Source organism: Onychostruthus taczanowskii, unplaced genomic scaffold, assembly GCF_017590055.1.
Source record: "Onychostruthus taczanowskii isolate IOZ18803 unplaced genomic scaffold, ASM1759005v1 scaffold204, whole genome shotgun sequence".
In the NCBI taxonomy this organism is placed as follows: domain Eukaryota; kingdom Metazoa; phylum Chordata; class Aves; order Passeriformes; family Passeridae; genus Onychostruthus; species Onychostruthus taczanowskii.
Genome location: NW_024499285.1, coordinates 11,367 through 252,879, shown reverse-complemented (window position 1 = coordinate 252,879; position 241,513 = coordinate 11,367). Strand labels below are relative to the sequence as shown.

At 41.7% G+C, this 241,513-nt stretch overlaps 1 protein-coding gene across 2 annotated transcripts; it reads right to left on the bottom strand.

Annotated features, from left to right (window-relative positions):
* Nucleotides 1-32,833: 32,833 nt before the first annotated feature.
* On the bottom strand, nt 32,834-241,096 carry UNC13B (unc-13 homolog B). Of its 2 annotated transcripts, XM_041403854.1 has the most exons (41): nt 241,007-241,096; nt 214,728-214,757; nt 211,323-211,422; nt 207,082-207,199; nt 206,020-206,143; nt 198,300-198,370; nt 194,792-194,849; nt 177,058-177,280; nt 161,688-162,014; nt 159,697-159,787; nt 118,087-118,133; nt 113,727-113,805; nt 111,938-112,012; nt 111,096-111,315; nt 103,175-103,402; nt 102,727-102,868; nt 93,921-94,090; nt 92,948-93,063; nt 90,940-91,103; nt 88,763-88,913; nt 87,699-87,767; nt 85,373-85,462; nt 83,809-83,943; nt 82,874-83,007; nt 81,878-81,963; nt 74,347-74,473; nt 69,161-69,257; nt 68,267-68,410; nt 68,058-68,135; nt 67,429-67,506; nt 60,345-60,433; nt 56,857-57,009; nt 54,856-54,979; nt 48,403-48,459; nt 43,833-43,913; nt 43,223-43,370; nt 39,799-39,855; nt 37,223-37,315; nt 35,989-36,148; nt 34,518-34,813; nt 32,834-34,194 (listed from the first exon to the last, which is right to left on the bottom strand). In XM_041403854.1, the coding sequence occupies exons 1-40, from the start codon at nt 241,026-241,028 to the stop codon at nt 34,528-34,530; spliced, it is 4,842 nt and encodes a 1,613-aa protein (XP_041259788.1). In that variant the 5' UTR covers nt 241,029-241,096; the 3' UTR covers nt 32,834-34,194; nt 34,518-34,527. The 2 variants fall into 2 exon arrangements, with proteins under 2 accessions (XP_041259788.1, XP_041259789.1); XM_041403855.1 differs by lacking the exon at nt 39,799-39,855 and having other exon boundaries at nt 32,834-34,813.
* Nucleotides 241,097-241,513: the final 417 nt, after the last annotated feature.

Genomic DNA, 241,513 nt, shown 5'->3' with positions numbered 1-241,513 from the left:
AAAACTGAGGCAACTACAACTTTAATCCGCTTCTAGCTTCCCTATACCTGTGAATTGAAATTATTTTTAAAGCACCATATTCTTTACATAGTCATGTTCACAGTAATACCTGCCAGGAACATCTCCATGTATTGTGACAACACAACAAACTTTAGCATTTCTGTGTGTACTTGTGCCTGAGTTTTTCTACAGGGAAATTCATGAACACTGTTAAAATCAATTTCATACCTACCCACTTGAATGCATTAATCAGCTGATTAATTATAGTAACACAAGAATCAAGGCTTTACCAAAGAGTATTTTCTACAAAATTAAATTTTCTGTAGTGAAGAGGATAGGTATGGAGGACTCTGGAAGATACATTGGTAGTGCTCCAGTGCTGGTCATGAAGGTTGAGGAACAGAGTGACAATGAAGAGGACACTTTTAACACCAGAAGCAATTTCTGAAAGAAAAATAGTCTGTGCCGTTTGCTATGACTTCAGGGATATTCCAAGCTACACCAATATGAGACAATGCTCACTGAATTGGCTTCCTAGTTTGAACACACATATGACAGCCAACATGGGAAGTGGCACACAGGACTGATCTCCTGAAAATCCAGGTCATTTTCAGATGACTATGACCTTGACAGCATCTAGCTGGAGAAGACACTCCCCTTGCACTAGTTATTTTTCATTTTCTTGCCACCCACACCTCATTTCAACAGCAACAGCCCAAGTATCACATTTTTTCCTGCAAGCAAAAGTACAAGGATCTGGATTAATTTTGGTCCTTCTACATATTTGGAGAACCCCTTGGTTTTGCCTCATTCTGGAGTTTTCCTCCTTATTATAACTTTCATCTGCTTTTCTTCATGACATTTTAATATGTTAGTTGATTACGAGTCATTCTACAAGACTCCTACTTTCTTTGCTGCTGTCTTTGTATTTGCTTGTTACCACTTTGGCCTCAGCCACAGTAGTTTCTTCTTTCCTAGAGTTAGGTTTGTCTCCTTCAACACACAAGTGGAACCAGCCATAAAGTCACCCAGCTTTGGGTCTTGTTTAGACTTTAAAGTTGCTAAGAGTTTAGAAGGCTATTTTATGATTTTTTCTTGGCACTGAAAATCCATCTCACATACACTGGACATGACTTTTTCCCTCAGCTATGCTTTCTTTATGGACTCCAGTGAACCTCCTCATGCAGGGAAGCTTAACACGCATGGAAGCACTTGGAAGAGCAGGCGTGACTCAGGGTTATGAACTCAACTCTGGGTTCTTTTGTCCTTGCCTTACACTTTGTTCCCTGGATAGCATCTTCACAATCACCACACAATTTGTATCCTCCTCTGCAGATTTCCAAACGTGTCAGAGAGTGCTGCTGCCTGCAGTGGCACTTGTAGAAATTTCAGTTCCTGTATAAAGGGTGTACCCATTTGTTGTCTGTCTGAGTGTCCCCTGAAGCCAGCATGGTTTGGGCAAAGATTCAGCTGGACAGATGCAACCGAGCAGCAGTCGCTTGCCGTGATCCACAGTGGTGGGAAGAAGTTAAATCTGTAGTTTTTTCAGTAAACAAGCTGTCTTCCTGGCCAAGCAGCCTCCTCCATACCATGCCCCTTCACCTTTGAATCCTCCACTTTTCCAATGCCCATTAGTCATAGAGGGCTAACTAGGGTGGGATGGATTTAAATTCATGCATTAAGACCTTATCCACTGACTTTATCTGGGAAAATGGATACAGTCCTCCAGCCTCTGCAGCATTTCAGCTGTGATCAAGATGCAGAACTGAAGCCTCAGTAACACTGTTTTAAAGAGAGCTCTCAGCCCACTGTCCAGATTAGATTTGGTCTTCCTTCAAACAGCAAAGCTGATAGAGCAGAGGACCTTCTCTGGAGCACCCAGAACCCAAACATGTCTGGTGACCTAGTAACAGGTGAATGCCTTGAATGTCTTACTGTGCCCTTGGGTAACTGGAGCAAACTAGAGGATAGGAGAGAAACAAAAGAGAAGCACACCCTGGAGCATCCCACAATGTAGACTTAAACCAAATGCCAGTCCTTGAGAGAATCTCTCCCTGTGATATGCAATTTTTAAAATTACTGATGCTCATCTTGATGCTTTCCCAATGATCCAATATATTTCAAAAGGGGCACTGATGGTGTTTGCTTTCTCTTACTCTCTTATAGCTGCACTCTGACACTGCTGAACTGCAAGGTTTGAAGCTTGACCTGCTCTGCCATGGCTGGTACCACTCTGAGATGAGTGATGGTACCACACTCTCATGAGCCATGCTGGGCTCATCCCCCAAGCCCAGAACTGATGCAATCTCCAGGGATCACTTCCACCCACCCAACATCATCTCCCTCTCCCAGAACAGCACAAGTGCATTGCTCAGTTCCTAACCATGCCAGTCACTGTTCCAGAAAAACCTTTCTACACGGCTCTGGAGGGCTTCCTCACAAACCCCCAAGGGTTAGCCATAGAAGACTGAATCACCTCCCACAGCCTATGCTTCCCTTATCCCAACTTTTCCCACAAGTCCTGACCAGTGAGGAGCTCCTTGTGTAGGGGAGGGATAAGTAGCCCACTTCACTGTGGGGAACCTGAAACATCTGTTATTATGAGCACCTGCAATGGGTCCAAGTGGTCAGATGGCTTTCCAACAGGAGACTTTCTGTCTTCTCTTCTTGTCAAAAGTCAGAGTAGGATGCATGAGAAATACAGGACTGAAAGGAACAAACCAGGACATTATTGTCCACTCCTCAGCTATGAGAGAACTGTTTTAAAAATAGATTGTAAGGAGAATATCCAAGTTGTAAATTGCTGTAGTCCAGGAAATACCAGCACAATTATAAGGTGAATAACAAAATACCAAGGACTCCAAAATAAGCTGTATAATACATAAAGCAGCAGTGTCCTTGATCCCTGTGGAGGATCCTACTGGTAGAATGCACACCACAACTCTGCAGAGGAAGGGAAAACTAAATCCTACTGTTGTTATCATGACCTGCCTGTGGATGGAAAATGAAATAGGAGAGGAAGGTAGTGTCATGAAGTGATCAGTTGTTCTAGGGCTGTCCTTGTCTTTTGGGAGCTACTCTGCTCAACTCATTTTATCACTCCTCCAGGGAATTCCAAATTAACACAATTTGAAGGGATGCTCTGGATTCCTACCTCTGTATCCATCTCTCTGGATATAATCTGAGGTGCAGATCTAGCACTGCAGGTTCATACAGAAGTATTCCCATACTTCACCAGATACTCCAGAAGCTGTGAGCTGTCCCAGTGCACACTGCATGGAAATGGTCAGAAAACAGCTTCTCTGAGTGTGTGTGGAATAACCTGAATCATACTGATCAGGATACGGTAGTGTGCCACTTACCTTCAGCAGGGAAGGATGAGTGTGTGGCTAGAGATTCCTTTTCTCCACCAACACCCCTTGCACAGTATTCCAAACCCTTAACAAACAATGGCCAGCTAAGAAAAATAATGACAAATTTAAAAAAAAGAGCCCAGACTCTTTTATTTAAAAAGAAAGCAACAACTTGTTCTGACAACTGTTGATCTCATCTTCCTGGCACCAGCCTCTGCCAATGTGATACCATCTGATGTTTTAAAACAGAAATTGAAATAATGTCTCTCAGGTGTTGCCTTTGCAGCCCTTAGGAGATAGATCAGAGCTGAAAACCTTTTCGTTGAAAAACCAGGGTTTCAGATGTTCAGATTACACTGAAGAGCAGAAAAAAGTGCAGAAGAAAACAAATTCTGCAAGGAACAAAGCCCAAGACTACCTCATTTCTGAGTCCAGTTCCCACCAGATTTGGATCTTGTGTTACAAACTCCCTCCTGGCCAAAAATTTCATTGCTCTGGGAAGAAAGATGCTGTTTCAAGGAGAGAAGTCTCCTGGGTACCTGAAATATTCTCTGTGATCCTGTGAGAAACGGAATGATTTGATGGACACAGATATTGGAAGGAGCTGATGGAGATCTTCTGTCTCAGTATTACATTCCTGCAATAAAAATCTGTGTCTCTGCCTTTGCCCATGACACTGCATGTGCCCGGCTGCACTGGCAAAGCCAGGGATTAATCAGCTGCAGCAGCAAACCCCAGAGGTGTCCAAACTTTGTTTAATTTAACACGTGTTTCCTAATCATCACCAGTGAAAAAGAGGGGAATCCCAGGGGGATACCTGGGAGGTCTCCTTCAAAGCTAATCACACGAATGTGAATAGAAAAAAAAACAATAACTGAGGGCAAAGCAGCAGCCCAGCTCCTTACAGCCCCTCAGGACAGTATCCTTTACAGTAACAGGGGTGTTGCACAAGGCCCATGGCTACTATTGGCAAGGCAGCAGCTGCCACGAACACCTATGCCATGTGTGGTGACACTTCAGACGCTGTCACTAGCCCACTCCTCAGATATACATAAAAAAACCCAGCTCAAACCACTGAGGAACTAGGATACCCCTCAGTGGTTGAACACACAGAGGAAATCCAACCCATGCCAAGCCTCCACATTTTACAGAGACTTCCCACAATCTTCCACAGTCTTCTGCACTAGGTTTGGGTGGAAAGGATGGGAAGCCCCTGGATCTGCATGGAGTAGATGGCTTCTGCATTCTGTACAGCATCAGCCAAGAGATCTGGATTTATTTCTTTAAGTTCTTCATGGTTTCATTACATATTGCTCTAAAGATCAATTATCCATTCCATTAAAGATATTCTGAGAGAACATTCCATTATTGATGCTCTGAGAGAATTCCTGTAAATAGCATGTCACATCTGTTATGCTCATAAGCATTTTAACCATAATTCCAAACTGAGCATACTGTATGCATGTATATCTCTACTGTGTCTTTTCCAGGTTACAATTATATCTATCCTGCCAGGAAAAATATGGAGGCAACTTGCTGCCTGCCACAAGATTACTTCTAATGTCAAATTATCTTTTTAAAATTTTTTCTAGTATTAATTACTGAATTATGTGTTCAAGGCTTGGCTAGGTTAACCTGGTGGAAGGTGTCCAGTCTGTGGCAGGGGATTGGAGCTAAGATGATCTTTAACGTTCCTTCAACCCAAATCATTCTACAATTCTATAATTAGGTCTTTATTATGTTATTATAGTTTTTGATGGCTAGGTCGTGATAAGCTGGCCCACTTCAGAGAGGTCAGAGGGCCTTGGGGGTGTCTGACTGATGTTTACTTTAGGGATATGCAGCAGGACCAGCATTCCATCGAGCCATGATCCCAAAAGGGGATGTAAGCACACAGGAGTATAATACTATAGTGCTGCAATAATTTCTAGTGCTGATGACTGGGACTGAGTTGCCTTCTTGACCTGCCAGAACTCAAGTTCTGTGAACTTTGAGAAGAACAAGGAAACCCCTGCCAGGTGGCAAAGGAGGATGCTCTGGGAAAAAAAAATAGCTATCATATAAAGCAAGGCCCAGGGAGCCTAATATATTGACAAGAGAGAACTTGGCTTCCCTCTGGAACTTGAAACTTCAGGTAATTAGGCAAAGATCTAAAATATCTGTGCTAACACAATATGACATAAATAAGCACAAAACAATTTATTTCCCTGGATACTTCCTCAACAAAACTGCATGACATTTTAATCAACAGTTTGCACTTCAATTGCAGCACCACCTTGGCAGTAAATAAGCCATATATATCCACAGCTGTGCCAGCATGGCCACAGCACATGCCAGATCCCAGCACTGCCAGCCTTTGCTTTTATTCAGTGCAAGTTTAATTTATGTTATATTGTTCCAGCATCTGTTCTCCATGTATTTAACAGAAGTGCATGTTCCCTTGCACTTGCTTGGCTGAGAGCAAAAACATATATTATTCCCGTCTCTGTGAACATGGACAGTCAGTGTTTAGGCAGTGAATTCCTGTTAACTGGGACAGAAGTTGCGCGTGTGAATCCCTCTGCGGCCTTATGAAGGAGAGGAACAACCTGGTGGGTGCCTGAGGCCTTCAGGATGTGATGGCAGAGTTAAGGAGGACGTGCTCTTCACCCAACAGCTCAGGAGAACCCAAAGGAGACAGCAGCAGTGAGACAGCCAGTGAGAAATGTGCACTGCACACAGCCACAAGGATGTTGGGTGTGTGACTCATTTGAGGTTAATCACTGCCATTTCTTCTGTTGGGATATGATGCAGTATCACAGAAGATCCCTTTTAAAACAAGGAGATACAGGAAAGTAAGAGGTAGATATTTAGACAACCCATTCCCAGTGTTACCATTTGTCATAGCACTTCTGATTTTCATGTGCTGCTTAAGGGTTGAATAAGTTGTGGGCCCCATAAGGAGGGACAGCATTTCCTGTTTCTGATAGAGTAATCAAGGTTTTGTTGGTGTATCTCCAGAAGGCAGTGACACACAGCCTCAAACTTGTAATGTGCTAATGAAGATATGCAACCAAAAAAAAACCACATTATCAAAAGACTCTGGGACTAAAGGGAATGAAGTAAGGTTTCAACAGTACTGTGCAGCACCAAATGCCTAGTCAGGAGAAATAAAGAAAGTAGTTTTCTTAATAAGGAAGTAAGAAAACCCACAAAACCCATGGCCCTTTATCTTGCTGTGGCACTGAAGCATAAAAGCTCAACCATTTTTGGTCCCTCCTCCCCACAAGGAGATAGATAATCTTTAGATAATCACAGGATATCCCAGCTTAAAATAATAGAAAGAGAGGTGGAAACTGCATGAGAACTAGTGCAGGCAATGAGAAACTGTGCAAAATTAAGCAAAATCTCCAGGGTGCGTTTTCTTATTATAGGTTCTTTTTGTGCTGCGTTCCATTATTTCCAAATCTGCATTTTTAACTTTCTTAGCAGGCTCTTAACATGTAAATTGAACCTACAAGAACACTGGAGAGGGACTTTAGACAAAATCATGCAGTGATAGAACAAGTGGGAATGGCTTTAAATTGAAAGAGATTAGGTTTAGATTAGATATTAGGAAGAATTATTACTGTGAGAGTGGTAAGACAGTAGCACAGCTTGCCCAGAGAAGCTGTGGATGTCCCATCCCTGCAAATGTTCAAAGCCCGGCTGGATGGGGCTTTGAACATACTGGTCTGGTGGAAGTTGTGCCTTCCCATGGTAGGGGGCCTGGAAAATACATTATTTTACTGTCCCTTCAGATCTAAACCGGTCTGTAATTCTATGATTACAACCTTGAATCTTGGCAAAAACAACATGTTCCTCATTCCAGATGTGTCACATCTCAAAAGCAGAGCTCTGCAATGCTCTGCCTGTGGCCCAGCTCCACACAGGGCTGCTGGTATGCCCCGTGCCCAGCTGCCCATGTAACTGCTTAGGCTGATTTGGCAGCAAATATTCACAGGGCTTGAGTTAAGCAGAAATGTCTTCTAAGGACTGTTAGTATCTGGCCAAGTTCCCTGGGTAAAGCCAAGTACTAGAAAACACATGTAATCCCTAAAGACTTTGTAAAGATGGTGTAATCAGAACAGAATAAATGCTTTGTGTCAATAAATGAAAGTCATAATTTCTCTCAGAAAAGCACAATTGGATTAGTTCTGGGGATGAGAGTGGTACAGAGATGTAAACAGGTCAGACAGAGGTCTGAGTGTTTCTCTGGATGCCATCTGCTTAACAGGTGGTGTCTGGCCAGGCAAGGACATGAATTTTTTCCTACAATCACACTGCTGTTTTGGCCATAGGAGGCAAAAACAGCATTAAACACAAAGGGGATAGTCAAAGGCAGTGTCCCAAGTGAGTTTGCAGAGCATATTTGGGAAGAGTGTATTTACACTAGTCCAGCAAAAAAATGCTGAGAAAAAAATGCTGTTTGTAAACCAAATAAAGAAAAGCAGATTTGCCTGGCCAGTCGACCTGCAGTACAACTTTGCAGCAAGGGTTGATCAGAAATGAAACTAGTGACAATCCAGAGAATGACAGTCTTTGGCAAGCGCACAAAGTCAAAAGTAATGTCTGGTGTCCAGCTGTAGCTGGGAAATCTCTCTAGCATGTGGTGAAGTTGTGCTTCACACGGCTCTACCTTGAGACTCCCAAAAATGCCTGGGACATGAGACAATCATGCCAGTGAGGCATGAAATTTAAATAGACCAAAGTGTATATTGCTTCATTAATCAATATCTGATGTAGTGGAAAGTTTTGGGATTAATGGTTTCTTGGAAATTTGTTTCAGCACCTGATCTTGCAAGTGTTCTACAACATAGTTCAGGTTTTTGGTTTTTGTTTCAAGTCTTTTCCTTGTTAATGAAACAAGAAGAGGCCTCCATGGAGGCTCTACATCACGTGAAGGCGAAGAGTCAAAGAAAAGGAATGCATTTATGGAGCTGTGAAGGTCAGACAGCAGAGGAAAAATTCACTTTAGGAGCGAACCAGGATGAAGAGAAACAGCCCTAGAATTAAAAATAAATTTAAAGACAAACCAAATTGCTTGATGGATATACTAGTAAGGAAAAGCACTGGAAAACAGTGAATTTAATGTGGGATACCTGTGTGTTTGCAGGCACTGGAGCCTGGAGGTTCCTGAAAGGTACCTGAGAAGTCTGACACAGGTATTGAGGCATCAATTGGTCTTGCAGTAGGTAGAGCTAGAAAGGATGTTAATTGGAGTAGTCATGGTTTTCAGTCCCACAAATAAATATAAATCAGCATTAGATTCGCTTTATGCTCACATAATAGCTCCTACAAATTCAGCAGCTCAGGAAGAGATGCACTTCACTTTGGGTGACTTTGCTGTAGGGAACAGCCTTTAGGATACAGCCATCCCAGCCAGTGCAAAGACAGAGCCCTCGGGGGAAAAACACTCAGAGGACCTGGCTGGAAGGGTGGAGGGGTCTAGAAGACAAGGGAGAGCAATCCTAATTGGAATGCAAGACATCACTCTCTTGCAAATATGCATAAATTAAGCAAAACTATTGTTCTGACTCCCCTCACACCTGTACCTTTTGTACTCTTGTAAAGCCAAATCTGTACATTTAAGATGGGAAAGTGAACAAAGTCTTATTTGTCTAAGAAATGAAATGGCAGGTAGAGAATGCACTGGCTGCATTTCACAAGACAGCAAGAGTATAAATTGCACACTGCAGCTCTTACTGAAGGGCAGGGGAAAGCAAGTGGAGGTCTAAATATTAAACCTGTAGGTAATCCAGGTTCCCACTGAAACTGCAACCTGCAGTGACTGCACATCCCAGTAAATGAGACCCACCGGAACAACGGAGCAGGAAGGAAGTAATGAGTTCAAGAGTAACACTGAATCACCTGTGGAGGCAGGCAGGGAGCTGCACAGGCCCCTGGAGTGAGTCAGGGGAAGGGAAAAGGAGTCTTGTTTATCTATGGATCACAGCCCTGTCTGCAACCCATTCACTGCTCTTGCTTAGAGTATGGCATTGGGAGCACTGGCAAAATCAGAACATTCCACCTTTAAATTGTGAAAATCACCTTCAAACATTTAAATATACATATAGATTAGGTATAGGTCTACAGACTGTAGAGCAGAACTCACCTCTGACTTTTCCTGCTTCATGAGTCTCAGGTACCTTTTCCTCCTTACCTCTACACCACTTCACACGTGTGCAGGAACATAATCCTGCTCCTCCCGCAGCCAGTGCCGAGCACATGGAAACATTTATGGGTTCCAGACTGGACCCATGAGTGTAAGGGCTGGACTGATACCCAGACTAGACACTGCCAATCTAACTGTGTGGAAGGTGAGTCCAGAGTGTCCTTCCAACAGAGAAAGCCGAGTGCCTGCTCATAACCAGGGGTCTGGCTTCTCTGATAGAGACAAACTATTCCCAGCGAAGCTGTGAACATTGTTTCCTGGCTGATTTGAAGAGAGCTATACTGTCACCAAACAGCACGATTTACTGTGATACCAGCAAATTAGCCTACATCTTTGTTTCCTTCCTTCCAGTGATCTTTGTTTTGCTTAAGCCTGTAATAGTGACTTTCAGTTATGTAAACTGTGTGTAGGTCATGGCTAAACCAACACCTAGAACCAGACCTAAAGTGCAGTAATCACACATTTGACTAAATAGAGATCCACAGGGAGCTTTTATCACTAAGAAAAATAAGCCATCCAGTGAAAAGGAAGTAAAGTTACTTCAGTACTGTGAAATGCAGTGCTAACTTCCTCTGATGCTTTGCAACCAAGTTAATGCTGAGAAATAAATCAGAGTGCCTCTGATCACCAGTAATATGGCCTTAACCTCTGCTTTCAATGCTGTTTTTGAAGTAATTTAATATTTGCAGAGCTAGGTATCACTGCAAATTTCCTTTACCTAAAACAAAAAGGTGCCTTCCCCCATGGCCTCATTTAGCAAAATCTCCTTCTGGCTTTCATGGGACTTCTTTTGCAGGTGCCAGGATACTTGAATAATCATGGGCAGAGAGAGAAGAGCAATGCTTTGTAGTGAAAATCCTCCTTCAATGCATGCTAAAGTGTCTTACTCCTGGGATGTGAGTCAGAATAGTGCCAGATGTGAGGAAACATTGGAGGATTTAGTATATCAGATGAGCAAGATTTTTGGGGAAAGGGGTGATCTTTCTCAGTAGTGCAGAAGATACTTTGGATGTGCTACCTCTAGCAAAAACTTTGCAAAGTCTTTGGCCATCCACTAGTTGACTTTGCAGTGTGCCACATACTGGCTTAATGAAACAAAAATAACTATGCTAAGAAAAGACTGTCCAGGAGAAACACAACACTGTGATTTCTATATAAGGGTCTTAAACAAGTGGTGCAAATGCTTCATCCCAGTCTCATACCCTCCAGTTTTAAAGGCAGTGACACCATTTATCACCTAGCACACACAGACCAGAAAACAACTTGCTAATTGGCCCATCTACCAGTTTGAGAGAGAGCACATCCCCTCCAGAGACAGCCAGTTCCAATGCAGACCGCTTCATGATGGAGGCCTGTGTTTTGTGTCTTTATTGTTAAATTAAAATGCAATTGCCAATAGTGATGATAGGGAAAACTCAGAGCACCTTTCACAGAGAAGGAGAAGCCCAGCTCTCCCTTCAGAAATTTACGAAGAGAGAAGAGGGGCCTGGATCCAAAGCCAATAAATGAACATGTGCTTTCCCAGCGACTTTGGAGAGCTTTACCAAAGCCACGCTGCAGTGGTCCCAGCTTGCTCTAGCTTCGAGTGTTGCTGACACACTGGGCCTGGCACTACAAACAGAAAACTTTGACACCAGGCTCATTATTGAGAAGTAACATTCACAGGTGGAGCAATAATCTAGTATGCAAAAGAAAAAGAAAACAAAAACAACCAAAAAGCCAAAACAAACAAACAAACAAAAAAGACCCCTAAACCAAAGCAAACAAAAGCTGAAATCTGGGCTTCTGTGCAAGTTTTTACATTTTTCTCTTAGGAGAGGAAATAAATAAATTGTCCTACCTGGGTGTTCTGTGTCTTGTGTTCCACCCGGAGCTGTCTGTCACGGCGAACAGAAGGGATTGTTTTCAGCACCACGCAAAGAGCCGCAGTTTGTTTTAAGCTCCCTGGACACAGAATTCTCCGCAGCTGGGAGGTGAGGCTCGGGAGGGAACAGCACGCTTCCCGGGATGCACAGCCGTGCAGGGGCACGCTGAGCGCGATCCAGGAGTTCCAGGATGTCCCGGTGCGTTCCGTGCCCTCGGTGAGGGCTGCGAGGGGAAAGGCAAAGTTCCCGAGGCTGTGGGCGGAACGTGGCACCGTGTAGCACTGAGTAAATAAAACCCGAGCGATCGTTGGACTCGGGTGTGACACCAGGTATTACAAAGGTTCCTATGCCATGGGCAGCACGCTGGATTTCATCGGGGGAATGCAGCCTGGAAACGCAGCTCCGGCAGCGGCGAGACCTCGAGCTCAGCTTTTGGCAGGCGGCAGGTTTGTCTTCTTGGACAGCACTCGGAGAATTTCAGTCACAAAATATGTTCTTTCTTACGGGTCAGACATTTCACTGCCTCCCACAAGGACCTGTAAAATGCACGCAACTTCTGTGGGATAGTTGCTTGTTTGAGGAGTTTCTGGCGCCAAGTACTGCAGGATCCTGATTCGTGTTTCTGGGTTCCATGGTTATGAGAAAAAAAAAAAAAAACCACATAAGTTCAGCTTTTGACACACTTTTTTTTTGTTTCAATGCCCTCTTGAGACTAAATAAAACGAAAATCTGAAATAGAAAAGAGAGATTAGATTTCTATCTGAAATAGAAATCTGAGATAGAAAAGAGAGAACTAATCTGAAAAAGCCACTAAGTACAATGGTGATAGGGTGCAATATGAAAACTTGCAATAAAATTAAATTGCCTAAGTAATGACATTTATCTGCAACACCAGTATTGCATACTTTCCTACATTTTGAAAATGGAGACTTCCAGTGCTAATTCACAACCTGTGATTTGCTCCTTTAAGGTCTTTTTGCCACCAGCTTTTAGGTTTAATGACACCTTCTGCCTGAAAATTTCCAAATTAGTGTCAGGCTTAAGTAAATAAAGATTTTTTAAAAAACATTCTTTGCAATATGCTAAATCATTGAATCAGAAGCCTTTCTAAAAAGTAATTCACACCTCCTTAACCACCTTATCTGTTTGGGGAGTTTTTGTTCTGTCTATTCTTGGTTAATGAAAAAAAATTCATCAGTACCACTGTTTCCTGCAGCCTTTTTCAAACTAAATCTATTCTTTGACTTTCAGAACAGTAGACAGGATTGCAAACATAGCAGTGAAAGCTTACAATTTTATTTCAAGATCTCCCAGTAGATAATGGGCCATGGTTGTGACTAATAGGGTCACGTGGGCAGGATCTAAAGAGGGAAGGATAACAGCCCAAGCGACACTGAAATGAGACTCAAATCCCCTCTCACATCTGTGTGAGATCCTGGATGAGGCAATAAATGCTGCTGTGCTTCTCTTTTCTTATTCATAAAAGGGAATAATAATTCTTCACTTCATCAAGAGACCAAATAAGGGACACTGCCAACTGCAAGGTATTTAGAGACACACCAATGATGCCTCAAAACATGTGAATTTCTAAGTCTATTTCATTTAACAACAGCACAGGCTCTCCCAAAGTCCTGTTAAACACTTTTTTTTTTCCTCCTCCAAAATGGCAGTAATCACATTTCTTTTGGGCACAAATGAATAAGCTCTTTTTCTGTTGAGTTTCCAGTTATAGTATTGATTCATGAAGGTCTTCTTAGGGGAAAAAGGTGCCAAGAGTGAACTGGAAATATGACCACCTCTCCTGTGAGCATTTTGCCTCCAAGCACTGCAGCTGTGAGTCAGCGAGCTGATAGGAAGACTTTTATGTAGCATTCAGAATTAGTCTTGGAGGATACACCAAATTACAACTCTTTCCTGTCTGGGCTGTGTTGGTCACTAAAGTAAAAATAACTTCAAATTAACAATGGTTAACAATTTGGAGCCGAGAGTACAGCTTTGGATTAATGTTTTTGTAGCATGAGAACTCCCTTCGTTTGGAGTTAAAAAGCTACTGTTTAAGAATGATGCAATTTTTAAGGCAAAAAGAAAGACATGCTGCTGCCTGATAAAAAGCTGTGTTGCAAGAGCTGCTTACATGATCTACTCTTCTCTTAATGACCCTCAGCACTTTTCCAGAAGATTTCTTCCAGAGCAGTTCTTTCAAAAGTTGTTGCCCTCTTTGTACAACATTTTTTTGGGAGCATTTCTGCTTTCTCCCATCCTGTGGTCAGTGGGTCACACCAATAACCCTTTTTTCTCATGCTCTGTGAATTCAGTGCCTGTTTGTTCAGAGCTAGCAAGGGAGTTTCTTCATCCTTGGTTTCTACCTTAGAAATATCCTGCTGTGCTGTGGCTTCCTGCTGCAGCTGCCATGTGCTGGGAAAGAGGCATGGCAATGGACAGACCTCTGGTGATTTATTATGGATGCTCGTCCTGCCAGCAATAAGCACACCAGACATCCTGGGATAAGAAAGTTTGGAATGGCGCTGTGACAGGGAGCTGTATCTTAGTTAGCCAGGAGTTTTGTGATTCTTTAAAAGTTTTTGTAGTGTACAATGTTTAATTAGTTAAGGGATGTTTGGCTGTGAATTTAGCTGGTTTTGATTTATATCTGTGTTGACTGAGTGTCAGTAGAAGACTCTGAGAAATTACTCACTGCAGCTGCAGAAAGGAACTCCATGGATCCATACCCCTTAGGGAACTTAATCAATAGCTGAAGAACAAAATTCAATAAAGAATTGCTTAATGGTTGTCATACAACTACAGATTAATTAGATGTCATAGAACAAGAAAGATAACTAGAGAAAGTTAAGGAGTCAAAGGTCCAGAATACTTGATTAATACATTGCAGGTGCAGTAAGGGACTCACTTCATAGGCTTGCACCTCAGAAAACTTAATCAATCGTAATGGTCTAACCAGGACAGAGAATTTAAGAAAGCACTGTTTAACTGGATAAAACTAGAGTTATTCATTAAACAAAGATAGATGAGATATTCTGGTAGTAATTAAAAGAAACTAAACACCTATACTATGATGCAATAAATTGGGCAGACTTTTGGGAGTGATTATAAAAAAATTTTGGGTGTCATAGTATATATAAATGTACGAAAATTGTTGTTTCTTTAAACACGTCTATGAGGAATAAATTCCCAATGTGTTCCAAATTTTGGCTCAAAATTGTTATTAGGAATGTTTGTCTAATAGCTTTTTGCTGTTAGATTTAAATTTTTTTTATTAAACTGACAGATGAAGTGGCAGATATTTGGGTTTGGCCCTTCTGCATATCCAAAAGAAAGGATAAAATCTAATTAAAGAACAGGCCCTGAAACACAGAGGCATTCATTAACCACACAATTTCATTCAGCATTTTGGGCAAGGACTATCCCTACTTCCTTGACTAGGTCTTGCCATGCAGGCCACAAAGACCATACAGCTCATCAGATACACATAACTGAGTCTCAAGAACATGTATTGGTTGGGTGTGGGGAGAAATAAACACTTTGATTTAGGGACACCAAACCTCAGACTGGTTTGGCACAGAGCTTCCTGCAAACAAAGACAGGTTCCTACAAACCACCAGGGCAGTTTCATGGGACATCCACTTCAACACAAAACCCACCACCAGAAGCTCACCTTTGCCCCTATCTACATACTGGAAGCTGATTTGGAAAAAAAAAATAAAATTCTTGGATCGTTTCCCTTACAGTATTCCACTTAAACACCAGGAAATTATCTCACAGGAATTAAGGGGTGTTACCCTGGGAAGGTGACACTGTTGGCAGCCCAGCTGAGGTGCCTTTACACCAGTGCACACAGCCTGGGCAACCAACAGGAGGAGCTGGAAGCCAGTGTGGTGTTAGAAAACTTTGACCTTGTTGCCCTTACTGAGACTTGGTGGGATAAATCCCAGTGTGCATCCCATGGATGACTACGGGCTGTTCAGAAAGGACAGGGCAAGACAGAGAGGCAGTGGGGTTGCCCTCTGCATCAAGAGGTGGATTGGGTGTGAAGAGCTGTCTTTGAAGAACAGTCATGAGCAAGCTGAAAGCCTGTGGGTAAGAACCAGGGATGGAGAAACAAAGGGAGACTTGTGGCTGGGGCTACTACAGGCCCTGATCAAGGGGAGCCTGTTGCTGAAGCCTTCTTGCTCCAGCTACAGGAGGCATCACGCTTGTAGGCTTTAGTTGTGCTGGGGGACTTCAACCTCCTCGACATGGGAAAGGAGAACAGGGAGCTTCAAGCAATCCAAGAAACTCCTGGAATGTAGGATAGCTTCTTGAGCCAGGTTGCAGACAGCCCTACCAGAGCGGATGTGGTACTGGGTATGTTGGTCTCCAACACAAAAATGATAATTGGGGACATTAAGGAAGGAGGAAGCCTGGGCTGCAGTGATCATGCATTGATGGAGTTTTAGTCTTGAGGGATGTGGTCAGGTAAGCAGATAAAGATCAGGAACTGAACTGAGCTTTAGGAAAGCAGAGTTCCAGCTTTTCAGGGAGACCTCTGGGACACTGCCCGCGGGGACAAGAGATTGGAACAGACCTGTCAGAGGTTTAAGAACATCTCCCATAAAGCACAAGAGCTAGCAATCACCAGGAGCATGAAGTGAGATAAGGAAGGCAAGAGACCAGCATGGCTGAGTAGAGAATTGCTGGTCAAACTAAAGGGAAAGCAAATGCACAGGCAGTAGAAGCAAGGACAGTGAGTTGGGAAGAGTATGGAGATGAAGTATGGTTTTGCAGCAATGAGGTAAGGAATGCCGAGGCAAAACTGGAACTGAACATGGCAAAGCACACAGAGAAAAGCAGGAAGGGCTCCTATGGGTATGTTAACCAAAAAAAAAAAAAAGTCAGAGAAGGTGCAACCCCCCTGATGTCCCTTGTTCCCCCTTGATCTAGACAAGCTTGAGGGTTGGCTCCATGGGAACACCGTAAGGTTTAATAAAACCAAGTTCAAGGTCCTGCACCTGGGCTGGGACAGCCCCTGGTATCAGCCCAGGCTGGGCATGAACAGCCCCAGAGCAGCCCTGCCCAGGAGGGCTTGGGGGTGCTGTGGGTGAGAGGCTGCACATGCCCCGGCCATGGCACTGCCAGCCCAGAGAGCCAAACGTGTCCTGGGCTGCATCCAGAGCCCCGTGGGCAGCAGGGCAGGGAGGGGATTCTGCCCCTCTGCTCTGCTCTGCTGAGACCCACCTGGAGCACTGCATCCAGAGCTGGGCTCCCAGCACGGGAGGGACAGGGACCTGCTGGAGTCAGCCCAGAGGTGGGGAGGCTGCTAAGATATTCAGAGGGATGGAGCACCTTGGCTGTGGAGACAGGCTGAGAGAGTGGGGGTTGTTCAGCCTGGAAAAGAGGAGGCTTCAGGGTGATCTAGTTGTGGCCTTCCAGAACCTGAAGGGAACAAACAAAAAGATGGAGAGAGTTTTTGCAAGGGCATATAGTAACAAGGGGGAATGGCTTCAACCTGAAAGAGAGGAGGGTTATATTAGATATTAGCAAGAAATTCTTCATCCTGAGTGTGACAATGCACTAGCACAGGTTGCCCAGAGAAATTGTGCATGCCTCATCCCTGGAAGTGCTCAAGGCCAGGCTGGATGGGGCTCTGAACAATCTGGTCTAGCGAAAGGTGTTCCTGTCCGTGGTGGGTGAATTGGAATAGGATGATCTTTAAGATCCCTTCCAACCCAAACCATTCTATAAAGCTATAATCTGACTCAATGGCATGAAAGCAATGTCTGCACAATGTAGTGACAATTGGTAAACTCTGGTTATGTCTGCTTGAAGTTATTGTCAGACAAATTAGACACAAAGGCTTTCAAATTTTCTTTCTTTTTTTTTTTTTTTTTTAATACATCTTTTCAGCCACTGAGTTCAAAACAGGGTCTCACAAAGGCTTGCACTGTCACAATCCATGTCAGATGAACCATGGTTCTAGGGTTAGGTGGAGTTTAACTCCTTAAACCAGCTTTGTGACTGAAACCAGCATGTCATGGGAGGGTGCCTTTGCACATGTCAGAAATAACAGCAATAGAATCTCCCAGTGGTGCCTACAGCATGGACCAGAGAGTGCATGCTACTGAAATGAGGGAAGAACAAAATGTCTGCTCTTGAATATTCAGCCTGACCATTTACTGAGAACCCTATTCTGTGAAGAATATTTGCAATAAGGCAGCATTACCTTGCCTTCAAAGACATGGCTTAAATCTCTGGAGGGAACTCCCATGTATATTCAGGACAGCTACCCAAACTCACTTGCAGAATTTAGAAGTCTCCTACTGAGAAATATTCCAGCAGATGCTTCCTGACATTTAATGCTAAACATGTTATAATGGAGCTATAAACAGCCTTTCACTCTCAAACATATGAAGGAATAGCATAAGACCCCAGGGAGAGACAGCTCTGTAGAAATGGGTTTGTTGTTCCTGATTAGGATTCAGACAGCCCTCCCTGGTGTTGTTAGTGCTGGTTTGATTTGTTCTAAGTCATGTCGGATGTTTGTTACACAAACAGACTCCCTGATGCTTTCATCATGATGGAAAATTAAAAATAAGAGGTGTTAAGTAAAGGACGGGTGGCACACTCTGAGTCTAAAAGCAGCACACGGTCATGTAGTCACTACAACCCACTGCTGTCATGAGAACTCCTGACCAAGGTTTCCTTTTTAACTTTTGCTATAGTGTGGTTGTCACCTTCCTGTGAATTTCAAGAAGATTCATGTTCCTACTTCCCTTTGGCTGCTGTGAAAAGTCTCAGTTTCCCAGCAGTTTGTGAGAATATCAGTGACATAACCTTCAAAGCAACAATTTCTGAGGCTTCCGGGAAAACTGACGTTTTTCATTTGTGGCTGAATAGAAAAGAGAAAACTTTTGGCTCTCTGACCAGCAGTTAAATGTAGAGAACATTACAAGAAAAGGACATGAAAAGCCACGAGAGGCATATGGATAAAATAGCAGCTAGAGAACAGTAACAAAATAAAATCCCCAATAAAGGTGAAACTCGACCTCATATAGGGGTCAATGGCCTGTTCAGAGCTGATTTTGTTAGAGGTAAGTCAAGTCTTGTGCAAGGTTCATCTCACTTTTTCTGTGATTGAAATTAACATCATTAACATGAGCCACAATTATCATCAGTGTGGTTCATAGGTAACATCATTAATGTGAGAGGACTTTGAATTTATAACAGGATCATAAATTAGAATTTGACCCTATGGGCCTAACAGTGCAAGCAAACAAAAGATCACGACACGTGTTAAGCTTGAAATAGTTGAACATGAACTTCTACAATGAAAACATTTAAAATATTGTCGCAAGTGATGGCTGACATATGTCTGTCTGGCATCATCCACCCTGAACTGGTCAGGGAACTCTAGAACATCACAAAATACTTTTATTTAACATATCCTCTACACAAGCACAGCAGTGTTCATTTGGAACAACATAGTGCATACAGTTTTAATCTCCAACAAGAGCAGACTCAGACATACCAATACCCATTATGGCAGAGGAGAAATTTTGGTGAAAGACTTCTAGAAGCTTAATGGCTAACATGTTTATAATAAAACCTTTAAGTTAAAACACTCCCTCAGCATGACAGGCAAAGCAGAGTACCTGAGAGTCAGCTTCCCTTTGTGGAACAAGTTACTAAAGGCCATTTTCTGTCCCAGCTGAAGTCTGAAATGAAGCCACCATCCTAATTGCTAACTGAGGATTGGCCAAAGGTTTTGTATTTTCCAGGCCAGGTGGCTGTTTCCAACGTTCAGTATTAGGCAGTCAGTGCCAAGGGCCCCCAGTGAAACTGACCTGCAGTGTCCACCATATGAGAATACATCCCACTGCTCAAATTTCCCAAATTTCCTTTACTGAAAACATTACATAGATTTTGGCTTTTCATTATTTGATATGTCCCAAGAGGTGATTGAATGTGCCAAGATTCTGGAATAGGTTTGGGGAGGAAAAACTAGGCAAGAATTATATCTTTCTAAGACTTTTCACATATTCCCATGTTCTGAGCACGTGAAGAGCTCTCCATTTCCTCCCAGGACAATTTGAGTTAAGGCAATATCACAGACATACCTAAAAGTTTCTGTTTAACCCGGCAATGTTATCTAGGCTTTTGAAAAATATCATCTGACAAATAAGAACAAGAGAAATAATTGCAACATTGATAAACCCAAGTAGAGTATAAACTGTCAGGGAAGTCAGTTAAACAAGGATGTTACCTTTTTAGCATCATTTCCCCTTTTCCCTACATGTTTTTGGAGTGCCTCAGTATGCTCCTTGCATGCTGGGAGCATCAGCTGTTGAGAGATGCAAATTCAAATTCTACGAAGAGGTCTCTGATATTCCCCCAGCTACAGAAATAAACTTTTGGTTTACATTTGCAAAATCATCAAACTTCCTTCTCTCTCCTCTCAAGAAACGATAGATGCTCTGTATAACAGGTGCCCTACTTACCTAAGGCTTTGATCTCTCTCAACTCTCTGCTTGCAGATTTCTGGAGGAGCCCCAGCGTACGTGAATTTACAACACAGCGAGCTGCTGTGCTCTCCAAGAGAGCTGGCTTCAGCACTGCGTCTGCAAGACTTCAAAGGAGAGGGGAAAGTTATTTTTCTGCTTATCGCTCCAATTTCCCTCTCCACTGCCTCTGGACACTGTCAGTCCTAGGAGATCATAGAATGGCTTGGGTTGGATGTGACGTTTTTCAGGACAGGCTCTACACTGAACTTCAATGAGCTGTATCCAAGGAGAAATACAGTTGTGAGATGCTTTGGGGTATTTTTTTATTTCCTTGCAGGAGTCAGAGTGTGAAATACTACCACTAGACATACTGCCCTTTGCTTCAGATGCACAAACACACATTTATATGTTATCTTTCACTTTGAAACGGCTACCTGAACCAGTAGGCAACCTGTGACTAAGCCAGCACTCTCCTTCAATCTCATGGGAAAGGTGCTTAGACTTTGACAAAGCATGGACAATATTTTGAGGGCTTGGATTCCTGCCCCCTTATTTAACTGCAGTGACCAGTTCACAAAGATTATGTCAGTTGGTCACCTGGGAGCCTTTCCAGGTCTCCAGGCATGAATCATGGCTGCATACCAGCTCCTGCACTGCTGGGTATTGCCTTTACCTGTAATCCCTCACCACCTTGAGAAACTGAATAGTTCATGCCTGGAAATGTTCAAGGCCAGGCTGGATGTGATTCTGAGCAACCTGGTCTGGTGGAAGGTGTCCCTGGCCATGGCAGGGTGCTGGAACAAGATGGTCTCTAAGGCCCCTTCCAACCCAAACCATTCTGTGATTCTGTGATTACAGAGCTGCCCTTCCAGCTGTGCCTTCAGTTCTGGTTGATTTCCTGCCAAGCGTTCAATAGAGGGATACACGCCGTGATTGCACAGCCTTTGGCACCACTGCTGGCTGTCATGAGGAGCCAGAAAAGTCAGCTTGCCTGACAGCATGAAAATTACCCAAAATCCATGTTATTCTTCTGTTAAAATAGCACATTATGCTATTTTAACAATTGTTATTTACCAATGATTTTATATATTTAGCAACACTCTACCATTTTATTTTTCCCAGACAATTGTGATTTCTCATGATTTTCATCACGTCTCATGAGCCTTTGTTCCAAGTTCTTTATTGATGAACTCATTGCGGTGTGCTGGAGCAATACCCCTGCCAGACCTAGGTCCAAAGAAAAGCAATGCCATTAACCTGGCAGGGAGAAGCCCGTGGCTGGCTGGAGGGGCAGTGGGCCAGCAAAACCACAGCAGCTGCAGGATCTCATCCCTGTGTGTCTGCACAGACCTGGACTGTGCAGGATCAGCCTGCCCGGGGGGGATCCTAAGAGAGGCAGGACCTTAAGCAGTGACGAAGGATGTGTTAGTCCTGGCTGAAGGCCTACCAGCAAGCCAGGATTTGGGCATGCTGTAGTAGCAGGTATGTGGGAATTCTGCTTATGCTGCTGTGCTGTAGAGAAAATGAGGTTTGCTTTCCTGACATTGGACAAGCAAATTTTGTCCTCACCAAATACCCAGTGTCAGTGTTTCTAGTTCTGCAAAGGAGTCCACTACATAACTGCAAAACACCTACACCGTGGAAATGACAAACCTGAAGGCTGTGGGGCCCCCAAAGGCTTCTCAGAGACCTGTGTAGTCTGGGTGAGAAATCCACCCAAATCAAATCCATTCTCCAAAAGTGACAAGATATGAAAGAAATGAAAGCAAAATTTCTGCTTCCCAGATTTGTAGAAATTTTGCTTCCCAGATTTGTAGACCAGTGACCAATTTTTTTTTTTTTTTCTTTGGCAACACGTGAAAAAAAGGGGAAATGAAAGAGTTTCTGCCTAGGTTTCCTGCTCTGCAGAACTCTCTAGTCAGATCAGACACTCTGAGGAATAGGCTGGGTGTAGATGAGAAGGTGGTAAGAACCCAAACCACTAATTGACAAAAATACCTCAGTTCTTGGAGAGCTGGCCTAACCATGACAGGCAGCAGGATTAATTGAGAGGCCTCCCTCAGGCTGGGCCTTTTCCTGGAGAAAACTTTACCTGGCACAGGGAAGGAAAGTTATTTGAAGACAAGCTGGGTGGAAACCCCCTGTGTCTCCAGTCAACATGACCTGAGAGAATACTGCTTGATCCCAAATCCATTAACCAGTATGACCCTGGGAATTTGAGTGAGATGCCCAGGCCTGGCTCCAGCTGGGATCAGAGGGAGGGAGCATGGCCAAGACATTGTGGAATTCAACACCTCTTCATGTCATTGCCAGGGGTGGGGAGAGGGACACTCACTTCCAGGAAGAAGGATGTTCCTTTCTGGCTGGGAGGAAGCCTTGGGTGGAGGGGAAGACAGGTTGGTCTTTTGCCACGGGCTTTCTGTGTAAATAGTTTCTTTTTCCCACACCTTTTTTTATTGTTATCACTGTTACTGTTTATTTTCTTATCTTGTTGCTTTTTACAGTAAATTGTTGTTATCTGTTTTGAGCTGGATGGGGAGTGGAAGTGAGTGGTAGTGGGTTTTTCATTGTGTGGGGTTTTTTGTCGTGTTTTTTTTTTTGTTTGGTTGGTTGGTTTTTGGGTTTTTTTGTTTGTTTGTTTGTTTTTTGTTTTGTGGTGTGGTTTTTGGAGGACTTTTTTTGTTTGGTTTGGTTTGGTTTTTGGTTTTGTTTTTTCTTAAAAATTGTCTACTACTAACTAAATTGTGGAATACCATTCCTAAACTATGACATGCAGCAAAAAAATGTTTCAGAAAAGGGAAGCTTTGAGGTGCCTATAAACCTATAAACCATGTGTAAGGTCAACTCTGGTGCTTCACAGGAAAGGTAGGAGGAAGAAACCTGCATTTAGTTTTAGCTTCTTTCTAACCAGCTGTTCAGTGAGGTGGAGATGGGTGGGATACTCTCTGATCCTTCCAGGAGGCTTCTGAAACACCAAAATACATTGCCTGGCAGTGGTGTATTATCTCATGGCATTTCTTTCTTTGTTCTGGATCAACTGGGTCCATTTGGGGTCATTTCAGCAACTAATGCTGCCCTGGTAAACTTGCAGACAGACAACACCAGTTAAACTCCCCCGTTTATGTGCTCTGAACACTGGTACCTTCCACCACAAGTGTATAACAAAGAAGTGTCTCAAAGTCTCAAACCAAGTAAAAAAGTATTAGAAAACTAAAAACTCCCAAACCATTAACCAACAGGGCAAACGCCAGGAGCTGATCTCCATTTCTTAGAGTTTTAGCAGCAGGATAAAGAATATTTTTCTGGTGGAGTTGACAAATGCATCCAAAGCCACGGAGCTCAATGCAGAGTTCACTGGTGGTGCAGGGCAGTAGTTGAGGTGAAATGACCTGCTGGTCCTTCCCTTGCTCTGATTTTATGGATGTTTTACAGAGAATCATAGAATCATAGAATGGTTTGGGTTGCAAGAGACCTTAAAGATCATCTTGTTCCAATTCCCCTGCGGGGGACAGGGATGCCACACACGAGGCCAGGCCCTGAACAGCTCCAGGGATAGGACATCCTGCAGTCATCATTGCTTTGGTGAATGTAAGAAAATCCTGCAGTGTGAGCTGGGCAGATGGTGGGGTGGTAAATGATGAGAGAGGTGGTGGGCTCTTCTCTCACAACAGTTGATGACCTTTACTAAAACTCATGCAAGCAACTCTTTCTGCCAAGTGCCACTTCTCTGTCAGTGTTCTCAAACCACATTACATGTCTCAGATGAAACCCACAGCATGGGCAAAATTGGCTGCAGCACCATTAGCTCCTGGTTTGCTGGTGCTCACAGAGGTGGTGCTCTGCAGGACAGGTGTGAGCTGTTACCAAGGGTGAGCTGTTACTGCTTTGGCACCTGGATGGCACCAGACAGACACTGGAGACTGAGATGTGTCAATGCCAAGAAGTAAACCACAAATCTTTATTTCCCATTTTACCATCCCACACCATGCAGGGAAAACTGAAGGTGGATGTCCTCAAGTCACATTACCCTCTTGTCCCTATTTCCCCTTAGTTCATACCTCATACATATTAGGTAAACATTTTGAAGTTTTAGCAAAATCACCGGTTGCTACAGTTAGTCCAGATGGCACAGAAGAATCCTGATGAGTTTTGTATGTCAAAATCAAAAGATTGAACAGAACTACAACTCACCTTGGCTATCTGGACAAGAAAAATGTTGTTAACATACAAGATAAAGCCAGTAAATGACTGGTCAAGGACAGAGAGGAGAAAGACTTCCCAAGCAAAATGTATCAGCCTCCATATTGTTTATTGCTGTTTTTAGTGGAAAAGCATTTGTTGACCTCATCACTCCAACTGTGAAACTTAAGGGATGTATATTGCTTAAAGAGCCATCTTTTTATTGTTAAAGATGGTGGACCAAATCTGAGTGGGAAAGGATGATCACCAAGTGCCATCATGCCAATTATCAGGTGGCAGCTGGGAAGTGTGGCTTGTACCTGCTGGCTTATGGGTATCCATGCTTTTACTAGCACAGAAATTTAGGAACCATTCGAACATATGAGGTTGCGAGCTGACCCAGTGGGAGGGGTTTGGTTTGTTATCCTGGGGTTGACACACTCATGTTTTCCCCTTTTCAAGAGCACTCCCCCCAAAAATAAAGTCACTGGGGCTACAAATCTGTGAAGCAAAACTTCCTCTGACAAGGATTTTGCTATAATATCTTTCATAATTTGTCTCTTTCAGGTTTGATAATGTGCAGCACTCACCTGGTGACTGAAGCCTTCACAACCTCCTGCATTTGGGGAATTATAGCAGGAGTTTAGCCCATTTGGGCTCTAAGTGAAAGAACGAGATATTGTTTTTCCTGCTTCCAGGATCAAGGCTGGAGTACAAGCTCCCACCTGCAGAAAAACGTGTGAGGGTTGCTCTGCAGTGCTATCAGGTGTTGTCAGAAAAGGGTGGCTTGCAGGAATCAGAGGCTTCATACACAGCACTGGCCACGGTCTCCCACTTCTGCTCATGGCTTTTTTGCTACTTCCAGTGGGGAGAAGAAAGGCAAGGAGGAAAATACCCCAAAAGCTTCACATCTCTAGCACGTGGGGATTGAGGGTACTTGTAAAAGGCTGTGTGGGTTTGTTGGAAAATGTTTCAAAAGTGAGCATGGAACTTTACTGAAACACAGAGGGTATTTATGTCTTCAAACCACACACACACACACACACACACACTCAAAGACACAAATACACTCAGGGGAATAAGCTATTGCTGCTGCCAAGCTTTGAGAGAAAACCTTGGTTTCTATTGTGTTTTCATTGCATCTGTGATGGTCATCCTCAGAAATCTCCTCCTTTGATGAAACTGATGACCTAGGCTTGACTCCAGGCACATGAAAATAATTCCAAATAAGGACCTGCAGCCTGACAAGCTGCTGTGCTCCAGAGAAGGATAAACTGACCGTGTTTATCAACAACTTAAATTAAAGGAGGCTTTTTAACTTCATCACCCCTTCCAGCTGCCAAAGCCATACACCTCTCTGCACCTCTGACTGTGATTAGGAAGGAGGCAAATCACTGTAAATTGTATTTTCTGCTTCTGGAGATGTTGACAGACAAGGCTTATGTTCCTTAGTTTGCTGAACACCAGTGGGTCATGAGGGAGCCTTGAGAAAGAGCATCTCAAGGGCAGAGGGTGGGGAAGAAGAGACAAAAAGAGTCTCAGCAGGCAGTGGGAGCACTTCTTTCTTTGCGGAATTAGGTTAATTCAGATGCCTGTAGGCTCATTCACAGGGTTGGTGCTCTCACATTATCAGAATTATGGAAAATAGATGAAAATCTTTTTGGCTGACAGTTATCATTACAGGAAAACAGCATCTCAGCAACTGGTGAATAGCTTCTATTAATCATGGCACTACCAGATGTGACAGCTGACAGGTTTTGTCACTGCAGTCACAGAGATGATAAGCGGAGGTGTTATTCTGGGTTTAGTTCCAATAAGAAGCAAAAATACTAGAAAGAGTAACTTATAAAAGCACTATTGTCCAGTGAATCGTTACCTGTAGTTGATATGTAAGGATTAATAAAGGGTTGTTGATTTCTGAAACAACAACCTGACTTCATAAAGACTTCACAAAACAAAATCAAGTAAAGATAAATAAAAACAGGTTAAAGTCCATCTGAGTTAATCTTGCCAAGGAAACAGAGGAAAATACAAAGATTCTTTGAGGTGCATAGATCGAGTACTGAGCACTATATACTTTGTCATGGCAGAACTTGGAGCTAATGCCTTTGTCCCAAAGTGAAACAATTACTGGACTGGAAGAAGTCTTCAACACGGTTTGTGATGAGTATTGCAGGCCTGTGGATATCCTGAGTGCTTGGAGGCCCAAATGTTATGTGGTATTCATTGAACTTTCCATATGTTTCATTATTTGTCACAAAGTGTTTTATATTGTACTGAAATAATCTATGTTACACTTCCAGACTTCTCCTTGTCACCTTGCTGGCTGCCAAAAACCATCGCTCTTCTTTCCCAGAGCACAGCTGCTCTGATTCTCAGCGTCTTTTGCAACACGCAAAATGTGCAAAAGAATCAGCTCAAGCATCTGACAAACTTGCTGTTGCTCAGTGTTGTGCAGGATTGTGGTGATGGAGGTCCCCAGGTTGAATGACAGATGTCACCAGGGTCTGGATTAGAGGCACAGGTCACCTGCCTGCTCTTCTGCCCCGCTCTGACTTGGACACTTTCAGAAGAGAGGAGTTTGCAGAGGTGGTTGCAGTGCTGTGGTTCTGGCTTGCTCTCTCCTCATAAGTCATCATGGTTCCTTGAGATTTTGAGCTTGCTGGTGTGATGCTGGAGGGTTTCCTTGGTGTTTTGGTGTGAGGCAGTTCCTGGGGACTCTGCTGGGTCTAAAGCCTCTTTTGCGGTCACGGTGACTGAGGGACAGGTTTCAAAGGGAACCTGGTGTCCTTTCTGTCACATGCTCTTGGTCAGGAAGAAGGTGGGCAAGGACAGGCAGATGAAAAAAAGCCCCACAAAAGGACTTGGCCTCAGACATCACCCACAGAGAAAGAAACAGCCCGAAACAGACAACAAGGAAATAGAATATACTGTGCTATGGTCATTAGAAGTTCAGAGGGCTCAAATTCCCCTGATCCACAGGGAAGGATCACTTCCATGCTACACTTCTGGTAACACTGACACGTGGAACTGAAGGCAGAGAGGGTGTATTCGTCTGTGAAGGTGGAGCTCTTGTCAAAACTATATATGCCATGTCCATGTGACTTCTGACTTTTGCAGCTGGCTTGAGCAGCATTCAGAACTTTAGACGTCTTGAAGAACAGTAAAAGGAAGGATGGAAAGAGAACAGAGATGCAACATGGATTTGGCAGAACTAGAATGTGCAGAAGCAGCTTAATCCTGGCTCTAATCAGTGATTTCTCAACACTAACCTGTTCAAGGTGTACATTTCTGAAAATGGGCTCCATTATTTCTGAGATGACATGGCAGCAGTGGCTGCTTGCAGGAACAAATACATGATAGTAAGAGGCATTCAGTGTCATTTGTGAGCCAGCTGAATCTTCCCACACATTGTAGATGAGCAAACTTAATTTCTAGGTACATATCTGAAAGCTCAAATCTGGATGGACTCAAAAAAACCCCATTGAATACAATGTGAAATGGGAATTTCTGATGAAAAGATTATGGGGTGACATAATAGAAATGGGCAGAGAAATACTAGAAGTCCACAAAGTCAGGGATTGATAATGAGAAGTGCTTCTTAAAGCTAGGGGAAGGTTGTGCTAGAGAGGCTGTACATTAGAGAAACAAAAAGAAGTTTTGCACATGGGACTGGAAATGGAGAGAACTGCTTATGTGCAAAAACCCAGCTCTTGCCTGGTGTAGCAGAACAAAGTCTAGTGAGGATGACAGTGTTACTCAAGGAGACTTTACTGTGATAAAAAACATTACTGCAAGAACAAATATTTCTACATTTCTCTATTCTGGACATAATCTCAGGCAACAACTTAGAAGATAAAATACCAGAAAAATGAGATTCTGAAAAAAATCCTCCAGCGTCCACACTCCTAGTTCAAAAGAGGACTCTGAGGGATTATGTACCACAACCCCCAGGAAGGGCTCAGACCCACAGTGAATGCTCCACCAAGCTCCAGGGAATACTGCCAGCCTCATTAGGCTGCTGCAGATGTTCACAGAGCCACGTCCAGAGACTTCTCCAGAAGGGAGGAAATGAGAGCATAAGAGCAGAAAAGGAGGAAGATGACATGTCTGGAGGAAATCCCACAAACAGCCTGACCTATCCACTGCCATTTCACTGCCTACTCCCTCCCTGATGCCGTCCAGAAACGGAATCCCACATTTCAAGTGTTCTATTGCCTTCTCAGCTGGTCACTCCCAGTCTACTTATCTCCATCCATCAATTTGCTAATCTCTTCCAGGAAGGCTGAAAAACCACCCTTCCCACTCCTGCCCTTGTGTCTGTGCTCTCATCCATCACACACCCAGAAACACAACATCCTTTCCTGTATGGGCCTTTTATCCTCACCATGTGCCCACAAGCACACACCATCCCTTTGAGTCCAGTTATCTCACTCCTCCAGCAAAGTTTTCTGATGACATCACAGACCCAAGTTAGCCACAGCTTTGAGGGTGATTTCCCAAAGATCAAAAAGTCTCTGAAATCCAAAAACCAGGCTTGTTTTCTTTCTCTCTATTCCCACAAAATTATTTACTATTTTAAAATATTAGAAGTCTTAGAAATGAAAGGATTGTCAAAAGATCTCAATCATTCACCAGTTCTCCTCAGGGTGACCTCTTTCTTTCTCAGGCTGACTTCCCAAGTTGCAGCAACCTCTTCAGCTTCCTCTTTTGGGATCCTGCAAAAGGTCTCTGTGTCACTGGGAAGGTCTGGCACCATCTCTGCTCCTCCCAGCAGCCTGACAGCATCCTCTGATGAAAAATGAAAGTGTTTTTTTAACTACTGACCATTGCTGTTAAGACAGGCGAAAACTCTTATCCTCAAAAGGCTTCCTCCTGGAAGCTGGTCCACATTTTGCATGGTGGATGCTGTTCTGGTCCTCATATTCCTGGTCCTCACAGCTCAGAAATGATCCTTTAAATGGGAAAGGTTCAAAGAAGGAAAAAGACTATCAAAGGTTTGGGAAAAAAGAAACCAGGACTCTGCCACCCTAAAGAGCAATGACTAGGGTGGGATAAGATAAAGATCTACAATATCTCCATTGTCAGGAGGACAAGCAATTTAGCATCTCTTTGAAAAAAATAACGGAGGATGTCAAATTAATTAGTTGGAATCATGTGCAAAATAAAAGATGGGTCGTGTTCTAGAATAACTTGTAAATCCAAGGAACAGCACTAAGAGGGATAGGAAACAGATAGTTTAGACTTTATTAGAGAGGAATCATAGAGTCAGGAACAGCTCTGTAGTTAAAAATCACCAGCAGCACAAAGAGCATCAGAAGGAAACATCATTAAGTTAACCTTGTATTTTCTCTGCTCTGGACAGTACCCACTCTTGGAGGCAAGGTTCGTGGTCTGAAACCAGTGACAGGCCTCACAGAAAGCTCCTGGGCAAGAACTGTGAGAACAGTGGCAGAATTCACTCACCTGCTTTCAGCACGCAGCTCTCACCTCCCTCCTGTGCTGCTGAAAGTTGGTGTCACTGCATCCTGCAGATGATTCCTGCATGGAGCAGCAGCCACTTACCACTCCCTGTCGTCTTTCCCACAGTGCTCCTGGAACAGACTTTTCCAACTAAAGGCAGCCATTACCCACCCTGGTACACCAGCATATAGATATTTATAAAATAAGTATTCTATTTGTTAATTTATTTGTTATTACATGTATGATACCTACAGTGTATGTCCTGTACACAGCTGTTATTTTGAGGAATGCTCAGAGTAAAGCCATTCATGTGCACACCACAGTATTGTTGCCATAGGTAGCAGCAGAAGCCTGTTTGTAGACTGCAAGGTTCTTCAGGCAGAAAGGAAAATTTCAAAGCATCACAATTACTGTAAACCCAAGAAATGAAGCAAGATGGGCCAACAATTTTAGATAAACATGTTACAAGTGATGCTTGTGGAAACTGATGCTATGATTAAAAATCTCTCAAGCTTGGATGGCAAGAGAAGTGGTAGACTGATGGATAAGCAGTACCTTCAGCAGAGCTGGGTTCTGGGCTCTCTTGTAAAAGCCAGACCTCTTGCCCTGTCCAGGTCTCTTCTCCATGGTTACAGGCCACACTTTTTTCCTTTATATTGTCCTGTATTGGCCTCTCTCTACTGCAGCACTTGCTGAAGTGATGACAAGCGGGAATTCTGATGAGTTAAAAACCTGTGAACCACCTGAATTCAGGTATTAAATTGGGGCTTTAAAGTCATGCTTTAAACTACACACATTTCAGGATATGCCACCAACTTCAGCAACTTCCCCATGACAAAGGCAGGATTTTGAGTTGTACTTAAGTTAGCTGAGTTACATGATAGTTGTAGAACCATAGCATAATTTTAGTAGGAAAAGACCTTTAAGATCATCAAGTTCAACCATTAACCCAGCATTGCCAACTCCACCATTATACAATGTACCCAAGGGCCAAATCTACACATCTTTTAAATACCTTTAGGGATGTTCACTCCACCACGTCCCTGGACAGCCTGTTCCACTGCTTGACAACCCTTTCAGTGACAAAAATTTTTATTAGTATCAAACCTAAACCTTCCCTGAGGCAACCTGATGCCATTCCCTTGTTACTTCTTACCTGGGAGAAGAGACTGACCTGTCTCCAGCCTCCTTTCAGGTCACTGTAGAGAGGCATAATGTCCTCCCTGAGCCTCCTTTTGTAAAGAGACTGACCTGTCTCCAGCCTCCTTTCAGGTCACTGTAGAGAGGCATAATATCCTCCCTGAGCCTCCTTTTGTCCAGGATAAACACCCTCAGCTCCCTCAGCTGCTCCTGGCGGAACTTGTGCTCCAAACCCTTCCCCAGCTCCTTGCCCTTCTCTGGACTCATTCCAGCACCTCCAAGTCTTTCCTGTAATAAGATGCCCAAAACTGACCCCAGGAAAGATATTAAACAGGACTGGGCCCAGCAATGACCTCTGGGGACACCTCTGGTGACCAGCCACCAACTGGATGCAGCACCATTCACCACCACTCCCTGGGCCTGGCCATCCAAGCAGTTTTCACCCAGTGAAGTGCATCCATGAGCAGCCAGATTTCTCCAGGAGATGCTGTGGGAGATGGTGCCAAAGGCTTTGCTGAAGTCCAAGTAGACACATTCCCAGCCTTTCCCTCACTCACTACATGGGTACCTTGTCACAGGAGGGGTCAGGGGGGTCAAGCAGGACCTTCCTTTCACAAACCCATGCTGGCTGGGCCTGATCCCCTGGTTTGCTGTGTGTGTCCACGATGGCACTCAGCATGATCTGCCCCATGACCTTCCACAGCACCGAGGTCAGGCTGCCAGGCCTGTAGCTCCCTGGATCTTTCTTTTGGCCCTGCTGGTAGATGGGCATTGTTTTTCCCAGCCTCCACTGAGCTGGAACCTCCCTGGTGAGCCAGGGCTGCTGGGAAATGATGGGAAGAGGTCTGGGGAGCACTTCCAGCAGCTCCCTCAGTACCCTTGGGTGGATCCCAGCTGGCCCACAGACCTGTGTGCATCCAAGTGCTGCAGCAGGTCACTGACCATTTATTTCCTTTTGGATCATGGGGGCTTCATTCTGCTCCCCATCCCTGTCTTCCAGCTCACAGGGCTGTGTACCCTGAGAACAACTGGGGTTGCTATTACAGACTGAGGCAAAGAAGGCATAAAGCACCTCAGCCTTTCTTATCCTTTGTTGCTATGTTTCCCACCACACCCAATATAGGACAGAGCTTGTCCTTAGCCCTCCTTTTGTTGCTCATATATTTGTACAAACTGTTTTATATGGCAGTAGCCAGATTTAAGTCTTAGTTGGGCTCTGGCCCTTTTAATGTTCCCCCTGCATAATTTCACAATTACAAGTCCTTGCTGCTGTCCCAAGCTGACACTTCTTCCGGAAGTCAGAAACTTCCCTTTCTTCTCCAAGTTCCAGCCCAAGCTTTCTGTGCAGCCAGGCTGGTCTTCTTCCCTGCTGGCTCATCTTTTGGCACATGGAGATGCCCTACTCCTGTGCCTTGTGCCTTAAGATTTACTTCTTAAAGAATATCCAATGTTCCCTGATTCCTCTGCTTTTCAGGACTGCCTCCCAAGTGACTTTGTTGCTAAGCATATGCTAACCAAGGAAAAAAATAGCATTTCAGATCACAGAAATTCAGAGACCCACGTTATCATGAAATATGAGTGTCTGAGTTATCTGACCTTGTCTGCTGGAAATTGGCAGAATCCCCAAAAAATGAGGAGGGGCAGTAATTTACTTGACATCAAGAAGGCTTACTCTTTCATCTCCTGTGCATGCCATCTAGAGAGTATTAATGTTCACTAGAGGCTGAAAGTTATGAATCAAGTTTGGTATATAATTATTTTTCTTCATCTGTTATTTGCAAAGTATCCAACTGCCTTGTCTGAGTATTTCCACTCAGCACTTTCAGGAGACTATACTGAGTACAAAGGAAATGTGACTTAAAGGCTAGACAGTAGAAAAAATGTAAGCTATTTTTTATGCTTTTCCGTGATGTCTCAAGAGTATTATCAGAAGCCAAGGACTTCAGGGAAAGATGTCCCAGACAGAGGCACCATGGAGGAGGGGGGAGTTGTCTGACTCATACTCCTTGCTAGGCATCTAAAGCACTGAAGAAACCTACATCCTAAACCTGAGTAATTTCCAAAGATGCAGCAGTGGTTCTGCCCTCCATGGTTTAGGAAACCCTATCACAGTTACACTCCAACAGACTCCAAATGCTGCTAAAAGAGTTTATTAAAGACCATACTAACAGTTCTCATAACAATGGCACGTACAATGATTCAAAATCATGACAAATAGTGTGGAGTTTTGAAGAGCATTATTATAACACACCATGGACAAGAACAAAGCAGATGTGCTATCTCAGAACTCTACAAGCAGGCCCATGAAATACAGGAGTCACATCATACAGCTACAGAAGTGTCAGAGAAAATAGAAAGGAAAAAAAAAAGTCATTCAATATGCAGTCCTTGAATTTATTGACAGTATTACAGTACTTTATGGGCAAGGACTGGCTTGTTCCAGCTGCACTTTCCAGAGCACAAGGGCAGCTGGAAAAGCAAAAATATCCCCAATAAAAACCCTCCAACAAACATGCCTCAGGTGCAATCATCATTCCATACCTTCCTGCTCACGAATTTTCAGCCAGAAATTCTGACCTCCCTGCAATTACTTTGCTCAGGACAGTTTTGTTTTTTAAGAAAACAAAAGCAGGATGCTTCTTTAAGACAGTGCAAAAATATTTCAATGGTATTATAAGATTAATGACAACCAGCATTGATCAACCACAGCACGGCCAACAGCATCTCCAAGATCAGAAGCAAATGCACGTGCTGCCCCTTGACCAGCACTCCAGACTGAAGGCTTGCAGAGGGGAGGTGTTTTCCTCTCTCCCAAGCAAGCCACCATTTCTGGGCTCATAGTGAGGAATGGTCTTAGCTACTCCAGGGTAATAAAATGCTACAGAAAGCCTGCAATATTAAATTATCCAATCCTCTGTCAAACACTAACAAAAGAATATTGAAGTGGAAAAAGCACATAGCAGCCATGTGATCTGTAATGGCTCTAACTCTACGATTCTAACGCTGATCCCTTCCCGACCGCGTCGGTCACGGCAGCCCGAGCGCGCCTTACGGAGCCGCGCAGCTTCCAGCACTCCCACGGCCGCCAGGGACTCCCAGCAGCACGTGGGGATTTGTATTCTCCGAGACACACCACCTAATTACAGCTGCAGCCTGCTCCTGGTGCGCTGCCTTTGCAGCTTTTGGCGAGGAGATCTCAGGCCCCACCCCGGGCTTGTGGCCCCGGTCTGGCCCGCGCTCACAGCAGCACCTCCATGAACGTGGACATGCGTTCATTCGGCGTGCATCTTCAGAGCCATCTGCACCTCTTCTTCTTTGAGCACATGTTGAGGTGTCTACATGTCACGTTGGCATAATCTGTGTCAGAAGATCCCCAGGCAGCTCCACAGTACGTGAATTCAATGAGAGATAACTGTGCTTTGTCAAACCGCCCCAAATCATCTCCTCCCAATTTCCACACAGTTGTGTTTGCATCGTAGTGTGATTACGCAGAACCTTTTTAATGCCTGCCAAATTCAGAGGATAAAATCACAGTGCTGCATATCAACAAAACCCAGCAATTCCAGCCTCCAATATAAAATAATTTATATACACAAAGCAGAATTTACATGTTAAATAAGAAGAGATTGTCTCATTCTCTACGGTGTCTTACCCAGCTACTAAAAAATAAATAATTCACATCAGATTGATGGATTTGTTTCCTATACAGCACACGTGCGCTATCGGAGCTGACAAAGACAACATGAAAAAAAACCTTTTGCAATGAATAAAAGAATTGTTGAACACTTGCACATATTGGCACAAGGCAGAAGAGGAAAGGGAACATTACACAGCTCAGCTCAGGTGCCTTCCTCTGTGGAGCGGGACTCAGACTTCAGCTTCACAAATTCCTTGGCAACTTCATCATTGGTTCTCTGAGAGAGAATCCTCAGGATTGTGAGTCCAGTCTCATCCATGTGAATCCTGCGCCCGAGGGGGCACCAGCAAGCACAGCTTCCTTTGTCTGCTATGTCTCTGAGCTGCATCACTGCTATCCCCAGAACCCGGTCCTCCCGGGCAAAGCAGTAATCCTTCACACAGACTTGGAGCTCGTAGGCATCGGGGCCATCTTCATTCCCCAGGATGCTGAAAAACACACACAAGTTCACTTACAGTGTCTGGACTGCAAACAAAGGTGCCAGCAGCTGACTGGAGGACTATGATAAGTCACAGAAAACTCCTTTCTACAGAAAACCCTGGTCAGAAGGAGAGAAGTAAAACCTGCAGCATGTGGGCATTAACCCAGTTACTGAAGAGGAAAAAACAAGCAACCTCTTTCAAACTGCCTTTGCAACTTGTGTGTGCTTGTATGTGTGTTAAACTGTGAAATGAGAGGAGGGGGAAACATTAAAGCCATGCTAATAGATTTTCAACTCAGATGACTTTAAACATTTCTGCTTCTGCTAAGGATGGCTTCATTTCAGAATTACTATTTTAATTAGATGAAGTCTTTGTTAAAGATTCAGGACCTTCCATTAATGTGAAAGCTAATAAAAATAAATCCCCAACCCTTCTGATGTTTCTAAAATTGAAAGAATAAAAGGAACAAAATCTCTTCACTTAGAGGAAGCCTGCCTTTCCTCAGAGAACAGAACAATTATATGAACACTCCCTTCTCTCCCTTCTCCCCCAGACGTTTATAGCCTTTTTCTGGTCAGCTGTCCTCATTTCATTTTTATATGTACAGCTGAGAGAGTTCAAGCCTGCAGCTCCTTCGGTTAAGCCTCCCAAGAAGGAATATGTCCTTGCAATAATGAAAGAAAATGAAATAAGAAGAGATCAATACTCAATGCTGAGAAACACAGCAATTTGAGCAGTGCAACTTGCTACCAATTCCATGGGCTGTATCCTTGGAAACAAGTTCCAAAAGCATGTCCCACAGGTCAAGTTGGGATAAAAACACACATTAAGATTAAGAAATAAATAAAAATGAACTTTTAGCCTCAAGTCTACCAATAAAAAATAAAAAGTTCATTAAAATGACAGAGCACAGTAAAATGTGTTCATAAGACACACACAGAGCATTTCAGAAGGTGGCCAAAGGACACTGCTGGTATGGAACAAACCTCCGCATCCCACCAGCAGCAAAAACTTCCATAATCCAGCTTTTCTGCCAAGACATCAAAGACAGGACCAAGCTACTGGTTCATGTACTCTTCTTGGCCTGTACAGACTGTCTGGGTACACTGGACAACCCTATCTGTCCCTCTGCATCTGCACTTGCCATGCCAGATCCAGATCAGGATATTTTTCAGACTTACAAATGAAATGTTTCATTGTATTTTGGAGCCCAGTTGTTGCTCTTTGACTTGGTTGTGAACTTCCTCTTCTTGTCACTCTGGTGGGGCCCAATCATGGTGATTTCAACAAATGGACGGAACATGCCAGATGTCTGCCACTTCAGGTCGTTGGCTGCCACAACTGCAAAAGAGTCACAACCTGGTTTACAGCAAATACTCATTCGTATTTTTTTGCTCTGGACATCCTTCAGCTCTGCCCTGCTTTCAATTTCTTGTTTCTAACTCATAACATGACAGTGTCACAACACATATGGACAGGACTTTCTTGTAATGCAAGGATATGCTTTTTTGATCTAGTTTAAGTTCTGTGAAGGGAATTTAAGTTTGCACTAGCATGTAACTTCTCCCATACAGATTGTCAAGAAATAAGCCCAAGAAAACAGGCATTCCTCCAGCTCCGGGCAGGCTGCCCTGACAGTTCCATGATTACATCACCATTATGTCTGGGATAAGGAAAAAAAGGGGCATTTTAGAGGCAAATATTAAAGTCTCTGTTGAAAAGGAAAATAGGACTGCAGGTAAGAAAAACAAAGCCCATGAGCTATGTGTGCTTTCAGGATCCAGAATTATGAGCTTTTAATTCTCATTCTGTCTCAGGTCACTGCAGGGAACATACTGAAGCAGAGGAAATAGGTCTGAAAAACAGCTTTTGCACTTCAGTGTAGATTTAACCAGAAGAGAGGCCTGAAGAACTGTTTATATAAATCTTCAGAGGAAATTGAAGTAGTTAAGTATGCTGTATTCAAGTGAAGGAGATGAAGGAGGAAAAGGAACCCTGGGATGAATCACTGCTTTGGTTATTTCCAGAGTGGCTGTTAGGGACCAGTGTGGACTTCAAGATTGGGGAGAGGAGCCTCTGAACTCTCAGGGCCTCTGTGATCTCTGGGTGTACACTGAGCAGTTTCGCAAGATCAGCCTGCCCCGTTCTCTGCAGCACAGACTAAACTGTGGCGCCTGGCGAGAGCCATCATCTGATTTTTGTTTACTTGCACACATTGCTGCCAATAAACAACCGGGCTGTGCACTGCCATGTCACTGGCTGGACAAGCTCATTTGCTGTTTCCCTACGTGTCCCTGATGTGAAACAGAGAAAACAATTCTGGCCTGAGATCCCACGAGCTAACACAGAAATATCCTGACTGCCAGCTGGAGATCTGCCCCAGCGAGCCTGAGCACAGCACGTGCTTTGCCATACCTTTCACCGTGACCTTGTGCTCCCCTGTTCCTGGGTGGGTGTACAGGTCGATCTGGATGGACACTTCTCCCACAGGATCATCCACACCGGAGCCTGTTGGAAGGAAATGGACACCCCCCCCATGCACACATGAATTACTGGTTATTGGCACAGGTCTTCATGGCCTCAGGAAGACAATGTGGTGTTTTCACAGCACACCTCCCAGAGCCAGCTTTTCAGTCAGCACTGAGAATGTCAGGGTAGTGCAAGATAGCATCAGGCTCACATGCCCAACACACATGAACACCAACACTTCTTCCACTCCAACAAAGATTGCATCCTATTGACAACACCAGTGAAGGTTTTTAAAGAATTTAAAAGACCTCAACAGTGGACCTTCACAGGGAGCAAGGATTTTTCAGAGGTTCCTGCCAAGCTACTGTGTACACATGCAGGCATTCCAGTGGTGGGCACTGGCATTCCTGTCTGCTCAGGGAAGAAGGGAGGACAAAAAAATTCAACAGTAAAAATAAAAAGGAGGAGAGGACATCACACAACAGAGGAAATATAGGAAAGAAAAAAAAAAGGCATTAGTGATTTGCACAGAGCCATAGTGCAGTCTCACCCTACAAGAACCTTCCTGCATGTTGTACATCACCTAAAAATTGTTATCCTGACTGTTTATCTGTGTCCCTTTGGAAGATGATCAGAACCACTTCTTTGTTGTGCATCAAAAATGATGAGAGAGAAGCACTCACAATTTGCATACTTATTTCTCTTTTATCAATTAGCCAGAGAGAAAACAAGATGTAGTTTCAGAGGGAAAAGAGAACATGTTCATAAAAGAGGGAGATCTCATGAACATTACAATTCATATTTTATTATTTTTTTCAACTTTTAAACTTTTAATCACAATTATCATCATGTAATATGTGGAAATGACATTTTTCTGAGCAATAAAGTTGTCACGTAAATTACAGAAAACTACTGCTTTGCAAAATGAAAATCAAGTTTTGGTAAGAGAGTGATATTTTTCTGACTTTCTCTTTGATAATTGCCTGATCTCAGGTTGACAATTAGCAATGCTGCTGTAATTGAGATATCTAGAGGGTAATTGAATACCTATGAATAGCAGTCAAATTTGAGGGTAAGATACATTACTAAGTGAAAAACTGATCTGTTTGAAATTCTACATAAGGAGATTGAAGGACACCATTACACAAACATTTTGATTAGACTGATCTAACAAGTCAACTTCCACAAGAATGGTCTGCAGCAGACCAAGAGGTTGAGTGCCGACCTGTGCAATTCTCTGAGGAAAATTACATGCCACAAAACTGTAGGCAGTGAGTCACATTAATATATCAGCAAAAGCATCTGAGAAACCAAAACAGAACCTCAAATTACTACTTCAGGGTAGGTTGTCATTCTTGACCTGAGCACATTGAACAATCTTTAGGGTGTAACAAATATGGCCTTGAACATACTCTTTCCTTCCTGCTTAAAAGGGCAATATTGCTTTTTTTCTGTATATAAGCACAGAGCTTTAAAACTGGTAGGCTTAATTATTGACCTGATCCATCTGCTGGTGTGGGTCTGTCACTTCATTGTTGGCATTTTCCACAGGAAGAGGCAGAATTACCAACAGTATGTAATGGCCATATCCACAGAAATATCAGCCACCAAACATTCAGGTCTTTATCAATCTTTAGTGCAACTAGTAGGTTATAAAGGAGATGCTGATGCCTCAGAAGAATAAGAGCAGAATCATTCCACTACCTTTGAAGAAGACAAAACTCATATTACAGTTTTTTCCTACCTTCATTCTTGTCTTTTCATATAAAAATCTTGTTCTGTGAACTGAAATTTTCAGACAAAAAACTACTCTGAAGATGGCAAACAAAAATATTCTGAGCATGTGTAACTGTGTGTGTACACATACTTGTATGTTTAGTGAAAAGCACATTTAATTCTTGACATGAAAGCCTCACTGGTATTGCAATGCTGAAAGGTGAAACTGCAGAATTGAGCTCGTGCAAAGGGTTATAGATGTGTTTCATCTGAGATAACAAAAAGACTTTGGACAGCAAAAAATAAATTCAGAGATGAAACACTGCAAGACTTAGTATGTAGGGGTCTCCTGGGTATCCAGACCTTTAGATAACCCCCCTTCAAGCCAGCTGGTTCAAGCTTAGCCATAACCTTGAGTGCATATCCAACATTCCCATGTATTACAGTAGCCCTTCTCAGCAGACCACACGCATGCAAGCCCAGGACTTGAAACACGCACCCCGTGGTAAAGGGAAGGGGAACAAGTCTGCAGCATCTCCCAAAAAACAGTCCATTTTCAAGACAGCTTTCACATCCCGTGAATAAATCTCAAGCGTGGGAACAGGTTCTCAGGCAAGGTACAGACTTCTAAACCACACAACTGTGGCTCAGTCTGTGGGATGCAAGCATTCAGTGGAAGTTCACTTCTACAAGGGAACTACAGGGAATGGGACTCTGGAAAAGGTTTCTGAGCATGGGCAAGATGATGTCAAAAGCAAGGCAGCTGGGTAATGTTGTTATGGTAACAACATTAATCTTGAACATACCCTTATCAGGAAGAATGTCCTCATTAGCGGTAAACCTTATACCTTTCCCATCATGCACTGAGACATGTTCAAAAGGCAAGAAAGCAAGCAGGATAAAGAGAGAAGAGTATGAATTACAACACAATTAGCAATGTCACTTAAACACAAGGCAAATATTCTAGTTCTTAACAGACAAAATATCCTCCTAGATCTTCTGCACCAGGATTTGGAGAGCAAGGCAAGTAAGGCATAGTCTGGGTTAAAACAGAACAGAATTTGTGCTGGCATAACTAAACTGCAGCCCCAATCCAATCTGCAGAGCAAACATTTAGCAGCATAGTGCCATAAAAGCCTACTCAGTAATGAAATGAAAGCAGTAGGTGCCTCACAAACTGGAAGGTGCAACCACTGAGCAGGAAGTAAGAGAAGCGAAGAGCATTTAAATGATACTGCATGAAGCCATGTCCTCCCAGGGGATTGTGGCACTTATGCAAAGGAAACCTCAGTCACAAAGCTCTGGTAAGCAGATGTGAGCTGTAAATAGTAGTGCTGTCCCTTCTGTCCCTCCAACCTGTGTGCAGTTCCCTAAACCCATCTACTAGCCGTGGTTAATGAGAAGGGTAAGCAACTAATATCCTTCTTTAGTTCCAATGCTGGGAGGGAGTCAGTCACAGAATACGCAGAGTTGGAAGTGGATCACTGAGTTCAGCTCCTGGCCCTGCACAGGACCATCCTAAGAGTGACATCTTCCACCTGAGAGCATTGTCCAAACATTTCTTGAACTCAGACAGGCATGGTGATGTGAGCACTTCCCTGGGGAGCCACTGGCCTACCACCCTCTGGGGAAGAACCTTTCCCTGATATCCACCTCTTCTGACACAACTTCAGGCCGTTCCCTCAGGTCCTGTCGGCATAGGGAAGAGATCAGTCATGCCTTTCTCAGACACATCCCAGCACAGATTCTGCAGATATTAGGTGGCATGGCACAAATCTTTTATTCCCCAAACAGGGTTCAAAATTCTCAAGCCTACTAATGTACAAGATACTGATTTGGATCAGTGGCCAGCTGCCCAGTACTTGTTCCCAACAGTGGTTTAGAATAAGTCACAAAGAAATGTCATCAGTCAGCTTTGAGTTTAAATTGATGACATCATAACATGTGCATAGATGCCCTAAAGCCAGAGCTTCATTCTTTGTAAGCTTCTTAAAAAATACATAAATACCCATGCACCCACTTCTGTAGCAGCCCTGTATATTCCCACTTCTGAGGGGTAATGATACTGTTCCATTATCTTTGTGTTTTGGCTAAATACTTGCCCTCAGTGAAGTATTACAGTCAAATCACACATTGCATGAAGCTGCCTTCTCATACCATCTTTGAATTTGTCACTTTTGTGTCTTCAATGGAGCACTTTTCTTTCTCTAATTTTAAGTACTCCAGACTGTAGTACGGACTGCAGGATATCAGTGCTGCACACTTTCTGATATCTTAGCTCAGCATTTATTTAACACTTTAACAGTAATTTAACAGTATCCACATGAAAAACTAGCTTCAATTAATTTATAGTTTGGATATATAATGGGAAATATGTGCATGGAACATCAAAGATTGTTAGCACTCACTCAAGCGTGCACTCAAGTTCCTCATTAAAATGTGGTTTGTGTAAGTGATGGCAACAGCCAGCCTCCCAGAGTCCCCAGTGGATGCAGCAGTCTTTGACCTGTCTGGCCACTGGATGTCATCGTTGCTCTGCTGGGACACAGCTGCAGGATCATTCTCTCAAAGGTACTGAGTTTTTATTTAATTTCAGCATTTTAATGCAGTATGTTTCAACATAAGGAAGACTAGACTGTGCTGCTATAGGCAGAGATCACAGAATCACAGAGCCATCACGGCTGGAAGAGACCTGCAATGTCATCTAGTCCAACTGTTAATCCAACGTTAATCCAGCATCACCATAATCATCCCTAAACTATGTCCCCAATTGCCACATTCAGACACCTCTTGTACACTTCTAGAGATTGTACACTTCTCCACCACCTCCCTGGGCAAATTATTTCAATGTCTAACCACCTCTTCAATGAAAAAATAAATTCTAATATCTGACCTGAACCTCTCCTGGCACAATTTCAGGCCATTTCCTCTCATCCTTTCACTTGAGACATGGCAAAAAAGACCAACTTGCACCTCACAACCTCCTTCCAGGTAGTTTCAGGTCCCCTCTGAGTCTCCTCTTGATGACTCAACCCACCAAAATGAAACTAAACTTTCCTCTTTAGAAACAAACCCTGTTTTGCTCACAGAATCTGTGAACTATCTACACTGCTAGGGGAATGCCAGTATCAAGCAGCCTCATTTACACACAATGGAATGTATGTGAGCTAGGGAGTGCTTTCCCCTTGATCCTGGGGCTTGGTGTGATGACCTGCTGGCAGAGTTAGTACAGTCTGTGGGGTTGCCAGCTCTCTTAGGCTTGGAAGGATTGAAAGAAAAAGGATCCCATGCAAAAAGATTGCAGAAAGACATGCCAGGGAGCTGTATGACTTTGTTGCTGGGATGAAGTAGCTTAATGCAAGGCTTTTAATTAAACAGCCTGAAAACACAAAAATACCAGTTTTTGTTTAGACCCAGCCCTTTGTAGCATCTGTCTCCCCTTACTGAGAATAGTGACATTCACAGTCAGCCTGTGATCATCCTTTACTAGAGACCAAATTATTCTGTACAATAATATGGAGATGTTCACATGAAAGCAATGAAATTAACTGTTTACCCCTCCACATTCAATGAAACAGCTCCACTAAGCCATAAGGCTTCTCAGAGAGTCACCAAACAGTTTGGTGACCCATCCCAGCAGCTTATTAATATGTTGTGGTAATCTGTAATCATCTAGCTCCTGCATACCCTGTACTGGCTGCAGACAAAACAGTGCATTTGTTGCTCACCTAAGAGACTTCTCCCTTTACAGGCAGCCTGTAGCTCTGTGACTCATCACACAGCTGTCACTCAGCCTTTGTCAGGGCCACACGGGTTGTGCCACACGCACAGCTGGCCTGTGACACAGGCACTGACAGGTTTCTGCAGTGGTGTCTTGCTGAAATGGTGCCTCACACCATCGCACAAGCCTCAGTACAGTAACATCAAATTTTGCTTAAGCCACCCACCCACATTAATTCATGAAACGTGACTGTTAAGTGAGGACTGCAGAGAAAAAAAGACCACAAACACCCCAGGCCTTATGTTTCACATGTTTCTGCTCTCCCCAAATGTAGTCATGGAGCGGCAAATAATCCCCTTTCCCTCTTTTCCAGTTTCACAAGCTCTGAACTGTCACACTTTCAGAAACGTTACTGCCAAAAGCACTCTACAAACTGGCAGTAAAAGGGAGAGAAATTATGAGCAGAGCCAAGAGCTTCACTGAACCCTGCCAACACAAAAGAATCTTACCCTGAGCTGTCTGAGACTGGACAAACGTTTTGATGAGAGTGTCTGTGGTCTGAGTGTAGAGGGAGAGAGCATATCGAAGTGACTGTAGGTCTGGACTTTTCTCCAAGAAGGTTTTCTTCAGACCATTTCCACCAGCATGGAAATATTGCTAAGAGTAAAAAGAAACAGGAAAGGCACTGAGTAAGAATTGCAACCAGCAGCCAGTGTGTATATGCAGTTGTGTGTACTGATAGGAAACAGCTGGAAAAATTCACAAGACAGCTTCTGTCTGTACTGGAAACTCAGCTCTCAGACCAGCTGATACCAACTGCTCATGGCATTCTTCTTCCAAAGCACTTAAATATGAATATGCTGACTCCCAGCACGCCAGTGCCCTGAACCTCTTCAGGTGTACACATGCATGGCAGTATTCACTTAGAGCCTTTACCACTGTGACAGCAGGGACAAACTCCTGCCATCTCCCAAACCAGGACAGGCACTGTCCTCCCAAAGAGGACTTGAGGATGGATTTGGTTACAAGGGACAAACTCCTGCCATCTCCCAAACCAGGACAGGCACTGTCCCCCAAAGAGGACTTGAAGATGGCAGAAATAGAAATGGCATCACTTACTTTGATTGTATCCAGTGCCAGGTCCAGAACAGCACACTGCTTTGGGGTGAGGCTCCTGGTTTCTTCTCTCACCATATGATCCTGCAAACAACCATTGTATTTGACATGAGTGTGCTGTCAGAGGCTAAAGGAAAAGGAGTCCCCAGCATCACCACTTTCTCCAGATTCACGCTGTATCTATGTGGTGGCAGCATTAATTCAGCTGTTCAAGGAATGTTTAATGGAGTATCTAAAAGTTGTTTATTACAGCTTAATTTGGAAATAAACTAATTTTGTCTCTTTCTTGCAAGCACAGAAGACATAAATAAGGAAAGAACTGAACAAAGGTAAGCAACAATTTAAAATCACAGTTTATCTCTCAAGAAAACCCTAACAGAAGCCTACCTGACAACACTGTCACTCTAGAAAAGCCACAACAAAATTCTCCAAATACCACCTATATCAAGGAATTCTGAGTATTAGGCATTAGTGAAAGTTGTTACATATCTGTTGTTTGTGGATTTTTTAAACTCTTCCAACTACAAAAGTCACTAATTCATTCCATCATTTGTGTAGAAGAAGAAAAACAAAAGGAAATAGGTTTGCTAAAAGAAGATATTGTTGCTGTTAAGACCCACCAACTCTAAAAGCGAAAAGCCAGTAATCATTTGGGAAAGAATTCCCTTTTCTGCAGTGGAAGCACATCTCTGTTAGAGTCCTGGCTGACTACAAGGATGTGCCATCCTTTGGCATTTCACTAAGCTCTTTCTCTCTGATGCTTAGTCTAGATCTCAGGGGAAAACAGTGTATGTTAGGAACTCAAAACTTTGCACAAATCCATATTCTAACTGAGCAGCTGGAGAGTCAGGCCAGTTGACTTCAGGCTAGGCTCCAAAGCATTCATAAAAAAGATGTAGGCCAATCAGGCCTACACAGGCAAAGGCTTTATCCCTACTTTAAACATGTCACAGGTCCCCCTAGACACTTCCCAGGAGACACATCTGCTAAACTGCCTCTGTGTAAAGCACACCTAGTGTGCAGCATCATGTGTGGGTTTCACAGGAACAAACCTGCTGGCTATCTTGCAGCTTGCTGATTCTTCACACTGCCTGATGCTGTACCCATTCATTATCCACTGCAATCCACCTCCTGCCTGATGGAGACAGGGCTCTCTACAGTTTAGGGGCAGCCATAAGGCATTTGCCACACTTCTCACAGACATCTAGCTATCAACTTTACACAGTGAAGCCTTGAACTGCACAGAAGATGCCTCTCAAGCTGTCAGTTTCTCAGATAAGTTCACACCCTGCCTTCTTGAGTAGCAGAGATGTGCCTCAATGCGCCTCTTCCCCCACACAGGATGTCACTGGTCTGGGGACTGTGTGCAGGGGCACAGCACTTGGTGAGCTGCAGTGTGCCTTCTGTTGTGATATGCTGTCCTGAGGGGAGCAATAACTCTCCTCCTTCTTCTTTGTGAGCTGGGGGTAATTCAATTGAAGATGATGTGGCTTCACACTTCAGTACACAGAGACTTCAGTGCACGGAGGGTAAAGTGTTCTTTTCTATCTCACAGTCAGATTAAGAGCAAAATCAGACAGAGCCCAAGGCCACATTCATGGGAAAGGCCAGTTTAGTCAGGGCAGCTGTGCTCCCAAGGCAGAGCTACTTTCACATCTGCTAAAATGACTTTCCAGGCCTGCTTGCTAGATTGCCCCAGCTGCCACAGAAACCAGGTGGTCAGCACTTTTCTCTCAAACACCTACAGAGCTCAGCCCCACGGAGAGGCCACTCCACCCATGCCCATGCTGTCAATGACAGCAACACATCACTGCTTTCTCTGAGTTTTCTAGTGTCATTTTCTTCAACACATTGTGTAAAAATAATCCAGAGACTGGACTTGTAATACTTGCACCTACTCAGAGAGGAGCCCACGACTGTAATTCCTGTGCATACCTGCCCTCTGCAAATCCCACACTGTTCCTATAAAGAACTGTGCACAGTGCTACCTTGCACTTCCCAGACTGCCAGCCATGAGCAAGAAACAAATATTTACATCAAATAACTATGCAAGTTCAAGAAGAAGACAAGAAAAAAAAACCAAACCCAAACAACCCAATAAACTTTTCCTGATCTCTCAGACTCATTCTTGTATTCTCCACAGGTATTTTCAGAAGAAACTCTGTGGTCAGAGCCTGGCTGTTTATCCTGGGGGCAGCACAAGGGAGAGGAGGCAGCTGCTCCCTGCTCCAGTTGCTGGCTATTAAGTAAACTGAGCAGAAAGAGTTTGATAATAAGTGGGAGGCAGATATGTGGCACCAAGGAGTCAGGTTTATGGTTGGCTTTCTGCGCATTCTAAAATACTCTGTGAAATTGATTTGTCATCAGGACGAGAGCCCGTGCTTGTCAGGTCTGTCAGTCTCAGTTTTCAGCTGAGTTATCTGATTCACTAGGGCTCCGTTCTCCCTGTCTTATTTAAGACCAATAATGCTTAAAATCCATCCCATAATCTTCCCAGGCTTTTAGTGGAACTGAAAAATGCAGAGGAGGGGAGGTCTGAAGAACCATGCCTTCCCTGTTAGCTTGTATGCACCTGTAAAAACAAAAGGACAAAAAACCAGAATATCCACAATTCTTACACAGACTCCATCAGTTTTTACTCTTATAACACTCCTATTCTTCTGGAAAATTTTGGACACAATGTCATTTCCTTTATGGTCTCCAAAATTCAGGTGCTTTCACACTTGAGCACAACTGTCTTGCCACATATAAAATCCTGTGTACCTGTGCTGCTGCAGTTCTATATGCGGATATGCAAATAAAGGCTTGAACACACACCAGGGTTTGCCTGATTTGCATGATTACGTGCATTTCTAAAAATGCAGTCCAGAGTCACCAAAGTTGAGCTTTACAGTAACTGAACTGAAGAAGGGCTGCTGCTGGGGGACAGCCTTCACCCAGCCAGTGCAAATGGAAACCAGCAAAGCTTCCAACCCATTCCTGGCAAAAGGTGCCCTGTATACACTTTGAAATTCCAGTAATGAGAAAATATGGGACAAGTAAAAGATAACAGTGAATTTCCATGGCCATGCCCAAGAATGAAAGCAAACCACAGGAACTCACAGACTGTCCTTGTGACCTGGGGGAAGGAACAGCAAATTCAGAGCTCTGTCCTCAGAGATCAAGAGTACATGTAAAAGGCAGGGATGGCTTCTTTTCCATCATGTGGAGACATGATGAGTCCTTGCTGACGCTTTTGCAAGAGAAAGGGGAAACTCAAGAAACAGAAGTCACATTTGGATGCTGTGTTTCAGCTGCTACTCTTCCAGGCTGGCTACAAAGCTCCTTTCTCCCCATTTTTCCCAAGGAAGCCAACAAACAGCATTGCAATCACAGGAAACAGGGAAGGAAATGCAATCCTCATGAGACACCATGTCACCAGGGATGACAGCCTGACCGTGGGAGTGCATAAGGCCATCACTCAGAACAAGTGACAGCTACTCCCCTGGGGAGACACACTTGGAGGCTTATGCTAGGTGACTATTAACTGCTATGTACCAGCCTCAAAATGTAGCTGGAGAACAGGTGCACATCTAATGACACACCTGCCTACCATGATCACTTGCTAGGACTACTAATAAGCACTGCCTTAAATGACCTGTGTACTGGCCACATAAACGTGTACGGAAAATGCATCTGCTGGGCAAGGGACATAGGTGTACGAAGACAGCTGTATTAGTGTGCAACACAAAACCAGAAAACTACAGGAACAGACAAATGCCTTTTGAAACTGCAATAATCACTTAGTGGAATATCCTTTGCACTGGGAAGATTTCCTAGGTCATACTCTGACACAGAGTTCAGGTCCAGCTCCATCTCCCTGTAGACTGTACACTGTGACACAAGATTTAGACCTCCTCTTGCACAATACCAGTCTTGCAGCACAAGTGCAACCACAGCAGAGCCCCATCTGAGTGCTGTGAGGCGTCACTATTTTCATACCACTCCTGTCGTGATCAGTGAATTAGTGCTTGATTCGCTTATGATGAGGTGGCGTGCACTTCATAATGCTCATGTCATGCACTGTCACGTCATGCACTGTCAAAACACATCAACAGAGCCTTCATGCTAAATGCCAGCTTGCCTGTGAAGGGAGCCCACGCAGAAGGAATTTACAGACACAGGCCCTTTCCATAAGCAACAGTTATTTTTTTAACAGTCCATGTAATTCACCCACAGCTAACGCAAGTGTCTTTCCAAGCATTAGGGACTCCCTTTTATAAATGGGGATACGGAGGAGCTGGCCAGATATTGAGAAATTTCCTTTTCTCCATTTTAAATCAATGTACCAGACTTAGCATCGTGTATACAGAAGAAAAAAACTACTTTGATGATTAAATGCACAGTAAGATTTAATGTTAAGCACTATGCTAATGTTAGTAGAATGCACTTAAATGCATATTTGATGCATTTAAAGGCATTTCTCTACAACTGCATTCAGCGACATACCACTGGAAGCACAGGACATGCTATGCACTACCACACTTCCATGCTTACACACAGGGACATTAACAAAAGCCATGCAGGACAATACCTTCAACTTTGACAAGTGTCCCAGTTCCTTAGCAGCACTGAAAATCAACTGTGTGCCCTATGGTTGCAGAAGTTAGAAAAGAAAGGAGGGGGGAAAAAAGGTTATAAACAAGCTTCACATATTTTTCCTTTGAGCAAGTTAAGTCAGTTCACGGCAACTTCACATAACCACCCCAAGGCCAGGCACAACAACTGGACTCTCCTTGCCAGTTTATTACCTAGTACAAACCCTGGCATTTCTGTGGATACCACATCAAGAGCTATTTCAGAGCACAATGTCTTTCTAACCAGCTCACTCTTGCTTAGTGAGCAACCACTCACTTACACAGGATGAACCTTCAAATGGATTGCACAGGGAGGGAGTGAAGGCCATCTCCAAACACTCCTCTAGATTTCATGTCTAAATACACACAAAGACTGCAAAGACTGGCCACAGCAAAAGATCATACAGCCCCAAGATGATGAGAATCTGTCCACAAAGGTAGGGCACAGCTGTCACGGTGGGGGTAAGCACAGATCAGATCATAAACAAAACTGGACCTCAGCTGTTCAGGGGTGAGAGATTGCCAAAGTCTTGTGAATAGTACAGCATCACCTTCAAATGTTCTAGAGTTTGGCCAATGGCTCTTCTTCCTGCACTGTGCCTTACTGAAGCTGTATAACCAATGAAGAAACACAAAGGGAAGGTGAACCCCAGTGACAGGAAATCTTGCTTCAAGGCACTTCATCAGCCTCACTCTAAAAAATCTCTTCCTTTTATCTAGCCTAAATCTACCCTCTTCTGGTTTAAAAGCTACATGATACCTATGTACCAACTCATTATTTAGGCATTTGGAAAATAAATGTTAACACATAAAATGTGTTTCAAATAGGTCAGGTTGCTCAGAGCCCCATCTAACCAAGGATGGGGCATGTTGCATAAGTACTGTTGGTTTCACGAACAAAAGGTCTCCAGTAAATCCAATTCTCTTTCCCTCTCCATTACTATCCTTTCTTATCTTAACAGTCCCTCCCACTTAACCACAACAGCCTTGACTACACCCCACCCCAAAAACCTCAAACTGTAATGAAGCAAGATGTAAACTCAGAATTATTATACTGCCCTTCTTCCCTGACAATGTCATTCAGCTTTCCTTTGCTGTCTTCCTGGGTATTTGTTCATTGCTCTTTAGGTCAGTACTCTGTGAAACAAGAACTATCTCACACAGGGATTTGCAGAGAAGACCCTGGGAACTGGCTACTACTGCAAAGATCACTGCTGAAATTTGGTTTTGTTTTTTTTTTAAGGATTAAAATGAACATCAGGCCCTCTAAAAGCTTCCCTTCAGCAAAAAATCTCTATACCTGTTGCCTGGGGTACCAGGAGAAAAACAGGCAGCTTATAGATGTGACACTAGAAAACTCGAGACTTGCTCTAGGGCAACTGGACACCCTCTGCTAATTACAACAGCAGCCCAGAACTGAATTTTTAAGGTGAGGAAAGGCTTTTTCTTTAGTTTTTCCAGCTTTGGAAATCTCTTCAAGCTGAAAGACTCTGTGACCTGAAACCACAGATCACATTTTGATTTGCTCTACTTGTAACCACCAGCTAACCCTCACTGTTCCTCAGTCTTTTATGTTTGTTGAATACAAACCAACACAGAATGAACATTACTGATTTTCTAGCTAAACAGAAGCTCTTGATAAATGATTACATTCTCAACTTTTGGTAGCGGTGGAGGGGAAAGTGCAGGCAAACACAATGAATCTACAAAGGAAAGCTCCTGAAATGAGAGGGAGAGCTTGTCTTGCTGTCAGTATCCAATAGGTAGTGTTGAAGAATACAACTCTCTAATCTGAAAAAGCACGAATTTCCATGTATTTTCAGCAAGGAGGGTTTCATTTGCCATGAAATTCTGTTGACTTTCAGGTTCTTAAAATTCAAGGTTTTGAATCCATTGACCATGCAGCAAACAAAAACGAAAACATTTCTGTATCTGGAATTTTGAAAAAGGGAGTAGTCTCAAAACACAGTAACATTAACGTTTCTTAATTCAGTATTTTCAGCATTCACAGCACACTTTTTTAATATACATTTGAACAACAACATTAACCAGCTCAGGCACATAACCTTCTTGCCTCAGGCTTCTAAGGAGGGCAGGTCAGTAACACTGAGCAATAGCTAGTGATGGGACATGCTTCATGGAACAAAGCTGCTCAGATAAATCCCAGTTTTTGCACGCTAAGAAAATCCTTGTCAATCAGGGACAATCTCTGTCAATGCATCTGCAAGAAGAAATTATTTTGCTGTTACACAGAGTTTGTCATCAGTGCTGGTAACATTTAATGAAAATCTGGACAGCTCCTTCCTCTGCCAAATGGCATTCTTGTAAACAAGATGCCATAATCCTCAGAGAAGTTATTTATGTGTGGAAAACATACCACAAAGCTCTACAGACAGCACTTATTCCAGTTGTGCCAGAGAGTGAGAACAACTGAACTTAAATCATCAGGTAGCTTTGAGAAAAGCTGCCCACAATGGAATTGGTTAAAATGTCAAGGATCGAATATGAGGACAAATTAAATCCTTATCATGAATCATGCCTAGCTCTGCAGCAAACACAGCTGGAAAGGGAATGGGCCTTCATGCTGGCTCTCCTCGCTCTTCCGTGACGTTAGCTGTACTTTCCTAAACTCTTCAGAAACAAGATTCACACCTATAGTCCACAACACAGAGATTTTACCTTCCTTGTTAAGGGTCTGATGCTTTTTTGTCCCTTCAGTGAAAGCATGCAGAGAAGGATCATCAGCTGACTCAAGTCTAATTGTTGGAAGTCAACAGAAGAGCAGTGATTTATACTCCGAGTGACTCAAACTCCCAAAGCTTAACTGTCCTACTGCTCAGCTGACAAAGTTAGGAAACAAAAGCTGACTGCAAGTGTTTTGGATTCCAGTCCTTTTTTGGAAACCGTATTATATGTGATGCTTATTTTTCTGAAACCTAACACTGAAAGGAAGTTCTGTCTCATACTGTAAATTTATTTCCCATATTTTTGTAATTCCTGTGTTCAACAACGAGATCTGATAATTTAACAGCATTTAAGTTCATTTTAAAAACTCTATTGTATCTGGCAATGTCTGTTAGCACACAATAAGATAAAACTATTTTTTAGTTGTTGTGGTGTATTAAACCACAAAAAATTGACAAAATAGGCTTAAAAGTGGGGATGAAAAGAGGAAAATAATTACCTGTCAGTACAGAGAACTAGGCACATATGCAGTTCACAGACCATAATTTTATTCAAGGCTAAGAAAGCTTTTTCTCCTCATCACAGAGGCAGCCTTCAACTTTTCTGCTCCAAGCTAGCACAAGGGAGAGGATTCATTTAAAATAACAGAAGTTCAGAAAGGTTTCAGAAAACCTCTTAAAGCCACACTCTCCTCCACACAGAGCAGCTCTGGAGCAGCTCAGGCAGACAAGCCTGAAAAATAGGCAGTCTGGAAGTCAAATGCAAATTCTGTCCTCAGCTTAAAGAAAATTTAGTTCTTATCCTGGAAGATGTTCTCATTTAGTAACAAGAAGTCTAACACATAGAAAAAAGCACTGCAGGAGCAAGCACAAACAGAGCCTCACGTGAATGGCTGCAGGGTACTGTGTGAAATAAATAAAGGAGAGGCTCCAGAGGAATCACCTGGGTGTAAACTAAGCACTTCTTCTCTCACCTGACTAGCCACTGATGGCGTGGTACAGTTTCATCGTAAGCAGTTGAGAAAGAAATCTATAACTATTCTGTTAATATCACCGAGCGTTGTGCACTGAACCCCAAAATACGGATTCCCAGAGCATATATCCACTCAACCAAGACAGAAGGTGTTTAATTACATGCTGGATCTTAAAATTAGTGAGGTGTGAAGTACTTGGTGAGTTACTGGGATCATATTGCTGCTAATCTCACAAGCCACAGGCAGAGAATGCTCAGAGAAGTCACTCATCTGAAAATCATGAAGGAGCCACAGATCAGGTCGTCAGAGTGGGAGGTTGTAAAACTGTCCTCACAGTGCTAACACTTTCTCAGCTGAGCCCCACAACACAGAATCTTCCAGAAGCTAATTTAAGTGGAATTGTTAAGTCTGGAGAGAGGTATTTAAGCACTGTGCAGTGGCAGGGTCATGCAAGTGACAGGCAAGGCAAACTGCAGGGTAACGGGAACCTTCTACCTGAGTGTGCTTTCCATGACCTCCAACAAAAAGACTTCTGCAACTCCAGCAGTTTTTCAGAAAGAAGAGAAAATATTGCATAAAATACATTCTTTTCCACCATTAATATCTCCTACTTCTTAAGGGCTGCACACGAGTTTTAGGATGGAAACCTCTGCCAGAGGTCTTTCAAACACAGAGAGGCACCACAAGGGCTTTCTGTTGCTGAGGGCTGGGAGGAAAGTGTGTTACAGTGCCTGAGGCTATTTGTGTCTGATGTGCTTTCAAAAAAAAAAAAAAAAGAAAAGAAAAAAAAATAAAGAAAAAAAAGAAAAAAAAAAGGCAAGCCAAATTAGATAAGAGAGGCTTGGCACAGAAATAGAATAGCAAAGAGAAAGTACTGCTTCTGCCCATGCTGAAGCCCCAAATTCTGCCTTGCCTTGCCCTGCTAGCCTTCACTGCTGAGAATAATGACAATCTGGTGGTGACAGAATAAATGGCTAGGCCCCAGAGAACAGTGGAAGCAGCTCTTTGTCCTTGCAGCTCATCCAGCCTCACCACCAGTTCCCTGCTCAAGGACTGCAGACAAGGCCATTTTAATCATTGCATTGCTCATAACTGTCCTTATGGAAGAGCAACTCATTTCCAGTTTAGACTAGTTCAGCCTCCTTGCTACCATACAACTAATTAGACACCAAGAAATCCAGCTATGAGTATTCTGTGTTATCTCAGACAGGAGAGTATATACTTCAATTTGCTTCTCCATTTGAAACTGAAATGATGGCAACTATGAAGAAACCTTTAAGTGGCTTATAGCAATATCCTGCAGGTTGGAAGAATTGGCTGATCACAGTTATTGCATCCTTCATGATACAAGTACTGAATCACTCTCCTACTCTGCCTTTGAAATCCAAAACTAGCAAGTATAAAGCTCAAACAGCTCCTCCCTAGTTCTCTCTGAGGCCCTTGATCTCACTGATTCCATTCCAAATGGGTCATGTTAATGCTGCTTCTACATGATGATTTTAGCACCTGCCCCAAAAGACTCCTTTTTAAAGGCAATTCAACCAAGACAAAGAAATTTTGCCTTCCTAAATTTGTTTTCTTTTTCTTCTTTACAAATCATAAAGGCAAGCAGAAATGATTACTCCAAATCTGAGCTCAGAGAAAGCAGTCTTTAGCAAATATACCTCATGCAAATTTCATGGTTGTAGGTATAACAGTGCACTTCATCCAACAGTTTTATTTAAAATCATCATCATCATCATCAAGGCCAGAGACAAGGGCCTTCTCTCTCAGAGCAAGAAACACCTGTAGCAAGAGGCAGGTTTGCATCACTTCCCTGGACACTGCAACCCAAGAATCCCAGTCCAGATATGTGAGGGAACTGCTGAATAGTGAAAACCACTATTGTTCTAACCACCAGGAGGAGAAAAGTAAGGCTGCATAACTGAGCTACAGACTGCAAGTTCACTCTAACAGCAAGATGAAAAGAAGTTCTGGATCATCTGTAAATAATGAGGATACAGCCCAAACTTCACACTGCCTCCAACTGAGTGTCATCCCCCAGAGCAGCTAGGCATGCATGACTGATATTTAATCAGTTTCTCTGGTTTCTCAGAACTGAGGAAGAGTTAATCTTCCATTGTTAAAAGCATCACTACATTCACAACACACATTCATCCAGCATGCTCACACAGCTGAACAATCATACAAAAGACTACCTTTGAAGAAAAACTATCTGGACTCATTTCCAACTCCCCAGCATCACAGAGCAATCCTGCCAGCCAATGCTGGTGTTAAAGCCTTCTGCAGGGGGTAAAATGGGGGAATGGTTGATTAAAAAAATCAAGCTCAAATCAACAACATTTATCTAGAGAGACACTCTGGCTGACAGATGATAGGGCAAAAGTGGCTACAGGTCATGACCTAAGGCCATGAAGCCTAACTGATCCATAATTCCCACATACACAGACAGCTCTCCTTGCAGGACTGCAAAACACTAATCAGTGCAAACTGATACACTGGACAGAAACTCCTTTTGGATCATGGATTTTGAATTGTGGTTGTTTTCTAGAGCGTGCTCTGTATCTTGAAACCCTACCATAAATAGAGATGCTCCCTTTCTTTACCAACTTAGAGACATGTTTTTCTATCCTCAGGCAGGCTACATGCAGACAAATTTACCTGGATGGATGACTCACTAGGTCAGGGGGATGAGTTACACAGGCAATGGCAACACTTTCTGGTATGAGTCAGGAAGGATAAAAAGCTTTACCGTATGGTCTGTAAGAGGAGGCAGCACAATCAGCTTCTCCATGGTGTTCATTACCACCCTCCAGAGCTCTTTCAGCACCCGTTTCAACACTGTCTTTTCACACACAGTTGCAAACAGTGTCAGGCTGCAGGGAGAGAGCAAGAACTTAGTAACTTCAAAGAGCACAATACACAATGAAAAAGGAGCTGCATATGGAAAATTCAGTGCCCTATCCAAAGCAGTTTCTCATAACAATTGCTTTAAGGGTAAAAAATCTTCCCTTTTCTAAAGCATAGAATGTGTGCTCACTGTTGGGAGTTCTAGCACTAAAAACACTAAAACCACAAAATGGATGATTGACTTTTCTGATCTCAATAATTTCTCTTAATTGACCTGGGGATTACAAAAGGTGTCAGTTGGTGATAGGCAGTTTGGAATAATACATATGATCCAAATAATAGCAGGTACCATTGAACAGGTACCTTTAAGAAGACGCATTTGGTTTATAGAGTATACAGAAAAAATTATAAATACAGAATAATAGGTTTTAAGCTTCAAGGAGTCACTATAATGATTTTTGATGAATACCTAAATTAACACTTCCCAGAGTGTTGTGCAGAAATTCCTGCATAGCTTCTGAAAGCTGCTGAAGTTAGCTAAATCTTTCACCTCTACAACCACCCCAAAATATTTCTCTGACAACTCCATATTTTGTCATGACTGCATTCATCGATCACCTGCCATGTGTTTATCTGCTCTAACACAAGGAGCTTTATTTTCCTAGGTTTTATTCCTTTATTATTGTACAGGCTATAAAAAAGGCCAAGAGTGCTAGAATCGTCTTTGAAACATTTGCTGGAGTTCAGCATTTACTGATCACACTGTGAACAGGAACTCTGTGGCCAGTACCACGACTCTTCTGCATTGTGTAACATCGCCCAACTTCCCTTCTTCCCACAGCTGGTTAAACAGTAAATGAACAAAACAAACACGGACAGGACTGACATGGGTGGGGTGCAGAAGGCACTAAAAAGATACTCTCCTTCTGTAAAGGAGAGAAGAAATTAATCCAAGTGTGGATTATCATAATCAAAGTTATTCGCTCCACAGCTGGATGGCTGTAGCATACCACGTTCCCAATGGTGCAAAGGAATATAGCTTTTCAGGATTCATGAAGTCATGCACAGAAAATGATCAAATGAGAAGGCTCCTACATGTAATGACTGCTGCAGAGAGTCATTTAGAACACAGTGACCCAAAAGAAAGATGGGATAATCAACACTAAGAGCAACCAAACACCCTATGTTTTAAACTTGTAAAGCTTCATATCTCTTGCAGCATTTATTGTGAAAATTGCTGGTCATCCTTTACTAAATGAAGAACTGATGTGTATCAGCATTAAGTTTAACTTGTACAAATATTAAAAACTGTTTCTCTTTGCAGTTCAAGACTTGGCTTGAACATTTAACTCTCCTTGTCTGGCTGAATCATGTTGCATGGTATTAATGCACAAGTTCATTAAAGCAATGGATCGACCATGTTCACATCCCATCGTTTCAGAAGCTTATTTGCTAGTCAGAACAGCAGCAGGTACGACTAGAACACACGTTTGACAGGACTGTGATACTGAGCAGAATATGTATCAGGTACATAAGCACTTTTTGCAATATGCTTGCTAACTGGATACAGCAAAACCTCTATAGGAAAAAACCCACAGCTAGAAAATTTAGATTTTCAGTCTTTTTCACTGCTTGATCAGCAATGTGTTTTGCTGATTGCTATAATTGCCAGAGGTAGAAAGAAGAACTGAGAGTGTGCTTTGGCACTGAATGAAGGCTGAAGAGCCCATCCATGGTTTGCAAGAAGCAGATATGGGAAGAAAAGCTATTAATTCTTCTTGAAAATTTGGAGACTGGAAATCTTAGCAACAATCCAAGAGCATGGAGCTATTTTCCCCTCTGCCTCATTCTTGTTCCAATCCAATGAACTATATGTGTAGCATATATTCGAACACTCCCTTACTTTCCATCCAGGAAGTCCATCAGTGGCCTCAGAACATTATCTGCATCTTGTGCAACTGTGTTTCTGGCATTAGCAGCAGAATTTGCTGTCCCTTTCACTTGACAGAGGATATCAGACATTTGCTTGACACACTCATCAATCCGAGTCTGAAAGCTGCACAGATAGGAGAGAGGCAAAAACAATATTGTTAGTGGCAGAAATACAAAGTAAAAAATTTCAAGTTCTCTCAGTTTCACATTTTTCTTTCACAAGACTTGCTGCTTTTTTCCTTACTGTATTTGTTACCAAGGGGCATGCTCTCCAGTTCCTTATGCCTGCCACCTGCACACAGCTGACCACCTCTAAACACGAGATACAAGCATATTTGAGAGAAGTTTGTTCATTCATCTTGCAGCAAGAAACGATCCTTTTCTGACTTCAAGAAATGCTGTTATCCCTAGCTCAAAGCACCATGCTGTACCCTTTGCTTTCTCCACCACAGAGACTGGAATACCACATGGAGCGATGACACAATGCATGCCACACTCTGAGCACCCAGGAGTCCATCAGCAGAAATCATGTTATGACCCATCATAGCTTGAGTCTTTAAAATAACAGAGAGAGCCTGAAGGCAGGCACCAGCTTAAACCAGTCCATGCCAAGTGTCAAATTGGGATGTGGGGCTCAGCTGTGCAAAGTGCACTCTCCCTGTAACGAAGTGATACACAAAGCATTAAAACACAATTACTTTTCCACCTCTTCCTGCTAAGAGGAGATTCAAAATTAAATAATGCAGTGATTAAAAATTATGAATAGATCAGCAGAGCTGACAACTAATCAATTCAGCAAATAAAGGAAAATGCTTTGACATTTAAAAGAACAGTTACTAACAACAGGCACTACAAGTGACATTTAACTATTCATTAATGGCACAGAGGCTTGAAACCAGGAGGAGAAGCCAGTGTTGGGAGCTAGGGTAAAGATTTAAGAGGAAGTACAAAAGTTTGGAAGTCAGCTTTACATCTGCATAAACAACCTGAACTTCTACAGGCAAGCCACCAGCACACCTGTGGGTTGGGTGTGAGCGTCCCATGGCTCTCACCTTCCTTCTCCACCTGGTCACCTTTCCTGCTCTGTCACTTCTACCCTCATGGTCCTTCTTGCTCAATTCTAGCCTGCCTCTCACTGGCAAAATTCCAGAGCTGTCTCCCACCAGCCCTATTTCTAGCAGAAAGAGTCCTGCACCACTCATTTGTGGCTGCAATGTCAGCTTAATCAGAGACCTAAGCCACATCAAATAAAAGAGCATAAAAAATTTCCCATTCCATTAACAGTTCCTCTTCTGTCACAGCCCAATCCCACCCCACAGTTCTCTCACTGCTTCATCAATTTCAGGACCTTGCTTCAAGATGCTTTAAACCCCCCAGGTCAAGGATAGAAAATAACAATGCCCTCATGGATAAAATGTAATATGAGTCAAAATGGTTGGCAATTTTATGAAAAATAACAGATCAGTTACTGTGGCAACAGGTTACCTGAAAGTGAAGCTTGTGTAGATGTACAGCTTAACAGAAGCCCATGGCAGCAGCAAGCTAAAAAAAACAACTTCACCTATCCTGTCATACGAGGCCTGCTGCTCCCTAATTCCTCCAGGAATTCCTTCCTTCACTCTTACAGCCTCCAAGAACAAAACAGCAGCTAGCCTTGTACGAAGGATAAACCCTTCCAAGACTTATCTCCTCTCAAAGTAGAAAATGCTTCTCTGTCCGGACAAAATCCTCTCTCAGCACAAGGGTAGTGAGGCTCTCTGGACAGGTGCTGCCTTCTCATCAAATACAGTTAATCTCACACAGATGAAGAAGAGTTAAGATCGGCAGTGTCAGGTGTGCACAGAGGTGAAAGAGCAACTGTTAACAGACTCTGCACAAAATATTGTGGATATCAGCTTTATCTCCTAAGTTCATATCCTTTAGGAGATCACACTTATATAGTGAACTGCAGCTCTGCTTTTCACTCTCTAAGATTGTTAAAGGAGTAAATTAAGCACCTGAGACATGTGACTGGCTGGATCTCTGGCTGGCTCATCTTTCTAAAACACTCCCCAGTATGTATGCTGATACTGGATAATCTCTTTAAATCACATTATCACATGCCAAGATTGTCCCCAAATTGTTTTGTAGCAATGGCACCATGGAGACAATATTCAGATTAAAAAAATTCACCTCCCTAATCATTATTTCTTGGTCACTCTCTGCCTAATTATGAACTTTTCTGATTCCATTCAGTTACAGTTTGAATCTTTTCATTTCTTGCTGCAGCATCCATTACTGGCCATGGGAATTGCTCACTTATCTTCCTTGCTTAGCTTTGTGTGGTGAAATTCAAACAGTCTTTGACAAATTTGACTGCGATTTTTTAGCCATAAGATTTGCAAACCTGTCAACCCCAGGAGGCCAAGTTGGTGCAATTTTCTCTGCCTAGCCCATGTTCAAGCTACACTACAGTTCATGCCTGCATTAATCTTGTTATGCAGCGCAATATGAAATGAATGGGGTTTGTAATGGGAAGTAACTGTTTTCAAAGATCAGTCAGGAGTTCTGTATTTTAGATTTCACTTAACTGACATGCTGTATAGTTCACTACAAAAGTCTTATAAATTTGAGCACATTTTTATCCTGAAATGAATCGGGAAAGAATTTTTATTGGAAAATGAAAACATGATTTGTAATAAAATCTAATTGCCATAAATTACTCTGGATCTTGTTATGCAGCGCAATATGAAATGAATGGGGTTTGTAATGGGAAGTAACTGTTTTCAAAGATCAGTCAGGAGTTCTGTATTTTAGATTTCACTTAACTGACATGCTGTATAGTTCACTACAAAAGTCTTATAAATTTGAGCACATTTTTATCCTGAAATGAATCGGGAAAGAATTTTTATCGGGAAATGAAAACATGATTTGTAATAAAACCTAATTGCCATAAATTACTCTGGCCAATACTTTAAAGAGCTCTCTGAAACACTAGATAACATTTGCAGAAGATTTACAACAGGTCAATCGCAGATTCTAAACCTGTTTCCTTCTTATTCCAGTATTCACTAACAATCAGAAATCAGTCATACATTTAGAGCAGAATGTTTAAACAAGAATGTTGCTTCACAAACGCTAAGCTGGAAAATGTTTTTGAGCAGTAAAGGAGCAGGAAATTCTGTTACTGACAAGAACTACTTACTGAAAAAAAAAAAAAACCACTCTGTGTAATTCAAATACATTTCACAGTTGAGAAATCTCCGTGCTACATTTCCGAGCAGAGAAATACAGAAGAGAAAGACTTTAAAAATGTTTCTCACTTCTATAGATGGTCTCTGTATATTAAAGGCCATACATTTAGGACAAAAAGAAAAATATAATGCCATTCACAGGAGTTTCTTTTCTTTTGTAACCTGAGTAAATGAGATTAGACAAAAGAAAGGAATGCTTCAAGGACAAGGACCTTCTAGTACTGACCTGTTACCGAACACTGCACTGAGCTCATCCAAAACATTGTTCAGCTTCACCTGGAGCTCTTTGAGATGGTCACTTGCTTCTGCATCCAGCTGTGGATGAAAAAAAAAGCATTTAAGTTTGAACCCAGAGGGCAGTCCACTGTCCTCTGCAGTGCTTCTCTTCACTGTTGAGGCTACACTTAGTAAGCAGGTGAACTATCCCCACTGGACTTAGCCAGGTAGGATGCTCTCCTCCACTGCCTGCTGCTGCTGCTACAGAAGCTGTGAAACAGTCAGCAGGTATTTGCCTAAAAAGCAGCAAGTAGTTTCCCCAGGCTCCTATAACCCTTCAATACCCTTCCTGATGTTTGTGAAGTTGACCAAGAAAGGGAATTGTGAACTCCCTGTGGCCAAGAGTGCATCTAGGGCTGTGAATCCATCAAGTACTGTGCTTTACCCTGGGCTCACAGGTCATGTCACCCCTCTGAGTCTAGTAGGACACAGGGCTTTTCAGACTGGTTGTTACTACTAATGTTCATGCATTTCTCCATATATGATCTTGAAAGAAGCTATTTCACCTTCCCTGCTGCCATCAAGTATTTTAACTGAAGATTGACTCAGTCACTGCTTTCAGAAGACTGGACCCCAGCTGTTTTGAAAATCTGGCCACAATATCATGGCAGGAGCTGTTGTGCACTTTTGTCAATCATATTTGGAAAGTAAAATCTCAGCTACAGGTATTGAGCAAATATAGCTCTCTGCTCTCACGTGGAACCAGACAGCTTTTTGTATACAAGTGTTCAGAGGAAAAAAAAAAAGTTCCCCAAGCACTACATGAATGATGTTGACACCTTGGCAGGTTCTGAAAGGAAGTGCTTCCTCCATTCTTATCAGTGCAAAGCCACCTGTTTTTAAATTGAACATGATTTACAGAGTTTTGTGCTCCAGCTACCGTCAACCCCTCCAGCCTCAAACAAGCCACTTCTGAGCAACATACCTGTGTGTATACATAGCAACACAGGATTAATGCTTTGGCATCATTTGCTCATAAAAAGTAACTTGTAAAACAGATTTGCCTGTGTATGCAGGCAGGCAAAATGTCTGTAAAACAAAAAGCTTCCTCTAAGGCAGAGCATCTCTTTAGGAATGCAATGAGCCAGGTACCGGTACCATGGTTAAAAACCAGTTTAGACTTGTATGGTGTATCCATCTATACAGGATTTGAACACAACAGGAGTTCCCACCTCTAAAACCAGGGCTGAAGCCATCTTCATATTGCTTCAGCATCTGTCAGGGAAAGCCAAGCCTTAGGGGATTTGGAATATGATCTGCTCATTTTCCTGCTGTAAGCTGGCATGGAAAATTGACTCTATTATGCATTTGAACCTGTGCTAATGAAACTTCTGGATCAGAATTTTAAAAGTAATTAAAGTTAAGAACCAACAATCAAGCAAATGATGATTACTTAGGCCTTGTAACTTTAGGCATTGCTGCCTCTGATTATTTTTCCCTTATTAAAGTAAATTTCTTTTCCTATCATCTTTGTAACACTCTTGCTCTGTGATGGCAGAAGGAAGCTAATGTCATGACAATCAGCATTCATTCTAGCCAAGCTTGTAGGTAACAAAATAAAAACAGCATTTGGTGGTGGTGGTTTCTCTTGCCCCTACATTAATCCTTCCCTCCTACTGCGTAAAGGCACAATGAGTCACAAGCTGCCTGATTTGCTCTGCTATTAATGGCACTGAATTGCCCTCTGATTTCAGCCATTTCTGACAGATTTGAGGTAGGACCAGCTCATGATTCATCAAAACATTTCAATTAACTGCTTTTCCAGTCAGGGAAAAAAAAAGCTTCAGAATTTGGTACAAGACAATTATTCTTCACTATTTACTTCTACTTCTTTATAAGCTATCAGATGCACAGCCTAGAGGATGTTTGAGGTCAGGATCAACAACTTCTTGCCCTGATTCATTAACTATGCAATCAACGATTTATTTTACTGTGAGGTGGCCTGGAGAGTTCCCTGGCTACCTCTAAGCTTTCCCCTCACTGCTGTATTTCACTGCAAACTGATCTTCCTCATTGCAAATGCATTGTTGTTCCAGTACTGCAAGAAGAGACAGCTGACACAATGCTTTGCTGAGCTCCATTATCTGTGGTAAAGAACAAGAGCTCACACACACAGCTCTCTGGGTACAATTGGCAAGACAGCTGCCCACATCTAACTTTGAGGTGCCCAGCCTCATCGTCAGGAAGCCAAACCCTGGTAGTAAGCATTCTGGTTCAGCATCCACAAGGACCCTGTCCTGCTATAAAAGCTGTTGTTTTCTGAGCAACTGCTACTAGGGAACAAGGACTCCACATAACACGTTACTGATGGTAAATGCTTAGGCACCAGCCTGCTTTGGCTCAAAAGCAAAGTCTGGGGAATTATCTGAGTGTAATGTAAGTTCATTAGGAAGGTGCTGGTAGGTGTGTACTGCTGTTTCCCATACATAAATCATATGTCAGTTACAGAGTACCGCAGCATGTGGGTATTAACTACAAACTTGGCCAATGTGGTGAAGCACTGATAAGAGTGCTTAAATGAACCCACAACGGTGTTGCTGTTGCTGCTCAGTCAATGAATTTTAAGCATATCAGCTATCACTGATAGCAGGAAATGCTACTTGGACTGCATGATAAATCTGGCTGGTATAGCAGAAAACAGGATTAGGCAGCAGGGTCACTGCCACATGTCGTATCCACACCATTTCTCTCAGCAGGCTTATGATCTCCGTTCTGTAGGTATATGACAGATAATTCAGAGGAAGAATGAAAAGTTCTCTGTGCAAAACATGGGACAGTAGCCACACTGAGGTGGCTTCTGATCTCTGAGCAAATGTTTCAATTCCAGTGGAAATAATGGCTGACATAGCTACAGTTCTGTGTCTGAGGCTAAATGTGTGATGCTGAAAACTGAGGTGGAAAGAGGGAAAAGTTAATCCCGTATTTAAATTGCAGAGGAGAAGTCAAGCCTCTGTTAATCTTCTGAAACTATCTGGGACTTGGCTTTTCAGAGAATCTGGGTCTCAAAGTATCATCTGAACCCATTTAGGGCTGGAACCTCAAGTCCTCTTCTCATCTGAATGGTGGCATTTATATCTAAGTGCTAGAAACTTGAATTTAGGATAATCTTCTCGTCCTTTCTTCATTCATGAAACAGAACTCCTGAGCCTAAGAATTTGCAGTGATGGGCTTCCAAGTTTTCCAGGAAATGGAATTAGTTCTTCTTTGGTTTCCACACACACTGGTGAAGTGTGAGTGGCCGGAACTGGAAGGCTTCTCTGTAGGTGGTGTAGGTGGAGAGACATGACTCTTGCCTCCTAGAAAGCTAAAGAAGTTAATTAATTCCCATCTATAAAAGGCAGAGACTTTGTGAAATCATCAGGTCTGATCTGCCATATCAGCAACTGAAGAATTATGCCCTGCTAACTTATTTTAGCTTTAGCAAGTTATGGAGTTCATCTGACTCCAGTTTGAAGCTGCTGATTTTTGGTCTGCCTCCCTCCACTAGCCCCTGGGAGCTCACAGCAGATGCGACCCCCTTTTAAGGACATGCACTGAATTTTCAGGCATCTCCCCACTTTCCTATAGGATTCTTACTCTTCAAGAGTAAGAAACATGCAGCACTGAATCCAAACAATAGCTGCCAACTTCTCAAACACTAGGGCAGCCTTAGCTATGGCATGTGGGATGCTAAAGAGGAGCAAATACTAGATATCACAAATCCTTTGAGCATATTTCTATGTAAGTCTTGGCTGTTTCTAAGCTGTCCTGCAATTTGTTATTCAGATGGCTAACTTAGGATGTAAAATGTAGGCTAACCCTGGCACAGCATTAAGAGAAGAGTTTCCTGAAGCTTTAATTGTGAAGATTAGCTTGAAACCAAAGGCATGAAAAATTGCACGATGACAATATGCTGCTGCTCAGCAGCTAATTCCTTGGGTTCTCTAGGCAGTGCTTGTCTCTGATACTCACCTCACATGCTTCTCTGGGGGAAAAAAGGTGTAGAAATGTTTTAAACTAGTCTTTCACACTACATCTAGATTCCAGCAGTGTGCAATGCAGTATAGCACCTTTTAATTTCACTGCCACGAGTTCACTCATGAAAAGCTAAGCAAAATTATGGACTGCAGGCTGAAGTCTGCTGGAAAACCACAGAGGTGGGCAGAAAATGCAAGTCATGTTAGGTTTTATTAGGTAAAGTATGAATAATTAAATAAATAGGGCCAAGTTCAGGCAAACACTACCACTGAATATGTGTAGCCCATCCCAGCAGAGACCTAAATTATAATCTCTGCTCTGCTGCTGTACTGGAGATGGTTCAGAGAAATAAAAGGTTTCAAAAGATATCCAGGACTCACCCCCCCAGTTTCACACTATTCATTATGCTTTTAATGCTATCTGCCACTTCATAAACACTGCCTTTCCAAAACGTGCCTCTGGGATGTCTGAGAATGCTCCTGAGTCATGATGAAGCTGTTTTGATCCCATGAGATCAATACAGCTCAGAAGGGAAATAAAAGCATCAATTCTAATTCCTAAAATTTATTTAAGGTACTTTTCTCTGTGTATGCATGTGTGTTTATGTGTATATATATTTGCCTTGACCCAAGGGAATCCCTCCAAACAGAGCTCTCAAAAGCTCTGCTACTGTGCTTACTGTTTCTGACTAGTAATGTTCACAGACCACATGATGCTGACACAATAAACCCAGAGATGCTGGACAATTTTTGCCCTGTTTTGAGAACTACAGTTCAGAAAAGAGTAAGAAAAGTGAGGAGAAAAGGCACTATAACTCACTGGAGGCAGTGGGTGGAGGAGAGAGTAAAGAAAGGCACTATGTCCAAGGGCCCAATCTCAATAAATAGCATTGGGCAAGCACTTCTGTTCAATATTACACCACTACACCTGGAGGGTGACCACAGGTGAGCCCTGTCCCTTCATTTCCCTCACTGCAAAAGGGAGCAAGTGACCTGAGTTTCCCTAAGGGTGTGTTCTGACCCACTGGCAAAGAACACCACGTAACAGCCGTATGTCGGAGCTTTCCAGAGTTGTGCAGTGCTACAGCTACAGCTGCAGATCGAGATGGATCTGGGAATCAGAAGCAGATGAAGCCACAAGCACATGGTAACTGAAACCAGTCCCAAGGTCTGGCTGCACACGTGGCACAAGTAACATACCTGTCACAGGAACAACGGAATATTTGGTACCTGGCTCTCAAGAACACCTCTGAGAATCCAAGAAGTAGAACAGTTCAAGATCAGGGCATACCACTATGCTAGTTTCTTACTCTCCCAAGGAAGTTTTTTTAGATAGAGCTGTCAGGATAATGCTTACTTTTGTGCAAGCTACTGTGTCATGGATAGATGACTATAGAACAAATCTGCCACAGAAACTGAGAACTGTCCTTCCTGAAGGAGGATAGAACCCACAGATGCATTTCCAGTAAGTTCTATTGTCAAAACTGTTGTCTCACCTATTGTTACCCAATTGTCAGGTTCAATCTGCAGCCAAAAGAATATGCAAACTAGGACAAGACCTTGTTTACTCAAGCAAAACAGAGAACCTGGCAGTTTTTGAGTCAAGAAGCGATGTACTACACAGTCACCAAGCGGGAAACCCCTGGGGACAGCAGATAATGCAGGCACCTAACACAACACAATTTATTTCTGGTGATCAGTGGCAGCCATATGAAGTGCAATAAGCACCATTTGAAAAGAAAATGGAAAAAAAAAAAACAAACCAACAAAAGATTCCCAGCTTCTTAGTGTGTTTGCCACATTTCTTCCTGTTTTACTCTTCACAGTCTGGGTTTCTCTCCCCTTCCAGTCTTTTGATTCCATAATACAGGGGAAATAGTGGGTTCACTACCCCTTTTTAACCTTATTTACACCTCCCGTGGAAGGTTTTAGAGGGCAGAATGCAGAGAAGAGATTTAGTCTAGGGAAAGTAGCCAATAACCTCAAGAAACACCTTTTTACCATATTTATTTAATACAGTATCAAGGGATACTTTCAATTTTAAATATAGGGAAACCCTACTTAATGGCTACCACTACAGAAAGCAGTAGAAAACCGATTCCTTAAGGGAAATTATAAGCACAGGCATTAAATTTTTATAGGCCACATCACAAACATTTTATCACAAGTTTATTTTTATCCAAAAATGAGTATTTAGCTACTGCTGCTATTACCGCAGGAAGCATATAATGCTAGTTCTTGATGCAGGACTCAGAAATTAGGATTATTGAGGTGACATGTGAAAGAATGACAGCAGTTTTCCTTGCCTCATGGGGTAAATCTAGTTGTTGAGATTTTTGCCACTTCACAGAATTCTGCCACTGAGCACAAGAAAGATTTAGAAAAGCAATACAGGCAAAAACTGAGCTGTCCATCAGCAAAGCTGACTTTTCTCTTGGCATACAGGTCATAGCACAGATTCTATCGCAACACAACCAAAGAAAATGCACTTGAAAATAATTTTTCCTAACATCAGCATCAGCAGGCTTTTCTTCATCTTCCTGAATCTTGAAAAGCAATGAAAAAAGAAGAGAAAAAAATATACTTATATTACATCAGAACAAAACCAGTGACCTGGAGGAGTAAAACATTATTTCTCTAAAAATTACCATCTCATAACAAATGGACACATCTGAATATCCCTCGAAACACAAGCAGAGAACTTATTTGCATATCTGTAATGTATTAGATACTGGACATTTCATGCTAAAGGCACTGTCCCACATTTATATATGACATATAAAATGATTCAATGCCCACAGTACTGAGACCTCCACCACCCACACCCATGTGAGCACAATAGCCAATCTTTTCTCTCCTTTTCTATGATATTCTGTGCTCCAAAACGTTTGCTTCTGCATTTGATGACAGATTTCATTGGGAAGCCTTCAGTCATGGCTATCTCCCGACACTTACAGTGCCAGGTGTCACAAGGCTCTTCTCATGACTGCAGTATTCAAGAACAAATATGATGCAAACAACCCATCAACAACAGTGCAGGAGGAATGAGGATAACACTCAGACTCTGAGCTCTCTCACCTCTTTACCACCCATGGCTTCAAACATCTTCTCCAGCTGCACCCGCAGTTGTTGGATGTTGTTCATCAGGATGCAAGGCTGAAGGGACAAAAGCAGGTGACTGCTCAGGATGCCAACACACTGTCACCAGTGGGAGACTTTGTGCCTCAACACCCTTCCCCAGGTACCACCAGATCAGAGAGTTACATAGGAGGCATGGTATGCACAGATTTCAGCACTCAAATATATATAAAAAATTATTTTAAAGAAAAATAAATCACTTTTCTCCAGCTTGAAATGGTATGGTCAGTTCCCAGTTGCAGAATACCCAGATGAACAGACCTCTCTAAGTACCAGATATACCGAGCAATCGTGCCCACTTTTGCTTTTTTTAAATCACAAAACAAAGTCAGTGTGGAAGTTAATTTCAAGGGGACCCGACAGCCTCCAAACCCTGCATTTCATCTTCAGGACCTGTTTTTATTTTAGGTACAAGCCAGAATTCAAACTTCAAAGGCATCCAAATGATGATAAAAAACAACACTGAAAATATCTACACCATCACCATGGTCAGGTGCAGTGTGAGTCTGGTCTCATCAGGACAATTACATGATTCTCTGGGGGAAAAGTGAAGCTCAGCATTAACTCACCAATTTCTCCTTGGAACAGTAGGACTCAAAGCTCTTGGAGAGTATGTCAGCATACTGCATCAGCACTTTCCCAATAGTCTGTGAAGACAAGACGTGAGCACTGTTACTTGTCCTCTACCACGGCAGAACTCCAGGAAGCAAGAAAAAAAAATTGTACTGTCTTACACCCCATTAAGAAAAGATAAACATCTGGATGCTAAGGGTATTACCTTTGCAAACCTCCTATTGTAGTGGGCAACAATGACAGGGTCTGGGCACTCCAGCTTCTTAATGATTTCAAAGCTCTGGTTGAGCTGAGTGAACACATCCACCACTGAGCAAGAGAACAGAGCATGCTCGGATGTTTGCTGGAACTGAAACAGAGTACAAAGAGTCATTGTCAAATGGAAATATACCCACCCATGGATGCTCCCATCATCTGTCATACTGAAGGCATTAGACAAAAACTCTTCAAAATTAGACCTAGAGGAGAGAAATAGCCTTTTCTGGTTGGATTATAAATTTACTGTCCTTCACTAACTATAATCATGACAAGCACCAGGGAAATGTATGATGATGCTGAGATCCTTAATGCAATGCATGGTTTGTCTGCCAGTTAATGAGGAAAGAAGGAGAGAATAAAGAAGTATTTTAATTTTTTTTTAAGATTTAGCTATTAAACAGAATGTTGCGTGAGTGTCACAGACTACAGTGCCAACAGTCACTGAGTAACTGGAAAGCTCTTCTCTCCATTGGCAACACTCAGCAAATTAAGAGTAAGATTGGTCTGTCAGTGGATTAAGGTCACATTCTCACTGCATGACTAAGTACATGCTAAGTGCCTCAATTTTCAATTTCAATTACTTCTCCCTAACAGAGAGAGCTGAGAGAGCACCAAACCACTGGCTGACAGATTAACAGCAGCAGAACAGACAAAAATGAATGATACGCACCTTGCTATTAAAAAGTTCTCTGTGACCTGTAAAGTACTACAATAAATGAGTTTTTCAGTTGTTTAGCAAGCAAAAAGGACTACATTCTCCATTTATAAGACAGCTGAATTTATTTGGTTTTATTTGGTTCTGTGCACTGTATGATGTAGCACCAAGTAGTAACCTACATACCCCATCTTTTTTATCTCTCTCCAGAGCACCATGCAGGAAATCTAAGGAAACATCTTCATTTTCATCCAGCCACTGCATCACAAACTGCTCAAACCACCTGCAGGGGAGCAAAGACAGCAAGTTACAGCAGGAAGGGGAGCACTCCAACCCCAGCAAACCTCGTGAAAGCTGTCAGATGTCTGAATGCTGCTGTCCATGCATGCACTCACACCTCTACACAAGCTAACAGGGCCTGTACCATCACTTGGGCTGGTTCTGAGCTGCTTTTGTCCTTCCTGTCTTTTCTCTTCTTGGTATCTTCCCCTTTACCCCCCTTGAGAGCCACCTTTAACTTTGCTTCACCTCAAAGCACTTTGTCATGTTTTTCCATTCCATCCACATGCCACAGAGTACAAGGAAGACCTCCAGACCCACAGGCATCTGTCCTGCTGCTCACTTGGGTGTACCAAAAAGGCAGTGTGAAAACAGGCAAGCTGAGAAGCAGCTTCAGTGATGGGATCTGACAGCTGGTCGCTCTGTCCTCTGCTCCAAGGAACACACACAGCACAAAAGGGTGTGTGTGTGTTTTTGTTGCCTGTGTTTAAGCAGTAACATAGCACTTACAGCCTTATTGAAATGTCTGTCTAGAGTTTGTTGCAGGCAAGTGCCAACACAGCACAGCTGAAGCAAATCTTAATTTCAAATATTACTAAACACCATTCACAAACAAGAGAAAGAAGTGTCCATGTGTAGTTCAGTCCAAACAAAAGATTATTATATGAGCTTTAGAGAATGCAGCCTTCTCTACACAGGCAGCTGTGATCATAGAGATTGTACTAATTGTGGGCTGAGTTTGCAAAGAACATGAAAGCATGTGCCAGACATGAGAGGGAGATCAAGAGCAAATGCACATGCAGAGCATACTAGATAGCCTTAAATAATCTCTACACTTTGAAATATAAAGCACATCAATGCTAATGCTGGAAACTGTAACTGACACAGTGTTAAAATGCCAACAGCAACCTGTCTACGTAGCCCTATTTATTATAGACAGCAACAGTGGAACACTGTCACAGACATATGGACTTCCTGTATTCTGGAAGAATTCCTTTTGAATGGCACTTCAGGCTCCTAAAAGTCAGCATATGTTGAAGTCTGCTGCAATTTTCTCAAGCTTTCAACGTTTTCTTTTAAACTGCAATAGTGTATTTTAAACAGCTTAAGCCTTAGGAAGGAACTCAGGCACTTCACAAGGAAGCATCTTCCACCTGTTTCACTGTTCCAAGGCTGTGAGCTGCTGACTGCTTCACATGTCACAGGTCAACGTGCAGGGAAGATTACTTGTTTGTGCCAGAAGCCACAGTTTTCACTCTTGAGAAGGAGAGCAACTTCCAAATTATAATTCATCCTTAGTTACTGCACCATGTTCACAAGAAAGGGCCATTTGCTGTTGAGAACACTGCCCATTTTTATGGATACCATATGTTGCTACACAAAATCAAGTGCCTAGGTATACCTAACTATCTTGCCAAATAGTCTAAGCAAAGGTGGCAGAGAAAATGGTACAGGTGGGTGGGAGTGGTGTATTTGCTCCCCCTCTCATAAAAGAAAGCATTTACCTTCAGGAAGAGGTTTATCATGAAGGTTGAATGAACCACTTAGATCAGGAAATTCTATAAGTACATCCGCAAAGCCAGCCTCAATTTTGTCCTTTGGCTGACACAAAAACCTAAGAGATGCAAATAATTTACAAATACTTCCAGTCCATGTGTACATTCAGGGCCAAACTACGCTTTGAGCTGTAACATAAACCTAGAACTATCTTAGGCCAAATACCCTCTTATAATACCTTACTATCAGCTTGGGCTGCTGAGCAAGTCAGGAGGACTCCAAGGGCTACAAAGGCAACATATCCAGAACAATATACAAAATTATCTAGCACAGAAATGAATAAAAATAATTTAATTTCAGGCAGAAATAGCTTCAAAATGTTGTTATATGGCAAATATCTTCTCCTTCATCTGCTTCAACTATTGGTCAGGAAGCAAACGCTGTAATGACTCACACAGCAGCAGCAGCAGCTCACGGTGCTGCTTCAGAGACATTCTGTGCTCACAGGGGTCAGCACAGCCTGGCTCCAGATGGCACAGCCAAACTCTCCAAACAAGGTCTGCACAGAATACACTTCAGTCCTGCCTGCTGGGAAAGGCAGTGGCACTTCAGGACTAAATGTAAGTTCACCTCTCTTGGCTGCACAACAGCGAGGTAACACAAAAGGCTACCATTTCAGCTTGGCCATGAGCCTGGCTCCCTCAGGGTCACACTCTGCAGGTGATTTAATCTTGCTCATTTGCTGTGGGTACCTAAGGAACAATCGCTGTGCCTTGGCAAAAGCTGAGGCGAGAAGGCAGGCAGGATTCCAATGAGTAAAATAATCAATACTGTGTTTGATGAAGAGAGCCAGAATAAGTTGACAGGATCTCAAAGGAAGGAATATCTTACCCCATCAGAGAGGAGGCAGTCTCCAGTAGAGCTACAATGCTACCTGCACACTAAGATCAGTATTTAAACAAAGCATAGAACATGTATTTACACACCTAAAAAGCTGGGGTTTTCAGGAACTGACACTTCACAGCTTTTAGCTGGCAGAGAAGAAGTTTTGAAGATACACTCCTAATTACGTAGCTACTTCCATTTCAGAAAACGCTTCTGAGTTTCAGAAAATAAAGGGAGAATAAAAACTTCAACTTCAATACTTTGGACCCTGCACTTTGTTCAGTCATATCTCAAGGCTATGACGAACACAGTTTCTCAGAGTTTAAAAACTGGAAAAGTGAATTTGTGGATAGCCTTTCATCTGACAAGTAGACAGTGATGCCTTGTAAAGGCTGACGTAGAACAGGGGCTAGACAGAGTTAAAGAATAAAGTGGGTATTTATTAAAAGGCCTCAATGAATACAACTTGGGGAGTACAAGAGCCCAACCAGGGCTACACCCAAGATGAACCCAAAATGGTCACAAAATGACCAGTCACGAGGTCTCTCACTTTTATAAGTTCTGGTCCATTAGCATATTGGGGTTAATTGTCCAATTACAGCTTTAGGTTATGAAGTCCCATCCTTCTTGTTTTTCTCTCTTCATTCTGCCATTGTTTGTGCTCTTGGGCCTGAGATTTGGATCATTTGTCCTTGGTCCCTAGCTAGAGAAGGAATTGTTTTGTCTCCCTACTCTGTGAAGCTTACTAGCTTACTTACTTACTTACTAGCTTACATACTTACACATTAAAGCAGTAGAGAATCTGAAAAATATAAAAGCTAAAACCTGAGGTATCAACAGCCCAACCATTGTCTGGAGAGTAGCAATTTAGTTTCATCCATGGAGTTTACTAATGTGCAAACCTGATGTGTGGACTCCTTTGTTTAAGGAAGTTCTGAGGCTAAAAACACTTGTGATGAAACAAATCAAAGGACAATTCATATCAAGGGAATACTTTGTGACAGGTGAAGGTTACAGTTGAGATAAACATCACCTATGTCTGACCATGTGGCTATTGTACTGAAATAGGAGGGTGAAGTAACAAAGCCAACTGCTGCAAACACACATGAGCACTGAAGCTCTACCACAAAGGCCAGCAGAGCAGAACAGACTGTAGAACAAACCGAGCATCATTATCCTGATTATACAGGAGAAAATGAGAGATTAAGAATATCTGATGGCTTGCATGAGACTGCCCTGACTCAGAGGCACTGCAAAGAGAAAGGGGCTTCTGAGACTGTCACTCTAGCACCCTGCTCAGTGAGCAGCTTATGTCTCTTGCTGACCTGATTTCTTAATCAGGCCCACAGCCCATACCAAGCAATTATGCCCAACTGCCTCAAGTCTGATTAACATGCAGCTAGCACCAGGCTTGAGGGACTGCATGCACAACAGCACGGCAAGAGAATTCGAAGTGCCAAACTGGAAACACAGTCCAGGAAAAATGTGTTTGTTAACAGGGGCAAAGTGCTGCATTTAGACAGCACAGAACAGTCATGTACACGGTGGGAACAGCAGTGTGGTGGGACATAATGCTGAGGGTGTCTGCAGACCAGCCAGTGGCCCACTGGGAGCATCACTCATCAGCAATATCTCTGAATAAAAGAAAATAAAAAAGATTGCTTTTAACTCAGTACATGGCATATGAAAGCAGCAACACTGCCTGCAAGGCAATGCATGGTAAGGTCTAGACAGAACATCAATATTTAAGGCCAAATGTTATGACAAATTGTCTTGAAAGAGGGGAGTAAATCCCACTTAGAAGGAAAGCTAGGAACAAACAAAAACCAGCAGAAGACCATAAAGAAGCACGAGCAAAGCATTTTCCTCTTGTAAAGCAGGAACAATTTATTCTCTATGTACAGCCTATATACAGGCTATAACAAGCTCAAACTGAAGCCAGAAAGATTTCGAGGGGGTGAAAATGAGAGCGTATGTTAAATCCCCAAAACCTAGTGAAGGAGTAACAGTGAACCACAGGATAAAAGGAGTTGTGGAGTAAACATCACTGAAAGGTTCTGAAAACCAGTTAAAGCACTGCTAAGACCCAGGATACCTGCTGCTGCTTGAGGCAGGTGTAGCACTCTAGCTACACCATTTCCTCCAGGTTGCTCAGACAACCTTTTGGTCTCATACACCTTCTTACAACCTCCATACAACTTCTCCAGGTATGAAATCTATTGTTGCTCTTTTGAAGTTACAAGTTGCAAACAACTGCTTAGAGCTCAAGAGCAACAGCTTATCTGATACTTACAACTAAGCCACCCAGTCTTACTAACAAAAACATTATCTTTACTTACAAATCCTGTTGTGTGCGTGTACATATGACATCCACATATACAGTATATATACATAAAGCATATCTGTAGGTACACATCTTCTATTCAAGAACTGCCCACACTGAAAACACAGAGTAGCTTTAAGTCTGTTCATGCCATTGCTAAACTTTGGAAATGTTGGGAGATATTGCACAATAATGGACTGAGCTGGGTGAGGCACAGTGGCACAGAACACCACAGGGGAAAAACATGCATACAAACACAGCAAACTGAGAGGTAAGAAATGATGTATCTTCAAGGCAGCCACAGGAAATCCAAATGGCCACCCTAATGCCAAGGTAACAAAAGGAAGTAGATAGCAGGGATTTACTACGGGAGACTTAAAACACTCACGCTGGATATTCAGGCACTTTTCCCTTGAAGGCAGGCAGATCACGAACGTATTCATTGTACAGCCACTTCACTTTGAAGTGCAAATTCATATAGTCCGCACTTTTACACAGTCTGTGTTTCTCATGCTCTGTAAGGAAGGGGGAAAAAAAAAGCATTTAGGTCTGAATTCACCACTGTAATCACATCAGGCATGGGAAGGACTTATGAAGAATGTCTGCAGAATACAAGGGTGTTGAGGATGAAGCATTTATAGAGCAGCAAAATCTTTACAACACAGAATTTCAGCAGCAGGCAGAAGCTCTTGGAGGTTGGGACTACTGGGGTTCTAGAGTTTTTTCTGTAGCTCTAATTAATACTTGCATTTGTTGAACATTTTTTGTTGTCACAGCAATAAAAACAGAGCAATGTCTCATGGCTTTTTCATTTAACATATCACAGTTGAGACTCCATCTTTGCAGGGGAAAAATTAAGGCAAGCAAATCTGTTCATTCTTGGATGTAAACAGAGGCAATAGCAATGTGTTACATTACATCCCCTATGAGACAACAGTAGAAAGCACCAAGAGTTTGACAACGTGGCTCAAACAAGATCAAATGGACTACACAGGAACTGAAGCCTTCCTTGCTCCCACCTGGAAAAATTAATATTTCTCTTCCAGAAAGCAGGGTCTGCTGCTGAGCTTCTTCCTCCTGCCAGGTTTCCTTGTATTTTTGTACCCAAGCAATGCTGGGAAAATGCAGTTTCTCCCTGTATAATGCCCCTACCTCCACAACACAACCCTTCCCACACACCTACACCACAAAGCACTGGCCGTAGTCAGACCTACGTTTCTGCAGATATCTCCGTAGATCACTGCTCCCCTTCCTTATCAGGAGAAATGCATGGTCCACGTCTTCACTCCTCAGGCTCTTCACAGCCTACGTCCACACTACCATCTTTCAGTAATTGACTCCCACCTCTGATCAGCCCACAATTATGTATTTAAAATACTTGCTAAATTCTCCCAAAATCAGCTCAACGCTTTCTCCCAAGCCACCCCACATGTGCTTACACAGGCAGATCCTTCTATTGCACTGTTTTTCTTCAAAATCCTCCTTGAAGAGATTAAAATTAATTTCTTTTTCATGATATGAGGATTCAGCAGCTGGCTTTTGCCTGTACTGTGACCCTGCATCATCAGGTGACCAATTCTGCACTGCCACTCCCCTGTGCCTCCTGTCTGTATTCGTCTCTTTCTTCTGCCAAGTTTCACAGCAGGAATACACTTTGTGCCAAGCTTCTTTGCTCACTCTAGCACCACAGCAAGCTGCTAGTCCATGACTACAATGTGAGATATTATAATAAAACATACATTATTTTGGCTTAGCCTCAGGTTTTTACCCCAGTATTTCACTTTAGACTCTTCTTTCAACCTTTAACATGGAAATCCCATCACTGATGTAACTTTCCAAGGGCATCAGTGCTCATGTGCAGACAGGTTTCAGCTATGTTCAAAAGTGAGTATTTTTCTCAACTCTGAATGGGTTATTAACTGATAGGCATGCCTATCTTACAACATTATCTATTTTCAGGTAAATGTGAATTCTTGCAACTAATTTAACACATTGAGAAACTTCCACATCTCTCATGAACCTTCATCAACATGCACAAGAATGAAATCCAAATCAAGTGTGAATTACCAACTGAAAACACAAAATCCACAGACATGTTCATGCCCAGTTTTTCCATAAACCTTTGTCAACTGTCAAGCAGTTGAATGTTCCAGTGGTTTGTTTGCAAGCTTTTGTAAGAGTGTAATACACATTTCCTCCTAGCTCACATCACAGACTCACACAGATACAATCTCGAAAAAAAAAAAAAAGGAAAAATAATAAAAGAAAGAAAGAGAAACCCAATCTTTGTTTTAAAGAGATTAAAATGCCCAATATCTGAGAGACATAATCCTCAGGAGTGATGGTCCAACGGACAAATTACATGTACTATGGTTCATTTCACTCCACAGGGAACTGTGTAAAGTCCATTCCTGTTTTACATTAATAACCTCATATCTTTCTTGAGCACTAAGAAAGCAGGAGTATACTCAGCGTCTGAACTGCTGACCCTCTGCTATACTTCAAGCAATGGTAGAAGAAAATGAGAACTCCCTCTGCAGATCTAAAACTGGAAACAAACAGAGCAATAACTGTGCCTGCTCTGCTCCCTGGGAATGAGGAAACCAATGGACAATTATAACTTCATTAACTCGGATGTGTGCTGCTGCCAGCTGCTGCTCCCGCACGTGGAAAGTGCTGTTCTTGCCGAGGAAAGGTCTGACTTGGATGTAAAAAGGACTTAAATCAGATTTAGTTCCTCAAAATTAAACAATGCACTAAAAGCAAGCAATTCAAGCTTTTTCCTGTTTTCTAGGACATCTAAAATGCTTCTAAGTTGCAGAAGAAGAAGATGCGAAGCAGCCACAAGCATAAACCCAAGTACAGCTACTAGGACTACCTGGCCACCTAGGCACTAAAGGAGACACTTGACACTAAGGGATAAATTACAGGAAACTAAAAGAAAGAAGACGTCTTACCGCCATAAAAGAGAACTTTACGTATTCGGAAGATAGGAGGGGCTTGATTGAGAGAAGACAAGAATGAACAGCTCAAATGTTCTGGAGGACAAAGAAAGCCAACAAAGACCCAACCTCCCCCATCCCCAGCTTGCATCATCTCCCCTTCCAACTTCAATGGACCGCACACAGTTTTGATCAGTTGCTTCCTTTGTAAGTGGAAATGTTTAAGACCACCTGAAGGCGAGATCAAAACACATCAGTCAGAGGCATACACTGAAAACCCATTTTAGAAAATGTAAAGTGAAGATCCTGGCAGCCATCAGTCTTAGAACATTTCTGTTCTGCTTCACAACCTGCTGGCTTTAAAAGAGCTTAGCAGCAGCAGCAGCAGAACAGGACACAGATACCGTGCAGCAACTGCTGTGTTTTATCCTGAAAAGACCACAGAGTTCTATAAGTCTCCCACACTTCCTTAGCAGATTTCAGCTGCAAACAGCCTTCTTCAGAGAAAAGCTTTTGGAGTAACCAAGGCCACATTATTAAGGCATTAATAGGGAACTGCTGCCTAGCAGCACACTTTCTAGTATTATGGCCAGTTCTCCTTCTCAGGTAGAGAACAGGACTTCTACCTACACACTCCTCAATCACAGATTTTTTTTCTTGATTGTTAGCCTAGTTTTCATGTGTTAACTTCCAGCAAATAATGCCAAATTTCTGTAAAGAAACTCTAATAGGTACCAGGGCTGTTGAAGTGTCAACACTTTAGATAGCTGGCATCTGTGTGTGCCTCTGATCCCCTTCTCCTTATTAGAAGTGAGAAAGTGGCAGAATGATTTATTTCAATCCTGCCTGCCAAGTCTACTCAGTCTCTTTTCCTATCAGAGATATTTCCAATTTGCAGCTCTCCTAATACTGATGTGTCCAAACTAAGATGAAATGTTGCTGTCATGGATGACGTTGATTTTCTATTACTGTCTTTTAAGGTGTTCCTAGCAAAGGAAGAGCAGAAGCCCCTTTGCTCGGGGTGTTTGTGATTTCTGAGTGACAGAGGTTTCAGGGAGGTCAATGAGAAAACTACTAACTGCAGTTAGTGTGCTAGCAGAGAGGCTATCCAGCTGCTTGAGCACTGGGCAGTGTCCCAGGGGTGGAGCCAACTGTATAGCTTGGAAAATCCTCTACCCTACAGTGACTCCAGAGTAACAAAAGCCTGCCAACCAGGTCTGGGACATGTGTATCTAACCTGTTTTATTCTTGGGCTGATGGGGAACAAGGGACACTTCTCAAAGACTCAGCAAACAGGGAAATGCTGGGTCTGCTGTGCATAGTGCCTTGAATAATCACTGCTTTGGGGGAGAGAGAAAACAAGTGGGGTAGATTCTGGAGAATCTGCTGTGTCTCAGACAGAGTCTCCTTTGGACAGCCAAAGGAATAACATCCAGCAGTCAAGCACACTGCTGCTGTGGCTACTGCTACCAGCTGCTGATTTATACAGAGAATAGGTGTTTCATTTTTATGATTCAACATTGTATATAATAGCAATCTAACTCTTCACAAGGTGTCCAAAGGACACACTGCTGCAGCATCCACAGGCTGGCATGAAATTCTGGGTCCAAATCCTTCAACATTCTAGGTATAAATTAGAATTTATGCATTGTGCTGCACAGGCTGCATAGTGCATATGGGGGTAAGCTCCAGCTGGGAGAGGCATGATGGGGAGAAGAAAAACTCAGGCAGCCAGGCACTGCTTTCCAGCTGAGAGAAGCCATCTCCCACTTGAACCTCCCAAGTCTCTTCCACACTGCCGACTGGAGAGCAGTGTGGAAGCATCAGGCTGGAAGGAGGGAGAGGGCAGTTTCATGCAGCCAGGTCTGAACTCCTTCTCCTCCAAAGTCTCCTTACAGCACATGCCCTCTATTTCTACAGCAGCAGTATGGTCTTTCAAGTCTTCTTTGCAGATCTGTTTATTGCTGGCATAAAAACTACAGAACTCTAGAGCTAGTGTTACGTACTACATCCAAAGTGCTAAAACTGCAGGTAACAAATAAAAGTCTTTGTCTATTCACAGCTACAAGCTCCATCAAGGAGCACAAACTTACCACTTGGTGAGGTGAATGAGCTCATGTTATCCAGAACTTAGGAACAGAACATAAGGGAAAACACCATGAAGAAAATTAGGGGCAAATTTTATACTCTGAGCTCATGTGCACATATCTCAAAAAAACAGATTAGCTTTGTTGCAGAGCTCCTGCTCTCAGAGCAGAGAAGAAATGTACCCAGGGATTGTGCCATGAACTGCAAAAAGAAATATGAAACTCTTGGTGCAGGTTAACTGGTAGAAAAACCAGCCACTGAACCTGAGAAATGACAGAGCCAAGAGCTGAGGCTGACAAATCTAATTATCATCCTACACATCATTTAATCAGTTTCCTTTAATCCCTTTTTTCCGAGTTAAAACAAAAAAAAGCAGAGAGCTAATGCAATCATCTGCATTTAAAATATATGTAGTAAGGCCCCTAATTGAATTATTGTAGAGCTTGTTCTAAAGGTTATCTTCACAAGTTTCTGGAGAGCAAAGCAGTGTGAGGAATCACACTTGCCTCAAATAGAATTCTGCACCCTAAGCATTTCTTGAATATATATTTGGAAAAGACACATCCTAACACAGACTCTATCACTGTTCAACCCTCCTGCAGAACTCGAACAGTTAGACTACAAATAAATTACAGTGCAGTTTTTAGATTTTTGTTCAAAATGCAAAATTCCTGTCCACCAGCAGCATTTGTATCAAATTTTGTAACCAATATTCTGAAGAGGGATGCGCTTTTCAGCAAATATTTACTATGCACTGAGGAACTCATGGGTGATACCAATACTCGTCTTAAGAAGCTCACAAGTGACCAGAAGGATATCAGGAAAAGGCAAAATAAGCTCAGAGTCATAAGTGGGGACATGGTATGAGACATGAACAGAGAAAACCTGGGAGACCAAGCTAATCTGGGCACTGGCAACCAAATAAAGAAAAAAAAAATCATGTTCCCTTCGACAGTCATATAGCTGCACTTTGTATACAGCAGAGAAAGGGAGACTTAGGAAGGTGAGCAACATCTGGAGACATGCAATTGCAATTCTCACTACTGCAGATAAAGGTGCTTTTAACATGCAACAGAGCAAACTGCATTATAAATTCCTGAAGGAGAGCACACATGAGCAGAAAGAACCATAGAGTGGCTGGAGCTGGACAGGGCTGTAAAGATCATGTCATTCCAATCCCCCTGCCATAGGCAGGGACACTTTCCACCAGATCAGGCTGCTCCAAGCCCCGTCCAGCCTGGTCTTGAACACAGCCAGGGAAGGGGCAAAACCAGCCTCTCTTGGCAACCTGTGCCAACCTGTGCCAGTGCCTCACCACCCTCACAAGGAAGAATTTTCTCCTAATGCCTAATTTCAATTTATTCTTTCAGTCTGAAGCCATTCGCCCTTGTCCTGTCACAATAACTCTTGTAAAAAGCCCCTCTCCATTGTTCTTGTAGGCTCCCTTCAGGTACCCCAGGTAGGTCACCCCAAAGGCTGGACAAATGCAATTCTCTCAGTCTTTCTTCACAGGAGATGTGCTCCATCCCTCCTAGACAAATAAGGACAAAATTGAAAGGGGAGCTAAAAGGGTTTGCAGAAGCAAATGGTTTCTAGGGAAAGAGAACATGAAATTATCACCATTGCCTTATCTCTAACACATGAGCAAGCAGTGACAGTCACTACAGAAGAGACTCTTCAACATAGTTAGTAGGTCGCAGTCCTTCCTCCCAGTGTCTGTTCTTACATGAGCTTGACCTCACAAGACAAAGGCACTGCGGGGTACACACATATATAAAAAGTTTCTAACACAGAATTGAGAACATTTCATCCAGCCCTGCAGCATGTCAGATTCAAGCCTTCACCTGGCAAAGACTGCTCCCTCACAGCACAGTCTCTACATCTGTTGCACTGACAGAGATTAATAAAATAAATGGAGTCAATCTTTTTCACCTACAGAGCAACCCCACAGACTGTTTCCAAAGAACAAAATGCAGGCAGCTGTCTTACTGGCAGCATTTTTTTCATAGCAATCTGGAGAGTCTAATTGGCTGTCACTCCTGTAAGTGAGTTCAGATCAAAGTGGGGACAAGTGGATTGAGTGAAATTTTGTGAGTGGCCAAAAGCAGTAGCTTGACTTTGGTTTGGAGTATAAATACAGCTAGCATGCCGCAGACAGCACTGGCACTTCTGTTTTATCACAGTCTCACCTTATGAATGATCATAAAGCCCAACCCTGCAGAGACAGTGGGAGCTGGATGCTCTCTGAAACTTGTGAAAAGTTGGTAAGATTGTGAAAATCAATGTACAGAAGTAAAATCAAGTTCAGAAACCAACCATCAGAAGAGTACTGCAAGAAGAAGAATTCCTTTCTGGATGTTTACTGGGTTTTCATGCCTAATTCATTTTCAGAAACAGTAAAATTTCCTCCTTCCTAGGAGATGGAATTATGCAAATACTAACTGGAAATGAAGATGTCTGCAGCAGGAATTATTATAACAACATCTTTCTGCTAATGGCTTAGACAACCTGTGCTGTATTATCTAGGGAACTAGAGCCGTGGCACAACCCAGAGTCCACCAACTTCTGTCCTTTCTACCACAGCACAATGGAAGATGAAGCTGCTGCTGGCTGCTGATCCAAGCCATCTTAACTTCTAGGCCAAAGGGAACTTCTGATTTCAAACCAGCTGGGATGTCAATGAATAGCTTGCAACACAGCCTGACATGGAGGTTTACAGCAGATCTCAGCCTCAGTTCTGACCCATAAACCAGCTGTGCATGAACAAACACTAAAAATCCCAGCTCCAATCAGTGATGCTACTCACGAGCTTAAGCCTCAATTTCATCAAACAATGGAGAAAAAGAGACCAGCAACAAGTCAGCTAACAGCAGTGAGACATTCTCTTACCTTCCATGGCATACTTCATATCCTGGGCAAAAAGACTCCACATCACCTCTGCGCTGATCTTCCCAACTGCAAGCTCCTGAGGAAACCTGAGGGGACATTTGGAAAAGGCTTTGGCACACGTCGAAGCAAAGGGCACTTCTTTATTTAGCTATGAGCTACACTACAAGCTGAAAATCTCAACCTTACAAATGCTTCCTTCACCCTAGAGAACTGGTTGAAGATAAGAGATCAAAGACTAGACTCTGTGGCACAGATTAAGTAAACAAAAAAATTTGTTTAACTCAAAAAGACAGGTCCTACATGTCTTTCCTAGAAGAGGTGCACCCAGTCATTCTGGGAATGTGATCTCTATGCCCTTGCACTTTTTCCCCCTTCCTTGCTCATTTTTTTCCTTCTCCTTTTTGAGGGTTACTAGGCTGACAGGTGACTGCTAATCATGTTAGATCAATGATGATTAGGGCACAATCCAGGTCTTTGTGTGTAATACCTTGTAGGATCTCTGTCTCTCTCTGCCCTGTGGGACTGTAACAGGGGTATCCACCAGTCAAACAGACCCATTTCCAATGGGTCCTATCCAGTGCTACACAAACTCCACCCAGTGCAATCTCCCAGTGCTGCACTGAACACCATGTTCCTAAGCCACAGTGTAAGGCACCACAGCACTACTGTGTGCCTTGATGTGCACCCCAGAACTGCTCAACATCAGAAAAAACCAAAAGAACTCTCACCCCAGTTTCAGGTGCCTCCCTGAGTTCAGGATTGTAATAATCAGGGTGTTTGTGCTCGAACGCCATCGTAACTGAACCTTTTGAAACTCTTCCATCCCAATCAAAAAGTTATTTATATAGACAGAGACAGATAAGACAGAAAGACAGACAGACAAGATAAGTACTTCTATAAATGCACAAGTGACAGAAGAGATAGAAAGCAGTTTAACAAATAAAGCAGAGCAGACACAGACTAGCATTAGCCAAACATGACACGGAGGATTCTTACTGATTCAGGACTGGGGTATAAGAATTCTTGTCCTCTTCTATGATGGAAACTATCAAAGTGATGAGCTTGGGCCAAAAATCAAGGTTTCTGATGCTGGGGCCCTGTTCCTCGGCAGGGAGGTCCTGAGTTTTGTTCTGAGAAGGAAGCCATTGGAAAACCAGCATAAAATGTAAGGGAAAAGAAAAAGCTAATTGCAGATCACCATGCAAATTCCAAGCACACCTGTGGACCCTTTCTTCCAAAGAGCTTAAAATTATTAATGACGGCTGGCAACTTGTCTGATCTACTGCAAAACACAGTAACACACCAAAACATGTTGCTAACTGGTGGTCTCAAACCCAACTAATCCCTGTTTTGTCATCTGCCATGCCAGGAGAAGGCCAGGCTCCAGGAGACCTGCTGAGACATCATTTGCCCTAAGCCTATTCCAAATACTTGCTCTTTAGGCACCTGGTTGGTGCCTGTATCCCTGTTGACATGCTGTGCGTGCATTACTACAAAGAGGCCAGTGGAGCTGCCACGCATGTGAGAACAGTTTGTGTCTAGAGGCACCTCCTAAACCTATTTCAGGCAGGATACTGGGTGCCAAAAAAAGAGGCAAAATCTCAGTGCTTGAGGTTTACATATGTTAATGACAGTTTCCTTGATCAGCCTACATTTGCTGTAATTGGCTTTCGCTCGCTCAAAGCTACATGAAACCTTCCCTTCACAAATAACTGCTGAGGCTGGCAAAACACATCATAATTAGTTAGTGTAAAACAATTATCATCTTCCCCTTACTAATTAGTGCTCATTAATTGATTACAAATTTTGTGCATTCAGAAGATAACAAGTCACACAACTTTGTGCTGCCTTTTTTTTTTCAATTAGTATTTTTGTTATTACCTTAAGAAAAACAGAAAAATTCAATTTCTGCCTGCTTATCAGCTACTCACAGGATCTGTCTGGTACTCCCGACTGTACAGCTCATGACAATTGTTGAAAATGTACTCATAGGTGGAATTGAGGCAAGCTTTTACACAGTCCTTCACCACCTGGCTAGCTCGTGGTGGACTCTGCAACTCTTGGACCTGGCAAGGGGACGACAAAGAGAGTCAAACAAAGCACGGTTCATAAGTCAAACAGGGAAAGGACACATCACTGTTCTGGAAACCACTCAAGGCTTGGTGGATCTGCTTTCAGCAACCTGTGACATTAAACCACAAATGGGTCACTCTCCACAGGCATAAAAAAGCAGTGACAACACTTATCTCCCCACAGGACCATCTGAAGCATAAAAGAGATTTTGATGTGCCAAGGAAGATCCCCCAGAACAGATAGATCATGTGGCTTGATATGTGTATAGCCTGAGCCAAACACACAATTTCTGCTGAATTTATAGGACTTTATTACAAAGCCTGCAGGCAATCTTCCCCAGCACTGGAAGCACGCAGAGCCGTTTACATCTGATCTGCAAAGTCTTGCCAAAGACCACTCGTCTGCCTTTAAATACAAAAAAACTTTCATTAAGGACATCTTTCATCACAAGCTTTATTGAATTTTAAAGCAACCAGAATCATTAGGGACATGCCAACTGATACGCCTTCTCGTCTTGCAACAGCAGCTGTTTTCATTATTTCATTGTTACACTATTTCAGGAAAGTGCTGCAGAGGTACTTTAAACTAAACAGACAGGCAATTGTCACCCTGCAAATACAACTATAACCTGACAATTTTAATATTTTTAGTACCTCTAAATTTTTCAGAGTATCTCTATAAATCAAGCTTCCAACATACAGACTGTCTGAATGAATACTCTTAAAATAAAGATCTAAATCATCATTTACACTAGGGCTTAGGTGTAAAAATTTAAGCACTTCTTGAAGTAGCTCAAATTAAACACTTGCTTTGTTTTTGGTAAGATAAACATTTTTAAGTGGCATGTACTAACCAACAATATTAGGTTGTGATCTTGTAAAAAAAGTTTAAAAGCCAAAAATCAGGAATATAAAATAATCTCATTACACACTGCTAGGACAATAAACTTAACTACGAAACCAGCACATTAGCATTCATAACAACTCTCCTGGATCTCTGCTGAGAGATATTATCCCATTTTAGAATCTCAGCCTCCACAAGGGAAACTCTAAAATATTTACTAGATAGTGAAATCCTTCCTAATGTTATTAAAAAAGCAAATTATCTTCCTAAAACTAGACATTTCCCTTTATTCTTCCTCCTCCTCAATTTTTTTGGTTTTTTGTGAGGGAGGGTGGGAGAGTGTTGTGCCATCTTTATGACTGAAGACTAATAGGGGAAAAGCAATTTACATCTTCATAATGCAAAATATAGAAAAGTAAAGACAAAATGTAGATGTTTATATATGGCCAGCAGACAATTTCCATTTTCCTTAAGTGTCTAAAGAAAAACAACATGAAACAATGGTTTGAAAATGGGAAATCAACTCCTGGGGAAAAAAACCTGCAGAGATGCCATTCCCATTTCCACCCATATCCCTACCTTCATCCTGAAAAATGTGATGCTGGTCAGCAAATCCACTGTAGACTTCAGGTCCTGCAGCCGCTCACGGCTGCTGGCTGGGAAGTTATTCTGTTGACAGAAAAGGGAAATCCTGTTCGAAAGCACAGTCAGATCCATGCAAGGCTTCAAGCATGTGCTAAATAAGGAAACGGTCTTGGAAACATTTCCTGCTCAAGAAGCTTGTACCAGTCAAAACAATGCTCAATAAATAAGGCCTTTTTGCTGCAGAAGCTTATCTGTTTGCTTAATTAAATAGCTCCTCACATAAATGTAGTGTCTGTGGATGCCAGGAGACTGACAGCCCTTGGTGGCAGGAACAGTCTCCTTGGCGTATGTAGAAGGAGCAGGCTGGGAACAGCCTTGCCACTGGCAGCCCTGGCCTTTTGCCTGAGGTTATGTGAGACCTTTCCTTTCTGCACTCAGTGCTCTGTTTTCTGGCTTCTCTTCTGGGATGCCAAGGGGTGTGGTGTATTCAACACCTCTCCAGAGAAGTAAACAAGACCAGGAAGGAAAAATTAGCACTGCTCCCATAAGATGGTACTGGAACTAGCTAGAACCCTGTGAGATGCCCTATGGAAATACATACGCTGAATGCAGCTAGCTTTGCTTCTTGCACAACACTCTTCCCTTTCTGACCTCAGGCACTGTGCCCTTTCCAACATTCCCACTGTCTCCTGTGGACCTGTGTCCTTTAAGAGCATTCATGCTCCTCAGCATGTTCTTACATTCAAGCTGATGGGATTGGTTTTGCTGCAAGTAGAAGAGCAGGGGCAACCTTCTCCTCACATAGCTTCTTCACATCTGCACATTCAAAAATTATTAGATATGAAGGCAAAAAGAGCTGACAGGAAGAGTTTTCCCTTTTTACTGAGGACTTGCGGAAATTACAGTAGTAATTGAGTATTACTGAAATTTAGCTAACCACTGCAGGCAATTTGATGCTTTCTGCAGTCATTTGTAGATGGTCCTTCTCAGACAACTCTCCTGTTAAAAGTTAAGCTGTCCACACATGGGTTCTCTGGAACTCAGGGTATTTACCAAAATCAAAGACTTCCATGGGTAAAGATCTAAATAAAAACCATTTGAAGAATATAAATTGCCATCTCCTGTTTGGAAAGCTGCAAACTAATTCCTTTTCTTTCAGAACTTAATCTGCCCTTTAGGGTCTTAAAATAATTACTAAATGCTCACATAATGCTTCAGCCATTTCTCCAAATATAATGTCAATTAAATTACACCTAAATTATTTACACTACACAAATCTTTCCTGGTCCTTTATGTAAGATCTTACTTGTTTGTGCACATTTCAGTTGCACCAGCTACCAAAAAGCAGCTTTTACTGAACACCAAGCAAACAAAAAAGGCAGCACTGCTACAGATTCCTATTGTCATGGGTTGATAATTTTCCCTCTGCTACTCCATGGATCAGCTGCCTCTATTTATACCTTCTCTTTCTAGTAATGTAGCTTTAGAATAGCTCTTCACACAATATTCCTTTTATCTTCTTTTTCACCTTTCCCCTTTTCCTTTTTGTCTTGTCTTCCTAATGCACTTCTCTTTATCTTCTTGTGTTTTTCTCCTCTATATGTTTTTCTGTGTTTCAGGTAAATGCTAAAATCAGAAGTGGATAACTAAATAAAGCTGAAGCTCACATTTTGGCACCATTTTCAAAATTTTCAATGAATTAGCCACTGATTGAAATAATATAGCAAGGAATTTCAGGGAAAAAACCAGCCAAGTCACATGATAAGACAATATTGACTCAGGAGTAGCAAGGAAAGAAAGTGGAGGGTTTATGAAGCTTGTTGGACTAATGCCAACACCTGAAACTCATCCCTTCACAATCTGCTGGAGGGGATCTCAAACCTGACCATACATCGTGATTTGAGTTTGCCAAACCTTAAATAAGTGACAACATGGTGCTCTAAAATATTTCTGTTCATAGTAGGGGAGAACAAGTCTATTTTCCCTTTTTAGATGATACCCAAAGTAGCTGATAAGAGTAATTCAAATTATTTAATCCAATCTGACTTGGAAAAACTTCTGAGGAAGTATCAGAGATAAACACAGCTGACAATGCTCAAATTATTTCAGAAATCTCAAGCAAATTACAATGGAAGAAAAAAACAAGGTGTAAGTTTCAATCCATCGTAAAACAAAACAGTACATTTCAGCAACAAGCTTGTCATGACAATTCCTTAAGACACAAACTATGCAGGAAGTTAGAAACATAAGAGAAATCCAAATGGTGTGTTTCAGCTCTGCCCACGAGAATACCTGGAGGATTCTGTTTATTCCCACTCACCCTGTACATTGAGAGATCAATCCGAAGTGAATTATGAAGCTGATCCAGAAGCTTTACAAATCGTTCTTTCTGTTGAGCAGAAAGCCAGAAAGCACCAGTAAACATTCACATATCACTAGTGTCCAATCCATGTTCAGAGTAAGCAGCAAGATATCAGGTAAACAGTGTCAGATCTCATGAGAGCAGGAGAAAGCAGTGTGGGTACGTGGCATTGTGCAAACGGTATTTTCTTTCAATTCTTGGATTTACTTTAAAACTGTAATTATTTCTGAAGTCTGTGAAATATCACAATTTCAGAAAAAACACTCCATTATCATTCTGAAGTAGAGGCAGAACAGAAACCATTCTGACTTTCCATCTGCAATTTACACCAAACTTGTATTTGAGAGAAAAACAGAGATTATTCAGAGATGAATAAATTACAGGCAGAAAAGGGTCTAATTCAGAGCAATGATACAGCTCTGTGATCTTATCTAGACAAGTGACAAGTACTACTGGCTTCTTGTGACACAACTTCTTGAGGTCAGATCTCTCCACTGAATTCTGATTTGGCATTGTGAACACCTCAGTCTATTAATAAATTCTCAGTCTGATGGGAAGTTTTTCCAAATACTTTTCCATCATGCTCAACTCCACCACAAATTATATACAAAACATTTTAACCATTAAGGGGATAGACTTCTTTTGTGGTGGTGCTTTTCTTCTCCTAAAGCAGTCGCTGTTTTTAAAACCAAAGTTCTGAAATTACCAGATCACATGGTATATTTTACCAACAGCACTAACATGCAGAGCTAGTATTGTTTGCTCATTCCATACCATCTGTGCTCCACTGTAATGTGAACACAAAGAATCAACATCACAATGCATTACATTGATTGATATCTGAATTGTGTGATGATGAAGACAATAAACCCATGCTCTTTGTCTGGTATAGGAGTTCAACTGCTTCGAATTCCTCACAAATTTAATGTTCTTTAAACAGAGCAAGTTGTTTACAGAAGGGTAGAATCACTGTAGCAAGTTAAAGAAGTCCAATTGCAACATCACCAAACACACAAACCTACCCCAAAATTGGAGGCTGCAAAGCGGTCCGAAGCAGACACATTTGTGGAGGCAGTGGTGTGTGCATAATAAGCATTGATATTGGCAAGTAAGGTGCTCATCACAGCTGGCACGCCTGGGCACATGTATTTAGAGGAGAGACATGCAAAATGCCTGCAAAAGGACAATGATGTAAGTCATTCTGGTCTCTTTTGTGCAGCTGGACTTGAGTTTATCCCTTTAACAGACCCTGTGTGCTGGAGGGCACCACGAACAGATGGAAGTTACGTTTCATCACTTTACAGAACTCCAGCATCCCAGAGTTTTTATTCAGAAAGGTGCCATCTAGACAACAGCTCAAAACAAAGAGAAATCCCTTCACTGCAGCCATTTCCAGATCATAAAACAGCTTCTCAGCCATTTGCTGCCACAGTACGTGACTTAGTGATGCCCTGGGTCCTGATGCCAATTCCTAGAACCAAGCCTGACACAAGGAAATCGACACAATTTGCTGCTGCTTGAGGCAGACACAGGTTCTGAAGTGTCATGAGGTGGCAGCAGCTGGAAAGCATTAATGGCCAGTGAAAGTACACATTAGTATTTCTGTGCTGCACTGATATGTTTAATTCCTTATGGCTAACCCATTCAGCCTGCAAGAAGTGTGCACACTTATTTGCATTTTCCCATTCTCTCATTAAATGCAGGGAAACCACCTTCAGGAAATCTCAGAATTACGCTAGGAGCATTCAGGCTTGTGAAACTATTAAAAAAAATTTAAAAAAACTGTTAGTCCTAAAAAAATAATCAGAGCTTAAGAGATCTTACATCACGGGAAATGGCAAGTTCATTTCAAGAGGCAGAAGAGATGGGCCATTTTTATGCAGACATACTCACTGAGAAATCTGATCTAATTTGGGAACCACTTTACAAATGTAACCTTCTCCCTGAGGTTCTCATAGAATCACAGAACAGTTTGGGCTGGAGGGGACCTTTAAAGGTCATCTAGTCCAACCTCTGCACTGATCAGGGACCCACTGCTCCAACCAGGCTGCTCAAAATCCCATTCAACATGACCTTGAACACTTCCAGGTTATGTAGGACATCTACCACCTCTCTGGGCAGCCTAGTCTATCCATGTTTCATCCACTGTTTCACCACCCTCACTGTAAAAGATTTTGTCCTTTTATCTATCCCAAATCTAACCTCTTCAAGTTTAAAACCATGCCTGTTACTTAACACTTAGCTACTAATTGGTCATTTAGGCACTGGGTAAATACAAGCACATGAAACGGCTTCATTTAGCTTTAAGAAGAGAAGCTGTGTGGAATGGGGATCTAATCAGAGAGGCTTCCACCTTCATCCTTGCAGAGAGGCTTCCACCTTCATCTTTGGAAATTTTTCACATCCCTGAGCAGCGTCTTTCAACTTTCAAGTTAGCCCTGCTATAAGCAGTGACTAGACCTCCAGAGAAACCTGCCAATTCTCTTCCATTTTGGCTTAAACCAATAGGCAGAAAAGCTGCTTGCAAGGTGACATAAGTACAGCTCATAAGTCATCTCAGGACCTATAACCCAAAACCTTTAGCTTCTAATGTGAAAAAGTTCACTTTTGTCTGCTACATTTTATATTACACTTGAAATAAGAAATGAGCTAAGTATAGCAATACTAGTCTTTAAGAGGAAGAATGACTAATCCCAAATCCAAGTAAAATTACAGAGACAACGAAAACGTTCTTTGAAGATACAGAACTGCATTAACCTAGCTCCAAAGAGAACAAATCAGTGGCACCATTACTCAGACTTACTGGAACTGCTTTCAGCAGCACCTGGGAAAACAGTCTCTTCAAAGAACTATAACATTTGCCACAACAGACAGATAGGACAAATGCTTCCACAAAACTCATCCCTTCTCACCAACAGCCTTCAGTGAGAACCCTGAGCAACACCTTTTTAACAGAAGAGCTCTCAAAGAGAGATTGGAGAGTCTCAAAACAGGAACAGCAGACAATAATTTTTAAGCTTTGAGGACACCAGTGATTCAAAGACAGAAAGTCTCTTCCCATTCACAGTAAGCCCCAAAAGGAGTAGCTGCCACTGCCAAGCTTTCCATTATCGATACACTTCATCTGCTAAACAGTGAGAGTTACATCAATCAGTTACACCAATTATCTGCACTAAGGAACACAGGAAATGCATCTTACGTCATGGCCTGGTATATTGACTCAATGCCATAACGCATTGCAAATTCATCCACGATCTCTTGGGCTGTCTCATCAAAATACACCTTCCATGCATCATCTCCTTTGGCATCAGGGATCTTCACCACCCCATTCCCTTGCACATCTGTGAGATGGTGAAAGAGATTCTGAAAAACAAAACAAGGACAAGTTTGTATGTATGTGAGGCTGCTGAAGCCGCTAAGTAAGATTCTCAAAGAGCGTGAAACTGCTGATGTGGTGGCACTATCACAACTTTGTTTGTTCTCCTCCTTTTTTTTCCCCCTGCTCACTCTGTATTTTTTGCTTTTTACCTTTTCCTCTTGAACAATCTCACAGCTGAATTTTTCACATGCATACCTACAACTTTACCCAGCAGACAATGTGAACGATGCAGAAGAGTGCTTCAGTGCACTGAAACCATACACTAATTAAGTTTTCCTGAAACCTATGCATTTCTGTTCTCATCATGAAAATGCCTTAATATGGACAAGCTATTTAAAACTAGCTGTTCCAGCTCTGTATCAGCATTGTAATTATTATACAGAACAGTCCAAACAGACTTCTTTTCCTGAAAAGGATACCCTTAAGATCAACCCTAACAACTAGACACTTGCATTATTATTATTCAACATAACCTTTCACTTTATCTAACACTGCAAAAGTTTTCAGCTATCATTGCTATGCAGAAATTGCACATTCAGCTCAGTGCGCTTCTCAGTAATCCTCATACTCATGTCACTTACAGATTCATCAGCCTTTCAGAGAATGGCTCCCTACAGTAAGTGATACAGAAGTCTAATGATCTCATTAGTAGCTAGAGTACTCTGCTTTACAGTAGTATTTTTCCTGATTATATTATTCTTTCTGCAAATCATCTTCATTTTAGAATACACAAAAGAAAAAAGTGATAGTTAAAAGAATTCTTTTTGCAAAAAAAAAAAAAAAAAAAAAAAAAGAGAAGCAAGTGAACATGAATGTTCAAAGGACAAAACCAAAACAGCTTACCAAAGAGTAGCCATCACTGAAATGAAAAACAATAAATATGTATTGAAGGATACAATACAGCCTACTAAAAGAAGCTTACTTTCTGAGCTTCATATTTGTCTTATAGAGAGTTCCCTGGCAAGGCCAGAAGACACCACAGAGCTCTTCCAGCTCAGTGGCTGAATAAATACACTGTTCCTGTAGATGAACATTCCTCTATGTGATACAACTGTCCTTCTCTGTGTAAGACGAATTTCCTTAACCCTCAGTGACCTCAGGATATTCTCATATACAGGGCTCTGACTACTCTTCCTAATTCAGGCACTTTTGAGACTGACCCTGCTGCCTGCCTTTTTTTTGACACAGATAGACTGGGCATTTCTCCAAGAAAGGGTTTCCCTTTAGTTTTTCTCGAAAGTCATCTTTGGATTCCTCCCAACTTCTGCAGCACTGCCCGTCTAGCTCAGTCCATCCTGAGATGGGTCAGTACCCAGAAACTCAGCTTAATCTTCTGTTCCCCAACAGTTGTTCATAACCACACAGCACTGCAGCAGCACAAAAGAGTTTATACCACCAACACCTGCATCACTCAAGAGCCCAAGACAGAGACTCTCCTCAATCAGAATTTACCCATAATGCATTTTAGTATGCTTCCTCTAAAGAAAGACAGAAATGTAGTACATGTTGAAAACATCACTCAAGGAAATTCACATGTTTCTCCACCTTAAACTCATCATGGGCTCTGAGTGGAACCAAAGCCTGATCTCTTACAGTAGCACAGCTGTGACAGTTGGACACACTGAGCCAGCCAGTCCCCAGTGTCGGGGAGACAGGTTAAAACTGCCTTTGCCTCCCTGACAAATGTGGGTTTGATGATTCAGTGTATTACCACTGTGTGGCAGGGAAAAGAAAGCTCACTTAGGGCACAGAGGTACATTTCAAGGAAATAAAAGTCAGAAAATTGCTTTTTCAATAGTCAGAATGAACAGATATTCACACTTCTTACCTCATGAAGGCAAGTGTACTGAACATGATATGGAGCCACTTTCTCCTCGCCTTTGATCTCCACACTGATCTGCAGGCGAATAGCCCCAGACACTGCAGACTTATCTGTTCGCTTCTCTAGGAGGCAAAACCATCAGCAATTATTGCATTGTTCATGTCCAGAGCACAGCCATCTCAGGGTGACAACACTGGCAAAAGGAACTGGTGGAACCTCGGGCTGAGTCACCACAGTGAAAACTTTCTCTTTTCTTTCAAAACGTTGAGTAACACTAAGTAGACATCAGCAAAACAACTGCCATAATACAACCTCAATATGACACATCTAGTTAGAACTATGCACATTTTTGGACATAAGATACCCTTTCTGCCAGTAAATGTGCTACAGGGTCTTGGATTCAGTCAGCTGAACTAGAACCACCAAGGACAGATTCCTTTTCTGAGAACAGTGCTGACTGATGTGGAATTTCTCCCTAACTTCACCATAGCCCTAAACTCCTGGGAACTGCTGGAAGAAGATTTTGGATCTCCTAGGAGATGACAGGTTCACAGTGCCTGTCAACTCAGTACCATCTGGTTGCTTGCTGGTACTTTCTGCAACAGTCACTGGAAAAGGTCTCACCAACTTGCCAGCCCAGTGCAGTGCACCTGAATTTCTTACAGACTGGTAAAATGCTTGTGTTGACACCAAAAAAAGAACACAGGACAGTATGTTTCCAGCAGAATAGAGTCTTGCTCCAAGCATTTCTTCCCCTGTATTTTTAAATAGCTGACAGAGAAAAACATCAACCTTCTGGCACGTTACACTCCATTTTAACTGGGAGCAGCTCTGCAGCTGCTCTGCAGCAGCATCACATGCCCTTGAAACCATGCAAACTTTTTCTCCCTTTCTTCCAAATTGTCCACATGTATCCAAGTGCTCTCAAGTGTTCCCAAATCAACACATAACAGGTTTTCAGTCCCAAGGCACTGCTCACCAAGGTTGTACCAAACATCCATTTCTCCGCTCAGAGTGCGAACTTCTATGATTGTTTGCCCCAGGAAATCATCTGACTCGCGTTTCAGCCTCTGCTTGACACGAGACTTGATGTCATCATCTTCATCCCACACTCGCACCTTGATCCGGTCAGAGGAATTATGGCACTCACTGCAAACAAGAGAAAATGTAATTTTAAGAGTGTGCAATGCAGCCAACATTTATTTGCTGCATTCTCTATACTCCTCTTGACCCACTCCTCCAACATCACAGAGATGTATTAGCGAAGTGTAAACAATGTGTATTCATTCAAAAGTGGAGTGTCTGATATGAACCACACAGCACCTTGTTGGTGCACTCTAAAGGTTCCTGTGACATGGCAGATACTCCAAATGCATGCTGAATTACAGCCCTGCCCCAGCCTCAGCCACCAACTTCTGACTTCCCAAGCAGCTGTGACTCTGCTGCTTGTCCTCACTCTCAGCAGCAGCCCACAGAACTTGGGAATTCTCTTCACAGCTGTCAGTTTTGCTGTGAAGCCCACAGAAGCCTGGGGATAGCTAGGTTGGTTAATGCCAGCATACACCCCCACAAAAAATGACAATCATCATCTAACTGGTTTCAACAGCTCCCTCCATCAATAACCTCCTGTTCAGCTGCAGGCTGTAAGGGCTACCTGTCTTTATGCAGTTTCTAGGTTAGCACAGTGAAGACGTGTGACAAACACCCTTTGTGCTAGTTTTTAACAAAGGATAAATAGTTCAGGTGGAGGTAGATCTCCTTCTTCAAGACAGTCACAAAGCAGTAGTGTATCAGTGCATAATACATTACAATCAGATGATACACCACACTGCCTGAGGAGAAGGGGTGTGATACAGTAGTTACAGCATTGGTATTTAATTACTAGAATTGATTCTGCCTATTATTCACAGCTTAGACTGATACTTTGTGATCTGGTCAGATCAATAAAGACATTTCCATTAAAAGAAGCAGTTTACTGTGTGATGAATCAGCACCCTCCAGTTTAATGCACAGACAGGATTTAAAGACTCTCCCCTTTTTCAGGTGTTTCAGATACCTTTTGCATATCCAAACAGGCTCTTGGATGTCAGAAGTGGGTAGAACCATATTATAACAGCTCTGCTCATTTACAGGGCATGCAATAAAGCAACTTGAATGCTCATATGAGACCATGACAAGGGTGATTACTCACCATAACCACTACAAATGTCTACCCTCAAGCAAATAAAACCTATGAAAACAGGCAACTGCTGCTGAAGGCCTGTTTTCCAGTCTTTTTAACATTAACATGCTGCATCTGTTGCTAAGCAACAGGAAGAAAGAAGAAATGGGTCAGAAGAGCTCTGCTAACCCTGGTCAATAGGATGTGGCAGTGGCTGGTTATGAGCATGCTCTCTGCCAAGAAACCATTTGGGCTCTTACTGCCACCATTGTGATTCAGGACAATGTTTAAGAGACATCCATGCAGCTCCTATTGATTTTTCCAGTAGAGGGGAAAAGCTGGGAATTATATGGAGGTTAGAGGCAATTCCATGCAGCTTGGATCACAGGCAGAGCACATCACTGTTCCCCGCCTTCACTCTGCAATCAAATCTGTATTTAGAGTTCAGAATAAAAGAGGTTCAATGTTTGTCTCCCATCTTCACTCTCCTCTCCCTCCTCCTTTACTTCAAGAATGTCTTCCCAACAAAACCATGCAAACAAGTGATCACAAGCAGGGAATGGTTGGAATTGCTGCTCTTTGTAGCTCTCAAATTTATCAGAGTGATTTGCCATGTCTACCAGTAATACAGCCTAAGCATGTAAAAGAAATCCTCTGTTCCTGACACAGTGCACCACTGTACAGCCTGGCAGTATTGTAGAGGCTCAGTGTTCAGAAATGCACGAGTGCTGCAAAACACAACTGGGACACAGAGCCATCTACCAAGCATCCAAAAGTTAGCTCCTGACTTCTTCAGACATCACCTTCTGGCTGACAGCTCTTGGCTAGGACCACTTTGGTCTTTTTTTCTTTGCTTCCAATGGTCTTTCCTTAAGGAAAATGTTCACTGTTCAAACCTAAATCTAACTTAAGCAGTCGCTCATGCATCATCCCCTGCTCCTCAGGTGGCTGGCTATCATCCTTCACTCAAAGACAGCAGCATAATTCACTGCAACATCCTACAGGAAGCCTTCCAATAGCATTTGCTGAGCTACTAAAGCTTCTATTTTACCACACCTTTCCTTGTTGTTTTTAACAGAATGATCAACTTGCTTTCCTTGTGCTGGTGCCATGCCAGAGAATGAGCTTCATCACCCTCTTATTGCAGCTGAAAGCCTTGAGCTGGTAGCTTACCATCCAAAGGGTAAGTCTGTAGAACCATAGTCCTTGATTTGGTGAACAACACAGTTGTGTAAAAACCAGTTAACTTTTCAGTGAGCACCCCAAATCAGAATCATGAACATTGGAAGACTTGGGTTTGCTGATGGGTAAGAATTTTCTAATTAATGATAAATAGCTTCCAATTTGTGACAGTGACATCACTCCATAAGACTGTGGCTAACAAGCTCTGCTGCTAGAAGCTCTCCCCATCATTACTAGAGGAGCTGGCATATTTCTCAAGATGCCTGCCCCACTTCTTGTTATCTTTTTATGAAACTTGATTTCACTGTGTGCACACATATGCCTGTCCACCCTCCTACAGCTGAGCTCTGACAGCTTTTCCCAAGAGGATGCACAGAAAAGAAACATTCTGTGACCCCACCAAAAGGAAGAAATTACCAAATACTTTCAGGTCCATTTCAGAGATCAAGAGACTGGAAACCAGGTTTGCTACATACATGGCTCAAATTTTTTACCCATATTGTCTCAGTGTTTGGAGTGGTGCCATTTTTATAAAAGCACTTACTTTTACACTTCAAGCTACCAAATGAAGTAACATTTTCCAGAAACAGCATACAAAATCTAAAAGAAAAATTAAAATCAGATATTTTTTTCCATTAAGATTTTCTGCCTCAAGCCAGTCGTTGCTGCACTGGAAGCAGCTGAGCCTGCTTCTGGCGACTTGCTCACTATCCCACTCTCTACCTCGATCTATTTTGCCACATTCCCCTTTAGTCTTACACAGCACCGAAGCCCCAGCACCCACACACGTCCCCTGCACTGTCAATATTTGGGTCTCTTCCCATGCCCAGCTGAGGGGAAGCACGAGAGCACACGAAGCTGTGGTTAATTCTGGTCTGCTCACACAGTGACATGCCCACACACACAGTAATTAGTATATTGGTGGCTAAACAGAACAAGCAACTGTTGAATTTACACTATAGTTCCTCCCACTACAAAGTTAGTAATTTGTATCCCTCTAATGTAGCTCCAACTTCTGAAAAAAAATTGTAGGAAATGATTCTCAGCTCTGAGATCTCTGCCAGTCTGTAAAGGCTGGGCCAGATGAGCATGGATGATGTCAGGGGTCTGGTACACGTCACTGACTGTGCCTCATCTCCTTCAAAATAAGGAGAGAAAGAAAAAGGAGAAGGGTCAAAAATGACCAGAATACTACTTCTGAACCAATGAATCATTGGTTCATTCTTTGAAACAAAAGCCCCCAACAACATTTGTGCTGAATTTGCTAATTTTACCCTGTAGAACTGACAGGCTAATAAAGACAAAACACAACACGTAGATTTACGCAAGAACAGACAAGGAAAGTAAAAGACCAGAGGAAGCAACAACGTTTTGCAGATTTTAATGTAGGTCAGTCAAGCTCAGAAGTAGTTTTATTGTATTTTTGGGGGATTTTTAGTATGGAATCAAAAATATTTATGGTTCAAAGAGTCTAGTGAATGTCTGTGTGTTCACATTCAAGTGAGCAGTTTCCTTCCTGCTGACACAGTTCCGAAGAAGGGCCTGTAAAGTTCCACAGTCCAGTGCAGAGGACATTTCATACAATGGTAGAAAAAGAGAAAGAAAGAAAGTCCAGAGCTGCTTGCAGAAATAATGGATGAGAGTACCAGAGGTGCGAAAATGCAAAGGAGAGAACAGATCAGCAAGATTTTAGGACCTGTGATCATTTGAAGAGTACAGTTCTTCTGAGGAGCAAAGCCTAAAAAAGGGTAGTGATTTTGTGGAAAATGAGAAAGGAAGGAGTAGTTGTAGCAACCAGTATGTTTAAGACCAGTAAAAAGTTGCAACAACACACAGAGGATGAGTAGAAAAAAAGTTGATTTGGGAAATGGCACAGCTGAAAAAGCAGGAGGATTCGAATGTGGTTCAAATGAAGTGTCAAAACATTGCAGGGTCCAATTGGCAGCTCAGTTGTGGCAAACTGCAGTGAGAATGGAAGGCAAAAAACTTCTCAGAAGAGGCTCATTTTTAAATGATGACAAGACTCCTCTTTTAGAGAGAAAAAAGGACAGTGGAGAAAACACCTAAGGCAAAATCAGAGTGGAAAGAGAATGAAGAAAAATCCTCAGTACTTTATAAGTTAAGCATGACAGCACAATAATATGCCCCGAGAGCCTGCTGTTGCTGTCTAAGAACAAAGAAATGAGTTTTCATTTCTTACTAGCATGAAACTCTTTTCTTAGGAGAACAAGTACAATCATTTTCTGCTACCCAATGTTACAACACCAATGGACAAATTAATGGTGCAGCTCTTCTAACTACAAAGAGCAGATAAAGAGATTCTGCATTTTACAACACTAGCTACATTAACTCAGCTTTCCAACTGGTGCTTGCCACGAGGCATCAGGTCTGCATTCAGATTTAAGTCTCATGTTGTTAACTGAGCAGGGAAACAAGTGAGATTTTATCAGAGTGCCAGTTTCAGTATCTGCAGTACCTGGAGATTTAAGAAAGCAAGACAAACTGGATGGCCTCTGTCACACTGAAGGGAGTCTGAGTGGGAAGAGTTACAATTGTTATAAACATAGTGATCTCAGAAGGGGAAGTCTAAAATACAGCTCTGGAACAGCACACTTTATCACAGAGATAACTGAAAGATGTTGAGCTTGACAACTTGCTCAGCAGCTAAAAGGAAAATTTTGGGACCAAACAGAAGCCTTTGCGTAACTAGCCAGTGGTTAGCTGAGAGTAGCACCATTCCCAAAGGATTAACAGGTATGTATATCATGTGAGCTCTGCACATCCAAGTAAAATATCTGCTGTCTGCTAGCAGGAGGCCCTGCATTCATTCTAACTCGGGTATTCTTCTGCAGTGAGAAAGAATAAATATGCCTCTTGCAACCTGTTCAGAGACAATGTAATCTGTTCCAGGCAATGACTTCACACCCACCATTCAAAGCTTCAAACACAGCTGTACTGAGACCATACAACTTCAAGGGGATATTATTGTAAAATGAACAAGTAATTTTGCACCTACACCAGAAAGAACAGTAACATTTAGTGCTCACAATGTTTAAAGACTATGGCATTCCCTGAACAAAAGGTACGGACAAGCAGCCTCCAAACAACCCCAGAGCTCCCGCTTTAAAACTGAAATTGCCCTGTGGTCAGTTTTATCCTCCTAAGCACTGTCTCCTATTGTAACCCATGCAAAATGATGCTCAGCTTCAGCCTTTACAGAAAAAAAAAGATTCCAGGAACCCTGTAATTTCCACTGACAGTCTAAAACATCTCTAAATGGGGAATTACTGTCTTAATTGCACTGAATATGGCAAAAATAGCTTCCTTCTAATATCACTGGACTGCATCCTAAGAAAATAAGAGATATGCAGACTTCTTATGAAAGCTTCTATGTTCCAACAGGTTTTGTGAAAAAAATAACAGCTAGATTGAGAAGAGAAACCCCTACCAGCTGCTGTCCCTAGAAAGCCTGCAGCCAGCTGGCTCTCATGGACCAACCACTACAGACAACAAAGAATACAGCTGCAGGCAGGACACATGTTGCCTTCTGTCCAGCCAGAGCTAAGGGCAAGGAAAGAGAGCTGAGGGCATGGGGAGAAAAGTACACAGCAAATGGAGGAGGACATCTGTAAGCCTGCACATCACAACTAGAGGAAAGAAATCAGGATTTACTGCAAGAGGAGAGGGATGCAAATCCAAGGAAAGCAGGGTTTCCTTAGTGCATGTTCACAGAACATTATGCTACAGCAGTGGCTGGACTCCCTCACCAAGCTGCCTGCTGCCAAGCACCACATATGCAGTCTGCATCAAGCCTGCAACACTTTGAACAGAGCAGAAAAATCAACACCTTATGTTTTCAAACATTTTCAAACGCTAATGAAATATACAAAAATCTCTCCATAACAACCTATTTCCTAAAGCTATAGATGTAAATATACAAAGAGATAATTTTCAGAAAAAAACAGCCTGCAAATTGCTTGCTCAGGCAACATGAATACACTGCAAGAACTGGTGATTAATCAAAGCAGATGCCTACAGTTACACAGGCTAGTAATGACCTAAAAAGCACTTATAATGGAAACCCAAAGTATTTTGAACTTCGCCTTTTCTAAAATATGATTCTAAATCTGGACTTTAGAATTGGGTCAAACCTACCACATTTTTTTTCTGAAAATACATGGAAAACGAACAACGCCATTTTCGGGGAGAGATATTTGAGTTTATATACTTTTCTACCAAACACTGTAAATAAGCACAAACCCCCCTATTTAAAGTACCAGAGACACAAAAATTTTCAAACCTATTTAAGCTGCTTTTAATAAACTTTATTGAGCTTGTAGAAAGAATTGTATCCCTAATTTGTACAATGTGTGTACATGTACTTCATTCATGCCATGGTTATAATAACAGTGTTATCATTTTAATGACTGATGCACACAGATTTCTGGCTCTACATTCAATCTTTGAAAACACCCTGGAATTGTGATCACATGGAAGGCACTAGGCACCTAACGAACATCAGCAACAAACAAGTCCACCAAGCCAGCACTGCTGACATACACATTAGTAACTAACCTGACCTCTCTACTTACACATCTTGCTCCTTTTTAACTGTTTAACCATTTTGAACATGAAAGCTTTCATATGTCTACTGCAAGGCTTTCAGTAACTACCAGCACACCTTTCCCTCACTACTAGAAACTGACCTAATTTCAAGAATCAAAGATACCTCCCCATCCAACCCCCCAGAATTTGACAATCTCTTGATTGACCTGACAATCTCTTCTAAAAAAGCCTGGTAATGTAATGGGTACTTTGGGCCTGAATGTGTTGATTTAAATTTCCATTTGATTATGGGTTAGAAAATTTTAGAACCTAAAGAGCTGTAAGCTGCAAAAAGATCCATAAATGCAAAATAGAAACACGGGTGTGTAGAAAACCAGTGCCGCAAACGCTTCTAAATTATTCTCTCCTCATCCAGCAGAAGGTGAGCTTTGACATCTACTAATGAAACAGCACACTGATTGCAGTATTGAATGCTCTCCAGCCATCAGTGTGGAAACTACACTCATCTCCTCCTGCTTTTTCAAGGCAAGGAAGGCAGCCACCACAGGCAAGACAGAAAGCAGCATCAACTCTAATGCCCAAGAGCATTTTATCTGCTGAATCACAGACATGGCAATTAAGTCTAAACAGTGTCACCGTTAAAATGGTGACATTTATCACACTCTGCTATCTATCTTTAAAAAGAGTATTTGCTGAGGCTCCTAAAATTAGAAGGGAGCACACTGCAAATACCATGGTAACTACTTGGCATGGTAAATCAAGGTCCTTAAGGCTCCCACACAGACTTGCTGCTATTGTGACTAGAGTTATCCAAATGGCACCTAAGCATTCTTACTACTTACCAAGCAGAAATGCTACCTTGGATTAAACTAAGAATAAAACCAGGGGCTTACTCACTCAAAATAGCAGTAGGATTTTTCTGACGTTAATGAGTAGCTCAAAACTGCTTTAAAATAATTTTATTTCTACTATACATTGTAAAGACAAAGCTGGACTGATATGAAACTGATTTTAAAACACAAACAAATTGCACTTTGCAGAGAGAGCTCCCCCCAAGCAGCTCAGGAAAGAACAGGGACGAAAAGAAAGGAAGGAGAGAGATGGTACAATGGAAGACCTTACACATTAAAAGAAATAAAGATTGTTCATGTTGCATGAGATCAGCCAGAATCTTCAGAAAACAGTTGTTGGATTTCATGTGTCCATTTTGGTTTTTAACACCTTCAATGACAAATTGAGGGTACAGATTACTTATTCAATAAAAGCAGGATGGAACAATGTTATCTAAAGAATTGTGCCTCCAGACCTTGCTTTAAATTCAGACCTCAATACATTGGTAATCTTGGAAGCTCTCTCTCGCAACAATAACTCCTTTGGGTTATTGTTACACTGATGTTCCAAAACTGAAAGAAGGCTGCTGGTGTCACAGACAACTGAAAACTAATTACCTATAAATTTGGTTGCCAAACACCAGTAGCAGATCCCAGAAATAGGCGGCCACAGAAGTTTCCTTAGTCTTTTACAAGAATTTTACTCTCATGTTACAAGGAATGTTTTTAGCCAGGAACAACAGCTGCTGATTTAAATATTTTCCTTTCCCTTTAGCAATCTCTCGGAACATCAGTACAGAAGTGCTCATAAAGCAGACAATTTGTATATACACAAGGAAGATAGATGGGATAAATAGGTGTGCACTATGTACATTGTTAAGAGATATCAACCCTCCACACATACACACACAATGCTGAGCAAAAATAGAACCATCTCAGATTACAGGTGATGTGGGAATGCGTACGGAGGGAGAAGACACAGCTGTCAAAGCACAGAAGATACAAACAGGTGGCATGGGGCTGAGAGTCCTTGTCAGAGCACTTACAAGTAAAACTTCTCTTCCCATACAGGGTTCAGATTCCCAAAGATCGTTTTTGTCCTCTTCTTTGTTTTACCCACTTGAACCGTTACATATGGATCACTGGACCCCGTCTTGTCTTTGGCCTGCAGACCCTGAGCACACACCACTGAAAGGAAAACAGAAGTGTTACCACACCCTGCCACAAGACAATGTATCTGACCACCACCCCTAGTATGGGCTCATAATGGCCAGAAAACAGGAATATCCCTCAGGAGAGCATTTCTGATGGGCCTCCGCTCATGGTGCACTACAGCACCTGCAATAGGGGTATTTGCACCTGCTACCTGTATGTGCACTCAGCAGAAAGACACAGAGGTCAGAGAAGCTCTTCCTCCATGTTATAATTTCATACCAACTCTCTTACTTGAGGCTCCCAAGTGAGACCAAGTGAACCCATGACTATCCCACTCACCAGTGATTGTGATCTTTGCTGACCATTTTGAGGTACCATCCAGCACGCTCTGTTTCACTGTCTTCATCTGCTGAGCATGTGTCATTTTGCTCTCACAAAACACATCTCTGATCAAGTCGAAGATCTCAGGCTTGTTCCGCTCCCGGATTTTCATGCGATCCTTCATGGCCATGATGAAGTTCTGGGTCCGGTCTTCAGCTCCATGCTTCGAGCTCTTCTCCGCTGCTCCTGTGCACCCAAAAATACACAATGCTCATCAGGAACAAACACACACAAAATCATGTCTCACTGAATCTGGACAGGTGGATCAAAGCTACAAGTTACCCTTCACATGATGGCTCCTGATACTGACGTTCGCACTCTGCTCCCCCTGTTCCAACATACACAGAGAACTTGGGCCATTTGGAGGCAGAGGGGGTAGCTCCTCTATAACCTGGGATCAGATTGCCCTCCTAACAACAGGTTAATTTAACATCCTTACAGCTGAGGAACTGAACGGGAATGAGGTTCTTAAATTAACAGCACGGTGGCCTCTGCCCTCAGCACCTTGCTATGAAAAAATAAATCTTTGCTTGGGCAAGTGCTACCTCCATTACAAACAGCACCTATGAGCTTGTCTCAGTGCTGCACTTCAGCACCACAGAAGAGAAGCTCAGATGGGTCTCCACTGTCAGCATTTTCTACCCATGTGTGTCACCAAGCTCCCTGCTGAGCTCCGTGTCACAGCAAATCTATGTCTCCTGCTGCCTGGAACCACCCTGTCTGGATCAGGCACCAAGCTGCAGGAACACAGAGTGCCTCTCTGCATGCCATTCTATTTTATCAGTTCACACAGAATCAACTCAAATAATCAATTTCTAGGACTGCATAAGTATATTAACTACAACAAATACCTGTAAGATAGCAAACTCAACAGTTCAAAACTTGGGCCATTATAAGCATGTAGTGCTACCACAGTGTCCAGCAGCTGGAAACACAAGAGCCAGGCACAGAGTCTGCAACTGCACAGGTAGACAATTTCATCTGACAAAAGAGAAGCCTCTGGTTGCTTGCATACATCTTAAAAAATTTCAAAGTTCATCTAATTATGAGATAAGACTACTCTCAACACCAAATACTTCCTACTCAATTCTGTCAATCATTTTTACTGTCAAAATTTAGAAATTGACTACTGTGTCAGATGAGAGACATGCATCAATAAAAGCACCAATGTGAGCTAACAGGGCAGGTAACTCAGGTGTGAAATGAAAAGCAGGAACTCAGGGTTGCACACGGTCTCTCTATACACAGTCTGCAGCAATTTCAAATTATGATCTTAAGTCAGATTAAGTTAAACCAGGACAAAAGTCCTGTGAACACATCCAAACATAACCTTTCTGTTTAATGTAGTACACTTTTGTTTGTTTTTCTTCTCCAGGATAGTTTAATTAAAGTAAGCTTAGTCCTAGGAAAAATGTTCTCATTCAGATATTCACCAAATATTAAATTACCTTAAAAATATGTATTAAAGCAGGTGCAAGGTGTGCGCAAAGGGAGTCATCAATCCACAAAGATACATGAAACTGTTTTCTTCCAGAAGTGAGCAAATATGATATCTGAAGTACCCTTGCTATAAGGAACTACAGTTTTGCATATGAAACTGTTTCAGCAAGTAGTGACTAAATATGAAAACGTCCTCTGAACACACACACACACACACACACAGAGGAGCCCAGCAGTACATAACCAAAGAGAATAAAAACAGTTTCAGCTTGCAATAGACTGCAACCACTGAAGTGTCAGAAGTTCATTAAGAACACTGCATACCAAAGCGTGTTATTAAGGACTGGGGTGTGAAACAAGCCATAATTTTACATTACCTGAGTACTTTTTCATTTTCCTTGCTAGAGGCTTGATGTTCAGTATTCCATTTAGTATAATAAAAAGTACATGCCCCAGAGTTTCCTGTTGTTGGCTTAAGATGAAATGAAATCAAAAATACTGGAATTAATTACACAGTCCCTGCTGTTTCTACTCACCGGTGATGCACCTAACATTTATTAAGGGAATATGAAACTGAAATGATACCAGGGGCTATGCTTTGAACTTCAGATAAGAAGTGCTATTCAGCTTTAAACAGAACTAGGTCTCCTGAGGATGGAGACGGACTCTATGCTTTTTATGAAGAACTACAGAAACCTGCTGGGAAATTGGGGAAGGCCAAACTGAACAATCTGTCTTTCCTAGCTGGAATTCTGAGATCTGTCATAATCCAAAGAAATCAACTCTGCTCTGACCTTTCTGACTTCAAAGAAATTAAGAACCAATTAAAACTAGCCTTAATCAAGCATTGCAAGAGCATCAAATGAGGCTTACAATGCAAGTTCAGACAAATGGAGGAATTCTAATTTAAAATATGTTTAATATCCCCACAACCTCCAGAGACCTTGCACAGTGGATTTATCCTTCTGCAAGCCTAGCAGAAGTCCAGGGCATCCTGGGTTGCAGGATGTTCAAGCCATGACACACAGACCCCTACAGCCCTCTGTCACCTCCAAGACTTGGCTCTGCCTTGTGACTCCAGAGGAAATCCCCCAACCTCCACCCACACTGCTTACCCACTATGCCCAGACAGTATGCCCAGGCAGCTTCATTAATCCTTCCCTGGAAAAGATCTCTCTCTGCCTGCAGAGACTGTGCCTGAATTGCAGGGCCAAAGCCTGAATCAGACAGACACCTTATTTAACAATACAGACAAACAACAGACAATCTCTGTTCTGCTGTCTCAACAACACACTCTTTCTTAATTTTGACACCTGCTTCTTGGTACAAAACCAAGAGGGCTTCTAAACCAACCATTAGGGGACTAATTAACTATAATGTATGTGTTTTAAATGCAAAACATGTCACTATACTGAATGGCAGAGGGTGCTTTTCCTGCTCATGGACTGGGATTCTTTCTGCAAGCTGCAAAGACATTTTTGGTCAATGGATTAGCTTTTCAAATCCTGTGAATGAAAACAGAAAGGCATTGAAATATACAAGTAACATGTACAGGTTTTTGGCTTTCCTTCTTCTTCTCTATGACAGAATTATCAGTCAATTTATGACTGGAAACAGAAAGCAAATGTATCTATATTGGGAATTGTATTGATATAGCAATTAGTAAACCAACAGTGCTGTTATTCTATGCTTTAAGAAGAATTCAAGAAAGCAACACTGTCAGGATAGAAAGCAGCTGTTCAGTAGGCGGATAATGCTCAAAATGATATATTCTTGGAACTTAAAATAGATATTCAAGTTTCAAATAAAGGTATCCTTCTTCCTTCTGTGCAAATATTTTCCTACACAGGACTCTGGGAGCAAACAACTGTTCATCACCATGGTGTCTAACTATCATTCAACTCAGAAGCCAAGATGATTAGCACATGACTTAATTCGTCTGACTAACCCCCCACTCACTGACTCGGTCTTGGAACTGCAGCCTCTGAACTCAGAGTACAACACACACAAGTTTCTCATCCAAAAAGCAACAATCACACCTGCCTCAGAGTCCTGAGTCAAAATGCACTGAACAAAAAAGCTAGCCCTGAACTGTACAGGCCTCTTACCAGACTCCTGCTCACATAATGTCCTTCCCTTCCACCCTCTTGGTAATTACTTCTCTGTATTTGTTCCTTGGTCTCCTACTCATCCAGCCCCGGATTTACTCTTTCTTTGATACCAGAATTGCCCAACCCATTGTAATTCAGTTAGTACTACACTAATACTCAAGGTAAGAGACAAAAGCTCAGTTTCCAAAAGCATCAAACGCCCTGGGGATGTTAAACAACATCCCTCTATCCACTCTCAGTCAAGTAAGAAAGGAAAAGTACCCATTCAGAAGAGACTTCTAGTACTTCCAAGAATAGCAAATGGCTAAAAAGCCATTGCTGTCCCTTGAGCAGGTATTTATGAGCTTATGATAAAAAAATTAAGTGCCCTATTATCAGAATAATAACTCCTAAGTACCTAGCACACTATGAACCAGGAGGCTGCAGTACACATACCACAACTGATTCCAGGTTATTGCACTTCAGACACCACCAATTCATGGAATAGTCCTGCTGAAGCAGTTTGCAATGGGGTTTGATTCAAATTGCAACAAAGCATTGCTGAACTTTTCACCAGTGCAGTCCCACACTGATGATAAATTTGTTGAGTGTATCAGATAATACATTTCTTAAAAATACAGAGACAAAGAAAAATACCCTCAGAAGAGAGAATCAAACTTAATTCTACAAGACTTGGAGAATTACTTTCCCCAGAAAGGTATGAAGGATGGAAAATGGATAAACAGCACATTCTAAATCCAAAGAATAAAACCCAGGTGGTCTACCCAAAATTTTAAGGCATAAACAATGGAAAAGTATTTGTGACCAGCCTTAACATTCATTTTACTCCAATGCAACATTTTCTGCAAGACTTACACAGATTGAAGTGAATATATATCCTGAGGCATCAAGGTATAATCAATGAAATTGTATCTGTTACCAGTCTGAAAATTCATTTTACTCCACTGTAACATTTTCTGGAAGCCCTAAACAGACATAAGTGAATATATGTCCTGAGAATGTTTTGGATTTTTTGCAGACAGCAACAATAAAGCTTCTGTTAGGAAAAAATCCCTCAGGATTTCAGTATACAAGAAAGTTCAGTCTTGAATTTATGGGATCTCTAAACTGATGTTTGTCCCCCAGACACCCTGCTTCTCATTCCTCAAGCACAGACTATGTTCTTCAAATATATGTATAAAAAGAAATTAAACTTCTCCATTTTCCTCTGACTTCTTGGGTTCCAGTTAGAAGAATTTTAGCATGAACACATTAAAGCAAAGAACACAGTTGCCTGAAATTGCCTTTAAATACATTTCTAGTATTGATAACAATTGTTTTCCCATTCCAGAGGTACATTCACCCCCTTCTCCAACTCCCACCACTATCCTCTGTCTTTTCTATCTTTTCATTACACAATTATCATCTCCAGCTTCCTCTGCATCTCTATCCCAGCTAATGATACCCTCCACATCCACAGTGGGTAACCCTGCACATCTGCTCACAGTTTCTCTTCCTTGACTCTGGACACCTTACAAGTAACTCAGTAAGTAAAATTTTGGTTTGGTTGAGTTTTACCTTTCTACACACTTCACACTTTTTAAGCCTGGTGTACTCAGTTGTTTCCTCTGTTTCTGTAACTCTGCATGATGAAGTATCCTGAGTTTATATTTTGAAAGAAAATGTGAAAATATCTGCAGCCCCCTGAATAAAATAACAAGTTCTTATTTAATGCTTTGTCATATATGGAAAGTAATTTCCAGTTGTTTCTTCTATTCTATAGAAAAACACACATTATTGCCAACATCACATCCCACAGACCATTTCATAATACTATGTAATTACAATTAGAGATAAGAAAACCTTCCCCCCATGGTTATTCTTCAGAGTCTCAGCTTCTCAGCTCCAGAGACTCCTTGTTCTCAGGGAGTCTGAATCAGTGAAGTTGCCTTCTACCTTAACTTTTCTCACAGCCAATTTAGCCCTTTTACTCTTTCATAAACAATAACCTTAAAAAGGTCATTTTATCCCTGTAGCTCATCTCCCTCTTCCCCCACACGGTGAAAGCATAAACAGGTTCAGACAAGGACCAAACCAGTTCACAGAGCCATCGCTGCCATCTATGAAACAGTATCTACTGCCCAGAAAGGTTTTAAGACATGGATATCTGTAAACTGTAAGAGTAAGCCAGAGTCGTAGCAGGTGCACTACATGCGTATCTATACCTCTGCCCTGGGCTCTAAAACATCCCTTTAGAAACATTCTATTAGGGAATACCTAGTATGACCTTTTTTATTTTTTTTTTGAAACAGCATGATTCCCTCCCTCCTGTCCCAGACTGCCAAGCATCTCTTTTGAAAGATTAACAATCTTGTATCATCTCCATTCTCATATTTCTCCCATTACTATTGAAATTTCTCCAGTACCCATTCCCATCTGCAGTCTCCCTTCTTGAACATGGATAGCCACAATCCTCCTCTGCAGGAACATACTTCCTCTTAGTCATTAGCTATTTCTTTAATACAGAGGTTTTTCCCTGTTGTTTTCAACTTCAGGACTACTGCTCTGTACAACAGCTTTGTGCCTGTTTCCTCTCCACTGCTGGTGCAAATCTAATCCTCCTCTGTTCTACCCAGATTTCCCCGTTACTGAGATACCACAACTCCCTTGCATTACAGCATCATGGGTATGCATCTGAATCCGTGGATGCCTTGAGCTTTTCACCTCTAACACTGAAAATTACCAGGCAGCAGACAGTTCTGGTGAACTCCAGAAATAAAAAGATTGTGCTCAGGAACTGACCCTGAGCATCAGACTGTGACAGAAAACTGAGCTATGACCAAACTCAATTCTCCTGCACCAAATGCCCTTTGCTTAGTCACAGAAAGGCCTCAACAAAGCCAAGGTGCCAATAATGCAATAAGTGCTATAAACTCATCTCCCAGCTCTCAAATACAAATCTAGAACTGCTGAGCAACTGGGAGACAGAGGTGTTTGGCCAGGATCAGATGTATTTCACAAACAAGCCATTGTAAATAGCCCTAGACCTAACTGACAACATTAAGACTGCACACATCAAAAATACAAGTAGAAACAATATCCATTTGGATGTTAAGAAGAGTGGTAAGAAAAAACAAATGACCTCTGATTCATGGGTATCCCTTGCTGAATCACTCAGCCTGGCTTTCCCAAACAACTACAGCCCAAGTCAGATCACAAGATCTGACTTTTTAAATTCATAGAATTGCTGACAAGAATTTGCAGTAAGTCTCCCCATACTTCACAAACTTTTCTGATTCCTTAGACTTAGCCCATCAAGCTACAGTGACAATAAGAGTGAACAAAAAGAGCTACATCTTCCTATTCAACATTTAACACACACGGAAACTTCTATTCTATTTAGACTGAGGTATTTTGCTCTCAAGCAGGAATATATATTTGAGACTGAATTAAGAAATGGTATTTCAAGCAAATAAGAATAACTGGACCAAGGCAGATGCCTAAATAAATACTTTTTTTCTCTTTTTTTTCCCCTTTAATCAAATTCCTCTTAAACTTCTCATCGTTTGTGTAAGGTATCATTTATTATGCAAAGTTACAGAGTTCCTTGAAGAGACGACTTAGTTTTTTATTTAGTTTTTTATACCAACAAAATAATCAGAAATGCTAGCAGGAAGACCATATACTCAAACAATACCTTTGTATCTGACTCAGCATCTCTGTTAACTCAGCTCTAGGTCTCTAAAGTGGGTCAGCCATGCAGGCCTACTGTTGAAAAGACAAAATGCCTTTCCAGGCTGCTGTTGGTACAGATAATGCAAGCTAAGTACAGGAACTCTATACCCTAAGCAGGAGCCCAGTGCTGCTCTAAAAACCTTAAAATAGTGGCAAAGACTGACTGTTTTGGAATAAGCAACCTGACTGCAATACCAGGGCAGGGGGGACAGAACAAATGTCAGAATATTCTGCCTCATACCCTATTCATCCAACCCATACCTCAATGCAGGATATGCTAGCAAATACACAACCTGAGCTGACACAAAGAGAGCAAACAACAGAAAAACAAACCAGCAAACAAAAAAATCAATCAAAACCAACAAACAGATGTGAAAGAGTAAAGAATTAAACCTTCTTTAAAAGGACATCAAGTGCAATGCTGTGAAGTTTTTCCGTATCAGTGGAGGTGTCTGTGCCCCCAAGGAGGTAGGTTTAGCCCAATGGCACCTTTTCAGAAAACACAGTCACTTCAATCACTGCAGCTTCACTGATCCCTGAGATATCAGCAGTACATTTAGGAAGGCTCTGGCAACAATTTCTGAAGCAGCCACACTCCACTGGCCACTACTCACTCTGCAGGCAGTCAGCATTGAGCAGGTCTTGGCACTTCTCGTGGCACTTGACCCCGCACTCCCCGCAGCGCATTCCCTGCCGCGCGATGCCCCACAGCAGCCCCTCACACTCGTAGCAGTAGGTAGGAGTTGTGGCTGTCCACACTTCAAAGTTGTGTGGGGTTGTACAAGAGATGGGGTAAATTAAGGCTTGCAAGGTCTTCTTATAGACATGAGATTTCTGAAAGGCAAGAGCACATGTAAACCAATATCCAGGGAGGTGACTGAGCCTATTTTTGCTGGTTAACGCAAGAGTTTTACAGGAAAAGGCATGACCAGTGCTATAAAGCTACATATTTGAGGTGGACAAATGCATCAAATTTTTACATGCAGTGTCAGAGGACACCCCTCGCCTTCCAAAAGCGTCTTCCCAGGTGTTAAAAAAATTGGAAGACAACAATTAATGTTTGTGGATGGGAAGTATCTTGAATAAAGCAAGTTTCACACACTCTCCCTTATGGCAGATAGCACAGAAGGAAATGGCAAGATTACTGAGATCAAAAAGTGTTTGACAGCATCATCAAGGCAGATGATGTCTCTTGTGGTGTCCTATGGAGGACCAGGAGTTGAACTCAATGATCCTGGTGGGTGCCTTTCCAACTCAGGATATTCTGTGATTCTGTGCTTCTAATTGATACATTACATATTACTTTTACGTGTTTAGTTTCTTTGACCAAATGATACAGGAAGATTTGCATCTATATTTCTAGACATCTGTGAAGCTGGCTCTGAATCTCAGAGAGCCAAATCCCTTTAATTTGCTTAGTCAGAATTAAGGGAAGTCAAGTAACCCTCCCACTTACCAGCTCTTCATCTTTGAGAGATGTTCTAGTAGCCATTGCTGAGGTAATTCCGGCTTTTCGGGACTGAACCAGTGACTAGGGAAGAAGAAAGTTTGTTATTCACCACCAACGTTTACAAGTGCAATGGCATTACATGCCCAGAGATGTGAGCAAGGGGACTCTGTCATGCCAGACACCAAACCAGCAATCTACTGCATTTAAGTTGGTTCCTCACATCTCAGAGAAGTTAAATGCATACTCTGAAAGGTCTCCAACTGGTTTCCATCTGTCCATAATCAGTCCCACTCTAGTAAATTTCTATTTGTTTCTCTGCAAGAATTGCCAATGAAAACTGGGTTCCCATCTCCACTTTTATGTTCTGGTAGCAACAGTAGCCCTTCTACTGTCTGAGGTCACTACAACAGACTCACTTTTGTGTTATCTAACTTCATTCACATCCAAAGGGAGATTATTTCACCAGTTTTACAAAACATACAACACCCCAAAATGTGACAGTAAAGAGGTTGCAAGTAATGAGGATAAAAGAAAGGGGAGTGAGATGGGAGCAGAGGTTTGAATGTGACGGTGTATCACATTCATTAGCCATCACTGAACACAATGAACTGCATTTTCCCCTCAGAGAACTGCCTTTCACATCGTGCCAACACTGCTTTGTAGCTGTGGACAGCACAGGGCACTGTCTTTGCAGCACCTCACAGTGGCATACATGTGATTTCTACTGCCACTCCAGTAACATGAAGGCAGAGAAAGATAGTTAAGATAGCAGCATTTGCTTTGAAATCATCCAACTCTATCAGTTTTGTACCATTATGTTCTGCTTTATGCTGTTTCAAGAGAAACTGAAAAAGTTCATTCCAACAGTGATGGAGCAGGACAGAGTGTTGGATACGCATTCACTGCAATAAGGTAGGTTCAAAACAAAAAGCAAAGAAGTAGAGGGGGAAATAACATAAAGTAAGAGGTTTTTTTCTGGTAAAGACTTGATGGATAGTCTTCACCTCCACTTACCATGGCCTGTGAAGAGAGAGAATGAATGCATTCAAGGGAAGTAACAGAAGTTAATGCCATTATTGCAATGATTTAAGATACAAGCAGTTAGCTAGACACATACCAAGCAGCCCATGTATAAGCTGGCAGACAAAATTTTATGCATCTTTTCACAAGAATTACAGGATATAGAAACTTTGGTCTTTCAGCTGTTACAGCATTTCTCTCAAGTATGAAATTGCTACGTGTACTGAATACAACCAACAGAAAACCATTTGTCCTGCAGAAGCCTTATTTCACCATATCATACTAGCATATGAAAGTTGTCCTCATTACTCACTTGGTTCTCATGCTTCCTCAGTGCAGAAGTCTACTGGCAATATTGCAAATAGCTTTTAAAATCGAACCACATATGCTCGTTTATCTATCCTCTAAAATTCCAGCCTTCTGGTAAGCTGCCAAACCTCACACAGACATTATAACTTTTCCTAAGGTATGTGATTTTTAGCAAAACCTTTTAAAATTATGCAGGTCTGAAAACGATCAAATATTTTGTGCAAAATAAAAAGGATAAAAGCATGAAAAAGACCCTGATTCCGTGAAATGAATGAAATTGCCTACAATACCATAGCTCATTTTCATTAAGATTTTTCAAGCAGTACTCCTAACCCTTTAGCATAAGAATTAATTTAACAAAACTCTTGAGCTTCTTGAAATGACAATGAATGTGCCCATATATCAAGAAAGTAAAGTCAGTTGTGTAAATTCTGTGTGGCAGAAGAGAAACAAGCAAATCTCTTACCAGATCACTGACAAGTGGAATTGGCTTTTTTTTGCGCAGATCAGGCATGCTATCGATGCCATAGAGACCACCTGCAGGCCTGGAAATTCAGGAGGAAAAAAAAACCTAATTAATTTAGGGTTGGGAGGGATGAAGAGGGGGATGCTTTACTGGAGCAAGAAAAACAGCCAGAAAATTATGCTTAAGAAAGTGTAAAGTTAATGCTAAAAACTATTAAGTGTTTATCTTCTACACATGCAACAATCCACACATTCCTGCATGCTGTTGGTGGTTAGGAGGGAGCACGTCAGAGAGGATCAGCCCTAGGGCAGGATGCTGCCATCTTCTGATTCTAGTCTAGAACATACTTAATACTGGCCCTTGAGGACTGTATAATTATTAGGGAAAAAACTAACATCAGAGGAGAAAATATATTATTTTTATTTCTATAAAAGAAACCATTTGTGGTGCTCAGCATTTCAAGCCATGCAGACCCGTACACCCAAGAGATGGCATTTGCTGGCAGAAGTGACAATGAAGCAAAAGGATGATTACCCCAGCAACAGTCAGAGCCTGATGAAATAAAACACTTTAACCTAATTACTCTTCCCGATGAGACCAGCCTGGATAATTATACCTGGATCCTACCATTTACTGGTAACACCACATGGAAGGAACCCTGTACTTCAAGATGGTCTGTCAATCCAGCTTAAAGGCCTCCAGTAAATGCATCCATCCCTAAGGACTTTAGATAATGCTTTTTCCTAAAGCTGGAAACTGAGCACACACCTCTCTGCTGTAGCTTCCTCCCCACAATGAACACCCAGCTCAGAAGGCAAAATCTGCAGCACCTCTCAGTGTTTCTCTCACCCTCCCCATCTCCACTCTGGTCTCAGACCTTGCTAACATGAAGAATATGGTTTCTGAGGTCTTCTTCTTGATTACAGAGACTGCAAAGGAACCCTGTGCCTCTCCATCCTTAGCCATTGGTCTTCACTCCCTGCCACTCTGGCTTACATGTTTTGGTATTTGTGTGATACACTGTCTGGCAATTTCAGCCTGGTTATTCTGTTGATTTGGTACAACATACCCAGTCAAAATGCTCTGCAAGAAAATTACAGAAAAAAGGAGTATGGACAAACTGTTCTTACAGCCACAAAATCTACCTTTCAAAACAATCTAGGAAATCAAACTGCCACTACAAATTTGCACATGCCGTGAAAATTGTGAGGTTCATAAATGACAAGAGGCAACCTGCAGCCATTAGAGAGCAGGGCCTACTCAAGCCCCCTTAAATAAAGCCAAAGGCAAAAAAACCCCAAACAACAAAAATACCAGCGCGATCATACCTATGCTACAGTGTGAGAATGGACAAGGATGTCACAATCTAGCATGAGGCTGTGACAAAGAGGAAAGCAGTCCATTATTATAGAAACATGTGACAGAATTGTAATAGTGTAATTGACTTTTTTGATGGGGTGTAGGAGGGTGACGTGTCCACGCCATGGCTGAGCTGACAGCTGCTGCTGGCTGAACAAGCCTGGTGGGAAGGTGAGCAGTCACATGGAAAGAGCCCGTGTCAGCTCCTCAGTTTTCCAACAGTGCAGTTTTCCAACACTGGAAATGCTCACAGCAAGGCCACAGTGTTTTTTTTACTGGAGGCTATCATCATTTCTGATAGAGAATTCCAGAAAAACTGTTTGACCAAGTCATACTGCAAAAATCCCTTCTGACTTATTACAGAAAAATCTCACCCACATAAAGAAGAAATATGTTTCTATTGACACATTTGCCTGCTGCCCTTATGCCATAAAACATTTCCGATACTGGTGATACTGTTTTGGAGTAAAATACATGTCATGGCAGACTACTCAGATGATGCAAAGAATCCCAGGATTACTTGAACCACAACACAGCCTATTGATAAGCTTTGCGTCAAGGATTTGTGTAAATCCCTTGAATTATGAAAGCATATATACAACTGAAAGGGAGAGTGTATAACCTGAAAAGATTCAACAAAATGATCACAAGTAAAACTCCAGAGTTAATGCTCCTGCTAACAGTTTTTTCCTACACGATTTCAAATTTTTTTTTCTGATTTAATTGAAAGGAAACTGTGATACTCTGACATTTCCCAGGAAAGAAGAACATTAAAATTGCATGCTTTATAAATTCAAGATGAGCCTATATAAATTATTGTGCTTGAGAACCACATTTAGTTACAACTTGGTTTGTTGCAAAATACTTTTGATAGATTGAGGTTTATGAGAGAAATAGTGGTAAGCCAGGATGACAAACGTATTTGAAAGGTGCTTTTATTTGTCACTGAAGAGGTGTCCTAGTACCTACATAGTTACACACTCAGATGACCTGCTTTTAGCTTGTTAATATTAATAAAAAAACCCTCAATAACAATTCCTAATTTTCAAAAGTGTTGTGCTTTTACCTACGTCAGTCCCTTTATTCAAGCACAACTGCTACCTCGCTTAATAACAGAATAATTGACAGTGCCTCAAATGTGCACAGTGCAGTTTTATATGTAACAGGGTAACTCTCCTCTGCAGTGGATGTAATATTTATAGCATTATTATGGAGAGCTGTATTGAGGAGTGAATAGCATTTCTGTATGAGACGATAATTTGCACTAATAAATAAAATATACAGATATGAGCTACTACACTCAGAGACTGATCCATAATACCAATTGTACCTTTTTTTTGAAGTGGTATCTCCAAAGCCAGTGATTACAGACAGGGAGCTCCTGTTGCATTATACTATAAATGAAAATTGCTTGAAGCATGTATTCATCTTTTAATACAAGCTGTATCACACAGAGGCTTCCATTAAATCTTGACAATCTAAGTAAGCTAAGGTGGTTTACAATAACAGAGGATGACTACTTCCTTCAAAGGACACCACAACTGCAATCTACCCATTGAAAGAACAACTCCAAACATAAATAATTTAATATAATTTGAGGCTAATAAGACGAAATATGGCCAAGGGTTGAATTAAAGGTTTACCTCCCACAACCACCTTCTCTGGGAATCCTTTGCATGGGATGAGTGAGCATGACAAACTTTTGTCAAAAGTATATTAGCCAGACCTTTTAGCTGAATCTTGCATAGAAAAGAAAAAAATTACAGACTAGAGCAAACAATGCCTTGAATTGACAACACATGTTTAAGTAATTCAGGACTTGTAGGTGTATCCACCTTTCAGGCTAGGAAATAATTTGATGTGCATGAACGAATAAGCCGAGTACACTGTCTCCTTGTTACAGCAGGAGAAGGTGCTGTTTATAGTTACAATAAATCACTGCCTCCTGCTCCTGCAAATTGCCAATTCTCCAGCAGCCCACTCACTAAGTCCCAGGTTCCTTGGGAAAAGCAGAGGGTTGCTAGGCAGCTCCAGGCATCCGCAGGTGACAGTTTGTGGGAATACCAACACCACAGAACAATGACTCCAAAAGCAGAAAGCCATATAACGAAGCCTCCAATTTAATTTTATGTTTTATTAGGGAAGCTTCCTTCAGTAGTATGAGAATTAGCTTAAGCAAGCCAACATTTGGCTGAGATTTCAGGGCAAATCTTGCTGCTACTGACTGACAGCTCCTAATGGGTGCCCCACCACCAAACCAAATCACCCTGACCATGTACCAGGCACACAACCTGTAAAACGTGTCACTGTCTTTTTCCTGCCAGAGGATCCCAGGGAAGCTGCCATGCTGGCACCTATTACCACAGAGTGTCATGCTGCAATTACAAAGAGAATTTGTCTGCTCCATTTGCTGCAAGCAGCGTGTTGTGGAGAGAATGCACGACCTGAAACTCTCATCTGTGCAAAACAGGCATGATGAGCAACGCTTTAAAAATACAAATTGCAATAATTTCTAGAGTTAGTGCAGTTTTAATTACTACAAGGAATCGCTGCAAATACAGAAGACTCCCCCAAACCCACCATCTTTTAAGAGCAGAAGACACAGTACTCCTTCAGTGCTACTCTTTTCCCTCTGCTGCCACCAATGACTGATCCAGGAGAAAGGATTTAATGGGGAGCACTCTGAGGTGCTCAGCAGCAATTATGGCTGCATTTAATACTGCAGCCATAAGCACTTGCCACCAACACACTATAGATTATACATTGCAACTACAGCCTTGCTCTTAACCACAGGTCTCTGTGGAAGAGCTGCATGTGCCACCTTCACTGCTTAAGAAGAGACTGAAATACAGCAGCAGCGTGGCCTTCAGTGACGCTTGACCACTTGATTATTTTATTAAAAACATCATAAATGCTATTTTTATTTAGACTGGACTGCAGACTTCTAAAGTATATTTCTAATCATAAATACAGGGATAAAAGATCTCAAAATACCACTTACCCTCCTTTGAGCCAGGGTGGTTTTGATGGATCAGCCTCATCTTGAGCCTGAAGTGGGAGAAGAGAAAAAAATCCAACATGAAATTAGTTTCCAGAAACACCAGAAAATGTATTTGTATTGTATTCTGCAGAAAGGGTAACAGACCACACTGCATGCAGGCAAATGCATACAGAAACTCATTCAAGCAGCTCCAGTGACCAAAATGCCAGGGTAGGTCATACAGACACAGACAGACTAAGCAATTTCATTGAACAGCCAGGACTGGAACCTGTAGAGCCTGTTCAGTGCAACTTTCCATTCACAAGGCAGCCTTGAAGGAAAACTTTTTTTTTTTTTCCCAACTCTCCAGTTACTGGAGAGCTCCTGTTACTACAGGTCACCATTTAACATGAAAGTGGTCACAATGAAGATGTCATAAATTAAAAGCCCTTGTATGAAATGCACAAATGACAGACTAACATGAACCTCTGTATGAACACTTGTGAACTTTGCTCGTGCCCAAATGCAAAGACTCTTTAGTCTCCTAAGCAGAGAGGTCCCATTACAGCTTCACTCATTTATTTGAAAGTATTTCATTTCTAACAGGCATGAAACAAGAGCCACCACCTGCAGGTCAACTGGAATCCCACAGTGTGACGGAAAACACCACAGACTACAAATGTGGGGATTCATATTTATGAATTCAAACCATGTTTTTATGTTCATATTAAGACTACATTTATAGACTGTTTCTCTCCAGATCTTGAGTAGACTAATTAGAAGTGATAAGTATTTGAACACTTGCAATGTACCTGGAAGAAACAATAGGTTCTGGATAAGGGGAAAATAGCTATCTGTAACTGGAAACCTCTTTGTTTCAGCTCACAGGTCATATGTTCTCCTGCACTCCCTGAAAGAAATGCTGCTTTCACACAGGACTAAGAAGGTCACGATGCTAATAGCTAAAACTCCTACCTCAGATAATCACATCTGCCAAGAGAAAAAGGAAGCTGCAACTTGCACACAGCGAAAAAGAAAGTATTTCCAGCCATGGAACTCACAACCTGAGAGTCAACAAAGTAAATGAGCTTGAGTCAGGAAATAAGATCCAAGTTTATGCAAGATAAAGGAACACAGTCCCAGAAGAAAGTTCTTGTTTCTTTTCCTTTTTTTTTTCTCCAATCTGTGCTCTGTGTGAGTTGTGCAACCCCACACTGTTCACAGGTGACAGACAAAGACTCCCAAGAAGTGCTGAAATAACCAAGGAAAGTCCTCTTTGAGGTAACAACTTGAACAGAAGCAAATGTCCAAACTTTGTATTTCTGAATCCTACAAATTAGGGAATTGGCAGATTTAAAGACTACTTATTAGTAATGTTTATTATTTTGTATTTAAACAGATTGAACAGTATTATGTTATCCAGAGTGGAATGGGCATGATCAGACAGGCCTGCAGAGCAGGAAGGGGTACAGTACCATGAGCCTTTCCCCACAGCTACAGCAGCACACCAGGCTCCACCAAGCTTGGCTACCAAAACCCCTCAGCCTGAAATCTGCACTTTCTCCAGGGGGATCTGAACCTACTGATGGTCAAGAGAGATTTCATGAAGTAAATGCAACCAGATCCTTCTGAGCACACAGGGGAGGACACCTCTACCTTTGCAACTGAACACTTGGAAGAGCTGAGGTTAGAAAGCAACACTAAAATGGACAAATGTTTCATACTGGACTGAGCTTAACACCATTGGCTCAGCTGTGCTGAATGACAGAGAATGACAAACACAAACATGGTAACGTTGACGGCAGGAGTCAGTAATAACAAAGTCTTCAATCACTTTACGTGAGAATGAAATGTGACTGATATTTGAGACTTTAACAGACCACAAAACAGTCTGTTCACTGCAGAGTGGAGATCACACGAGCATCAAGAATTTGGGAAAAAGGGGGAAGGAAAGATATAGGGAAAGCTGCTGTTATCTAGTTAAGCAACTTCCTACAGGCAACCACAAGTCAACAGAGAACAGCCAGGAATGTGGACGTGGGTAGGGCAGAAACGGTATCAGGAAACAAACCTACATCATGTCCCAGATTTGTGATGCGCAAAGTAAAACTTGCCAGGAGTTCAAGATCATTAAAAAAAATGATGAAAAATATAATTTATTCTTACCAAACCTTTCAGACACGCAAATAAAAACAATAGGTAGAGCTTCTCTAATATCAAAATTGAAAATCATCTGGCAATAATAGCACAAAAAAAAGAAAGATATTTCAGTAAATGGCAATATGGATGCAGGGCCAAAGCAGGTGATGGCTGTGTAAAAGCAGGAGTTGTCACCTGCTGAAAGCAAAGTAAAGAGCTAATTTGTTCCAGGCAGCCTTCGCCCTGAGAAAATGCCAAGAGAACCAGCACCTGCCATCTATCAAATGAAGGGTGATGCCTTGAGACTGTAGAAGAGCCAATGCAGTACTCACAGTTAAAGTGTGTATGTGTGGAGGAGGGAAATGTGATCCAGATTATTGTAGGACCATTAATGGCTTCAAAAGCTTGAAAGGGTTCTGAGCAAACATGAAGGAAAGAATTAAGATGGAGGCTACTGAAAGGTTTTGTTTCATAAAGCAACTATTTTCCTCTAACTATATAATTAATGATGAACTGAATTTTCATTTTAAAAAAATCCTTCTGATGCAGTGCCATGTGACGTTAATAAAGGCCGGATAAGCTGAGGAGGAGGAAGGAGCTTTCAGGTGGATAAACAAGTAACTGTAACTGAGCCAGCCATGGACAACGCAATAAGGAAGCTAGTGGGAGTATGTAGGATCTGCTGATAAAATCTGGAAATGACAAACCCAGGAGAATTATTGACATTGAATTCATAGGTCCAGTAGAAAGAACTGATGGCAGTAAATATTGCAACAATGGAGGATCAAACATGGAAAAAATGGCAAGGTCAAAGCTCCAAAGGGTGCCATGCATTTGACTGATACAAGGTGTTTCTCAGTGGAGAAAAGCATGAAACAATGGATTTGAGTTCTAGTCATCACACTGACCATAAGCCTCTATGATAATACCAGGCAGGAACAGAACATAATCCACAGAATAAGTCCAATTAAATGTCTCCACAGAAGTAAAAGCATAAATACCTTTGTACTATGTTGGCAAGATTCCTTCAGAAAAGCATCTGAAATCTTTTTATTCAATATCAAAGTAAAAAATAATCACAAAGGAAAATGGCAAAAGCAGCTGGAGTATGTAAACACAACCCTATAAGGAGAAGACCAAAACATCTTGCTTACTCTAGCAAAAAGAACCTTTTCCTGTGTTTGTTCAACAGGCAGGTGAATGGGAGAAGAACTGCAGCTAAAAAGAGGATGAAAATTCAAAGGTGCGCCTCAAGGATTGTTGAGAAGCCTTTCAAAAGGAGAAGCAGACACCAAACCATAACAGTTCTAGAGAATGACATTGGGAAGTTTATATAAAAAGGAAATGGCATAGTAGCACACAGTGGCAGTCACCAAGAAATCCTCTGCAGTCCCTTCTTGCACTGACAAAGTCAGTCAAAGAACCAGAGCAGTCAAAGAACCAGAGGCTGTATTAGCTACACGTGCTGGCATGAGGGTTTAAGACATCTCCATCAATGCCAGCTAAACGAAGTAATCCACAGCTTGCACCCCTCTTGGGGGTAAGAACTCTTCACATATTCCTCCTCATTTAAAGGAAGCAAACACCAGTATTGTCCATCCGGATGGATCTGCTGCAGGTGGAGAGTTTCCAACTCTCCAAAGGTAGCACTCACACCAGGACACAGCAGGGCTCCGGCAGCTGCCCTGGGACTGGTCACCAGCCATGGGTCTCCAAGTTCAGCCCACGGCAGCAGGCTGAGCTGGTCAGAGCCTGGGCAAGCAGCAGAAACAACAGGCAGGTGAGAAGAGCACTGCAACACCTGTGAGAGTTTTCAGCACTGTCTTTCCCAAGGACAAACGGGAAGGCAAAGGGAAAGCAGACACATTTAACACCCTGTCATCCATTCACATGCTGCAAGTCACAGAAAGTGTTTTGCTGTCTTATGGCCTTCTCTGCACAGCCCTACCACTTGATCTTTCCTTGAAAGCAGCCACATCAGACTGAATCTGAAATTTAATTTTTTTTAACCTCCAGTAAGCACATAAAAGAGCACTGAAACAATGGAGAAACAAACATGTAAATAAAACAGGCCATCATATCCTTTTATGATTTTTTAAAAATTTCTGATGCTGGTGGTTTACATTTTTGTATCTACTGTCCAACATCTATCTACAGTAGATATAAAATACTTTAAAATGGGGAAGTGTTTGTCACCCCTAGTACTGCAGTATATTCAGCCACAGTAAAGCATACCGTAACCAGCTGCTGAAAGGTCTTCTCCAGGTAATTAAAGCCTCTTATCAACCAAGAACCAGTAAGAAAAACTATGTCAGGGACAGAGCAGCATAAATGTAAGGCCCTGGATTAAACAAGGCATCAGACATGGTTACTTAAGGCGAAGTATTCAGTCACAGGCAATGTTTGGTGAAGCCTATAAAGGAAACAACAGGAGTTTTGCTTACTAAGGAAAAGCAGCAGCTGGGCTTACAAGTAACTTGAGAAGTTATTTAACAAAGTTGCAATTTTAAAATTTTGCAAATTCTCTCATACACAAGAAGATACTTTAATGGACAAAACAAACAATTATGCACTTCTGTAGAAGCAAAAGTGGACAGAGGGGTAAAAAAAGAAATAAAATAAGAAATCACAAAGTCTGGAGCAGCACAAGGGAAAGGAATAACATCCACAGATCTGTTAGCCTTTTATATAAATCTAGCTCTCCACATAAAAGGCTTCCTAACAATGTAATTTTCCATCACATCCAAGTACTGCATCTAGCACATTATCCTCTTAAAATATAAATCAGATGTAAAACATGTAAAGCTGCTTTATGCTGCTTTATTTAAACAGATTTTAAAAAATCAATAATGACATCTTATTTGTTTTGAAAATCATCCTAACTTGTTTTCAAATACCATGTTTTATTACTAAACCTTAAAACCCTCAGTTAGATATAGGTTAATCTGAATCAGGCTAAAACAAGGACTGACTAAATTAAACTTCTGGTCATGCCCAATTAGTGCATTTCTTCAGTGGCATTAACAGAGTCCGACTGAACTAAATCTTCCCAATTAAGTCAGTCTTGTGGTTCAATGTCTTCATTCACTCAAGTATGCTGCATTTTACATGGAATCCAAAGCTTCAACAAGTCAAGGGATTATTTTAAATTCATTCTGTGTTCTGCAATAGCATCCATTTATTAAGGGCTGAAGAGCCCCAAAGGAAGCTCCTTCCAACTGATGTATCATCCAGTATCACCCTTCCCGCTGCCAGATGAACAGTTTAAAGGAGGTTACGGTGGTTTTGTCCTGAAGTCAAAAGGGGACTGAATTTAACACTGACACTCGACACCAGGTATCTCTGTATTCCCGAAAATGCATTAATTGACAGATATTTACCAGTAAGAAGGAAACAAAACTGCTGATAAATGAGCCAATAAAGCCTAGAAATGCAAATTCATCAGACTGAAGGGATGACATCTGCATGGAGGCCCAAAAATCCGTGCAAGGTTCAGCTTCTCCTGGAAGCCAGTTTTGCCTTATTTATACAACTACAGGAGAGGGGGAAGCACAGCAGGCACTGAATCCACACAGCACAGAGACATGAAAATAAAAGAGATGAGATTCCAAAAGCCAGTAATTTCTCTACGTGAGATACAGTTGCCAACACAATTGGTGACAAAGCACACAGCAGTCAACAAAACAATTCTGCAGATCCTCCTAGGAGGAAAGAGTTACCTGTTGCCCAAAGGATAATGGGCAGAGAGGTTACCAGCCCATGACTAGAAAGACAGCAACTGTATGTATTAAGGAGAAGGTTCTGCCCTTCCCATGGGGCACAGGGCCCTGCTCAAAGCAAAGTGACTACCTAAAAAGGCATGGGACCTGCAGCAGACATGTTTCAGCATCCAGGTTTGATAACCTCACTACTACAGCCCAGATGTACTTTTGACTTTAATTGATGAAAGTGGACAAACCAGACAGAGATGAAATGAAAAAATGTAACTGAAGAAAAATGAGGAAATACTTGGTTTAAACAAGATTCATAAAGAGGAAGACTGGAAAAGACGAGATGAACAACTTGTCCTCTGCTAACGTGGTGCCTGTGCACATCACACACACCCCACAGAGCACCAAAGGGAGGTGATCACTGCAAGCATTTGTGTTTTCCTCTTCGTACAAGGTCATAGGCACTGAACAGACTCTTAACTCACACACAGTGTTAACAATGCCTCAGACAATCATGACATGCTAAACTGAATCTCAGCAGGAGCAATTGGCTACAGAAGACACGACACGCACACACAGGGTTTCAGAAAGAGATGCTGGTTACAAGGGACAACATGTACAACCTGGAGCTCTCCTCTACCTCCTTCTGCAAAGAAAGAAAGAAAAAAAAAAAGACAAGAAGGAGAAGAACAAAAGTTAGTAGACCAGATTTCTGCCATGAGTTCTATAAAGAGATTTTTATAGAAATTGGGGTAAAGGCTTGTCTCAAGTTGATAACACATTCGTGCAGCAGAGTCTTCCCATGTGCTTTCTGGGACATGCACCAGACAATTAATCTCTAACAGACAACCTCAAGTTAAACTCATCAAATTTCATCCATAACTGCACATGCATTAAAATATATGCTTTTGAGAGCTCTTTTTAGCTACTGTTCCTGTTTCATTAACTGGAGAATTTTAAGTAATCTTAACAGAATTGGAACCACTATTTATCATATAGGAAAAAAACCCTGGATTTAATATAAGGAGGAACAAATTTGTTCCCCTCTCCCCCAGACTGCATCCACTGCCTGCATCCCTGCATCTGAAACATTCTCCCTGTTCCCTTCCTCACTGCCTGTATATTTTGCCCGGTACGAGGAAACTTGCAGCTCCCACGGAACACATTTTGCTTTTGCAAATATCATAATGCAGAGAGATATTTTCTGAGTTTATACATCTAGGCAATTTTCCTCTGATCAAAAAAAAAAAAAATTCAGAAGCCTCCTACACTAAATCTCATGTTTATGGATAGGCAATTTCAAGGCTAGTAAAGTTACATGAGAGTCATACTCAAAACTTCCGGTACAGACATGATATTTTTTAAGTCTTCCAATCAGATAATTCTCTATCTGCACAGAAGAATCCTATTACTCATTTGTGTATGAAAGATGGAGGGGAAGGAATATCTTCATGGCAACAGGAGACACTCAAATTGGTTTAAAAGCAAAAATAGTTTTTGAAGTTACTGTCTATATGGGTGTAATTACAGACATGCAATCACCAAGACAGGAAAATAGAGAAGCTATTTTAGCTCAATCGCTAAGGAGAAGTCAAATTACTTTAGCAAACGAAGTGCTGGATTGTAGCTAAAATAAAAATCCTGTTTTCCACCTTAAGACATGCCTGCGTGGATGATCACTAGGACAGAAAGCCTCTGGACCACCCTGCAGGCTTCACCTTTGGAGCTAATGGAGGAGAAATCACAAGCAGCAGGATGCTGCAACCACCAGTGTGGCACGAGTGCTGTGTTTTGGTAGTCTGCTCTGCACAGATCAGCTGACCTGGAGAGACCGAGGAAACCTGCGGTCCCTTCCAGACTCAGATGGGAATGTCTTTTGTTTGGCATGGACCCCTCTGACTGTTCTCTGAAGTAATCCTGCACATCCTGTTTAACTAAGCAAAACTTTCTCACCTAGACAGACACAATTCCACATCAAGTCCTTTGGTTCTGTCCTTTTTACACATGCACCCCAAGCCCTTCCAACCCAAGCCAAATCTCTCCTGACTTGGTCCCTGGGATGGTTTCAGTGTGTCTCAGGCAGATCCAAGCATCCCTCATTCCTGGTTTTTTAAATTCCTTTGCTTTTGAACTTTACTCCTTCCTGGCCTCTCCTGTGGAGTCTTGAAGCGCGGAAGATGCAGGAGACCCAGACTCGTGTCCCCTCTCAGGTCTGCTGTGGCTCTCCGTCACGTCGAGCAGGGAAACCCTGCTTTTAGCCCCCAGCTGGAAAACACTGAGGACAGATGGAGTCTCTGGCAATGCAACAGCTCAACAGTAGCAAGCTACCAGTGAGCATATGCAAACTACATATTTTTCAAAAGCGTATTCACTCGGCTCATTTGGGGTTGATTTTCCAGAGAAAATTCCTTGACACAGGCTAGCACTGCCAAATTTTAAGACCTCAGGGCACAGAGCTTCTCAAATATAGGTCAAACATATTTTTATACAAACACAAAGCAATGAACCTTGCATTAGACTGATTTTTGGATAATTAAAAAAAAAAAACACAAAAAACCATTTGGACTTAAAATCCATAATCATCTTTGATTTCTGAGGCCCATCAGTTTAAGGCAGTTAGGGACAGTTTCAGGCTAAATGTAAAATCTGGCAAAGCTCTGAGTAACTGCAGACACAGATTTAAGATCTTGTGTCTCACTATGGCACGTGCACTCACAGCTTTATCAATGGTGACTAACTTGGCTAAACCCTGATCACAGAATTCTTTCACAATTTCACTTCTGAGCAGTCACCTTAAATATCATAAAATCTCTAGCATTTCAGGGCTTTACATCACCTACACTTTTTTTTTTTTTAAATTCAAGCTTTAAAAGCTTCCTCATATTTTCAGAGGATATTTTATTTTTTCTTCTTTTGACTTCCCATTAAACACAACAATTATTTATATGCATCTCCAAGTTCCAAGTTCTTTCAGTAATTTGCATGTGTCTTCAACTATAAATAATTTAAACCTTTATGCCAGTGCATCATCTCTGATTCACCAAAACATGCATATTTACCAACACCTTCAAACTTATCTTCCATTCCTTTGCTGGAGGCTGCTGCGAAACACATTTAAGAAAATACCTTGAACTGAACTTTTGAGCAAATGTGAGGTTTAGGTTCAAAACCAAAAAACAGCTGCAGAACTGGGTTTTCAGTGGACCTTATCCGGAAACTAAAAAGGCTATTAACAACAAATTACATTTTTAAAGTAAGACACAAACACTCATCTACAGCTGGGGAAAAAAGCAAACCAACAACATTTCATCGCATTCCAGGTATGATGTTTTTTCCAAAGGAAGAAAATAAAAGCTTGGCTCAAACTTGAGGACATTGAAACAGGACATAAAACTGCATTTTCTCTTTCTCGAAAAATGCATGCCAAAACAACACTGTTTCAGGGAGCCAGAGAATCATAGAATGTTTTGTGTTGGAAGAGACCTTGAAGATCATCTAGTTCCAACTCCTTCCTGGTCTGGCTGTCAGCATCTGGGCTGCTTTGATTCCTGGCATCTCCAGGGTTTTCTCCCAAAGGTCTTGCTTTTCTTATCCTTCATCCACTTTTTTCCACTATGTGTGACTCCTTCTGTCTCTCAGAGCACACTTCCTACATTGTGACTCCATCACACTCTTGTTTTTATAGATTCAATTGCCAAATCCACTATAGATCTATCTTTATGGGAGTGGCACGCAAGGGCCACCAGTTTTTTTGTCACAACACTGGATAATGTTCAAAAGAACTGAACCAGAGAGGATAAAAAATCCCAATTCACCCTGGAGCCAGATTTAAGGTAAAAAGTGCAGCTCTGTTCCTCCTTCTCAATTGTTTTGGCTACTTCTTGCCTTGTGAACATGCCTGTGCTGCTCAAACTCTGCTGAGATGAGCAGCCTCCTCTCACATTCAGAAATAGGCTATTTCAGTACTTCTGCTGTACTGTGGCACATGCTAATCCAAACCACTGCCTGTTCCCTCAGGTTCTAAAATTAGGACATATGTCCAGGACTTGAGCACCACACAAACACTACCCAAAAAAAAAAAAAAAGTATCTGTGCCAAGCCCACTAACTAATCCCACCGTTTCCCTCATTAAAAACTTACTGTTTGAGCCAACTCTATACTAAAGACCTTGTATAAAATAAGAAAGCAGAGAGCTGATTACCAGCTTTATGATCTGCATAACTGAGAAGATGACTGGTACAGAAATCAAGTATGGGTTGACAGATTGTTTCTTCACAGTGAAAGCAGAGTCAGTGGAAAAGCCCTTGGCATTAGATGACTCCTTCAGCAGGGAGAGGAGCCCTCTGATCATTCTGACCAGCTTACATGATTACAAGAAGAGTGAACACAGTATTTGATACAAGGAAGTTCACAATAAGTACTTGAAGATTTCAAGATGTAGCTAAAATAACTTCCACTCTTGAAACAAAGCCTCTTTCCTTAACTGTGTAGTGACTCATAGGGATGACACTGAGGAAGCCTTCTCACTGCCTGGAGAGGAAGGGGGAAGATGGACCTACACTTCAACTTTAGGTTCTGTTTTACCAAATCAAGACTGTCAAAACATGTCCCATCAAAAGATGCCAGTCAGCTCTATCTCCCACAGACTCAGGAAATGGTTTAGCAACACTGCTCCACCACTGTATCAGCTCACATCTGCTTTGGTCACACATTTCAGAATCTGCAGGGGAAAAAAGGGATGTAGTTCGCCAGAAACAAAAAAATTTCCACCTCATAGACAAGTTACGGAAACAATACCAAAATACAAGCATAAATGTTCCAATTTTTTTACTATTATAATTACTACTATTATTATTATTATTATTATTATTATTAATTATTTTAAAGGTCTCTAAGAGGATAACATCTAGGAGTGATTAAACACTGAGAACTCCCACTTTGCGATAGAGTCACTTGAAGTCTAGATCCACTCAACTCTCAAAACTGCAATCTGGCTACTGCACACTTTGTTATCACATGTCTTAGCTATTATATTTAACAAGAAACCAAGTCACGAATTATGACAAAAAACCTTAACACCTGCTATTTGGAAGAAGCACTGCAAATCTCCCTCTCTCAAAGAAAAAAAAAAATAAATAAAAAAAATCTGAAGCTTGCTAACCGGCATTTCAGCGTGTTACACAGTAAATTTTAGGGGGTTTTGTCAGTACTGTTGTACAGCACATGTACTTGTCTTTGTAACTATTTCCTCAGAACTTTTAATAAACTCACAAAATGTTCACAGTTCACCCACAGAATGAAGCGTTGGCCGCTGGCTGCACAAATACCAGATTTTGACATCTCCTTAAAAACATTTTTTTCGTTTTACCTGAATTTGTCTCCTCAGCAGAAATCCAGTTTCCCTCCTGTGCTAATTCTTTTAAGAGTCTCCTACGCATTTGTCTCTTTTCCCTCAGCACATTTTTGAAATTGTTGATGCATTTGTTCAGGTAGATGGTCTCTGCGCACACTTTGTCAAGGCTCATGGGCCTGCACTCCTTTCCTGGCTCAGGTAGACAGTTCCCATCTTCTCCAAGCTCTTCAGGAGGTAACTGCTGCCTAGCAGGGATTTCACAGACAGATGATGGCAGCACACTGGAAACGGGAGGTTCGTGCGAAACAGAGGAAAGACTGGAAGGAGCAAATTGCATCTGAGCAGAGGCTTCACTGTTGACATTTGTGTTTGCCTGGCTCTCAGAGGACTGACTAGGAGGGGTTTCTGCAAAGTAGTCAGAGCTGCCACCCATACCTGAACTGGTCAGCATAAGCGTGTTGTCATCATCCATCTGTAAGCCACTGTCATTTTCCAAAAGGATTTCAGAATCACTTGTCTCCAGTTTATGGAACACCACTTGCAGAGCAGACCTGAAGTGGTGAATAGCTTTCCCAAGCTTATTAGTGTAAAACTTCATGTCTACAAGATCAATGTTGTCCCGGGAGTGGTCAAGGAAATACTGAGAATTTTCCAGGACATCCCTAAAGACCTGATCAGTTGGATCTTGATCATTCAGGTCCATTTGGATCATATCTTTCAAGCTGTCACTACTGTCAGCCATTTCATCTGTTGTATGATCATAGCTAATGGTTGTCACCCCACTAGAAACATCTTCTCTTTGAACATCACCTTTCTCTGCACTGGTAAATTTGCAAGAGTTATCATAGTCTGTTTCAATTTCTTCTGTGGTTATCCCCTCATCTTTTTCTAGAAGAGAAGAAGAATTCTCAGTGATGCTTTTAGTGTCAAGCCTCTGCTCACTACCATTACTTGAAGCACACATCTGGCTTGCATGGCCTGAAGAGTCAGATGAGCAGCAGTGATTTCCATCACCTGATTTAGGTGAATTGGTCACCTGTGGAGGTTCAGCAAGGGCCTCGCACATGTCCCTGTCATCTGAAGGCTGCTCACTACAGCTTATTGTTTGTGCTTCCTTTCCAGCTTCCAGTATCAAGGTGTCTTCCTTGGTCAAGGCTGACTTCAGCACAGAATCAAGTCTCTCCCCTTCACACTCTGCTTTCCTACTTGTGCTTTTATACTTAACCTGGCATGAGTCCGTCTGAAGGTGCCCAGCTGCATCAGTTCTCTGAGCTCCATCAAGATTCACCGAATTCTGGTTGTTTTTCTTAAAGCCAGATTGGGAAGAGACTGAATCTGTTTTCTGGCCTCTCTGGCCATTCTGCCTCTTTTGCTCCTCACTGGTAGCAACCCGGACCCCTGAGCTCTGCAGAAGGATTGACTTCTGTAAAATAAAGTCTCTCTGTTCACAACTCACAAGTTTCACAACTGCTGGTCTTGGCATTAATGGCTTGCCTGTACCAATATCTGACCTATAAGCATCTTTTATATACTTACTGCACTGAATACCATTGAAACAGTGATACTCAGACAAAAAGCTGCAGATAAGCTCTACTGTGTTTTCACCATCTTTCTCTGGGATGCCATAAAAATATAACACTGGTTCTTCCTTTTGTACCTCCCTTCTTGGCTCTCGTGTACCCTGGGTTTTGCCACAGGAACTGCCTTGCAGGCCTTCTATCTCGCTCAAGACAGTGTCCACGCAGCTGGAGACTTCATCCACAGAGCCTTTTATCAAGGTGAGGTGCTGACGGAGCTCTGCAATCTCTGTCTGGATTCGACTTATTCCCTGCAGCTCTTTAACAATATAATCAACCACATCAGCTGAGCGGTCTCTTGACTGCCTTCTTCTACTCTTATATGCGACGGTCTTTTCCTTGGGAAAGCACCCTTGCCTTTCAGCTGCATCCCTCCAGCTCATGGTAATGCTCAGGGAAGAAAGGTCCTGCCCCTCAGACCCTCTGCCCTTTATTTCAGAAGAGGTCTGCGTGATACCATCAGAACTTCCCTGCAAGTCCTTCTTGTTCTGCTGAACTGAACATGGTATTTTTACGTAGCCACCCCAGTTCAGTTCCACCTCACCAACACACACTTCACTCATTCCTTTGGAATCATGTCCCCCATCCTGACGAAAGTCCCCTCCAGCCATGGAAAAGTCAGTGCTTGGAGAGCTCCTGTTGATTCCACAAACAAACATGTCTGATTCAATCTCCACTGGGGAGAGCTGGCAGCGATGTGCATGGTTTGAATTATCATCTACCTGGCCTTGGAGAAGCCTCTTCATTTTGTCCCGCAGAAACAAATGGAGTTTTTGCTTCCGGAATTGCTTCCTGCCCTGCAGTTTTACAACAGGTTTTCTGTGCAGAGGTGAAAATTCATTTTCTTGTTTTTTCAATCTACTTCTAGCAAACATCATCAGCTGCACCTGTGTTTCTCATAGTGCTACAAGTTGCACAAGCATACATCAATCACTTCTCAATGCACAACTTGCATCCAGTTTTTATTCTGTCATGAGGCAGCTACCGAAAGAGGGGAAAAAAATATTACAGTTTGGTTCAGACAGAAATATCCGAGGTAACTTAAGCAGAAGAATAAAAAAAACCCCAAAACCTAAAACCAGCAAACACATAAAATCAGACAGAAAGAGGATGTGCTATTTAAAGTGTACAGACATTGTCTTGGTTTTGGCCACCTCCCCAGATCAGGTTCTTGTTGTGTTCCTCACTCCCTCTTCTATTCAAGAGAGTGAAAAAAAAAGAGGTCAAATTCAAAAAGCAATTCTGTGGTCGTCTTTCTACCAGGTTTGCAAATTAATCTCAAGCTTGAGCTCCTGGCAATAGCGCATTGTGTGATTTAATTACCCCCCAAATGCGGAGCTCTGACATTATAAATTCTATCCTTGCACATTTCCTCTCCTTTCAAGTTCACAATCTTCATCCTTTCTTCAAACCAAAGCAGAAATCAGATTTAACTTGGCGCAGTACCAGCTAGCCCACAGGAATTGCACAAAGTGATGTAAAATGGCAAGAAGACTGCATGACAGATTTCAGGAGTAAAACCTTTCTCTATTTTAGTATTTTCATCTTAATATTTTGCTACGAAGCAGTAAAAAAAAAAAAAAAAAAAAAAAAATCCAGAAAATGAAACAAACAAAAAAACCCTCAAAGCTTGCAAGCTCCCAAACTAACCTGCATTTAAATATGCTACACTCAGCATATGCACAAACAGGCTGAGCTGACAGCATGAAGCTTCTGCATGTCACTTCTACTCCAGCTCTAGAGATTTTGCAGTTGATTATTTTCCCCAATTTAAATCCCCTTTCTAATGAGCAAAATAAAAACAAAAAACCCCACAATGTTAACGACTTTGAACTTCCATGTGCTTTTACTGCCTTACTTACTAAGCAACATACAACCAGTTTTTTCCTCCAGAGAGTAAGGAACACAAGAGACCCACACAGGATCCTCCTGGAGGCAAGGTGACTGGAGAACAAAACTGTATTTGATGATTCAGTTTGGACTTACTGCCTGAAGCACATATTCTTTCTCATATTCTTGTTTTATTTAAGACCTATGGTAACTTTCTTTAATTTTTATTGTTTCATTTTGTGGGCAGGAAGGGAGAGAGTGTTTTTTGATCTGGAGGAAGCAGCATTGCAAATACCAATCCCTAGAATAAAAGCTTAATTAATATGCTATAAAAGAGGTTGCATCTGTACTTCAGGTTTAAGCTTTCTCATCAAGCATCTCAGCTAACTTCTATACCAAAGGCAATACTTGCTCTTTTGTAGGCTAAACAAATTCTCTGTAAGATTGATTATCAGCTTCTTTAAAGAAAGTAGGTTTTAATTTTTCTAGAATTTTTCAGGCCATTGGTCCAGAAAAATTAGTTGGGATTTTTTGGTGGGGCTTTTTTTGGGTGGGGTTTTTTTTGTTTTGTTTTGTTTTTGGTTGGGTTGTTTTTTTTTTTTTTTTTAATCTAACTATTTCCTTACAAAACAGAGCTGACATGAAATATTTTCTCCGACTCTCTCCTTCCACCACTTACACAGTTTAGCCACTTTCACTTGAGTGGGTAACTGATATTTAACATAAAAAAATCACTTCTGTACCAGTTGCAAGAAGTGAAGAGAAGAATAGCTTGGAGAATCTCCAAGAATTGCTTGGAAAGCAAGCAATTGGATTCAATAGCAGCCAAGAAAAAGAGCTCCACAGTTGTGGCTCCCTACACGTGTTGCTTGAGGGTAGCACACATAAATGCTAATTTCAAATATTATCCAGCATATTGAACTCCAAGTGCTAGGAGAAAAGCTTATATATGCTTGTGCAAAGTTTCCCCTCAGAAAGCTCAGTCTTCATCATGTTTCCTTCTGCAGACAGCTTTCAAGGCACCAGAGGGGCATAATGATAACTATAGTTAAAAAAAAAAAATCAATTCAAGACAGAGCTCGCTCTCACTTCCTTTGTGTGCTACAACACTCAAGAGCAGCAGTTTTTTACAGAAATCACTTTTTCCTGCTGAACATTTACTTGCAAGATTGCAGTCATTCCAAATCTGGGAGCTCAGTGCAAACAGTACAATGCTGTCATTTTTATTTACATACAGTATTTGTGGCATAGGTATATATATATAATAGGTGTGTATGTGTGTGTGTGAGTTTATACACACACACACACAGGAGTATCTACTTCACTGGAGATTTTCAAAAGCACATCTTTGCTTTCAACAAATACCAGCAGTACGTTTCCATCTTTCCCCAAGAAGGACAGAAACTGCTTCCTCCTAAGCTGGGAACAAGGCCAGAGCAGAACACGTGGACAGCAGCTCTGGCTCAGAGGGAAGCCTTTCTACCTCTCTCTACAGTGGGTGGAAACGAACGGAAATCACTGTTTACCACCAAAGATCAAATCACTGCCCACTGAGTGGAATGCCAAGAATCAAGTAAAAGAATTGCCCTCTTTGTCCCTCTCCCGCATGCTTCCACCCTCCATTCCCCACCCCAAGCCCACGCTCAGACCTGAAGCTCTAAGCATTCACTCATTCTGTGGGCTGGTCCCAAAGCGTCTCTGCACCTCCTGCCACGTCCTCTCCTCCTCCTCTCCTCCCAGGGCTGCATGCATGCTCCTATCCCCTTCCACGTTCCAGACTAAGTGCTCTGCAACTTGTTTCCTATAAAGATCCCTTATTTCTCTGTGTTGTTTGTGTTAGAGCCATGCTCTTTTGTAGCACAGACATGTGAAGTGACAATAAAAGTTAATGCAGGTTCACCCAGGAAGATGCAAATCCCTGCTGAAGTTTTTTCTCTTCCAGGATCACTCCAGGAGTCATATTAACACATAACAAGAAATCAAGTCTTTTAGGAAATAATATTTGGATCCTGGTGTTCTGCCAGATGTTGCAAGCCTTCACTGACTACACACGGTTTGTTCTGACTGCCTTGTTAGGCATTTCCTTCCAGGAGAATTCCATGCCCAGTTCAGCTGTCTCTGTAAGTGCTACAGAGCAGCATGCACAGGCACTACCACTTCTATGTTCCTCAACTTCCCAAAACAGAGCCAGCCTCAAGCTCAACATAAGGAATACATTGTTGCTTTACCTGGCAATGTTTGGGTTATTTTGCTATTCCCATGAAGACAAAGCTGACATATCAGGATTTTAGAGAGGGGAAACAGGTGAGCTACCACAAACACTGCACATCTTATTACCTTGTTACTGGACACACTTCTGAAATAGCCTTGTAAGACATGAAAAACAGATACTTTTCCTCCTGACATACCGATTTGTCATGACAACAGGAGTAAAAGCATGTCATGCCAGCATCCATGAATGAGAAAAAAAGAACATGAGAAATCCCATGAAGGAATAAAATCCAATTATGTTATCTCTGCTGATCAGCTGGGGATCAGCCATGTTTTATGCTTACAGCATAAAACAGAGAGCCATGCTCTCACAAGGGCGAGGGGAGGTGACTGCAACCCCCTCTGAGCAGCATCTTCAGCTCTGTCCATGCTGGACCAGCATGGTTCAAAACAAAGGCTGCATTGTGTGTCTTCAGCACTGCCCCCACACTGGAACAGGCTGAAAGCACTCTGGTGGAAGAAAACAGGGTGAGAGCACAAAAACTCTGCTAAAGTGAGATATGTTTATCTTACAGAATGACAGATTTGTTTAGGTTGGAAAAGATCTTTAAGGTCATAAAATCCAACAATTTACTCAGCATTGCCAGGGCCACCACTAAACCATATACCTGAGTGCCACATCTATATGTCTTTGAAATATCTCCAGGGATAGTGACTCCACCATTCCCATGGGCAGCTCATCCCAATGTCTGACACCCCTTGTTAATGGCTATCTGGTTTTCATCACACTAAGGTTAATACTGAAATACCTTTAGACAACAGCATCAGGTTAGAAGGTGCTGGTACCTTAGGGTATATGTGGTGTTCAAGGAACACAGCAAATGGTTATAAAAACAATTAACTATGATCAGAAAAACATTTCACAGCAGCCTTTCTGGCTATTGACTCACACTACTGAGTGAAATGTTTTTGATTAGATTATATTTGCAGTATCATCCACACAAAGTGGTACTGCATTACCTGTACTAGCAATTACAGTAGGAAAAGCAATAATAAATAAAATGCCTCATAAACGGTCTTGCTACTTTATAAAGTGCCATTTAAACATGAAGAATACCAATATCTAAAATGCAGGACATTGTGGGGAAAAAAATTTTGGCATTTAGAAGAGAAAGAAATCATGGCTAAGGCTGCCATAGCAACATCGCCCCAGCACTCAGCATGCTGAAACACTGACTCTTCCTGAGAATATTACAGCATTTTTAAACACAGTAATTGCCGAAAGAATCCTAACAAGGCTTGACAGAGATATGAAGGGGTATCATCAGTTTTGCTGTTTGACTTCTGGAGATGAGCCTGCAATTTTCTAATTAATATAATTAGATTTAATTTTGGGTTGGATCATACCTGAACATGGAATTATTGCTTTGCTGTTGAGAATGTGTCTTTCTTCAAACCTTCTTCTGATAATTAACAAAAATTCTAACTTTTGAGTCCTAGCATGGATAATCAGAACAACATGGTATTGAGCTGAGCAAACCTGGGCAAAAAGCAGCAGAGCTGGAGAACAAACCATATTGTTGAGAAATACGTTCACCTCAGGACATTCTGGCTGAAAGTACCATGCAGAAGAGACACATGGAACTCTACAGTGAATGGAAGAGGAAATACATTCATGCCATTGAAAAGACAGTAGTTACAAAAGGATGATGACAATTTTACATAAAACAATGTGAGGAGAAGAACTATTACTTAGTCCCTTGGTAACCCTTTCACAGTCCCTCTGCTTCCCAGCCTCAACATTTCCTGTTCAGGAATTACCGCACTAGCTGCAAAACCACATCCCAGACCTATCTGGAGAACTTTCTTAAGTTTTTAAACACTTCCAATATATTTTATAGGCTGTGTCTGTACCTACAGCATTTATTTCAATGCAGCTAAGCAAAAACTATGACAAAACACTTCAATGCAATGACAGCCAGCCCTCACACCTGACACATTTCAGAAAAAAAAACCCCACACTTAAAACCTTTCTGGAGCAGTTTGACAGAAATGACAAAAGGTCAGGCGAGGTCAATCAGTCATTCTCAGGGTGGAAAATTGACCCAGGGGACACTGCATATAACACAGTTCTGCATCTTCCACATCACAGTTATTTCTCACCTTTTACACAAGGCCTGCTGACCAAGGGAAAAAAACCCCCACATCTGAATAATACTTTGCCATACCAGCAAGTTATCAGGGTAGCTACTAAGTAAATGAACAGTAAAAGGAACAGTAAAAATCACAAACTACAAGGGTAGAACACCCACAGAAGTGTTGCGGGTTCATGGCATTCACCAATGTAAAAACTTCTGTTGCAAAACAGCATAAAATTAAACCAGTGCAATGGAAGAGTATCACTGTGTAGTAGTTTGAGGAGATAGCACTTCCTGCCTTAACTCCTTAATACCCTCTTACAAATTTAGAGGACACCTCAGAAGTTAAGTGTGTCTCAGCTTTCTGTAAAATGGGGACTTAATGTCTGTCATCCAGACAGCATCCCTTCTGTGAGCACAGATGGAGTGGGACTGAGACATCCAGACTTTAAGTCCAGCTGCCTTGGGAACTCCTGGAGGGCACCTCAGCACCAGGCAGCCCTTCCGTTCCTCAGTGCTTCAATGTGCTCATTCCCTCTGCATCCTGCTATCCCAGCTTTTCCTGCAGGCTGGAGGCAGCAGCGCCTGGCACAGCGATGCATCGCCTGCAGTAACAAATGAGGTCTGTCACCACCTGGCAGCCAGGAAAAGCCAGCATCCGGAGACAGAAATAGGGGTTGTCCCCATGCACAGAGGGAGGCACAGGCGGCAAGCTGCCGACCATGGCAGTGCAAAGGCTCATGCGTGGTGAGCAGCAAGCTAACTCAGAGGCACCCACCTAATTCTGAGACAACCCTGTGCTGAGGAAAAGGCAAAAGGGATAACTGACTACTGAAAACAGACATTACAGCTGCTTCTATCTATCTTATGTAAAAGTTATTTCACTTCTTTCCAGAAAATACAAAACCTGAGCAGCACCTATGAGTAGTTTAAGAGCAAATGGGGAAATAGTTAAATTCAACAGTATCCTTAACTGAGTAGTTCCAAAGCATGGGGATTTTGTACAGAGGTGAATCAATCAGTAGATGGCTTGCCCATGACAACCTAAAGCATTAATTGTTCCTTAAAACAGATTTATCCCAAATCAGGATTCCCAAGAACAAAGCATTATATTGCACACATGGGGCAGGATCAAAGAGCAGCTTCTTGTTTAAAGGAAAAAGCTCCAAGAACTGAAACAAAATGATCAGGGCATGCTGACAAGTTGGCTGGCCATGGGATGAAAACTCTAGAAATGTGTGCCAGACTTTGGGGAAAGGTTTCTGATTATTCAGCTAGCAGAAAGAAAACAGACAACACTGGCAGTACAAACACAGTACCTCTGGCTTAAGTAAGGTTTGCATGCATTTGTTACCAAAATGCTGAATGATGCTAAGAGCTCTGCCTAGACTAACAGAAACAGAATGTGCTGTGCCTCTCCTCTACTTGCAATCCAACTTACAGCCCAATGCTGAACTACTGCTGGACCAACAACGTGAATTCTCCAAGTCCTGCATTTCTGAGAACCACCATGAACCACTTAGCAGTAAGGATTTTCTCAAAACTATGATGACTCACTGATGATGTTTGGAGCTGATTTTTCAGGCAACAGTGCCTCAGCTCACAGGGACATTCAGGCAGGGGGAGGCACAGGCAGCACTCACCAGTACAGGGTGATGAATTGGGAGACCCTACTTCTGCTGTCAGGCAGCGAGAACACAGCCCTGGTACAGTCTGGTTCTACACAATCTTACTCACTGATTCTAACCTGTTCTGCACTCCCTTAGGACAGACACTTGGCAGTGTTCAGCCAGGCTGGATGAAGGTACCATATGCAGCAAATGGAATAATTAGGGTTTTACAGCTCATGATATTAAAACTCAGCACGTGGCAACTAAAATCCTCCTGGGCTAAAACTGCAGCTTTACTTCTATAAGCTCTCTCCTTTTCATCTCAAGGACTGAGGACCTTAGCACTCTGTATTAAGTCTTTAGGTTTATCCCCAAAAGTCTCGCTCCATTAGCAAAAGAAACCTGACCATATAAATGGAATGAAAACTGAAAAGATATCTGAAAACAGTCACACCATCTGCTCTGATTCACGAGCTTGCACAGCATCCTCATCACTCCTGCATGCCAGTCATTCCATCTCATCAACTCACAAGCTTCTCAGCACAAGAAATCAGGCCAATGACAAATATTCTGTGTAAAAAAAAAAAAAACAACAAACCTTTTCTAAATGACATTTAAGTAAGAATCAAACTAGTAATTTATTACTTCAAGTTATTTGTTTCTCAAATGATCAAATTTAAATTATCCCTACGCTCCTTTCCCTTTAACTCTTCTTCCCATAGTGATTTCAATGTCAAATTCCAGCTGAGATACAAACCCTCCTTACAAGAAGTATGAGAAGTAAACAGACACAACCTCAATTATACCAGTCATAAGAAATCTACAATTAGTGTCTAATGGGTGAAATCAAAAACTAAGAAATAGAGCATACAAATGAACAAACTAAGTGCAAATTGTTTTACAAAGCACATTTGTCAGCCTCCAATGGAGCTACTGTATTGCTAAAGTAAACACACACATACACACAGAGAGCTCACTCTAAAAATAAAGAGCAATTCTCCTTGGTTGCTGCCTAGTTGCAGTTTATACCCAGGCACTTCATTTGTTCCAATCTTTCACTTACCTTGCTGCTTCAAAATAAAACAAAAGATTAAAATGTAAAGGAAATTTATAGAATTAATAGAAAACTACAGAATACAACAGCTTGCTCTCATAGAAAATACAAGTCCTGAAGGATTCCTAATGTTGTTAAAGGTTCACCAGATAATGAACTTTCACTATGGAGATTATCAACATATTGTTGGTGTCCCATCTGAGGTATCAGGGAAAGCAACATTAAAGGCACCGAGAGTTTCCCGTTCCACAGCAGCACTAGGATGAGAAATCACGTAAAGTTGAAGGCATGTTGAAGGGAATAAAAAATGCAAACAGCTACTAAAAAATCCAAAAAGCAAAAACCAGCAGAAGCTAATGACTGCAAAAGCTAAAAATGCAGAAATCCTTTTGGTTTCCAGGAGCATCCCTCAACAGAAATCCTTTAGTTCCCCACCACAGTGCATCTTTTCCCCTTCTCAGGCTGTACCAAGTACAGTTAAAACTTCATCCTTCTCTTCAGATGTGACTCAACAGAAAATATTGTACTTCAGAGGCAGAGAGAAAGCTGTGCAGCTACTTTACTCCTCCTCGTCAGCTGCCTACTGCCTAGCTCCTCACACACGCAGCCTCCCCGCTTCACTCCTCGCCTCAAAATGATTCTCCACTTTATTATCCATTCAGAAGGAAATACGAACTGATGGAGCCAATCTGACTAAAGACAAAACGCACTCCTTTGGCATTACGAGAGCAGGCAGCGCAGCGCAGCGAGCGGATCTCTGCTGGAAAAGCGCTCTGGCATCCAGCGGGACTCTGGAGAAGGGGGGCTGGGGGAAAAAGCCCAGGACTCAACATAATTAACCAGCTCCAGGAAGATTTTTTGCCCAGCTCTGAGATGGAGGTTTATTTTTATCTCTCCTGTTCACCCCCTGACTAACCCACAAGATTCAGCTATGCCCTTGCTGAAATGAATCCAGTTTCCAAGGAAGACTAGTACCAGCTCTGCTACAAGTGTGGGGGATTGAACACCCGTTGATCTCTCATTTCCCAAAAATAAAAGTCACATTGTTACATAAAAGAATGACTGCAGAAGTGTTGTGCACAGAATCAGATCCACTCACGTTGTACTGACACTTCTCTCCTGGGAGTGAGCAGCAGCAGGAACTCATCCTGCAAGAAGTGCCTGAATTAAAGGCACCATTTATCTGCCCCACAACCTGCTTCAGAGGCATCCAACAAACTGTCACTGAGAAAACCTTGCTGGCCACTTGATACAAGTTCACATCCCCCTTCCCACAAATGCTGCCTTTATCCTCTCCCCCTCTTCTTGCACCCATCACAAACACCCACCTCCTTCCCAAATACTGTTTCTCTGCCTCTAGCATCAAAGGCACTCTGTGAGTGCTGGTGTTGCTCAAGAACAACTCACTGCATCTTTCAGAACAGTGTCTTTTCACAGTGTGGGGTGGGATTTTGAAGAGGCCTATATGACTTAGCTGTGGAAATGCCACTATCTTCCCATCTGCTCAAATACCTCCTACCTCCTTGTGAGCCAGCCTTGCTGTGAACGATACTTCCCTTTCAATATCTCACCTACACCAATGTCAACTATTATTCACCACTTCTTCCACAAGCATCCCTGTGTTCCCCATCCTGCCCTCACCAGGGGCAAGGGCACTATCCAGTCCAGGAAAATATCCAATGCAGTGGATATTGTTTTGGCCCCTTCACCCTCTGCTCCCACAGCTCCATCCCAGCACCCTGATGTAACAGCCACGCTGATGTCCCAGCTCATTTGTTTGTTTGGGGTAACAAGTTTCACATATAGACTAATGTCACAGTTCACAATACTTTGTCTCAGCAGCAACACTGGTGAACTGTATCCCTGTTCTTCCCATGTGCAGCCACAGCACTGCCCCTTTCAGCCAGCCACAGAAATCATGCCACCAGCCTCCTTTCAGATCCTCTGAAAGGCTGATGTTCCTCGTGGTCACTCATATCCTACATCTCCCAGAACACCCCTCTCATTTTTGCTCTTTCCCTTGCTGCAGGGCAGGGAGTACAGGTCAGATTTTGAAAAGTGATTTAGCTTTAAAGGATTTTAAGAGTCTGACCCTCAGCATCTCATTATATGTTTGCATTCTGCCAGGAAAGCAGGGTTCCTGCCCAACTGAGGACACTGAGTCCGACTGCAATAGGAATGATTCTACTAAACACGGCAATTATAGCCCTTGAGCTCAGAGTTGAAGCTCTGCATCAAATTCATCCACATAAGGATGAATTCTGCCCAGCTGAGAAAATAAAATGCAATCCAGGATTTGAACAGCACTTAGAATCTTCAAAGCTCTGCCTATGAGTAAGATGAGAAAGATCTTGAAAAGAGGTCTCTTACATAGCAATACTTTAAAAATAAAATAGTAGGTATCCACCAAACACTTTAAATAAAAAATATTAACACTCTACAGCACCTGAAGTATCCACTAGACAGCCTCACAGGTTTTTACTTTCCAAGGATCCTACTACAAGTGGAGCCAAGTCATCTTGCCATCACTGCCTCGGTCCCTCCCATCTTTTCTTCCTCGGTCTATGCCCATAACCCTGCAGCAATCAGTACCAGACAGTAACACACCAAAGTCAAAAATGTACCAGAGTCACACACAATGCTCCAGCCACAATTCCTGAGACACAAAGAGCCCGTGAAAATTTCCAAACACTGCCGCATAAAATACCAATATTCCCATGGCTGTCTTACAGGAACGGGAGACAAAAACACATGGAAAAGTGAGCAAGTATCAATAGACACAAAAAGGGGACATTACTAAAGGAGGTCATGAGCAATGAAGTGCTGGGAAATGTCACTGGCCTTACCACAGCTCACAATGTGGCTAAAAGAGATAAAAAAACAGGTGCCCTCAGAAAAAAGGAAGATGACACCTTTCGAATAATTAGAATCCCTTACCTAATGCACAGGATATTGAGACAGACTCTGTTTGTCAGAGATTTTTTTTTCTGAAATAATTAAGATAATTTCATGAGTAAAATAGGCATGACTTGCACATAGAAAAAGTCTATGAGAAAGTGTGTGCTTTACCTTAAGGCTCAGAGCACTGAGTTATTTGCTTTCTACTAGAGAAATAAACTTCCACTTAAAAATTTAAATACTTCTTACTGCAATTTTTAAATTCACCAACAGATTTTAATTTTAGGTTGAGCCAGCAGGGAATTATTAAAACTGATAAAGCCTGGCTTAGCTATATAGGCCAAATGCTTTGATGTCTGCGAGGTATACGTTACCCTTTCTTCTTTTTTAATCCTCATTATCTATTTCATTCCAACTTCCTATAAAGTACTGAATTACTGATAAAATTGTAAAATGTAAGCAATTCCTTCATGAGCACGAGTGGATAAACCAAAGGAAAATGAGCACTCTTCGAGCACAGGTTCAGCTCCTCCTTCTTATACACTTACATTTCTTCTCCCTGCAGGAAGACAAGCAAGAACATTTCTACTTGGTCTGGGGCAAGTAGAAAAATGAGTGGCTATGGAAATTAGAGGATAAAAATGTTACACAGAGAGATGAAACAAAGAAACAAAGTGGGGGAAGTCAAGCCTTTCTCCATTGACTCTTCTGTCTTGTCTAGAACTGCAGGGAAAAATGCCCAACTCACTCTCAGGTTTAATTCATCTCACAAATGGCCTTGGACATCTCTGAACCAAGAGCATTCTAAAACTCATTTTTTATTCACTCGGAAAAATATAAGAACCATCTGTCCCAGGTGACACTGCCTGCTGCATCTCCCTGAAGACAGAGTTCTCGGTAAGGCATCCTGAGATCAGTGCTACACTAGACCTCACAAGCTCAAATGCACAGAGTAAAGTTTATCAATTTATTCAGCAGTGAAAACATGCTATTTACTATCTTCTTCAAAGGCACAAGAAGATTAAATCAACCAGCAGTCTAAAGACGAAGTGTTAATGAAAAAGCAGTGACCTCCTGCTGTTTGGCAGCTGTCCTCAATGAATACCAGCTCTGAGGAGCTGTGCATCACAAAACCCAAGCAGTGCCGCTGAGACAGAGCCTGCAAGTGATGAGACTGTATATTCCCAGGCATTTCAAACTGCCCTGTCAATGATGCTGCTGTCATTACAGTAGCTCCAGAATACATTAATGAAGCATATACTTAAGATATTGGTGTCAGATGAAAGAACAAATTTAATAAAGTGCCATTCAAAGCACTAATGGCTTTCTTTCCCCTTTAGGAAAGGCTAAGGCAAGGGCAACATACAAACTTGGAAGGGAAGAAAAGCACAGGTGCTTCCCACAGCACCTGGAGCACCATGGAAACTGATAATGGCTTGAAATTACACTGAAAGACTTAAAGAAAATGAAGGAGATAATCTACCCCAAAGTTTCCAGAGTTCTCACCCTTTGAAAAATTTATCTTTTCCTCTCATACAAGCTGAATTATTTTCTTTATAGAAAGACAATGAGGATGGTACTTGCCCATTGAAAAAATGCTACAGATTTTTTACTTTATTTTAATACAGAGATATTAGGACCTTTTTATGTCCCAAAGACACGTAACCTCAGCTCATTTGTTGTGAATGGCTGAGACCAAACCACTGGCTGAATAATCTCTACAGCAAAGACGTTTACACTCTATATGTTAACATCATCCAATTGTAAGGACATCTGCTGAACCTTGAGATATCAACATATATGAACAAACAGAAACAAATGAATGAAGAGAATGAAGTACCTGAGAATGAAGAGTATTTTCAAGGCCAAGAATGTAATAAGATTCAAAGAGTTGGATTTTTTAATTGAAAAAAAGGAATTAACAGCACTGATATTTTTTAAGAGCCACAAACTTTACACCTTCACAGTTTAGGGCAATCTTTATCAGTCAGGGAGTAATTAGAGCCCTCTGAGCTGCCTGCAATGCATTCTCCCATCTCTGTCCCTCTGAGGCCGCTGACACATCACTCAAAAAATTCCTCCAGAGGCTGAACAGATCTAGCCTCACTTGAGAAGTCTTAAGGTGTAGAGTCCCTAAGGGTATTGGTCATAAAGTCAGAAACCCTCACATTATCATCCTCTATTTGATTTGTTTACAGCCATCATTGTTACAATGGCAATGCCTTTCCTCAGAGATGTGAGGCAGCCTTTAAATGCAAGTGCTAAACCTGCTCATCCCCTTCTTGTCTTGATGAGGATGTTTGCACTTTTGATTTTGGAATAAAAAAAAAACCCAAACACTACCAGCTCTGCACGCTTCACAGAAAAGGCTATTTTATTCCTCATTCAGTAGGCTCCAACCACTGAAGGCACAAACAAGCCTTGGCTCCCAGACACCACGCTCCAGTCAGAAGCTGTCACCGACACAATGCCAACCCCACTCGTCACAGCCCACAGCAGCCTTCAAAATCAGGGTGATGAGACTTTAAAAGCAGAGCTGTCTCAGGTGACAGGCTGTGGGAAGAATGTTGTCTCCTTGCCCCAGCACCCCAGCAACGACAGAGGAAGAATGTTGTCTCCTTGCCCCAGCAACGACAGCCATAAAGCCTTCTTTACATACTCCTGGAAATATCAGGATAACCCCACAGCTCTTGTCCTGGGTTTTGGCTGCCCATCTGAAAGTACAGAAGCCATTCTCCAACTGAATAATCATTCTCCACTTTTCACTATGAAGTACAATTAGAAGACAGACTCTTGAAAAAATGATGGTGCCTTCTGCAACTCAGACTTGAAACTTTTAACCAGCTGGATACCCCCATTCTGAAAACAGCTATTACCAACTATTATGCTGGTTTTTAGACTGGAGTCAGCTTAAGTACCTTAAGTCAACAGGCAGTGTGGAAGCATTTACAGCAGAGAAAACTCTCCCTCTGCTGCCTCCTCCTTCAAATTACACGTCTCTCCCTCCTAACAGCATCCAAAATGTAAGGACTTGATATCCTATGAAATTGGAAAATTACAATCAATGTGTTAATTGCATATCTAATTAAATAATCAGCATCCCTAAAATGCAAAGGCATCTTGGGCACAGACATGTGCTGTGTGTAGAAAAACCTGTAATTATACTCTCAGTTGGAGCTGTAATTGCTTTTTTGATCAAGAAACCTGGGAATGAAAGGTTGCAAGATTATATGAAATGTAGACCTCAAGCAGACATAACAGCTTTCCAACATGAACTTGAGGCAAGCATAAGGAAAGTAAACTATTCAGCATTTCTATTGTAAATACAGAAAAAGAAATAACAGATTTAACTTGCAGATAGGTTAGACACTTGGAAAAGCTTTTCATCAGCAGTGAGTATAGATTATCAAGGGAGGCTAAAAAATCTCTTTCCCAGAAGGTTTTAACCAGTGGAAGTGCACACATTTTTCCGGGATGATTTGGAAGAAGATAGATGGTCTAGTTAATCTCTTCACGTCTCAGTTTTGTTGCTCTTTATCCTTCAGAGCCTACCTCAGGTAGGAAACTACACACTAACACACAGAGCTGGCTAAGAGGCGTGAGGGTACATTACTCCCCACAGGTGGTCTGCAGGACAAGCCTGCTTCCCACAACACAACAGCTTAGTTCACACACTGCAGAGCCCGTTTCTCCCACCTGAGCTTGACAGTGAGGACATGGAAATTGCCTCTCACAGAACTGTCCATGCATTCTGCAAGGTCAATCCAACACACAGGGATTTGGCTGAAAGAAGTAAATGCCTTGATCCTACAAGGTAGTACTCTACATGAACCTCCACAGTTCTTTATCTGGTTGAAGGTCAACCCCCTTTCTCAGCTAGAAGAGGGTGTCCTTCAGCTCACTGAACAAGAAACTATTTAACATTGTTTCACTGGTGTTACTCAAAGCAGGATAGCATGCTTTATTCACCGAATCACAGCCAGACCCTACCATTACACACAGTTACACCACCATTACATGCAGTGAACTAAGGGGCACGCCCCATCATATTGCTAAAGTAATTCAAGCTTAATTGGTGTTTTGACAGCATACCTGTGAAGTTAAAAAGTCCCCACTACAACTGAAGTACAAGGGCAGTATCAGGTCAAGAGCTTCTTCTCTGAACACTCATCTCCGGACAACAAACCCCAGATTTCTCAAAGTAATTAAGTTGGGAGCATATGAAGCACTGTAAGTCCAGCTTTTCAGCTACTTCACTTACTGCTCTGATAACTCATTTCCAGAATCTTAAATAAAATAACCAGAAATCAATTCATGGATCTGAGAGAGAGGAAATGGAAAAATAATTTCAAAAGCCACAACAGCTTGTCCAGCATCATGTAATAACACGGCAGTGGAATAACAACTAAAAATCCTACAAAGCAATGCCCATCTACCTCTGATAACAGGTTGTGTCCACTACCAGCCCTTTCCTTCTCATTGCTATATTGCCCCAGATTTCAAAAACTAAGGAGAAAACATTGTTTATTACCCTATCTTCACCTTTATGTGTCCTGGCTTAAGTAATATGCTTTTCTCTTTGTGGGAATAATTTTGCAGAAGGTGGCAGTTGATTAATGAACCCAAATGTCCCAAAAATCCTTGCTGTAAACCCCATACAAGCCCCTGCCAGTCTCTAACACCATTAACACAGACACTGAACAAGAAAAAAAGAACTGCCACATCAGGTGTCTGATAAAGCCAACTCCAGCAACCACCCCCATATTAATAAACTCACACAGACTTTTCACACCACCAGTAAAGGCATTTGACAGGTTCACACTGGGCCTGAACTAAGGGGCTCTGGAAATCCAGTCAGCCTGCTCTGCTAACTGGGAGGGACAGAGGAAAAAATTTAATGCAAAAAAATAAAAATGCCTGGACTAAGAAAGCCTCTTCAAGAGGACAAAAACTGCACTACAAACAAGGCCTTGATAACACAGCTGATCTAAGTCAAGTCTGAGAGGCCAATTAGCTCCTTTGGCAAAAGTCCGTGATGGGAGGGGCAAGCACAGCTGGACCAAAGCAGACACCCAAATACTGAGCAGGGATGATGGGGTTATTCCTATATCTGTTGCCACTGTTCTGGGCTCCCAGGTCACAGAAACCATTCCACCCTCCCAGAGAAATGGGCATAAGGTCAGATTAAAAAGGGGTGATTCTGGCAGCTGTAAACAGTTGTATATTAACAAGCTATTACTGCTGCAAGCTAAAAATAAAGTGATATGATTTGGAGGAGTAACATGTATCCATGTCACAAAATATGAAGGAGAGTTGTACTTGCTTTAAATTGAGTTCCTTAAATTAGGCATAACAAAATTCAGAGTGAATACACCAGCCAATCCATAGGTATTTGTGTAGACCAAACTGGATCCCTCAACTACCCGTTATATGAGATACCACAAAAAAAAACTTGCATGATTTCAATCTGTTGCACTAACAAAATACACTGAATAAAAATAGAAAAATATAAATAAATTGCATGAAAATTTAGCACTCTCAGTTTCTCAATAACAGTTTCTCAAAAATGTGTTTGCTATCTTAAAATACAAGGTGAATATTGACTCATTAACAAAAATAAAACCCAGATGGAGACATGGTTAAAATAAACTGATCTTTCACATAAAGCAATTTCTATTTGTATTTCAAATAGTTTTGTACGCAACAACCTAAAGTATAAACCAAAGTGAGGCTAAATGAATTCAGTCTTGAACTGATTTATCTAAATTTGCTCCTAGATGGACAGCTCTATTATATCCTTTTTAGTGCATATCCCTGACTTTGTCTCTATTGCTTTTCAAGCTCTCCTATAAAATAATTTTCAAGTGTTAGCTTTTAAAAAAACTTTTAATGACTATGAATTCAATTGCAATTTACTGCCTAAGTGAGAAACTGAAATCCCCAGGGGAATTCCTAAAATATGATTTAAGAACAAACCTGTTTACAAACTATACCATATTTTCTGAACTATTACCACTTGAATATTCATCAGAAAACAAAGCTGTATCTGCGACAGGTTCATTAGCAGGTACGAGTCACTAAGAACACCCTTTCTTCAAGAAACCCCTCAGGCAGTCTAGCATCCTTAATATCTGCTGTGCAACTGTATGGAAAAGCCACCTCAAGAAGGGCTGCAACATTATTTTAACTATTTCAGTTCAGTGAGAGCTTCTAAGTAGCAAATACCTCTTCTACACACCTCTGGTTGTGTTTGGAAACCCACAGGGTCCTGCAGTGTGGCAGTCTGACAGCAAAGGCAGGCAGGTGGGTAGAGTGAACACAGGGAGGCCACGCTCAGAGCAACAGTGACGGAGGCTGTGGTTCCATGGACATCTCTGACAGCCTACTTAGAGGCTGTCTGGATTATGAAGTCCCTGTTCTCTGCTCCCACAGGCAACTGTCATATAACAGCATTCATACAAGACCTCTTTTTAGATTAATTAGAAAGGGCAAAGAAACCAATTTGGAACTGTTCACTAACAATTAATAAAATCACTTTCTGATTTCCAGCCCGGGTTTCTTCTTATGCCCTTCTGTTCTTGTGCTAACATTAACCTTTCACTTACATAGCTGCAAACTTGCCAATATTTACTCCCATGCTCTATTAGTACATGGCAGCAATATCTGCTCTCAGCTTCCAGTCTACTAAGCTGAGCCATACTTGTTTGGTCTCATCTCACACAACCTCAGCACCTCCCCACCCTGGGCTGCCTTGATGTCCCCTCTCCAATTTGTATTCTCTGACGTTTGCAATAGTCCCCATTTTCTCCAAATCATTTGATTCCTACATGACATATTAGAAATATTACAGAAATACAGGCAGAAAAAACCTGTTGTCTACCTTGCTTGCCACAGCGTAGCATGGAGCACAGAGCAATTAATTTCAGTAATTTCCCATTTTCCAGGCAAAGTTTTCTTTTCATAACTATTTCTACAGCCCAACTAGTGAGGGCAGACTAAATGAGTTTACAGTTACCCAGAATAGCCCTTCCCTCTCTTACTGATCCAATGCATAAATATAGCTTAAACAGGATACTCCTGTTTTGAGCACATATCCCCATAGTCCAGAGGGCAGCATCACTGCTCACCTGGTACTACATCATTCTGCAAACCTGTAAGCAAAAGCCACCCAGTCAGCAAGAGACTCCCTGTCTAGAGCACCCCAATAAACTTCACTCAGATTTACCTCAGTCCTTCCAGCATCTGGTACCTGCACACTTGAGCAACAGATGAGAATTTAAAGCTGCATTTGGGATTTCACCCCAGCTTTATGCCTAAATTATCTTTAGTTTTACAGCACACAAACGACAGAGCTGTCAACAACCTCAGGAAATTCCTCCGGCAGAACAGATATTGATACACTGATGTTCTCAAGTGCCTTTCAGCAGAGGAGGTGTGTTATAAACCCAACTTACAGACTGCCAGGAAAGGCTGCAGGCCTTTTCCTACAGATTCAAAAACCAAGGAAAAGAAGAACTAGTCCCACCTTTACCACCTCCAGATTTCAAATTAAACCAATGGGGAATCACTGAAAAGCCTTTTTGAAAGCATCAGTCATTAACCATCAAAGCAATAGAAATGAACTCACAGTTTGATCCAAATCTAGCTCATCTGATTGGTCCTCCATAATGTCCCAAAACTATCCAGACTAAATGTGAGCAGACAGCAGAGAGTACATGTGTGTCTATCAGATGGCTTAAAAATCCCATCTGAATGCCAAGAAATGAGCCTGGATGCAAAGAAAGTTCTTATTAACTCAGTAAGAACTACATCCTAATAGGCAGCATTCGTTTCCTGCACCACAAGACCTGCTTGAATTCTATGCAGAAAATAAAAATGCTACTCTGTTTCCAGTTGACACACCTGAACAACAGAATGCCATCCAGAGGGACCTGGACAAGCTCCAAGTGTGGACCATGGGAATGCCATGAGGTTTAACAAGGCCAAGAGCTGCTGCTGCACCTGGGCTGGGACAGCCCCTGGTAGCAGCCCAGGCTGGGCATGAACAGCCCCAGAGCAGCCCCGCCCAGGAGGGCTTGGGGGTGCTGTGGGTGAGAGGCTGCACATGCCCCGGCCATGGCACTGCCAGCCCAGAGAGCCAAACGTGTCCTGGGCTGCATCCAGAGCCCCGTGGGCAGCAGGGCAGGGAGGGGATTCTGCCCCTCTGCTCTGCTCTGCTGAGACCCACCTGGAGCACTGCATCCAGAGCTGGGCTCCCAGCACGGGAGGGACAGGGACCTGCTGCAGTGAGCCCAGAGGAGGGCACCAAGATGATCAGAGGGATGGATCATGGCTGAGAGAGTTGGGATTGTGCAGCCCAGAAAAGATAAAGTTTCAGGGTGACCTGATTGTGGCCTTCCCAGTACCTGAAGGGAGCCCATAAGGAAGATGGAGAAGGACTATTCACAAGCGATAGGACAAAGAAAAATGATTTCAAGCTGAAAGAGAGAAGATTTAGATTAGATATTAGCAAGAAATTCTCTACTGTGAGGATGGTGAGGCACTGGCACAGGCTGCCCAGAGAAGCTGTGGATGCCTCATCCTTGGCAGTGCTCAAGATCAGGTTGGACAGGGCTTTCATCAACCTGGTCTAGTGGAAGGTGTCCCTGGCCATGGCAGGTGCATTGGAATTAGATCATCTTTAAGGTCCCTTCCAATGCTAGCCATCCTATGATTCTATGATTTGGTTTTACATGCTATGTAGAACCACGCAGAACTGGAGCACTGATGTCTTCAGGCATTGTATTATGCAATATCAACAGCTTTTTGACCTTCAAATACCACTTTTGCAATGCAGGGGGATGACAAAGCAACCACCTCACTTCAGTCTGGATGCATGATACTGGAAGACTTCAGTTACACAACCCGTATGTGATGCCAAAAATTGGCTCAGAAGCATGCAAGGCAACCCTGCCCTACATCTAAACAAGTTGTATAACAACACAGCTTGGAAAACAAGAGACAACTGAGAAAAAAGCAATAAAAGAAAAAATTGTAAACTCCTAGCCCCTTTTTTTCTGACTTTCTGGCTTTTCCTGTGAAGTTATGTTATTATTCAATGCATTTGCTAACACTGCACGAATAGTTATTGCTTCGTTTATGATGCTCTCAGCCAGTGCTGGTTAGCTCGTCTTTTCAACTCTTGTGCTTTGTAAGCTGAAGCCCACTGCTATCTCTCTGGTGCAGCATTTCTTGTACAGATTGCTTCAGTAATACACAGAACTGGGAAATATCCCCTCCTCCCACACAGATCCTTAAAAATAAGAGTGTGAAGTCTGGCTCTCCCAACAGCCAATGCTATTTTTAAGGACTGCGTATGTGGCAGGTAGGAGTCCCCCCACCCACCTCTCCCATTGCACCCCTATTTTGAGCAGAACCAACTGGCTTACTCCAGTGTCAGATGAAACTCTCGCAATTTTTCCTGATAAGCACAGGCATGAGTGTCATGTTGAGGTGACCAGGACACCACAGGTTTCTGAGCCCCATTCCAAATCAGACACAACCTCTATCACTAGAGCACACTGCTGTAATTCTGTTCACCATTATATGCCCAATAAAACGTGCAAAGGGAGGAGTTTTGCATAAGGTGGCAACGATTGTCTCAGTTCCATTTCTAGTGTTCTTCTATGGCCTTTAGAGGACTCAGTCCACCCTTCATAGAGATCTGGGTTTCATTTTTACTGAAAGATTCACCACTGCAGCAGGTCCTGAAAAAAGACAATCACTTGGTCAAGAAGGTTTCTGGAAGAGTCTTGGTACAAACGTGAATGCTGATGCTGGGCAGCATCAGACAAGAGAAAAGAGCCTACTGTAGTTAACCTCAGTTCAGAGGGATGAGCTATGTGCACACCGACAGTTCCTTCAGCCTGCCACACTCTGGTCATTTCTAGACATAACCACCACAGAAACTGCTGTGACCAGACAGCCTATGAGAAATGTTGCCAGAGAAAGAAAGGCAGAAATCATGGATACACAGTCTTACCAAGAATCTAGGAGTTGTACAAGACAAAGGTCATCTATCCACATTGCCAGTGCACTGCTGCCGCCCACATATTGCTCTCTGATCAGCAGAAATACACTTAAATGGAGAGGAATAAAAGTGACTAAGATACCTTTTCCTTCAGAAAACACCAATTTTTTACAATCAAAACTTGCTTTACAGGATCATAACGAATCTGAATTAGAATAATTCTCTGTTCTAAGATGTCCAAACAGTTGAGGGAGTGCAGAGAAGAGTTGTTCCCTGAAGCAGTTACATCTTAGCAGTCAATGCACTTTTCTAACCACGCCAAACCCAGGGTAAAATCTCAGTGTCCCTCAGTATTTAGATGAGGAACAAGAGTCCTGCTGCTCCCTTATTCTACACATACCTACCTTAACAAAATGAATAGGTATCATGACAGTCCATTTGCAACCAGTGTTGTTATTATGACCTTAGAGAAGCACAGAGTGCAGTAAACTGGATTACCTGAACATAATGTGCAGTACTGCCACAAAGAAAGAGATGCACCTGATTGTGGAACACACCATGTTTGTGAACTATATCCCAGATGTTGCACAAACACCTTTCTCTTTCTTTTTAAGGAAATAAATGGAATAAACTTTGGAAGAAAAGCAAATTGATCTTGGATTCCCATTTAAAGGCTTCAAAACAATTCTGACTTCCAGATACTTACAGTTTACAACACAAGTCTAGAGAACCAAAATCCCCCAGAATCTGTCTGGGGCTTTTTCTAACCAGCAACAAGAAGATATTGAGAAAACTGAAGGGGAACGATGCCCAGTGTGCCAGGGGATAGAGATCATCAACAGCAAAACTGGTTTTAGCAGAGATGAATATTTGAAGAAGCGTGCAGAAAGAGCAACTGAGCAGGCTCCGACCTGCTGTGGTCATCGTGGAAAACACTGCACATTGCTTCACAAGAGACCATTTCTCTTAACTGCTCTGAAAGGGGAAAAGCTGCTTATCTTTTCCACTGGAGATAAAGTTATCAAACAGCTGCTCAAAAATCACAACAGCAGCTAATGAAGGCACAACACTATTTTCTGGTGTGTACATACAAATAATTTTATCGCTTTGCTCTAACATTCATTGTAACGTTCACTGTAAATTAAAAATTTATATTATTTCCTGTACATTCTTAGGGAATCTCAGAAAGGATAAAATAAAAATGGTTTTTATTCCAAACAGATGTGAATATGCAGGTATTTTATTTAAGACATTTGGAGAAGAAAGAAGCTTTCCCTCATTTGAGCACAGGCTGTCAGCTGAACTGTTCCTGACAGAGAGGCAACAACAGACATAAATTGTTCAAACACCAGGGGATCACCCCACACTAAAAGCTGCCTCGGGGGAAAGGCACAAAGGGCTTTGGAGAGTCTCACAAGACTTGCCAGCCTGCAAACTCAGACGCAACAAAGAGAACCAACATTATGGCATGAGGAGACAGTCCCCAGTACTTTTGTATTTGAACGTTTTGTAACTATTGTTGTGCAATCCTAAGAGCTCTAAAAGCTCCCAACACTATGGCATGAGGAGACAGTCCCCAGTACTTTTGTATTTGAACGTTTTGCAAGTAACTATTGTTGTGCAATCTTAAGAGCTCTAAAAGCTGTATTTTCAGAAAGGATTTGACTACTATAGCCACCTAACACCAGACAGTCTGCAGTACTGCTGGCAGCAATCCTTGGATCATGCCTGACCAACAGGATCTCCACTTGAGGGTAGGAACAGCAAATTCATGACCACAAGAATGTTCTACAGATCCCCACCAACACTGATCCCTAGAACACTTGATCAGGAATGCTGGTATTTTGGTGAAGGTTAAGATGACATCCACAGATCGTTAGATAGAAAAGAAGGAAGATATTTAACTGGGGATGTACTTTTTCTGCATGAAGAGAAGTTTCTAGTAACTCTCTGTTAGGAGTCACAGTGCTTCAGTTTGCTTCTTTGCCACTGTGTGGGAGGCTTTGAAAATGCAGAGCTTACTCATCTTCACGGGACTGATAAAGAGACACCTAGGCAACAAAGCTTAAGGGAAATAAAATGCCAAAAGTAAATTATTGCATGGACTGCAAAATCCATGACAGGTAGAAAGGGACAGCTTCCAGTCTTTTGCTGACTGGCTCAAAACAGTTTGTTCTCCACAGGTGCACAGTAGCTGGTTTGAGGGTACTGTGACCATTTGATGGTACTGACCCAGACCAGAGTGCCTGGGTTCACATGTAGAGGCTGATTTCCCACAGGGACAGGCAGATAACGTACAATCAAAGCTGCAACCAAAACTGGCACCAGACCCTGCTGGTCTCTTCACCATGACTTTAAGTCCAGCAAGGACTCCTTACAGCATCTCACTGTTGCTTATGAAAGGAATAGTGGTGCTTTGAAATAAGAGCTTGCTTTCTCAAAATCAAAATAGGGCTTCACACTACAAAATCACCAACACATCACCCTCCCAGAATCAGGCCTTTTAAGATTGGACCCTCACAGTTCTTAAATATTTGCAGGTGCTTGATCAGAGGTGAAGCTATAGAGCATGAGAAAATCAGACTAAGGATATGACTGGGTACCTGCAACAGTAAAGGAAAACCCCCTTTACTCCCTGCTACTGCAAGTGATCTTCGTGTTCCAGAAAACTACTGTCATGAACTACATCTGCCATGTCAGTTTGTGACCTGATTATGTATCAGTCAAGAGGAACAGACTACCTACATTTAACAGGGAAAGACAAAGGTTAAATCAAAATAATTGGTATAAGATGGCATTATTTTAAAAAGACGGAAACATTGCTCCTGTTACTTTGGTTTTGAAACAAAAACAAGTAAATTGATGTATTTAATATGCTGACATAAGAGAGAGGAAAATTATGCATAAGACTTTTCCCCCCCTCAACAAATTCAATGTAAATGGAGAAAATCCCAGCTCCCATACCCTCTTCTAATATTTAAATATACTTAAAAGAATTGGTAAGAGAGGTAATTTGATGATTTAACTGATTTTTTGCTCTTCTTTGGTCTGCCAGTTCTTCTGTTACACAAAAGTCAGATTCAAATTTGTATAATTTTAGAAGTCACATAGCTGTGTCCCTAGCTGGAGGCTATTTCAGTCACTGAGGGCTGCAAGTTGAAGATGCAATAGCTACGTGTTTGCTCTTCTTCTGGAAAAGAAGCTCCCACTGAGGGACTGCAGCAGATGAACTATCAATTAATCCCTCTTTGTAGTCGAAGTTCTAAGTGTGAAGGTGAGGATTACTGAGTCATTCCTTGCAGGGCTGAAAACCCTAGTTGATTCTAGCATAATTAAGTTTCCTCTTCACAAAGAAAGAGAAAAGCAAAACAGCAGAATTGAAGAACAAAACATACGTGCAGACTACAACAAAGCTTTTTCAACATGCACAGTTACAAATTCCTGTGCCATTTTGTAACTGTCAAGTCTTAATTAAAATACGACATTTCTCTGACTCATGGTCAGAATGTAGGATGCATGTACATTATTCACATGAATATTAATGTTTTCCCAGGTAGGAGGCTGAATTGCTCAGGGGATTTATAATCATATCATGTATGGAAACTTCTTGGGGGTCTTTTTCTTTTTTGGACTTCTTCCTTATTCTTTCAAATTTCAGTCAGATCATTAACAATTAAGGGTTGCAAGAATCATTTTATTAGTCTGTGTGATAGGAGTCCAGCCCCTCAAATCTGCAAGGTGGAGCTCTATGTGTGTTCATGAAATGTTATGGCACACAGAGAAAGAGGAACACAGAAATGTGCTGAAAACATCCCTTCCAACACTAAGGACATAACCACCTGCTCTGAAGTGCTGGAACAAACAAGGATAGTCCTCCTGAAAGCTCTTAGAAATTGACGGAAGATGGAAAGATGTTAATACAGTGACCAGAGAAATGAGACATGATCTTTTCTAGCTACCAAGAGAATCACCTGCTTAGACTACCACCACAGGGACCTTTAAAATCCTGATCCTCATCAGAAAGTCTGTCTTTGTATCACTGACTTTCAAACAAAATCTGTGGACAAACTGATGACTCAACTTGCGTAGAAAGAAACCAGCAGAGATGCTCTTCTAGATTTGAGCATAAGTGCAGAGAGAAATGAGGATGCAAATGCATCTGAGCAAACTGTGAGAGTCATCCTGATACCTTAGAAGGAAAGGAATTAGACAAGCTAGAAAACACTACGTGATTCAAGAACACAAAGTAATAAAAACTCAGAAAGTCAGTGTCTGGAGCTCAAGAGAAAGAGGCTTAAAGGACCAGGGAATTTAGTAAGCTGTTAACAGCTAATGAAACAGCATCACTGGACAAAAATCAGAACTTACCCCAGCGAAGAAACCTCCTGCCTTCTAGGAGGGCTTGAACTCTCTTCCTGAAGAAGTTTTTAAAGACAAAAATTATTGCACAGGAAAGGAATCAAAAGGCTGAAGCATAAAATTAAACATCTAGCAATGAACACACAATATGACAAATAAAGGATGGATGCCATTCATAGGAAGATGAATCATCAGGTGTTATTAAGAAGGCTGGAAATTTGATGCCTTAATTGCTTCAGGTCTTCGGTGAAAGGGACAAGCACAGTCAGGCAGCTGACAGAATTAATACTGGATTGTTGTGGGGGGGTTTTAAAGAAAAAAGGTTCAGAAAGTTATTAAAAAGAGGCTGCAGTAAAGAAAAAAAAGATGAAAGAAATAACCACCTTATCTGTCTGTTAAGTCAGATGGCACTAAGAATTTGAGAAATATTGAAGACTTGAAAAAGACAAAGCAGGTATTTACGCTTAAAAAACAGTAAGAGAAAGCCTTGTATAATTATAAAAGCACTAACTTCACACACACACACTCCAGTTCCCTGGGGATTGAAGACTGGAACAAATAATCAAATTATTTGCAAATCTTCTAGAACATGAAAAGGAGAGAAATAAGTGTGAGCATGGTTTCATCAAGAGTAGAACTGTGTCAAATGCATTTAACTTCCTTCTGTGACAAGCTAAATTATTCTAATGGGTAGAGAAAGAATAATAGAATCTTTATACCCTGGGATCTGGATGAAGCTGTTAAAATAGATGCAAACATACTAGTAAAAAATTGATAATCATGGTAGTCAAATTCAAAGAATGTACCAAGCAAGATCCCTCAGGCAACTCTGGTAGCACCCAGACAATCAGCTTTGGTTTTGTCACAGACAACTTGAATGATTTGCTCACGTAAACAGTAAGGAAGACACAGACAACAAAGGGCTTACAAAATGGAAAAAAAAAAACAAAGCCAAAAAAACCAAATTCTCTAAGGACAAGTGCAAAGCCATATTCAGCTGTAATCCAACACAAAGATAGGCTATGCAACAACAGACAAAACCCTTTTTCAGAAAGAACCTCAGCTCTGGAAAGTGTAAAAGGCTAACCATACATCAATGATAGCCTGTGATAAAAAAAGCACCATCACAGCAGGACAGCCAGTCTATCTTGGAATATCAGGACCACAGGCAGGAGAACAAAGTCTTGGTTGCTCTATAGTGCACATGAGCAGGCTCTCAGCTGGATTTCTACATTCAGCTTTGGACACTGCACTTCAGGGAAAACAAAGAAATGAGTAGGAGAATTTAAAAAAGGCCAGAGTGATGGAAAAGTGCCTAAAAATCCTGGCAAGAAAAGACTAAAAGAAAAAGGGTCATCTAGTTAACACAAGAAGAGCTAATGGGGCTTTGTCCTGTTTTTGCAGTAGCCCTTTACAATTCCAGTATTTATTGTCCTAATCATAAGACATGGATTTATGTGGAACAAGAGAAACCCAGAGAAGAGGTAAGGAAAAGTCTTTGGACAGAAAAGGCAGCTAAGCCCCAGGGCAGGCTCCTGGAAAGTTCCAATTCCTAAATTTTTTGGTTTAAGGGAAAATCAGATCAATAGTTGTCAGCAGTGCTCAAGGCAAAGCAGATAATGACATTTTGCTATCAAAACTAAACTACTCTTTCAGTAATAATCATCTCAAAGCATGTCATCCTTCCAATTCAGCAGAATCACAAAACAATGCTGAACCACCTTATGGCCCTTCTACCCTCTCAGAAAAACAGAATGTTCTTCATTTTCCATGTTATACTGAGAGTTTTGACCTAAATCCTCTCTACTCAGAAGTGAAGCCATTGTTAGATGAAAAAACATTTACAATCCAGATAGAACAAGAGAAAATCTATTTTGCCTCCCAAGATGCAAAGCAACAACAATCAGTTCTTGAATATTTGCAAAAACCCACAAGAGAAAGTCCTGATTGTGACAGAAACTGTAAAATCTCTTATAAAAACAAAACAAGCCATCTCTAGAAGAAAGTAGTATTTCTAAGTGAAATATATTAACTCTGCACTTGGGCAAGCAGGCGAAATTGAGGGAACATGAACACCATATGTTATCTTTCTGTGGGCATACAGATGGATACAACCATAAGAATTTTTTTAAAAATTCAACTTATTTGGTTCTTAAATACTGTTCTCTAAAACAAGAGTGTTTATACTGTTATAGAAAATGTCACAACCTTTTCCTTTTGACTTCCCAAATCAAGACTATTTATTTTTAAATCTTACTTTCATGAGATGGAAATACCAAGACTTACTATACACCCACTTTCAATAAGTATATATAAAAATATTTGATGCAAAGTTTCCCAAGGAACATTTTCCCACGACAAATAATACAGATAACTCCTACAAAACTAACAAGCTATCCTCAAGTTGCCTTGGGAAAAAGTCTTCATTTCAAACAATTTAGAATAAACCATTTAAGTCCTAGACACCATTATTATTATTATTATTATTTACAAATTCATAGCTAATTTCTCAGCTTCTGCATATTTTCTGATATTCACCTCTAGTTCCACACAATGATGTTAAAAATGTCTGGTAGAATCAGAGAGCTCTAAAACCACCACAACATGCTGCAGTCCTACACAATGCATTCGATAAAATTTTTGTCTCCAAAACACTGAAACTCTAAGAGGTGCCTTACAACGAAGACGTGAAACCTTGAGCCACAGCAGCTCAGAAAAGGAGCAAAGCAATGCTCCATCCTACCTGTTGAAGCTGCAGTCGGACTTTGCTAATGGCTCTAATCCAATGGGCTCTTGCTGGAGGAAACGGTGGTGGCTCGATGTCACCCTGGTAGCTTGAAAGCAAGAAACAGGAAATCACTGCATGAAACATACTTACCTGTAGCATTAAAGATTGAACCATATAGTGTAGTTACAGCTTCAGCTCTGAAGGAACAACAGGCTCCAGTCAGCAGAGCTGTGCATGTGCTCTGGGAAGTGAGCAGCTAAAGGACAGCTTTCCTTAAACTCAGGAACCACCTTGGAAACTGATGAACTTTATGATATGAGCTGTACACAATCCAAACCCAGGAGGAAGATGATGTTTGTGCAAACATGAGGGGAAAAAAAAAAAGCAGTCTGTGACACCAGATCAAGCCAATGCAACACAATGGGATCATAATTACAGACATAAAGAGGCATATGGAAGATTTTATATCCCGATGTCTGCTGCAGTTCTCTTCTAGCCACTGCCCCTTCCTACTCCTCCTGCTACAAATTTACAGCCCCTCTTTATTGGAAATACTGGCCACAGGCCCCAGCCCTGAATTTCCCCTGTGCACTGAACCTCTGTCACCCCACTCTTTCCTACAGCTTTTCAAGAGAGCAGACAGATCTGCCACCAACACTCCACCTCAGTGCCCCACAGAACATCTTGCAGTCCCTAAGCTTATGATACCTTAGGCTTTTGGTTGCATTCCTGCTTTTGTATTTTGCTAAGGTGTAAATAACGAAAACAAACAGCTTCTCCTGCCTGCAAAGCACCCACCCCACAGTGCTGACTGTATAAAACAAGCCCATAGATGAGACCAAAACACATCCATGCTACAAGTCTAGCTCAGGTGCAGCTCTAAGGATCAACACTCAGAGCTCAGTTCCATGCCTGTTCCATGGAGACAGGACAGCACTGCCAGAGGGTGGAGAGAAAGGGAGCCAGTGAGGCAGGAGCATCCAAGTTAGATGCCAAAATTAGCCTGAAGTAGACTATGTGAATAACCTTTCCTGTGAACAAATATAGGCCAGCCATTCTGGGACAAGACTCCTGCTGCTCTGTAAGGAAAAGAGGAAAGTGAATCAGAGTTTAAAAACAGTTTAACACTTCTCTCTTCTTGTTTTCCTCTTTTCATCTTTAGTGTAAGGCTTGCCTACACATGAACTCCTGTAGTTAATTCTATCATCCAAGCAGTGACACTAGCTGTACCCTCCAAAGGATACAGACAGGCAGACATCTTCCCATGGATCTAACTGAACCATATTATAAAAAAATCCCTCATGCTTATGAAAGTAAAACCACATCCAGTGGCTGCAATGACTTGATTACCTCAAGAAAAAATGTCATTCCCAAATTTAAGTAGTGAAATTTGAAATTTCTGTAAAACTTGTGCAAAACCCAGTACTCTACTTACCCAAACTTAGATTAAATACTTTTGAAGCCTGGAAAGCCGAAGTACAAGGACAAGAAAAGCTCCCACAGTGAGTCAGAGCAACATGTCTATTCATGCTCCACAACCCACAACTACATAAACACTAACTCTAATGGTGGTAGTCTACAAGAATGGAACTAGTGAAGCTCTAACCATGAAAACACGTAATTCTTGGTTGTACAAGCATAAACTTGATCCCACATGAGCAATGGAAGCAGCTATTTTGGAGCCAGAATACGTTCATCAAACCAGACACAGAAAATCCAGCAAATGAGCTCCAAGCTGGTGTTCCTCTTCACACACACACAAAAACCACAGTTTTAGCAAGTGTTCCTCTTTGCACACAAGGCAAACGCGGCTTCAGCTTAGCCAATGTCCCATAAGTAACTGGTCCTCTAGAACAGATGTTTCACAGATCAGCAACACCTGTAGTTGTCAGAAAAGGCTGCAAGAACAACGTACTTGCAGCCTTTAATAATTTGCCCTGGAAAACAGCAAATAGAAGAATCCTCTTTGAACTAGCTGAAAATAATTTGTTAATACCTTCACCTACCTCCTTTGGACTCCTGCATCAACATCCTTGGGCTTCTCAACTTCCAGAGGTAACTCAGCTGCAGAATGGTCTGCAGGTTTTTCCTCAGTTTTACAGAACTTCTCCTCTTCTCCTTTGCCATGAGACTCTTCTTGCTCCTTGAGCCACGCCTGACCATCCTTCTGGTAGCTGCTCGAACTGTGGTAAGAGTGATTTGACTGCCTTTCCTGGTGATCATCCTCCTGCTCAGAGCCGTGGGCACTTTCATGGGAATGTTCCAGCTCACTGAGGTGAGAGCTTTCCTGGCTGACATTGCAAGAGGAGCCGTATCTACTACTGCCAGCAGGACTATGAGAGAGTAAGAAAGTCCCATCAGAAAAAACAGTGGCTTGGAAAAACACAAAACAACGTGTGCATGTAAAAAACTGAGCCATATATGAAATACTACTGAAAGGCATGCTATGAAGTCATACTTAACTATTATATTCCTATGATTATTATATAAATGTAGACTTGTGAACCTCAAAAGTTTGGTAGGCAGTAGAAATACTCAATACACAATCCACCAGTATATAGACCATATATACTTATTTTGTATATATATATATATGTATATGTGTGTGTGTGTATATATATACATATGTATATATGTATACACTCACATATGCTCTATACATGGGTCTTTGTTGCACCAACTACTGCATCACCTTACACCACCTACAAACTGCAGTGAAGATATTCTAATAACCAGATGGGAATAATAATGGAAACACAGCAATTCAGAGTGAAAGTGTTTCTGTCTTCTGCAGTTTTGCTGCAGTTGGAGTCTTTATCACATTTATTTAAGGTGACTGTTGTTAAAAAATAAAGTTAACTTCACTTTTATGTATTAAAAGTTTATGATAAAATATGTTGCAGTCAAGATTAAGACCGTCAAGACCTTCAACTTACAAACTTCTACAAAAGTCAAAAAATTTTTCAAAGAAAAGCCATACACAGGGGTGTGACCTCTGTGATTCAAGACACCACTTTCAGGACTGAATTCCTAGAATCCTCAAACAAAATACAGCAGACGGAGATTTCTCATGCAGTCAGGAAAACTATGGCCAAGAATTAAGCAACACTCATATTTTTCTCTTGCAGTCTTGGAAGAATTTGGAGCCAGGAAGTTCTGTGAGTGCAGAGTTGCAGATGTATGATCAGAGGAACAAGTTTCACTTACATTATACAGAATTATATATATATACTTAAATTTAAGTTTAGCAGGCCTCTGTTTTGATTTTTAAGGGCAATTGCAGCTTAGCACATGCACAGGACTGAATGCACTCATAAAATACTGATACCTTCCTCTAGGGACTTTCATAACTGCATGAAATAAATTTTGTACCTATTTTAGGAAGACCAAGCATTAGAATACCTTCACTAATATTTCTGAAAGTGTTTTAATATATTCAGTAATACAAAGTGAACCTAAGTAGTTCTATAATGTATCATCAGTAAGTTAAATCTCTCTCTAAAATTTAAAATCTTTACCTTGCATTTTGAGAACAAAATATTCCTCCCTACCAATACATTCTACCTCTTACTTTCTTCTTATCAAATGCAATATTATTATCACTAAACAAGAAAGCAAAGTGAATTGTATGCAGCAGAATTAACACACAAAGACTGTAACTTCTCAAAGGCTAATGAAATTAGGACTAAGAACATCTCATTCAGTGGGACAAATTATAAGAACATGGGAAATTCAATTACACTTACAGAAAAGGAGTGGGAAAAGGTGAGAAATGGTCTAAAGGCTTGCTGTAACTAGTGACTGCAGTTTGCCATATTGTCCATGACAACCACCAGAGATATCACAAACACTACAACAGGTAGGGGACTGGGACTGAGCTACAAACATCAGACACCAAGGCCACTCTCTACTGCTGCAGCATTGCATTATAAATGGTCAAATCCCATTTATTATGCCTCATTTGTAACTAGCCTTTTCTCATTCAGCTGTTCCACGCTATGCAGATCTGCAGCCAGTGTGTCAGGATGCAGTACTGCTCCATCAGGAGCAGGATCAAGCCCAGTTTCTCTCTCCTCCGGCTTGTCTGGCACATGCTCCTCTGCCTGATCTTCTTCCTGCAGTTCACCTGAAATCACATTCTGTTGATCTTCTGACTCTTTGTCAAGCTTCTCTCCCAGCTCTTTGCTGGATGTATCACCAACAGTGCTTGCACCAGATGGCTCTTCAGAACGCTCATTGTCTACAGCGTCAGGCTGCTTTGAAGACAACCTCACTTCTATAATTGCGTCAGTCACTTGATCCAAGACTGCAGATTTCGAGTTTTCTTCTGAACTGACTGTTCCTAACACCTTGTCATCTGGTTTTGACAAAGCCTGTGGTGGTGCATGTGGCTCCTTTTTGGCAGAGGTCTCCTTGATATCTTTTTGCCAGGGAAAGGAGAAATCTAGCTTTTTCCCAAATACTGCTCCTTGGGCACTCTCTGGCTTACTCACCTTTTCTTCACCACCTCCTTCAAACAGAGACATAGAGAGTTTCTTAAAACTGGACACGAGGCCCTCATCTGTTCCTGCTTTATTAGCAGAAGGTGGCTGCTGAGAGAAGAATGACCCAAAAGGTTTTCCACTATCAGAAGATGACATAAAGCCAAATTTTGGCAAACTGGGTATGTTTGGTATTTCAAAGACAGGTTTACTACTGCTTGTATCTGGAGCAACACTATTAACTTTACCATGTTTCTTCACGTCAGATTTGGAAGCAATCCCTTCTGCAGGCACTTCACTAATTGTTAAGTGTTTTTCCTGTTCAGCAGTTTGCTTTTCTACCTCACTTGTCTTCTCTTCATTCGGCTCAGGCAGATGAACACCGGGCTCATCAGCTGGAGCTGTGGGTTTGCTATCATTACTACTGATCAAGTCCTGCTGATCAATACCAGCACTGGCCTGATCCCCTGCAACAGCAGGCTCCGATTCAAGTGCAGCACTCTCATCTAACAGGGAAAGGCTTGTGTCTGCCCTGTTAGTTTGGGCTTCCATTTCCAGTGCGAGCTCATCAGTAGAGCCAGTGTGAAGGATGTCAGTGGCTGCCTTGTCTGCAGGAGCAGCTTCTTCCTCTGCTACACCTGAAGGCCCTACATCTGGTTGGGAAGTACCTACATCAGCCTGGTCAGGAGCCTCAGTCTGCACTGCATCAGCTGCACCACTGAGATCAGACTGGCATGGCAGAGCATCTACCACCTCAGAGGGCTGTGCTTCACTATCCTGCTGCAGCACCTCAAGGGCTTCATTCTCACTAGAGACTCCTGTTTCTGGAGTGGCACTCAAAGGTTCCTCTTTAGAGGTTTCCAAGCTCTTTTTCTCCTCAGTTTCTGTTTTCATAGGAGATTCTTCTGTGGAGTTGTCTTCTGTTGAAGCAGGTACATCCTTCTTCACAGAGGTAGAGACATCTGTTTTAGACTCTCTGGCTGCAGCTGTATTTTCTGGCTCCCTGAAGTCTTTTGCTGGAACAGACCCAGTGACATCTTTCACATCAGTCCTTTGAGGTTTAGGGGTGGATTTTGGAGGCATCTCTTTTGGAGATTCTTTTGGACCTTTGAAGATGCCAAATAAATCATTTGTGAAAGCTGGTGCTGGGCCACTTGGGAGGGATGAGAAACCAAAGAAAGAGGAGCTCCTCTTCTGTGCAGGTGGAGGTGCAGTAGCTTGAGGTTGAGAAAAGAAACCAGAAAATGTTTTAGGTGGTTTCATTTTTGTCATGAAACTTGAAAACATTTCAACTGAAGAATCCAGAACCGATTTATCACTCTCAGGTTCCTTTGGTTTGCTTTGCAAATTAGGTGCCTCTGGCATTTTAGGAGGAACACGTGGCTGTTGTGCCCTTTGTAATCTGTCCATTTGTTCAGGTACTTTTTGTTCTGTCAACTCATTATGTACACATACTTCTTCAGAGACCACTTCATTTTTCATGTCACTCATACTATTTAAGTCATTTAGACCCTGGGAATCCACCTTATCACCTGAGGCCATGCTATGATCAACCTTTTCAGAAGTTTGCTCTTTGGAAGAATAAGGCTCTTCATCAGTAGGAAATGCAACACTGTCCAATTTCTCCGTATTGCCCAAAGCATCTTCTGCCCTTGGGGAAACACTCTGCTGGTCCTGAGAACCCTCCTGCACAGTGGGAATCTGAAGGCAAGGACCAGGAACAGACAAGCTGGTTACTGCAGTGTCCTTGGTCTGTGGAAGCTTTCCTAAGCCACTCTCTTCATTGGCCCGTGGAAGCTTTTCTGAGCCACTCTCTTCACTGGCCTGTGGAATCTTCTCTAAGCCACTCTCTTCAATGGCCTGTGAAAGCTTTCCTAAGTCACTCTCTCCACTGGCCTGTGGAAGCTTTCCTAAGTCACTCTCTCCACTGGCCTGTGGAAGCTTTCCTAAGTCACTCTCTCCACTGGCCTGTGGAAGCTTTTCTAAACCACTCTCTTCAGTTACTGCAGCGATACTTTCTACATTGTCCACTGCCATCTTTTCTGATTTATTGTCTGGGATCATGAGGTCATTAGACGTTTGTTTGCCAGTCACTGCTGCAATAATATCATCAACTTCTTTTTTGTTGTCTGCATCTTGTTGCACGGTAGAACTGCTGGTTTTGACACCAGAGTCGGTGGGAACACTTTGCTTCATATGTTTAGCATCCACTGTTTTAGCTGGTTTTGTATTACTCTCCTGTCTAGGAGCAGTGGATGGCTTAGAATTCACTGGTTTAGCTGGTTTTTCCTGTCCTGGAGCAGTTTGTGGCTTTTCATCCAAAAAGGATGTCAAATTGAAGAAGCTAAAACTAGTACTTCTTTGAGGTGCACTCTTTTCAGGAGCTGGACTACTGGAAAAGAAGGAGGGCAGATGAAAGAGCCCCTCTGTTTCTTGTTGCTTCCCACCAGCAGGAGCAGCAGCAGGTGCTGAAGGCTTTGGTTCATCTGATCCAGTGAAGAAGGAGAATATGCTCTTACTGGCTGGCTGGGATTTCGGAGCAGTGATATCAGAGAAGCTGAATGGCAAACTGAAACCTGACTCTTTGGGCGTCTGGTCTGGCTTTGGTTTTGCCCGATTAATTGTGTCTCCTACACGACCTCCCTGCTGCTTTGGTGCGACTGTGGGTGTGCTGCTTTGCTGCCCAGCTGGCTGGCCCAGCTGGCTTCCTCTGGGACCTACACTCACTGGCTTCTGGGAAACATTTCCAGGAGGCACTTTTTTACTCTCAGGAGACTTCTCCATGGCTTTTTCACTTCGTTGTTCCTCTTGCACCCTGGGGCTAAGAGAGACTGGCTTGTCCATGCCTTCTGTTTTCACCTCTTCCTTGGTTGTGGAGGACAGACATGGCATACTGGCACTCTGAAGACCCCCAGTCTTCTCAGGTTTCTGCCTTGACTCAGTCACAGTTCTGCTGCTGGGTTTTGGCAGAGTTGTAGTACTTGAGGTTGGTTGTGAAGACACAGGCTCCACTTTGAAGAGATCTCCGAGGGATCCAAATAAAGATGAGATGCCAGAGGTTTCCTTCTGTTCTGGCTGCTTCACCTCTTCTGGTTTATTACTTTGCTTCTTTTCTAGTTCTGGTGATGTCTGTGGCACTTTGCTTACTTGTGTTTTAAAGAAATCAAAAAATCCAGAAGACTGGGGTTTGTTGGCAGTTGAGGTTGCAGGAGAATCTTCTCCAAGACTGAACAATTTCAGAGCACTTTTAAATAATGTCTCCTCAGGCTCAGTGGCTGGTTGGCTCGTAGGTGGCTGTGGCTGACTTGGTTCATTAATGGCTGCATGCCTTTCAAGACGCCTGGAAGCTGGAGTTGCTTTAACAGGTCTCTCTTCCTGTATGGGCCTGCCATCCACAGCAGTTTGGCTCAGTATAGAAGGAGATCTTGTTAACCCTGGTTTTTTAACACGGATGTTTTCAGTCTGCTGTAATTCTGGCTTTTCATTTCTAGCAACCTCTAAATTAAGTTCTGACGAAGTATTTCTTCTTGGTTCTGATGTAACAGGAAACTTCTGCCCAGCTTGTTCTCCATCTAACTTTTTATTTGGTGTAAGTGATAAAACATCAGCCTTATTTTCAGATGACACTGATCGTGTGTCTGTTCTCTTTGAGGTAGAATCTTCTGATGTCTCAGAGCCAGGGCTTGTAGACTTTCCAATTAGTCCACCCAAAGCAGAAAATAAGGAGCTAACTTTGTTCACTGGTGTTTTCTTATCTTCCTCAGTCTTTTTTGCTTCTGTTACTCTTTCAGTAGATGCTGTAGTTTCTTCAGCTTTAGGAGTAGACTGAAACAGCTGGAATCCAAAGAATCCTGATGACCCAGAAGTTGTCACTGGGACAGCCTTACCAGCTTCCTTGGTGTGGACTTCCTTACTCAGAGATTTATTGAAAGCTGCCCTGGAATGTGTTCTGAGATCAAGGGTTAATGGAGGCTCCTCTGAATGATTCGGGGTTTCTTTCTCAGGTCTGAAATCTACTTTGAGTTTTTGAAGTTTATAACCTGAAAAATCTAATGGCTGCTCTCTCTGATAATAAATTGACTCCTCAAACATTTGTGAAAAAGTTTCCAAATTCATGTTCATTAGCTGGTCGCTCCTCTGCAAAGCTACTGACAAATCCAGGGGTTTATTTGTTGTATAATCATCTAGACACTCTTCTTCAGCAAACCAGAACAGTTCATCTTCACTTCCAAGAGGGACTTTGAAACCACAAACAGCAATTGTGTTGTCCTCCAGCACAGCTCTTGGAATGGAATCCATCTGGAAATTATAATCCCAGCAGTCCATGTAGGAGTAAGTTTCAGGAGCACACACGTAGACATACTGTCCAGTGGGATCAGTGAGCAGGGAATACACATACTGGTTGTCACTGTACATGTAGTATCCACAATCACCATCTTCTGATGGCCACCACACACCCTGCTCAAGCATCATTATCCACTCCTGATACTCCCGGCTATAGGATGAGTACATTAAGCCTTCATCCATACTTAAAGTGTCTTGGTCAATTAGTGTCCACATAGTTCCATCACAGCCAGAGGAGTAGCTCAAATCCATGGGCAACTCTTCAAATGAGTAACTGCTGTCTCTTTTGAAGGGTGGAAAGTTACTGTAGCTTTCACTGAGAGAATTAGCAGTCCATGCATCATTTTCTTCTAAACAAATGTCTTGAAACATTAACTGGTCAAATGATTCATATGACATCACGCTTAAATCTAGACTCTGTCCATCAAAATTGGAATTAGTCTGCCAATCCATCACATTTGCATTCCCATCTTTTTTACAAAGATTCATTACCACGTCATTTTCAGGCCAGTCCAAGAACTGAGGGGGCAGAACAGGGTTCTGGTTTAACACGTAGTAAACTGGTACTGCTATTCCGTGAGTGTCAGCCAGTCCTCCTACTTCATATTCCCATTCAAAGCTAGAATGGCTCCTTGTTTCCTGATAAGCTGAGTACTGCTCTGTAGGGTTATAGCTTTTATTAGTCAAATTGAGAGATTCATTTGATCCTTTGTTTAAAGGAGCTGAAAGAATTTTAGATTCTGCATCCTGGTGAGGAATATGCCTACTATTTAAAGACTTTCCAGACAAGTCCTGTACGTTGGCTTGCAGATTTAGGGCCTCAGGGAGCACAGGATGCCCACTCTGGGGAACATGAGGTTCAGCTGTTTTACTTACTCTTGCACTGGATGGGTGGTCAGTACTGGAAGATTCCACTGTTTTCACATTATCCTGCTTCTCCTTTGGTTTTGGCAGAAGATTTTTTAAGAAGCTGGAAGATTCCTGCTTTTCTCCAGTGCTGCTTTGACTGTCAGAAGCCATTCCTGAATTATGGGGTTTTGTCTCCAAGCTAGAATCTTCACCTCTATCAAAAAGCTTCATGAAGCCCAAAGAATTTGGTTTTGTCTTCTCTTGCTTACTTTCAGATAAGTTTTCACTTGAGGCAAGCCTGAATAAGCCAGAAAATAATCCAGGAGAAGTGCTTTTCTGGCTATCACCCTCACTTTTAGCAGTTGAGTCTTGATTTGCTGTATTTTCATTTGAAGAAATGTGAAGAAAGCCAGAAAGAAAACCTGGTGTGTTCTTCCTCTGAGTATCATCTGTACTTGGAGCCTCTGACCCTTTGGCTGAAGAGGTGGATTCAACTGAACCTTTGCTTAAGTCTGCTGCATTTACTCTCTCCTTCATCAGTCCTCCTTTTACGTTTCTAGGTTCTTCTTGAGTACTCTTAGATTTCTGCTGCTCTTCTTTGGCCTTAAGGGTAGCAGAGGCACTATCCTGGTGTTTTTTTCTGTTTACCTGGACAGTAGATATGTTTTCTTTAGTCATGTTTCTCCTTTGTAAAAGTTCCTCCTTATTGTCTGATAAATTTGGAACTGAGCTAGATTTTATTGAAACAGCATTTCCTGAATTACTGTTTCTGCCTTCATGCAGAGAACTGCCACTAGAACCCTGATGACTTTTTTGCTGCTGTGTAGGTGCTAGATTTTCTGCAGAAGAAAATTTAAATAACGATGACATAAAGCCTCCCTTCTCATTCCTCTGTTCCTGCTTCACTGACGAACCCAGCCCACTGATAAAAGGAAGTTTTCCAGTGAAAGGAAATGAGTGCTCTTCCTTTGATGAACTATTTTGTTTTATGTCCTCCTCAGATTTATGGTCTTTAAAATGTTCAGACGTACTTTCTTTCTTCTGTTGCTCAGCAGAAGGAAGCAACAATTGACTGAAAGACTTTTTGAGTGGGCTAAAAAAGCTTTCAGACACTGTACCCTGATCTTGAGGCTGTGACTTAGGTTCCACATTACCTCTGTTTTGCTTGTTTCCCAGTCCATGGGCTGTAGGATGCTGATCCTCTGAGTGTTTTGCAGGAGGCTGGTGCCTGGCTGTGGGTGCACCATCTACCGAAGTGGTACCTGGCTGACTTGTAATAGGATGCAAATCTGGTTGCTTCTGTGGCACATCTGGCTGCTTGGGAGCCAAGAGACCATCAAGATTGGCTTTCAGACTGAAAGAACTGACTGAATTTGTGAGCCTGCCAAAGATGGAAGACACAGAAGTGCTACTTGCATTTACCTCTGCCTCACTTCTGGTATCACTTTTCTGTGCCTCTGGAACAGTGTTGCTGCTCCTGGCTGACATTTGTCCAGATGGTGCTTCACTCCTTTTTGCTTCCTCAGCTTTCACAGCATGGCTGTCCTTGGTGTGCTCCTCTTTTGTGACTTCTTGTTTTGGCACTTCCTTCTCAGAGAAGATCTTTAAAGGATTAAACATGCCTAGAACTGAATTCACGACTGAATGCTGGTTCTGCTGGCTGTCAGCAGAACTTCCTTGTTTTTGGTGGGGAGGATGTGGTGCAGAAGCCTTACTGTCTGTCTCAGTGGTTTCTGGCTTGGTGGAGTTTGTGTTCTGGGCTCTTTTATCACCGCTCACCTGGGGTGGTAGCAAAGACTGAATGGAGAACTTGGTGTCAGATTTACTATCTCCTGCCCCTCCAGAAGCAGAACTCTCACTTTTAGCCTTACTGGTAAATACATTCAAGATTCCACCTTCTGATGAGTTTTTGTTTTCTGTATTCTCTGGAGTGGAAGACACAAGTTTTTCAACAGATGCTGTGAGTTGCTTTGTGCTTGACCCCACCTTCTCTGTGAAAGAGCTGAACAGGGAATTCACTGTATTTTTCACACCTGACAAGTCTGGAAGAGATTCAGATTTGCCTTTGGTACTCTCCTCTGCAGCAAGATGTTTGGTCTGCTCAGATTTTTTAGCTTCTGCTGAATTATCAGCATTATCCTGCTTCAGTGGCACATTCTCAACATTTTTTTTTGTTTCTGGCAATGTACTAAATTTGCTGATTTCTTCCTCCTTTTCAGCCAAATATTCAGAGACTGATTCTACCAGACACTGAAGTTCATCCATTGTGTCTATGTATTCTTCACTGGGTTCTTCAACAGGTGACAGTGTTAAATCTTGCACAGTATGATCATGCTTGCTCTCTTTAGTTTTAAGTTTTTTATCAGAGTTATCTTTTAACTGGGAGCCCATATTTGCAGTGAAATTAGCAGTTATGTTTCTCAAATGGCTGATGTCAGAATCATACCATCTTCTTGGAAGCTCCCCCATTTCATCATCTGAAACAGGTGAGTACTGGAACTCATCAGAAGCACTGCTGTCAAATTCCTCAAGGAAATCGACAGGCACAAAAGTGTTCTCTAGCATCCTCATGTGTTTCATGTTCTCACTGTTACTCAGGTGAAGTGAGTCCTCATGGTCCATCCCCTGCTTGTTGGGCAACTTGCCACTTTTAACCATTAACCCATTTTTGTATGGACGCAGGACTGGATAAGCAGGCAACCCCTTACCTTCACAGTTCCTGGTATATTTTCTAACTCTATCATATACTGGGAAATCATCAATGGGTTCAGAACCAGCTGCCACACCATTGAAATAAACTGTTTTCTCCACAGGAAATTGCAGACTTCCATTATTTTGCAGGCTTATTCGTTCTCTCTCTTCAAAATTGTATCGCAGTTTCTTTTTCCTTCTTCTATCAATTGTGTCATATTCCTGAGGATATCTAGGGACATTTACAGACCCTGACTCCAGATACACATTTTGGCAGTATCTTGATCTTTCACAGTGATTTAAATTTTCTCTTTTTGAGAGAGTTTGCATCTTTTTCACATTTTTCTCATGCCAACTTCTAGTTTTATGAGTTTTTCCTAAGAAATCCTCTATTAACAGTTTTCCTAGCTCTTCATAGTTACTCTCCTGTTCTTCTTCTCCATCTTCAGTGTCAAATGGAATGATCCTGACTCTTTCATTTCTACCTAGAGATCCTTGTCTAAGATGAGAAATAAAGGGAGTGGGAGGGAAAGGAAGAGAGGCAGCAAAAAAAAAAATAGGAAGGGAAAAACAACAGTTTTAAAAAAAGCTATAGGAAGGACAGAAAAAATAGCAATGGAAAAACATGCATTAAATAAACGAAAATTAAAATCAGAAACATTCAGAAATAACAAAATTGAAAACCTTCCAATCTACCACCATTACACTTCAATCAAATAGTCAAAAAAAGCAGCACGGGTTGTGAGATTCCGTCGGTAATGTCTGCACAAAATTTAGAAATGCCTTTTTAAGGGAGAACAGCTTCTTGTGATCAAGTGAGGGCACACAGCCTTGGCTGCACCAGTACTCTGCTGTTGCTTTTTTGGGCATGCTGAAAAGAAGTCACTTATTGCAGCAACAGGACTACTGTGAGATGCAGTGCCCACGCGCACCATTCCACTATGCTGTGCCTGCATTTCGGTCACCCTGGGCTGCAGACTTTGTTTTAGCAGTACTCATAAAGCCTTCAGGGACCCTGTATCTCCCAGGGGTGGCAACACAGCAGAGATTTCATGTGGAGAGTTAGGAGTCACTGGATCCCAGGCAAGTGAGGACAGGGGACAAAATGCAAACTGTGGGCACAAGCAACAAGAGGAGTTTCAGCTCTTTCACCATCTCTCTTTGCTGGGAGAGCTCTTGCTGCAGCTTAAGGTCTCAAGGTACTCCTACCAACACAAAATTAAGATTCTCAGAGCTGTTACTGGACAGGAAAAACAAAACACTGGCCCTGGATATTAGCCCATCATAAGCCTCAGATGATTTTCAGGACCTGTATTTCCCATTTATACTGCATCTGAACAGATCCAGCAATTTATAACTGTCCATTCTGGGAGAATGGATTAAGCTGGGAAACAATCTGATGCTTCCTAGAAACCCAAGTAAATGACCCTTGGGATTTTGGGATTAATTCTTATCCCTTGGTCAGCAGGATAACCTCAATCGTTCAACAGCCCCAAGGGTAGTAGCAAGGAAACTTCTTCTTCATCTGAACCTCACAAGGACAGCTTCTGACAATTTACATACAAACAGGCAGAAAGTGGATGTAAAAACATCAACATGATCATCTGAAAGATGCAGCTTTGCCACACATCATCTATTACTGAGAACTGAGGAGTTTGAGGGTATGTGTGTCCCTGACCCCCTAGTGCCACAGAAGGGAAAAGACAGAGGGCACACAGGCATTTTATGGATACTGCTAATCCAAGAGTCTTCACCATGAGAGCTGCATGGAGCATGCCAACACAGGATACAGATGGGATAGTCCTGAAAGAGAGAGGGGTCATTGCATTTTCTACTGCTGCTTTAGTGCTGCATTTCCAACAGTATTAGCTAACTTATACTAATTGGAAAGATGCTCATTACTTTAAATGAATCCTGTTATACACAGTTTAGAACACTTATTACACTTCTTATTCACTATTTTAAGCTGGTAAATGAAATAGTTTTGTTTTAAGAGATTCCCAGGGCCACCATAGTTACTGGATCAAGCACTTCCAGAACTCAGCCAAAGGCAATGGGCACTACATGAATGTCTCAAAAGCCATTATCCGTAAATGCTGAACCAAAAGAATGGACTTATTTAGGCATAAAGAAAATTACTTTTCTTTCTAATCTTTCTAAATTCCTTCCCTCCTTCCTTCCTTCTATGTGTTTCCTCTGCTCTTTGACAAAGCATCCCTTTTATTAGAAATAATGACGAGAAACCCAACATGTGAGAGGAGAAAAAGACATCAGCCCAGCATTTAACCACTACAGATCTAAAAAACAGTTGAGGCAAACAGCAAATATCAGCTGAAATGTACCACAAGAACACTTCAAAGTAGCAACACTGGGAGACAGGTAGGGAGGTGCAGAGAGGGTAACCCATTCATCTGGCAGATCTAAAGACTCAGATGTGGACTCTCATAGTGGAATCTATGCTATTGTACTGAGTAAGACTGGGGAGGTATGGAGGACAAACAGTTAAAGAAAATGAGCATTGCAAAGAAAAGTTAGTGCTTGAACAAAACAAAGGAAGAGAGGCAGCAAAACCAAAAAAAAAAACAAAAAAAACAAAAAAAAACACAAAAAAACCCAAAAACCAAAAAAAACCCAAAAACCCCAAACCCCCCCCCCCCCCAAAAAAACACCCCAAAACCAACCAACCAATCAACTAAACAAAAAAACAAAAAAATCCCCACCAACCAAAACTGAGGGAAAGATGTCTACTCTTCTGAAGCCAAACTGGTTGCTGGCAGCAAAACATACTCCAAGGACACATAACAATATTACTGGTTGTCATCCTTAGGAGAGGTTGGAAGAAAATACATTACTTCAATAAAAGGAATATGACCACGTGGAACAGCTAATAAAGAGAAGCAGAACTTTTTATGCAAACCCAAATATTGTATGAAAAAAACCCAGGTGCTAGAACAGACAGCTACAGCTGAGGCATTTTGGCACTGACAACCTTCTGCCCAGCTCAAGACAGGTTCTTGTCTGGTTCTTCTGGGTTCTGCCCAGGAGAGCCTCCTACAAGCCCTCATTTTCACAGCAACCATCAGCTGCAGTCTGCCAGGAACAGTGATTTCATCAGGTGATTGCCTGGCACAAAGCACTGAGAGCTGCTAGGAACAAAAGTCAAATACAATTTGTTCCTGCAATACTCAGCTACAACTTTGTTTTGAAAATATTTCAGATCTACCCACTACTTCTTTTCAGCCAGCTTGTTAGAAATACCTTTCTGGTAAGCAAGAGAATCCCACGTACCTTCTTTGGAAAGCTTATTTGCATATTTTATGTTATAAGATTAAATATGCAGCAAAGAATCTTGTTGGGCATGTGGAAAATGTCCATGGGATCAGGAATGCTCAGGTCACCATTGAGGATTTGCATTTCTGGACTGAAAGTAATTTTAGACCATAGCAAACTACAAAGCTCACGGTTTTAAAGTAAATTTCATCAGTCCAGATGCTTTTACATCAATACCTTAAGGCAATCAGGGAAAAAAAAGAAATATATTCCAGCTTGGTATTCTCTAAAAATTCAAACCAGCAGTGGTTCTTTGGAAGGTCTTACAAACACATTTATCTTTTAGATACAAACTCACACACTGACTCTAAGCAAAGTGAGCTATGAAAAACCACCTGTATTGTCAACACCACCTGAAGAAATCACATAACTCCAAAAATATGCCACCATCACTGGCTTCCCCTCACTGGGGGTCCAACATCACTGTTCAGCTCAGCTCTTCCAAAAAGAAAAAGCCTCAGCTCATCTTCTCAGTTAGATCTTCAGCAATTTTACCACTGCAAACCAGCAGCACAGACTCACATGGGAAAGGGAATAACTTGCTTATATATAAGACATTTCATGAACTAGGAAGAGAGCACTAGGAATGACACATCACACTGCAGTAAATGCATTTTGTTAGCACATTTGTTTCTATTCTTGAAACCTCAGTAACAGTAACAACATTAGATGTTACCATTAAACTTCACCCTTTACCATTAATGACCGTACATCAAGAAGGGCAAAACTTAGCCTCAGCCATCCAAGACAATGAATTTAGGTTCAGACTTCAGAAGACAAGAACATTCACTCCAAGGGAGATAAGGCAGAAGAAAATCAGATATAGTACAAATAAAACTCTGCACCTCTGTGATAGTGCTTAAGTAGCTGCCTCTTCCTTCCTCACCAAAGGCAGAAGCAGCAGCCTAACCTGTATCCTGTTCTACAGAACCACTCTTAGCAAGCTGACCAAAATCAGCAGCACTGCTCAAAATTTTCTGCTTTCACCTTGCACAATTAGCTCTAGCTCACAGCCATTGATCCTGGTAAGCTCATGCTGCAAGGCTCAATACTTCCACAAGTTATAAACACTTGTGAAACCACCAAATCATGGTTTAAAAAAATTCTGAGCAAACAAACTCTCCTTCATACAGCTGAAAGTAAATCTAAAGAGAAAGCACACCATTCAACAGTGTTATATGGTAAAAGGAACAGAAGGAAAAAACCCCCAACAACTAATCTGTTACAGACTTTCTTCTTGAATACATTGTTTTGGCAGATCTAACAGAACTGGAGCTAATCCAGAAGAGAAAATAAATCTGGGTCAATAAAGAAGGTCCCAATAGGATAACTCGCTAGAATGTCTTTCACTGGCTTGAGAGGCACACCTACGCCATGGTACCAGAAGAAGCAAGTACTCACTACTCTAGCCTTCAGAGAGTAAGGGGAAAGTGCAACCAAGAGCAAATCACCTGAAGATGAGCATAGCTGTTAAAAGTAACTCCCTAAACTGCCAGATCTGGTGTAACACATACCCTCACGGGTTTTTCCTGGTTCACAGCAGAATCCCAGGGTCAACAACACACGTAACACACCTTCCTACCAGAAGACTTTTAGAACCTTTGATCTGCCCTCCCCTGCCAGTTTCATGGTCTGCAGTGGAAAAAACAACAGGGAAAGGAGAGCTACTTAGAGAACTCACCTGGTGGCCACATGCTCCCGATAATCCAGATCATAATTCTGGAGGGAGTCGGCACAGGAATCCCGCAGGACTCCCTGCTGCTGCAGGCGAGCCGGGCCCGTGAACTGGTGCACGGAGGCGTTGGGCTGCACGGTGCTGTGGTACGGAGGGGGGATGCTGCTGCTCGTCTCGCTGCGGTAGTCGCTGTCCCGGTCATCCACAGCACTGTCAGCATCTTCAAAGGCTAAGAGACAAAAGCAGTTTAAGGGCACAGCTCTCTGAAGTTGCCGTGCTGGGACAGTGAGCCCGTTTAGTTTTGGAAGAATGACAAATAAACCACTATTTCTGCTGTGGCTGTATCTCCATCTGGGAGCTGGCTATAACCTCCAGTTCTCTCAAGTGTGCACCAAGGAACTGCACTGATTAGATCCACACCCTCCTTTCCCCCTTTCTATTACAGTTTATTTTTCTTTAACCATTACTAATAGGCACATTAAGACATTTTTATTTAAAACAAAAGGAAACACCCCCTCTAACTAAAAAAAATAACCAAACAACAACAACAAAAAAAACCCACCAGCACCCAAAATTTCAGGTACTCTGCAGCTGCCAAAATGAACCTTTAGATATTTGAAAAGGAAAAAAAAAAAAAAACCAAAAAAAACACCAAAACAACCAAACCACAAACCCAAAAACACTTTGTGGAAAGGAGCTCTTTCTGAAAGTTTTTCCACCTTTAAGCTGTAATACTGTCCTTTCTTCTCAGCATTCTTGAACTCTCAGCAAACCAGAACTTTGTGGCTCTGGATTTTTTTTTTTTTTTTAGTATTAGTTTAAGTTAGGATAAATTAATGGAAACTACTCAGTAGGAAAATCAGAAGAACTGGGAGAGCAGTTCTACCTATAAACAATTATACTACTTCTCATAGGGGAAAATTGCTACATTTAACACACACGGGTATATTAGCTTAAGCTCAAATACTTAACACTAACAATAACCTTCACAAAGGAAAAAGCTCCTTTCCAGTGAGTCCTTCTCCCTGCAGAAGCACTTCTGCTTCATAATCCTTCAGGAAAGGAGAATGCCAAGTTATACTGAGGTAAGGTATCAAAAATATATGGTTGTGTATGGCTGTGCAGGATGCAAGATTATCTTTGCAAGCTTAAAGTGAAATACACACACCATAAGGCAGTGGAGTGAACCATTAACATGCTTGCCACAAAAGAAAATAAGGATCAGCTATTATTCATTCTCTCTGCCACCAAGTCTCTTTAAAAAGGACTTTTTAAATCAAATTAAAGCCCTCTCTGTAGGTTATCCAGTGGTGTGTGTCCTACACAGTCATTCATCATGAGGCTGACCAATAAAGTGAAAGTGCTCTTTACATGCCAGATCCTTAAAGAACCCAGCATTTAAGTGCTGAAATTCCAAGCAGATAGAATGCAGCATCAGGGAACCCCCTTTTCTTCCACAGGTGCTTTCCATACCCCTAACTCAATTTCCTTTTTTTTTTTTAAATCTGAGGTAAAATTTGTTCTTGGTGATCTTCTCAGTTTCTTCACAACACAGTAAGATTAGCACTCGAAAGTGGATGGAAGAGGACCAAAGAATAGCAGCAGTAAACATCTGCAAAATATGGGCCACTTGAAAAAGCCCTGCTCTACACTTTTAACCAATTCAATTTGCTTGTCCACACTGAAAATGGAGTTAAGCGTCCTGCCTTTTTGTAGTTTAAATGCTGCAGGGTTCTTGTCAGTCTCTAGTCAATTGACAAGAAATGAGTATCAATCACATGCTGCTGTATTCAGCTTTATTAAAAGCACAGTGTCCATCAATTTTATCCCACCTCAGTGCTTAGGAAACATATTCAATATTTACTACACAGAAATAATTTTATATGCCAAACCCCACTGAGGAGCACCAAACTTCCAGCCTGTGGAGCAAAGGCTGATCTATTTGCCAATCACAAGGCTCACATTGACCTCACAAGAATAACAAGCTGTTACTCAGCTGAGCAATGTCATTGTTATTACTCAACACTTGAGCCACTGCCATCTAATGAACAATAATTTCTTCTACTGGACAGAAAACACACTGCTCCGAAGAGTCTTTTAATGCCTCACTTCGCTGCTCAACTAATTTCTTCGTCCCATCAGATGAAACCTGTCATTTAAGGTAAAGCCTAAGTAACTCTGGTATGATGGAAAGTTCTTCAGCTGTGACTCCATAATCATCACAGCACTTGTAGAGGCTGAAAGCAGCCTAACAGAGATACAGGTTTAAGATCTGGTAAAAGTCACCAGACCAACAGCTTTAGGGATAAACAATTTAGCTAGCCTCAAATGTATAACAAAAAATACAAATCAGTAGTAAAATTATTTGGTGAAAAAAGCTGAATCCAGTGACTCACTGATACTGGGAGTGCAAAGACTTACACGGTTATGTTCATTAGGATGCAGAACACTGTTTCTATGGGTCAGTAACTCCGACCAGCTGACAGGCTCAGAGAATTCCAAATGAATCAGAATGTTGCAGAAGCACTATCTGGATCTGTTAACCAGTCATTGCATCTCACTTCTGCACTATCAAACAAAGATTTCTGACATAAACCACAGTATCTCTAAGCAGCCTCCCAAAACATCTAATTAGCATATATGTTAATCAAACATTTAGTGCATGTATGTTTATAAAAGATAACACCAGAATTTCTCAGAGCTCTTACTGGTTTGTAGCAGGAGGAAGTCTCTTTGAGGTCACGACACAAAATGCCTCCCTGGGGCACGTTTAAAGGATGCAAGGCTCCATGAGGCAGGAACATGGTTTTTCTCTGCTGTATGCCCCACAATCCTAACAGCATCCACCGATGTTAATACCAGACACAAATCCTCAACTCATAAATAAGAGTGAACTCAAAAAACACTTAATCATGCTGATCTGCAACTACCCTATGAGCACTCTCACTTTATTTAACAGAAGTGTTCTCAAACAAAGACATTGCTCAGTCTGATCAAAAGCATTAAAACCTGGCCCATATGTGGCTTACAGCACACATTTCCTTTGCAACAAAGTTTTCTGAAATGCTAACATATAGCATTGATGATCCCATTCATTAACATACTTGATGCTTAAATTTTAATTAAGAGACTGACAAGAACTTGAAGAAGTAGCTTTGGGGATGCAGCACCCCTTCAAATGGAGGCATTACAGCCTGTGTTTCAGCAAAATATGCCTCACAACACACATGGCGTAATAAATTCAAGTAGTTTTCTTCAAACAGGTCTTCTATAAGCAAAGTTGGAACTTGGCCTCAGTCTCGGAAGATCAGTAAAACTAGTAGCAAGACGCATAACAATAAACATAAAAAGACAGTAATTTTTTTTACCCCAGTTTGAGAAATTTCACATATACCAAAGAGCTGCCAAGGGATGAAAACTGTTTCTTTGTCACTGGACCTACTGAGTAGAGAGCTGTGGGTAAGGCTGAAGGGCAGGACAGAAGCATGCTGTTCGTGTTTCATTATTGAATATTCATGCATATAGGCAGCATAAGAAGAAAACCCATTGGGGCAGTCACATCACACAGCAGGATTTCACAGAATGGGGAAAATCAAGGAAGGAGATACCTTCTGTGATTGTTATTCTCCCTCTAACTCCCGCCCCCAGAAGTTATAACATGACTGCTGCAGGGTAGAACACATACAGTGTTTTTAATATCTTGACCTCAAAACCACGTTGACAGTCCTGCTACACCAGCTCAACTAGTCCCCTTTAGCCTCTGGCATCTTCCTTTAAATCAAACTTCAGGACAGGAAGGAAAGCTAGCAGCAAAATTATTAGTGGTGGCTGGATGAATGCACCTGAAAAAGTGGTTTTTCCTGGTTTAAAGTCCCAAGACACAGCAGGACCACCTCTCAAAACATATTCAGTTGGAACTGTCTCCTGCTTTTCTAGCACAGTGTGTCCATCAGCCCCTGGGAGCTGATGTCCAGTGCCCCAAGCGTAGTTATCCTCTACAAACTTGAGCAAAATCTTGGACAAAACCCCTCATTAGTTCTCCAAAACAAGCACTGATCTTTTTACAGCTTTTGTCTATTTTAATAATGGTGGAAGAAAATAAAGTGTACTAACTGAAGGAATAACTTCCAGGTCAGCAAAAGTCTCTGCCAGCTCTACACCATGGGCCTTGCAATTAATTCACCTTCCCCTCCCATCATCCATTTATACTTCTTTTCATCATAGCTGCCAACAGCTTCTTTCCTCAAGTCTCAGATCCCACTGCACCATCATCTACTGAACCACTGGTCACTTCTGACAAATACGCTTTCCAAAATCTTATCACCAAAATGCATACTAGCTGAACGAGGACTACTGAAGTAAGAAGGAAGAAAAAAATTTCAAAAGGACACAAGGGTGTTTTTTGAGGCTCTCTTATATCTTTTTATGCTAAAACTGCCTAGATTTTAAGAAATTATTTAAATGGAACTTTGCAGGTCATTAGTTCATTGTACTGCACTCATAGCTTAAAAATACATTAGAAATGTGCATATTTTTAAGATAGCATGTTTGCAATACTAAGTCTCCAGTTTAAGAGCTTTCATAATTCTGTTTTTCTCACTTGAAAATACTCTGCTGCTGAAACTTTCAACAGCCAAGAACAGAACTGACAGGCTGAAGTGCAAAGACTCCCTTGAACATCTACCCTACTTCTTCAAGCCTTTCCCTTTCCTAAAATGAAACTAGGTCAGCAGTACAAGATGCCTTTTTCCTAAAGCACCCTCTGCCCAACTAACAAGGGTCTGGGCTACAGCACTCCTCTTGCATGAAGCTCTCACCAGGAAAAAGTCTTCCAGCTACGAACATGCTGTTTCTGCTGCTTCCTTCTCAGCTGCTTTTTAAACGTTACAATTAGAAGCATGTTTTTCATTATATTGTCAAGCTAATGGAGTTCACTTGGAAACACCAATAACAATGCCCCAAGGCTGACTATAAGGATGCTAAAATGATTTCAAAGAGGACACACAGCAAGGAAGAAGGGAGGGAAGGATGGAGGGACCTTTTAAAGCAAACCCACCACACACTGACTCTCCAGACAAACAGGAGAAATACATGTACACAGCCCTCCTAGACTTCTCACTGACTAATGCCTAAACTCCCCATTTCACATCCAAATACCCAAAAATGGAAAATAAAGCTATTTAGGGCACTAGTCCTTCTTTCATTAGTGTAAGAAAGCAAATTAGTTACCTCTTGGTTATTCTATCACACCTCCAAGAATAAACAATTGAGACATCCAGCACTGACAGCACAAGCGAGTTAGTCAACACTGACAATGCACAAAGAACTCACATTTGATCAAAGACAGGGGAACAACGAGGACAAAAAATGTTGTGGGAGAAGAAATGGGTAATTCACTAGTGGAAGACTTGTAGAATGCAGAACAGGCCCACATATGAAATGCACTGTAACATTAGCTGGACATTAGGCTCAGAAGCAGTAAGAGCATCCTCTCCAAATTCCATTATGTCAAAAATGGAAAAGCATGAAGCAGAATCTCTGCCCTGCTGGATGCCACCACAGTGACCTTTCTTTGCATGCTCCCCTAAGCAACACTCTCATTCTTGTCTCATAAATGGGGAACCAACACCTTTGTTTTAAGACTGATGGATCAGCCCTTGCATGTTCTACAGACTATGGAAGCCACACACTGTATCTTGAGCTTGTGCTCAACCTTGCCTGTTAGCGTCTGTAGCACTTTCAGAAAGCCAAGGCACGTTTTCTAGAACAAAGAACAAAACTTTTGCAGCGTAACCAGAAGTTAATACACCAATCTCCAGGTGTGGCATCAGCTCTACAGATCACAGACAGCTGCAATATCTGAGTTTTTCCTGTCCAAGGCTGGTCAGCACTAGTGAAACCAAAGCCCTGCAACTTTTGCCATGATACTTGTCCCACTGAGGTTGAACATAATACCTACAACCTCACTGGTGTGCAACAGTCACTTCTTCTTTCAGATTTACTCGTATTTGTAGTATTTGGAATATATCTCCACCATATCTCATCTTAGTAAGACAATGACAACAGATTTCCTTGTGTTTTTCCATTATTACTTCAAACACTGATTTGGGTTTACATAGGTATGAAGACCAACATAGAAGACACACACAAGCAAAAGACTAGAATCACCTTTATAGGACAAGAATAATAGTCCAATTCCACCATCATGTTCTCAAATTCCAGTAGAAGGCACAAGCAACTCAAATGAAACATAACCAAAACAAAGCTAAAAAGTGAAAAAATGAACAGCCATCCATCCACATAAATATGAAGACTAAGTGAAAATAAAATAAAATACAATAGACCAGACTTTCTATATGCATGAATATTTCCACTTTTCCTTGTACTGGAGCATGCTGCATCACTATACGATCAGAAAGCTTGCAAGAAATCAAACTGTTACGTACTCAGCTGCTCTCCCCATCCGAAATAACTCCAGTTGCCTGCATGTAACACAAATGGCAGAAAAGAATAGGAATGGAAAAAGAAAGCTTAGAAAAAACAAACCACAAGCATACTTTTCATGTACTTAAAATGCCTTACAGATTGTGAGCTTGAAAATTTAAGGGATCTTTTTCTTTACAAATACAACATTAAGTTTATGTCAGGGCTTGCTCCTCATGTCCAGTTTGTTTATCAGACATTCTGAAAACTGAGATCATTATAAACTCTTGGAATTGATAAGCAATCATGCATTTATTAACACAGGTAGACAAAACACTTATCAGTCAACCTACCAAGAGCAGTTAAACACTGTTATTCCCTAGCATAGTCAAATGTCTCAGAAACCAGGGCCCAGTTTAGAGCCGTATCTGATTCCAGGCTAAACTCTGCAAATGAAGTGGCAGAAGTCACTTCACCTTTCCAAATTCCTGCCCTCTTTCCAGAACAAAGTTAACCCCCTGATGAGCATCACTTCAATAATAACAGCATGGAAAACTGTGTGCATGTAAACAATGCGAAGGAAAGAGTACTTTGTTAGGCAGATACACACACTGGTAAAAACCTTAAGGGCTCTCATAACATTCTAAGGCAAACACCCATGAAGTTAATCCTGCAACAGTAAGCAAACCTTTCCATGTTAAAAGTTAAGGTGAAAACAGATTCAAACTAAAGCTGCACAGCAAATTTGTAAGACATTACTTATCAATACCCATGCTGTCACCCCAAGGTCATATGCAGTACCATGGAGGCAACAAACCAGTACATGCAGCACTCAAATCACTTCAGAATCATGCACACAACTTGCAACTCTAGAAATGCTTTCTAGAAATTTCTAGAAGACAGTGTCAAAAACACTTTACAAAGTTACATTTACAGGAGTGTTGATGCGTAAAGCGCAGCTGACAGTAAACAAATTCATCAACATAGACAGAAAACGAGCAAGAGCTTTCTGTCCTGGCTACCATCTCTAACCACCAGCCAGGCACACAGGTGCATCAGCGGTATAACCAGATTGCTCCTTTCTTTTCAGAAACAAAAGGTCAACAAATCAACACAGTCCCTCAGATGTACAGCCCCACATCAGTACTTCAAGGTCCCTGGATTAGGCTCTGACAAACACACGTGTGGTGCTTTGCACAGGCACAGACACAGGTATTGCTCAGCTTCAAGTGGCACTTTTATGTCTGGTAGAATTTCAAAGGTAGACCATTACCTTCCGGTTCCTATAGTAGTAGTCAGAGAAACAAACAAAAAAAAAAAAAAAAACCAAACACATGTATGTTTGCTTTGGGCACTAAAGGAAGCAGCCCTGACTCAACAAAAAAAAACCAAAAAAAAACCAAAAAAAAACCCCAAACACATGTATGTTTGCTTTGGTCACTAAAGGAAGCAGCCCTGACTAAATGGAACAAACTGAATGAAACTTTTTATGGTGCTGATTTAGAAAGAACCACTGGTATAAATCTGGACACAATCTACAGCCTGAGACATGACAAATGACACTCAGCAGCAAGACTAACAATGCAGCTGAGCCAGGTGTGCTGGTGAGATGAAGATGTATCCAAATACATCAGAAACCTGCCAGGATCCACCTAACCCTCTTGGCATGACCCTGACCACAGAGAGCCATTACCTCAGGCTTGTTTTTCAAGACAAAAAGCCTAAATACCAGGCTTAACAGAAGTCTGAGTGTTATTTCAGGGGGGAAGGAGAAGAAAAAGAGGAACACATGATCAAGCTGGCAAAGAAAACTGAAGTAAAAGACATGGCAAAGAAATTAAAAGGGGAGACAACCAGGAAAAAGGGTATGGAAACCAAAGGCAGGGAGAGAACAGACAGTAGAGAGGAACATATAAAAAGGGACTGAGGAAAGAGGGAGAGGTTGACAGAGCCCTGCACTGAGCTTTGATTTGCTGCAACCAAGAGTTCCCATTAAATGTAGAAGTTGAACAACAGCTTACGTGTGTCTCATTCCTGAAAATCGCAAGACACTAACACAGGTAATAGCAACCCCAGCACATCCTTCCATCAGAATGTCTGTATCACAGGTGAACAGTAAGAGGCAAAGGAAGAAACATTGAAATATCAGCAGCTGGTATAACTATCAAAGATCTAGAAAAATTCTGTAGTGACACAGCATTAATGCAGTCAGGCTATATGCCAGTGAAATGCAGGTTATTATTCACAAATGAATGTAAAACCCCAGAGCAACTGGGGAAGAAACACCAGAAGATAACTATCAATGTCCAAAGCTGCTATGCAGATCAGAAAAATGACACAGGAAATGGAGCTTATCTGTCCTCCAGGTTTCACAAAGATAAAAATACCAGACTGCCACAAACCACTGTAGTCAATCAGCATGGAGGGAATGAGTGATCTCTGAAACCAGCTGAGAGTGTTCCTAACCACCATCTCCCTGACAGAAAAAGGCCTGATGGCTGGCAAAACACTACCCATCGTTTGAAACTGCAACAAGGAGAAAACCACCAAGTTTTCTAACTCTAACAACCCTCATGGATACAAGGTCTGTCCTTGGAGGAGAAGCATTACTACTGCCCACAGATAAAAAAAGTCCTCAAACTGACAGCGATGACCTTGGGCCAGCTACTTACCTGTCCACCTCACTGCTACCAAGTTCCTTTTGAACAGCATGAAAATCCACAGACTTTCCACACTCAAGGCAAATAGCAGCCAATGCCAAGCAGGGCAGGGCAAGGAAAGGAGCAGCTGCCCTTAGACAGCAGCACCTTACCCTGCACATTTTCTCACACTGAGAAGCTGGGTTTGGCTGACCAGGGTATGCTACAGCTATAGACTGGGGAAAGCAAAGCTGCAGGAGCTAAGATAAAGAGATGCAATAACAGTGAGTAAGGGATTTTCAGTCAGAAGCTCAAAACTCCACTTTTGTTTGTTTTTACTGACACCCACTTCACTTTAGTGTCTAACATTTTGGAAAAAAATGAATTTATTAAAGATTCAACACATATGCTGCTTCATTTAAGATTCAGGAGCTAACAGTATATATCTCAGTCCTTCAGCATAATCACAGAAGACCTGGGTTGACAGTCTTGATATTTTGAAGGTTAATGAAAACAGAATTTCTTTTTAGCCTTTTCAAGTTGTTTTTCTGCTTCATAAAAGAAATATTCATAACCATGATTTGTTAAGAAAACATCCCTTCCAGATCACCTTTGGAACAAATTGAAACCTGTACAAACTCAAACTAAAAACACCAAGAAGTCCAGACAGATAGAAAATGGGAAGTTGTAATTCCAAAACCATACAACAACATACAGCAACAATGGAATACATGATACAGACAAGTCAGACTAGTCACTCCATGTGTTCATAAATACTAACAGTGTGTGTCTTGGTTATCACATTATTTGTATCTGTAAGTTTCAGTACTCAAGAAATGAGGTTTCATATAAACCTCCAATTAAGGACTAAGGAATGCAAGCAGCCTGGTGCCTTGGAAGCTAAAACATTTTTGTCATTAACACATTTTATAAAGCACATCTAAGTTCCCACTTAGTTGAATATAACATATGCTTGTTCTGTGCCTGTGTTATGCAACCATTCAAGGAGGAACTCCTCCTCCCCACTTCACACTGTCAAGCGTGGATCAGCAGGGACACTAAAAAAGCAGAATATTCCAAGTTTTTAATGCCAGCTAATTTGACTGCCTGCATGCCATTTTGTTTCATTTCTGTTTACAAGCCTCTGAGATTGGCTGGGACCTACTATCCCTATTAGAACATTATCATTTGCTGCTGACCACTACTTACAGTCATGCTGGCGAATTATTCAATCCTCCTGTTATATCCCACATTTAGCACAAACAGAAATCATCTAAGTAAGTTTATAAAAGCAAACTAAACTCAAGATAGCATATTTGGTTCTGATAAAGTACCATTTGCAGAATGTTCTGGTCAGTTCTTTTATCGGTGTTTAAAAAATTTCTTTTTCCCATGTCTAATACTCTCAACACAGTGTGAACAGATCTCAGATTCCATAAAAATCTACATTCCTCCTGTGTTCCATGTACTTCCCAAAACTAAACAGGTGGTATTTCAGTGGAATAAGTTTCTAGAATAGAAAACATACATTGAATAGCTTTTTAGAAGGCAGTCAAGCTTTCAGTAAGCACAATGCCAAAGAAGGTTTCATAACAAGTACCACCATTTCCAGCTCAGTTTTGGAACACTCCAGACGAGGGCTAAGGCCTCTGCATAAAAGGAGATAAGAAAACACAAGAGGCAAGTAAGCTAAAAGGATCAGACAAAGACAAGGACAGGTACTAGAGTGTGACACTGGAGTGCTCCCCTTGCTCCCCAGGTCACCACATTCAGCTTATGCTGAAATTTTTGAGTATTTTATTTCACTAAACAAGATGGCCTTTCAGGCCATCATTATGCTGGCCAAACAAAATCAGATTGAAATCTGAGAATTTAAGCAGGGCTTGGATCACCATCAAATCTTCCAGTCTACTCACTAAGTTATTACAAACTTGTGCAACTCATCACTAACCATAGTAAAAAGGCAGAGTACCACCTAATTTTGTCTTCAATGGAAAATTGCAATTTCTACCACTGCAGTGATGCCTAACGCAGCTGCCTTGTCTTACATCAGGCTACCAGCTCACACACTATTTGGCTAAGAGATTTAAACACCATTACAGACAAGATTTATATACCCCTTCCTGAGATACAGTTTTGGACTGTAGCTGATCCCCTATCATGACATGCATGCATAATAGCAAAAAAGAATTTAATCTACAGCAGCAGAGATAAAAGATTTGGTGCCTTTTTTTCTCCTGACTTTTAATCTTGGACTTCAAGCACAAACCTCACTGCTGGAGGACACATATTTATGGCTTGTGCATAAAGTTGGGGAATCATTTTTCTACTAGTTTAAAATCTTTAATTTTCAAAAAGTTTATATTTCACTGTCATAACAAAATTCAAATTGATTTGCTCCTATTGCTATGATATTAAACAATGACTAATAAAGTTTCAAATCCTTAAAAAAAAACTGCACTAGAAAAAAAAGTAAGCTTTCATGAAGAGCACTAGACAAATTATGAAAGCTAGAGTGTTTAAATAAATATTTGCTTTGTCTGATCACTGCTTATAGAGACACTTGTAAGTACTGGCGGTGTTCAACATTTCAGTAAGAACTTTACATTTGGGATTTATTTAAAACTAAAAACTTCACTTCCTTGTCACCACCTTTCAAAATGCAGCTCATATTCTAGGAAAAAAACAACTAAAAAACTGTATTTAGAGGATCAGCAGCAAAACCAAAGCCCTAGAATTCTCTCCAGTTCAGCAGTACATCAAACTTTGTTACTGTAAAATCTCCTAATACAAACAGTATTTTTATTTATAAATTCCATATGCTGAGTACTCTTCCTTAGGCATATCCAGTCCTGAAGTAACAGCTTCATCCTAAAATTGCAGGCAGATATTTTAGGATAAAGCCTTGCATCTGTGTTCCTTTCAGCAGATCATGCCTTCAGTGAGCCCAGAGAGTGAGTGCCACAAAGCCACAGTAAAACAAATATCTCAGAGGGGATTTATTCTAAACAAAGAGGAAAAGGAGCTTCTGCCAGTCACCCAGAAGCAGAAAGGTCAAGGATCTAGCTTTCCCTGCCCATCTGTAAACTATCACAAAAAAACTCATACAATGGTTCCCCTTGTATGGACTAAAACAGTTTTCCACAGGCCTAGCTTAAATCAATAAATCAATAAATAAAGCCATTCATGTGTGCTGTTTTGAATTACACTTACACTGAACAGTCTTTCAAGTTGTAACTGCACTGCAGCCAGAAGTTCTACTCCTACTAGAGTACAGCAATGATTGCAAGATGATCTTCACTGTAACCTACCTTTGAGAAGAGTAAAATAAGCATTATTATGATTACTTTACCCTTCCCAGACAGGTGTGGACTAGAGATGCTGTAGGTGGCTGCTGACCTCTGTTGTTTAAGTGCAGAATCAGGCTGGTACCACAAAAAAACAGCAAGAATCTTGATGCATAGCACACAACAAAGAGGGCAGGGTCACCTCCCAGCATTCTCAATGCTGCCTGACCCTGCACTATCACAGATCATGCACCTCTATGAACAATCAGTAGTGGCACATTCTGGCCTGTTAAAGTATTTTGATACTGTTTGGCCTGGAAACACCGGCAGAGCAGATCATTTTTTAAATATACTATTACCAAAGAAGAAAAGAAGCAAATTCTCTGCCATTTGTTGTGCCATGGTCATTCACCCCACAGCAGGGCTGGATACCCCCAGCCCAGCAGCACATTAATGGCAGCAGAAAACGCTGCATCCACAGTACAGCACAAATATAAAATCAGTGTTTGGGGGCTTGCAGGGGAGTAAGGGGCAGGGAAGGCAATCATCTGTCTATTAAGCAGACAAAACTCTTCATCAGTGCCAGTGGAAGCATCATCATCTCAGCACTACAATCAGTCTGTTCAGGGGAATAAACAAGCCTTCCCAATGTACCAGTGGAATTTGAGCTCCCAAAAAGAAAACCAGTGAGCATCAGGAATGAAACCTCTCAAAGTCAGCCTTTGTGGTACCTTTGAAATAGCAGTGCATGCATAGGAATTAGAGGAATTTTGCAAATTTGTTTCCCTCAAATATCAGTGCAGAGAAGGGTCGGTCACCACAACAAACTGATCTAGCATCAACTGGCATCCATTCCTAGAATGTATATAAAACATTTTGCCAGATTTTAAGTAGATAAAAAGCTGCTTGTGTATCCAAAACAATTGCAGCATTTTTTTTCTGTATACATGTGCATACACACATGTACCAAAGAGCATTGAGATGTAATCTTGTTTTTTTCTCTCTCATCTTATGGCAGACCAAGTACAGGCTGGCTTTGGTTCTCTCTACTAGTAAAACAGTATATGAGAAGCTATTGCTTCTTTTGTAGCCAGTACCAACCTACTGCTGGTATCTATCCAGAGCCAAGCAAAATTTTTACCTTCTTCTGATAAAAAAGAAGCGCAACAAAACTTACAACAAAACACACACATACTCAAAAAGAAAAAAAAATTTAAAAACCCAAACAAATGTACAAACAAAAAAACCCAAAATCAATCAACCAACCAACAAAAAAACAGCCCCCCCAAAAAACAAAAAACCCAACACCACCAATAAACAACCAAAAAAAAAAAAAAACCAACAAAAAAAACACAAAAAAACCAAAAAACACAAACAAACAAACAAAAAAAATAAAAAAAAAACTCCCCCAAAAAAACCACAACAAAACATCAACACACACCACAGCCCTAGTAACCAAGGATTTCACAGAGCAAAGGACTAAAGGAAATGGAAGAAAAACACTGAAGCAGAAAAGGGACAATAAGTGACACTTAGGCTATCTTTCCCAAGAATCATACTGAACAAATTTTCTCTCTTCCAGATTTGTAAACTCCCTGACAAATGGTGTAGGGCAGTATTTACAGCAGCTGATATTAACCAAGTCTGCCAAATTGATTCTGCAAAGATGCAGGGTATCTTTCTCATCCCAGTTTGCACTGAAACTGATCCAAGTCAGAGCTGCATTTAAAATAGACACAGTGTGACTCACTTATGGATTATAATGGACTTTTATGTGTCCAGAAATTATCTTGACCATGCAAGGAAAACGTTTCTGTAACTCTTCACAATAAATAACTTAGAGCTTATTGACTCAATGCCAAAGTAATCAAATACTATATTTTCAATCTGCATAATTTAAAGTGAATTTCCAGACAACAAAACCTTGCTTTCTTTTCAATTTACATTTAATTTCAGGCTGTGGGTAAAAGCCAATATGGAGATGCTGCAGTTTTCTAACAATGACATATCAAAACATTAATAATTATGACTACATTTAACAGAAAGGCAAACCAAACTGGATGCACAGACACTCCAGTGCATTGCTTATTGCTTGGGATCACTGGAAGTTATGTCAGTTGGAAGGACATGATCTTTCTGGGGCAGGAGGAATACATAGGGATGCACAGGAGTTAGGAGTTAAAAACGAATGGTTAACTATAATGAAGGAAAGAGGCAGAAGTGCCAAAATCAGCAGGGCCTAGAAAAGACTGTACATGCAACAGAACCACCTGCCTCATTTAAGAATAGGTAGGAAGCCAAAATCCCACATTACCTCAGAAATTATGGGTCAGAGTCTTCTAAGAACAAAACAGCATTTGAGACTATGAAAGGGAGCCTGAAAGCTCAACAATCTCTGGAAACTATTGCTGCCAGTGTGGGCTGAGATTTCCCATGGCACCACACCAAGGCAGCAGCCCATACATGCCCAGGGACAAAAACCCACCCTCAGATCAGAGGCTGGCTTTCAGATGGGGCCACTTCTTTCACATCCTGCTTCTTCCCCCCTCTGCTCAGGGGAGATAACAGAACAAGCTGCATCCCTGCAGGAAGTGGGAAACCACCACAAGAAAATCTGGTTTGGAAAAGGTAAAAGATGTGTGGAAAGTACAGATGCAGAAGAGGGCAGAAGTGTAATCTAATTTTAACATGCAAGGACATGTATCTTCCTAATTAGTGAACTCGATCCTGCCTGCTGGAGTAGAATTTTCTCTAGCTAGAGCAAGGACATCAAAATGGTCTTCTGAAAGTGCCCAGAGTGGTTGAGCTGGGCACCAGTGGCACATGCAGTTATGTACAATCATTTTTTTAAGTGCAAGCTATGTAAAATGTTTTGCAACACTTTTGTTCTATAGTGCCTCAGGTTTTAAGATAATTTTGTGGTTTTTGAAGGATTGGGAAAACAATCTCGTGGAGTAAAACCTACTCACACTGAGCACGTTTTTTTCCTTCTTCTGAATAAATGCTTAGTTTGCTGTTCTGTTCCAAACAGAAACCCTAACTCATCTGGTACATCGAGATGATGAAAATGAAAAATTAAGTGGAAAATTGGATGAGCCTTTTAAGTGTTCTTGAGGATGTTTTTATTTTATCTAAAAATACACCTACCAATTACTTACCCACATGGTAAGTAATAACATTCCATATTGAACACATTTTAGTGTGGTAAAGGACACCCACCCTGCTCCTGTGTAAAAAGGGTTGAGCTCCTGTGTCACATGCAAAGGTCAGGTCAGCTTTCAATAGAGATACAATCTGTGCATGTTCTGTGTTAACCTCTTGAGTCTCAAAGGACTGTGCTGTATGGAGGCAAGCTGACAACTCTTATGCACAAGATGATGCAGGCAGAGTTCATTTTTCCAAAGAACCTCTATATTAAATGTCTATTTTGTATTTTTTCCATGTAAATAGATATTCATAGACATCAGATACTTGCAGGCAGTAAACAAGCCAAAGTACATGCAGTGCCATCAACTTTATTGAAAATTCTTAAATACATTAACAACAGACTGCTATGAAATGTTTAACATCCATTCTAATGAGTGTTTTAATCCCATGAATGATTATATTAATTCCTACGTGACATTAATTGTTCAAACCACAGGGACTTCAACTGAATCTTACAAAAGGTCACTTCCCAGCAAGACGCAGGCTGCTAACAGGCAGCACAACAAGGGTGGCCATAGTGCTGCTTCTCATTGTGTCTGTCTGCACGAGCCCAGCTGGTTCTCCAGGGGAGAAACCAGCTACAGGGGGATGTAAAAGCACCCTGATGTGGGAACTGCTGCAGCTATTTTCCCCACATAGAAGCATTCCCTCTAATTTATCCATACATCTCAATACGTGGGAGATTCAATCAAATCAGCCTCCCTCGAACAAACAGAAAACCCAGGGCACAGAGCCAGGAAAATAATTTCAGCAAATAACACATTCATTTCTTGGACACTTCATACAGCAGACAGTTTTTCTTTGACTTTTTGACATTATGGGTTCTACACACTATGTTAGTTTGATTTAATAAAATATTAGTTTCTCCCAAAATGTTTCTTATTTACAGGTTTAACAAATCAACTGTACCTTTGGACCATTTAAAAAACAAAACAAAACACACCAAAAAAAAAAAAAAACAACACCCCAAAAGTAGAACAACAGCATAACAGTTACAACAAAAACCCCAAAACCAAAAACAACAAACAAACAAAACAAAAATCAACCAAACAAAAAAACACCCAACAAACAAAAAACCTCTGCTTTATTCTTTACATATTTTTTTCCCAAAAAGGGAGGACACAAAGTGTTACCTGAAATGAATTAGAATGAAAGCATTACTGGAATACTTTGATATAGAGTTCTACATGTTCTAGCTACACAGCACAATCAGATTTCCTAGACAATTGGTTAATGTCTAGAGTTGTTGAAGATACTTTAAAGATAACATAACAATAGTACACAGAGATATTAATTCTACTCAAAAAAGGTAAACAGTAATTAGCATTTCCTAATGTTATCAGTTTTGAGGAGAACCTATAATCAATGCCTAACGGATAAAGAGCTGCAACGTGTAATATGCACATCTTAAAGGATTTGAACTAGAGGATAAAAGATTTGTTTAAATTATGAGACTTGAATTTTATTAATGTTGTTGCCAAAAGTAGATAAGACATTCACAAGAGACATCTCTGAGCTTTCATCTATTGTATGTTAAAAGTAGTGTTTCAGAAATCTAATTTTGCAGATCATCAGATACAGTAAGTGCTATATTATTTTTCCATCCATGTTTTCAGAAGCATAAAAAATGCAAGACAAGATAAGCAGAAATTAGTAAAAATATTTTTTCCATCCATCAACGCAGCATTGAAAAGTAATATTGAAAAAAATTAGACATCAAGTACACAAACCTCTGGTGCATTTTAAAAGGCTACCAGTAGTACTTGTCTCCACTTATGCTGTCCCCCTTAAAATTTCATTAAACAGTAATAAAAATTATATTTAACATATGAAGTTTTAGCAGAACATAGCCTAATATAGTCACATGAAAAAACACAGCATTTTCTTACTGGTATAACTATTACAAGGGTCTGACAATCTTAGTGACTTTGTACACATTTTCTGTTCCTACTGCACACAAGGACAAGAACAAGTGCAAGACTCAATGCCTGATTTCACTTCCTGGCATCAGAAGCTGCAGAGCAGCGTTTTGAGGAGCACAGCTTTTCATAGCTGCACAGAAATTGAAGCACTTCTAGTAAGAAAACACTGGTCAGATGTATCATCACTTGACATCTAGCCACAAAAGGAAATCAAGTACATCGAAAGAGGAAAAAATATTGAGAAGAAATAAGTCTAACTTACAACACTGGGAGGCAGCACTGGGCAATGGTTTCTTCTGGACTTCCTCCTGAAAGGGATACTAAAGGAAGGAAAGAAAAAATAGGAAGGAATATAGAGAGATAAGAAAGCAAGTGGTAACTTTATGACTGCATGCCACACATAAGAGAAAATATCCCTGGTATTATCAAAGCACAATATCTAAAAGCAAAATATCTGTAATATATTCTCCATTATATCTGTATTTAAACACACTGCCAGAAGTGTCCTCTTTTTTGGTGCCAAAATCACGCTACCAAGTGCACTTCTGTTTAAGGTGAAGTCTGCTTTAGAACAAGAACAGGCCCTCTTACTAATTCTGAGACCTTCAAAGGCCTTTTAGACATTGAAAAGATCTGACTCTACACCACAATGCCAGTGTGACAGGGAGCTCCAAACTGGGAATAAGCCTGTTTGCATTTAGACACTCCAGCACAGCCTCAGCAGTTCAAAACTCATGTGGGCTCACAGCAAATCCAGAGTAGGAGATGGCAGCAGTAAGGTAATTAATGCGCCTGGCAATGCAAGAACACAATGTTTGCCCAGCCAACACTTGCAAACTCTCCTGTGATCCACTTCACATCCAAAGTGAAGAATTTTTCATCTCATTTAATACTAAGTTACAGAACAGAGATATTTCAATTAGCCAGCTTTGACTTTTTACAAAGCTGTTTGTTACAGCATCAAAGTGTTCCCTAGGGGAATGCCAGTGGTTTTATTTTGTTATTCTCTTCTATCTTGTATTACATAAAGATATGAGAAAATTAGGACAATTGACCAAAATAATAAGAACACAGAACAGGCCCTCTTACTAATTCTGAGACCTTCAATTAGACATTGAAAAGATCTGACTCTACACCACAATGCCAGTGTGACAGGGAGCTCCAAACTGGGAATAAGCCTGTTTGCATTTAGACACTCCAGCACAGCCTCAGCAGTTCAAAACTCATGTGGGCTCACAGCAAATCCAGAGTAGGAGATGGCAGCAGTAAGGTAATTAATGCGCCTGGCAATGCAAGAACACAATGTTTGCCCAGCCAACACTTGCAAACTCTCCTGTGATCCACTTCACATCCAAAGTGAAGAATTTTTCATCTCATTTAATACTAAGTTACAGAACAGAGATATTTCAATTAGCCAGCTTTGACTTTTTACAAAGCTGTTTGTTACAGCATCAAAGTGTTCCCTAGGGGAATGCCAGTGGTTTTATTTTGTTATTCTCTTCTATCTTGTATTACATAAAGATATGAGAAAATTAGGACAATTGACCAAAATAATAACAGTACTTGCTAGGAAAAAAAGATCTGACAACATAGGAAGTGGCAAACTTAGTAAGCTGGTGCTGCAGCCTGTGCAAAACACAGCCACCAGACAGTCTCTCCTTGGATTTGGTAGGGATTAATGACCAGTTCTGTGCATGGAAGGTGACAACCCCCAGACTTCCGCTGCAGTTATCTTCCAATCTGTGCTATTTAAAATGCACAAGGGATCCTGAAAGGTGGTTAGTCTTATCATCAGCAAACTGCCAACCCACTGAGTTAATCAGGACTGTGAAAACAAGAACTGCCGGATCTCACAGCACTGACTGGTTGACAAAGTGGTGAAAGGAAGTCTGCTGATGAGCAATTTCAGTAGCACAGGACAGCAGTGGGTTCTGAATTATTATCCTCAGAGATCCCAGAATGGCAGCAGTTTGCTCTTTTTAAGGCATCAGCCCAACGGCTATCAAGAGTCCCAAAACGAAAATGGAGTATTAAGTGTTTGTAGGAAGAGAGGCTGGAAAGCCTTTTCTATGACACCATCTGAACTTCAAATGAACCTGCTTCTTCAATACTCCTGTGCAGCTTTCGTCTGTTCATTCATCATCTCAAACAGAGATAGGTGCACTTAAAACAAAGAAGACAAAGGCACAAAATTGTCTTGTGCTAAAAAACACTGTGCAGACCAGGATTCTGCAGCCCAAAAGGTGACATGTGTAAAGCTGAAAGCAGGGACTGAAGGCATGAGGATCAGTCATTTAATTTCTCCAAACAAACTGCCTCCAGCTGGTGTCTCAAACACTGGGTTTGTTTGCTCAGAGCTATTAAGATATTTCTTCAGGCAATGTACAATTAAGGTGCTGAATACCTTTGCAAAAACATAACTGACCTGGGTGCATTTAAAGAGCAACTGGCATCCACAAAAGGGAAATCCATTCAGTGCTGTTCAACACAAGGATACTGCCTCTGGCTCTGGAAGTTCCTGAGCTACAAGTCACTGCTACTTAGGGGAATATGCAAGGAAGATCTCCCCCATTCTGGGTGGCTGGCAAATGTGGAGAACTATAGAAGAACCACCTGAAGTCAGGCCCTGCACAGGTTTTTTTCTCCCTGGTCACAGGGAACAGCCATAATAAATCTGAAATCATTAGGTCACAAGTGCGGAGATATTACTTTGTTACTGGTATTTGATAAGAGCATGCAGTTAGCAAGCAGATGCGTGGCATGGCAAGGAAAGGGGAGACTCAGAAAGCTCAAGATATCTTTCAGCAAGTGCCAGCTCAGTGAAGCACTAGAGGGCACCTGTGCCTCACTGAAGTACCTGAACTGCTGCTCCAGCCTCAGTCAAAAATAAAATCCACCGTATTTCCTTCATCTGCACAGTAAACCAGATCACTCATATAATGAACAGAAAAGAATAGATGAAGGATCCCAGAACAAAAATCTCCTAAAGTCATTACATTGGCGGAATATTTTGCAAGTTATCTTGCTATGGAAACACTTGCTACGGAAAGAGACCTGTCAAAAAGGCTTCACCAACACCATGCTCTTACTAGATGTTCACATCAACACATGAGTATTGGGGTTTTCTATAGACTTCATTTCTGGTACAGACATTAACATGTTAAATCTTTTTCTGCAAACACTATGAACTGCAAACGAAATTTTAGTCATCCAACAGTCTCTCTTAGAAATAAAAAAGTAACCCCTATTTTATAGCTGCTTAGCCAAGTACACACCAGAGCCAGGGAACCAAAGCTATAACTATGACTTATTGTAATACAAGATGCACATAAACTGAGTCATTAACAACTGCATTAGGACAAAAGCTAACACGTCCAACAGTCCTCAGCTCAAATAAAGATTCAGTATCTTGCTTTGTCTTCTTCAAAGAGACAGTCAACTGCAAAAAAAGTCCTTTTTGACTTGATTTCACAAAAAGAACCTACCACAGCCTGTCAAAAATGGTTTTATTGTCTGCTTGGGTAAAGCACGGTGCTGCCTTTCCTTTGAACATATTCGCATCAACAAAAAAACATTATTCAAGCACTTCCAGCATGCAGAGAAATGTTCCCCTCCTTAACACTAAACAGTATACTTGAGAAAAGAGTTCTGTAAGACTTGTAAATGATCAACATTTAGTATTTACCCTGATCACAGGGATCTAATAAAAAGAATAAAAGCTAGTTACAAGACATTCAGGGCTACATTATTCTTTCAATTTAGATATTTACCTCATCATCTCCCAGTGAATTTATTTGTTCTAATTTTCTGGTCCAGTATCTGGCCTCTTCTTCAGGGATATCTATGTCAAAAGAGTAAGTCACACCACCTTATTAACCAGGAAACTTTGCATTCATCACCATCACTATTAAAGATCACACACAAAAAACCCACATGTGATTTTTTATGAAATAGGACTGTCTTATGTTAGCACTCAGATGGAAAATAAACATTGTAAATAGCAGCACAGTTCAAGGGCTTACCTGCTTTCTTGTTTAAAGCTGATTAACCAAATGCACACTTACATGAAGGTAGGAAAGAGAAAGACAGACTAGTTCATATTTAATTCAAGTATTAGTTTGATGGAGAGCCATTTCACAACAGCAAGTGTATTTTAATACACTTGCTTATATTTGATAACACATAACAACAGCATCTTTTGGAGGCTTTTTATAATCCCAGCAGAACAAGGGCTGCCTTTGAATAGCATATCTTATGCACACCAATAGCACACCTCCTGGTGTAAGACAAATTAGCTACCAAAAAATTAATGACCTCTTATTTCTTTGCCAGCAATAAGCTAAATATTTTGAGGGAATAAACAGTGTTATAGGCAGTCATGTTCACATGAAAGCACATTCTTACTTTTATGCCACACTGCGTAAAAGCTTCATTGTGAAATGAATCACATCATTTTCACCGTCAAGAAAAGTTACCAAACTGACAGCAAGCATTGTCACTTTTATTGTGGTAACTATTTTCTATTTCACACCATGAAGTAATATACTGTCCTAATGGAACACTGACTTCTGCCACTCAAAATTTCACATTTCAAAGTACATGCTCAGAGATGCAGATAACCTACTGTGAAAAGCTTAACACAAAATTATTTAGGGATGGAGTGGTGTGAAAACACTGGAAAATAAAAAAAAAAGGATTTGGATTTGTTTTGCTTGGACTTTTTTCCTAGCCATTCAGTATCCCTGAATGTAGCAACTTCTGAAATCTGGCTATTTATGGCCTGAAACAGCAAAGCTCACAGAGGCAGGAAATGGAGGGAGTGCTCCAGCCAAAACACCACCAGCCCTGCAAGCTAACAGGAAGATAGCGCTATACCAGTTCAGCTGGTTTTCCCATCTCTGTAGCTCTTTACACTTTCAGGTGACCTCAAAAAGAGACAATAATTTTGCTGTCCTGCAAGGAACTGTACTCCATGGACACCACCACAATGATATGCTAAGTTACACATTGGTGAGAATGGGAGAAGCAGGACAGGGTGGCCTCCTGATGAAAAGGTGTTTCTAAAAGTTACATCCATTTTCACGCCTCACAGAAAAAAACACCCAAGATTTATTGGCAGGTGAGCATTCCATTGGAACCCACAATGCTTTCAGAAAGGACCAAGAACTGCTTTCTTCTTGTACTCTCAGAGAATGTTTGTTCTACATGCGTCCTCTCTCAGCCACACAAACAATCATCCTAAGAAGGCAACAAGCCCAAAAACACTGCAGAGAACAGCACACAAACCACTGTTAACAGCTACATGCCAGATTTAGAGGAATTTCAAGTTTCAGCAGTAGATACTTCCTTGGACTATGAACTCATGTCCACATCTCTGTAACAGAAACACCACATTTTTATGGAACTAGCCTCACCCACACAGGGTGTTAAAATACTCCACAGTTGAGAGTTTTATAGAAGCTTAGGATCTGACTCCAAAAACCTTGCAATAAATAGAAAAAAAGGCAACCCATTTCTCCTTGCTTGGAGGGAGACCAAAGTAATTTATTTTAACCAAAATACACAAAGCCAGCTGCTCTTTCTGATGTACAGTACATTACTTTGTTGTCAAAACCCATCAGAAAACAAGGTAAAAGAAACATGAGAGACTCTTCCACAACTACTAGAGTTGTAGAAACACATACATGTTTTTCATCTTCAGGGCTGTGGATCACAGCTGCACAAATTCATTTGATAGTCTCTGCACAAATTAGGGCACATCTGGACAGAACTGATCCAGAAAGAAGGTATCAGTGAAGTGAATGGCTATCAGCATGCAACCTGATGAGATTTAGGAGGACAAACTCCAACAATGGCATGAAGAAATCGAAAAATTACAGCAAAGCTCACAGAATTGTCTTGGAAAGACATCACTTCTCTAAGAGGTGAAAAAAACCTCATGAAATGAGGACTAAAATCAGAGCCCAAACAATTCCAATCTGGAGCCGGAAATTAAGACTAAAGAGACCGAGGAGGGGTGAAGCAATGACTACCATGAACACTGCAGAAATTGAGGAAGTCTCAGGGTAGACTTCAATGCCTTCCAAAAACCATGGTGTAGTGGCATGCCCAGGCATCAAGGAGCAACACTTGTCTCTTGGATTTCCTGTTACTATCTCACAGCCCAGATGCCCATTTCATAAACAGAGCTGTCAGATTTTACTGCAGGCCTGCTGCTTCTATTGAAACAGCTTCTTATGCAAGTCAGAGATAAAAATCAGCTACTGTCCAGATAACAGCTGCTGTAAGGACATCTTCGTGATCTCAGAGAAACTCTTGTCGTCAATACTAGTATCAGTAAAATTATTGTACAGCAAACTTTAAACATGAAGCAACTGGCCTATCATCCTGCGTCAAGTTACCTGCCCAAAAAAAATCCCAATGAGACAGAATTTTTTTGTTTGTTTTTGAGGAAGCTTCTGTTGCGTTTTGCCTCAATGAGCAGTTTTGTTGAAGCTGCTTCTCTGGAATGCACAGAGTGGAAATCCCTAGCACAGAGATCACAGATGACTTGTAAGGCCACATCCACTGGCCAGCTCCTGCAACACTGCTCACCTTTTGACTACAATGGAAATTACTGCACTATCTTAAATTCTGTTTAAAAGATAAAAAGATTAACTAGTCCAGAGAGAGGCCACCCGAGGTCTCAGACATCTCAAGACCACACTGACATCACACCTGGTGAACACAAAGAGTAGGGCCTTAGGTCAGTGAAACAAAATTGCTCAAAAACAACAGAGAGGAGACAGACAGGTAGAGTCAATATCTTTTGGTGCTTATTAATTTGAAACCAACACAGAAACACTGCAAGCTTTGCTGTCCCTGCTCTTATTGCCATCCCCAGCTGAAAGCTGAACCCCATCTTCTCTGAGCTCCTGAATCTGCAGGGTCTATAAGCAGGCACAGACATGGCAATGGCTGGGGTGGGGGATGAGCAACTCCCACAGCATCTCTCAGGATTGAAGGCTCCAGGCTGAGCTGATGTGGGATTCCTGGGCACTTGAGCAGGGATGAGGGTGGAGGTCCCAGGTGCAGCTGCTCAGGGCAAGTGTGTGCCCTAACACCTGGAATGGGCACACAGCAGTACAGGGACTTGTCAGAGTGAAAAAGGAAAAAAGAGGAGAATTTGGTGCATCCATACAGACCACTTCACTCAGTTAAACCCCTCAGGAAGCTAAATATGACAGCATTCCTGCTTAGAGCTCTCTTAGCTTGGCAACAACCAGGCACTTCAGCCCTAAAGCTTTTCTTCTCCTCAAGTTTTCTGGTCCTTGCTCTGAACCTTGCACATCACCTTGCTCCTTCTGAGTTTTCCCAAGGTAGCCACTCCTGGGCTGGGGCAAAACCTAGCTTGGCAGAAGGGAGAGCAAGTGCTGAAAGCAGAAATGATACCTTCTCTCCCCCTATTTTCCTGCAAGTGTTCACCTGGCTTCCCCTCTTCCCAGCCCAAATTTCTTCCCTTTTCCAATGTATGGGAATCTTTGTAAGTCCTCACTGAAATTACTTGGCTGAGCTGGGTTTTTTTTCTGTTCAGTTCCCAAGACACTAAAACAACAAAGCACATTTACCCTATCTCATGGTTAGATGCAGATCAGCATGCTCCCACTCTGGGAGTGTTGAGAACACTAAAAGCATCTTCACTCCAATTATGAACTAGAAGCTGCTTGGCACAGACCCAAACTGCTATAGTTTGGGAGCCAAAAGCATTTCTGAGTACTGCATCCTGTGAGGGATTTGCACAGTCACTGCACTTCTAAAAAAGGGGGACAGAGTAAATTGCTATCAAGCAGAACAATTTTACACTTGGAAAGCAGCATCCTGAAAAATCTGTGCCAACACACACTCACTGCATCAAAACAATAATAGCATGATTGCCCTCTCCCTACCAGAAAATTTTCTAAACCACCCAAGAAAAGCTGTATCCCTCCCTTTTCTCTTTGTTCCAAAGAGGAAACAGATATGATCAGAGGAGAAAGTGGCTCCAGCCTGCCTTGGCTAACAACCACTTCTTGCCATGAAGAAGGCAGTTTATTGCCATTTTTAATAGACTACCAAGCACAAACCTTCTCACTCTACTGGTTAATATAATGCCTCACACTTCCCATTCTCACTCTTTGTTTTCTCACATTTTTGTAGCGGAGGATTTGCACCCGTTCTGTTTCTGTGAGACTGCACATTCAGGAACATGGGGCTGGCAGAGAACATCAACTGCAGCCCAGGACTGCAGTCCATCACACAGAGATATGCAACACAGAAGGGCCCACAGAGCTGCCACCCCTGCACAGCATGTGCTGATGTCACACTAACTGACCACAAGGCAAAACTGCATCTGGAACAGGGCACACACAGGGGACATATGAGGCCCACCATCAGTTTTCTTTGTCCCATTATAAATCCAGCCATTGACAAAGTTTAACTCCTGCATGACCTCCAAAACGTTTATTTTCTAACACCAGAAGAAGAGGCTAAACTCCCACCCGCCTTTGATAGGAGATGACCGCTTCCCAACTCCAAGCCTGGTAAATACTTGAAAACAACATTATATGAAAGAAAAAATTTTAAAAAATCTCTAAGTTGTCTTCATCATGTACTACCACTACCAGCATGTTTTGCACTTATTTTAGCTTTAGCAGCTGCTGTCTCCAGAGTACCAGAAGAAGAGATACCAGGAAGGAAGAATCTTGAATATATCAGGTGGAAGCAGAAACAGCAAACTAACCCGGGATAAATATAGTGCAAACAACAAACCAGTTTCTAAACCTCTTTGCATACACCATCATGTTTTACATCAAGGACTTCAGTTTTTTTGGTTTTCAAATTAATTTATTCTCTTTTACAAACCCTTAAAAACCTCTCAAGCTCCACCCTTAGAAACCTCTCAAGCTCCACCTAAATACAATGAAATATTTAAAATACACTGGGATACTGCATCTGTGTGCATCTAAATGAGACAGCAGCCAGAAATTATAGAGAAAGCACAGCAGCACAGCCAAACAGGAGAACACACAGATTTTTTTAAAGCTGCTATCCCAAGCAGCAGTGTTTTACCCAACTTGAAAAGCAGCAAAAGCTGTACATGAGCCCACACATCTCTCTGGTTCTCATGCATCTACAATATCCAGGAGATCTTCACCTGGGAAACAAAACACGACACACAATGTTCTTCAGTGTCACTCCAAACCTGCTGTTATTAAAATCTTGCCTCTACAACCCAGCTGCTGACTTAAGAACTTCCACAGCACATCACTGATCCATTTACTTCCCTGTGTAGGATAAAGCAGCAGTTCCCAACCCATATGACAAAGAATCTTAGCATGTAGAGCACTAAGAATCCCTGTTGCTGCCATCCAGCTAAAGAGAAACTGACCTGCAAATCCATTGGGATAGATGCAGAGGCAGCGCTGTGAGCTCCATGCATCCCTCCAAGAGAAAGGAGACAGAGCCTAATTCATGGTGCAGAGTCCTTCTCTGTCCCAAAGGTGACGGCAGGAGACACTTAAGTCATGGTGTGAGGGGAAGCACCACTGGAGTAGGGGATGTGGGTACATGCCACTTTCTAGAGGAGTATGACACACCCTTAGTGCCTCCTGCTTTTCAACCTGCTTCTGACCTTGCCATGGCACATCATGACAGAGATCAAAGCAAAAACTGCAGCATTCTTTTAGGGAAGAGCAGCCTTTGAAGAGCTAACTCATGTGCCCATTTTTTCCTGGACATTATGAAACCCTGGACAGGCAGAGAACTTTTCACACCCTAGAACAAAAACCGTTCAACACAACAGTGCGGAATCTCTGCTATTTGAGTATTTGGCATGGGAAGAGAAAACACATTATTACCTGAAATACTTTGATTTTTAAAATTCAGATGTTCTAACATATCTACATGGAGTCTGTTTTCTTATGCTTGAAAAAAATACCTCAAAATGCAATGCAGTCTGTAATATGAACGGCAAAAGAAAGCAAATTCTCTTTTGGATGCTCACAATAAAAAGGGAGACACCAGAACTTAAAGCAGTGACAGTTTACGAGCAACTGTGGCAGAATGAATTCAGATGAGAAGGCAGTGGCTACAAGCCTTGCCTTCAGCTCTGTGTGCTTGTCCTGTCCCTCCAGAAGCCTCAACACTTGTACCAAAAAACCAAGGCTTTTGGTGAGGCAAAACAGGCTTGATCCTCCTCTTGCATATAAAGTAACTTCAGCAATAAACTTCCCATGGACAGGAGCAGCGGAACATCAGGATATTTCCATGGGGAAGAGGGATGACTCCTGACCAACATCAGACAGCTGTCAGGACAGCTGAGGTGTCAGGTACCTCTTCCCCTCTGCACACTGGACTGTATTTAAAGAGCTGTGCCACTGCTCCTACAGAACACTGTGCTCTCCTGGAAGTACAACCATCCAGGAGATTGTGCACACTCGCAACAGTGCACCCACAGCACAAAACACAACTTGGATTGACTGTCCACCTGCAGGGCCAAGCCTGCATCACCCCCTGGCACCAGGAAGCAGAGTATGAGACCCACAGATGACCTAACTTCTTCCACAAGAGACGGACAATCCTGACAAGTGCTGACCAAACGCCAGTGCCTGCACAAATGCTCTACCCCTCTTAGAGCATGATACAAATTGCTCACACTGACTAGGGCATTGCAGCAAAAAAGGATGCAACAGGCAGAGGAAGAGGGATGAGCCTTGCAATGGCAGAACACTTTGAAACACTTCAATGTTCAGTGAATGAAAAAAAAAAATAGCACAAACCCCAAAAACATAATCTCAGCTCTGGATCCCAAGCATCAGCCAAGAGCTGGAAACAGAAGTTATGCTAACCTAGGATGCATTCTAGCTAAGGCCTTGCTTTTGGAGTTTATTTGGTTTGGGGTTTGTTTTTGTTTGCTTAAGTAAAATAAAATTTTAAAATTACACACAACTTTACTTGAGATCAGTTTGCTCCAATTAGCTGCTTTTCCGTATTTTGTATTTTTCAACCATAAGTAATTGCCAGAAAGGCAGTTCTTACAACATTAAGTTATTTATATACTGTGCTAATGATAATGTTTAGGAGCACTAAACATTAATGTTTCACTAACTGAACTGCACATGTCTAAGAGGGCCATGTGCACTCATCACAGAATAGCTCTAACAACACACTTGACCTCCGCTAGAGCCAAATCTGTCTAGATTCAAAGAAGCAAATGCTCCTGATCAGGAAGAAAATGTGTGACTGCACAGTCCTGAAACACTATGCTCCTAATCCAAATATTCCAGCACCCTGGGACTTTCAAATATTTCATACTTATTCAGATCTTGTTAGAAAGAAGACAAACAAAAAATTAATACCAGCCACATGACCTCCACTGAACTGAGAATAAACACAACTTGATTATAAAACTTTAGCTCTTCCCACTTTCTTTCCACTGTCAGCACCCTGGGTAAGTTATGGAAATACACTCACCAAAAGGTAACTCAAATCTTGTGTCCAGCAAAATTTTATGAGGAGTTGGGTTTTTGGTTCCACAGATTTCATCATGTTTCATTACAACTTCTGCCTCCAGCGTAGACCACTCCCCAGGACCTTCCTGTGAATCAAAGGCCTTATGTGAACGAATATTCAAGTCTGAAGAACTTTATGCACCAACTCTCACACATTTACTAATACAGTCCAGAAAGAGTTTAACAGCATTATCAACCCTATTTTAACATCAAATTACATCCATTCAGCATGCACTGGCTTTTTCTTCCAAACTGGATTTCTTCCAAATCTCAGAGGCATCTACCAGAGCCAGCAGCAAAGAGAAGTGCTACCTTCTCAGTGAAACTGCAAAGGTAGACCCTCAAAGACAGGACTAAGAAGCATCTGGACAGCAAAAGGAATTGAGCACCAGCCAGACCTCACGGCCACACTGCAGAACATCCCGATTCTTTTCCTTGTATGGAGAATATAATCTATCTCTCCCTGCTCAAATCCAATAATCTTCTAAGTAAATACTCTAAAATTTGAGTTAAAAATGCTTATCCGCAACAACTGCCAAACTCAGTAATTAGGGCAGTTACAGATATTGGCACACCCAACTTCCTACTTTTGCCCTTATATATTAGCACAAGGTTCATCCAACACTATAACCAGAAGCCCTAAAAAGATACTGCAGATGTGCTCTGGGCCTACCTTGTCAGCTGGACAAGACAGAGGTCTTTAGAGGTGAGTCATAGGAATCTGACCATAAGACTAAGCAGTCAGACTTCAGACACTTGTCTGTGTTCCTTAACAGATTAAGCCCTAGTTCTTGAGTCCACACGAGTGAAATGAGACCAAAGAGCCCTATGTGAGTGCTCTCAGTTGTGATCTCACTACAAAATCAAAAATAATGTGATCAGACAGCCCTCTCTGCTCACTCAGCCTTCCTGACTTTGCAAGTGGAAGTTTTGCTGAGGAGCTCAGTCTAGGCTGCACCAGGCCACACTTGTAATGCATCAATTATCAACACTGGAGCAAATACAGGTTCTCTGTCAGCTTAACCTCATCAGATTGGTGAATGGCCTTCAGAGCAATCCACACAGTCCCAACCAGGGTGTCCCATATCAGTCCTTTGTTCCATACTTCCACAATTAGGCCCAGGTCCAGCCGATTGATCTCACTGCAAGAAAAAGTAAAGGCAGCACAGATGAGAAAAAAGCAGAATACAATCTAATTTTGTTTCATGTTCTGCATTACCACTATGATTATACCAGTGAACTATTCAACAGAGCTGTGTCAAGCTACAGAGAGCTCCTGGAAGTGAGGCAGCTTATACTCACAGGGAACGCCAGTTTCTAGTAACTCACAGTTAATACTAATTACACAAAGAGTGCAAACCAAAACTCTGAACTATGTCATGCATGAACTGCCAGTAGGGAACTCATCTCTGCGCTATGTACACAGGAGAAGGAAGTGTGTACCTTGGACCAAAACCTAGAGGTGAGCTGTTCTTTGTCATCAGGCACCCCATTTTTAACAAAATGAGTGTCTCCCTTGGCAGCACAGCAACACAAGTGTACTCTGGCAGGTGCCAACATGCCAATACTTACCCGTGAGTGGAGGTACTCCTAGCCAAAAGTAACAGTCCTACATCGAGCACAGCTGCAACAGCAGCACTACCTATTTCTCAGGGCTGTGAGGCACCACTTCTGCTCCAGCACCAGTTACTTCCACACGGCCACTGGGTGACAGGTTCTTAGAAATACTGATCTGAAAGTTTTCACAAACATCTTTCCTCTTATTAATAAAAGGATACATCTATTTGCATCCTTTTGCTTCTTCTCAATTTGCTTCTTCTCAATGCTTTATAGCATTTATGCCTCACTTCTGCATACTTGTTTGTAACATGCCTACTTCAGAATAGCCTAACACGTACACAGTAGACACTGGTAAAAACAATAAAGTAGAGAAGAATCCTGAGCTGTCTGTTGACAGCATAGCTGTTTCACACTTATCATGCAGAAAGGCTATAACCCATAATTTTTCGAGCTCAGGGCTTCCCTTTATTGCAACTGTTAATCCCCAAAAGTCTTGGACAGTCAGTGCTGCTGCCCTCTGCCCAAATATATTTATCTTACAGCTATCAAGGACATTTAAAAGCATGTTGCTGTCTTATTTCTATAGACTGCCATCATGGCCAAAATAAGAAAGAGCTGCTGCAAATCTAAGCATCCACTTGAACTTTGTCTCCTTGCAACTGAAAGAGAACATCATATCTACAAGGTTCAAGACAAACCCTACAGTTACAGTAAAGCATATATATGTCTATTTTAAATCCAAGTGCTTCTGTTCTTGTTTGACACACAGGAATTGAGGTTAGGAGCATCCAGTGCTTGAGTGGCTCAGTCTGCAACAGTCCAAAATCAAGCTGTTACGCAGCCTTCTATGAGTTTACTGCTGTCATCTTGTAATCGAGTCTCCAGCATCCTCTGACAAAGTTACTCAGTATGGCCAACTGTTGTACCAGCACTGCTCTGCCCTCACCCTGCTTGATATTCATCAGATTGCAGGCTGATGATGACTGGCTGACTGCTGGCTGGAACAGTGTGAGTCCAGAAAGGGAAGGGAAGGAAGTAATACCCTATTTTCAGTCACAGTGTAAAACCATTTACTTTTCATCAGCATACACTGTCAGAGCAGGACACTGGTCATGATACACCCAAAGGGCTCCTCTACAGATCTCCAAAGGACAGGTCACCAGGCAAGAATAATAAATAAAAAGAATTTCTGTACAGTGGCTTTGACTGCCTTTGTGTCTCCCTTTCTCCACCTTCTGGTTACATGCAGAACAGCTTCTAAGAACAAAAGAGCTGAGACTAAAATTTAGTGTCTGTCCCTTTCCACACACACACAGGATTTAAATAAAGGCATTTCTCACAACTTCAACACCAATTTAATCACTGTTCTAAATATCAGTGGGCAATTTCACTCGAGGTGTTTCCTGCAAATATGCAGCAAATACGCAGTTGTTTTAAAGCTCCTTCAAAATTCAAAGAGGTCCCCAGGGAATACACTGAAGTGCTTAACTGGTCTGGTACATAGCCAAATCTCAAACAACCCAGAGCCCCAAATTCTGCAGTGCTTTGTCTCACAAGGAATTTGGCAGCAAAACCAACAAACACAGATAGGAAGCCTTTTTTTTTCCTTGTGGTCTGTTCTTCTACTATGCCTCATGAAAAAGGTAAACACATCATAGATAGTAAAAGCAGCCTTCCCTTGGGGAAAAACTGCTTTTTCAAAATCCTTCTCCAACTCCAGAAAGAAATCCTTCTGGAGTTTCAAAAAATCCTTCTCCAACTCCAGAAAGAAAAAGAGCAAACTAGAGAACAGCAGTATTGGAATACCAGCACTGTTTCCCCTAGGACAACTTAATGTACATAGGATCATGCAAAACACATTTGTTCCCACATGTAATATTTCTATTATAAGGAGACACCAGAACTACTGTAGAGTAGTTCTGGTGTCTCCTTATAATAGGAGACAAAATCCTTCTCCAACTCCAGAAAGAAATCCTTCTGGAGTTTCAAAAAATCCTTCTCCAACTCCAGAAAGAAAAAGAGCAAACTAGAGAACAGCAGTATTGGAATACCAGCACTGTTTCCCCTAGGACAACTTAATGTACATAGGATCATGCAAAACACATTTGTTCCCACATGTAATATTTCTATTATAAGGAGACACCAGAACTACTGTAGAGTTGCCTGGCTAAAGCAGGGACAATAATGGCAAGGTAGTTCAGCTAATATTCTGCTTCCATATTCCCTAGCAACTAATTGTGGAGCATCTCAGTGACTTTACAGCAGGCTAGCTTAGCTCTCAGCTAGTACCAGTGCAGCTCCAGGAGCTGCTTGAGGGGAGGGAGGAGAAGCAACCACAGGAGCCTTCATCCAACACATTCAAGTGCTTTCTTAAATCACCACTGAGAAGTCTCCTTCATAGCTGGCTGGGTTTAAAACTAGCTCCTGCCCACAGGATGAGCACAAATCACAGGCAGAAAGAGTTAGTAGTTTGAGCATGGGCATGTACTTGAAGGGTAGGTTCAATTCCTTGTCCCAGCCTTACCCAGTCCTGAAATGTTTTACATCAGTGACAGCCGTGGCCTCTGTCTGACCAGGAGCTGCAGAGCTGAGCAGCTGGTGTTCAGGGGCGTGTGCCTTTCACCAGATGCCAAAGGACAGGCTCCAGACTCTCTGTGCAGGAGCACACACCTCTTGTGCTGCTCCAAAAGCAGAGTACTACCAAACAAGGGAGGTGAGAGCACAGCTATGATGAAAATACTGTACTGACCCAGGTGACCTCCTTAACCTGAGGCAACAACCTCCCACTTTCACCTGAGGAGAAACAAACTGAGGCTGGATTAGGAAACATATTCACAAAATTCCATGGGGAGTGTCATACTACAGATACTAAGTAAACACCTCAAACCCACTGAGAAACAGCAGCACTAGCTTTGACCCCACAAGATGAATACATAATTTCCCCCCCCCCCCCCCATTTAGTAAATTTAGTTCAATTTGCCTTACAAAGCTATAGAAACAGAAGCAGATGCAGTATAATCAACCAATCAATTTATCCACCAGAAAAAAACCCCACCCTTCTAAAAGATACTGGGAAATCCTTGACTATATGTCACGTCTATGAAAACCAAAGCAAATCAGAAGTGCCAAGTGCACCAGAAGCCCCAGGAAAGCTGGAATGAACTGGTTCTGCTGCTCACGGAGCAGCTCCCAACTGAGGTAACCAGGATCACCTCGTAGAGGCCCTGAGTGCACTAACTACAGCCTTTAATTGCCCTGAGCAGCCTCTCCAACACTCTTCCCCCACCCAGGAGCTCCATTTAAGCTCAGCTATGGGCCTTTAGTCCTTGGCTAAGCTATGCTGTAGGTGTGTGTGTGTGTCTCAGCTTACAGGCACAGCTGTGCACATACTGGCCAAGGACAACATCAATCCAGACCCAACCCACACAGCAACTTCCCAGTTCCGCCCCAGACTCAGCCGCTCACTACAGACCTGACTGGCAATTGCCAGTCCATGGCACCAGCCGAGACAATCTCCCAACACACATCTTCCACCACAGGCCAATGTGTACAACAGGAAAGAAAATAATTTAGGTTGTCAATAGGTTGTGCATTTTACCTATCCAAACATTCCGATTCCTACACACACCAGCAGCTCTGTATGAACACCAGGGCTGCAGAAGGACTCAACCACAAGCACTTCATGCTGTGCACCACCATACTTACAACATAAAATCCTGTTCCCAGCAGGGCTGGTCGCCTCGCACGGCCACCGTCGTGCTCTTCACATTTTGCACTTTCAAGGTCACATACGTATTGAATTTATCTGGGGGATGAAACACCAAATGTTACCTCCATCGTCATACTCTTTCACCACATCACCTTCAACACTGCAATGTTTTCAGTTCCTACAGCGCATCCAGAGAGGCCTCAGATGAAAAGCCCATATGGGAAGGTATCACTGGGTTTAAGAAGCCAAAGGTTCAAGATGTTTTCCACATGCATCAAATTTTCAATCACAGCTTTTTTAGAAATCCAAGCACAAATGAACAAAAAAACCCAAGTGTTCACTTGCAGTAAGACAAGGACAAGGAGTAAAAAATCCTAAAGATCACAGACACTTAGTATGATGCCACTCCTGAAATACAGACAAAAGGAAGAAGAGACAGTCCAAAGGCACAGGACTCATCATGTATACCAAACAGTGTGAAAAATAAACTTGCAAAACATACAAGCAGAAGACGGGGCTGGTCATATAATCTCTTCCCTCCTGACCCATACAAGCAAGAGATTGTGTCAGTCATATAATCTCTTCCCTCCTGACCCAACTGCTCTCCTAGTCCCAATTCAGTTTTCCACCCATGAGTCCACAAAGAACTTTACAGGCCAGTCAGGGTCAGAAGAAAAATACAGATTTATTGCTAAGTGTGAAGAAACAGACCTGACCTAGGAAAACCACATCACACTCACATCCAGACAAGAAAGCCTCTGTTTAGATATTTTGCTTTTAATTTTAAATCTGAAGAAAAATCCTGGAAGAACTTTTTTTCCTAATTTTTGTTATCTCTTTGCTAAAAAAACCAAAAGCAGGAAAGCACAGACACATTCAAAGTTTGAATATCAGCATGCAAGAAGGCTCAAACTCCCTTTAAAGGGAATTATCACCTCAGGCCTATCTATCAGTTTCAATCAGCCTGCAACAAAACATGTTAAGTACCCAGAAAGCAGTGTACATATTTTAATAGTTCAATGTTCTGTGCATCATTTCACAGTGTTCGAATTAAAGTCAATTTTAATATTGTCAAAATTTCACATTGAAAACAAAGATGTAACAGCCAAGGTGGCTTTACAAAGGGGAAACATAGCTGACAAATTTGATGCCCCTCTAGGGCTACAGCACTGTTGGATGGGGCAGAGTAACTGATGTTGCAAAGCACAACACCTTTGTCTTTAAATCAGCCATGGATTTGATGGATGGACGATTCTGTGGATAAAGAACTGGCTGGCTGGCCAAACCCAAAGACTTGTGGTCAGTGATTCAACATCCACCTGGTTACCAGTGACAAGTGGTGTCCCTCAGGGGTCAGAAACTGGGGCTGATACTGTTCATCATCCTTGTCAGTGACAGAACAGTGGGATCAGGGGCACCCTCAGCAAGTTCACCGGTGACACCAAGCTGTGTGGTGCAGTCATGCTCTGGAGGGAAGGGATGCCGTTCAGAGGGACCTGGACAGGCTGGAGAGGCGGGACTGTGCAAAACTCATAAAGTTGGCTGATTAGTAACTCAACATAAGCCAGCAGTGTGTGCTCGCAGCCCAGAAAGTCAAATGCATCCTGCAACCAAAGGAGTGTGAGCAGCAGGTCGAGGAAGAAAATTCATTCCCTCTACTCCTGTGACATCCCACCTGGATTACTGTATACAGTTCTGGCATCTCCATCATAAGAAAGACACACAAGTGTTGGAGGAAGTGCAGAGGAGGAAACAAAGTCAGTAAGAAGAGCGGAGCACCTCCCTTAAGAAGACAGGCTCAGGAAGTCAGGACAGTTCAGACTGGCACAGAGAAGATTGTGTAGAGATCTCACAGCAATCTTCCAATATCTGAAGGGGCCTACAGGGAATCCAGGAAGTTACTCTTCATCAGGGACCATAGTGACAGGACAGGGAATAATAGGTACAAATTGAAAGAGGTGAAATTTAGATAGAATATTAGCAAGAAATTCTTTACTGTGAAGGTGTTGAGACACTGGCTCAGGTTGCATGAGGAAGCTGTGGATGCCCAGTCCTGGTAGAGTTTGAGGCCAGGCAGGTAAGGCACTGGGCAGCCTGGTCTAGTGGAAGGTGTCCCTGCCCATGGCATGGAGCTAGGTAATTCTTTAGGTCCCTTCCAAATCCTTAATATTCTATGACTGTATGATTGTACAATTTTAATGCATCATTGCTGTAGGTCACTATAGCACACCTCAGCATCCAGCTTACAATATCCTAACACGAAGGGAAGAAACTGAAATTACATGACCCAGAAGCTCAGGAAGGAGTCAGAGTCACTGAATTGTGATTCTTACATACCCAGTTATTCATTACTACATTACCCCTCCCTGTCTATTTTACTCCTGCATCCTCGTGGGACACTGAGCTTGTCAGTGAAACCACACACCTTGGCTGAATTAAACCTAGTCTAGAGGACAAATCTTTTGCATTTGTCAGCAGGTCTCTTGATTAGGGAAAAGATAAAGTGCACACTGTCTCCCTTCCAGTCTGGGCACTCAGTTTTCCTTCCCTGGAAATTAAAGGTTGGTGCACAGACAGATCTTGATCTGCTGTGGAATATGGATGAGTCCTGGAAAGTTTTCTGCCATAATCTGAGGATGGCTATATTGAAAGAATTAAGCTGAACAATTAAGTTATGAATACAGGTGGGCAACTGTTTCAGATCCAAACACTTGAATAGGTGGTATGCCAGAAGCTTTTATTTACAGGAATTTTATAAAAGTGCTTATTCTTTTGTAAACTGTACACTGAATTTCAATTGATAAATCTATTTGCTTGCTAAGGGATTCCTTGCTAGCTTCTGAACCACAGTGAAAAGAAGTTGCCCAGACTGTAAATTCTGGGTGTGACCAGTTGTTGCACACACAAAACCTGGATGGGATTTTAACTCCAAGCGCAGCCATTACTGACTGCCACATTCAGATTCACTTCTGCAGTCCCATCCAGCAGACCCAGTCAGGATTGAGAAGGCACTAAATCCGCAGACACACACACCAGTTCTGCTTAGTGGATATTTTCAGACCCTGTTTTGAACAGGGAAAGCAGCAGGATGAGATGAAAGGGCCGGGTGGGTGGGGAAGGGTGACAGTTAAGGAACACATTTCCTCATTCATCACCTGTTCAGGCCAAGTTGAGCAGACAGAGGTTTCTTATCTCTGTGACACCAGGTCACAGCCTCAACTTTTCTACTAATTCAAACTGCCTGGATTCTCAAGGTAGATTAGGTCACTCCTAAGGAGAACATGAAGGAGCTGAGATGAAGTGGAGAAAAACTGGAGGCACCACGAACTGGAAACACCACGAACAGCAGTGATAGAGCTGAGGTCCCCATTGCTGCAAACAAGCAGAAGAGCATGACTTACCTGGTGGTCCATGGAGTTTAGCTTTTTTTACTGTAAAGACAAAAAAGGAAAAGAACAAAATAAGAGACTGTCAGTGATTTTGTCGTGCTAGTTTCCTTTGAGTTAAAGCAGCACAGTGCATCATATTAACTGGACAACATCCCCACACAGTCCTAGCAGCTGGAAATTCACACTCAGTAAACAGATCTGGAGACAAAAACTGTTGTACCCCATGGCAGCTCTCTAAAGTCATGCATTTAAAAAAACAATCACAAACTTAATGTTTAGAAAGCAATGTGATATGTCTAATGCAAAGCAATCTCAACATCACCCCTTTGCAACCAGAAGTAACTGCTGCTTAGCAAGATGTCATTTCATACCATCTCACTTATAAGGTTACTTACAAACACTCTAGAAGAAATAAACAATTCTTTATAAACAAAGAAATTCTCTAAACACGGTATAGCAGAGCACAAATTGAAAATCATCAAGCCTGAAGAGCAGCTCTGTAAGTAGCTCTATACTATGACATTGTCAATTAAATTCAATAAGCCAAACAAACAGCAGTGTAAACTCAAATGTCATTTTTACAACCTCTACTCTGTTAATTTAATTCCAGGACAGTATTTATATATAAAAATAGAATTGTTAAAACATAAAACAGTATTGGCTCTTATCTCACCAGATGGAGAAGGTCCATGTCTACCTAGGGGAGATTTTGTTTACATTTCCCTTTTGCAAGCTCATATCCTCACTAGAATTGCTAAGTGTAAGCACTAAGGGAAGACATCTCCAGGCTCCAGCTAGCTGTCCCAGTGGAAAACTAAGCCTAAGAAGAAAACACATTAACAAGATAGGAAGCAAGATATACCAAAGAACAAAAATATTTAAAAGCTGGTGCAGTAAAACTTCCTCTAGGAAACAGAGCTGCCAATACTTATTAGAGGCTCACAGTGTCCAATTTTCAATATAAAAGTTCTGGAAACAAACTTTTTTTTTTTTTTTTTTTTTTTTTAAATACCCTGACACCATTGCACTCAGAGCAGCAAAGCAGCAACAAAGTGTGATAACAGTCTATTGAGATTGCTATTTGAGAAATTCTCCTTTGTGAGCATTTACAGTCCAGGCAGATGCCTGCATGAAGGAAAATGCTGCACCAGGTACATTAGGAACCATTACTGCTAAAAGGGCTGGAGCTTTCACCTAGACTGACAAGGCCCACAAGCCTTTAGGTCCAAAATAAATTGGTTCATTTTCTCCCAGATTCAGGGCCTGAAGCACACCTGATGCTGAACGTAATGGTGCAAGCAAAAAAGTGCGGGCCACTGTTCTTGACTGAAGATGCAGATGCCTTTAAATCTCTGTATCAGTCTGTTTAGCCACTGAGAAATATGCAGGACAATCTATCCACTTTCTAGGCTCCTTTGCATACCACACAAAAGCAGACGTTTCATTAAATACTGCCCTGAAGTGGGCAGGCACCAGCTAATGTCTGAACCTCCCTGCTCCCCTCCTCTGCAAGAGGCAGGAGACAAAGAAACAAGCGCATGTGCCTGGGGAAAAAAGGCAAAAGCAGGCAGTGGACACACAGAAAGCTTCTGCTGGCCTCTCCCTGTTTGTGACAAGCTCCACTACTGTTAGCAGGGAAGCAGAGGCAACCCCAGTGTAGAAATTTGGTATTATTTGCTAAAAAAGCAGCTGGAGTGGGCCACTGGCTCCTAAACACAGAGAAGAGACACAGCCTCTGCATCAGCAATATGCAAACTAAGAGACAGATGCCATTTGTACATTGCGGTCACAGCTCCTAAATATTCATCAAAGGTTCCTTTGATGAAAGGCAGCAAACCCTGCACTGCCTCAGCAGCTGAGAGGGGTTGCCTGTTTAGGGCTTCAGCAAGGGCTGCATCATGGATACCCAGGGGAAGCAGTCAGACTAAACAAAGATCACAAGCCTGCTACAGACCCACATGTCAAAAACTGAATCATTAGCAACTTCCAGGAATGAGCACCATTCCTCTAGACAAAGTGCATGCAAATAAATTACCAAGTGCATGCAATAAATAGAACGTATAACTAAGAGCTGAATCACAAACCTGGGAGTCTCATCTCATCAGTAATTCTTTTGCTCTATCTGCAAGCCTACATAGCATGTCCAAAAAATTCCCATGAAAAATTACTTGAGTGTGTTTTTATTTTGTTAGCCCCATGGGAAAGCACTTCCTAGGGGTGTGCAGAAAGCATTGCAGAAGTGCAGCTCCCAGAACATCTCCCATGACTGGCTGGGAGACTGCAGGATTCCCCATATAAGAGCTTGAATTTCTGGGAGTTTGGAGATGGAATGGGCTGCTAGGCACTGCTAAGACCCAGCCTGTTTGTCAGCCCAGGGAACTTGCAGGTGAGATGCATTGCACCATACACCATGCACAATGCTACAAAGGGCCACAGCTTTCCAAAAGAACACTACTAAGGAAACATCTGTACACACACCTGCTCCTTCTCTCGTTAGAGCTCCTCTATGCCAAGCTCTCAGGAAGGACTCAAAGTTGAGTTCTGAAGCTCTGCATTAGTTACTGATGCCTTAGTTACTCAGCATTACAGCAAAGGCTGAAAATTCACTGCTACATGACACAGCATGAAAGTACTTTGAAATCAAGCCATGTGTAACAGTACATTTTTATAATATAAAATCTCATTTTTAAAATATAAAACTTGTACCACAAAATGAAATTATTCTCTAGAGCACCCAGCAACACCAGATTTTACAGGTACAGATGCTCCTGCATTGCCGCAAAGCAAAAACCTAAACATAACGTAAGTTAATGGTCTAGCTCAGGTATTTCCTGACTCACTCCCAGTTATCCCACAGTACTCCCGCTCTCTGGGGAAGAAGCATTTTTAAACCAGCTGGAGATGTCAAATTCTGTTCAGTTTCAAATGGCTTGTCTCAGCAAACTCGGCGGCACACGAAGTGCATCCTCTCAGATGCAAACATCGAACTATGCCAATCCTATGCCACTGCACAGGATGAGCAGGACACCAGGGTGGGAATGAAAATGATAGAAAATTAGAAAGGAAGGCAAGACCTAGTGCTTTGCAGCGCCATGTGCAACACTTATGAAAGAGATGCACAGAGATGCACCTGCTCTTCCTGCACACAAAATTTCATTTAATCTCCAAAAAAGACTTGAGCATATAGAGATACATCTATTCCATGGAGTTATTAGAAAGCAGACAAAATTTAATGTAAACATTAAATTCATCCAGAGATTTTTTTCTTCCCTCTAAGCATCTCTCACCATTTTGGCATTACTCTAATCAGACACAAAACAGAAATTAAGTTGAAGTATTGCCTGCAACTTAATAAAAAAAAAAAAAGTAAACTAAACTAAACTAAAATATTTTTTTTTGAAAAGCCATAGCAAGATTCCAGATGCTCTACAGCCATCACTTACAAAGAACTGGAGGGTCAGACAAACTTCTAAAGACTAGGAAAGGAAAACACAAGCCAGAAATTAAAAAAAAAAAAATCCAGAATCATTGTGAGAAGACAAAAAACAATAGCAGAGTATATACCAAAATATTCTTAAACTCAGTTCAAAGGAGAAAGCCTGTTATCCACATATTTTTCGAACAGTCTGGATGTTTGTTTTTGGTTTTCTGAGCAGGTGCTACATACACCAGTGAGATAATTAAAATTAAGCATGCCAAATTACTGCAAGGCTCAGAAAACACTGCTCAAACGTCCTAAGCAGGCACGTGGTCATACTCAGATAAAGGGAACCCGAGTGTTCTGAACACCTGCACATCGCAGATCACCTGCAACACTTGCTTGCAAAGGAGAGGAATGCAACACAGGGAGTGCCTGAGCAGATGGCCAAAAGATTACATTCTAACTAAATCCAGCACATGACCTACCACCCGGTCACTCCCCACACTAGAACAAAACCTACATCCCTTCGCAAGAGACAATACAGCGCCATGGAGGAGCAGTGGGAGAAACCAGAAGAATGAAAGGGCACAGTTTTCATTACCACTTTTAAGAAGCAATGCAATGCTGAAAGCAGAGCATTCAAAATGCATTCTCCTGATCAGCTATTTGATAAATAGCTTCCTCCTCTCTGTGAAACACAAATGCAGCATTAATGTGTTTTTGAGAGCACTCTAACTTCTACAGTAACTTTCCCCAGCTGAACAGCAGAATCAATACATATTTCCATTTCACTCTGCTTTTCTCACCTTTTCCAGGTGCTCAGACTTCAGTGACATGCAGCACTAGGTGCAAAGGTTGCTTAAACAACATAAATAAGAGACCACAGCAAGCTGCTGATACCACCCAAGACTGAGTCAACACACCAAATTCACACCCATGCGCCCTCCAGCAGGCACGCAGAAGGGAGGAGATCCCTTCTGTGAGGGATGGAGTGGTTAGGCAGTGCTCCAGCCCTTAACTTTCTGTAACTCAGCCTTTGGAAACAATTTTGCAGCCTAAACACTGCACTAACAGCTATATTCCATCCCAGAGCCAGAAAATCAATGCCTCCTACTCACTTCTTAGGAAGTTACTGATAAAATCCATGACAGGCTGGCAACTGGCTCAAGACTGGCACTTTTAAGAAGGACTGCTACGTCCCTGGAGATCCCACCCTGACACACCAGCACCTTTCATGAATGGGTCATGTTGGAAAGGAACACAGCGGGTCATCTGGTCCAACCTCCCTGCTCAAGCAGGGTCATTCCAGAGCACAGCATTGTGTCCAGAGGGTTCTTGAATACCTGCAAGGAGGGAGACTCCACAAACTCTTTCCCTGCCCTGGAGATCAAAACATGCACACCCTCATCTTCCACCAGAAAGTGAGGAAACCTCATCTTTTCCACTACTCAAACCCAAAAGGTGTTCTAGCCTAGAGGAAGCAGAGATCATGAAGTGACCTCACCTGCGATTTCAACTGTCACTGTTTTGTTTCACACTATCCCTATTAAAGCCCAGCAGCATCAGTTATGCCATTAACTGCAATTCCAACTGCAAGTGCCATAGCAGAACAGCAATACTGACTGTCATGAAACGCTTCCCCTCCCTTCATAATTCCTAAGAAAAGAAAAGCAAGATAAAACAGTAGTTTGGTGGTTTTCCAAGTCTGCTACAAAGATTCAATGTGACATAGCCACCTTGATATTCCCAGTCTGAGACAGGTGTAAAAAGAAAGGCTCCACTGCATTTAAATTAAATTATGTTCAGAAGGAAGATATTTCTCTGAACTAGCTCAGAGGAAGGATAATTGCACAGGAGGTCCCAGGGAGTCACCAGCACTCAGCAGCACCTCAACAGCTTCTGCTGTAACTGCAGAGCCCAGAGCAGTCTCCAGCTTCTCCCAGAAGAGCCCCGCAGAGCTGGGGTGGTTACTGCAGAAAGGCTCCTGCAGCCTCAGGGGCCACTGAGAGACACAGGACCTAAGTCACATTCATTACTTTATACTTTGTTTTTCTGCCAGGCAAAACAAACCACTGGTTTACATATAAACATTGCTCCAGTCAAGCAGGGAAGAAGAGAGTACTTTATGCCCCAGTATTCTCTTTGAGAATGACGTGATGGAAACACAGCGGGTACCTTCATGGACCAACAGTCCTAAAAGCTGAGACTGAATTCACAGTACGCTGGGGATAACATTCAGTTATTGCTTAATGTGAAAAGAGGGCTGGGCTGATCTGAGAACTGCTTTGCTGCCAGAAAGAAGAGCCACTGCAAAATGCCACTCTGCTTGGTAATGGGCAGAGAGCAGTAAAATAGCATGTATTTTCAACAGTGCCCAAAGAACTAAGGTTGCTTCTAAGGACAGAATTTTTCTGACTTACCACTTGAAACAGTCCTTCAAAAACCCATTACCTCTTTGAGACAACTGTGGGGGAACCCAGATAGCCAAGTTTACCTCAACTGAACCGAGGGATCAATCTGCTTTAATAAGTAGTCTGGAATAAATGGAATAGATGTGATATGAGTTCATTAATTTTTAATAGTTAGTAGAAATTTCAAAAAAAAAAATAGCCCAACATACCACAAAGCACTCACATATTGCATTTTCCAATCATATAGCAAAGAGCTTTCTTCAATTTGACCACTCTGTATGCCCACAGGACAGATTGACTTGCCCTTCCCAAGGCCTTGGGAACCACATCAAACAAAGGGAGGGATATATTTCCTTCAGCAACCAGCCATTATTCACATTACTCAAGGATTCTTCTCAGGAAGGGGGTGGGCAAAAGAGAGTTTTTAATCTGTAGTCTGTGATAGCAAATTGATCTACCCAAGAGATTTCTGTATTGCCAGATGTCTTGAAAATGAATTAGAATCCTTCTTAATTCACATGAATTAGCATCTTCCTGCTCAGATGATCTGCAAATTCATTACCCTGTCCAGAGGCACACAAAGCTACTAAGTTTATTTGATTTATGATACAATTTCCAACAAACAGCTTTCTACCAGCCACTCCACCCTTCGTGCCCACTGGACAGTGACTGATAGCAGCTGGCACATGTGACTGCTTGCAGGGTTTTCCAAATCTCTGTGCTAAGGGGACACATACTCACTACTCCCATTCAAGGTTCAGCACCATTTCATAAGGATTTCCAGGAAAGCACTACATAATGTACACATCCCACACTGCCAAACCTCACTAGATGCTTCCCTGCTCCTCTGTAAATTCTCTGGTCAGTTAAGATCCAGGCCTTGCATGCACACAAGAGTCACAACCTGCAGGAAGAGAGCACCCCACCTGCTCCCCTCCACAGTCCAGACACCCCACAACTTGGGGCTCACAGCTAAGCCCCAAGGGGATTTTGCTGCATGTTTCTGGTTACTAAACTTGACCCCAACATTTATTTCTTGCTACAATTTTCACTTGTATAGGATGAACTTTCATGAGCAAAGTATTAAAACCTAAGCAGAAAATGCTTAGCATTTATATGTAAAAGCCATACATTATAGTCTTGTCTAAATCTCTTATTACTGCCACAGCCTGCGAACATCAGAGCAACACTGCACAGTGACTGGGTATCTGGACTGTTCCCCAGTATTTCATGCACATGAATTTGGGAGAGCTTGCAGGACAATACGATGGCAAATCTACACAAACCTGAGCAAGCCCACAGTTAATACACTGTGCTGATCCAGTTATAAAATGAAAGATACATACAACTATTTTGCTCAACCGTCCAGATCCCCTCAGTGAAGTAGGTAATTTTACACCTCCTGCAAATATTGTCACTTTTCAACTCAGCTTTTGCATAAAACTTTGTAAATGTGTACAGCACAGCTCAGCTTGCATCTTAGCTTCATAGCATTCCATTTCTTCCATCCCCACCAAAATTACTATATAACATGAACAGAACACATTTAAAAACTGTGTAGGAAACCCCTTCCGTCATTTGCACATATTCCCCACATTCTCACAGTATACCTAGAGGAGCATATAAATTCTGCAAATCTTTTGGCAAGAGCTGTTCAACTGTGGGGGTTATTTTACAATAAAAGTCAGTCCTCATCAGCAAAATAAGCCTTCTTTTAAAAGGTTCTACTTATCTAAAAGGTATTTCATGCAACAGAAGGGGTGACAATTTACTTTCTATTCTGGTTTAATGTACTAGGCAGTTAACGCAAGTAGACTTCTGAACACTTTCAATGACAAAATAGATTTAGACAGTTAAGAGACACATCTGGGTCTTGTTTACAGGTTAATCTGTTACCAGATCTGATTCAACACACTGACTTAACATCACACAGGTTTTCAACTTCCTAAACTGAAGGGTTTCATAGGTATTCTTGTTTGTTGCATACCTCAAGAACTCACCTGACTGAAATACTCCTTGAACTATTTCACCAACAGAAATTCACATGTGAAGAAAACACTACTGAAAATAAAAAAAATAAATAAGTAGTGCTGCAGAAGATACGGGGATTGCAGCTGTGAACAGTTTTGGACAGAAAAATGAAACGTATCTCAAACACAAACATTTTTACTATGGAACTACAGAACAGGAAAAATGGAATTCAAACTATGTACGCAACTTGTACAAGGCTACTGTGACAGAGGACCAATTGCAAAAGAAAAACTAGAGAGGTCTGCAACTGATTCCTTCCTTGACACAAACATCAGACTGCTCTCCCAAATTCTTAGACCACATTTCTCAGGAAAGTAGTATCAGGATGCAAGGTCAGAGTATTTTTTGTTGGTTGGAGAACAATATTTGCAGTAGAGCAACTAGGACAGGGTTTACAGAGAGGAAGGGAGGGAGGAGATTCACAAAATTACAGGTCCCAAAACCCAGAAGAACCCTCATCTCTGAACTTGTAAGTAAATATGTTGATTTTACTAAAAAGCTAGCACGGAACAGGATCTACACTGCCAAAATATATACAATACACCATGACCATTCAGCACTGCAGAAGAAATCCAGCATACAGATCATTTTATCCAAAAAAGCCTCAGGAGATCATAACAATAAAATGCTTAAAACATTGATAAGCTATTTGGTAAACCACAGCTCAAATTTTTATTACATTAAACATTAGCACTTAGTGGAACTTCTACTTTGCAGTAGAAGCTGCAAGAAGTTTACTTACAGCTGATCCCAGAAAAAAGCTTCCTGAAAGGCAGTAGGAAGCATTCAATTGATTTCAGATAAAGAGCAGCTGAAATAAGCAGGACATTATTGTTTTTTTCTGTCCAGGAGTGGGGGGGAGGGGAGGAGGGGGAAATGTATTCATAAACCATACAGCCAAGAAAGCTAGAATCAGATGCTGGAAGCAGTAAAAAACTAAGAACATGCAGGTCTTCACTTTTCCAACCTCCTGAAACAGATTTGCACTGCCAGTGACTCCAGAGTGTCAACAGCCCATTAAATATTTTCCAGTTTTTACATTAAATGTACTTGGAACTAGAAAAAGTGCAGCATCTTCTACGTCCAGGAAGCTTGTGTGGTGAAATGCTGAGCAGGAGAGAGAAGAGGAGGTGGCAGTTGAGGAGTGGAATTCCCAACACCAGAATACTCTTCCGGAAATTCCCATCATGGCAGATGCTCTTCTAGGCTCTGAGAGTATCTAACCCTCTTTCTCCTGCTTGCACAGTCCCCCAGTTCAGCTGGCACGCAGGTGGTCTCAGGACACTTCTCTGACCAGCACGAAACAGACAAACGCCCTGAGTTCAAGTTATCTTTCAGGTAATTACAACAATGATCGAGAATCATAAGCCATCTTCTGTCTGCTTTGGGACTTGCTGAAATGACAGCATGCCAGTGCCCAGAAAAAATCCTTCCTCTACACGATGCATCTCATTATTGTCCTTAAAGGCTGTGCACAAAGCGCTTGCTCCAGCTCTCAAGAGCCCCACAGCCAGTGCTGGAGCACAAGGTGCCTCCAGCCTGCACACTGCTCTGCAGAGAGCCCTTTCCCCATTATTCACCTTTCCAACTTATCTAGCAACAATCACAATCTCAGTGCAAACTGACAAGTTAATTCTAGCAAGGCAAGAGTCAGCATCCTCAGATGCTTATTCAGAATTGTGCTTTGCTCCTCCATAACCTTCCCACAGACACATTAATATGTACCCGAAATTTCACTTTGCTCCTAGCTGTCACCTCAACAACCACCTGCCTCAGCCAAAGGCCCGAGCTCCAAGACACAGTGGACCACTCAAACTACCTTCAGATGGTTTTCTTCACTGAGAAAAGGCTCTGAAGTGTCAGTCCTATTTCTCCTCAAAGAACCACAACCAAGTAACACAAGAATATTCACAAGCAAGGTGCCACAGACACCTTTTTTGCTGTCTCACAGATGGTTGCCTTCTGGATACTGCATCTCCCCCTACCAGCACCATGACAATGCCAGTAAGATTTGTAAATTAATTGTCCCCAAAACATCAATTGCTTCAATAAATCTGACAGTCTCACTGCTCAAATTTTTGGGAGCTAGAGCTCCCAAAAACTACCTTGACATCAATGACATCTTGTACTTGGGTCCCAAACCAGATGCCTTCTTCCCTGCAGACCAAGGGGCTCCTTCTACACGTTCAGCAGGCATTTGTACTAAGAAAAACCATACCATGAGAGTGAGGGCTGCAAAACAACACCATTAGCCTGTATCTCATCCATACAAACATCTAGACAATTCCCAGAAAAGAGCATGACATGATGACACAGCAGTACCTACTCTACAAATTAATATGCCCCTAGGCTCAGGACCCAGGTGACATTTTTGAAAGTAGTTTCATACAGTCTGTTCTACCACCGAACCTCCTCCATCACCAACATAATCAATGCTTAAAGCTGCCAGCAATTACAGGTGAATTACTCTTTGGTATTTCTTCAAAAGCAAGGGGGAAAGCTTCAGACACCTTATTTCATAGTTTTGCTATACATATTTGTTGTCACTTGACAGCAGTATCAGGTGTTTTAAAGAAGACAACACAACCAAACCCATATTGCTCTGTGTCAAGAAGAAAGGGGCGATCAAAGATGCAAGATGCTTTGCTACCTGTTTGACAGAGCAAACAGAGTCTGGCTTTTTTAAAACTGAAGAGCTTCTTCTGCAGCCACAATACACGAAAGAAAATCCTTCAAATTTTGTGGGGATCTAAGCAGAGAGCTAAGTACCTTATTACTACCACCACCAGTCCTCAAGGGCAAACACATACACCTCAGCTGACTGAGTAATCCCTCCTGGTTTTGGCACGACCTAGCACAGGCAGGTGAGCACCACCTCCAACTGATTGGTCTGGATCAGTTATACCTTTCTTGAGAAGTGGGAAAACAAACACAGACTGAAGTTTTGTTATTATGTGCTTACAAGACCCTGCTTTTGTCCAAAGTTTGCTCTCCAAGAGGCTGGGGAAGCAGAGCGTGGTGATGGAGAAATGGATTTGATACTATTTGTGTAACAGAACACCTTGCAAACAAAACGGAAACTGAGGACTCAGCCAACTTCCCTGATTCCAGAGCTAAATCCACCTATATACATTTAGCCTACAAACATTTAAATCAGTTGCTAAAATGCACAGCTAGGAGAAATCCTTGCAACATCTATTTCTTCCTTTTTGAGTTGACCAACACAGACACATTTCTGAAGATCCACTGAAGTTTCTTCTCAGCAGCTGCTTTGAACTGAGCAGTGAGGACAGGAACAAAATCTCTTATTCAAATCACAGAGATTATAAAAGGTTAATCCTCCTGACGCTGGCAACACAGACAGCTCTGTCAGGCGACCTGGTTCCCCAACCAAGAGGTGAACTAAGCAGTAATCCAAGCTGCCACGCCTCTCCAATATTCTCCTGCAGCCTTGATATTATTAGTCAAAAAACAGCTTGGGTGCAGTGTACTAGAGCGAGTTATTGTGTGTCTGACTCTCCCAGAAGATGCATTCTGTTAGACTGTGCTTTGTTACTTTGCCTCAGGTTACTGATTTCTCCTGAACTTTTAGCTGTTTTATGATCAGAAAAGACAGCATCCTATTCCCGAATCTGTACTTTATCATGGAAAAAAAAAACCATAAACCAAATCTTACAGAATTTTTAAATGTATAAGATATGTACTACTGGACAGAATAGTAAAGGAGGCTTCCAATTTTCAGTGGCATAATATGCCCTTCTTTCAAATTTTGCAAGGTTCAGAAATACTTTATTTTAAATTAGTGGCAGAAATGTATTATTTTAAGTTACTGGAAATGCCTTAATTGATTAAGGGAACAAAACCCACATTACTAAATTTTACACAAAACAGACTGCAACTCACATATGCCTCCAGCTGTCAAAGACTAAGGAAATATGCATAATGAAAGCCATATCCGTGCAGCAGAAGGCAGGAAAAGAGATAGACTGATAATGTATCAAGTCTGCTAGGAGCCAGTCTGAGCTGGTAAACTGACTGATGACAAAGCAACAGCTCAACTAGTTTACAATAAAAGTGTCAGAGGAGGGAAAAAAACACAAAGAGCAAATTAAAAAAAATATTTTTAAACTCCAAACAGAACAAAAAACCCTTAATAGTAATTCAGAAACCAGATGAATGGAGAAATTGGTTTCTTCAGGTTTGAGGGGGGTGGGTAGGTGTATTTATTTTGAAAAAAGAAACACCTCTCTGCAGAGTCATTTCTTCCAAGACACAGAGCACATGCAGCTTCTGCTCAGACATCGTACACAGAGGTAAAGGCCACTTAAATTACTAGAATCTTGCCAGTTATTAGGTCAAATCCCACAGCCTGGTCACAGCCAAGCTAACAGCTGCTGGAACACACAAGTACTGTGGTACCAAAGAGGAAAGAGCAGAAATGACAGAACAAACCCAGTTGTGTGTTTGTCCTTTGGCGTGTGCTTTTCGCCTGTCAACAAAAGCCACCTGAGCAGTCTCCCCAGTGACTCAGGTTTCTACACTCCCTGTTCGGACTTAGTGTAAACAAGATGCACCCTGAAAAAAGAGTTGCTGACTAACCACACCAGTAGTGATTGCCACCTAATCACAGACTTGGTCTATTTTCTGGTAGTTTCGATTTAAGTTACAGGATTGCAAGCACTCAGCCAACTGGAACACAGCTACTTGTGAAGCAGGACTGAGCACAAGCTTGTCCTGAAAGGCACTGAGATAAAAAAAATGGTACTAAAAAATGTCACTGTTCAACTTCAGTGGTATAGCATATTCACCAAAAGAGAAACTCAAAAATAAAGCAACAGCACATTTCTGGTGATTCAGTAAATTCTGATATATATATATTTTTTTAAGCAAAAACATCCTACCATGCTAGAGTAAATTATAAGCTTCCAGGAAAAACAGCACCTGTGTTTTCCACACTGAATAATGAAGGAAGATTGGTCTAGCATGAAAAATATCTTTAAGTAAAATATTAATAACATCTTATTATTATGTTACTTAATATTTACCTGTTTGGCTTCACAAACCAAAGAAAATATTAGTATCTAGGACACAGAAAAAACTTTGACTGTAACAATTAAGAAAGAGTAGAAGAACTTGTTAGGGTATGAGTTATGGTGTAACTGAATGAGATTCCAGGCAGGAACAGGAGACCTAATAAAAAAACCACTGTTGGCAAACTATACCTCTGGCAGTCAGTTTTAATCTTCACATTCACAAACTGCTCAGACAATACTGGTTTCTGGAGGACACCCACAAACTGCAGAAATAGAACAGTCAGAAAGATTGCTGTCTAAAAGAGCCGCACCTCACAAACACATTTGCACTCACCTGCCAATACTTTTCAAAATACTGTTTCAAAACAGCAGGTATAAAAGAACTGAATCATAAGAAGGTCTTACTACTGACAAGGAGTGTGCCCAAGACTGTTCTGAAAGCCATGCTGCTTGCTTGCATCTGAACCTCCATAAACAATAAGGTGAAAATACACCAGGTTAAGTAAGAATCAAAACCATTCACTAAAATAAACAGCCTTAGGTAAGAATCGAGTATAAGCAAGTTCATTCACATGTAGGTTCTTTTCCATACTATTAACGTTTATAAAAAAGGAAGATACTATGTCGAAATTTTAACTTATTATACAGTTTGTCTACAGCAATTAGTTGTCAGAACAGTAACTCTCTGCACAAGTTAGTGCAGTGAGGATCACAAGACTGGAAGGGTCCAACTCTAACGCTGCTTCCCTCAACCCTGGATGACTTACACCATTCAAAATAATTCCTACTTTCCACCCAACACTTTAATTAACGGCATGTGTATGCCTTCTGTATCTTATGTCAACATTATTCCTCCTCTCCATGTTTTCCTCACTCCATGTTTAATTTCCTGATGTTTTTAATGGACACAAGTCACAGATCCCATCAGCTTCTGTTTACAAGCATGGTGCAGAGACACAAGGACTCCCTAACATCTCTCCTTTCAGTAAGTTTCACATTTTTCAGCAAAGCTTGTCATTCACCTCTAAGCGTATAGTTTTTTTTACAGAACATTAACTCATTTTCATTCTCACTCTCCTCAGGGGTCTCTGAGTCCTTCCTACATTATATTTATTTGCTTCAAAATTTACTATGCAGTTAGGACTTTTCTTAAGAATGGCTTTGACACACACATTTGTATTCTTTCTTGCCATGACACAAGTGGAAGACATCTATCTGCTTCTCCCACTTGTCTTAGCAACATTACTAGCTTCTGCTACAGCCAGCTCCTTATACTCTTTACACATCTTTTGCCAATTCCAATTTTCTTTAAAAATAAGTCCGCTATAGGATTTGTGAGATATTACAGAAGTGCAAATAGATGCATGCTTTCATCTAGAAACAAGAAGCTAGCCCAGAACAATCTTCCAAACCCGTGTTGTATTTCATACAATACCCTACCACATTGTTTCCACCTGTCTAAAAAAATTTTATTATTTTCTCCTAACAGTTTATTTTATGCAACATGTTGTCACAGTCCCATCTGCTTTTGAGGTCAAGATCCATATTTACCCACATTTATCACTCATCTCCTTTATCTTCCCACCTATCCACAGAAACCACATCTATTCCTCTCCAGTCAGGCAATGCCACTGCTTGTTTGCAGCCATGGTTAAATTTCTCCTGGAAGAATTCAGATTCAAAGTGTTGCATGTTTCCACACTGTGGGATACAGATTACCAGACTCAAATGCAGGACACCAAAATTTTTTCTCCCACTCTTGTGCATCATTTTCAGATTTATAAGAAACAATTCCTATAGTCCAGGGACCGTACCCAGCCCTTCTTTACACACTTCCCTGTTCCCATGCACAGAAGTCTGATTCCTCCCCCTGTGGAGGCTGGCTGTTTCCCATATTCATATGACCAAAATGCCTTCTGTTACCTGTTCTATTACCACTTGCAAGATGCCACCTTGTCTGCTGAGGTGGAAGCCCCTGCCTTAGCCTTGGACTTTCTGATCCTCAACATACACCTTCCTCTATGAACTGTTTTTTTGTCCACACCTCTCAGAGGTTCTCTGTTTGCTCAGCATATCCTGACGTAATGATCAGGTGAATCATCAGCTCTGGGGTCATTTCCTAGGTGGAGCCTTTTCTGTTATTTGAGATGCTAATATTTACCTCTGTAGCTTCCCTGAATTTCCTGCCCTCCTCTGTATCCAACCTCCTCACTTCACCAAAATGCTTCTTCAGCTTCCCTGGAGGCTTGACAATTACTAACCTGTATGTTCAACTGTTTACCTTAACTTAGCTTCAGCTGTGATCATTCAAACTAAGTTCACTTCCACGTCCAATTTCCCTGAAGCATCTTCTGTGCCTCTCAAAGTCATATCTACAGTTAACTCCATCAGTTTTATGGCTTTAGTCACTGTCAGGTAGTGAAACTGTCAGACAACACATCTCCCTGTATCCCAAGAACAACCAACAGGATATACTCTCTGGTGTGGGGAGTAAGTCTTTCCCAGTGAGAACACCCAAAAATACTTTCTTCTAACTATGTTATGAGATTTTTACCCACATTTAAATCCTGGACTACGTGCAGTAGATCTCTTGTGTTATCACAGCAAAATCTCTTATCAGCTCTTCCCAAAGCAATTTCAGCCCAGCTGGTTCTCTTTTATCCACACTAATGCTGCTTTACAATTTTGCATCACCAAACCACAGTGGAATTTTCCCAGTCACCTCTATTCCTCTCTTTAAAGAGTAGGAAAGCCCTTCCAACATCTCTGTTCCTCCCATAACTCCCACTCCTCGTGACTCCTGCTAACTTTTTGGGGGCTAATTCTGAGTCCTAAACTAACAGCCCCCTTCCCACCACTTTAGCCACAAGCCTCCCATCCTGCTCTGTAACACAAATGCGTTTGCACCCTCTAAGAAAACTAACTCAACACTACTGATTCAAATCTTTTACACTGTTTACTTCATAAAACTGTAGCACTTGTCATGGATCCAGTAACCCAAAATTCATCTGCAGCACCAGCTCTTCCATGACATTCTATAAGGAAAAAGAAACCTACAATGCAGGCCCCCCAGGAAGCGTGCACAGGGTTAACTCATATGTATTAAAACTTCTGTCACGGGTTACTCTCCTCCAATACAGCCTGAGCACGTTTCTACATCTTTGACTAAAGTGTCAGGTTTATACAGAACAGTAACTTCAAACTCAGGTTTACAACAGAAGTAAAAGGCCTGTCACTCGAGCCCTGGTAAACCACACTCCTCCCAAGTAGAAGTGTAACAATACACTGATTTAACACTGAGATCTATTAGGTCATGGCACGTCTTGATCTCTTTTTAACCGCAGAAAAATATGTAAACCCTTGTCATTACAGTCAGATTACTCATAATATAACATCCATTTGCCTCTACTCAAATAATAGACATTACCAAACTCCATTTTTTCCAATCCTTAAGTACTGGAAGGGCAAGGACCTACCTAGCCCCTAACTACCCCAACCTAAGGAAAGGCACACCAGATTGTGCTGTTCTGATGCTGAAGCTAGTAAACACTTCGGCATAAAAAGCAGAAATTTGTCACATATGGTAATCAACATAAAGCTACCAAGAACCATAGAAAATCCTTCATCAATTTTAGTTCAGAATCTGATCTTTTTCTGTTAGACTCTAGGTTGTTACATTAAAAAAATACTATGTATTACAGAGGGTCATACTAGATGATTACAACAAGCCATTCTGACCTTATAACTATGGAGTATTCTAAGCAGTTAATCTCCTCAAAAAAATCTCCTACTAAAATGGAGCATACACAGACTCCACTTACTTAATTTGATAGGTCAAAATCTAATAAAATTCTGCACATGCAGCAAGTTATACCAGGTGGGAAAGACTGAAATAAAACTACTGTTTCATGTCCATTTTTTCCCTCCTTCCAATCCATATCCATGTTGCATGCCAAATTCAAGTCAGGCACTACAATTTTAGGTTCAGATCAGGAGCTCAAGATTAGGGGCTGTCTGAACCACAAAATATTGAGAGTTTCATTTAAAACCATGACTTTATTAATCTATGAAATGGCATGACGATTTTGGTAGGGTTAGAAATCCCAAATCCAAAAACAAAGTCAATCTCAGCTTTCCAGTAATTTATGACCTCTCTGACTCTCAGAGACAAGCCACATGCACGAAGAGGCCAAACAACCACCTGAAGAATACTACCTGCTTCCTTTAAAGAAATCTTACAATGAAGAATAACACATGAAATTTGGAAGGGGAACAAAAGGGGAACAGCAATTTTCTACAATGTGTGTAATAGTTTGCTGAGTAGTCAAACTCCTTCCTCACACAAAGCTGACAAACTACATTGGCACCATGTGTCTGGTACTCCTGGCCCTATAGGAAGAAATAATTACTGAAGATTTGGACAAGGGTTTGTAGCTCTCCAGTGTGTAACTGCAGCTATAACACTCCACAAAGACTTTGTTTGCAAAGGACTGAGGTTGTTAGAACAGAACAGTATGTGATAACTGCAAGTGAATAACTACAGGTACTGAAAATATAAAGTCCCTGGACATTTTCTGAAAACCTCTTCTGAAGTTTATACAAGTCTTTAGGAAAGGAGAATGTCTCTAATATGTTTCTGTCTAGAAATTCAGTATTTACGTACTCATCAGCTTTATGTTGATTATCATAAGTGACGAATTTCTGTTTTTTATGCTGAAGTGGTTTACTAACTTTAGCATCAGAACAGCAGAAGTTGGTGTGCATTTCCTTAGATTGGAGACATTATTACTAAAGTTGTACTCCTTGCCCTTCCAGTACTTAAGGATTGGGAAAAATGGAGTTCAGTAATGATGCCGGGTAAAAGCCCTACATATCCTTCAGAACACATTCCAGGTGATGCAGTTCCTTCACAGTTCCCTTTGTCTTATCCAAGTGTGCCCAAACCCTTGGCACATGGACTGCAGCATTGTGCCACCACAATAGCTCAGAAAAGTGAAGGCTTTCATGGGCCACCACATTTAGCTCCAGATGCAAAATCCTTTCAGCAGATACCAACAAAGACAACAGCAGGTTGGTTATATGGTGCAGATTTTGACTGAACAGAGCAGCAACCGAAAAGTGAAGGAACAAAGCATGTTGGTTTTTTTAATGACGTTTTTTAAGCTGAGTATTAGTACTACATTGGCCTGAACAGAGAAAATAGAAGTGTGCCAATACTCAGAAGCGTAATTCTGCAGTTATTTTATACCTAATAATTCAGTCTGTATGGTGGGAGTGTTGGAGTCTGTTTAGCAGAGCATTTAGGTTGTAAAGATTTAAGAGAGTTAAGTCACAAGAGCTTTAAGTAATAAGGTTAAAACCAGTATTCCTTAAAGGGACACGGTCAAGGCTTGGAGCCAAATTTTTTTTTCAAACGGGCCAACAGATTTAGGCTAGAGATTATCCTGAACAAGACACCTCCTCTTATCCTTCATCAGACAAGACATCCCAGCCCAATTCACTTTCCATTTATACAGTATGTTCAACTGCAAGGAAGAGCATCAAGAAACCAAGACCAGCACAAAGCTGTTGAAACGCCGTACCTTCTTTATGTTTTTTAATGCTCTGACTCCCCAGACACATGCAATCCGAAAGGGAACAAAATCAGGATTTTTAATTCCTTTAACACAGTTTCTCTCCCCCGTGCATCCTGCCTAGCAATTTTAAGATTTTTATAAATTAAAGTGTGGCCAGCAAAATTAAATCCTGCAAACAAAGCAGGCAACATTTACTCATATCTGACATTGCCCCAATTTAATTTTCTCTCAGCACGGGGTTTCCATGAACTGAACCTCTCTCAGCATATGCTTCCATGCTGAATGCATGGACCCACCTCCCACACAGGTCTGTCCAAAGGTCATCCCAGCTCACCTGACAAAAGGATGAACATGCTCAAGAGCAGTATGGCAGAAGGAACACTAACTAAGTCACAACCATTAGTTGGCAGCATTCCTCTTCATTCTTAGGATGCCCACACGTAGCTATCGGAGAGGCAGCATTCCTGCCAGTACTGTGCTCCAATTCCTTGCCACTTTCCACGACAGCAGAACATGAATCCAAGCCATAATATGGTGCTTAGTAAGTTCAACCAGCATCAGTCAAAAAAATTCCTCAGCTGAGGACTTAACATCTAACTTGATCCTCTAGCCACAGCTGCTCTCTTGCACTCCATGCTACACAAGGAGGGAAAGGCTGCTAAGATGTGCAGGTACTCAACATTTTGTTCTTTTTAAGTGTAATTATTCAATTATTCAAAGTTCATAATGGGGAAAATAACTCAAAAGCACAGTAAGAAATCTGTTTTGAAAGCTTGGTGAAGGAGATGATGTCTCTAATGTGTTAGAAATATGTTAGATGTTTATGAAGCACCAAGTAAATCACATTTGCATCTTTTCATGAAATTATCAACCAGAGATTTTTCAGGGGTTTTATTTTTTAAAAAACAGATTGGACTTGAAGATTTCTTCCCAGCTGAAAGAGACATATAGATGCACATGATGTATTTCATTATGTATTTAGCTGAAATCTGCTCATCACAGAAGACAGCAGTACTCATATAAAGACAGTTAAACAATGCTGAAGAGCTCACATGTCTGCCAGTACTACTTCAGTTCTTTCAAAACTTGCAAACAGCATTCCAACTCAACAACTGTTAAACAGGCAGAACAACTGTTTTGGAACACCACTCCCATTTTTTTTTTTCTACAAAGCAATTATTTAATAGTTACCTGCAGTAGCTGTGATCAAATCAAATAAAACATGGGCTGTCCAAAAACAACCACTAGCAATACATGAGGGACATTTCAGAGGGAGTTAATTTCATAAAATTGAGAGTAATTACAACCAATTGACTAAGAAGAATAAATATGAACCAAAACTGTCATAATCAGATTCAGGAATCATTTATTAGGTGTTTTCCAGGGGATCAAAAAGTCACTACTCCTCAAGCAAGTTCAGCTGAATTCCACTCCACCTCAAAGAGCTATAAAGCCATGGTATAATACAAGGAATAAACTGTATTGACACAGGTTTTGTGGCCCAAGATGTAGAAAGTTCAATGCATGTAAAAGCAAGGGACTTAACAAAAAATCCGAATAGAGACAAAACACCAACAAGGGTATTACTCTCCCAACTCATCAGCTGATTTAACTGCTGATGGTGAAAAAGCATTAAGCATCCCATAAACATCTGCCACATGTTCATGAAGAAGCAAGCACTTGTAAGATCAGGTACTTTTCAGCCCACGGCAAGTGAAGAAAATGTTATATATTCAATGTGTAAGCAATAAAAATCAGAAGATCTAAAAAACTGTAACTTGCATGTAATTGGAGTAGTCTGTAGCCCAGTAAGCTTTGTTTTAAATGCATCCAGAGAGATTAGAAAACAGACTCCAAGAAGAGCAGAGTATGACACCCAAGGTGACACTCATAGCTCACCTGTAGGTCAGGTACCTACAGATCACTGAGCACTCCAAACCAAGGTCTGAAAGGTCTAAAGAGTTAAAGTTCTGGAAAAAAAGGATGCCTGCTATTCAGCACCAGCTCGGGAAGACTGATCCAAACTGTACACACATGGAATCTTCTGAGACACACAACTCAGGGAAGAACAGTGCCTCAATAAAGTGAAAAATGACATAGTATGGTGGGCATCCAGTGAAACAGTTATAGATAGTTACTTGAGAGGCTGGCCATGATCAGTGGTGTTTCCTGCTCCAAAGCCTGCCATATTTCACTCCTTCTCAACTGGGCATTTGCCATTAACACAAAACCAAGCAGGACACAGAGGCCAGTCAAAAGGCAAATAACAAAAGCAGAATTAAGCACAGCAGCCTAGTCAGATATAAGGAGGGCCTAAGAGAAAAGAAAATCCATCTGAAATCTTTCTAAATGCAAAGAGAGCTGATCTAAACCCCCAGGATATCCTACAGAATAGGAACCCATGTCACAGAAAGCATCTGCCAAATTTTACAGGTGACAGTTTACAAGCAAAACAACACTTCAGCAAAGCTCTTGGTAAACATGGCTAAAGCAGGCACAGATAAGCACACACCAACAATACAAGTAAAGCAGATTTTAGTTCTCTATTTAATGATGAGATCAAGACAGCAATATTAAATGCAATTTCACTACTAAAACTTCTGAAGTACCATGAGAAAGTAAAGGCAGCAAAGAAAAGCAAATCCAAATGCTAAAGAAAAACCTTTTAAACTCCTGACTCCAGAAATCGTTCTGTCTAACAAGAGGCAAGAACAGCAAGCTGCTTACATACACTTCCACACCAAGAAAATGCCAGGTATTAACCAGTGAGCTCTAATGTAAGAAAGAGGCAGAGTTAGTGAAGACCCTACACACTTTCACAGCAGCCCCAAATCTGTTTGCAAGACCACACAGGGAATTATCAGAAGAAAAAAGCAACAGAGAAAAGAGTTATTAGACACATCCTTCCACAGTTCAAGATCTCTTGGAAGAGTAGCAAGAACAGCTTTTATGGAGTGATTAAAGTATTTTTCAAAACACCCAGTAAAATTTTACCACAAGGCACAAAAAATATCTAGAAGAAATTTCAAAGGAAATATATTGTAAGATGATTTGCCATCAGACATACGCATTTCACATGCATTCAAGTCAAGTATTTGAAATAAGGTCCTGGATTAAAAAAGCAGTTTAATTTGCTTGGACTTTCATAAGCTGCAACTAGATTTCGGATGGCTAAGAGCTTAAAATTAGGTTCTTTCAGCATTTAGATTAAATGTAGCCCTTTACATATTATATAGCATATAAAAAGTATGCTATTAACAACTTTAACAAGTTAGGTCTGGAAGATAGCACACGGAAGGAGTCAGCTCAGAGTACACCATGAGAGCAAGAAGCAAACAGACACTATTCAAATTCAGGAAGCATCTCTGTACCTTTCCTTCATCCCATTGAGAACTATAGGGAGGTTTCAAGTACTTCATAGTACCCTAAACAACTAAAAAATAGGTTCCACACTGTTTGTTGAAGCTTGCAGTAACAGTGTCCAAATCTGAAAGGGTGAGGATTTTAAACAGGAAATCAAATGATCACCCTTGCATCAGAAGCTATACATGGTTTGCAGGTTTTACTGAACAACAGAAAAAGCTAGAAATCTTTAAAAGTTCTCTCCAATTACAGCTTTACAAACCTAAAACTTAACTCTCAGCACAAAAACGCTCTTTTAGTAGAGAACACTTCTATCTTAGCCTTATTACCCAAACTTCTAATGCACTTTATTTTGATCCAACACTACCTACACACTGGTAACTTCCTGACTAAGGACAAATAGAGAAATGGAGTTCATAATAGTCACACAGCAAATTCTAAATGAATCATTGTGTTATTTTAATGTCCTAGTGTTATAACTTTGCATTTCTGCTGCTACTTTTAATGTTCAATTCTCTTCTTCATCATTTTGACCTACAAAAAGATGGATAGAGTTTTTTTTTCAATTCTACAACCATTTCAGAACAGTCACAACAGCAAGCCGGAGGCACTGCATTCAGACTTTCAGAGAACACTGAGGTAAGTCCAGTCCATTACATCAAGGTGGGGAAAAATCCTTTAAAGAGAAGTTCCTGATGCTTGGCCACTGTTAAGTATAGGTATTTCTAAGTACATTACAAGATTGAATGTTTTTATCATTAACATCCATTTCCATTTTCCTTCTTTCCTTCTTTCACTTGGATGTCAACACAGTTCAATTCACACTGGAACTCAAATTTTGCTGGCAGTACAGGGATGGACAGTTAAGTTCTGTGAGTGGTATTCCAACACTCCAGCTGGTTTGACAAAAAAAGTCACAAGCTCTTCTAATTCTTCAGTGCAGCCGCAAGAGAAACATTAGGCAAACAAAAAAAAAATTTCTAACCTCCAGACAATGTCATTTCACACAGCAGTCAACCTGAAATTCTAGAGTGCAAGAGCTCACCCAAGTCATTCTTCCACGTAACTCTGACAGCCAAATCTCACACAGATACTGTGGATCAGGCCCCAAGATAAAGGCACATTACACAAAAGCACTATGACCTTATGGGACTAAGCCACGTACTGTGCACAGGGATGAGGGAAGAACCCCACTGCCAACTTCCTTGGCATTGTAATTATCAGGTGCACCAGGTAGGCCAAACTTTGGAATACAGTGACAGTGAAGACACAGCTTAAGCTGCTAAGAAGCAGCGAGGAGAAAAACTAGAAGAGAACCATCAGTCTTGAGAAAGCAAGAGCTGGGAACAAAGAAGGATGCAATAAAAGTGAGCAGGTGAAAGGGCATGAACTATGTGTCAGGACAATGATAAACAGAGTGAACCAGCCTTAGCAGGGTCCATTTTGCTATGACCCCTGCAAGCTGTGCTGAGACAGCAGTTATTCCCATCACCAAGTCAGGAGACAGGAAAGATCAGGAAAAGAAATTTTATCTGATTGATATCTGGGGTAAAATCAACAGTTACAAGAGAAAGCCAAGAAAGTTAACAATGCAAGACTGATGTGAAACACTAGAGTGCTTCCCTGGGATTAGTTTTATTTAATATGTACTATTTTCACAAATATAACACTAAATGCAAACTAATAAAGCAAACTATGCCAAGAGAAGATTATCAGACATAATCCAGACACAGCTGCTCTCAACAGGAGTGTAGGCAACCTCTCTTGCACTTAAGCAGTGGAATCAAAAATAGGAAGAAGTCTCCTAAAAGCCTCAATCATGTAATATTCAAGATTTCTTTTCTCCTTCACTTCACTTATACACACTGCATATTTTCCTGCTTCAAAAGAATTCCTTAATTTGCTCCTACAACAGCCCATTACCACTGGCTTATTTCACACATCCCCTGAACTGTTGCAGAAAAGCCCAGACCCACACCTCTGAGCTTAGATTTTCTGTCAGGTGTTTCCTATTTCTATAGTAGATACAGCTCAATGACTCTGGAAAAAACAAAACAAAGTAAAATAAATACATCAAAGAAACAAACAAAAAAATGTCACGCAACAAAACAACAACAAATCAAAATAAACAAACAAAGGGGAAAAAAGAAAAAAAAACAAAAACACACACACACAAAATTATTTGTTCTCCCAGAAAGTAAAAGAAATGTAGCACTTTACATCAAGAAGACATATATTCTAGCTGGTTTTTCAGGAACAAAGGCAGCACCCAGACATGTTTGGTCACAAACACTGAGCACTGTTTTAGATTAGTGATTCATTAAAATACTATTAATGCACACAATTCAAGAGGGGTGGAAAATAAATTAATAAACTAAAAGACTATCCTTCTGACTGGCAGGCTTCTTGGGACGCTGACACTTACGGCTTTTTCCACATTTTCCTTTATACGTAAAACTGCAATCCAGATGCTATTAACAGTGTCCCAATCACCTACATTTATTCCATGGGGGTTTCTGTTGTCTTTCTTTGTTCGTCTCAGCTCTACACCATCCAACCTCACACTACTATGTAGTCTTATATGTGTATCATTTTGAATAGAAAAAAACCCCAGCTTTTCCAACTTTCTTACTAACAGGTCACTGCTGTCTCAACAAGATTAGCTCATTTCAATGGAAAGGTAAAAGAATCAAGAGAAGTGCCATTTTGTTGAGCTTTTTTAAAAAACTAACAATTAATAAAGCCACCTCCTCCTTGCCCTAGTTGTTTTATCTCAGCTCCTGGTATCTTGTTTTTCACACTGCTCCACCTCAACATACTTCCATATCATGTTAGATGGTTGCTTCTTGTGAGATCTCATCAGCTCATCCTTTCAGTCAAGCCTATTTCAGAAAACATGTTTCTTGACGTTTAGTAAATTGACTACATTCTGCAGTCTTATAATAAAGTTGTCCAATATCATCCATTTAAATGAATGCTGGTGTCTTCTACTGTCTTCGCACAGCAGATGGAAATGGAAGATAAAATTTTCACAGTAATTCTTCACACAAAGTCACCAGCCACCTCAAATTTCTTCTTTAGCTCTTCACACAAACAAAGAATAAATGAAACACAAGAGCACACTATTCCAGGCTCCTGAAATGCTTTTGTCCTAAAAACTCTACAGATCAAGAATAAACACCTTGAAAACAGAAGACACTTTCAGCAGCTCAATCATTCAGTTCATGTTCTTTCACTATTCCTTGCAAACAGTGTGTAAATACATTCTTAACACAATCAGCTTCAAGTGGTATCAAACCCACAGTGTTTGATACCAGAGTGTCCTTTAAAGGACACTCTGAAAACATTTTGAGGATGAACCACCAGAAAGAATAAAAACCCCCCTGTAATAATACACATAGGCATCCTTTGGCTAGTAAGACTCAGCTTCAATGAAGAGATTTTGGCAAAACCTTCAAAATGGGCAAGACAAGTCTGCATTTCACAGTTTACACAGAAGTGTACGAAAAGCATATTTAAGATAAACTTTGCACTTGCACGCCTCTCCTAAGCCCTTAAACACAACACGTGTTTAATAAAAGGGCTGAAACCTAATTCAGAAACACTCCCCAAAAACAGCACTCTCGCCAAAAGAACACATCTCAAGATGCTCTGTTGGGCATCTTACACCATCACCGACACAGGGCTTTTGACTCAAAAGAGTGACGAACAGCTGGATAAGGAGCTGTTATCAGTAAACCTGTGTGTGTGACAGAAGAGCTGAACTGCCAGCAGTGCCAGTTTTTTTATCATTCCTGGCAAAGGAGCTGAGAACATTAAAACTACACTTTTAAGCCGCAGGGCACGGCTGCACTCGGGGACGCCCTGTGACCGCGGCGTTCAGTGCAGGGAAACACGTCCCAGTAGCGTGAGCTCTGGCAGATGGTTTCCCCCACGGATTTCTTTATCATTATTTTTTAGCACAAGGCAGCAAGAAGTGGGAAACCGGAGACAGCTCTATAATCCACTCTGCAGAGAAAGTGCCGGCTTCCCGCAACCTGTTCAGCAAGGGGACGAGGCTCGATAACAGGATGAGGAGGTAATTAGGAATGCATGTGAAATAACAATGCACGCTCGAAGGCGAGTATACGGAGTGACAGCAGCCTGCTTCCTCCCCGCGCCGTTCACTGGGCGATTCAACTCGTGTCCGAGCCAACTCCCAAAGTCAGCCACAGCTCCTCCCGGGGCTCCGGACCTCCCCGGCCGGGACCGCCGCTCCTGGACCCGCACCTGCTCCCTCGCCATGCGGCACCTCCGGCCCAGGGGTGCAGGTGGCGGCCCGGGCCGCGGCCGCCCGCGGCTCAGGCGGGAGGCACCGGCACGCCCGTCCCCGCTCCAGGGAGGCTGAAACCCACTTCACCTAGGACAAAGCCAAACCCTGCCCAGGCGTGTCCCCCCGCTCCGCCGCCCCGCTCACCTCGCACGCAGAGCAGCGACATGGCGGCCCCGGCAGCCGCCCCCGGCTCTCCGCATGCCGCCCCGCGGACACCGGGCGGCGGCGGCGCCTCAGCCGGGGCGGGGCCGTCCCGCCGGGGCTGGGCCGAGTGACGACGGACGCGTGAGGGGGAGCCCGCGGCCAGGCGGGCTGCGCTCGGGCGGGGGGCTTTGCTGCTTGGTGTCTGTTCTTTTTAGGCTTTTGTTTCACTCCCGAAAGGTGAGGGAACTCGACGGAGGAGGAGCGCCCTGGATGTGGCTTCGCTGGAGTGCTCGGACAGCTTCTGGTGTGCTAGCATAAGAATTATAGAATGTGTCTGGAAACACTCCGGGATCATCGAGTCCAGCTCTTGGTCCTGCACAGCTCAGCCCAAAAATCCCACCATGTGCCTGAGAGCATTGTCCAAACATTGTCCGAACTCTGTCAGACTTGGTGCTGTGACCACTTCCCTGCGGAGCCTGTTCCAGTACACAACCACCCTCTGAGTGA

Excerpts from the sequence above, each read along its gene's own strand:
- UNC13B (XM_041403854.1), bottom strand. The coding sequence starts at position 241,028 with ATGTCGCTGCTCTGCGTGCGAG. Across the intron at positions 159,788-161,687 it reads GATGCAGGAGTCCAAAGGAG|CTACCAGGGTGACATCGAGC; the intron begins GTAGGTGAAGGT and ends CTTGCTTTCAAG. Across the intron at positions 68,136-68,266 it reads ACAATAGGAGGTTTGCAAAG|ACTATTGGGAAAGTGCTGAT; the intron begins GTAATACCCTTA and ends TTGTCTTCACAG.